General features: G+C 36.6%; 11 protein-coding genes, 5 long non-coding RNA genes and 1 pseudogene across 42 annotated transcripts; 11 read left to right on the top strand and 6 right to left on the bottom strand.

Moving 5' to 3' along the window:
- Nucleotides 1-26,975: 26,975 nt before the first annotated feature.
- Nucleotides 26,976-33,991, top strand: LOC126923088 (uncharacterized). Of its 4 annotated transcripts, none has more exons than XR_007713051.1 (7): nucleotides 26,976-27,280; nucleotides 27,360-28,962; nucleotides 29,078-29,145; nucleotides 29,233-29,336; nucleotides 29,478-29,581; nucleotides 30,625-30,673; nucleotides 32,930-33,991. It is a non-coding gene; the product is annotated as an uncharacterized LOC126923088 (long non-coding RNA). The 4 variants fall into 4 exon arrangements; XR_007713052.1 differs by having other exon boundaries at nucleotides 30,625-30,990; nucleotides 31,806-33,991; XR_007713053.1 differs by lacking the exon at nucleotides 30,625-30,673.
- Nucleotides 33,992-79,973: 45,982 nt separating this feature from the next.
- Nucleotides 79,974-112,003, top strand: LOC126923069 (trehalase-like). The gene is made up of 10 exons (XM_050736094.1): nucleotides 79,974-80,533; nucleotides 96,385-96,501; nucleotides 98,304-98,605; nucleotides 99,186-99,364; nucleotides 101,845-102,026; nucleotides 103,103-103,349; nucleotides 105,288-105,528; nucleotides 107,199-107,398; nucleotides 111,144-111,314; nucleotides 111,657-112,003. The coding sequence occupies exons 1-9, from the start codon at nucleotides 80,427-80,429 to the stop codon at nucleotides 111,309-111,311; spliced, it is 1,743 nt and encodes a 580-aa protein (XP_050592051.1). The 5' UTR covers nucleotides 79,974-80,426; the 3' UTR covers nucleotides 111,312-111,314; nucleotides 111,657-112,003.
- Nucleotides 112,004-116,593: 4,590 nt separating this feature from the next.
- On the bottom strand, nucleotides 116,594-119,818 carry LOC126923081 (B9 domain-containing protein 1-like). The gene is made up of 5 exons (XM_050736119.1): nucleotides 119,693-119,818; nucleotides 119,462-119,573; nucleotides 119,032-119,140; nucleotides 118,144-118,262; nucleotides 116,594-117,130 (listed from the first exon to the last, which is right to left on the bottom strand). The coding sequence occupies exons 1-5, from the start codon at nucleotides 119,816-119,818 to the stop codon at nucleotides 117,027-117,029; spliced, it is 570 nt and encodes a 189-aa protein (XP_050592076.1). The 3' UTR covers nucleotides 116,594-117,026.
- On the top strand, nucleotides 118,262-120,210 carry LOC126923089 (uncharacterized). The gene is made up of 5 exons (XR_007713054.1): nucleotides 118,262-118,516; nucleotides 119,058-119,162; nucleotides 119,406-119,674; nucleotides 119,739-119,946; nucleotides 120,096-120,210. It is a non-coding gene; the product is annotated as an uncharacterized LOC126923089 (long non-coding RNA).
- Nucleotides 120,211-121,469: 1,259 nt separating this feature from the next.
- Nucleotides 121,470-168,036, top strand: LOC126923058 (mucin-19-like). 11 transcript variants are annotated; one of them, XM_050736062.1, is made up of 17 exons: nucleotides 121,470-121,629; nucleotides 135,545-136,636; nucleotides 149,476-149,849; nucleotides 152,653-152,796; nucleotides 157,261-157,406; nucleotides 157,487-157,659; nucleotides 159,171-159,441; nucleotides 159,554-159,676; nucleotides 159,766-159,936; nucleotides 160,272-160,432; nucleotides 160,520-160,773; nucleotides 160,846-162,531; nucleotides 162,649-162,867; nucleotides 162,985-163,254; nucleotides 163,338-165,094; nucleotides 165,180-165,290; nucleotides 165,369-168,036. In XM_050736062.1, exons 3-17 carry the CDS (start codon nucleotides 149,789-149,791, stop codon nucleotides 166,641-166,643), a joined length of 6,822 nt encoding a protein of 2,273 aa, XP_050592019.1. In that variant the 5' UTR covers nucleotides 121,470-121,629; nucleotides 135,545-136,636; nucleotides 149,476-149,788; the 3' UTR covers nucleotides 166,644-168,036. The 11 variants fall into 11 exon arrangements, with proteins under 11 accessions (XP_050592019.1, XP_050592023.1, XP_050592026.1 ...); XM_050736066.1 differs by lacking the exons at nucleotides 121,470-121,629; nucleotides 135,545-136,636 and adding exons at nucleotides 146,899-147,030; nucleotides 162,532-162,633 and having other exon boundaries at nucleotides 160,846-162,414; nucleotides 162,751-162,867; XM_050736069.1 differs by lacking the exons at nucleotides 121,470-121,629; nucleotides 135,545-136,636 and adding an exon at nucleotides 146,899-147,030 and having other exon boundaries at nucleotides 160,846-162,414; nucleotides 162,766-162,867.
- On the bottom strand, nucleotides 122,347-130,221 carry LOC126923065 (aconitate hydratase, mitochondrial-like). Of its 2 annotated transcripts, none has more exons than XM_050736085.1 (9): nucleotides 129,962-130,221; nucleotides 128,429-128,583; nucleotides 128,186-128,352; nucleotides 126,769-127,524; nucleotides 126,105-126,307; nucleotides 125,118-125,406; nucleotides 124,217-124,490; nucleotides 123,779-124,127; nucleotides 122,347-123,304 (listed from the first exon to the last, which is right to left on the bottom strand). In XM_050736085.1, the coding sequence occupies exons 1-9, from the start codon at nucleotides 129,992-129,994 to the stop codon at nucleotides 123,164-123,166; spliced, it is 2,367 nt and encodes a 788-aa protein (XP_050592042.1). In that variant the 5' UTR covers nucleotides 129,995-130,221; the 3' UTR covers nucleotides 122,347-123,163. The 2 variants fall into 2 exon arrangements, with proteins under 2 accessions (XP_050592042.1, XP_050592043.1); XM_050736086.1 differs by lacking the exon at nucleotides 129,962-130,221 and adding an exon at nucleotides 129,319-129,354.
- Nucleotides 163,141-172,217, bottom strand: LOC126923087 (uncharacterized). Of its 2 annotated transcripts, none has more exons than XR_007713048.1 (6): nucleotides 172,020-172,217; nucleotides 170,660-171,557; nucleotides 166,165-166,759; nucleotides 165,197-165,898; nucleotides 163,375-165,102; nucleotides 163,141-163,265 (listed from the first exon to the last, which is right to left on the bottom strand). It is a non-coding gene; the product is annotated as an uncharacterized LOC126923087 (long non-coding RNA). The 2 variants fall into 2 exon arrangements; XR_007713049.1 differs by having other exon boundaries at nucleotides 172,025-172,217.
- LOC126923084 (uncharacterized) lies at nucleotides 171,221-179,569 on the top strand. 2 transcript variants are annotated; one of them, XM_050736122.1, is made up of 3 exons: nucleotides 171,221-171,370; nucleotides 175,231-175,393; nucleotides 175,752-179,569. In XM_050736122.1, coding segments are annotated over exons 1-3 (486 nt in total). In that variant the 5' UTR covers nucleotides 171,221-171,368; the 3' UTR covers nucleotides 176,073-179,569. The 2 variants fall into 2 exon arrangements, with proteins under 2 accessions (XP_050592079.1, XP_050592080.1); XM_050736123.1 differs by lacking the exon at nucleotides 171,221-171,370 and adding an exon at nucleotides 174,978-175,070.
- LOC126923071 (adenylosuccinate lyase) lies at nucleotides 179,376-203,675 on the bottom strand. Of its 2 annotated transcripts, XM_050736096.1 has the most exons (7): nucleotides 203,366-203,515; nucleotides 181,833-181,932; nucleotides 181,182-181,385; nucleotides 180,815-181,097; nucleotides 180,564-180,715; nucleotides 180,000-180,398; nucleotides 179,376-179,828 (listed from the first exon to the last, which is right to left on the bottom strand). In XM_050736096.1, exons 3-7 carry the CDS (start codon nucleotides 181,344-181,346, stop codon nucleotides 179,565-179,567), a joined length of 1,263 nt encoding a protein of 420 aa, XP_050592053.1. In that variant the 5' UTR covers nucleotides 181,347-181,385; nucleotides 181,833-181,932; nucleotides 203,366-203,515; the 3' UTR covers nucleotides 179,376-179,564. The 2 variants fall into 2 exon arrangements, with proteins under 2 accessions (XP_050592053.1, XP_050592052.1); XM_050736095.1 differs by lacking the exon at nucleotides 181,833-181,932 and having other exon boundaries at nucleotides 203,366-203,675.
- Nucleotides 181,885-183,757, top strand: LOC126923083 (protein snakeskin). Its single transcript, XM_050736121.1, has 4 exons — nucleotides 181,885-182,022; nucleotides 182,963-183,169; nucleotides 183,336-183,455; nucleotides 183,630-183,757. The coding sequence occupies exons 1-4, from the start codon at nucleotides 181,972-181,974 to the stop codon at nucleotides 183,738-183,740; spliced, it is 489 nt and encodes a 162-aa protein (XP_050592078.1). The 5' UTR covers nucleotides 181,885-181,971; the 3' UTR covers nucleotides 183,741-183,757.
- On the top strand, nucleotides 190,276-193,969 carry LOC126923082 (uncharacterized). The gene is made up of 4 exons (XM_050736120.1): nucleotides 190,276-190,604; nucleotides 191,171-191,365; nucleotides 191,551-191,736; nucleotides 193,379-193,969. Exons 2-4 carry the CDS (start codon nucleotides 191,273-191,275, stop codon nucleotides 193,604-193,606), a joined length of 507 nt encoding a protein of 168 aa, XP_050592077.1. The 5' UTR covers nucleotides 190,276-190,604; nucleotides 191,171-191,272; the 3' UTR covers nucleotides 193,607-193,969.
- Nucleotides 194,998-200,119, top strand: LOC126923067 (uncharacterized). Of its 5 annotated transcripts, none has more exons than XM_050736088.1 (11): nucleotides 194,998-196,120; nucleotides 196,376-196,604; nucleotides 196,781-196,959; nucleotides 197,106-197,260; nucleotides 197,621-197,750; nucleotides 197,873-198,523; nucleotides 199,132-199,221; nucleotides 199,328-199,400; nucleotides 199,514-199,588; nucleotides 199,672-199,770; nucleotides 199,862-200,119. In XM_050736088.1, the coding sequence occupies exons 2-11, from the start codon at nucleotides 196,413-196,415 to the stop codon at nucleotides 200,117-200,119; spliced, it is 1,902 nt and encodes a 633-aa protein (XP_050592045.1). In that variant the 5' UTR covers nucleotides 194,998-196,120; nucleotides 196,376-196,412. The 5 variants fall into 5 exon arrangements, with proteins under 5 accessions (XP_050592045.1, XP_050592048.1, XP_050592047.1 ...); XM_050736091.1 differs by having other exon boundaries at nucleotides 194,998-196,604; nucleotides 199,862-199,936; nucleotides 200,005-200,104; XM_050736090.1 differs by lacking the exon at nucleotides 199,132-199,221 and having other exon boundaries at nucleotides 194,998-196,604.
- On the bottom strand, nucleotides 200,341-206,219 carry LOC126923066 (uncharacterized; annotated as a pseudogene).
- A 1,407-nt stretch (nucleotides 206,220-207,626) lies between these two features.
- Nucleotides 207,627-212,913, top strand: LOC126923636 (uncharacterized). 2 transcript variants are annotated; one of them, XM_050737309.1, is made up of 7 exons: nucleotides 207,627-207,758; nucleotides 207,959-208,199; nucleotides 208,520-208,646; nucleotides 209,050-209,147; nucleotides 210,726-210,945; nucleotides 211,147-211,714; nucleotides 211,923-212,913. In XM_050737309.1, exons 2-7 carry the CDS (start codon nucleotides 208,161-208,163, stop codon nucleotides 212,251-212,253), a joined length of 1,383 nt encoding a protein of 460 aa, XP_050593266.1. In that variant the 5' UTR covers nucleotides 207,627-207,758; nucleotides 207,959-208,160; the 3' UTR covers nucleotides 212,254-212,913. The 2 variants fall into 2 exon arrangements, with proteins under 2 accessions (XP_050593266.1, XP_050593267.1); XM_050737310.1 differs by having other exon boundaries at nucleotides 207,687-208,199.
- Nucleotides 212,663-275,622, bottom strand: LOC126923632 (unconventional myosin-XV). Of its 5 annotated transcripts, none has more exons than XM_050737302.1 (34): nucleotides 275,128-275,622; nucleotides 267,600-267,706; nucleotides 260,265-260,375; nucleotides 256,315-256,403; nucleotides 256,164-256,227; nucleotides 255,976-256,085; nucleotides 255,486-255,770; nucleotides 255,048-255,225; nucleotides 254,683-254,961; nucleotides 254,265-254,594; nucleotides 253,790-254,077; nucleotides 253,550-253,707; nucleotides 252,881-253,258; nucleotides 252,220-252,563; nucleotides 251,340-252,011; nucleotides 250,855-251,126; nucleotides 250,602-250,778; nucleotides 249,720-250,173; nucleotides 248,570-249,369; nucleotides 247,761-247,865; nucleotides 246,058-246,530; nucleotides 245,674-245,958; nucleotides 245,382-245,593; nucleotides 245,109-245,304; nucleotides 243,866-244,862; nucleotides 243,238-243,480; nucleotides 219,349-219,725; nucleotides 217,641-217,944; nucleotides 216,576-216,971; nucleotides 215,056-215,240; nucleotides 214,814-214,946; nucleotides 214,519-214,723; nucleotides 214,316-214,452; nucleotides 212,663-214,235 (listed from the first exon to the last, which is right to left on the bottom strand). In XM_050737302.1, exons 2-34 carry the CDS (start codon nucleotides 267,618-267,620, stop codon nucleotides 214,005-214,007), a joined length of 9,489 nt encoding a protein of 3,162 aa, XP_050593259.1. In that variant the 5' UTR covers nucleotides 267,621-267,706; nucleotides 275,128-275,622; the 3' UTR covers nucleotides 212,663-214,004. The 5 variants fall into 5 exon arrangements, with proteins under 5 accessions (XP_050593259.1, XP_050593260.1, XP_050593261.1 ...); XM_050737303.1 differs by lacking the exon at nucleotides 275,128-275,622 and adding an exon at nucleotides 268,449-268,828; XM_050737304.1 differs by lacking the exon at nucleotides 247,761-247,865.
- On the top strand, nucleotides 215,331-217,169 carry LOC126923637 (uncharacterized). The gene is made up of 2 exons (XR_007713251.1): nucleotides 215,331-215,681; nucleotides 216,791-217,169. It is a non-coding gene; the product is annotated as an uncharacterized LOC126923637 (long non-coding RNA).
- Nucleotides 217,927-219,605, top strand: LOC126923638 (uncharacterized). The gene is made up of 2 exons (XR_007713252.1): nucleotides 217,927-218,070; nucleotides 218,146-219,605. It is a non-coding gene; the product is annotated as an uncharacterized LOC126923638 (long non-coding RNA).
- Nucleotides 275,623-288,358: the final 12,736 nt, after the last annotated feature.

The raw sequence follows: 288,358 nt of genomic DNA, 5'->3' as shown, positions 1-288,358 counted from the left end.
GGGATATCTCTCTAGTGTAAGCCTTTGCGTCCAGCTTATGTGTGAGAACCGTGGAGTGAATGTATTGGTGCGCTTGTTTTGCCATTTTTAAAATTTTATATATAGGTTTCCGGGTAAGATAGGTAGCATACTTTCTGGTATGAGTGTTAACTATAAGTAGGTAGTCCAACGTGTCCAACTTGTTTCAGGATATTTAATTTGAAAAATTGATGGTGAAGCAGGCATCACAAATGGAGCATACCATTTGTGTTGAGCTTTGTCTATCGGTTTTTTGAATATCGCGGTCGTGGTCGCGAGTACGGAGTGGGTTCTGAAACGAACGTTTATTGCTTCAGCACGCACATGCGAACGGACAGCGGTCACTATGATCGTTGGTCGTCCATGTGCACTGGGAATAGCATCCGCGATTTATACTTTTATTTTACCTTTATAAGTTATTTTTTGGTTTACGATTAGAAAGTCTCGAGCCTAGATTTAAGTTTCAGCGGGCATCGCGCCCGAAGAAAGAAGAGGCTATGAGCCGAAGAGGTCCGGCAAACTGTCATTCAAGAGGGCAACTACTAATGGTTCTCCATCCTCTGGATCATCCAGAGCATGGAATGTCATTCTTGTTACTACTTTGTCACTATGCTCGCTTTAGAGTTTATAGTTTCTTTTTCAGCCGACGCATATTGCTTCATCATAATACGGGGCAAATCGCGGTTTTTTATTAGTGTCGCGAATAATTAATTACGCTTGGAATTAGAGTTGCGAGTTCAAATTTCGCGTTTTGAATTAGAGTTGCCAGTTACAAGTCGTCTCGCGTATTGCATTGAAATTGAATTACATTTACTTTAGTATTACGAACTCCCAGATAGAAAATTAGTTTTTATACTTCAATTAACCATCTAGTTTTGCGAACTAGCGTGTCGTTATTTTCCCATCGCGATTGTTCTTATTACTTTGATAGCGTTGCGTTAATTGATGATCACTAAAGTTGTGGAAGTGTGTTTTTGCACCTGGATCATAGATGTGATCATTCATCACCAACCATCAATAGGTTTGCACTGGATCTCTTTGACATTAGTGTTGAGTATATTTAAACACGACAGAATACATTAATATTTATTAGTGTTGCGTAAATAATTCTAATTTATTAAACTATCATACTATTGTACTTGCTTCGGCAGCATCGACTACCTCGGAAACTATCCGAGAGCACGTACGCGCAAGGCCCCTCTATGTTGAAGGTCACCGAACGGGCCCCCGCGTCCGGTGAGGAGAATATTACTAGTAAATAGCAGAATATGGAGGAAGGAATGGAACCGGCATCAAAGATAACAGGAAATCCATGAGGATCGCAAATAGGATGGATAAACCAGAGGGTTCGGGCATGGATCTGGTCATGACTCCAAGCGCCGAATCAGATGTAAAAAATACTACAGCAGAAAACTCGCAGGGAAGTGCGAGTTCGGGCGTCGAAGAGTTGATGGCCTATGGGGCCCCATCCTCATCAGAGACGTCCAGGGGAAGAAAAAGGAAGCTGACACCTACAACTCCAGATACACCTATGGAACTGACGTTGGAGATGAGAACATCCTCCACAGCGGGCATAGAAGCCGAACTAATTCGGCGAATAGAGGAGATAATGAAGGTGGGGACAACATCATCGAACTTAAAAAACACCTATATTAAGACCTTAGAGGAGGCAGCAAGCATCATTGCCGCGGGCACGCTGGAGTTGACAAGAAAGACGGGGCCCGCCTACAGCACTGGAGCAGCCAGGATAGGGGAGATGCGGGTGGAGGTACTAGAGAAGGAGATCGAGGGGCTCCAGAAAGAGCAATCAGGAAAGGCCGGGTGTGTCCGTTAGGAGAAGGCACGGTGTCACGCCTCCACTTTAGAGCTGGGGCACCCTAAGGAAGATGACGAAGTGGGAGGGGAGAAGGAACGTCTATTTGCCCTCGAAAAGAAATTCGAAGAGCTCAGGCCTTCATTAATGAGGGCCCTGGAAGAACGCCTAGAGGACTGGCGTTATAGTCCGGAAATAAGGTAGAGAAAGGCAACCACGGATGAGAGTAATGCCACCCAAATATCATCGCCCTCAACAGAGCAAGAGAATGGTGAATGGAAGGTGGTCGAGCATAAGAAAAAGAAGAAGGATGCAAAGAGACCAGGTGCTGTCAAGGCGTCTAGGACCACCCTAACGCTGAGCGAGGGGACGAAAACATCATATGCCGAAGTGCTGGCGACGACTAGATAGAAAGTCCTGCTAGCCGAATTCGGTATTGAACGAGTCAAAATCAAGAAGGCGATGAGTGGGAGCCTCATTTTAGAAGTTCCCGGGGACAAAGAGAGGGAGAAGGCATCCGCGCTTGCAGCATGGTTGAAACAAGCCCTGGTTCCGATCACGGTGAAAGTTGCGGCCCCAACAAGAATGGCGGAGCTGAGGGTAACTAGAATCGGCATCTCGGTTGGCAAGGAGGAGCTTCGGGACACCCTGGCGAGGGCCAGAAGATGCAAGGCAATGGAAGTTCAAGTAAAAGACAGGACCTCCAGAGGTGGACTTGGGTCAGTCTGGAAAAGGTGTCCGACAGCAACAGCGCGGAAACTAAGTCATACGGGAAGAATTCTTGTGGTGTGGTCAATGGCGAGGGTCGAAACCATCCCGAAGAGGCCCTTAAGATGTTATAGACACTTAGAGCTGGGACACGTGAGAGTGACCTGCGAATCTACGGTAAACCGGGGGCAGCTATACTACAGGTGCGGAGATGTCGGTCATCAGGTTAAGATCTGCCCTGCCTCCGTGTTCAGGTGCCGGCTTTGTGAGTCGCTTGGTGCGCTTGCCACTCGCAGAATGGGAGGGGCGGCATGCGTTCCGCCGAAAACTAAAGAAATGAGCCGGATTCGGGGCCTGCTCTAGACCAACTTGGGGCGATCGAAACGGGCACAAAACCTGCTCTTCCAGACGATAAGGGAGAGCACGGTAGCCCTGGCAGTGGTAGCCGAGCTCTATCGTATACTAGACACCCCTAACTAGGTCGGAGACCTGGACGGCTTAGTCGCTATGACGTGGACGTCAGAGCACTGGGAACACCGGCCGCGGGGATTCTGCTCGAGCGGGCCCCGAATACTGGTCGCGTTAAAGGAGTTCCTGGACGGAGTTGGCCATTGCGTGAGACGATACCTTCCACGTCACGATTTTAATGCTCACTCCTCACAATGGGGAAACACAAGGACAAATGCTCGTCGCCAGGTGCTGTCAGACTCGGCTGCGGGTCTCGGGCTCTTTTTATTTAATGCGTGGCGTGGAGAGGGTGCTTCGTCGTCGATATTACATGAGGTAGTCCCAATGCCTTCCAACGGGTCTCAGGCTGGGAAGTAGCTGAAGGGGTTGAGACTCTCTCAGATCACCTGTATATATTTATGGAAATCGGACTGGAGACAATGCTCGCGAGAAAGATCCGCGGCATTAGGGGAATGGAACGCTCCCGCCCGCCACCAAGATGGCGCCTTAAGGATAGAGACAGCGGGATGCTCCAGGCAATAGCCATTGTCGCGGCCTGGAACTGGGACACCCGTACAGAGGAGAAAAACATGGACGAGGAGGCGGAGAACCTTCGACGAGACATGAAAGCGGCATGTGATGCGTCAATGCCGCGTTCCGTGCCTGGAACTAGACAGAACGGGAATGTGTATTGGTGGACCCCGGAGATCGCAGAGCTACGGGCGAGGTGCATTCGGGCCCGCAGGCGTTCCAGAGAGCCCGCCATCGTCGACGGCTTCATCACGAGGAAGAGATATCCCTCTGCTACGAGACATATAGGGAGACCCGATGCATCTTACAGCGGAGGATCAAGAGCTGAAATCTGATCCTGGATGGACCTCGTCCAGTCAGTCGAATCCGACCCGTGGGGGTGGCCGTACAGGATGGTGATGAAGAAACTGCGTCCAAGGGCCCCACTACTGACGGCAGATATGGATCCGGCATTACTGGAGGAGGTCATTCGCACACTGTTCCCGCCACAGGAGGACAGCCCGGGGCAGCCGCGCACTATCTCGACTTGGAATGATGGGAGGAACCAGGGTTTACGGAAGAGGAGATGCTGGATGCGGCGAAGAAGATGGCCCCCCGCAACGTGGCGTCGGGACCGGGACGGAAATGGGCGGAGACCATGGTACCCAGACTACGTCACCTATTTACAAGGTGTCTGAGGGAGGGACTCTACCCTCGGATATGAAGCATGGCGAGGAGCCTCCTTCAAGCTGGTCCTGCTTCGGAAGGAGGAACGACCGACAGACTCGCCGTCCGCATATCGTCCGGTGTGCCTACTGGATGAAGTGGGCAAGCTCTTCGAAAGAGTCATTGCCGCCCGTTTGGAGACCCACATATCAAGGCGAGTGCCAGGTTGGCACAAAAGCCAGGGGGGTTGCTCGACGATGGATGCGGTGAACCGAATACGGGAAATTTCACGGGCCATAGTTTCCCAGGGTGGGGTAGCACTGGTAGTCTCTTTAGACATAGACAATGCATTCAATACCATACTCTGGAACGGGATATTGGAGGCTCTTGAATTTTTCGAGATGCCTCCCTACATCATTCGTGTCATACGGGCCTACCTGAGCGACAGATGGGTCAGCTACACCGACAAGGATGGAGAAGGGCGGTGGCCCGTTAAGCGCGTGGTTCCTCAGGGTTCGGTTTTGGATCCGATTCTATGGATCATCGGATACGACGCAGTGCTTCGTTGTTCCGTGCCTCCAGACTCAGGCATGGTGTGTTATGCGGACAACACGTTGGTCTTAGCCAGAGGACGCTGGTAGCACGAGACGCTGCGCCATCGGAGAGCCTGCCGCCGCTTGCTTGATACGGGCTATATGCAGGCTGGGCCTAAGGGTGTCCCCAGCCAAGTCGGAGGCCATATGGTTTTAATATGACTATCGACGTAGGGAGACTCCTCCGCCCCGCCTGTGTTTGGACATAAGCGGAGAGGATGTTGAGGTAGGACCTCAGATGAAATACTTGGGCCTCACTATCGATAGTCATTGGATGTTCGGGCCGCACTTCAAGCTTCTGGTTTTCAAAGCCTTCTGGTTTCTGATGACAGCCAACGCTCTATGTGGACTGCTGCCGAATATCGGTTGGGCAGAAGTCGGAGTGCGCCAACTGTATGAGGGAGTCATCCATTCTCGGGTCCTGTACGGGGCTCCTGTGTGGGCAGAGGATCTGATGAAAAGTCTACGCAGTCTACTCTTGCTGAGGAGGCTTCATAGGACGACCGCCATCAGGATCGTAAAGGGATACCGGACGTTATCATATGCGTCGGCAACTGTCCTGGCGGCGTCTCCTTCGTTAGAGCTCCAGGCCTTGGTGCTTCTACGAGTGTACGAAGACCGGAGGAGCCGAAGCTCAAGCGGGGACTCCCACCCCCCCCCCCCCGGGTTAGATAGCAAGCGGCCCGTGACGTTTGGAGGAAAGTTAGATGAGAGGTATGGTGGCGCTCCCACCTTGTGAGGCAGATAAAATAATAAATCTTCAAATTAGTATCCAGATAGTATTTTATAAATAAACATTTAGGTGTCTAATGCTCAGAGTTTACAAACAAGTTGTTCAAGTTGGTTGTAGATAAAAGTCTATAAAAAGAAATCTTTACTTCTAATAGGTAGAATTTCTACAGAAATCGTGTAATTTTTATATAAGTAGAGACGACAAAAAATCTAAGGTTTTGATAAAACTAATTTCAATTTAAGTTTATTTCACAAACCTCTACAAGACCAATGGAAAGAAGATATTCTCTTATAGTATTAGGTCAACCCATAAGTTCGTGCCGTTTTTCGGGCGTTTATATATGTTAAGATTGTTTACATACCTTTCAGTTTCATGAAAAAATGTAATCCCCCTCTCGTTGTACAATTTCTTCCCATTTTTCTGGTAGGGCCATTATTCCGTCTCGATAAAAGTTCTCTCGTTTTTCTTTAAAATAAGTTTCTAAGCTATTTTTGAGAATGTCAATATTTTCAAATTTGTTACCTACTAAAAAGTGTTGCAATGCTCTGAACAGGTGGTAATCATATGGGGCAATGTCTGGGAAATATGGGGAATGTGGTAAAATTTCCCAATTAAATTCAGACAATTTTTTTGTAACGCTTTTCGCGACATGCGGTCTAGCGTTGTCGTGATGAAAGATAACGCAGTTCCTATTCACTAAACCTGGTCGTTTTTCAGCTAGTGCTTCCCTTAATTTTTCTGAGTGTAATATTTGTATGAATTAATGGTATCACAACTAGATAAAAGTTCAAAATAGAGTATTCCTTTATAATCCCACCATACACACAAAAGAACTTTACGTGGATGTAACCCTGATTTTGTACAGCGTTGAGGTGGCTGATTTCGTTGGGACCAGCTACGTTTCCGTTCAGGGTTTTCGTAAAGTATCCACTTTTCATCACCAGTTACCAGGCGTTTAAGGAATGGCTCATATTTATTACGCGCAAGTAATGTCATGCACGCTGTCGTTCGTTCAAGACGGTTGTATTCCGTAAGTTCATGGAGCACCCAAACGTTCAAATTTGACACCATCCCCATTTTTTTAAACACCTATGAATCGTTGTCTTAGGTATTTTCAGAACATTTGACATCTCTTGAACTGTCAAACTTCGTGATTTTTCAACAAGATCCCGAATTTTATCTTCGTCTGTCTGAGGAGGACGCCCGGAGCTTTCCTCGTCTTCTAAACAGAAATTCCCAGCTCTAAAATGTTGGAACTACTTCCTACAGGTGCGAGATGAAAGCACATTTTCTCAAAATTAGGTAGATACTTAGTAGAAAACCTAATAATGTTAGGAAGCACTATGTCCCTGTATGTGTGTAATAGATAAGTCGTCTTGAAATTAAAAATGGTAATAGAAATGTAAAATTACCGATGAAAATAGGAAAAAGAGTCACATACAATTATACGATTAGTTTATGATTTAATGTAATTTTTATTTTCATGATTATCTTAAGATCTAATTCAATTTTTAGTTTTAGGTGGGTCTCCAGACGCAGCAACCTCCACGCGGTGAGATCCGGATAATCATATTAATATTTAATATACAATTTCTAATTGCATCAATACATAATTAGTAGCCATGATACAATTATGAATTGTGTAGTAAATGATAATATGAGCTGATTGGCTGCGATCGCGACTAGTTTTACATAATTATGTATTCAAAATTTAGATATTATTACCTTGTAGAGGATAGTTAGTAATTGCCACAATTTACATTTCAAATTCGTTCGTAATTTAATTAACTTTCACTCTGCCCACTGTTCTCAATTACCACGCGTCTAACCGAATTCGTCTTACGAGCGCAGCGTTCAATCCATGGCTCTTTGTAAATTAAGCGAAAATATGACAAATCTAACGAGGCCTTTTAGCTAAGTTAACATTAATTTGATCGACCGAACCGATAGAATTTCAGAAAGAGATTAGGGTGATATAATAGGTCATTGAGGTGATTATAGGAGATGTGTGACGAGCTCTTAAATAATTCTGCAAATTGACGATATCCGGATAATACAATTCTTCAAATTCATAATTCTGAAAATATAGTATATAAGTCATGGAATGCTTACAATAAGGATGAGAATATACCTATTATCATTTTCACGTATTTGGATATTCGATATTGATCAATATTCTAGTTTCGGGGAAATTTAGGTATAAATTCTTCCTGATACTATTTATTATTTATTTACAATAAATTAACTAAACAGATATTAATTAGACAGAAAACGATGGTTGTTTAACTTGAACTAAACGCAACAATCTTATTTTACTTCAACCACTCTCGCAACTCGACAATGCTAACAACTCAATCTCTCAACAACGCTAGCAACTCACGCAACTTGACAACACTAACAACTCAATCTCTCAACAACACTAACAACTCTACTCTTCCACTTCTCGATTAACTCTGACTTCTCGACTCACTCTCACTTCTCGATTCACACACTCTGACCTCTCTCGCTCGACCTCGGTCAACGCTCTTTGAATCCAAATCGTCCCCCTCCTTTAGAGTTCTTTTTTCCTCTCTTTAATCTCACCATGCCAACGCTCCACAAGAACTAGGTGACCTTAGTCACTTAGGCTTTTTTCCTATGTAAAACTGAACTGAACTCCTATGTAAAACAACTGAAGGACAGACGACACTGTTTTGATCGATCTCTAATCAGGCTTTTTTCACGATACTACAGTATATTAAAAAATGCCCAAAATATTCAAAGTGAAAGATTCGTTGAAAAATTGAGAGGGCGAAACAAATCTTTATTTAAATATTATTTCTTTAATTATATTCGTAAAAATCTTCAACCTATCGATCGAAATTTCTAATTACTATCAATTTTCCTAACTTTTATTCGGTTTGTTAACAGAAAGCTAAAAATTCGCGAGATGTCAGATAGAATCATCAGTGTACCGATTACATAGACATTTATAGAAATTCATTTGCGTTGCCATTAGTTACAAATAGAACTACAGTATTTGTGGATAATTGGCTTTTGGTATCGAAGTAAATGCGTGGAGTGCTTGTTAAATAACTTTTCACTGATGACAGCATTGCTGACCTATCGAAGCCCGAAATTCATAAATTATCCAGGTCTCCAAGGTTCTATATTGAATCTTGATAGCTTATTGAACCATATTCGAAGTGACTTGAATTTCTAAAGTATCATTGATCTCTCAATTGTTTCAAAATTATCATTCAGACGTTCATTACTATCTATGATTCCATCGTAATCGCGTTTCGATTTCTATTCGGCAAGTAGTACTCAGATAGCGTCAAAATTACAACATTGGCTATTTTTACGCTCGCTTGAGCTTTACGATCTCCTGACGTCCTTGCATTCTCAATTATACTCGACGCTAATCCTCCCACTTGTTTGACGGACCGATGTTGTCGAATTAGAAAGTTCATTATCTAGCTGTGACTTCTTAACTTTTGTCTTCCTTCCTTCAGTTATGCGGAAAAATGATGAGGCGATGGAAGACGCGCATATAGGACGTGAAATTCAAACTACTGACGAGAGAAAAGTTGCGTTTGTTTATGCAGATATTAATGCACATGCGATTTAAGATTTACTGAGAGTATTCGCGACGCAGTGGTTCATTGATTGGGGTCAAATCTTGCTTTATTGAGTAGTAAAATTATGGCTCATAAATTTTGCAATTTGTTCGAAATAATAAAAATGAAATAGCTCTAATGAATTATGTATTGTTGGAAATTTATCATTGAACATTTTCAATTATTAACATGTACATGTTCTTACTAACACGTTGCTAATCTTGATTTATATCTTAATGTGTACTTTTAGTTGGGTGATAATCCACGTCTCCACAGTGTACAGAATAAGACAAACATTTGGACTACGAATTAAGGAATTATTTAGTAAATCAATTAACGAATCATAGATTTTCTTCCCGACAACATGCTTTAACAATGAAGGTAATTCAATAAATACATCCCCTGCATCATTATGAACCTCTTCTTAGTCACCGCAAGTGTGAATACGTGACTACGCTACGAATTTGATGGCTAAAATGCGGATGTTTATGGCAAATATGGTCACAAATGCAGGTAAACAAAGAATATTAAAAGTAAATTATGTAACGTAAATACTAAACTATAGAAATAAATAGTTAAATAAATAATAAAAGTTACAAAATTTAGAAGATACCACATATCCTGATTCAAGCTTTGCTTCCACGTTATTCATCGTTAAGGCGCTTATCAAAGATCTCACTTCATTTAGTCCAGTGTGATAAAATACTGACACCAAAATGCAATTTAGAAAGTGAACGTGAAACATCTGTATATATGTACCTATCACAATTGTCAGAACCTTCGTCGTCCGAGGATTAATCCTTTCACTGTGGATTAAGATGACTATGCACTGTAATAACTGTGTTGTAGAACTTAAGGAAAATTATTTTATATGGATTTGATATATATTCATTTGGCTATTGGTTAGAACAGAAAATACATAATCGCCCATGTGTTGCAACAATTCTAAGCCTTGACAGTTTTTATCGTTGTTAAAAAATTTTGAAAACAGTTTAAACATCACAACATAACGTATATGTAGAACGATAATTCGAACAAAACCATCGTTCACGATAAAAGCGCCCCGTCGATAAGGCGTTAATCGACTCTTGTAGATCTCCCTCGGGGCTCATTTTCTCCGCTATCGTCGTTCAATTTGGCGGCCCGTAAGCGTGACCGACGTCTCTTCCGCAAGGTGCAAAGAAAGAAGCAAATGGAAAGAGGAGAGAAAAAAAGCAACGTGCGAAAGAGAAAGATGCGAAGGAAGGAAGTAATTTCTCCAGTGGGATCTCGGAGACGGAATTCGAGAATCGGTCGGTAAGCGAGTCAACCGACATCGACACGAATATCTCGGCGGAGACGAGTCAGACACCTGGGAGGAGAAGAAGACTTAGCTCATGAATGTAGGTCCCCCGGATCGCCACCTATAATACGAACCTCCCACCTCGAGGGAGTCGTGCCACTATCTTACAGCTTCCTTCAAGAACCGTGCCCGTTTCACTGTCGAGTTCATTCAGTTCAGCCCGGTCAACAGGTGGACCTTATCGGGAGACTCGAAGCAAGGTTGACTTTAACAGGAACGTTCCAAGAGATAAAATCTTGGACGCGTACAGGATGTTTCTAAAATCGCGTCGAGCAATTCGTAGGAAACGAGATATTTCTCTGCTTCGTGGGCGGCAAGGTCGTAGGAAGTAGGATACATCGAAACTTAGGTTTTTTTTTATTGATTTCGATGTTTTTATTCGGATTTTTATTACCACTTCGTTGGTTCAAAAGGAAACTGAGGTTCTTAATCAGTCGTATATTGGGATTCTGGTGATTCAGAAGGATATTTTGATATTTAAGAAGCGTAGAAGGTAAATTGAGTGATTCTGTTGATGTGAAAAAGATGTTTCGATTTTCGGAAATCTAAACGTTTTAAATGATTCACTTTTGAATCAGTATCAGTAAATAGTTTTTGTAAATACAAATTTCTTTTTTAAATGACACGACGTATTAGGAGATAGAAGATCTTTAAATAAAGAAATTGTTGTATTCAAGAGATTCGAACGATGAATTAAATGGGATTCCTCGGTAAATATAAGCTTATAATCTGGCTTTTATTGTGGTTTATTGGTATTATCGAAGAATCTTTAGAAAATGGAGTAACTATTAATCAATTAATATGTCGGAGATGTAGGGACATCGGGCCTTTCTTTTGGAAGATTCCCCATACTTGGGCTCGAGGTGACATAACTGGTCGCCGAACGTAGCAACGGTCACGGGATGAACGAAATGTCTTACAGAGGAGGTACCGATGTTGAGGGATACGCTGTATAAACAATCGAGTCTTGATCAGGAGCAATGCTGGTTTACGCGGAACTGCCTAGTTACGGCGCTTGGGAATTTGTTGATATTGCCGATCGATATGTATTTGACACATGTAACTGTATCTGTCTTTTATTTTACAATCTCCTTGGAGAGTTTACTGTCATCGTCTTGGAGTCAGTCTAAGAGAAACCCTGTGTCTGAGTAAACGTGTCAGTGTGCTATCAAATATATTAAAACGTACAAAGAGTTACCCGTTGACCGTGGATTCGTTACAGAACCCAAGAATATTGTCAAAAGCAATCGTTATACTTATTGTTTGTTATACTAGTTAACTGTTAAACTAATTATTTACCAAACTTTGTAAAGAAATATTAATTTATGTAAATACAACCTTTATTGAACATCACGATGGCAAATTCTAACGAAGAACCATCGCGCGCTTGAAATCCTAACGATAACTCGACAAATCATCTACTTTAATTTCTAAGCCAATAGCATTCCTTTTGTAATAAATAGCGTTCCTATGGTGACAAAAATGTTGCTATAATATATTAAATATCTTTTCCATTTCTTCGACGAAATATCACATATGCTTTCTTTGCTATCATTTCTTACTTCAATTTCAAATTCGCTTTTTCGATGAATGTTTATTCACTCGAACAGTTTATAGTGAAATCTTCGACCGAAGACTTTACATGAAACTTCGAAAGGAATACCTCATAGGAAGGTCTTCGTTTCGGCATATATTACTTTTCTCTTTTAGAAAAAGTAAATCTAAGTATAGCTGTCTAAATAGTAAAGTATGTTAAGGGCCATCATATTCTTTTATCTCTATGTTGTAAAGAAATATTCATTTATCAAACACTCGTATTTTATAATTACCAGACTTACGAGTATATATACATTTTAAAATTAAACAATCAATAAGTTAAATATTGTATAAATCAAATAGATAAAATACTCAAACACAATCAACACATAGTTCAATCTTCAAATTGGATCTCTGAGAGTACTATTGTCGAAGGAATCAAAACAACTACCATTCATGCTCGTCGCCTATCATCTTCTCAACAATTCAGCAGCAGTCAATGGCGAGCTTTTGATTTATCGTCATGGAAAATGATCAGGAATCGGTCTTTCAAATAGCAAAGCAGAGATTTGACAAGCAAATTAAAGCGAATGTAACAGCTGTGCTGACGTATTAAGTCACACTACTTCACCGGCTTGAATTACCACATAACGGGTGGTCCTGTAATACAGCTCAAAAGTGGTGAACTGGATAACGGAACGACTGACTGGAACAACGGGCGAGTCGCGAAAGAGACGAAAAAGAACGAATCTCGCTGCACGAATTAATCGAGCAACTTTCTTCCGGAATATTTTCTATATCATAGTACTTAGCTGCATGATGTTTAGTCTTTAATCGTACACAGATCTTTTCTGGAATCCTTTTTAATTCTGGTCTTTCGTTAAGAAACTTGTACAAAATTTTGTACGAGATATCTCTGATTTCTGTGTACTTAAAATTATTCACTTTTCAACATTATATCATTTCCACATTTTTATAGTTTCCAATCCCACGGCTATTAAGTTTCGATTCCAATATTTCTATATCCTTTTAATTACGCTATCTCTGTGTTTCTCAGTTCCCAATTTTTTCATTGCTCTTGTTCTTGTTATTATTTCTTCAATCCATGAAGGTATTAAGTTGTAATATGAATTTGTCTCGCCTTCTTCGTTTATGTGGTAAATACACTACCATTTACACATTTTTCAACATTTCAATTTGTATACCAAATGCACGTTTCTTTAATTATATATCTTCAATCCCACTATACCCATTTTCGTCGCTCAATAATTACACACCCACATAATACAAATCCTCTCGATTTTCCCTCAAATTCCCATCCCCTCCGCCCTTTCTCCATCCCCAAATTCCTACCTACTTCTACACTCATCCTTCCAAGGCTAGGGTACTTCAAAGAGATAGTGTGCAAGACCGCGTAGTCCGCTGTAAGTAGACGCAAATATATATGCTCACGCGCAATTACAATGACATTAACAATGTAGCAAAGAGGAAAGGATAATGCGACAAACGATTTTTCTCGCCACGAAGAAGATGACGATAATGAGAATAAGAGAACCTGATCCACGACACATCCGAGAGAATTTTATTCTAAATAAAAGTAGCTAGGAAGTATTTTCGAAAAATAATTTATTGGTTTGATTGACGACGCCTCCAAATCGTATGGCTAAATCGTGGATCGACAAATTTCATTCCTCTAAACTCAATCCGAAGAAAAGCTAAATTACGCGCCAAGGGTAATATTATCCAAATAATCATTTTCTAAATATTTTATCCAAATGATCCTTATAAAATTCCTACGATCTTATTAGTGGCAGAAAGAAACACACATAATCATGTGTATAATCTACCATTCTTTCATAAAGCTCCTATAGCGACAAATTTTATTCATTCTTATTCAATTCACTCAGAAGTCGAATTACTCAACAAAAGTTAATAACTTACTAATAACTTACTAATATAACGTAATATAATATAACGAAGCATAATATAATGTTATACTATATAACGTTATACTATATAACGAAATATATAATAACGTAATATATTATAACGTAACACTATATAACGTAATGCATTAAATGTAATACATTATAACGTAATATAATTCCACGTAATATAATATATCGTGTTATCATATAATATTTACGTAATACATTATTACGTAATAGAATATAACGTGGTATAATACAACATGATGATCATATAACCAGATATCATATAGCCTAATATAATACCATTACAGAATATAACGGAGTATAATATAACGTAATATAACATAACGTGATATTATATATTGTAGTATAGTATGACGCAATATATTATATAGCGTTATATATTATTATGTAATATAATATATCGTGATATGATATTACGAAATACAATATAACATCATGTTCAAAAGAAATTGATGTATTCCACAACCTCATGTTCGAATAAAGGACATGGCCTCATATCGTTTACAAGGCTGTCATCGAGAGAATTTTGAAGTATTGCTGTAAACCGTATGAGTCGTCTTCAATCGTAGGATCAGCGATGTACTGTTGACAGAATACTAATGGAGATTCTTATATCCCTCAGCACCATCGATAAATAATGACCCCTTCCCCAGGATATGTCTTGTTTCTGTGAAAAATCGCAATCTGAAATCAATCTTTCAACGCACGACATCGAACAATGGGATTTCTATTTTATTCATCGTCTGCCTAAAACATATTAAAGGTTGTATCTGCGATCGTCAGATTTCTTTGTCGTGCGAAGAAGACGAATATAGCAGAATATTTTCCTCCCTTGCATAATATTTAAATATCTCAGCGTTCCTACCGTTATAGTTAAATATTTGCTCTTGCGATGTTGTTATCTTTTCTTTTTGTTAAACGTCTCATTACGCATCGCATATCATAGGATTTGCGTGACAATAAAACAAATCCAATCCCTTTGTACTTTGCTACGTGTGATAGAAATTTCTCGCAGAACGTATCCGATTATCGATGTGAATGTTAACGATAGCAAACATGAGCTCTGATTGATCCAAATGATATGCTGCTGTGTGATCGAGAAAGATTATTCGTTGCCACTGGTGAATCGAACGTAGATTACGTTAAGAGGATCAATAACGTTTCGTAGTTGAAAAAGTTACGAATTTATATTCTGAATGGTAATAAAGTAATTAATCCGCCATTTATAATTTATAGTATTCTATAATAATTTGATTCGCAGTAAATTTCGTTGATAACATCGTTTTCGAACAATGTTTCGTAAGTGAAACTTGAGTATAATAGATCCCCGAGAAACCATATGCATTAACAGTTGAAGCATCTACTACACTTCTCGTAGGAATAGAGATATTCCAAAGTGGGTAGTGAAACTATCAAGTAGTTAATGCCAGTCGACACTTTTTGAACGAAAAGCCAGAGGGACACTCGGTTCGATCGATCTCACATTGCCTGAACTACGATTGATTCACCAAAAGTAATTCCTTTATCCGCGTTTTACGCTAAACCCGTTTGAATGGAAGCAAGTGGTATACAGGGATCTAGATGCTGTTAGGTTAGTATCAATACGACAATGACTTTGTGCATGCTAAAGTGGAGTTACAAACCGAAAACGCGATCGCAATTATTAAATCTTCGAACCTGGCTTAACGATGATCTGTCTGGCCAACTGCTTTTTTATTTAACAATCGATCGATCTAAAAGATTTATCCTATCCATTAGCACTGGCCTCTATCTTCTTTTCATTAGAAAGTCACCGAAATCTAAAGAGAAAATTTGCAAACATGGAAAAGATAAATATTACTTATTTCCATAAGATTATTTACCTTTGGAACGTGACATATATAATAATAAATCAAAAACGAAATAGTGTTTATAATATTGTCATTTTTTACTCTTCGTTTTACAGAATTGATCGATTTCTGAACGGTTCATATAATAGCCTATTATAATAATGAAACATCTGGTTCTCGATAAAGCATCTTTAAGCTTTAAAGAAAGTCTAAGATATTTGATATATTTTGCATATCGACACCGTCTAATGTACCGTATCTCAACGATTGTATCGTAATGGCTACACCGTAAAAACACTATCGGATATTAAATCTTAATGACACGCTATCCCATAAACCGGCAGCAGATGACGCAACACACGCGGACCGTCTCCGTAACAGCGGCATTATGTCGACGATGGATATCTCCATCCAGTTTTTCGATCTATCGGAACCTATTGGAACTCATTCCGGTGGGAATAATCAACGAATGAAACGAGATGGAAAAAGGAGGTTGCAAGGGGACAATAATAATGCGTGTTTCAGAAGAAGCATAAAAAAGAGGCGGTGCTGGTAAAAAGGACTGAAATACCCGGAAGCGTTTTTCCTGTAGAAGAAAAGAATGCCGCCCGTCGTGGTAGGACTTCTCTGCTTGGTTGAAAGATCGATGAACTTTGTTCTTACAGCGGTAACAAAGGGAGAAATGGAAAAGGAGAGCGTTGGCGTTTCGGGGGTGGAAAGCAACAAGCGAGAACTCGGAACCGGAAAAGAAACACAACGAAACTGGCCCATTGAAAGCAATTACTCCTGTGTATCGCGTTCGTATAAGAACCTGTAATTTATTCGCACACTCACGCGTATACGTTAACGTAAAAAATGCGTAAATATTCGAATATAATCGAGCAATAAAGTAACCTAACTGCATGAAATTTTTTAATGTCTTCCCTACATGAGATATTACGAGAAATAATAAGACAAAGTAACTTGATGGCATCGTTTGAATCTTTTCTGTCCAAGTAAATGAAGAAGAGTTGATCTAATTTTGTAACATTTGCTGCAAATTGTTTGCGTAAAACAAGTCAAGAATATATCACGAAAATGAAAGATATTTGGTCTGGATACTCTGCAGTGTTAGAGATATAGAAGAGAACTACTTGGATTATGACTGAGATCATTTTTGCTAACGGAAAGTTCATATTCATCTTTAGAAGTAACAACGTCATACAGATGCCAATGTACTTAGTTGAACATTAGCGGTTGGAAAAATGCATGAGCGAGATAGTTGAGAGTCGTAGCGCAGAATATACAATTAAAAATAAAAAGCTTTGAACGAGGATATGAAAATTTAATTTTTGTGCTGAATTTGAGTCTTTTCCAACGACGAAATAAATTGATGTATTTTTTTAAGGAATGAAGAATACGAAGAGTAGACAGCAGAACGAAGGGAATAACAATGAAAACATGTATAAAATGTCGAGGCAAAAAATTGGAATGTTTCGTGTGCAATAATCGTGAAAGGAAAACGCTTATGATTAAACGCGACAGTTTCCACAAGGTGGCGCGTATACGAGAAAAATGCAAGAGTAGTATTTGCGAATGATTCTCGTCATTTCGTACGCAACGGTAATTGCAAGCTGTAAAGGGAACGGCTGTGAAACCTTATGGATCAAAGGCGCAGTTTAATATTGGTCACAACCGTACGGGGATTTTCAGTAAAAGAAGGGTAACGTATAATAATAATATTTTATTTATGCATACGTTTATTAAAATCCATCGAACGATTAAAATAGCTCTTGTTTTTACGTCGTTCATTAACAAATACGATATTCTTTTCACGTTTTAAAATTACATATGTAAACTCCATGTTATTCATAGAGAAACTTAATGTTTCAAAATCCACGAGTAAATGTCACGTCACGAGAAATATTACAAGATCGCGATACTTAGAATCTCAGAATCGTTTCCCTTAAATTCTCTCGTATTACCGCTATTATTTAGAAGTACATTTCTAGGTTCATGCGCGGTAATCCCGACGACAATTTTCCTAATTTCCCACTTAAGTAGTGGTAGGCCGGATATGAAACTGGATTTAAGCGCACGCCAATTGAGGCGGCGAGAATGAGGTATCCTCGGCCAACGTAATAAACCTCAAAATCTTACTAATGGAATTTTTAATCGCAATCGGTTGATCGCAACTTTACTCAGATGTGTCTCCTATTATAGCGTCTAATTACAAGGTGCAGTATCACGGTTTTTGTCGAACATTATCTTTGTGTCGATTATTCGTTTCTTATTGGCATCGACGTTTCGCTCTGCAGTGATACCGTTGAGCTGTATCGCTTGCGAATTATAGATTTATCTCAACGGATTATCGAGTATTTTCGCAAATATCCATTGTTTATGAGAATATACCGTAGAGGTAAAATGTATCGTGAATATTTTAAAAAATCGGGAAACGTTTCAGAGTGATGAAATATGAAATATATGTTTCAGACAAATATACAAGATACAAAATTCAACAACCATTTTTTCTTGGATGATTTTCTGTTTTCACTCGCGACGGTAAAAAACAGATGCTTTAGTTTTGAATCTCTAATTAACAGCTCTTTGTTTCGATACGCTTTTCCCCTTTATTTTCGTGTTCATGAGACAAGCTTTTATAGCAGAGACAATGTAAAATCAGAGGAACGTTTTCAGAGAAAAATTGTTTTAACGCGCGGAGAAAGTATCTATTAACTGTAACGTTGCGAAGAAACAGTTTCTGTTGTTTCTAACAACAAAATATTTTTTCGAAAGCAATTCACTTGCAATTACAGGACAATCGATCGCAATTATCCGTATTTAAGAATAAAGTTATGACGAACACTTTTATAATTGAAATTTCCTGAAATTCCTGTTACATTGATTACAAAACATGTCCGGCAATAAATTGCCCTCTTCCCCTTACTGCTTTAGATATTGCTATTGGCTCGCGCTTCAGTCCTTCAACTCAATCATAAACCGTTAGCGATATTTTCTCCTTTCGATCAATGAAATTCATTCACTTAAGATTCTTATAGTTCTGCCGCTTTTATCAGATAGTAAAAAATGTGAAAGTTTATTCGCCGCGTGATTCACTAAGGACGTCTTATAGGCGTGAAATTTAGATGAAAATCCATCGTACTGAATTCACGTTTCTCGCGAGAGCCAACTTCATCATCCATTATTCTTCGATAGGTACAAGAATTTCTTAGCGGTGTCACTTTACTGACATTTCGTTCATAGTGAAAAGAACCAAGGACAATTTCACGCTGAAGTTGTGCCATTCGACGAAAGAAGGGAAGAAGGCAAACGGAGCAGCATGTGATTCAGGACGAATTGCCTGTCGGACGATAAATCGTGGATTTCGAGGTTTCATGGGTGAACTAAATCGAAGGAGCGTACGTAAATTTTGACATGAAGCATTTTGTTGATGTACGATTCGACATGCGCGTCGACTGACCCGGTATATGAGCTCCATATTTGCCAGAGATGAAGAAACGCGGATTGTAAAAAAAGAGAGTAAAACGCTTAAGAGCCAAGCGATGCAGTGAAAGGTTATGGTCGCCCGACTGGTATAATACCGCTTTTACCACGACCTGGTATCATTCGACGAAACGAGACCCACCTGCTTCATATCTGGCATTTCTCGCGAGAGAAGCACGTCCCTAACGTTCCGCAGATTCAGCAAGATTTTCGTTCTAGTCAGAGAACTTTCCGTGGTTTCATTATGGTTACGTGGATTATCTTTGGAATCGTGTGTCGGACTCTCTGTACACACGAAATTGTTCCTCTCATGACGATAAGTGTCGGAACATTTTCCATTTCCCTATTAATCTTTGTCAGCTCCTTCCACTCGAAGAATTATTTAATACGATCGGTCAATAACTTTAACATTTACTTGTAACGAAATTTTTGAAAATTAGTGGGATATCGTCGCTTCAGTTCTTAACCATTCTATCACCGCTAGATTGCAAACTCTCTAAGTAAAATTTTCGTTATATTATCACTGATTTCTATGCCTTATACCAATGTGACGTACGTGGCTTGGTTAATTACATTTTTTTGGTAAACGCAGTTAAAACAGTAAAAGATTGGCACGAAGATATGGAATATAAAAGTTTATAGGATCGACAGGGTAAATGAGAGATTCGGAAGGAATAAAATTTTAATGAATATTAATCATTCGCACTAAGCCACTACTTCGTACCCTCTTTCATCTCCAAGTTCCTATCCAGTCAGATTACCTTCCATGAATTTAGTTCACCTTAAATTGAGTACCTTGTAATTATGAAGTTTACATACTTCTCACGAAAGTTTGTAAAAAGTTCGAATTAATGAAGGATTAAAGGAACGAAGATTAAAGAAAATGTGTAATAAATGTCACACATGAAAACGCTTTTTGCTAAAAGTTCAGCAGATCATTAACGAGAATTCCGTTGGTCAATAACTATCTTGATAATCCTGACTTTTAAACGAACCCAAGCCAACCTTAATTCGTTTTAAACGTAATGCACCCTGATCCGACGTTCAAGTACAGGTCCAAGAAGGCATAATTTACGTCACGGCATGCGCAAAGTATTCGATGGGACCCTCAATGTGCGACGAGTCATGCGACTGAAGAAACTCGAACGGCCTTGAAATTTGCGATGCAAATGGGACGTTAGTGGGAAGAAATTACGCGAAAGAAAAGTAAATCGTGTAACGATAAAACGACCGTAAAATAATCAATCGTCTAAGGATCGTTACACATGAAATGCATTGTGATAGTCGCGCCAGTCTATTTGTTTTTCTGATTCTATTCGATTACTGATTGACGCCTCAAAAGGTCTCGCAATGACGTGGTGTTCCTCGTTTCATCTACCTCGTCTGCATATTGATTTCAAAGCAAAGAAATAATTATGCATCAGATGCTTGAGAAATTACGTGACGAACGTTTTATGAGTTATTATATATAGCTACAGTATGTTTCTATATTATACAGGAATTCTCACTAGGTTCATATTGCTATTAAAAGTAAACAAAAGATGATGAAAATACCTCCGAAAAGTAGTTACATTATTATTATTATATAATAAATGTGATAATAAATTATTACATATAAATTTCATAAAATTATTATATAATAGAGATTATTTTCTTACCTATAATAACGATAGAAATAATTTGTATGTTCAGTTTAAGAGGGTAATTTAAGAAAAGCGCCAATAATTATCTCTATTACATAATGATTTCCAGTTCAGTGACGGCCTCGCTTTACATGACGACGTGAAGCTGCATAAGCGGAACTATGATTTAGCGTCATATGATTGCACACTTGCGAATGATATATGTATCTGTCCGTATTAGTTGACTATGAAACGTATTTCATTCGTGAAATCAGAAAGTTGATATGTACGTAGATACGGAGTAACGTGCAAAAACATAAAAAGTGAGACAATCAACTCGATTACGTTCGATATCATCAGTCAGTTTATTAATTACATTATTTAATATAGGTACCGATTTGTATGCAAAAACGTAAGTGAAAATTAACTGAGTAGAGTATACATTACCAGGAAATTAATCCAATCATAAATAATTAAATACTTGCTTTTAATTACCTAATAAGATTGCAATGTTCAAATTGAAATAATGTTTGTGTCACTTTAATTAGAATAATTACGTATATTAATTGAAAAATGGAGAATTTGTTTAAATTTGTTATTTCAATTATCACATCAAAAGCATCTTAACACTAGATGTCCAGCGTACTATTTTTTTACGTAATAATAAACTTCACAAATTTTACATGTCAAAACAAGGTAAGTAAAAGCTGTGTCCCCTTGTATTTTCGCAATTATTCGAACGAATTTCAGGGTCCGTGCAAACATGAACAGCTAGGTTCAGTGTTAACAAAGACAGGAAATGAAAGAGAACGATAAAGAGTAAAATCAACGGTGATGAGAATGTTTATAGAACAGAATAGATATAGTCATGATGGAACGCTCTTACAAGACGTAGTTCTTTTGCTAGATAAATTCGCACGCGTGGGGTTCTTCATTAGGCTTCGCCGCCAAATTAAATCAATGAAAATATTCCGTTATGTCCCAAGCAGATGACAAGCAAACACATTGCCGGTCCTACTAATCCATACGATACCGATCTAAAGATATTAAAAGATAATATTTATCTCATGTACAGTCGTTAACGGAAATTTATTGCCATCGTAAAATATCGTAACTACGTGACGAAAGATTGCAGTCCTTTCTTCGATTCTTTACGAATCCGTGATTTGCACAAATTAATTGATTGCCTGTCCACTTTACAGCCATGTTCGCAAAATCACATTTATGCAATTATTTATTCGCGAAACAGGAGAATAAACCATACGCTCGCCATGGATTAATGTTATTTTGATGAAAATTTATTTGTCCCGTGGCACAATAATTACGATGGGCCAAATATTATCCATTAATGGCTGGCTTCGTTAAAAGCAAATAGCGCGCGAAGGCATCAATCGCTATCAATCGACGTGCTGGCAGTAGCATAGAAAATTTGTGTCACCATAAAATTACGGAGTTATTAATAACCGACTATATTGTTCGTTATGGTACCAATAATATTGTATAGTTTACATTCGATGTAATCAGTTTACTTCATCGACAAGATTTAAAACGTATGTCACCCGCAGAATCCAATTCAAAGCCTTAATGTTAACTATTGGCTTTTCTTAACCATCGATATGAAAGTGAGTTAACATTTTCAATCAGCCCCTGTATACTTAACAAATATTGTATTCAAACTTGCGAATAACGAACGATTGTTTATCGATCATAAATTTTGACCACATCCATTAAGTTGTGGTATCGTTTCGTTAAATTTATGGTGGATAGAGAGGTCGCAAATATTTCATGCTAAAGTGCCCGTCGCATAGTGACGTACTATTAATGTGTAATATTAAGGTATAACCGCCTCGCGCATAATGTAATTCCTGATGTTGACTAGTTGATAGCATTGTTAGGTGCCATATTTTGTAGCAAGACGATTATTTAAATCGAAGGAAATATATACGATACAATGGTGTTGTCCTCGGCACTTTCATTATGTTTTTGAGAAACAGAGTTCAAATCTGACGTACAATACTAACGTTACAAATACGTGAAATGGAAAACGAATCGCCTTTAGGCGATCCTTATCGTTATTTTCACCGCCAGTCAATCTTTTACAATTACTAAGGGAATATCAATTTTACAAAAACATTGTTCTCGACGAATACTCTTTAAATTACTTAATTGTCAACAAATTTGAGAGTGGTTCAAAATCATTTCTCATATTTGAAGATTTTCGTTTTTATCGATTCACAAAAGGAATCGTGACCTGAAAGGTCATGAAGCGTAGAACGCGTTAATTAGTTTCACACAAAATACATTGTTCGGATAGACAATACGTAACAGATACCCGCTTGAAAAGGGAATTGTTCGTTTTGAACCACACGATAGTGAGACGTGACAAAACCGAATATTATTGGGTAGTTAATTTCTATCTTTTTTTTCTTTTAAGTGAACTGTGAGTGAAACAACTGAAAGCGATTTCTCGAGATTTACTTGGAATAAAATATTTTATAAAAAGATTAAAAGATCAATTAGTAAAAATTTTGCGCAGAGATTGCGATTTGTTCATAGAAAAATACATAAAAGAATAAGGTTATTTCAAAGAGATTCAATTTACTTTCAGATAATATCTATTGTAATTTTATATTTTTTACTACTTCTAACACAAACATACAGGCGGTACAAGTTTTAGTTCTTTAGTAATCAAACGATAATTCTTCACTCTCATTCCACTATATCCTGTTCGCAGAAATGCATTTCTTCGTTCCTTTAAATCCAGTTATATTAAAATCCATTTACTTGTAATGTAACCGAAAACGTACCGAACGTAACTGAAAATTAACTTTTCCACTTTCAGCGTTTAAAATATTCTTACGTTACTCTCGAAGTAACTTTTCTTGTTGGTTACGCGCTCATTTTCAACGAAAACAATGTAAATCTTATCACATAGCGTCGAGCGATAATCTTTGAATAAAGGACCCCATCATGTTCATGAAGGCACCGAGGAAAAGTTAGGCTTAAATCCTTGGAAAAATTGAGGGAAATTTGTCTAATCCGCTGCTGCTCCATGAAACGCTTCCTCAAGCTCAGTCGGAACAAAAATTCGATGAATCCAGTTTTCTAGATATTTTGTAATCAGAATATAAGCGTAGAAACATTGTTACTCATCTCGAAATAAAATATCAGAATGTGCAATACGAAATTTGGACAAAATAGGTAAAAGGAAGGTATTTTGCTGAAATGCAAAAATGATTGAATGAATGAATCGACTGGATATGAACATGAAATGAGTAAATTAATATTTTCATCGCGAGGGAGATAGCTCGTGGCGATTGTCCTGTGGAAAGCGACGAAAATCCTGCAATTCTCGGTTTACAAAACGTCACGTAGTAAGAATAATTTTCAAGCTTTGAATAACCCGGATAAATTATAACCTGAATTAAACAGCGAAATTCGTTGTTCCGTTGCGAAACGTGTGAATTCGCAGCGCTGAAGCAGTTGCTGATTGTCGTTCGTTATGATCCTGATCGTGTTGTTGTACGAAGGATGGAATTGAATTACTTATTCGGCTAGTGGAAGTGACATATATTCTTGATCGTGTAATCATTAGTGGGATGATTGAATGACTTCTACCCGATTGAGCTTCGACATCGCCCGGTTGCTGTTTCAAGATCACGGAAGGTATGGTTTGGAATCGAAATAGAACGATGAAAAATGACAGGGTTGCATAAGCGTTTCGTAGTGACGTATTTAGAATGTTCCGTAACCGGCGGAGCGTGCTTCATTTTTTATCGTAAATTGATCTTTCCGATTTTTTATCGTGAAATTTTTTAATAATGTTGGAGAATCTATTTCACTTACACAGAGGTATCAATTTGTTAGTTTACACATGAATAACTTTCCTGCTCCTTGTCATTCTATATGAAAAAGTAAACAGAAAACACAGAATAGATATTTCTCACGCGAGGGCTATTTTCTAGAAAATTGATCTAAATATTTATATTTATATTTGTACAGACTAGGTTGGTACTTATGAAGTTCTATGGTGGTAGTAAATAATAATGATTAACAATAGATTGCGTGGTGCAGTATTAAATAATAAATAATTATAATTACTATGTTGCGTGCGAGATAAAATTATGTAGAATTGAAACAATGTAGCTATCGTATAACGCCAAATACTGAACTATGGAAAACTAAAGTATTAAAAATAGAAATGATTCTTGTTGAACGCGTTTCTTGTTGAACACGCTTAAGGAAGACAAATTATAAATGTGTTTAGATTGTTATTTTTCTGAAAAATGTAAGTACTACATAACCGTAAGATCATGCACTGTAAAGTTTCTCGTTATCAAAAGAGGCATATTACTGTTCTGCTGGGAGAAGTGCAATAAGAGGCACACGAATAACTATGCTTTCTTGTTTAATAAGCAATTATCATTTCAAGTTTCTTTCAACTTTGACATTTACGTATGTGGGAGTTCCTTCTTGTTAATGAAACTTGTACGATATATGACATTCAGTTTCGAGGAAGTTTGAAGTAATAACAAACCCTTCTCTAATCTTCTGTGCTACTATACATTCTCTCCTCTTGCACTGTATTTATAGTTTAATTTATTCTGGGAGATTAATTCACAAAAAAGATGTACCTATCAACTTTTTAATTTGTTACAAACCATACTCTTTATCCATGATTTTACCAAAAAATAATTGGAAATCAATGACAGTTTATGCAAAAACATTTCAATGAATTAGTCCAGGATTTCTTTGTGATAATCTTACGCTATGTCGAAAGTATAAAACTCACTTATGGAAATGTACAAGAAATTTTTAGAAATCAATTTACTATCTTTCACAATACACAGTTTTATATCAGATTATGGCGTTTCCTGCATCAATTAAAATACGTGCTAATTCGCAATATCACTGAAGTTCTATGGTGTTCATAATAAGTAGCCACTAAACTAACCATCGAAAACCTGCAGGATTTCATGTAACGACGTAGCATTACTGTACGTACAGCTTATGAACGCAGATTACAACATGAATGAAAATTGCGGAGAAACGTTCTTAAGCGTAATATTTTTCGATATCTGGCAATTTACCTGTATTTCCTGCAAATATCTACTGGGTTTTTATATAACTGTTACTCGCAATATTTTTGAGCGTTTAAAATAGAATTTTTCTTGCAAAATATCAATTCTTTTTATCGAATTATTAAAACGTTGTAATTATCATTTCATTGAATTTATATGACTGGTGTGTAGTAATTCGGATTACAATACAATTGCAATACAATTAAAATGCGGTATCGTTGAAAACTCTTTGACTTATTGTATAAAGATAACAGGTACAGCAGCACATTCACGATACTGTCCTGGCATCTGAATATTTCGATGAAAATCAGAATCTTGCAATAGGAACTTAATACAACAGCGGAAGTATCGTACATTGGAGGAATAGAATACTATATGTATATAGAAGGAGAGCCATGCCACCAGTTTTCGTTATACAATTCTGTTACATGTGCTTTCTTAGTAATAAAAGTAGAGAATAACAACGAAGATTGACGAACTGTTTAAGAAAAGGACAATAGAATAATAGAAATATGATTTACTAACTATGATTACGATCTTCTAATACGTTTCTCCCATGTTAATATAAATATGGTACAGTAATGCAGACATTAAGCAAAGAAAGTAAGCGTTCGTATGAGACAAAGTTATAGAATATTAGTTTCAATTATGTGCCGTTAGTAATTATGCTTTAAAGTTATTGAGATCATAGAATGACAGTAGATATCTTTGTAGAGGAAGAAGGATAATAATTTGAAAAGGATGATCGTACTTTCCCATTTTAAAACGCTCGTTTTCTAAGGAAAGCTTAATGAATTATTAATTAATTTTATAATACACATATTATTAACAATGGATTATTTATTATATATTATGTATGTAAATAGAATAATTCAATTTCTTTCTAAACCTGTTATCCATTTACTTTGTATCTTTATTATTTTTAAATCATAATGAGTTAATTAGATAAGATTTCTAAGGTGTTAGAATTTCAATTTGGCGCGCGGCGTTGTGTAGAACGCACACTGATCTCTCCACCAATTAGAAATTCGCAAGGTGACGCTTCGGTGGAGGGCTACTATTCCGTTGTTAACCGTCGTCGCGATTAGACGTATTTCTTCGAGTCAGATCTGTAGCGTAACCTAACCTTTTGATGGCGTCAGTTTTTCATTACTATTGTATTACTGTTTATACGTTGTGATTAATATTGTTTAATTAATGCACGTTTACGTTATCCTTTACTGAACATTTTGGTAGTAAAATCAGGTAATCACGAGACTTATTTTGTTCTTTTTTCTTTGATCGTTTATTCGATTGTCAGACTTGCCGGTAGGTTCCCGTATCTTCTTGCAAGATAGTATTCTAGGTCGGTTATCGTTTCATTTTACTATAATTGTTATTAATATCATTTGTTTGGTTAATTTCTTGGTTTTTTAAATATACAGATTGTTGGTTGATTGCTGTTAACTACAGAGATGTCATGAAAGAAAATGAAGCATAAAGAATAAGCATCAATGTCTTTTTCATGCAGATTTGGTAATGCTAAATTTATTAATTAAATAGCAGTTACAGACGTATGTATACTTTTTCATTAGATTATTGATAATATTATGTATGTTTATTTCTTGATGTGTTTGTCATGTAATTTACAATATGCATATAATCGCCTTATAACATAATTGAATCATAAATAATCACGTAGTTTATTGAGAATATCACGATAAAGTTAAAAAAGATTGAAGACGTCACTCTATATCGATTTAAGTGTCAATATTATTGTAATTACGTTTAATTATTATCAATTTCTTTCTTTTTATTAAATAACTTAAACGTGATATTTCATTGTTTCAATTCATATCACAAAATAGAGTTAGAAAAGATGAAATAATTTATTTTTACATTTTTCTGCGTTTCGAAACCGACGCTCTGCGGTAGTATGGATTGTAAATATCTAACATTTTTTTTGCCGGAAAAGTACGAGGTAACTGATATGTTCAAACGTGTTTCAACCAGTGCAAGATCACACGCGGATTTTGCGTAGTGTTATTATGCCTTGAGGCATGTTTTATTTTGGAACTTTGATTTCTTGCAAACGTTCTTGAATATTGTTAACACGCGGCATAGTTTATTGTTACGAATCATGCTCTACATTTCGGTAACAAACGTTCAAACTTTATAATTCCTGCAATTCAATCGTATTACATTTGCAATATTTCTGAATATTTGCAATAGTAGAAAATACTTTTTAGTTCATAAATAATGTTTTACATATATATATATATATAATATATAATAATAATTACTTCATAAATATATATATTTTTTTTTATTCATACGTATATTTATGATATATATATGAGTATACGCACACACACATATTCTATTTTTTAACAATATTTATAATACTATTAATATTTATAATTCTATTAATGGAATATGAAAAATAATCACATATTTTTAAAAAGAGGATAGTATTTCCCTAACAAACGCTCAAATACAAATAAAAAGGAAGATATGAAAATATTTCTTTACTTCTTTTTCTATTATACTAATTTACACTAATTTAGTTTTATGTCCAGAGGATTTTTATGATCGCGAGCAATACAATCGGTAGAATTACTTATTGCTCCGTAATAGATCTTCAAATATTTTTCAGAGCACACTAGCTCTAATTGATTATCGATTGTCACGCGCGAAACTAGTTTTCAAATTTTATGAAGTAAATAATTTGTATGGTAAATTAGTCATTTGTTCGCAGGTTATAATCTAAATGCGCGTATTAAAATCCTTTATTTTTTCTTTTTTTAATACATATTTTTTTTTATAAAAATTCCTTTTTGAAATTAGAATCAGTGCTTCGTGCAAGAGGATTCAGTCTCTCCAATATTAAAGAATATAAGTATCTTGAATACCGTGCTGATTATTAACATTACTTTTTCTAAAAACAAGTTAAGAAGAAATAATTTATGTTTTGTTATAGATTTATTATCTGAATATCTAGTTCTTATTATTTGAAGGGGACCTAGCAGTGCTTCAAAATTTAAAAGCGTAAATATCTTTATACATTGTATTTCAATTAATTTTATTTTTTTTATAATCAAAATTTTCTAATAGTTAATACTGCCTTTAGAAGTGATTTATAATATTTCATATTTTGTTAAAGATGGTTGACATACTCCCCTTCTTCCTATCTTCTGGTAGGAATCTAGCTATGCTCCAGCAGCCAAAAGTGTAAATATCTTTGTATATCATATTTCAATTAATACTATTTCCCATTTTATCATTAAACTTTTCCAATAATTAACACTATATCTTTAGGGATAAATTGTAATATTCTACATCTTGTTAAAGATGTTTCACACCCTTCTCTGCTTTTTCCTATCCTCTGGGGAGGATCTAATGGTGCTTCAGAAGCCAAAATTGTAAGTATCTTTGCATACTATATTATATCTCAATCAATCTAGCCGAATTTTTTCTATTGATGTCGAACTCTCTGAAATAATTGACATTGTACATTTAAGAATAACTGTAACGTTCCACATTTTTTTCGAAATTTTTCACAGTCGTCGTCCTCGTCGAATTTGATAGTCCATGCTTGATAACGACCATCGTGATGATTTCTTCTGGGCTACTGCAATATTGATGGTAATATCCTCGGTGTTCAATGGTGAGTCGCATACATTTTTATTCTTCCAGTCATTCAATCATGTCGTAAGATGAAAGATACGAGTCGACACGTGTGATTGGCTATATTTTTCGTCGAATTTTTTTTACGAGCATACTGACCGCTGGTATTTATTATACCCATAAATAGTAACACATATTTTTGTGATTTATTTATTAGTTCAGAATAGGTTTTGTTGCACATCGCGGTTTTTGATAGTTAATTCAAACGCGCGTATTTGAGAATTTATAAAATTAAAACGTGTTCAATATGAATATTTATAAAAACTAAATATTCATGCAAATATACATCTATATAAATATAAATAGTAAAGTAAGCTATGAATAGCGAAATATCAAATATTGATGTAACTTTATTTGAGTATTTCGTAGCAGGGAAATCAGATACTTTCCGACTTCATTACTATCAAAGCTGCAAATATTACACGATAGTAATAACAATAGACACTATCGTTATTATTAGATGTAATAAGTAATTTTCAATTTCATGTTTCTGCTTTATGATACTATTGATTTATTTAATTATTTGACTTCTACATTATAAGCTTCAATACAATTGAATACATAAAGATATTAAAGTTCAATTTCCGCCACACGAATGTATGATATTTTAAGTACAAGAAGGAATTTCGCGACAGAGTTGATTTTTAAATCAAAGCAATAAGTTTGAAAAATTCTTTTGTATCTTCGAAAATGTACTTTACTGAGAAAATTGCCTGAGATTATTTTTATCAATATTAAATTTAGTATCAATTATCCCACTGATATTTGTCTTTCTTCTAATAAGTATATTTCTCACTTGTTGCTAATTTTTTTCAATTAAGTGTTAAAATTTCAATAATATAATAAAGTAGATCCAATTAAGTAAAATTAATAAGTTAGAATTATTACAATGTAAAATAAAGTAATAAAATACAAATTTAAAGAATATTAGTCTGCCAATTACAAAGTATAATATAACAGACAAGCCAATCAGCTTTTTAATTCAGGATTTTTATATTTAACCGCTTCCGTATCCACTGTTAGGATCTCACTCACGTGTCCAGATGCTATTTCAGTAGGACAAAGACCATAAGTACGATGATCATATATCGAATAATTTGCTAGGCCGATAATGTGTTAGTGTATCGTGCATGACATATTTTCCACATGTGTGTCTGTGGTTAGATTATGGAATTGTGTCATTCTGACTTTTAATTCATATACTATAATTTCAAGCATCAAAACAGATTCATACAAATAGTAACCTAATTGCAATGTGCAATAACAGTATCAGATCCAATATTAAATAACCAGATTATAGATAGCGATATTATTAATCGTATTATTATATCTTATATCATTTGTGTCAATAATATAATTTTCTTAAGAATATGTATGAATACTTATGAGGTGGTATGTGTTGCCCGTGATAGTTGTTGTTGCTGGCTGTAGATGTCGCTGCTGATTTTCCTCCTAATTTAGTTGTGTAGAAGAAAAATCGGATTCCGATCGCCGGGATTCAAACCCGGGTTCCGAACGTTCGTAACCTAAGGCGCTAACCACTTCTTTTTTTTTTATTTATTTGTTTATTATTACCAGATTTTGTGTATTACATATTTGTATTTTCCATAATAAACGATGAATTCTGGTTGTGGGGTGTTTCAGGCAAAAGTACCGATACGCGACGGCACGACATAGCCATGCAATATTACATTTTAAGGCGCTAACCATTGCGCTGCCGTCGTCCGACACTAGTTAGTGTCGAGTGGTGGTATTTGGCTTGTCGAGTGCCGCCACAGTACCCCCTTACCAATGATAACGATATAATCTTAATGTGGTAAAGCGTCAGCCGATTGTTGTCCAATTTGTGCAGATATTGCGCGAAGTCTTGGATGTGGCCATATATACCTCTCTGTACGGTTCGGGGCGTTCCGCGTACGGTCGTAGGCCTCTGTTGCTGTTTTTGGTATGACATGCTGGTAGTGATGCCCATGAACTTTACAATGACTACATCGCTCCTGGCTTGGTTGGTCATCGTCTTGTATCCTGTCACCTGCATTGCGCGTCGATCGGAGGTGAGGTGTCGAGGTTTGTTGAAGATGGAAGGGCTGTTCTGTGTTCGTAGTAGCGACACAGTCTTAGATTCACGATGATGGAAGTCTCGGTAGCGCTATCACGGTCACACTTCTTTTCGCTGTCGATCACGTCGGGGTCATCAATTTGAGGTGGTATGTGTTGTCCGTGATAGTTGTTGTTGCTGGCTGTAGATGTCGCTGCTGGGGTACTGCTGATTTTCCTCCTAATTTAGTTGCGTAGAAGAAAAATCGGACTCCGGTCGCCGGGATTCGAACCCGGGTTCCGAACGTTCGTAACCTAAGGTGCTAACCACTGCTTTTTTTATAGTGTTTATTGACCAGTATTTGTGTATTACATATGTGTATTTTCCATTATAAACGATGAATTCGGTTGTGAGGTGGTTCAGGCAAAAGTACCGTACGTGACAGTACGACATAGTCATGCAATATTACATTTTTTTTAGGTTTACACTTGTAACTTAAATTTAAGTCGCTGTAGAGCGGTGCTTATGTACAATATTGTCTTTTTTCTTTCCATCTCTGTCCTGAAAACCTGGTCGTAAAAACAGGACAGTTCGTTAGTCTATTTGGTTTCGTCGCTAACCACTGCGCTGCTGTCGTCCGACACTAGTTAGTGTCGAGTGGTGGTATTTGGCTTGTCGAGTGCCGCCACACTTATAACTAAAGTAAAGGTTTACACGGATCTTATCATATTCCTTGCAATGTTCACTAGCCTTCATCAGTCGATTACAGAAAATAGTACGTGTATTAGAGTGTGCAAATTGTTTGTTAAACTCGACGACTGTCGGAGGCATCTTGGAACGTCTCTTTAATGAAAATCCTTATGCCCGGGCTATGTATGACAACCATGGAGCGAGTGTGTTACTGTGTCTGTCTCTTGCCATTTTGTTATAAATAGGACTGAATGGAATACATAGCATACTTTCTAGTATGAGTGTTAAATCATAATTAGGTAGGGCAGCCGTAGTCTTTGCTCTAGGCATGCTTTCGCGTGTTCAACCAGTCCCAGGAAATTTGAAGGTGAAGCTAGAATGAATGGTGCATGTCACTCGTCTCCGGTTTTACCCTCGATTCTTCAACTTACGCGACTATGGTCGTGAGTAGGATTCTAAACTAATGTTTATTTATTGCGCGAGCGTGCATGTGTGAACATACAGCGATCATTATGATCGTTGGTCAATCATGTGTCTTTGAATCAACTTTCACGATTTATATTTTTATTCCGCCTTTATAAATTATTTTTTGTTTTGCAGTCAGAAAGCTTCGAGCTAGATTTAAGTTTCAGCAGGCATTGCACCCGAAGAAAAAAGAGGCTACAACCCAAACAGACCCGAAAAATTTTCCATAGAAGAGGGTTCTGGATCATGCAAAACATGGAAAGCCATTCTCATTACTATTTTGTCACTATGCTCGTTTTTAATATCTGCAGTTGTAGTATTTTTCTTCTTTTTTGAAGGAGGGGGAGCAATGTATATATCTCTTTGTTTTTATATTTCTATTTTTTTTTTTGTTAGTGTTGTGAAAGATTAATCACAGTTTGAATTAGAGTTGCGGATAAAGTGTGGATAAAGACACATACACATGTGTGTCCCATGCTATATCCATTTACCTTATTGTATTTAGATTCTTAGATAGATAAAAACCTTGAACAAATCATTACATTTTTATAAAGATAAGGTGTATAACACTTTCAGATCTGCGATAGTACCTATACAATATTTTAGGTTGACAAAGATCCATGGTATTTCAGGATATGCAGAAAAGTAATCAAGCTTTTAAAAGGTATATTCATCCCACACGACACCCCTTTCCTTTTCCTTGTTATAATTAGATACTTTATATATATAAGACAATTCGGATTTATTGTAAAATAAGGATAAATTTATGATTAGGAAGGATGTTTCTGAGTTGGAAGGCTAGTTATTTTATTATTAGATGGGAATAAATTTAAAATTAAAAATTAAGATAGGTATTTTTTTGTTATAGAGTTGCTTAATAGTTACTTTTTAGTGGAAATCTTATATGATATGTATATTGTTAGGGAGGGATAAATTTACAGTTAGAAAATCTGTTTTTGAGTTAAGCAGTTAATGAATAATTATTTTTTAGTGGAGATTTTATACGATATGTGACACGATAACTACTATTACTATCTATTAAATACAATAATTAATTGTGTATATATTTATGACGTATTAATGGCTAAGTGCATGTGTAATTACTGATGGTTGGCATATGTAGTTAGTAACTAAGTAATAGAGTAATGTAATAATGTAATAAAGTAGTTAATAAATATATTAATCTTTTATAAAACATTTAATTCTGTTTTCCTCATCTTACACTCGTTAACTGTCAGTTACTCTATAATTTTCTGCACCGTGTATGAAACAGTATCTTATATAGAATTACATAATTAGTTTAAAATTTAATTTTTAGATTAGCTTTCCGTGTCAGTTTTCCTTGAATCTTCTATTATTGCGTATTTTGCATAACAATTAAAAGAATGAACGTTTTGCAAACGCACGCTCTGAGGAGAATTTTTTTACATACTAATGTTCCAAATTTAGTTTTGATGTTTGCTCGTAAAAGAAAGGTGGGTGGGCCAGTATGTCGTTATCCCAGTAAGCCCTTCGAGGGTCTCAAATCGCAGTATCTTCACTTGGTGAGACTTGGGCAATCGTATTATTTGATATACAATTATTAATTGTGTCATTATGTACAATCGTTTCCTCCAAGTTTGTTACTTGGATAATAATTTTATGAAATAATAGTATTATTTTTCATTTTGTCAATTTCGTATCATCGCATTTGATGGGAAACTTTTTGTTAGAGATTATAATTAATAGCCATGATACAATTATGCTATAAAGGTAAATAATATGAACTGATTGACTACTATTGCAATTATATTTTTATATAATTAGAATTCAGAATTATTTAAATATGTATTAAAAACCGTGAAGATTATATGAGTTGTTAATTAATTTAATTTCTGCAACTTTCGTCCCACTTTCATTCCAATATACTTGCTATCTAATAAAATGGAAGTCACAGCAGAGATGTAAAATGCGAAAACAACGGTAAATAGGATAGCATTGCTTCCTAGATAATTTACGAAGCTGCTCGTGCAAATTATTATCTCGATTCAAAGGACTAATGAACAAGCTTCGTCAAATTAGTTCCTCCCCATTGTATCCGGATAAACAGAGAAGATATAATTAGTTGGGCTGGAATAACACAGCCTTCGGGCGTGTAAACTTCTATTAGTCTTGCTGTTTTATGTTAATTAGCATTCTGTGGATTTCTACTGTGTGACGTATTCGAAATTATAAAATTTTTCATTAAATAACTACCGATGTAATCGCTGGAAAATTCTTTACCTTTTCTACGACGTTTCCACGACGAAAGTCTTAGTTCCCTAATTTTCAAAATTTCATTTCGTTCATTTATCACGATCCGTTGAATATCTTTTGAATATCTTTTCTTGTATTAGTTAATTAATATCCTCTTTTGGTGTACACGATAATTACATAAGATGTAGAAGCATAATAGGCGGGAATGTTAGAATGTTAGAAGTATCATGGAAACGATACTTCTATTAGACACAGAGAAATGGAAGGTAATATCAGTGTATAAAAGTGGTGCAGCAACAAAATTATCGGAAATATTAAAAGAAGTAGGGTAGCAAAAAGATACCGAAGAAAATTTGTTATTCAGAGGCGACTTTAACGCTAAAATGAGAGCCCAATGGGAAGTGCCATGGAACGATGAGAAGGAGGATAGACCAAGGAACTCCAAAGATAAACACGTGAACAGCTAAGGAGAACAGCTCATAAGATTAATAGAGAAGATGGGTTAGAGTATCCTCGGCGGTAATATAGAGGGTAATATTGACCGAGATCACACCTCTGCCGTAATAATGGATACCTCTATGGCAATAGATTATGGAATACCGAATGAGGCAACGTGGGAAAAGATAACGTGCAGACGAGTAGTGTGCAGAATAGAATCGTTTTCATTTAGAAATAATCACGAAGACGTTCATAGAGAAGAGAAGGGTGGAAGAACCTTTGTCGGTAAACAGAATCAAGAAATGCAAGGAAAGATCAGAAATATTAAGATTCGAGGAAAGTGAGTTTTACATGATGAAATAGCCGAACAAAGGGCATATCGATATTTAAATATCGTTGAACAAACAGCGTATAAAATAGTTATAGGTTAATTTCGAATACCTATAAAACTCAATATATCTCCTCTATAGAAAATTGTCTTTCCAACAACTTTTTAAAATATTATAAAGCGATAAAGCTCGTTAAATTACGCTGACCAAGAATCAAATCCATCATACGAATTTCATGTAAAGAGGAATGAGCAGATAGCATAGAGTGTGCAAGAAACAAATTGCATTTTCAGATTTATTCTCAACGAAAGAAGAAGTGCTGCAAACAAATGCGCATCACGAGATATGATATTTTTGCGGATTAACATCCGTTCCCACTCTTCAAAACAATCTCATTTCCATTGGAAGAAAAAACAATGAGATAGAGAAAGCTTAATCTTACACATAAAACTCGACCGCTTACTCATATATGTACATATATAGAAGGAAGAATTCTCTCACCTCTGTGAGCAGCGGAAAGAAAGCTGCTTTGCATCGAGTAGAAATCCAATTTCGAAGCGGAAAAAGCGCTCGGAATCCGATTCTGCGAATAACAGATCGATAACGCGACGCCGGAACAAGTTGCATCTCTCTTTCACTATTACGTATCCCACTGATGGAGGATGAAAGAACCAGTTTTAATCTGGAAGGGACGGATCAAGTGTGATCGACAAATATCCGATGGTGAAAACGTTCACACCAGGTTGGATTAGCGAGATTAGTTAAATTCTGGGTAACATGTGTTCCTCCTATCGAGTCCCTGATCACGGATGGTACATGTGGAAATCCAAGTTTGAAAGCATATGAAACAAGAGTAAAAGTCAAGCAACCAGAACAACCATACATAAAAAATTTGGATATAGTGTGTAGTAAAGGATTGATTTTTTTCATTCAGTGGACAAATTACGCGTATTTGGGAAACTTTGAGTTATCGTTTTCGTAATTTAATAAAACAGGTCGAATATAGTTAAGGGTTAAGATTCTTTTTATTAAATAAATAAATTGGAATTAAGAGTACTGGAAAACCTTTTAGTAATAGTTTTTGTAATTTAATAAAAAGAGTCGGATGTAATTAAAGGTTAAGATCTTTTTTATTAAATAAATAAATTGGAATGAGGAGTATTGGAAAAACTTTTAGCAATCGTTTTTGTAATTTTATAAACAAATGTTCGTATGTAATTAAAGGTTAAGATCTTTTTTATTAAATAAACAAATTGGAATGAAGAGTATTGAAAAGCTTTTAGTAACCGTCTTTGTAATTTAATAGAAAAGGTCCGGCGTAATTAAAGATTGAGATCTTTTTTATTAAATAAAAAAATTAGAATTACGAATTTGAGGAAACTTCGAAGACTTCGTCGAAAATTCAAGATTCGTCGAAACTTTCAAACGTCATTTCGAAACGTATCAAATTTTTCGCCACATGTGTTCGCATTCGAAACGTTTTAGAGCGATACGTATGTGCATACTGTTATTTCCGATATCGTGTAAATCGGAAATAATGAATGTAGATATGGAAGTTTGGAGAGATACATGTCAGGGGTGAAAACCGTGAAAACGAGGTTGCAACTGATCCAGATTGCGCCTAGGGACGACATCGGAGCTTGGGTATTTGGATTGAACGCGAATCACGTGTCACCAGTCAATGGCAGAATTCATGAAGTGTATCTGTAAAAAGTGGGCGAGGGACTGAGGAGAGCTACCAGGAAGACGGAGAAAGGTGACAAAGGAATTGTAAGATCGGACGAAATAGTAAGGTAGGAAAAAGGAGAGGAGGGAGGCAAAAGAAAATTCGGAGCGATAAGTTTGCGTAGGCAGCTGCTGGAAAAACACGCTCGAATAGCGGAGTCAGGAAGTTCGGAAATTCCAACAGGGTTTAAGTTGCCCGAGATTTGGCCAAGCTTGACGGGAATTTTGATTTCGGCGAGTAAAGGAGGTAGGTTCCTTTTGACTCGACGAAAGCTGCTGGACAGAAGTTTCTCCTGTGCCAAGGGTGAAGGATGGGATAGAGGTGGATAAGGAAGGATATCTAGTTAATCACTAGGATTTTAAGTTCGGGTGGTTGCATGGAAAGATAGGGATTTTGAAAGCTTCTAAAACAGCGATTGTGTATTCTAGATTCGACATAGAATTTGATAGCGTTTTATTGTTTAATTGCCGTTTCACGTAATGCCACTATTTTTCTTTAGAACTTACAAGTCTCTCAAGATGTAATATTTCATTCAATTAATGAAAAATATATCGAACCAGAAAAGAATTTTGTGAAAACTTAAACTCAGGAAAAAATGAAATCATATGTCAGGGACATAATTATAGTACGAAGTGCTAATTGTGAATTTATTGATTGTCATTTTGCAATATTATAACATACAGTTTCACCTAATAATTCGGTCTAGTGTGACCGAATAATTGCGGGTTGAAATTACAACTGAAATGTCGGTAATTAATTAATTTAAATGAGGTAACAAACGGAATAATTCATGTTAAATTGAAATTCATTAACGAAATATCCTTCTTGCCGCAGAAATGGTTAATTTACAAATGTGGATTCGTCTCAAAATTCTCAAAGGTGTAGATCCGAATTTGCCTTAAGCCACGAGACAAAAATCATATGATAATGTGAGGTCCCCGCGGCTTTCTTTGTCGATTAATTCATCGAACTTCTTGAATGCGCTTTAAACTTTCGGAATTTGTCGATATCGGTGATTTCTCCTCAATCCTCGTTACACAGCTTTCAACGCCAGAATCGCATCTTAGAAATTCTTGAATAATTGCCAGCTGCTTCAATTCTGTATAAGAAATTAGAATTTAAAGGAAGGTGCCGAGAGCCGCGAGTGTCGTAAGTATGTAAACTTTTAACGAAGATCTAGCAATAGCAGGAAATGCTGTATGCGTGTGTATATGCTCTGCCTCGAAACTTTAAGGAGCAAAAATAGAAGTATGAAGAATCGGATAATGAATCGGACTACAATGCCGAAATTACGATTCTTGTAAAAAAAAAAAAAAAAAAAAAAAAAAAAAAAAAATGCTAAAACGCACGCGTTTTATTACATGAGTTAACTGAGAAGAAAGGAATTAAACAAAATAATAAATATTTCTTCGTAGTGTGCTAATTTTAAAGTTTTATGATGGAATATAGTCATAGAAATTCCAGGGGAACGGTGATCGCTTAGATGAAAATACAAAAGAAATATTTGATTGACAGAAGCTGCTCGTAAAACACGGAATCGAGTTAAAGACCTAAGCTTAGGCTCAAGGCAAGCGAGCCAAGTTAGTTTTACGTTTCTTCCGGAGGTAGTAAAGTGTAGAGAGATACGAAGGTTGTTGTTTGACAAGTTTGATTTTATTGCTATGATTAACATATCATATGAAACAGAGAAAGTGACTCAGAATAAAAAAAGTTCCTTACATTTAATTTTGAAATTTCATATATATAGATAATTTTTCCAATGAAACTTTCTGCACTTTTAAAAAGTGAATCTACAGTAAAGTTTTTTAAACTTCATTCTTTCAATTTTAATTAAACGCTTTAAAAGATCGTATCCTTTTTACATCGAAACTCTTCCACCGAAGTTTTTTTCATCTTTCTTTCATTTGACTTTATCGAAATATTCTATGAAATTAAAAATCAATCAATCGTACAACCATAGGCTTCGTTAAAGAATTTATCGTCAAGAGAACATTCGTTGATGCAGAATCCCAAAACACCAAATGCCAACGCTCAGCTCGATCGTTCTATTTTTCTATCAGGTTTTAATTGTACTTCCCATAGAGAGAATTCATTGGGAATTTATGAATACGATTCCTTGGAGGCAATAAAATTCCTAGAGATTCTGTTACGACGCGTAAAACATAATACATTTGATGAAATACTAAAGAAAATATCAATAACTTCTTCAATTTTCTCTTATAACACAAAACTTTTTCAAAAGTGTAGAACGTTGTCAAATTTGACTAAAGCGTGTGCGATATTTTTCAAACTTCTCCCAATAAAATGTTTCTAATCATATAACTAGTATGAGTAGAAAACTTTTAATCTTTGAAGATATATTAACAAGATATATTTGAACTTTTGTTCGTATAAGTTGATATTATGAAAGGGCGTTGGAAATATCAAGTAAAATGAATTTTTATTCAAATATTTCACTTCTGAAAAATATGTATAGTATAATTTATTGAAGGATTAAATTGAATTTCAGAAATTTATATCTCCGAAATAGCCTAAATTTTAGTTTTTCTATAGTTTTAGCTTTCATATCGCATGTTTGTTAGAAAATATAAAAATTTTTTTATATTGCTTCCTATAAAGTTCCACTCGTATTGTTATAACAGCATATTTCCATTGTTCCGCTTCCTCGGGAAATTCCATTTCTTTTTAAAATATTGTATCAATCCCGCTTGTGTTTCAGAAATGGGATTGTAAAATATGGTAATAATAAAATACTTTTACAGAATATTATACTAACGCAGAATAGACGATTTGGTGAGTATCAGCAATTTTTTTAAAACTGTAATATATCGAAAAGCACTATTTAAAAAGTTATTTAAAAAATATCATTAAAAGGCGTCCTAAATAATTCTAACGACGTGCGTTCAATTTTACTTTAAAACTAAAGCTGAATCTAACTTAAAACTAACTATATAAACGCAAACTAAGAAAGTAAACAGAGATCTATTAAGAAAGAAGTTCAATTTAATATTTCCTAATAAATCAAAATCCAAAAACCAAAAATAACGAATAAAGAATGAATTAAAAAAGAATTTAGTAATCAACCGGATCGTTACACGTATCTAACTCATGGTTTGTGCTCGGTAGTTTTTTTAATTTCTTTATCATAATTGCGAATTTCACTTATGGTTTAAAATATATTATGGATTCTTTTTTGTGGCGTGCTTCCTAGATTGAGATTAGGTTTAGGCTCAGTTCCAAAATAAAATTGGAAGTTGTTATAGTCGTTTGCGGCACGTTTTTTGTACTTATTTAAATAATCCCTTTTTACATATTGAAGTTTAAAAAATATCGAAAATACTAATTGTATACTATTACTAATATTACAATGGATGTTAGGCCTGTCTTGGGTTGCCTTTTCGAACGCTTCCTGCTTGCAAATCACGGATCTTCCGTTTAGATTTATGAATGCTTTAATAATCCCAAATAATTAAAGAGGAAAGAAAACCGCGTAAATGGAAAGTTATTGCTCGTGGAATGCGAAAATTATTACAATCTTTCGCTTTTAAAATACCTACACGCGGCACAGTTCAGGGATTTCTTGACTTGTGGATATGCCGCCACTTGTTTATTCTACTCGGCCCAATTCGTTCATCGAAACTAATTGCTGTTTACCTATTACAAAGGATATGTACGCAAAATCGCGATTAACATTGAACCGTAAATGTCATTAAAAAGAGTCTAAATTTTTGCTTCAATGCCATAATCTAATACAGTATCCAGAAATATTTCAATACATACAAAGAAAGAAATATTCAAAGTAAATTACCTATTACGGTGTAACGATATTTATAATATGATAACCTATATACAGTATTGTAGTAATATAGTATTATAAAATTCACACAGTGGAAGAAATAAAATTTGAATGAAAGCTTGCGCTTTAAAGTTTGTGAAATTGTATATCGTGAAATGTGGTCGAGCTTCTGCTCTGGAAAAAAAAGGACGTTTAAGCGAGGCCTATCATTATCCTTTCTCGCCGAAACACGACATCCCAAAGCGGTTTAAATGCAAATGTGTTATAAAGCCGACACGGTTCCGACTGCCCCGTTATTTGCACGTGAACATTGTTCCAATTTTAGTTTCAATCGCGACACGTTGTTTCTATATGTTTTTTAGAGTTACGATGAAAACGTTGAACGTTTACGAACAATGAAATTTTTCACTCTTCTCCTTAATTAATAACGAATATCGAAGAGAAAGGTACGACGGCACGCAGAAATTCACTTGTGTTTCAAAGTGCCATATTTATTTTTTGAGATTTTTAAAAGTGTTATTAAAGAGGTTTCACGATTGTGTTTCTGTGGTTGGAAACTCGGCGATTAAAATTTATACCGTTATTTTAACTTCATTTCCCTATACGAGTTTGTGATTAGTTTATAATTAATTCTTTGAGCTCTTAGTTTATAGGAACTAGTTGAAAAGCGTCAGAGCGTTTAGCAGACACATCGTACTGTTAGCCTGAGGTGCTTGAAATAAATAATTTACTTTACCAAATTAATTTTATTCAAACGAGGTATATCAGAATGATGTAGAGATATGTACATAAGAAAACAAAATTACAAAAGGAACATGATATTAGTGGCTCATCTGGAATCGGACGATTGTTGAATTTGCAACTGCCAACTATAATATTGGTTCACCCAGAGGCACGTTTCAAACGCCAAACGAATATCCAGCTAATATCCCGAAAGTAATCTAGCGACAATCCCAAAAACGAGAGATTCCTCCCCTGATTAAGCGACGAAACAATCCCTTTAACGCTTTTAATCTTGTGGCTCACACCTCCTCGGATCAGTCCCCTGACATCTGACCATTCCATCTCTCATCGGCTGTTTATATTCGAAGATTAAACGCATTTCTTCTGTGCCAGAGGGTTTCGAGAGAAGGTAGTTTCGATGTCTCAAAGGAAATCTCATTAAACCCGTAATTACAATTTCGCTACCTTTGCTGTTGTAATAATAAAGTACTTGGTTACCGCATAGCGAAACGCGACTTGGAAATCCGCCTCCGCTTCTCTATTTCTTCGTTCGTCGTTTTCTCCGGTTTCGTATCGCCACGCTCCGTCTCTTTTCCTTTCTTCTCCTTTCCTTTCTCTAATCCAGCGTTGTTTTCTTCTTCATCTCCATAGAATACTTTTTCTCAAGCTCATTTCAACTGGCGACACTGAGACTCGCTTTTGTTACACAAAATGACTCGTACTTCACCGATATTTCAAACTAATGTAAACGACCGTATTTGCCATTGGATAAATAAATTGCAATCTGTATGAATACTAATGCCGCGGCCGCGTGGATCGTAGGAATAAAGAAGCATATTAATACGCAATCAGGCAAACGCCGGATATCTCTAACGCGGTCTGAATAACATTAATTTTGTACGGCGAAAAGTATCTCGGCAATTTTGTGATTTTTATATGCGAAAAATAGTAGCATTTTATAGGAAAGTTAGGAATTGGTGGAATTTCGTTATGCTGCGGAATTTTGGAAAATGTTAGAAGTTCAATTAGATTTCATTTTTGCAAAGTTATTGAAATTGAAAAAGCTGTAGAATGGTAGCAATTTTATGACGCTGATGCATGTTCAAAATCGATAAAATTCTGTCGAACTAAAATTTACTAGAATTTCTGGAATTATTTCTAAACTAATCTAATAAATCGTTGTTAGATTTCAATTATCAGAAGTTTCATTTTGTATCGCGTTATAGGATTAAAGAAATCGTTGGGTTATTAAATCGTTGCACGTAAGCTGTAGTGACATTTTCGGTTATTCTGCGTTTCTTGGTACAGGTGGACGATAATAGAATCTAATAATACTGGAATGCGTTGGAAAATGCTTGAATCTTATAGATGAGGATTTCATAATGCGAGAATTTCGAGTGAAAAAATGAATGTTATCCTGTTTCTGGAGAGGAAATATGACTCGATGCTGTGACGTTGAATTCACATGATTTGCTATTTAATTAACAGAATATGTGAAACTCTAATCTACATCATCCTCCTCCGCTCGGACGATTTTAATCGTCGTTTCAATTACTACGTAGTATCAGACGATGTCGAAGCTTATCCATTACCTGAACATTAAATGCGCTTGATCAGAGCAGGACGCTTTCTGCCAACAGACATACAAAAAAGAAAACGAAAGAAATAATTTTTCTTTCGATCGAAGATTAATTTCCACTCTTGATTGCTCATAAGCTTCTATTTTGTCCTCGTCCTGACGCTTCTACTCTTGTCCTTGTTCTGACGATTCTACTTTTGTTCTCGTTCTGACGTTTTTACCTTTACTTTTGCCAGACTTTTTTTTATCACTTGTGTAAACGCGTGCCATTGCATTGCAATTATTACTGTAATTACTATGCCGATACCAAGAATAATGATTCTTGGAACTGTTTTTCAAGTCAACAGAAAGATAAGGATAGAAAGAAAAAACGTAATTTATATACATACATAGGATGGGACGACAATCGTAGTACTATCGGCCAGCGAGCAATTCTATATGAAAAGATAACTCGAAAATATATAGATAAAATATTTTCCTACGACGCTCTGTTTCGGAGAAAATCGAGTTTGAAAATTTGTAAAGTATACTTTAACATGGCTAAATACCAACTAGGTTGAATAAACAATTCACAAGAGATTATTATACATGTGAAAATAAGTAAAACATGTAAAATAAAATTTTTCTGTTTAAAGAGTTATTAAGAAAATAAATTTTAAACGTGTTTAATTACGAACTGGTCTGGTACACGTACATGATACATTTTCAAATTTATTTTTCTTAAGAATAAAGCATCTTGCGAAAAATGTTATGCTACATTTGTTACTTATTTTCTAAGTTAATTTGAATTCTTCTCGACTATTTATTCTTGTTCAATTCTGATTTAGTCATATTTTGTAAAGTTGATTTTCTCGAAAACGAAGCATCGAATGAACATATGTTGTAGCTAATTTACTTTTTATTTTTCACGTAGAATCATCACATGCTCGGTTGTACTACGATTGCCGCCCCACCCTGTATTTTGCTGAGATCACAATAAAGTTTAACATTTATTAATAGTAATATTAATAATATTCATTTATTATTTATTCATATTGATTGATGTTTAATAATAAAATTTACATTAAAAATAAATGGACGCATTCGCCAATGAATTCCTTTTGAACTTTCTAAATTTTCTGGCTCTGATCCTCTGTCAATATTCTTTTCCTACCTATTATTAGATTTGAAACAATCGAATGAACCCGAATTTACCAACGTATTTCAAGAGACTCTCGATATTTTCACGTCCTACACGAAGTATTTTTTGATTCTGCTTTTCGCAGAAATGTTTGAAAAGCCGAGCTTTCTTTCCACTGTTGATTCAATCTACAAATCGATCTTCGATAATTACTTTCTATCGTATCTGAAGTACGTTTTACGCGTGAGGCGTAATTATTCAAAATTTCTGTACGAACAACTGTTTTACAACTTTCTAAAACCATTTGCAATTGGTTTGTAACTGGGAATATTTGGCTTTCATAGAAGCGTTCACCGAGAGAGGCGGGATAAATGGCACGATCTCTTTGGGTAATTTCCAATTAAAGTCGATCTTTCCCCTTTAGTGGCGGTTTTTGCGATGATAAATTTAGTTGGCAAGCGGCAGCCACTGGAATGCGAGCTATGTAGATCGTAAAATTGCAGTGGCTTGGCGAAAGCTACGAAAGGGAAAGGAGAGAGCGATTGTAGGGGTACAAGTGAGCTTTCAGCGATAACATCTGGTCGCGGTATTTAGTCTTTTCGGGAACGCTCCATTTATGAAAGTGAAAATATTTCATCGCGGTTTCTACCATTCACATTTAAGAATAAATAAATCTAGTGGAAGCGCATCCTTTTCGTCTTAATTCCAACTTCTTTGACTTGATATTAAATTATGGTAATTTTTTCTTTCTAATGTCGATTTAGGAAATTCATCCTTTTCAGAATAATGTATTGGAATTTAATCTAGTTTCGCAATTAATCGTAAGAAAGAACTCGATAGTTGTAAGAAAATAGGAAATGTGTATTTCCCCATGAAAGTAGTAGAGATATGACCCAATACTGACTAAATTTGAGCGAAAGGATGATTAAGATCAAATCGAGCAGAGGGATTGTTCTGTTAAGAGACGATTATTCATTTAGTTTATCCCGCTTCCACTACCTATAGAATATTTTCTTGTAAAAGACCACCGGTTGAAGGATATTGATTGGCCTGTTTTATAAACTACCAATTACCTCGATAACTTGCACGTGGCCTAACTTTTCACTGGAATTTCGAGAACCAAATGCAAATGCATTGCAATCCAAATGCGATTGCATCTGACTATAGCTTTAGGAAATCAAAGAGCAGCTTTTGCTGAACTTTTATATAAACATCGTCTGCTCCTATTCTGCACCTCATCGAGATTATAGTTAATTTATGAGAATTTTAAAGTAGGTGGAATATAGGCAAATGAAATATGTTAACACAATTGTTATTTTCATCTCTGATATTTTCTCACTACTACTCTTATAAAAATGGCTAAGAAACAGAAATAACGCAGCAATCTTTCGAACATTTTAATATTTTCGTGAATGTACGGCCTTTCTCGACGTCAGGTACGTAAGTAGCAGCGATCCTGGAATATAATGCGTGCTACTATATTCCACCCCTACAATATCCAAGGACTATTCTAGGGAGAATTGCTGGAATTTAATTAATAATTCGAGCATACGGGAGGAGGAGGGATTATCCGCAGCGGCATATTCGCGTAAAGATGTGAGAAAGTAAGGGGAACAGCAAATCCGCAGGGGAGAGGGAGATGTCTTGTTGACGACCAAACGCGAAAGGAGTACCCTAAGCTTATCAAATTTCCATCAAGCAAACGAAGTTTTCTCTGATCCTTATTTTCCTTCGTTCTTGAAATTCCTTTGCCCATCTGAAGTTTATTGAATTGTCCTAAAAACACAACCTACAATCGTTTCTAGAGATTCTCTTTAAAGATTTTGAAGTTTTGATGAGAATATATCCTTCGCACATTCTTTCACACAAGTTTTGTATGTCGTTTACACCCTTGTATCGAAATTCCTTTTCCATAAATAGGGAGAAGAAATGGCAACTGACGAAGATATGTAATGCTCGTTTTTTTTCTTTTTTTAAAAATGAGATATTAAGAGGTTTGAGGGACCCGAATGGCTTTCGTTCAATTTAATAAAAATTCTTGTGAAATGTGGTGTCTTTAAAAGACTCGAGCCCTTAGTTCTTTGGCTACCTTTTTACAGAAGAAAAGTGTTTTCTTTTTAAGTAAGACACATTTAAAATTCGAAATGTGTGTCTAATTGTAAGTTGCTTCATAGAATGTAAATATACGATATAGTTAAAGTTATGTAATACAGTCGCTTGCCACGATATGACAGAGAATGAAAAATCAAATTTACAATTTCATACGTAAACATTATACGTAATACGGTAAAAATTAACAATGATTCCCAACTGTCAGCAACCCATAATTCAAAAATAATACTAAATATTTCAAAAATATTTAACGTGGAAAAAATTGCTGTTTATTGGGTGTGGTTGCAGATGAAATGTTCGGTCCGCCACGTGTTAAGCGCTTTATCCTCAATGGTAGCTCGAATGCTTCTGAATGCGTGCGTCTCCGTACACGTACACAATACTAAATTCCGAATTACGGTGACCACAATCTCCTGCAGCGAAGGGACACGAAATGGAGCAGGACAAAAATCGGCCGTTGTCGGCAGAAAAGAGGCAAGATAAGTGAATACCAAGGAAGTAAGAGATCGTGAGAACGCAAAGGGATGAACGGATCGATCCCCTGAAAGCCAAAGAAGGAAAAGGGCGGAAAGTCTAATTTTCACAAACACTAGGTCAAAAAGGCTCGACTTGTGCGTTTATCACGATCAATAGAACTAGGAGCACAGGAGATAGATAAGATCGAGAGTAAAAAGAAAAGGAGAGCAGCAACGCACAATTAAGCAGACACAGTTGCAAACCTCGTTTAAATTTCTAGAATTCAAATTGCTTTAAATCATTTCACTTCGGCTGGATAGCTAATGAAAAATTGACAATTGATTTGGTTTTAAGAAAGCAATATCAACAAGCGTGCATCTAAAAGACGTTACATTTACTAAGCAACATTACAATCTCGAAGCCAAGGAATAGTTGAAAGGATCTCAGTTTTACTTGAAACTTGAGGAGCACGAGGCGGGTAGGGTTCTCAGGACGTAGGACCACGCCCTGGGAAACCCCAACGAATCTATATTCTCCTATAGCCGGGTGGTGGCTGGTCGGGGCCTTTGGCACTCGCCAATTGCCGATCCGGTGCGGAGAACTTCGGAGAAGTTGGTGGGCCCATATCTGCCAAGACCACTCCTCACCTTCTTGTGGGACTCCGCGTAACCCTGCACCAACCTTGACCAGGGTAAGGTGCGAAAGAGTGAGTGGCACCACGATAGAAACCCTTGGTGACGACCTCGGCGATATTCTTTTGAAATTATGGACAGTAAAACGAATCAAAAAATCGTTTACGGTGCAGGAGAGGAATACCGGCATGCAAAACGCCGGCCCGTAAGAAGAGGGCCGCACAGGAGGCAAGGGCCGTTCCAAGGACAGCGGGGACGCGGCGATGAGGAAGAAAACGACGCCGCCGTTAACTGGCCCCACGAAGGCCAGAACAGAGGACGGAGAAGTCGGACGCACCGACAGCGAGGGGAACGGCCCGGAGGAGGCTCCGTTTCCATACGGAGCCTTCCTCGACGTGAGCGGAAGAAGAGGAGGAGGACAACTGCTCCTGCAGTGCAATCTTAACCGCGCCCGCCGGGCTCAGGACTTAATGTTCTAGAGCCTGATGGAGCGGCGTATTGGTCTGGCAGCGGTGGTCGAGCCATACAGCATTCTCGACACGTCACGGGACGCTGGGGACCTAATCGGCTCGGTCGCCATATTCTGGAACGGGAGCGCGGGAAGCCCCTCTTGCTCGGTGATCGAGCTGGGATGGGGCCTCGTGGCCGCGAAATGGGGTGACCTAGACGTGGTGACCGTATACGTGTCGCCTAACATTAGCCGGACGGAGTACGCCTCCTTCCTGGACGGACTCGCGGTTTGCGTGAGACGTTTGGGCGCCTGTCCGTCACTGGTCCTCGGGGACTTCAACGCTCACTCAATGGCGTGGGGCTCCCGTAGGACCAACGGAAGGGGGCGCGACATGCAGGACTGGGCGGCCTCGCTCGATCTCCGGCTTATGAACCGGGGGTCGTCCAGCACGTGAGTGGCGTGACGGGGCGAGTCCATAGTGGACTTCACGTGGGTAAACCCTGCCGCATCCCGCCGTGTTTCTGGTTGGGGCGTGTCCCCGGAGGAGGCCCTCTCGGACCACCTCTACATCTTGATGGAGGTGGCGCGATGGGCGACCGTTTATTCGGTGCGCGCGGGCCCATCGGTCCACCGGGAAGGAGAAGATTCCTGCGGTGAGCGGCAACCCACCGCGACGAGGACTTCATGGCGGCCGCCGCTATAGCCGTCGCCTGGTCGGAAGAATCTCCGACTGACGGAGGAAGAGCCACGTGACATCGCGGGAAGTTGGAGCCCGGAATCGAGGGTCACCGAGGAAGAATTGGCCGAGGCTATCGGGAGAATCGAAGCGCGGAAAGCTCCAGGTCCCGACGGAGTCCCAGCCTGCCTGTGGAAGGTCGTCGTCGGGGTCTTGGCCCCGAGACTATTGCGCCTGTTCGACAGATGCCTATCTCGGGGCGATTTCCCCGTTTTGTGGAAGGAGAGACGGGTGGTTCTGCTGCAGAAGCCGGGACGCTCTCCGGACTCGCCTTCCACCTTTCAGCCGGTGTGTCTTTTGGAGAGAGTGGTGGCTGTCCGCCTCGAGTCGCATTTGTCCCGGAGTGTTCCCGGACTGCACGACAGCCAGTTCGGTATCCGGAGGGGGCGGTCTACGGCCAACGTTGTCGCCCGTGTCCGCTCCCTGGTCTTGGGGGCCGAGCGGCGTGGTTACTTGGCGTTGGCCGTGTCGCTAGACGTGGTCAACGCCTTCAACAGCATCCCCTGGGACAGGATATGCTGGGCCCTCGAGTTTGATCGGGTAACTGCGGGGTGTGGTGCGGGCGTTCCTCCGGGATCGGAGTATCGTCTACACAGGATTCTGTGTTGGATCCGTTGCTGTAGAGCATCGCGTACGACACTGTACTCTAGGCGCCGATGACTCCGGACTCGGCACTGGCGTGCTACGCCGACGACACGTTGATGCTGGTCTGGGGCACGGCGTGGGGCAGAACCGCCCGTCTGGCAGAACTGACGGTGGCCTGCGTGGTCGCCGCGATCAAGGGATTGGGGCTGAGAATGTCCCCTGAAAAATCCGAGGCAATGTGGTTTTGCTGCAGGGCCGATCATGGGACGCCTCCAGCGGGCTATCACCTGAGGTTGGAAGGGACTGAAATCGGGGTCGGAACCAGCATGAAGTATCTGGGCCTGATCCTCGACAGCCACTGGAGCTTCGGCGCTCACTTCGAGTGCCTGGCATCGTTTGTCGAGACGAGGGCGAACGCATTAGGATGTTTGCTGCCTCGGCTAGGCGGGCCCGACGTCGGAGTGCGCCGGCTGTACGCCGGCGTGGTGCGATTGAGACTCCTCTACGGAGCCCCGATCTGGGCGTTAATAAAAAAAAAAAAAAGGTTTTACTTGAAACTTGACAAGTAAAAGTCACAAGTTCACGTTAATTAAATGATTTTAAAATTGTCAACTATAAACGACTTGAAGTCAGGAGACTCGAATAATGTAAATTAGATTTAACAAATTAGAAAAGAATATGGCAAAGCTGAGGAGCCAAATATTCCGTAGCAGTGACGAAGCAAAGATTTATATTTGGGAGAGAACATTTGGCGTTTGCATGGAAGTCGCACGAACGAGGCTTCATTAGAAGATAATTGAGTTTCGTAATCGAGCTGAAATGACGAAATTTAATTAGCTGTGAACGAGATTGTATTTCGTACTCAATGATTCGGAATCGACCGGGATTTCATACATTTCCACATGACGTACCCTGATGAGGAGCTTTTTGTGATTATGGTAATTTGATTCGGAATAAAAGAATAGTTTTCTCCGTATCTTTTTCTTTTTTCTTTTATCGAACCACTCAATATCCTGTCGCGTCGTTTCATCTGATATCGATCATCCCAGCTAATTAGCTGAGGAAATGTTGCATCGCTTTAATTTTTAGTAATTGGAACTTGTCCGAAATTCCTAATCTTTGTTATAAAGACAATGTCAATCGAAAAATGTTTTCTTTTCTCGCGACACAATTTTATAAATTTTGTACGGTCCCAACCTTGCAGAGACGTTACTTGATCTGTTTTTATCAAGTATATTTATAAATATAATACAATTTATAAATATTTATAAATTTCTTTTCGTTTGCTTTATAGACGCACTACTACTAAATGATTTAAACTAAGAAGAAGCATTCGCAAATTATTAAAATCAACAAAATTTCCTCGACGGACGTATTAATGGTTTTTGTATACTTTCTAAGCTTCTCTCTTATTACTCTATCCCTAACTTTGGCGGAAATGTACGAGACTTGTTAATTTTGTAACATTATTAACGGTCCTCCTGGAGACCTCTTGCCATGTTTGCCAGTTCGTAAAAACTCTAGGGAGCACTAAAAGCTTGTGGTAGTATGTTTGTGGAGTCGTATAATAATTCTCCATACGCAATAAAGGGATCGACCATATACATTACCGTAGAAGAAATATTTTCCCCTGCGAATTAAATATGTCAAATAATGTAAAACTTGTGGAAACAACGTGAATGACAAAAGGATATCCTTCTTCATTTTTATCTGTGCATCGTGTTTTCTCGACAATCACGGACAAATAGGAAATCTCAATCCTTCCCGCCGATTGTACCATCAGTCAATGTCTATAGAAGAGAATACGACAAAATTGGGAACGTTTTAATCCGTGGATAGATTGAATTCGATTGCCCTCACAAGAAAATAAATTGGCGTCGCGAGAAGAATGGCTTAGAAGGAGTACCGCGATTTATACAGATGTGACAAATGAACTGCTGCAAATATATGCGACGAAACAATTTTCTGCGTTCTAATAACCAGGAAAATTATTCAAAATCAAACGATCAAGAGTATTTTCTATGCAGAAAACGAATGTTCGTAGGCCGAGATAGATTTTTCTGCCTATCAAAATCGTGAGTTGAATGACGCATTTCAGATTCATATCGGCACAATTTTAAAGAATTTGCACCCCTGTTTATTCCCGATAGAGGAAGCTTTACTTTACACAAAAAAAAGGATCATTCTCAATTAGTTTTTGTGTTTCCTGTTCGATGATAGATCACGCCAACAGGCATATGTCCAGCTTTTTTCGCTTTCAAGCGATTCGAGAAATAGATATTTATCACGTAACGTACGATTTCTTTGATCTCACCTCTTCTTACCGTGCGTCACTTTGAACATGCAATGCCATTGCTATCAGTTTGTATGCTGCTTCTAAAAGCGTGTTGACGTTTCGACTGTGGCTTGTTCCAAGCATTCAGATACCAGTGAAAAGACATAGGGTCCATTTGGTACAAAGCTACGTCGTCAACAGATGTCTCAAGACAAAAATTTCTTAGTGGAAAGTAATATTAACATCGGACGAAGGTACTTGGATTACCCTCGCAACGTTTCTAATTAAAATAAGACTTCGAACTTCATAATATTTGTATAATGGACTAAGAAGTTCGTAGTGAATTAGTTACTTGAATTTTATTTACTAAATAATCGGGTTTACCAATTTTGGAAGAGTGAACACAAAATGTAAATGCATTGGCTGCTGCTTTTTATCAAAAAAACGTTAGCAGTGGATAAGCCTCGACATAATGGAGAGTGGTGGTGACATGAATCAAGAGGCTTTAGCTAATACGCTGGATATTAATCACAATAGAACCTTACTGTTCCTATGAGTAGAAGAATGGAACAGGGTTTGTAATCTCGGATGCTGAGCTGGTGTGACGGTATTTCGGATGTAATTGTTCCTCCTAAGGAAGATTAACTCGAGCTCGTTGGATTTTATCGTGTGACCATGAATTCAGCTACTTATCAGTAGTTTAATATATCCGCTTACACACTTCGGCAAGATGTCTTGCGACTGCTTTCCGTTTGACTAATATTGTATAATTACAATTTTCTCATTTATTAATCTATCAAGAACATTATACCTTCAATTCAATTTTATATTGCAATATATTTAATAATATAATCGACAAAACCACAATATAGCCAATTCAAGTTTAAATAATGAAAAATATGTTACAAAGGATGTTATATATGTATAATAAATGATCCTGTAACGAATTAAGAAACTGGATCAACGAATAATATAATTGGAAACATATCGGAACACGTGGATGTATAATTTTGATGCGAATATAAGTACGTCATTTAATTATTAAAATAGCTATCAAGCATTTAATCTGCTTACATGGGAAATTTGTTCCATATTACATAAACTGTTTATCTGTGCCAACTAAGCATGGAACTTAAGCATACTTTGAATAATTATTTGACTCTTTCTTCATTTTCTAATCAAACGAATACTGTTTCCAATACTGTGTTTGACAATACTATCGTAATTGATCAATATAAAATCTATTGAATTACACAGGTTATGATCATAATATGATAACATAGTAAGAAGACAAGTTTTCCTGATAGCGAAATATGTAGGATTTTCGAGTTTGAGGTTTTGAGACTGTTATAGATTGCCTTCCTTCCCGGAGAATAGGGAACTCAGTAATTCCTTGTTTCGGCACGATCAAAGGCTTAGGCTAACAATTGCTTTACAGCAAGACAGTTCCTGGACTTTGATGACGCTCATATCGAAGGGATGTAGGGGATGTTTGTATTATCAAACCTCTATACGTCAGTATCCCTGTATATTGCGCGAATTAATCATTGATTTCATTACCAACGCTGACCAGCTTCGACGAAATCTGCATAAATTTATTAATGTTGCTTGTGTGTGACATCTTTATTCAGTGGCTCGCTTTCAGATTCCTGCTTGCTTCAGTTATTAAAATCGAATAAAATGTAATTAAAACCTTATAAAATTACGTGAAATTTATTTCTGGTTAGTGGAACATAGATTTTTAAATATTCAAGAAATGAGAATGCGAAATGAAAATTTTTAATATCCATTACATGCAATGAAATCAAATTTTAATATAAATCACGTGAAAATCTAATATAATAGATTTCAATAAAAATAAAGCTTAAATATCAATTTAATAATATTTAAAAAGAGTTTTATACACGTTCGCTACAATAAAACTCTTCATATCTTTTCAGTGACCATTCACTATTTTCATGATAATTATCGAGTAAGTTAATTGAAAATGTCAACAACTGTGAATTTAAAGTGCAACGAAAAGTTTTTATTGGTTGCGCAATAACACTGAATTTTGACATCAATATTTTTATAATTATATTTTATATTTTTGATGACCCCTAGATATCGTTAAACTGCTTGAAACCATTCACGCGAAATATATAGAGTTTTCCAAAATAATCGTAATATAGATTTTATCAAATTTCTATTTAGATACAGTTCCATTACAAAGTTTCGATTAACTAGAAATTGTTTAGAAACGTAACCAGTAATAGTACCTGTTAGTATGTCTTTTACTACAACTATTTCATGGATGTAGAATAACTATCTACAAAATTTATTAGTTCATACAAGATATGTGTAACGAAAATTAATATTCTGCATTTCCTTCATTTATACCGAGAAGAGTTGCTTTCGAACAACGCATACTCGCATTTCATATTTTTTTATTTCGCATTTCCGCTTTGTAATTATTATACTAACAAACACAAGCGGATTTAATCAACTTGGAATTCCTGTATTTTGTTTTCCATCTCGCATTTATTAAATCCTTTGGTATTTCCTGCCATTTGTGTCATCTAGTGTTTGTTAATCATAACTCTGACTTCGCAAATTTATCGTGCTTACACACGTAATATGCGCAACGATTTCCGAACAGTGATTTACATCAATTTAACGAGGCAAATCTCATCTGTTTGGTACATAAGCGACAAGATGAAGAAGTATCTCAATGGCAAATAACACAGATTCAGTAGAACTCATTTGCCAGGATATGATCTGTTTGAATCTGATGATTGGATCTCGTATGATGCTGTTTATAGTTCGTATTGGATAGAATATGAGTGGACTTCCCTGGTCTATTTACCATGATCAGTGTAGTGGACGAATTTTGTATTTCTCGGAAAATGAGACATACTATCGATTAAACTTGAACAGAGGTAAGGATTCACGATAGCGAGTAATAGACTATAAAGCGATAGTTGATAAATTTATGAAATATGCTATTATGAAGGAGGATCAAGAACATTATAGGCGATTTGTAGTCGATGCAATTTTTAAGTTGTCCGATCAGTTCGAACTCAAAACTTTTTATCGTTGGTCGATAAATCAGTTAAATATTTTCTGTTGTAAATCTTTTCGTGTATCTTTCATTTCGAGTTCTTTGGTTTCAGTTTTACCAATTTTTATACGTTTTAAATCGTTAGATCTCGCGTTGAAGCACTTATAACTATGAATCACTGTTTTTATATCGGACAACGAGAGAGCACGACAAGAGGAGGCTCACGAATTTTATTCCATAAGCTCTGATGATGATCAGTATACATAAATTTGCAACTCTGCTCTGTACGTTAGATTCTCGTAATCCCTGGTAGTAACCTGCGCAACGACCGAATCGCGAACTCTATAATACAAGCTTAAACTCTCATCTCCAGGAACTTTTGAGGTTCGGAGTCAACAGAAGTTTATCCCTTTGGGTGGACCTTCGTTCACCATTATGAACATACCTTTATGATTGCACTTGGACATAGTATATCTATCCAAACCAGATAGACACAGAAAACATTTGCTTAACACATTTAGAGTTACTTGAGTTGGAATTCCAACAAATGTTCTTGAAATCTTCATCGGATTTCTATGAATATTTTAGTGAATTCGAAATTTTCTTTATAAATTTGTCAAAAGGCTTATGAGTTAGAAGTTAAAATTCTTTTAGATATCGCCTTTCCAATATGACGTTAAAAATTTATTGTGATCAGAAACTCATGCACGCCGCTGTACATACATTTTCTATGCATTCATTTGCAAAAGAACTAGTGACGTCAACGTCATTCAGCTTTTGTTTGAAGAATTTTTACGTGAAAGAAGTAATTTTCGTATAATTTCCTGTCATTCGCATAGTTATTACCTGCATTTCACGTGCCAAGAAATAATTTCCTGATGCATCGTCAAAAGTAAAATGCTACCTTTCTGTTAGAGGCTAAGAGACAAAAAATACTGTAAATAAAGTTTAAAGGCTAAGAGACATCATTCAATTTTTCAAAAGAACGAAGAATAATATTGGACACGGGGGATGAGTGTGCGATTATATTCCCAATAATCTGCTTCCACTGCTCACGAGCCCCTGCTTCTTTGCATGAAATGCATTAAGAATTGTACGATTATATTCCCAATAATCGATTATTGGATTAAAGCATTTCATGAAAAGAAGCTGGAGCTCGGGATCATGGTTTTGAAGAAAATCGATGCAGCAGAAGCTTACTCTTTCAGAATGCAAACAACGAACGAGTGCCGTCGAGTTTCAATCTTGGCAGCGGTTTACGAAAACAGATCAGATGTCGAACTTTATCAAGTTCTCCAACAATGAATGGCTCTCCGCGGGTCCAACGACTGATCAATAAATTCTGAAGATGGCGTAAAAACATTCAGTGCCAAGTTTACCAGCGGAGAAAGTTTTAAGCACGTGTAAACGTTGGCCAAATTGCAAATTCTGAATAGTAGTCGAGTGGAACTTTGTCGAAGAATAAAGCATTTCAGCCACACGAGATACGGGATTAGTGTTAAAATTGGAAATTAGGATACGTTTCATGAAACTTTAAGAATTTATGTCGTTGTTATTTTAAAAAGACGATTGCTTCCAAAATATCGAAGTAAATATATGTAAATTTCTGAACTTATCTCTTCAAAAGTAGCAAAACTTTACTTTACCAAGAAGGAGATTTATATCACAGTCGGCAAAAAAATGCGCCGTTTGGTTTTTACTTTGATCTACAATTTTCACTTTAATCCGGTAAGAACGTCGAACAGCGTAGATTTAACTGGCATTGGTTCTTCCTTAAAGGGGATAGAACTTTTCACTGTTAACGAAAGTTCCGTTGTATTCCACTCTGTCAGTACTATAAAACACAGATTGTACGCTTTCACGCAAAAATGTCGACAGTTTAAAACATGTGTTACAAGGTAACAATGCCATTTCGTAACGTTCTACGACATGGTGCACAATAAATTCTCTTGTCACAGATATCAAAACCTTCGCAGTATGAAATAATTAAAATACTTTTTAGTACCATGTAAATGATGAATATTAATTTTTCTCCTTCTCTCTCTCGTAGTATTCATTCCTTTCAGTATATTTCACTGTTGACATTTTATCATAAGTTATAACCGAAATTTTAATAAAGTGTTTTATATAGGATGGTGTATGCCATGACTGTGACCGTATTTATTTCGAACATTTTTGACGACAAAAATATGTTCCCAACAAAAGTTAATCATTTTTCAGTCACCTACAAATTGCAATATAAGAAATTTCCAAAAAAATGTTGCGATAAAAAGTCAACATTACATTGGTTTTTTTTTATGACACTGTGTATTTTTGGCTTCACGATGTTAACTTTTGCTTGACATTTTTTTATCAAATTAAAATCAGAAATTATTCGATACACAATTTTCTTTGTTAGTAATTATTCGAAAATTATTGTTTGAACCGTTCATTTATTCTACTTTTTATTCATTATCGTTCAATTTCACCGTTATTGCCCTGACACTACATTTTTCTCGCGACGTAAGCTAGGAAAACGACGTTAAAAGCGGAAACTCTTTCGTTGCGAGAATTTCTTTTTTTCTTTTTTTCAAGTTTACACACACGTTTGCAGACAATACGAAAGTGCTCAAAACCCAAATCTTTCTCCTGAAAGCTGAAACGCATCTCTCGTTAATGGTACCGTTCAATTTCGTGCGTCTTGATTCTTTGCTGCTTGCTCAGCTGTAAATTTCTCGTTGCTACTCGGCAGCTGTTGCCAGTTGTTCTTTTTCTCGGGGAACCAATCTTCCTGGCTTGTTTTGACTGTCTACTAGCGAAGAGGTCGAATAAAAGGGGGAAGAGAATTTTTGGAGGATTTCCTTGGTAGACTGATCTTGGAAAAAATCTGAAAAACGATATGCTATGATCATTTACACTCAAAGGATCGTTTCGTTTTTCATTGATTTGTGGAAAGCGAGATAAACTCAGGCAGCTTCCGACCTTATTTTTTCATTGGGTTTAACTCGGCAAGAATAGTCGTTTTACGAAAAGAGAAGTTTTGTGGAGAATTGCGCAAGCTTCTCTTCTTGGAGGCCAGTTTGCTTGATCTTCTTGGAAAAATCCATAAACTATGATACTGTTTATCACCCTACGAACCAGTTACAAACTGTTTGCTACGGTTGCGCGTATTTCGCTATTATCTTTCTCTTACGTAGAATGGATAAATACATTGTCATTAATTTCTATGTAGAACTTTGTGGAACTTTCCGAATCAGATGTGCTTTGTGCAGTGGACGGTGCAGTCTTTAGCTGTTGGTCGGATTGCTTTACTTTTACACTCGTGTTAACGATAATGGCGAAAATGGACGTATTTTACTGAGAAAAGGTAGCTAAACGAAAGTTAATTTCATGCAAATCTGACGATTTCATGGAACGGAACTGGCTTTAAAACATAAGATTTCGAGGTAACGTTATGTAAAAGCGGGTGTTAGGAGATGGAAATATAGATTGAGGTGGTACGGCTATAGCTGTAAATCACTGTTCACGGCAAATAGGGGGCGAATTTATAGCGTTCGATTACGTTTACCCTTGGATAGGAGGGTGTAGCCTTTCCAGGAAAACCGAAATTCGTTTGTAAGGAATGTTCTCCTTTATTCACGTGTTAATAATACACGCCAAATTGAATCTATCAGTGTCCCCTACGATTAACCTAGTGCCCTAATTAAGAAGGTAAGCAATAGAACTGGGTTGTTCATGAACGAATTTCGTTCATAAGATTAATAGCTATTTAATCTGTTATGAAAATTTTCTAGTGGATTGTGTCCTTGTTACGTCCAAAAAATCAATCTAAATGAAGATGAAAAATAGAGTAAAAGATGGAGTAGATGAATGTGTGAATAGATTTTATTCAAGGAGAGAAACGTAACAAGTATGAAAGTGAAGCGTTAAGAGCTCGAACTCGTTCGAAATGTTACAGGTATAAAGTTTTTTCGTGAATAAAACTTCGAGAAAGTAATTTTGTACTCTTTGAATAAGAATTCGATTCATGAGAAATTTATGCTTTTCTTATAAAAAGAAAATGTCTAGATCTGGTTTTTGTTAATCAATAAATACCACCAGTTCTAAATTTACGAAAAAGTATTTATTTTTATGTTATGATGAAAATGTTTAAAAAATTTCACAAAATCATCATTTCGTTTAATACTTAACGATATCAAACCTCATTTTAAAGTGAAGATTAAAAGCGTAAATAAATTTCAGTTCAAAGTGTTTGTAATTCTAATATTAATCAAATTATTAATTCAATTATTATTATTAATTATTAATTCAATGTAACGAATATAGATTAAGCAAGCAGGGCATACGTTAAATGCTGTACAAGTTAACATTGAAGGAAATGTTTTTATTCATTGAATGCATAAAACGATGTTCCAAGGAGAAATATTGTAAATTTGAAGTTTAAAACAATTAATGCTAAGAAAAGCGTTCGTGTACATATATATAGTTGTCATCATTCTCAGTCTTAAGACGTGAAACAAGTTTTCAGGATTACAGAGATCGGTAAGAAGGTGTCGTTATACTCTTAAATCCTTTTCAATGTGCTCTCAGCTTTCCATAAGTTCCTCCGCTCTTTTAAAGAGACACAAAATCCCCAAACATTTTCTTAATTTCGACTATCACGATACATTTTATTAGTACACACCATTGTACTAGCACAAAATAATTTACTTGTTCTCATTAGGCTGTTGACATTTATGCAAACTCGTATTTTTATGAATCGAAGAAATAAATATTTTTTCTATACACATTTCCATGCTTAAGGTTCCTATATTGTAGAATTTATTGTAATGGACTATATCTTTTTTCCTAAACTTCAGTTACAGCTAGTTAAATTTAGAAAAGCCAAAATTCTATGAAATGAAGAAGTATTGCGGTGCTTAATTAAAAGCCTTACATTTGGCAAAAAGAAAGGGGAGAAAATGAGAAGGTTCGTTGTTATTTCTATGAGGATTATGAGATATAAACCAGGATCAGAAGAAAAGTACCGTTTTAATTAAACAAATTGTTTTCCCTTTGTACATGTTATACGGATTTAAATTACAGCGGAATTTCCTGTAGCTTTTCAATGAAACGAAATCATCCTGAGAGTTAACGAAATTAACTGTGCGCTTTTATTCAGCTGCATGGGTTTAATCGAACATCGAGCAACGAGGCAGACCGTTTTGATTGCACCTCCATCTGGTCGTATATCCTTTCAAACATCTGCTAGAATTAACTCGGCCGTACGTTCGTCTATTTGATTACTCCAAAAAATTGCGTTACTAATGAGTATAACAGAGGAATTTGAATTTTTTCCAATTTCTCTTCAGTTTTCATTTTGAATCAGAAAAAAATATACTTATCGGTGAAATTTAATTTACGGCACGATCTACAGTTCATTATTCGTTGAATATACAGAGATCCTGTCTTTCTCATGTTTAAAAACATAAGGATTCCTTCTATTACGTACTACGTGGTTTCTTCCATGGAATGCCGTGGAAAAATTGAGATCAAATAGCGATGAGTAAGGAACGTAAGCCGTTCTTTCTTCTGTCATCCTATTTATTCGTCTAACGCCGAACGAAACGTCACTCAGAAGTTATAAGATCATAATGAAAATTCCGTACCACCTCTCGACGATCATCGAATGCTTCTTCTTTACAGTTTTGGATCTTCGCTTCTAAATCAATGAAATTCTGAGAGACACTCTTTCCATTTTTCGTTTCTTATTTCTTCGTGGAATCCGATGTGGATAGAATGCAATCAAGCATATTTCGTTCAAGATGCGATGTGTTTATGTAAAGAATCGATAAGATAGAATGTTCTTCGGGTTCTTCAAATTTTTTGTCGTCTCGTTGAATTCGATCTGAATAAAAACTTTATAAGTGTCTTTTATAAAGTCGTATGACATATTCTTGTCTTTAATATTTTGGTAATCAATTATCGGTAAATTAGAGAAATTATTTAAATTGTGAATAAAAAAATGTTTCATTTCAAAGTTTCGTCCATCTCCAAAGTAATTTCAGACTGTTTGTTTAACTCTTAAACTCTTTGCTGAGAATGGATATTTACATCGTCCTGCATCCATGATAAATGATGGTATCCTTTTGTGCTCAATGGATAGAGGTTTCCTCCTTCAAGAGAATTTATTACCCGTTTTGGCCCGTATAATGTTGAACGCGTGCGGTTCTTAACCACATCGAATAACTGAATTTCGTGAAATTCTAGGGAAATAACAGTTGAAATATGAAATAATAATACATCATGTTCGAGAACATGGAACGACACAATTTAGCGACATTAGGACTTGTAATTTGTTTTTCGCCTGTTGTAACTTGTTGAATTAGTTGCAAATATTCTTTGTAGAGTTCACAATAATGTAACGATTCACTATATAATTTATTCTTGACTTCTCGGCGAGACTGCAAATTTTAATTAAGACGAAGAACCCCATTGTAACAGAGAATGTTAAGCGCAAGTGAGGACAATGTTGCTTGCGTCATTATGCGCCCTGTAACTGTCACATCATTCCATTGCACCGGACTTTATATAACTTGCGTTTAATAATTTCCATGATAGAATATTATAATTTAAAAAACGAATATTACAACAGTGATCGATGTTATTTATGTTATTTTAAAAGGATGTATTAACACAATGGTTGATAAGATATGAACTGATTTTCTATAGAATTGTTCATAAAGTACAGGTAAAATTATTAGACGTAGAATTATTAACAACATAAGTAGAATTCTAATATACGATGTCCTTAATGAGCGCTGTGCAAAGCATTCGCAACTATTCATGCACCGTTTTTCCTAACTTTTTGACCACGTCCAACGTGAAAAGTAAGCAAATATTTTTAACTACATTAAATAGTTTAAGTACGTTGCAATCCTCGGTATGTACGATCGAGTGATACTCGAGAAGCAGACGAGAAACTTTCTTTATTGTATGATACGGATGGACGTATCAACGCCAACGCGCCATAACATAGGGATTCTCGGAAATTTATCTCCACGAAGAAAAACGCAAGGAAAGAGATGTACACATTAACCCGGATTTTCGTTCTTTGCAGATGCAGGAAAAAGGTGTTCTAATTTTCCATGGTTTGTGGCATGTAAGATCTTGTCACAAGTTTGTTACTCTTCTTTTTGGTATCATAACGCTGCATAATGCTGCATAATGCAATAACGTAGTTTATTATACGAAGCAATACACATAGTCTCGGGACAATATCATTCTTTTTCCAGAGATATGAAAGGCACGTGAAGCACAGCGACGTTGTGTCTTCGTGGTTTTACGGCTGGCGATAAAAATTTGTAACGCGTGCGACAATGTTGCGAACTCTCAAAAATAAACTAGCCAAACACCTGCAGGCTTCGTAAAAGATCGCGGGGAAATTTCTACGATCGAGGTAAAAAGTTGTCAGAAATTTATCAAAAATGATAAAAATTTCTTTTTATTGTTAGTAAATTCAACGATCATTGGGTATTTATTAAAAGGAACTATTTCGAAGCTCACGGATTTAACTAGAAAATGTAAATAGGTCTTAATTTGATGGAATGACACTTATTAGGGAATAATATTTCATTAATATGCGTTAGCGATAAAAATATTTATTAATTAAAGGAACGATAAGCGCGATTCGTTAACACTTTGCAATTATTGAGCAACGATACTGAGCGAATTCATAAATCGAACGTACATTCATCACGCGTGTATTTTGTCACGATGTAACGCAGTGGCAAACAACATACCGATGCAATTTAATTCGTATAAGAGCATCTGTGTGATATACATGTATCATTGTGATATACACATATCCGCATCGTATATCGATTCCACGAGCAGAACGATGTGGTCATGCTTGAACTGAATATTTTCTCAGAGCTTTAGTCGTGCACGCCACAAAGTTGCATAAAAATTGTCGATCCGTGCAAAGCTTTTAGCACAAACTATGGCCGACGCGACGGGACATTCTTATCCTCAAATGAAAAGAGAAAAGTGAGAGAGATATCGAAGCGAAAAAGGGATCCTCTTGTATTATAAGGGGTTTAATCCATTGTTTTTTTTCAATTCTTCAACAGCATTAAACGAGGGACCGCAGAATGGGCAGGGAGTTTTTCAGCCTTAATACTTTCTAACCAGCAAATAGCTTCCACGAAGAACAAGACAGTTTAATTAACTCAAAGCAACTCCATCGTTCGTACGCGTACACTTTGAAATTTATAAATTCTGAATGTAGAGAGAAACAAAGCGTCTAGAAAAGTATTTGACTACTTTACAAGAAATAAATAGGTAATTTGTTAGATTTTATTTCTGGAATTCAACGGTGGTTGTTGATAATCGAAGAGAGAAGATAAAAAATGTTTTTAATTTTCATTTCGTGTTTCACCATTTCTCCAATTTCCAAGATATATTTAAATACAAAACTTCAACAATTCAACGAATATAAACATTTCGATCTTTACGACTTGCAGCAAAATGTTGGTAAAATCTGTCAGCCATTTCCATCAGATTATGGAGCTTGTCGTTTCCAATATTTATCCAAAAAATTTCAGTTGACAACAGTGTAACAAGTCTCACCAATGCGATCTTGTGTGATTTAAAGAATTAAACGACTCGACAATGAACAAAGCTCGTGATGCAGGAGGAAGGAGAAGCGATGAATGAAAATACAAAAACGTTGTGATATTCGCGTTCAGATTCGGTAAAAAAGGAATAAGAATTTCTGAGGCGAGAGCGAAAATTGCTAGAGAAAAAGTATGGCCACACCGTCGGCTGTCGAACAATAGCTCGTCGCAATTTGACGTCAAAATGGCATCGCTACTGAAATTGGCAAACCGCCTGGTTCTAATGTATCGCCTTGGCCTATTCTTTCCAGTTCATTACAAATAAACAAAAGTATAGACGCAGACGAATAGAAAATTATACGAGTTGTTGAATGCAAAAAGCTAAATAATGAATATAAGTTATATATGATAGCTAAAATACGATATTTAAACTTGCCACGTGTTATACAGTAATTACTCGTTCGAAGATAAGGACAATGTTTGTAAGTCTTTTAATCTAGATTAGTTTTCTGATAAATGTTGCGTTTTGCATAAATAAAGTGGAAGAATGGAGAGGTCTTGAAGTAAAATTGCTTTTAATTGCAAAACTAATCTCTTTAGAAGCCCGTGGAAGACTAGCAATTTTACAGAATTTAAAATATTACTCTTTTCGAAAAATTGTTTTTCTGACTTTTACAATTTTCAAAATTGTAAGAAATTATAGATCGTTTTCGTTCAAGGATATCGTGGAATCTATTCGTTCCTTTTTCTTGTTGCTCGATTTTCTTTTACCTCTTTCGTACACATGATATTTCGTCTCATTGTTCCTGCACTATTATTCAACTGGAATTTTCTTCTACTTTCCTCTCTAGCGTATTTTTCTTTTTAATCTTGTACTGTATTTATGCTGCTGCCTTTGTTCGTTGAATTTTTTGTAATGTTCGTACATTTTTCTTTTTTGTTACTAAAATATCTTTTTCTTAACACCCCACATCGTGCTATTCTCCCGGTATTTTTAAACAGCTTCGTGTAATTTTCGGATAATCCCCTTATCTGGTACCTTGCATCTTGTTCTTAAGATTACTACATTTTTCTTACTTGGGAATCTGATCTCCGTTTTCCTTCCCTCTTTCCCTCCCTAGATTCTTCGTACCTAGTGAGATTGCTTCCTCGACTATGGAAAATTTTTCGAGATCCGAATTTCATCATGATAGAGAGAGGGCAGTAAACCCATGGTCAAAGGGAGGAAAATGTTCGAGAAGTGATAGATTATTTCCCTCCACTGATCCATGTGATGGTCGCTCTTCATGGAACTACTTGGAACCGAAAGTTTCTGTTACTCGTGTCAGGGATGATTTTGGAGAGAGTTGGTCGTAGAGGTAATAGCGGCTGACCATTGACCGAAGGGTGAAGGCATCGTCAACGATCAATAGCTGGATCAAGGGGTAGTTGATTAGTATAGAAGGATAGTATAGCTATGGCTTTGAGCACTTGCAGAAATCGAAAACACGGTAATTGGATTGGAACCTTATCCGTGAAAAATGTGTGCACCTATCGTTCCGTGAATCTCGACGAACGGCGCTTATCTTGTAATAATACGTGACTGGCGACACGTACTTCGACAGTCGAGCCGATTTGCCTTTAACAAAGTGTAAATAGTAGTAGCAGTAACATCTTAATTGATTTCGTAACTCTGCTTACATGCGTAGTATCTGTCGGTTACTACAGATCGCTGTATTAGCCAATCGCTTTGACATTGTGGAAATAATTAATAAATCGATAAATGAAGTACACGGAATGAACAGGATATGAGCGATAGAGATACTCGAGACTCTACGGTCTTCACAGAGAAGTCATAGGATAATGTAGTTATGTTTCAATCTCTACTAAAAAGATGACTGTTAATAATAATACTAATATTGGAATAATAGAGTATAAAAATAGTAAAATTATATTATATTGTTAATATAGTAGATATATCTCGTATTACATGCTTCTTAAAAACGGGAGGAACGTTAAAATAATCCAACTACTGGAAGCGATAAAAGTTTCTTACTTAAAAGTCTCCTTAAGCACAACATCGCGATCCTTGCTTTGTTGAATTCCATGGAGACACGAGGTAAATGACTTCCTTCCCCTTTAAACCTCTCGTCTGCTTTCTTTTTCTCACGATGCAACTTAGCACGAATGCAAAGCTCATATATACTATTTAAAAGACCTTACAGCTTTACGGAACCTGTAAACAGTTGGAAGAGATTGTCTCGATAGAATAAATTACGACGAACTTCTCACGCGAGGGTTAAGTCACGTCGATATACTTGCTTGCATCGTTCGAGTCACGAATAGAATTCTTATTTTTGTTAGACTGCATTCGCTACGTTGATCGAATCAAAATATTCAACTACTGCAGAAAAATATTCTTAATGGTGAGATTTATGAGATTTATGAATCGAACTAAATTATTTAAAAAGAGGGACGTTGTAGAAGGTGAAATAAAGAGTTTGCCTTAAGGGCCATCAAGGTCGAGCAAGATTTTAAGGTCGAGGCATTACGGATAGAACCTGCCTTAAAATCGCGCTCAAAGCGTTCTTCAGAAGTGGTCTACAGCTGAAGGAGCACTTTAGTTATAATGTACTTAGATTCAGATGATTTAGTTGTCAGAGACAGACTTGCAGTTTAAATTCTTTAGCTTCTCAATAAAGCTCATGCCTTGAGAATGGAACCTGCGTTACATCGAATGTTGAAATACGTGCAATCGATATTCTACCGAAATCGGTTCACATTGGTAATTTCCGAGAATGGATGATGGCACAAATCGTCGCGATCATGTCATAATAGAGGTGAGTCGAGGAATTTATCGTGTCATCGAAGCAACGTCAATTTAGCGAGAACCGTGTGTCGCCTAAAAACTTTTTCCGGCGCGGCGCGCCCGTAAGAGGGACTGATATTTCATCGATAACGATCTCCAGTGTACACAGCTCTAAAACGGATCCGCCTGTTTTATATTTTTATAAAGTCAACGCGTCGTTGTTGCTACGATTTTTGAAAATTTTGTAATATTCGATACGTTAAAGTTGATCATTAGCGAAATTACAAGTTTTAAACGTCATCAAGCAAAATGTAAGCGATTGCAGGCGAATAAGAATATTCATTGAGCATTGATCGGAGATTTTGAAATTTCCCTTACTACTTTTAAGTATTCGACTTTTAACGAAATTCAAACTTTCTGCGACGTTTTTCTTTTAAGATAGAACATCTTTGGAAAATATGATTGTAAGCGTATCGCAAACATATTCAAATATTCATTCAACTATGAAACCCTGCGACGATTTCTATGGAGAATTTTCTCTAATAAGAATACTTGCAGAAGCTATGAATGCTCTTATTAAACCGGGAAAAACTTTTCTTCATCACAACAACCTCAAGATTTCTTGAATTACCTACAAAAACTTAAATGCCGTTCAATTGTAGTAACTGTCAGTTCACATGTTATTGGAGCTAAAGCAAAAGTAAAAATCGTAAACTGACGTATCGTTGGTTGGCTGATACAGTCACTTGCATCTGCAGGGTAGTTTCATAATATCCATAAAGAAATCTTAATTTCCATTTGAAAACGCCTGAAAGCGTCCTGTCGCAAACAGACGCTTCGGTCGCATTGTTTCCGCCGTAACGTTGCCTGATTGGTTTCTGTGCCGTCGGAAAAGCCTGATGTGAAGAGTTTCGGTAAAAAGTTTCATTAAAAGCCATTATTTTACCGATTATATATCTTTAATAACTTCGTCCTTTGACAACTATTCATAGACGGAATGCATTGAACAATTTTTATATTTTCGTGATCATTTGTATTTAATTCGACTTTTTTCAAAATTTTTCACGTTCCTGGTTTTTTCCGTTACTTTTACTTCTCAATTTGTTAAAAACATATGGATCTCCTCATATACGAATTTCTTCGTATTCTTGGTCGAGACACATACATAGGTACACGACACAAAATATTGGAATTATGGTAATAGTCCCTGAGAAACTGAAAGGTAGAAATGAAACGAGGAGAATAAGTAAAGCAGTTGGGAACTTCGAGATAGATCCCGCACTCATCTTATTTACGCTGTTATTGAACGAGTTCTTACACTGCATTTGGAAAATCATTATACCTACAACGCGAAATTTCGTGTAAAGCATTTTCAAACATCTTGCGATAAGTGTCGAGTTCATTGGTTGAAAGTAATTCGTACTTTCAGAGCGTAAGGCAATGTCTTTCCAAGCGATGCGAAGCGATAACTCTACCTCGAGTTGAAGGATGACGTAAAGATCTTACAGGACTATTAAATTTAACTCGGTCGTGTTACGTCATGTTGTTGTGCAATCAACACAGTACCTTGTGAAATACAAAAGAATAGAAGATCATAAATACGTCCCCTAATCGTTCTATATTATTCGAAAAATTAATTAACGGTTTATGAAGCCGTACAAAAAGTCAGAATTAAAATGAATCCTTAAGCCGAATGTTCTCTATATTATTTGCAAAACTAATTCAGGCTCCGTGAAATCAATAACTCGGTTCAATTTAAAGTCGAACATTAAAACATATCGAACATCGGACATACGATCTCAATTTTAATGTCAAAGTTAGAACAGCACGAATTGTTCGAAAAATGCCACGTACTGTGATCGTACTACTCACAAAATTGCAACTGTACCTCTTTTAGTCTCGTTTGCTCAACTCTTGATTTCAGCAGAACGATATATTAAAACAGAAGGCAAGAATATCCGTGATGACATAGAAATTTTACAGGGGCGTCTTCGATTTCGTCGCAAACGTAACTCGACTTCGTTTCACTTTATGATGAAACAAAGTTACTAAAACCTCCGATGCTATGCTTAATGATCAGAACGGCTTCCACTTTCTACTAATTGCAAAAGTTTCATATGTCTGTGCGCAGATTGAACGACCTGCATGGTGGAAAGTCATATGTTTGTTTTCGTAAAAAAACGTAGAGTGCCACTTCGTAAATTGTTGCATTCGCAAAAATAATTGCAATACATTTAACAGGAGCAAGGCGATGACACGTTCCGATTTCAATAACGAAATTAACGATAATACCGGTAATAATAATAAAACTGCCCAGTCGCTGATAATGGCTACAATATATGATTATGTACCTTGTCTAATTTACATTATTCGCAAACAAAACACGCTCTGGTGAAGATTAAATGTACTACCTGACCCAAATCACATGGTATCGTCTGAATATACTAGCACTGATGATACTTATATTAAAATAGCGTTCTACGGATCTTCGTACGTGAGCCTGGCATCCTAATAATCTTTTGTTTCGCACGATGCAAATGTCGAGTAAAATATATAAGAAGGGAAAAAGAGAAGGGGCAAATTGATTGCCTCGATAGGTAGAATTTTACTCGAAGAAACTATCAATTACGCGGAAACTGGATTGAATTCTAGTTGTGACATTGTACTATAATTTTAAATTTACTAAAAACGAACAGTATTTGCAGGGAAGTTCAGTTTATATTCTAATTTCAATTTCAGTTCTTCGGAATGAGGATTACTTAATAAAAGTTGTTTATAATATTCCAATATCTTGCATCTGACGTGATGTTAAAGCAGTTAATAGGTTTTTAAACTATTGAAAAAGTTCATACACTATAAATAATGCTATAAAGTAAAAGTACATAAATACGATGAAAATGTTTCGATAATTTGTTTTTTTGATAGATTAATTTAGAAATATAATTGAATTTCTCTTCAATCATCTGCTCAATTAAAAAGATTTAAATGGGAAAGACGGATGCGATTGAAGTTAAAATTAGCGTAGGAAAGAATGAATTAATATTTAATAAATGAAATGAAGTTTATTTAAATATCTAATGAATCAATAAATTGTTTCTGTATAGGAGAGCTTCTAGTTATAAAAGAAAACAAAATTGACATTTTATTGAACTTTATTTTTTATTTAATAAAGAGATAGAAGAAATTAACATCGATGCCTGTAGCACTAATTCCGAATTAGTATCAAAACTCGCAAAAGATTCATATCTATAACTAGGGAAACGATGCCAAATTCAGAACTTCATTAACCGAAACTCTGCGAGGGTTAGATAATTCACCTGCTTAGGAGTTCTAGCTTAAGTTTCCCGCTATCTATGATTTCTCGTTGGAATACGTCGAATTTTGGATTCAACGTGCATCATTTCGGTTAATCGGTCATTAACTAAAATTTCGTTCGAAATAATTGAACACCTACTGTTCTTAATCGATTGTACATAAAAATTAACACATTTATACTATGTTTGTCATCTGTCGCACTTTAGTAAAATTCCAATAATTTTCATACTTTTTATGCGACCGACGTGACATGTATGTTAATACGAAGAAAAAAAGAATTTGTTTCAAAACGCACGAAGGGACAAAAAATGGGAGTAACATTTCTAGCTATTCATAGAATGCATAGGTATGATAATTCTCCCAATACTCGTCAGCAATTCACCGGTTCAGTACTTAAGTGGTGAAGAGTTGGTTGAGAGAATGCCGCGCCGTAGAACAAGAGAAAATTGTCAGCAACTAATGACAACTATTCAGAACATAATACTTGGCTCAGTTTCCGTTTACGAAACCGGGTTCCCTTACCGAACACGAAATTTTAACCGCGGAAACCATATCAGTCAGATCTAGCATACGGATTTATCTGTGTTTGATAATGGCTATGTCACACACGCGTCCATACCACAATTTGTAGAATACCACTGGTACTTGCAATCGAGACGCTTGTTAATTACTATGGCTTGTCGTATCCGCCTCCGATGTCGGTTTCCGTTTGAGAGACATTCACCTTGATTGACGAGAGATCTCATTTCCATTCGAGCCACTTCGAGTCGTTTCTGAACCGCCCTACCGGAAAAGCGAAAAGAGTACCACCTACGCGGTGTATCCCGGCTTCTAAGAAAATCGCTTCCGTTTCCAACAGCGCACCATCGATTTGCATTACCTTCGTTCACCGTTCTCATCTGCATGAACGTAAATTCGCCGTAAAAAGTAACGAAAGTCACCGAACAACTGGGGAATCGAGACACAGGAAACAGCAATTTTATCGATATTGGAAATTTTTCATGAACATTTTGTTCGAACGTTTAATCTTCAAAGGGATGTTTTATTCAAAATGAGTTGATATTTTGAAAATTAAAGATTTGCATTTAGAAATACCTACCGGATTTTCATTCTTTCCAAACGTGAAAAGAATTTAGATGAAGCCGGCGAAGGTTATTGTCTGTTGATAGCTTCGCACAATCAAAATTTACATGCACGTGTTTCCGGAGGATTTTCATCAAACTCAATCTTCTTGAGAGCAAAGTCTTACGTGAAACAATTCCAGTCCAAATTTCCGATTCATCTTTGCACGTGAAGCGAGTTTAATTTTGATCCTACCACTTCTTGTAGAACATATATCATGGGTGATCGTACATCATGTAACAAGAAGGAAAAAAGTATAAAGTACCAGATATAGAATAATTTATGTAAAAGCGAAAGTCAGAAAAAATCGTAGAAATCCACTGAAGTAAATGAGAGTAAAATATCAATGGCTTTTATTAATTTTATCGCGATATCTGTGTTGTAGTAAAAATGTAAAATATTAAATACAAGATAAGAGATAGTCAGCGAAAGTCAGGAAGAAATCACAAAAATTCACTGAAGTAAATGAAAGTAACATTTCAAGGGCTGTTATTAATTTTATCGCGACATTTGTGTTGCAGTAAAAATGTAAAATATCGAATATAGAACAATAGATACAAAAACAAAAGTCAGAGAAAATCACAAAAATCCATTGAAGTAAACAAAAGTAATATCCTGAGGACTCTTGTTAATTTTATCGCGACATAGGAATGTAAGATATCAGGTACATAATAAAAGATGTAAGAATGGAAATGTAAAATATCGAATATAGAACAATAGATACAAAAACAAAAGTCCGAGAAAATCATAAAAATCCATTGAAGTAAACAAAAGTAATATCTTGAGGACTCTTGTTAATTTTATCGCGACATTTCTATCGTCGTAGGAATGTAAGATATCAGATATGTAATAAAAGATACAAGAACGGAAGTCAGAAAAATCATAAAAATCCACTGAAGCGCACAAAAGTAATATCTCGAGGATCTTCGTTATTTTTATCGCGACATTTGTATTGTAGTAAGAATATAAAATATCTGATATAAGGAAAAAGATATAAAAACGAAAGAAAAGACCGTAAAAATTTGCTGCGGTAAACAAAAGTGATATCTCAAGGATTTCTTTTAATTTGAATTTTTCTTAATTTCGCGACATATGTATTACAATAAAAAGGTCGAGAAAAACAACATTTTTCTTCGTTCTCCAATTTCTGGAAAGGTTTTTTTATCCCATTTCATTATATATTAGAATATTTATTTCATTAGTTGTCACCGACACGTTACTTGGCTTATAATCCACAAAGTGTGTTTAAATATTGAACAGCTTGTGTAATTTGCTCGTTGAACAGCCGCGTCACACGGGCTTATACTATACAATGGCATTATCGTGCATCTTGTCCATAGCAATAAATCCTCCCCGTCTACCGTGTCATTAAAATAATTTTAGAAATTGCCGATGATAAGAGTATAATTATTTCGTGGTATTCTTGCACACAATCAACAACCTGTGACTAAATACTAACACACGTATGAAATATAAATATATAAAACATTTAATACTCGTAAATGAATCCAGTTTTAAGTCATACAAATTTATCTCGCATGGAATATTTATAAGGTAGCGGTACACTTGGAAAAATGTTTAGTGATTTTTTATCGATATAAATCATCGTGTTAATTTCTCCAACAACATATTTCTAGTAAACACAACAATAAAAGATTAACAGCAACTCCAATTTCTACGTACTCGTTTAAAAACAAAAATACTGTACTTGACAAGTGTGAGTCATAATTACCTCGTACGTAAGACACAGGCCAAGTACGAGTAAAATATTCAGACCTTCCGTTCAGCTAGAGGTGCTCTGAATGTCGATTTTTGAGGAAGGCGTCACTTCCAGGAAGGTACTCGAAGGCTATTTACCGTAACATTCGGAACAGGAAGCTGAAAGTCCTTGCCGGATATGTCACGTCTTCGCGTCTTTTCGGCGAACGTCTTCCATTTCACGAAAGAAGAAAGGAGCCACGATTACGATCCTGAGTTTTCGATTGAAGTATTTCCTGCTGATGCTAGCTGCGGAATAATACATAGTGTTGATAGCCCCGATAATCGTTATTCATCGAACATCAGATTGCATCATTGTAGGGATACATCAAGTAAAATGTATAAGATGTATGGATTGAAACGAGGATAACGACGAGAGAATGATTAGTAGACATCCAGAGAACGTATTTGTGATGCCATTAATCGATATAATTTCACGTTGTATGTTTTGCTTTTGATTCATATTCCAATAGCGTTGCCTTTCAATTAGTACAGATATTCAGAATGGCTGACAATAAGGTTTGAAATAGCAATGTCACAAAAAAAAAAAAAAAAAAAAAGAAATAGAAAAAATATTCGATTTAAATGAAACGTGTTCTATAGCCTGCATTTACATTTCGTTATAACTTCGACGTTCGCATGGTCGTGGAGAATAGTTTGATCTCTGGAACGACAGTTTCACAGGGAAATATAAATTCCTCTGTTTTGAATCGAAAACGGAAGTTAACACGACAGACTCGCGTGAAACTGTCACGTTGAAGTATAACGTCGTGTCGTTGGTCATAACGATTCGTCCATTTTATAACGAAAATCGTATTCCACTTTGCCAAGCTCGGATTCTCGCCTCTCGCTTTATGACAAATGTACCGCCTTAGGAAGAATCAAAGCTAGGTTTACGCGGTGAATACGAGACGTGTGTTTTTATCGTACCGAAAGGAGCGCGAAAGCTTTCCCTCGATATTCCATAAAAATCACTCGCGTCTCGCTTCTCGATGCGATTGAATTTTAACTCAGCTGTTCCTTCGACTCGATTCAACAAGCTGCGTACGTGGCCCTTAACAGGCGAAATCGGCTCAACTGTAAAGAAATACGAAGTAGCTGACTCGAATGTGCAAATTCCAATCTTTCGAGAGCAATAACAAATGTGCAAGCGTACGAAACTAGAGGAACCAGTATTACAAATTAAATAAAAGAAAATATGTAGAGAATATTTACTATAACTACGAAATTTATAAATATAAAAATTCTCATTGCTGGTGAAATAAAACGAGGAGTATTTTATGGTAAAATAATTCGTAATAGGAAAGTACTTTCCAGTTTAAATTAATAATATTAATAATTAATATATAAATATATATGTATAATGATAATAAATAAATAATAAACAGGTATATATATAATAATAATTAATATTAAAATAATTACATGCGTTTACTTTGCAACGTATGTAATAAAACGCCGTAAAAGTGAATTATCTAGCCACTTGATACAGAACTTTTCGTGTACAACGAAATCTTGGTAAACAATCGACATTATAAGGGGGAAAACTACCTTAAAGTTTCCAGGAAGGTTAACCACTTTCTACCCCTCTGTTAATATCTTGAACGTTCGTAAATTACATTACTAGTATCGACGGCTGAGGTTGAACGAGAGGGCACCTCTCAAACACATCGTAGATTTCGACCCTATACCAATCTTATCAGATTTCGTGCTGCCGGTATACGATAGGTTGAATATATAGGTTGAGCGTGAACATTAGAAGTTGAGAACTTTTTAACAGTGATTTGCCGCGAATATTTCACTAGCGCTGTAGCTACGAATACCCGAACACCATAGTTTATCGCGAAAGCGTTTTAACGTACAACAAACTCTCGACAACGACCAACTCTCGATCTGAACATCGAAAAATATAAGAGGAAAGCTTCCAATTTTTCCCGAATTTATATTGGAAAATTTTGTATTTTTTATCTTGACTTTTTGGTGTACGTGCACATTGAAATGTGACGACTCTAGAATTGCTCGCTATTCTTTTTTTTTTTTTTTTCTTTAACCTGCTTCTAATCTTTCAAAATTACAATGAAATCACAATTAAATTATAAAGAAGAAAAAATAACGTAGAAACGTTGTAACTCTTCTCTCGATAAAAAATAAAAACCTGGTCATATTATTACGATACGAGAAGATTTCGAAATTTGGTTAGCTCAAATAAAATTTTTTTATATTCCACCCTAGTAGTTCAGCATTCAATGTAAACATAAATGACAAGAGAGAACAGAATTTGAAAGGCATCGACTACATGGCAAAGTTGGACAATATTAAAATAAAAATCTGGAATTATAATCTATAGTATTGTCACGAAACGAGAGGAGTTATAAATTTGATTAGTTCAAATTAAAGGTTTTTATTTGTCAGATTGACGGTTCGTTAAATATAAACGTAAAATAACAAGGAAAATAGAATTTGAAAGCCACCGACTATATGGACAAGTCGGAAAATATCAAACACCGTGTGCCTTATATCACGATTGAACATGCACGATTGCAAAAATGATCCGATGTCCTTATGTAAGATTTGAACAGCTATCATGTTATTAAGAGTAATGCATCTTACATAAGATTGGAATTTTAAGTGGCAATGCATCAATTTGTACTCGAAACCGCGTTTATAAATTTCAACATCGCCACAATTTATCTACGGCATCGATTAAAAATTAATTACAATCCTCTCGCGAATCAGTGGCATAATTGAACGAAGATAAAACCGATGAAATATTGCAACCAATTACGAGTGTCAAACATTAATTTCAACGGCGATTCAAATTCTTCTCGTCACACATTTCACGTTGCATTTTTATTGTTTTTCAAACAAAGCGCACTATTTCACAAGGATGAAGCACAAATTATTCAGCCAGAGTTGAAATATGTTTGCAACACATTGGTGTAATATTTTTACGTAACTCTGTTACATTATGGTATAACCAAATAATAAATGTAGGACTACAATTCTTAGGAAGTGTTACTCCAATTGTTGTTCATACTGTGCATAATTTCTCAGACACTGCATTTCTTCGGCAGCTTTATTCCAAACGTTGTTAATACCATGCATAATTTCACGTAAGCTGTGATGGATCATATTTTGTTTAAGGACGCTTTAGTGTCGCTGTTTATTTTCAGCCATGATCTCCTTCCGCCAACGGAACTTGGATTAAGTGTGCATTAGAAAAAGCTCGTCTTGAGGGATAATAAATAATAAATATCTTCCTACAATAACATCAAATGAGCTAAAAACTACTTAGATCTGTGTGTTTTACTGTAAGAATTCCAAGGTTGCTTCGTCACTTTTTCCTAGGAACTTATACAATATTTGTAGTCAAAAATTCCCACCATATATTTGTCCATGTTATCATAACATCCACCTATTTTTCTAAAAGAAAATAATCAAAACTGACGGTACTGCAATTCCTTGAATGCGACCACTTAAAAAATGTCATCCTCTGTATTCCCTGAAATAAACTTTTTCTCATGAATAAAGAAAAGTCCGGTTGCAGAAAGTTGACTTGGACAACTTCGTTCATTTTGATCTCGTGGTTCGTGCCGAGAACGTATTATTCATTGAGTGGCGTTTAGCAACTTAAAACAGATAGCTACAGCCGTCAGCTATATATTAGCTGTGATAAATAGCGTTTCCTATAATAAATTATTCGCAATTTTTTACGTAACAAAGAACACTAATTGACAGTTCAATTATTCTACAAGCATTCTTCGTAAATAAAACAAGATTTATCCGAAGAATCCCGATGATTATCGCAAATTTGCTTATTAATGTCTAAACCGTTACTGTTTTCGTGTGATTTACATAAACGTTGGCTAATTAACAGTGATTCTCCTAAACATAGTGTCAGATGTATTAGGCAAATATCAAATAACGATTTTTTTTATAAAAGAAATTATGAATCGTCATCGGATAATTGCTTGAACAGGTAATTTTCTAAATAAATTAAACATTCGATTTGGGATATTGATTGATAATTGCGTTGTATTCTATTATAACAGCGTATAAGATATTATCTGCCTCCCTAAAGGAATAAATCATTTTTTCTTCCTAATCTGAAATTCGTGAGCGATATTTAAATGATTTACTATTGTAGTAATAATGATTTACTGTAATATTTTACACTCTGACATAACAACAGTGTAAAACGCGGCCACAAATAAACATTCTGAATAGCGTTTGTAATTAATGTAATCTAAGGAGGAAATGCTTGAGCTATCTGGAATACGTGAGCTGCTTTACGGTGCGAGGCACATGATAAAAACTAGTAAATGTTCTCAATAACGATGTTGTAACGAAAAAGATCGAACAGAATTTTGAAAAAAATTTGTCGAAACGAAAGCGCCTTTGGTCTGGGAATGCGATTGTAAAACGTGGAATTAACGCAGTTATGAAGTGTATGAGCGAGATATCAACTGCAATACATTTCATTTTACTGTATATTTTCTGGCAAAAAGCAGATGACGGAATAAAATTATTATCTATAGAATTATTTATCTTTCTTTAACGAATTCTAAAGAAAAATAAAAAGTTCCTTATTCCATAAAAGTATTATGCACTTTTATTTTCCAATCTTTAGTAAAAGTGAGTACTAGAGTAAAAACGAGAGATGATTTAGGTATTTCAGTGCCTTAAGTTGCATCATCTATTCGAATCACGTATGGGGGTTTGTATTAAATCGACCGAAATTCGCGGTGCCAAAAGGGAGATGTCGAATAATAAACAATTATTTACGTAATGCGCACATATTCTCGTTAAGTACTGTTTAGTTTCAATTATGTATATTTCACGGACAAAATTAGAGGAAGACAATATCCGCGACCGTGTATGTAATAATAACAGGAATTAATCATAAAATTTGCCATCCACGAGTATGCGGAACATAAATAACGGATGTTTATGCATTAATTGGAAAAATCGAAGATACCCAAATGGCTAGAACGTACGCGATACTCTAAAATAATTAAAATATTAAAAATATAGTACTTGTAATATTTTGCGAATGAAAAAAATTTCTGTTTAAGTTCTACTACTTTAATTCTACCTATGAAACTATAAATTTGCATAAATACCAACAAACTGTTTCTTCACTTCCAGCTAAGTGTAATTTGCGATACATAATTACAGGTCAACTAAAATATTAGGTTATTCATTTATTCGAAATAGGAAATTTATTCAAAGGGGAATTTTAAAAAAAAGGCGCTTATCAATGGTAATTGCGCACAGAGGACATGTAAAAACCACTATCGCAGATAAGGCATAGAATATTTAGACAAGTATATAAATTTTTGACTATTTAAAATACTTTGTATATTTCGCAACACGTCACAACAAATTTGTTTATCTTCTACGTACATCGAAGGAAAATAACTTCTGATTTTGTATTCGTTTCTACTTCCAAATTTGATGAATCCTACTTAGAAAATTATCGAAGAATATTAATTTTGAAGTAAATTTACTGTCAAATCTTTTCCTTTAAAATCAGCAGTGAAATTTTCGTGATTATTAAAGTTCTTGCGGCGTGAGAGCATACTAAAAAAAACTCTAAATCTGTTCGTAATGAATGGATACAACTAGCACAATTTTCCCATCGTTCCCGTTGCAATTGTCCAGTATCTTCTCTTTGACACGCTCTGTGGTTACTTGAATTATTCATGGGATGAAAAAGATATTTCCATGAGATGAATGTAAGTTTTCGTGGAACGATCGCTTTTAAAAAACAATTTGTTTAAACAGAGTAAATTACGGCACAATATAACAAATACTCTTCACAAATTACAAAATACAACAAATACAACAAACGGTAACAAATTTTATACCGTGGGAGATGCGTTCGTTCAAAACTTCGTTTTTATGGCAACTGAAAAAAAATCTAATTACGTCTAATGAAAAGCTAAATCGTCTGGAATGTCTTCTGTGAGTCTTGTTAGAAGAAATACTATACACAATACTATACATAATACTAAACAGTTATACGGCAAGTTACGCGTTATAATCGCTGCAGTCATAAAAAGATAGAAGAAAGAAGAAAATTATTCATCGTTCGAGAATATTTTTAATAGAAAAGTCGCCTCGTTAATTTCTGTTCCCGTAGCACAACTTTCCTTGAAGCGGCGTTTCTAACTCGTCTGCAACGAAGCGTTAACCAGATGATATGATAATAATTGCAGTTCATCAGCATATAAGAAAACGAAATGATATAGGAGCAGTAATATTACGAGAGAGATCACGGAAAAATTTAATTTCCTTCCGTTCCTTAATAAACGTCCTGTAGCGTTTGAAAAAATTTCTTTTCACAAGAGTTGTTAGTCTTCTACGTTTCATACTTTTCCGCTTTGTACCCCGTTTTTCATGTGTTGGTGAGGAGAATCAGAAAAATGTTAAGATGAACGCGCACGTGACTCTTACGAATCGAATTTAGGTTTCGATAAATGACGAATTTGTTACGACACATTTCTGAAAAACGATGTCTGATGTAGGTAATTCTAAAATCATTATCGGATCTAAAGAATTCTTAAAGAATATTGGGTCGAGTCCAATCAATAACAGTTACCCATATCTTATCGAATCAAACCAAACAAACTTTCGAGTTTTCAGTTAATATCAATGAACCAATTATTATAATCATCCAACTTTTACCCCGAAAGACAGTAAACATCATAGTATTTTCGGGATATGCAATAATCACACTACACTTACCTATAGCAAAATCACTCAGGTCATCTAAATTTGATACTAGAATCCCGGAATTTCATTTTACCTAAAACCTAGAGAGTGATAATTTTGTGCATCATTTGTCAAAGGCTGAAGTAATTGACATGTTTTAGACAAAATTCCACACATAGTGAACTGTTACGAATAATTACAAAACATGATTAATGATTTTAAATGATGACATAAAAGATAGAAACCATTCATAAAAATCGAAAAAATTTCAACGTTCGCACTAAAGGGCAACAGGAAAAGCGACAACGGTAAAAATGACCGTGTCCAAGATCCAAATATTATTAAGCACAGTAATCATTCCTTGTCTCATCAGGGCCTGATCAAAATTCCCCGAAGGAACATTAAGACAAATTCGGATGAAAGAATCACGGGCGATCCTTGCGCGAAATCCTTGCACGATCGATCACAAATCCTTGTCACGTGCTGGCTAGGAAGAACAGGCAAAAAACTCTGCGTGAAGCCTTTCGCCTTGGTTGCTTAGGAAGATAAACGGTTAGTCGTCGCGGTCGCAAAGTTAATCGACAGCCAATCAGGCTGGGGGAGTATTCCGGTGTCAGACCAATGAACAAGCGACTCATTATCAACCGACCAGACTCATATAACCGATCGCGAGTTCCGTCAGTGTGCACAAAGGGTTCGGAAACTGAGGCTCCGTCGCGGGCTTCTTTCTCAGCGTTATTGACCATCGTCTATTCTTGAACGATAAGAAGTGTAAAGTCGCGTGTCTCCGTTTATACGTTGGTTGGTCGCTTTCGACATCAACAGTGTCCGAGCGAGCAACCGTTTGCACCACAGTGTGTCTCGCGTGCTGCAACCGCAAGTAGCGAACTGTCAGCGGAAGGCCAAGCGCGATCGCCAGGAGCCGTGTTTGTAAGTGGCGCGCCACGCGTATCAGTCGGTCGGCTGATCGTCGAACGATTCGGCTGCGTACTGTTGCTACTGGGTGAAAGAGTCTTGGGCTTGCTGGAAATCACAAGCGTCAGAGTTGAACCAAGGGTCGAAGAGGTTCGTCGACTTTTAACCTGAGCTCACCAGCTACGTGTGACTCCTCCCAGGAAGCACTATGTCAAGTGGACTTTTGATTGCTGTCGGCGTCATCGGTCTGATCGCTGCCTTGACCGATGCCGCCTCGATCGGACATGCCAGCGTCAAGGCCACGGACTGCTATAGGTGAGTGAAAGGGAAACAGCAAGCGTGTGCAAGGTGCCACTCGAACCGCCTTCTTCCTGCCTGAAAAGCCTGCTTCCCCCATCGCGTAAAAGTACCAGCGCATGGTCCATACGCTCTTGGCCCATATACGCTTTCTTTCTTCCTACTTTCCCCCGATGAAGACTCGGTTTCTTTGTTCTTCCCTTTTCGTTCCTTTCCTTTTCTTTCTTCAATCTTTTGTCCAGTATCTTTGTTCCACTACGTTTTCTATTCTTTGCCAGTCAGGAATAAGGATTTGGAGAGGGGAACGTGGATTAGGCTCGGAAAGTCGCGTTTACTTCTCGATAGATCAGGTAGAAGAAAAATTTGGGGTGGTTGATCATTCGAGCGAGTATTTTTAGATGGAGTAGGCGATTGTCTTGGTAATGACTCGTGGGTTTTTCATCGGTTGTAGAATTTAGTTAAGGTGTTTCGTTCGGATTTACAAGGCTTCCGAGCTCAAGCGATTTGCTGTCACTTTAACAGCGTTTAAGCTGTTATTTACTTGGATAGAAACACGCTTGTAAGACTTTATCCTTATCCTTATTAATTAGTTAAATTAAGAATAATTATGCGTAGAAATTCATGCATGCTAATAACGATTACGAATTCATAAAAATTGGAGTCGGATTTACGCATAATTCTCATGCAAAATGTCGAACGTTCGATTAATTTTCATCAGTAACGTTCGTGTTTGTCAATAATGTAAATGAGTTGACTGGAGCGAAAATGCTACTTGTTCATTTGCATCAACGCAATCAATTATCGATACGAAACGTAAAGTCCCGTTCCTCTTTTATTAAAAAAAAAATATATATATATTCCATTTTAATTTCACTTGAATCGTATCAATACTGGGTTTAAGTAAAGAGAAACGAACAAAGTCAACGTCCCGTAAATACAACGATAATACTTGAAAGCGTATTTAACACTATAATATGTTCACATCAGTTTGTAATACCGACTGTTTCTATATGTACAAGTGGTACTTTCCTTTCACCTTACTTGGCAAAAATATTTCGGCTGTCTATCGATGAATTTTTCTTACTCGCGAATGGAAATCCTTTAACATCTACAATAGTATACGATACAAAAGTATAGACAGGAGCAGTCATTGAATTGCAATAAATTGTCAATAAATCATCTACCCCATAAATGCACTAGTTCATATCGCAGTGCATAAAATACAATGCTATTAAATCGTTTCTTAGAAAAATTTTGTCAAACGTAGAATTTGAAGTAAAATAAACACAAATATAGTTTTGCTAGATACGGTTAGTATATATTGCATGCTTATACATGCTGGTTTAATTACTTTTAGAACGAACAAATTTCCAACGCGTAGTACCGTTGAAAATTCATATCTAAACAACTTCACTTTGCATTAGTACGAATTATCGCTATCTTATTCGTGGACACAACAGGGAAAGCATTGAAACCTCAGATAAACTTTATTAATCTACTTTTACGTACGTGCACGAGCCTGATTGGCGATAAAAACAGAAATTCTGATATCATCGAGATACTATGTTTTATAATGATGTGGGAAGTAATAGAATATAGTCAGCACTCAAGTCGATTGCTATGAACACACACCATGTATTCTTGCATTCATATATTTTCGTATTCTTTTTTTTTTTCTTTTTATTGAGATAAACGTAGCGATTACGAATTTGTTACTAGTAAATGCACACGTGTTTATATTCCGGAAATATTCTGAAAATTAAACGAATTTATTTGTTTCAAAAATTTTTTTGAGTTGTTGGAACTTACAAAAATTCCAAACATGACGGTTCTGGAATCTAGCACAGATTTCTAAATTAAAAAGAATTTTCTTTCAAACGTACATTTCTCTGTCAAATCAATTGTAAGGTGAAAATAAATATCGACTTGATAAAATCAATTTCTCGTAATCTATTCTTACGATCCTAGTTCAACAAAAATAGAACTCTGTTTCAAGATAAGTTTCCTCTTTCGGAAATTTGATGAATGAATTTAATAGATTCCAGTTTTCTTTAGAACGAGTTAATTTACGATTTATTTATTGCATGCTATGTCGATGCAAGGTTGGCATCCATTCCAATCCCGTAAATGCACGTTCGTTAGGAGCAGCATACTTGGTTATCTTTTTTACGCAATCGTTTCACGCATCCACGAGTATCATTATGTTCGGCTTTTTGCTGACATTAAACCGTATGGGAAAACAAGAAAAAATGACGAGATAAGCGGGAACAGTATGAGTAGGCTAGTGCTAATGAGATCGATAAGATTACAATAATTTATCGCGAAAATACTCTTTGTACGCACTGCTCGTGGTTTTGAAAAGCCACGATGATCGTTGTTGGACACCTGTATTTGTACTGTATGATGATGCAAAACAGATACACGATTTCGTTTATGCTCGTTATGAACACGAAAAGTAAATACTGAAAAATTTGTTGTGCGATTTGTAGCTATAAAAGGAAAAATTAATATTATGATATATTTGAAAAATTTGTATTCAAGTTCTCGTTATTTTATGTATCGCAAATCTGTTCTTAGAAAAAGTATTTTGTTGTGAAACACTGTACATTTCTTGATAATACCGTTATCGGAAAATATACTATAATTGATACAAATATCGACCTTATTTGTTTAATTCACGAGCGATAAATTATGCATTGATGAATTTTTGTAGAGTCATAGACCATTGGTATCTCCGTAGATAAAATGTTAGTAATGACTGCACAAAAGTGACAGGAATAAAAATTATCATTAATATTTATTTTCCGGTATTATACCGGCAAGATAATATTTTCAACAATAATTTATTCAGTTCTAACTGAACAATACCGTTATAGTTATAAGGAAACAATAATATTTCTTCAAATGTCGTTCCTGATAGCAACATATTTTCATATGTTCAGCATATTTAATATGTTCAGCAACATATTATCAGTCTCTTTTAAAACTTTCGAAAACACGTGTCTTTAAAGAACTCCGAATGATAATTTTTCTTTTATACTGCCGGCGGTTACTATATTGTTAAACTGTTAAATTGCGGCGTTAAATTGTGTTGTTTAAAACTAGAATAGTCAATTACTCCAGAATAGATAAGCATACCATCTTCATCAATCAAATATCCCATCAGATCAATCGGTATGAACAGCTCATTTTAATGTAATACATTTCGAGCACGTGTATAGTATTTGACCATTCATGCTTGCATGCGACTCGTTGATCAAGGGCATGATATAAGCGTTATCAATTTCCAACGCAAATTATCATTAATCGTACGCCTCTGCTTATCTGTATTATCGCTTTAATGAACACATCGATGTTGCAAACAAAGGAATATTTTTTAATTCGTCTCCTTTTGGATAATCTCCGCAACATTATTACAGTGCGAGAGATTTAAAGTAGTATATCACTTTCTTCCTTCTAATTGAATCTACTTTTATTCCTCGCTAATCCCATTCTTAATAAGAGCTCTGCGACAATATATTTGCCAAAAGAATTAGGTTACCCTTATCTTCGCAAATAAATCGATAATTATCAGCCATCGATGTTAATATGTCGTTTCGTCATTTTTATTTTTAACGATGATACTTCTTAGGCGTACATTCGTTTCGAGAAAAATTATTTCTTCAGTCGAACGATTGCTCCAATTCGATTCAGAATCTGATTTCTCCGATCAATGATCGAGCGAAAGAAACGCGAACGAGAAACGGCATGCGCGAAAGAACCGTAGTAGACTCGTTCACCAATGCAACCTAAAACAAACGAGAGGCACTGGTACAGCACTTTCGACGCTATTAGATATAATTGAACCGACCTCATTATCGCACTGTGAATTCAGTTCAATGGCTTACCTTCGAGTTTAAGATTAATTCATAATTCGTTACCGATCTGATGCACGGTTTCCATCTTTTTTTTTTCACCCGTTTTACAACTTCCTAGTCGATATAGATTCTACAATCAGCATTTTTGGGCTAAGATATGACATTGCACTTATTTTTAACATTGACTTAGACCACCCCTATTTCACGTTAAAGCAAATTTACATTCCTCCCTAAATCAATTTACCTTCGAATAAAAGTTTCTCCCAGCAAACATAAGTCGTACGGAAACATAAGTCCCAAAAGTCAAGTGTATTCTCCTTAACATTGATGGTACGTCAGCTCGTTGTATTCTCCTGGAACCAATTTCTATTCCCCTCTGATTATCGATTCGCTCTCGAACAAATTCGTCCTTGCTCCTCGCCAACGAACACAATACGGAGACATATCTGCTTCCCGTAAATTTAAAAGCAAGTATTGTTCTTAAAATATTGATTAAGATCACCCATTGAGTATTCACGAGAATTTTGATTCCCCTCTGGACATTCGATTCGCCTGAGAATTCGCTGAGCCATTCAACCGGACCGCGATGATGGTAGAAAGTTGGAATCTCGGATTTCCAGAGATTTCAGAGCGGGAGAATGGCGTAACTTCTCCAAGTCATCGCAGAAGAAAGAAGAGGTAACTTGTTCAAAAAAAATTTCGCGTCGTTTCAACGGTTGAATTGGCGGCAGGATTTGAAAGCATCCCGGTTTCTCCTTTCATTTTGGTAGCACGAGACGTCATTTCCAATGGAAGTACAACCATTTCGGTCTGGTATAATGTCGCCATAAAGGGTCAGGTTTACGATCCCGATGAAAGCCGGCTCGTCGATATCCCATAAATTCACGACACAGGTTGTTGCCAAGGCAAAGTGTCCAATGATAACGGCACCGTTCGTCTCGTTACAAGTCGGATTATAATCTAAGAACCTATAGAATTCGTGTTTAATTCCGTCAAATGGATCGTAACACGCAGATAGAACAATAAATTCGGATGATTCAACGCATGAAAAGAATCGTAACGAATAATAGTTATTAAAGATGATAAAATTGAAAGGATTGATTACGATATTATTGATATTGGTACATGGTGATAGATATTGATTCCTTGGAGATGTACGACCCCTTTCGCGAGGATTGGAGTACTGCCATGAATTATTACGTCGTTTGAAATGAAATATTCATTATTTTATGACACTTCGTGTTCATTATCTTTCAACAGAGGGAATTAATTGAGTAGTTAATATTCTCAAGTATTAGTTATAGTTGCGATATTACGTGCGATATATATGTATATATGTATATATGCTAGCTAAGAAGTATGTAATACTTCGCGTGCAAAGCATTCGAATAATATGGTTATCATCGGTATAGAGAAGGTGTGTGCATTTATATAACCAAGAATAATATTCCTTCTTGAGAAAAATTTGCCTCTATTATCGCTTAGATGCCGCGTAAATCATGCACTCTCTAAACGAACATATACCTACTTCATAACAGGATTTACTGTATATAACGCAGCTTCTCAAAACTCGATATAAGGGGTATTATTAAAATTCGAGGAACGACGTTCGCGAAGCATTCTTTTCCAGGAATACATACTTTAGCAAGGGAAGAATACGTATCAGCTGTATAAACTCTTTACAGAAATTTTTGTGCAAACTCGAAATATTTTACATTTATTCGAGAATCTTAGACATTCTTAGATGAAGAAATACCTTGGAAAAATTGAATATTCTTCTTCTTAAGTGCTATAATTCCCAGAATGATTGGAATAATTGCATTTGTCAAAAAATACAATTTGTACATTCGTGAATCAGTCTGACAAAATAACCTTTCCTGAATGCTTAGGCAGATATTTCCTTGTGACTTGATATACGCTCGCTACGTACTAACATAGAACAGCAATCATACGTCAAACTTTCCTCCATAAATTCACCAATTTGCTAACATTCAAAGAGATACAGGAAGAAATGTATTCATGTCGTCATGTATTATGGAAGAAAGCGATGAAGAACGGATTGAAGATTGTTTCAAGAGGTGCACACGAACTGCGGTATTTTCCTCGTAGGATCAAAGATGCGCCAATAAAAAGGACCAAGCACGAGTACATTGAAATTCTTATTACGTGACGAGCTCTTATACGCGAGTATCTGTTCCTTTGTAGGGCGTTAGACTGTTAGAAATATATCGCGCGTTGGAAGAAGAAACGGAATGGACCGATGAAACGTGGGAAATAGAACGAACAAATTTTATTGCTTCGGCATGCTGAAGATATCGGTGAAAATTATTTCGCAGCTGTTCGAGCTCATAAAAACTTGCAGATCTATATGTCTTGAGCAATAAGCCGGTACTAGCAGTAAAATATGGTCCCAGCTGCATAAAGTGTCAAATTTAAATGAGTGCACAGGGAAATAAATATTATCGAGAATTTTCTCTTCAAGTTTCAAAGTTTCACTATTTCGTCTATCTTCGAAGTCTTCCTGCTCTCCAAGATCTTGGTTGTGTAAAACTGTTTATAATTATGACAGTGGATCGATCAGACATCTAAAGAAGCGAAACTCCAGGCATGTCCTTGTCATGAATTCGTTACGAAACGTTGCTTGTCCTACTCAACATAGGTAAGCAGTCGATAATGGCTTTTTATACTAGATTGTCACTTAGAACCAGTTCATTGCGAAATATGACGGCGTTACCGTTGATATACTTACACAAAGCTTTGCATTGCTTTAATTATCCAGGAAATAATCAGAATCTCTCTACGCTAGAGAATTTTTTCTTGTTTTACTTAATTATTCAGGAATTGCTTGAATCTTAAAACATTCGTGCGATTCGTGGAAGCTGCCAATATCGGAATTCAGAAATTAATTTAGAAGAATAGCAGTATTTATATGTACTCACTTTAAGTCGATAATATCAGGATACCAAAATCCTGCACAATTTGCGAGGAATGTAACTAGGTTCGTCAAACGAATCAGTAGATCAGATTTTCTAATAAGAACCTAGCCACGTATTAACACGCTCGAGCGAGATCCATGACAATTCCTGAAAATAGCGTTGCTCCAAAACGAGGAACATTTAAAAAAAAACGTGATAAGAGTGCACCTAATGCCGGAAAATTGCCAGGACAAAATACAGGCTGCGAAAATAGAACGAAGATAAAAGCGGACGGTTAAAAAAAGCAAAAAGAAAGAAGTAACATAAACCGTTGATTCTAAACCAGCAAGGACAGTTACTAATTTCTTGTTGTCTCTGTCGGTACATAAGGAGACATAATCGTGCAAATTTTTGCTCGGTTACGAAAAGTATCGAGCTTGAAAAATTTTAGGAAGCTTGATTGACGCTTGGAAATTTCCCTCGACGCTTCATTTCTATCCGGCTGCTCCTCGTAACTGAGCTATCTGCTTTTTGATATACTCTTCGCCTTTTTGTTCCGCTGATAAGAAGTTTCGAATATTTACACCGCTCATCTGTCCTTTAATCGAAATATCTTTCATTCAAAAGTCGGTGATCATTTAGATTTATCCGTATCGAATGTTGATTAATTCCGGTAGTCAGATGGAAACCAATTTTCTTTTTAATGTTTTTAGCGTGATTTATTTAGATTTATACATTTCATCATTTGCCATTCCTGCTTTCAATTATAATCTTTATGCACTGCATACCATTTTTGAAATTCATTTCGTGCTCCGATAAATACGAACGCATGCAATATTAACGGTAAAGAAGAGCAACGAAAAAGAGATACGTGGATGAGGAAAGACTCCGTTTGTGGAAGAAATTTTCCATCCCGTGTAGCGGTGAAGATCTTGCTGGATCAATCTGTTGAGACTTTCGTCTAACGGTGGTTGATGAAGACAGAATAAATCGAAGGAAAATCGTCACAAGAAGGAAAACTGAAGGAGAAATAGACAAGCGCGATCGACTCTTCAATTGACCCGTGAAACCCCGGAATAGTCCAATCTCGTATCGAGAAGGTGATAAGGCAGGGTGAAAAGGTCAAATTACTTCGATCAAGAAATCAATTCGATTTGCTTCTTGCCCGAGTCGATTCATAAAAAGGAAGTTAGTCTCCGGAGAATCTCGCTGACGTTCGATCGACGTTCGATTCAAAATTTGAAAAAAGCATGCGAGAACTCTTTAACGAAATGTCATCAACCAAAATATGAAGGACCAAGTTAGAAAGGACTTTTAGAAAAATGATCGCTTGTTTATTGCAGGAATATTGGGTTATGCGTATCTGTCTCATAAATAATAACGCGATAACAATTTAATTACACACAATGATTCTTACCCTGCACGATAATACTCTACCAACGACAGTAATTCAATAATTTTTATTTTCTCTCTAAAAGTTCTGCTACTCACTTTAAGCTCTAACTCGACTGTAGAGAATTTCTCTTTTTGTAAAAAATCGAAAAGGAAGAGCAAAAAATGATAAAGAGTACTTATATTATGCGGTTTTTTACAGTTGTCGCGAATTTTACGGTATATTAATCGGTAAAATATCATTGGCAGCGAACGTATCGAATTCTATTATCGACTTAAATTTCTCAGCATTTTACCTGTTGCTCCTATGGATCCAGGTTTTCCTGTACGACATAAAGCACACACACGTTACACACGGTGCATCTTTGAAACGAGTCTAGCGACACTCGAGCTCTTAAAGCTAAATACACAACTTTGTCGCGTTTTACTTGTTTTTCTTTTTTTTTTTCAGGCACCCGATTCCTCAAAAACATCGTATCCGGGAAATTAACATGCAAACAAAATTACAGAATTTTACCGAACAAATTTACAACCACCCAATCGGGTCAGGTGCTGAATACCCTACCGATTATAAACGATAAATTTTTCGCGTGTCGCAAAATTATCCGACAAATGTAATTTCCACATTATCGATATTATATCTTGTGTCTCTTTTTATTGACGTCAAATTACAAATCTTGCAAACAAAATTGCTCGAAAATTGCTTCTACGTACGTACATAATAGCGAATGAAATCGCTGCGATATAAAGCTTTTGCGAAGAATATTTGTTAAAATATGATTCGAAAATGCTTTTCCGAATTATGTTCCGTATCGCTGAGAAAATTAACGCATAATCAAATATAAATGAAAATTTCAACGTGTTTCGTGTAATGTTATTTCAACGACGTATAAATTGTGTAGCAATTCTCAAAGAGAAACAGCGAGCTGTACGTTTAAAAGGATTTCCGTTACGTGAATGGATAGCTAGCGTTCCTAGGACACCGTTTTGAGGATTGTTCTATCAACGCTTTTATTCTCTGATTGAAGTTAGGAAAAAATTCCCGATCTTGACTGTGTTCGGTAAAATCATCAAACGATACACCGAATAAATTCTGCGAATGAACGTAATGTATAAAAGCACGCTTACTATAGAACCTTCATTACGGAAATTGAAAAGGGTGGCAAAGCTGTTGAAATTAAGTACCATACGACTAAGCTGCGCTAAATAAAAGCATAATTGAATGATTAATATCACGGGCTGGTATTGTGGTGTAGGTATCTCACAACGGTTTAAGCCGAGTTACTCAATTTTTGTGTAATTTATGTTCTATTTGACCTGGTTACCATTTTTCCACTTGTTGCGTGAAAAATATGCAATCCATGTAAACATCTTGACGTTTGGAAATATATAGAGATTGTTTACAAGTAGAATAATACTTTATCTGCAATTCTGTGATTAATATGTACTACTTCATAATTCTAACTATGTAACCATACGACAATCGTGGAAATTGCCATTACTACAAGTGTACGTTCGATGATATATATACTTGTGTTTTAAGATTTTTTACAATTGTAACTATTCAAACGCTGATATCTTTCATTGCTATCTCCGTTCAACGTGAGATTAATTGAAACGAATATGAAACATATTACAACAGAATTCCCGAAAGTGGAATATAACAATATAAAACAATACACCGGTGTTATTTCCCAACGCTTTTTTCCTTATCAATCTGCTGCCACCCTCGAATCACCTTGCTTCTCTGAAATATAGTTAGCCTTCTAGTTAGCAGGTAAGCCAAAAAACCATTGTTCTTCGTGCAATTTACTTGAGTTACCAGCCAATTGGTCGCTTTAGAGACTTCCAATTACGTGAACAGTCGCTGTTAACCATCTGACTCGATCCAGTTCAGTTCATAGTTTTAATCCTCGCCGATGCTGGATATATTGATCTGTGTACCACCCCAGGATACTCTTAACAATAATCCAGAAATCGATAATGGTTCCTTAGGCAAAGACCTTAAGCGTGTACGCATTATCCATAGATACGTATTATCCGTTAAATAAAAATAAATCTCGCTGTTGGTTTCATTGGTTCATTTTATCATTACAACGATGACGATTTACGAAACGGTCCACGAATTCGATATTCGAATGATATTCTGTAATTAATGGTACAATTAATAGCTTGAAGTTATAGAATACAATTATTTTATAGGAGGTTTTGTTTTCAAGTAAATTCACTTAATGCTTGTCTATGCGCTTCATTATGCCCTGATTTCGAAGTTCTCGTTATTAAATACTATCTCCATATACTTCTGCTTGTTTTTATCACTTTAGATAATGTAAAACAACGCACGATGAATTTTATTAGCTTTAGATTATTTAAACTGTTTCTGTTCTATCGAATACGCGATACTTACTAGTGCGCCCCTTATTTTATCTCGATGCTTGTACTTTCTTCAAATTATACAACCGATTTTATATCAAGTCTAGTGATAGCCACGATCGTCCAAATTGTCAAAAATGTTATATTAGGCCTATATCAACGAAGTAAAGTGAATTTTAAGGTTCATTTAAAGAATATTGTATACCCAAAACAATTACAACTTTTGGGATCATGGAGGGAGAAAGTTTGATCCGTTTTAAGACGTGGATCTTGGTAACTTGAAACGTCTATAGACGTTTCTGCAAGCAGAAAATTACGTCGTTTCGTGGATCGTGGATCATTTTACGAGGGAACACGAGATTACCGGAATTCCGGTTTGATCGGAGTTTCTTAACGGTCCTGGATCGAGCTTCGCACTTAATTGACCGGTCGTCTTGTTGCTAATTTACGAGATACTTTGCAGAATTTGATGGTCGAATAAGTATGGTTTACACGAGTTGTCTGTGATTCGCGTTTTCATGGCGATTCGCCAAGAGCTTTTGCGTAATTTATGTCCGTGAAATTTACGATATCAGCCAGATTTGGTTTCAAGTTTAATCATTTTGAGCAAACGATTACGATTGATTCACCGTTTGATACTCTGATTTCGATCAGGCCATCGCTTTCTTTCAGTGGTTTCATGGTTTTCCAGATTGGTAGATAATTATCGTGGTAACAAGACTGTCTCTTAGCTTTCTATCGTGCGGACTTTTCGTGAGAAATCGACGTCCCAAATTCAACAATTTTTTTGAGGATTCTGTAACTAATCTAAATAATATCTAATATTATAGATATTAAAATAATAATATTAATATATTAAATATCTAATATTATAGATATTAAATATTATATATTGTTCTGGTATTTATTATTAAATTCTAAATAAAATTATTTATTTAAATAAGATTTTATCGTGCTCCCAAAGATAATTTTTAGCTTTGGAATCGATGTAGATCAGAAGGATATTTTTATAAAATGCTTTTCCATTTCTAAGATTTAACATAATTTCCCGTCTTTCTCCCAGCTTGTTGTATAATAGCGTCGTGGGAAAATCCACCTTATAATCCCATAATCGTAACCACGGTCATTACAAGAATATATGAGAACGTGCGAGGTGTTTAATAAACGGACATAATAGCGTTATCGACCGTTTAAACACGGAAACAACCATAATTCAACCCCTTTGACACTTCTGTTTTATCGCAGCTAGAATTTCAAACGTCTCATAGATTCATCTCCGGTGTTATATTACTTCGTTTGCATGTTATTTACAAAATCACCTATCATCAAATGTGCGTGTTATGCTACTCTTGCTCGAACTTTCCTATCGTCTACTTCCAAGGGATGTAAAAATATACAAAAGTCGTGATACTCGGCAAAGTTACTTGGAGAACTTTGAATATTATTTACGACACTGTATGCATAATATCTTGACAGAGTTAGCTGCATAATTCTTTAAACAGGAATATTTATCCCTTCTTGCTGGAAATAAGGTCATCTCTTACTGACGTATGCGCGTAAAATTTATTTTAGTGAGAAAATTTTTCTTTGACTCTTCTTAACTATTAATCTTGTTTTCAACTTTTTAAACGCAGATTTAACCATTTTCAGTCGCAATAAGAATACATGGCTCGACATTTATCTTTTTCAGAATTAATCTTATCAATTCGATGCCAGTGTATCTTTTAATGTTCATTTGCTTTTTCAACAGTCAATAATATAATTCAACGATCAGCAATATAAGAATCTCATATGGAATACAAACATAGTACGTATAAATACATATAAAAGTACCGCGGTATCGCCGCAGAACAGTTTTAACCTTAGTCTTTACTACTTTTAGGTCAAGTTTTCATCGTCGCTATCCATCATACATGAAATATTACTTGGCGACGCGTCTAATAAACATATAACCGAGTTCCTCCCGATCAAGGTAACTGACATAATTTCCTTGGAGGAAGTTAGCTACTCATATTTCAAAGTTTGAATGTAGTTCGTTGTTGAAAAGTACATACCTGCCTGACCTTAAGCGGCGTTTCTCTGACAGAGAGCATCATCCGAAATTCCTCAGAGGCGAAGAGTTAGCCGCAGCGTGGAAATGTTGCGAGGGCGTGTATCTCAAATTACAAGGGAAAGCAGATTTAGTTCAGCGAGCAACCGTGAATCCTCATTCGCTGAAGGTGTAACGAAATTTGTCAGACACGCGAAACTTTCCGAGATATTCGATTCAAATCTACAGATCTGTATCTCGAAATTTGCCTTTAGTTGTTATTTAATAATTGCCTTCCCTCTTTCATATTAATTTTCTTTATTTGCTCTGACCGACGAGTATCACGAAACTTTATCCATGCATCGTTGATGATAGATTTGTAGAGGCAAAAAGAAAACGATCGAAAGAAAGAACAAGTCAAATACCCCAGCGCGAGTAATTTGTCTCCCCAGTTGAAAACCATAATAAAATGGACTGATAAAATATATTATACACCGTAACAAGCCAATTTTCTTGATAATTGTCATATGATATATGTATAATGGTAATAGTATATCACGAATTCTATGTAATTCCAATTTTGATTACTTTATTTTATACATCTTGTACGATTTAAGTGGTTGAATATTATAAACATACTTCATTTCGAACCTCGCAAGGGACTCGAATTTAAGAGGCAATTTATTCTGGATTATATCCCACGGATCTAGATAAAATGTGTGTGTGTGCGTGCGCGCGTGCGTGTGCATGTGTGTGCCTGCGTGTGTATGTGTGTGCCTGCGTGCGTATGTGTCAGAGAGAGAGAGAAAGAGAGAGAGAGAGAGAGAGAGAGAGAGAGGAGTGTTGAATATGTCGATTGAAGGAACCCCCGAGGAACCTTTTCTAAAGCGGAATTCACCATCTTTTCTCTGCTTGAAACTCGGCTGATGTCGATTTCATGAAATAACCTTAATTAATTAAGGAGAACTCTCGAAACATTATCAGCCGGGCAAACAGACAAAAAAGAGACAAAGGGCCTCGGAGGACAGGCATAATCGGGGCAGGACTTCGTAATGATGATTCGTCGTATGTTTTTTATTTAAGAATATCGGTTATCGGTATTGAAGGGCGATGGTTTTACACGAAACCATGCAAAACCCTTAAGAGCTCTCAGAAAATTGAGACAAAACCTGAAGGGAACTTGCTAATCGAACATATCGCGTTTCCTAAAGTTACTTTATAAATTTTCATTATATGTAAAATATATACGCAGCTTGAGGGTTCATGAAACATGTATAGGAATTTTTATGACGGGATTGCGAAGAAATTTCGATCCCAGACGGGTGCGTAATTCTCTATCGGACACACACGTACAAGTTTGACGAAGGTACATCCGGCTAAACGATAAAACGATAACAGAGGAAGCAGGTAGCCTCTAAAGAAATTCATGGCTCGGGTGAAACGGCTTGCCTTATCCGAAATATTCTCGAAACGATTGAAGAAGTGGTTCCTCCATAGAAAGGCGACCACTCCAAAATGGAATGTTCGTGATTTGTTTCATCGTCCAGCTTCTCGTAGTATTCTCTATATTTTTATCTTTCTTTCTATAATTTTACATGTTCTACACCGTATAATATTTTCTTACATTTCCCGAAGACTGTCAACTGTTAATAACGAATTTTAACGCTTTGCTATTTTCAATCAAGAAAAATATAATACCACGACGATAAGAACAAAAGATACAGGAAATCTAGTATTACATACATTTACTTTTAGGATTAGTACATCCCATGGGAGAAAAACGCTTGGATACACGTATACTGCACGCTATCTGCCGAATTGTGAAAAAAGAAAAGTGTGTCATCCATTAGGAGTTTTGAAAGCTCGAGCAACAAGATTCCATCAATCAAAAGTAGACTTCGGATAGCTTTCTCTGAACACGCCAAAGATAAAACGCTCGTATACATCCGGTAGAAAGGGAAACCGTAACAGAATGATGAAGGTCGACAACCTCGACAGCTCCGTAATATTTTTTTTTCTTCCTCCCTTTTCCTTTTTTCTTCTTTTGTGGCTCGCGGTGGTTAATATGAAATCTAGGGTGCGACAACCAGCGGTAGTTGCGTTATCATCGTTGCCCTCTTTTCCTCTTTCGAAGGGAAGAGAGAAAAAATGCAATGCAAGATCAAAGAGGATAAAAGGAATTCGAAAGCTGAAAGGGGTGGAGGACACTCAGTTTTTTATTTCTTCTTTCTTTTTTTCTTTTTTTTTTTCAAGCGAAAACGATAACGTCAAGGGAAATCAGGCGATTTTTCTAAATCTCAGCACAGGATTCTTTTATTTTCTTCTCCTTCAAGGAAATATTAAATTAAACAAGAAATATGTCAATTGTACAATGACAATGAAACGTTCATTGACATGGACCAGACTTCTCTACGAACAGAATTTTATAATCTCGAAATTTACCGTGACTTGTAGAAACAAACCTTTTTATTCTAGTGCGCGTGCATGCGCCGTGAAATTCAACGAATCTCCGGTTGGATGGTCTCGTGTGAATCGATGGAAGCAGATAAAAGTTGTTTCTAACGGCGATGTATTCCATAAACACGATTCTCGAGGTTTCGCTCTTTAAACGTCGTGTGATAAAGCTGAGATAAGACCGCAGATCGATAGATAAAACAAGCATATTAGTTGGAAGTAGAAACAATAGTTTTCTGCTGAGATTGAATTGATCGCGTCGTAACACGAAAACGTACGTCGTAACACGAAATACTTACATTTTGTGTTTATAGCGCAATTATTTCTCATAGGGCGTCAATTATATGCCATTAAAATGTTAAATTATTGCCTTTTAACTATCAAATAACGTCAGAATCAGAGTCACGATACACAAATTGATTTATGTTTTATATATGCGTATGTGTTTCGCTAGCCTTTACGCGTATATACTTGCAAGTGTTCATCGGTAACAGCTATATAAATGTCATCGGTTTAATGTACCGTGTATACGGTTTTAATAAAATGGAATTTGATTAGGATTTTCTAATAGACTTTGTGTTTATCCCTTGCCGTATGATCTTTCAATACGATTAAAATCGGATCGCGAGTTAATCGGTTTAGCCAACAGTTGAACAACATAATCAGATTATCGATTCATACTATTGTCTACGGCTACGGCGATAACTCATTATAATTACGTTTATAATTCTGATATTACGTTTGATAACATTGCTATCTAAGAAATCATATAAAAATAGTACACAAGACAAATACATTACGGTGATTCCAGATCGATAGATTTGTCATTTATTTATTTTTATTTTCCAGCGAGATCTATTGTACCGGAGAACTACTGAAAACTGTGCAGCTATCCAATATCTACAGCGACAGCAAGACGTTCGTCGATCTTCAACAGATAAATGACCCTGAAATAACTCTCGCCAAGTAAGTTCAACCAGCGATTTTTTTAACGCAATTAAAACTTGTTGCTATCGAGCAGAATTTCATTCAATATCGTAAACGTTTCATCGAGTGTGTCGTACAATTATTATTAACTTAGCATAAATGAGTAATAATATTTCATTTTTCTGAATAAAAGAATACACACAAACGAGATAATTGCTTGATATTTTGTGATCTTAAATAGTAGAGTGAGCTTCATTTCATTTAAGGTAAAATTCCAATGTTCCTTCTTTCCTTCCGCGTAACATGAATAAGCGGCATAAAACCGTCTGCAATTTACGATCGCTCCGAAAACGAAATCACGGTGACCAGACGCGTTTTTAAATTGTTCCTACGTTAAATCACTCCGTTTACTGGGACTTTTATAGTATCCAGTTTACGATACTCGGCTACGTTCGCTTTCGTCCACTTCCATCGTGAACTTATCCTATCGTCGAATGCAGCCCAATTCGATCTTGCGATAATCATATCTATTAAATAACCGCTACTGCAAGCAAATAAAAGTTTTACCCGATAAAATAACAAGTACTTGGGGAAACCACAAATTCCTGCAATTATGAGATAGCTGAATGTGAAATTTTTAAGTTTGTTAAAATTAATTGTCTCGATGAATCCATCAGCAGTCCCCAGTTTTCTAAATATTGTCCTCTTTAACAATTTTCCCTTTCTTAACTCTGCTGCGATTCTGAAATCTTTGATATTTCAATATCTCTGTTTTAATTCGAACCAAGGAAAGCATTTTTAACATTTTAAGAAAATTATTCACATACGATGGAAACAAGTAATCACACGTATCAATGATTCTTTCAAATCTTTCTCAAGTTGAAAGATTTCTCAACAATGGAAGAATACAATTCGGTTGAAAACGACACAAAGGTTGCTGCGGCAATGAATGCACGATCAATCAATCTTTCTTCTCCATTCAACGATGAAACGTTCTCACGGCATTGCGTTGCCACGAGAAAAAATGTTGGAAATGCGTAAAATTCTTACAATTCGCTACTTGTAGAATGTGGAAGAACGTATCGAGAACTATAGAACGTTTGCACCTTTTCTCAATTTTCTCGGTGATCAATTCGTTTTCCGTGATCAACCCACCGGCATAAAGCGAACATCGTTTTGGGCGAATGTCTCGTTCGAGAGATACGGCTGGCAATTTTCGCTGGCTCGAACGGAACGCGAAATTCTCTCTCGTTTTATGAGCATTGTAAAGCGAATTCGGGAAGAACGTAAAGCTTATCTTAAGGTTAGTGTTAACGATCAATGGAACTGATCATTTCTGTACCAGGGGCAAGGCTAAATTATGAATATAGTAGATGTAGATAAAAGTTTTATTTTATGTCTTATGCGTTTCTGCGAACAGAAATATGTAAAATGGAAATTTATAACACCAGCATGGCACTTCAATTACAATCTCATTCATTGCAGGTCAGTAATTATTAGACTACGGATTTTTATGCGAATTCATGCTTTTGAGAAACTCAGTTAAAAGATAGAACTTTGATAGAAAACTGGTTTACCTACTAAATATTATGGAAACCACTATACTTTGAATGTTTTTTATATTTTTCCATACTATGTGTATTCTGTGTAATTTTCCACGTCGTGTTGGCGACTAATAATTCTGGAGTTAAGAAATGCTATTTTCTCTTGAAGCGATCTTCTAATAAAAAAGAATATTTGTCATCAGCATTATACTAGTGGATCTTTCTGATAGATTTTCTTTACATGTCATTATTATGATTGCCTAACTAGACGATCGTGTTTCTTTTCACTCCCTACAGCTTCTACGAGTTGATGAAAGAAACGAACAACAAACCGACTAAAAGCCAGCTGATTCAGTATGTTAATGAAAATTTCATCTCGTCGAGCGAGCTAGTAAACTGGACACTGTCAGACTGGACGAATAATCCATCGATCTTGCAACGCATCCAAGAACCCAAGTACTACGAGTGGGCGAAAGATCTGAACGAAATTTGGAAGAAATTGGCGAGGAAGGTGAATCCTGAAGTTGCCAGGCAGCCGGATAGACATAGTCTGATTTATGTGCCCAATGGTTTAATAATTCCTGGTGGTCGTTTCAAAGGTAAAATAAATTTTCCTATTTCCAATACATCATACAGATTCCAGTAACTTTTACCGCTAAAGACCTGTTAAACATTAAATTATTTATTTGTCAAAAAGTTACTTCGTTTAGTAATTAACCGATCATCTCTTTTTATTTGCTTGTAAAATATTACATTTGCAACAAATGTTTGAATTTTAGTTTTTAACTATGCCTATTTTGTAATTGTAATGAAGATAGAACTTGTCGTCCATTGTACTTTGTGCAACTCGATACCATAGTTTCAGTTATATGTTCCACTCTATTGTATTTCATGTTTAACATATAATCCGATTGACTGATCATATAATCCGAACGATCAGCTGATATACAACCGCTAGCGAATATATTAATAATAAACCACGAACGGTATGCAAATTAAGTAGCGGTACAAAATATGGTATTCCGAAGTGGTCAGTTTTGAAACAAATTACCAAAAATTTTCCCCGATGCAAAAATATACTTGATGTAACCCCTATAAATCGTAAGATTTTAAACGCGAATCTGTAAAAATGCCAGAAATACTAAAATATACTTTGACAATGTTCTTTTATCCCGACAGAGTTTTACTATTGGGACAGTTACTGGGTGATTGAAGGGCTACTGTTATCCGACATGTATCAAACTGCCAGGGGAATGATAGACAATTTCTTATACATGGTGCAGAAATATGGGTTCATACCCAACGGTGGTAGAATTTATTACCTCATGAGGAGCCAACCACCCCTAATACATCTCATGGTACGTCATACCTTCTCATATTGACTTTAAACTCGTTTTCCTCTCTCAACCGTGTACATATGTACATAACGTCCCAAATATGTAGGATCTACCAAACCGCAAACAGATTCGTTCTTTTCTTTCCTTTTTTTTTTTTTTTTGTTTTGGTCCGTTAGCCATCGTTTTAACAATAACGAATATTTCCCATAATAATTTAAGAGAAAAAATCGTGCAAAATGAGATGTACGAATAAACGAACAATGCAATACACGTAGTTCGCTTAATTTTTATGATTAATTGTAGCAATTTGTGCTTTTTGTATTTCGGAACTTCTGTAAAATTACGCAATAGGTAGCAGTCCCCTCGTTCTTCTCGAAGATTTGTTTTCCTCTCGAAAATTCGCTACAACTACGAATCGACGAAAGGAATTATTTTTTTCACGAAAAATAAATCTGCTCGACCGCCAGATCAAGTGGACGCCACTAAACGATAACGTTGTTTGGAATGTCAATTAGCGTCGGTTCTTTATCTCATCGAGACATATTCCATCGAATTTGAAGGTCATTTGACCGCGGCAGATAATAGCTTGTCCTTTGAAATTTCTACGAGAGACGCGAATGATACAGCACCCGAGGATTGTAGTCGTCGAATCCTGCACTCGGTTTGTCGCAGAGACTTCGCGGGAACAAGAATTTTAAAGTTGCCTGAAACTCGACTTCCTCGAGGCAACATCGACTAAAAGTTTTCGTATTTCCTTTCCTGTGGTGTGGCGAGACTAACACTGGAAGATTTCCACACAATTGAGTTGGGGAAACTCAATAGTCGGAAAATGTCTGTAATTTAAGACCGAGATCGATATAATCGTAGTGGTCCTTTCATAGTGAAATTGTTGAATTTTCCTGTTTCTTTCTCTCCTTGGTGCAATGGAGTACCGTGAAAAAGATATTAATATCTCGCGGTTGACGAATGTCGGCTCGCTGCTATTATTATCGGTTTTGTTGTAGGTATAACGTTGCAAGGATTGAAATGAAAGAGAAATTAAGTTTGTCAGACTTCTGTTATAGGGGATTCAATAAGCGAACTTGGAGTCGAGTAATCTTAGTCGAACAAAGGATTTTTTAATTTGAAATTCAATTTAATTATATAAAAATGGTGAAACATATTTTTTACCGCTTACCCTGACAAATAAATTTGATATTACCAAAAACAGAGAAGTAGAAGTTGTTTGCGCAGAAGCACGTGAACCGAATAACTTGAACAGATCTTTGCATTTCTAGGAAATAAACGCGGCCTTTTATAAAAATGAGAAAAAGAGGAAAAGAAATATGGTTCGTGGCGAAGAGTCTAACTCGTGAAATTTAGAGTCACTCTCGGTGCACTCGTTTGAATAAATCCAGAAAACCCACGAGAACCGCGAAAATCATGCTTGTGCAAACTCTTTTAGTTCACGCGGAGAAAATTATTTTCCTCAGCGTATGAAGATTTCAGAATCTGGTAAAAAGATTTCTAGAATGTATACGGTTCTTCCAACTAACTCTTTGACAAGACGAAGGGCGTTCCTCTTGGAATTGTACTTCGGTTATTTCATTTTTTCTTTCTTTTCTTTATTTTCTGAATCTTTTAAACTCGATCGAGATAAAGAGGTTGGTCTGAAATTTCGTAACGCGATTCGTATCTCTGTTGAATGTTTCAATTAAAAATAACAAGTCGTTTTACCAGAAATCGCTAATCAAGTGAGATAAATTTGATAAATTTTAATTTTTATAATTTTAAATGTTAATGATTCTTTGTAAAATTCGAAAACGGAAAATCCAAAGATAAGATAGTTGACGAGTTAATATATCAAATTAATAAAGTTCAGGTAACAATGCTATTATGGCGGGAAGAAATGTTTAGTGAAATAAATCCGCTAACCAAGACTATTGTACTCTATGACGCGCGTTTTGAAACTTTGTTTCGTAACTCGAAAAGTTCGATACGGCAGAATTTCTACTTCCGAATGCCTGCCCCTCCAATGTGTTTTCGGTAAGAATAGTCTGATTGCAGCTACGCCTGTTTATTGCGAAGATATCGAAGTTCTGAACAACGATCGGAAATATCGCGGAAGTTTGTTGGACATGGACATATACCAACGTTTATAAATTACGATTTTGCTCGATTTGTACTGGAGGCGCCCAAGTAGCGCATTACTATAGTAACCAGTTCGAATACTTTGATCATTCGTAATTCGAAGTCAAAAAATTGTAAATAACTCTAAAATATATATTAATTTATTACATATTTAGTTACATATATATATATATGTATATATATATGTATATATATATGTATATATATATATTTAAAAAACTTTCGAAATAATTGAATAACCTTATAAAGATTGACATCTGCAAGTGCCAATTTTGTTATTGCATAGTAGGTTCTACAAATGAATTCTACACTACAATTGCGTTCTGTAAAAAAAAATTGTACATATAATAATGTTTGATTTTGACTGATAGGTATCAAAATACTTGGACTTTACTGGGGACTACGATTATCTGCGCAAAGTTATACCGACTTTAGAAAGTGAGTTTGCCTTCTGGCAACAGAAAAGGATGATCGACGTAAAAAAAAATGGGAGAACGTACAAAATGGGACACTATGCCGTCAACAGCACGAGACCTCGACCGGAAAGTTACAGGTTAATTTTTAATTTCGTTTGAGATCTTTTGGATATTTACATTTCGTATATAAGCATGCATAATTCCTAATCTTAGATAACGAAAACCATGACGTTGCCGTAGATAAAAATACAGTTTATCTTCCATAAGATCTCGAATGTAAACCTTTCCATTAACGAAGTATTTAATTCGATAAACCGACGTGTTTTTTTAAAATGTATGTCATCTTAAGTGCGATCTACTTTCTTCCAAAGATAACGACATGACTTAGAATGGAGTGATCAATATGGAATAACATCCTACACGTCAATTTTATTGTTTCGATGTCAATGTATAGAAATGAATTAACTTTCGAAATGGATTTGCATAGTGATAAACAAAATTACATTCAAAGCACGTACACCGGTATATAAGCTTCGAATTTGTTACGACAAATGCACACCCTGAAACTACAATGGAAATTATTCAAATGTTTCAGCTCCTTAGAACTGTTAATATGATGCGGCATAATCAAATGCAAATAACGGATTCACGAGTTATGGCCATATTCATGCTGCTCATAAATGCATTTCGAATCCAGTTGCGTTCAAAGTTTGCCAAATTTGTGTTTGTATTTTGCTCACGTAGAAACGGCGATCTTATACAACTTAGCATTAGAGAGAGAATACTTTGAAACTACTATACCTTTAGCCTGATTAACATTGATGTTTGGTTTATGTTGTCACGATATATCACGAATGATTATGATACGCGACGCGTAGCTGTGTTTACAGTGAAAAAATGTTTGATGGAAATCGAGGACTAGCATCTCAAATTTTGATCGATCGCTCAAAAGATGGTTTTGTTTTCTCAGTAAAGAATTATTAGCGATTATTTATCAGTTCAAGGAAATTCGTGAATCCGCTAATCCTCCCATCTCGGTATCTCTCGATTCTTCGTGTTGTCGGCATTGGAAGTTTTTGATTTTTCGATCTGTCCATCTGGGAATCCTTTGATTCCTCGTTCTTTAACCTCTTGATCCTTCGAGCCTTCGATTCTTCTATTTGTCTATTTTTACTTATACATGCGTGTACTTGTCTTCTTTTTTTGATATCAGGGAAGACTATGAGCAAGCGCAACTACTGCCCGAAAAGTCTCGGGATTTCTTCTACAACAATATAAAAGCAGGCGCCGAAAGTGGCTGGGACTTCTCCAACAGGTGGTGTATAGCGGACAACAATAACAGAACGCTCAGTTTACTGAATATCTCTACTCAGCACATTATACCTGTCGACCTTAATGCGATTCTGCAACAAAACGCTCGGCTCCTCGGCGAATTTCACAGTCTGCTTGGAAACAATGCGGTAAGCCGTGGAGCATTCATTGGGAAACCGAGCTTTGTTCAAATTCTCTCCATAAACTCGCCTGCACGATGTAGTTCTAATATATTGGTAGAGTTCGAAGGGCTCCAGAGAAGCCTAATCCAGAGAAACTTACTTGACAAGTGGATAAGCCACCTGTCATAATCTGATTATTTAGAAATTTTATCCCAATGTAAAGAATCTAGAAAAATTACCATCGTTAGAGATGTGATAATCTAAAGACAAATCTAAAAATACATTTAAAGAACCTAAAGAAGTTGAAATACCTACAAAAATTAGCTCTAGAAATGTTCTACTTGCTGGAGTGAAATTATCATAATTATCCAATAAAATAGGATTATATACAATACACATACATGGAGGAGATTTCGTTACAAACTAACGTAGTTTATTCTTGAAATATGTAATTAAAAATTCTAACGCCAGCATGTCTAGTATATCACACCTCGATAAACCCGTGAGTAAAATGAAGAATGAAATTGGTATGCTAATTAAGAATAATATGTGAAAGGAACGTGGACAAAAATGTTAATGGAAAACGTTAGATAAGGCTGATTTCTATGCAAGCTTATGTAATATTAAATTTCTCGTGGTTGAGATTGGTCGATATAATTAACATAATATTATAAAATCATTATCTGAAACTAATTGAAGGGGAATGTGTTCGCACTCGGTTAAGTAAATTTAATCTTCTTTTGCTTCGTACTCTTTTTCTGATTGCAACCAATCTTTCTTGTACAAACTGTATCCAATTTCTCGAAATAATTGGATTTATGGGAACTGACCGAAATAAGAAAAAATAAGCTTTCTAAAGGTTTCAGTCATCGTAGGTCTTGTTCAACACACAATTGTACATACATTTTTTTATTTTTATTTATTTTTTATTTTTTCTAGTCCGTGCCTTTCGGTTTTGGACGAACTTCCAGCTTTACATCCTAATTCTAGCTTACATATTTCTATATTACATATTTCTTAAAACTACCACTAGAAACTGCCACTTCACTACTGGTGGCTAAAGCTCTTGCAACTTTGTTCTTTGGTCTCCTTGCTGTATGTCCGTCTTGTCTCTTGCCTTCCTCTTCTCCATTACCACTTTTAGTTCTGCCAGCCCTTCTCCCGTTTCACTTAACACTATGCCTAAACTCTTTGGTCCCCCCGTTATCTCGCACTCTTCTAATACGTGCTTCAGGTCTTCCTCATTCCTTTTGCATAGTCTGCATCTTTTTTCTCCCTCTTCCCTCCAGTATTCCCTTGCTTTGGTCTCGTTTCCACATCTGAATCTTGCCAATATTCTCCTGTCTTTCCACTTCATCCTCCCTTCTAGGTACCTAGGAAGTTTTTCTTCTGCTATCTTTCCGTAGTGTTTGTTCTAATTGGACTCTCTTATCCTTTTCCTCCTCTCTTCTGCTTCCCTCTTTCTTCTTTCCTCTATGATCTGGTCTGTTGTCATCCTTCCTTCTCTTGTTGTCTGCGTCCCTCTCGTTCTCACCTCTTCTAGTCCCTTCCTTCTCTTTCTTGCTCTTTTCCCTTCCTGGCCATTTCCTCTGTTTCTCTCTCTTTCCTTTATACATTCCTTTACTAATTCCTTCTTTGATTCTAGGGCTTTCTCTTTGTATCTTGCTGCTCTTTTTAGTTAATTCTTCTGTCAGAATGTAGTTTGGGGTTGTTATGTCTAAGCCTAGAATCCATTTCACATACCTTCTTTGTACATTATCCAATCTTTCCTCCATGTACATACATTTTTTTATAGATATAAAATGTGCAATGCGATGTACATGTAGTATGGTATTTTTTAAATCCGCTTCTTTTATGATACACACGATACAAAAAGACGAAAATAATATATAACGTGGAAGTCAATAAATATTTATATAAATTTTGTATTAGATTTATATTAATATATAACTTGTAATTTTCTAGAAATCCCAATATTATCATAAAGTAGCGTCGCAACTCCAAATGGCTATCGACAATGTTCTATGGAACGAAGAAGAAGGAACATGGCTGGACTACGACATGAAGAACGAGAAACCTAGGCACGCGTTTTATCCATCGAATCTTGCACCACTCTACACTCGAAGTTACAATCGCTTACAACGCGAGCGCTACGCGTTATCCATTGTGAAATATCTCAAGACACAGAATATCGACACTTTCTTGGGTAAGTTTTCGCAATTAAAAAGTCGAAGTCAGTCGCATAGGCTTTTATAAACGTTCGGTACTTCAAAGTGGAAAGAAATTTAATGAGTTTCATTCGTGTTTCAACCCTTTCGATGAATAATGGCACGCATCTTCTGGTGTCTTCCGCTTAAAAGCGGAAGTAAGGGGAAAACGGCGAAGAGAAAAATACGAAGGATGCTTTTGAAGGATTTCACGGTTAAAGGTTTAAAAGTTTAAAAGGGATGCGATGAAAAGGAAAATACAAAGGATGCTTTTCGAGGATTCCGTGGTTAAAGGTTATTTCCTATACGAATGAAATCGAATGGAATTGCGATAAGAGATAAATGTTGCATGCTTTTGCGTCTTTGGTTACACAAAAAGGAAAACGTTTATCATTCGTAGAATGCGCGAACAGTATTGTTGAACGTCAGTTTAGTCAGCCGCACACTGCATGCTATGCATCGAATATAGTTCCCTAAATTCTTTCTCTTATTTACTGTGTAAATTTAATTTCTGCGATTTCGTTCGAAACGAGAATATTTCATTTCTACCTGCTCTATTACGATCATAATGAATTATTCGCTGCACGAAATGCACGTCGCTCTAAGCTCTGCAAATTATCACAATTAACAATTCAACCCGCGATTTCTGGTTAGTTACACATCACATTCATCCCGACACACCTTCCATTATCCAGTTTAACAGCTTCGGCTTTAAGTTTGAAAGTTCCCCAGTGGACCAGTCCAATTTCCAGTGGAAACACGTACAAAAATTTTTAGCAAAAACCATTCGGCAAAATAATAAAAAGCATGCCTTTGATATTGCTTTTTGTTTCACATCGATATTTCAATACCAAGATAGATAAGTTTAAAGCGTTTGCACTTAGCCACGAGGGATGCTGAATGGATTGGATGCCTAATCATAGCCTAATTCGCAGAAGTGTAATCTACATTTTCTTGCTTGGAGCGTACGTACGTCGGTTAGCGGTGGTAGTAAAAAGATGCTTGCATGACGTCTGTCACTGACCACCCTACAGGTAACACATGTGAGGTAGGTCAGTGATGCGTGTGAAAACGAGAGATCCGTACATGGTGCGCGACAGATACAAAAAGAGAAATGCACAAAATATTTGCTCGCTTTAACGACGATATCTTGGGAACGAAGAGTCATATCGACATGAAACAGAAACGATTCTAAAGTGAAAGGTTTGCGTTTTCTTGCGAAGAAGTTTTATCAGAGTCGTGTAAGTACTTTGGAAACAGCGAGTGGTTAAAGTTCCAGTAACTTTAATAGCTTCAATATTGAAGATTCGCTGGATGTTTTCGATGTTTTGAATTCTATTTAATTTACTAGTTATCCTTTTTATTTACTAGTATAGTTATATTAGATGAAACATGTATTTCTGGTTACAGTTTTAGTTACGTGTATCGCGCTATAAAGATTTTAATATAACTTCGTTAATGGTAAAAAGGTACAAGACATTTTGTTCCTTCATATATAGATGTAGCAAATTATTTAGTGGCTGAAGGTAAACAATAGCTTCTGCGAGTTATTGTCATAGAGTTAGAGAAGCTCTATTAAATTGAAATTATTACGTTCATTTAAGTATAAAGGCAAATAAGGTTAATAAGACTGTGTTGATTAAACTTGTTTTCATTTCTTCCCCTACAGGAGGTACACCCACATCATTAAATTACACAGGAGAACAATGGGATTTTCCGAACGCGTGGCCACCGTTACAATCATTTATTGTAATGGGTCTCTACTGGACAGGGGTTGAGGAAGCGGTGAACTTCGCCCACGAATTGGCATTTAGATGGCTTGGCTCTAATTACGCTGGCTATGTAGAATATAAGGAAATGTTTGAGAAGGTAAGATAAATATACATATCGATAGACGATTTTCTTGAAAAATGACGGAAAAATATAGGAGCTCAACGTAGAAACAAGTAACTCCATAATTCCTAAACAAAACTGAATAGACAATATTTTAAGTTTCTAAACTTCAGAAGGAAATGGGTACACTTCTTGAAAAAAAGTAAAAAGTTGTTACAATATTGTCTGTTCTCTTGTATTAGCGCCACGTTCATTTATCTAGGTAAGAACTCTGTAAATTTTCGAAAGAATTGTTGTTTCCTCGGCTTCCTGTCGGAATTTTAAATCTTAATTGTTAATCCTAGTTCCAACTAAAATCAGGAGGAAAAGAAAAGTAATACACATCAAACCATGACTCAGAATATTGAAAGAGCCCTCGCTAAGAGTGATTTAATCAAAGCACTTTTTCACAATATCTGCGATAAAACACGAAAGCATAAAATAAGCCAGTCCAATCTTTTCTACTTGAGCATAAAAATGTTGTCCCGTAAAGCACATAAGGAGGATTCTCACACGTTGAATATCACCAAAGTTTTCATTACTGTCATAATGATATAGAACCTAAAATTAATTTCAATAATTCTTGGCATGAATCTGCTACAATCTCTTCGTTCGCGGTTCGCTTTAAAATAATAGATTAGAATAGAGAACATATTCAACCTTTCCAATTGAATTTTACGTCTTGTTTTGATTCTGAATTTATTTTGATTAATAATTGACGGTGAAACAGTGAATGATATTAACATGCCATATTCAAACTTCGGAGGTACAACGTTTCATTTGTCCCAACCAAATACAAATAGACACATGCTGTTCAATTTCGTTTCCATAAACGAAGCTTCACGTCGTTTTGTTGACTGACATACGTATGTCTGGCTCCAGAAAAGGGACTATCAGATCCGCAAGATAGATGCATAAATTCACGTTCAAGTATTCTCCCTCCCCTCTACCCCTCTTCTGTGAAAGAAAACACACTGGATACTCGTATACGTTCGAAAACGGAATGAATCACTGTCCATCATTTTTCACCCGTGGCTATGAATTTTCACGTAGTCAGAACCATTCAAGCCTCGTCTCTTTCTGTCCGTTTTTTCTCCCCTATACGTTTCGCTCCTTCCCTCTTTTTACCATCCATTTTTATATCACATGATCGCGAAAAAGATACTGGAACCGACCGCAGGAAACATCATAGACTAGGGAACCATGGAACGTCCCATACCTCATTTCGGCCATGATACCGTGACGCAGAGGGAAATTTATGGAGCTTGTTCGCAACGAGCAGCTTACCGATGAAAAATATCGATACGTTTTTTGCCACGCATTTCTTTTTTTCACGTCGGGCAAGACAGTGTCAAGCTTAAGCGGTTGTGTTTTAAAAGTTTTCTTTCAACGGTTAACCGGTTTATTGATTCGAACATTGTACGTTCGAAAAAATTGCGAATTGTTACTCTCGCCTAGCGAAAAAGGTAAAGTGTATTTGCAAACCGATAAAAATTTTTCATATATATTTTTCCCGAACATAAATCGCTTTTGAAAAAAATATAGGAACACTCAAACTTCGTAAAATTTTCATTTTTCTAAGCTTTAGGAAAGGGAAACGAAAAAACAAACTGGTCAAACAAAAAATTCAAACAGTCACATTTGAGAAAAAAGAATGGCTAGTCTTTTTCGGAATAATCGACTGTTTTCTTTGGAGACTGAAATGCGCGGAATTTCGCAAACTTTTCGTCTACGTCAGTTGAGATTCTTTCGGTTTATTTCGCTATTCCACAATTTCCCACTTTACGCGTAAAGTTTTCAAAGTAGAATATATTTCTCTATACATCTCCGAATCAAACTTCTCAATAGGAAATTCCGAAGTAATTAACTGACATACATTACCGCTAACTATAGGCAGTTAACACTGATAAGTAGAAACCCGAAATTGAATCGCAGTTAACGACCAAGATCGTTACTTATTATGGAGCAGAACGGAGGAACTCTTTCTATATTCAATTCTGTGAACGCATATTGATTTCTCCGTGTGAAGTAGTTCAACGACATTGTCGAACCGTGGGGACAAAAGGAAATAACGAGTGAAGGAGAAAAATTGAGATACACGTAAAAGAGTCGCATTTTCGAACGTGTCAAGGACGGAAAATCAACGATAATTTTAAACATTCGTTGGAAAGATCGAGTGCGCCTCGGGCTATTCCTTATTGTAGCTGGCAGAAAGGAATAGAAATAAAGAAGAAAGAGTCGTATGAAAGTAGAGTTATATATGCATACTGAGAGAAAGGTCTTTTTCTTATTGAAATCTAATGATTTTGAAGTCTTTAGAAAACACAATAGCTTGGAAATTTCATCCGATTGAAAATGAAAGATTTTCTAATTGCTGAGAATTATACGAACGGCATGATGATATGTAACGAGCATATAGTGTTATGAGTATCATCTTTAAATTGAAAAGCTTTCCGTTGAGTCGAAGTGACGTTCGTGTGGTCTTTGCCGAAGCTATATCGAATCGCGAAAAAAGATTTAAGAGGCCATATCATAATTGCAACGTGCCACGATCGACAATAATTCTGAATTACATTTAAGAAATATCACGAATGATCATGAACATTAATCTAATTGAACGAAATAAAACTATTAACTTTAGAGAAAATCTGTCGAGAAATAATTGGGTATTTTTACCGAAAATTACACGAGTCACTATCTAAGATCGATTTTCTTCGACAGAAGCTTATATTTTTCCGATAATCAGTAAAATATGAAAATCGAAATTAAAATCAGTTAATTTATGCTACTTGCTAAGGATGTTTAATATGCGTTTGAAGTTTTATCTAGAAGACGAAAAAGAAGAAGAAGAAGTATGTAATTAACACGGTCTTAGAATATTCATCTTCCCTTTCTCGTAAAACTTCCAGTACATTCTTAAGAATTAGATTTGCATCTTAATCCGACTCTGCCTTTTCTAGAACAGCTCTTTCGTGAATTAAACGCATTTATTTACTTTTAAGCTATAACAACTTGGCGCGAAGAAATGCAAATGACATCCGAAGGACTAAAACATTCGCACGTTTTGTAATACTTCGCAGTGTCGCAAAAATTTAAATATTTATATTCGTTTAAATACCTTATTCTAATATTAACCGCTGCTAATTTATTTAATTTGTATCATTCTTTAATTCATTCAATATTCGCCTAGTTTGTGGTAATTCCCAATCTATCTGTTCATTAGAAACTCGAAAGAATTCTTTTAAAATTCTCTTTCCTCCTCGCATTTAAATTTGAAACGTGACTCATCCCACGCTCAAATGATTAATATCAATTTAATCCCGATCTCTGGTTTCAAATTTATCAAACAGTTACTCAGCAACCAGTATAAATACCATCCACAAATCGAAGGGTAGTTTCTGTCTCCTCTAATTATCTAGAATTTCATTAAAGGCGAAGATCGAGTCTGCCGAACTGTGAAGTTTGTTAACTTTGCTTAGCTGTTATTCGTGATCCTCTCCACGAAACATTGATTAATATCGTCGACGATTAGAATGCTGTGATAAACTCGTGGTAAGGCATGTTCGAAACTCGACGTTCCTGTAAAATTGACTAAGAGTCTAAGACAGCAAGTAGGTCCGGCGCAAGTTAACAAGGAAGATCTCTGTCGATCAATCGGTGACTTAATTACCCGACCGAGGGCTGGTCGCTTTGAGAAACGAGAACGTGTGATTACTAGGTGTAATTAGCGTCTTAATTGCAGTACGACTCGCTCACGCCGGGGAAAAGTGGCGGCGGAGGGGAGTACGATGTGCAGTCTGGCTTTGGATGGACTAACGGCGTGGTCTTGGAATTCCTTAATACCTTCCCGAACATCAAGGTGAAGGAGATTAGCTACATCAACGACATAAACACAGAGATCAGACAATAGCAGGTGAGTACGACAAGCTGGTAAATTTATTGTCAGAAGTAAATATTAATATTATAATAAATATCAGTTATATAAGTAACATTATTTGCAATTAGTATGTGGATGTTTATGCAAATTCATTCTTTTACGAATAACGTGCCACTTATTAATATCAATATTCATACGATTGAAGACGCAGAACTTAAGCGGAATTTGTTTTCTCCGTTAAATATTGTGTAATAACGAGTACCGTAGTTTTGACATTTTATATTTCTAAGGAGATACCTTTTAAATATAAAATTCTGTGCATTTTTGCACCTTTCAATATCCCGTAAGAACATAGAGCGTTGTTAAATTTTGTTCCAGGTTTCATTGGTGATGGTGCAACGCGTATTTTCCAACGAATCTAGTCTACACGGAAAAACAGGGCAGCGCGTTTTATAAAAACCCACCGTTTGTTCCATGTGAATCAACGTGTATATTTTTTTAAGAAAATTTATCTTCGCCGTTCACGGATCGTTTCTTTTTCAACTATCATTTTCGTTAATGTTAACGATAGTTGCAATAACGACAGTTTTACCTTAGACCAAACCCACAGAAGAGGATTTTACATGAAACGTTTGTACAATACTAGCTGAGATATAATATTATTATACGTGTAACGAAAGAAAACTTAACCGACACTAGTTAAATATTATATTTATTGTTTAATATCTTTAATCGTTGAAATTTCGTCCATCCAGAGTGTGTTATAGAGTTTAAATAATTGTTAATGATCGAATAGAATAATTTAAAAATGTTGTTCATAAGGAATATTAGAGTTTACTAAATTTATATCAACCAAATATTCACATAAAATTTGCGAAAATTATTTTTCGGCATAATCTAAGGATATCATGTATCAAGGTAATAAGAATTATCTCGATGTCAACGACATCGAATGTCAATTATATTTTTAATGAACCTTGATAAATCGTGTACATCGTGTATGCGAAATGTGGGCACAGAAGGTATAGCAATTACGTATAAAACTTGTCAGTATTCTAATTTAGCCCTAGCTTTAACGATAGATTAGTGTGTATTAGAGAACTATAATTGCATGCATCTTTCTTTCTTTTTGGTCGTTTCTCGTGAAGGATGACACTGGCGACAGAACTCCGATACCTTAAGTTTTTCGTATATGTATTCATACAAAATGTATCGTTTTGTAGACAATCGTGTATAAGCTATTGACCTAATTCAGGATTGATAATTGACCAAAAAATCAGGGAAGATTGTTTGAGAGAAAATAATATGTATATATGTATATATATATATACATATATATTTAATACAACATCGATAAGAAGCTGTTTCCAGTGGAACAGAAACAATAAGGAAATTGCATGTGCATAAAGATGTAAAAAAAGAAAGAAAAAGAAAGAGAAAGAAGATTTATTTATTTTTATCTTATCCTTCCTAGAGATCCAAATTAAATCGCATAAAATTGTAACTGAAGGTATTCCTATCCCTTAAATAATTAGAAGAAGTTCATAAATAGAATTAGGGAGAAGGAAAAAAATAATTTTTCAAGATAAACCTCAGGCGTCATATTTTTCAAATGGTAAATTATACACGCACGAAGCTATCTGTCCTTTGTTTTAAATTACTCGTTACGTATTAAATTCGAATTTAATTATTTGATATTATATATACGTGCTAGAATTATTTGACATTAAATATGGTTAGTAGTCATACATTGTTTTTATTCGTATCGAGTTACTTCGGATAAAATCCGATAGTGGAGCGTGATATTCATTAAAATTTTCTCTTAAAATGTAGCCGTATCTCATTGTTATTCTCTTCATACGGTGTAACAATAATTCTTTAATGCAACGACTGAATATATATAATTGTACATGTATAGTATCTTCCGCTTGGGAATCATTTATCGAATGTCATTCTATGTTACATACGTAACAATTAAGATCTACGTCCTTGTTTACAACGGAGAGAAGAGCCATATTTCTATGCTCTCCATTTATCTTTAACTCCGTTCGAATGTTTCGACCATTCATTTGCAATATTTCGAGTGCATCAGCGCGCCAGTAGCAGAAAATATCCGTCTTTTTGAGACATTTTCCTCTTGTACCAAATTCCTCTTGTTGTGTTTACGAAGAAAAATCGGGCGATCGTAATTTTCCATTTATACTCATCTACGTCGGACATGCTATTCCAAGGACAACTTTACCCCCTATGCTGATGTTTCCGTCATAGTTGATATTTCATTTTTGTATGGATTCATAACCGTTGTTAATACATATCTCTTTGGACAAATCAAATAACATAATTTTTTGGAACAATTGACATCATAATTTTCATTCTATTATCGAAGTTTAACAAGTACACGTATAACAAGGTTCTCTACCTTTTTAAAATAATCTAACATTCATTTTGTTCGATGTATTTTAATAATCTTGGCAACTTACAGAAATTTGTTCTGAAATTTTAATTCGGTTTTATGAGAATAACCAGCGCCGTATCAAAATAGTAGAACAATGTATCTTCTCGTTCATTATAATCTTCCGCGAATTCCTAATTAGTATGCAAGAAACATTATCGCATCCTGTCTCTTGGAATTCCTCTTTCCAAATGATGCGTATTTTATAGTTTCATTTTACTTAGAACTTTACAACAATGTCTGCAACGACTTTCACGCGCGCGCGATTGAATTTATGATACATTAAGTATACCGTTGCGCATGGAGTTTTCCAGGAACATCGTTTTATAATCGTAAATTTTGCGTGCCGGTAATTCAGCGCAGTCTCCTGCGATGGGACAAAGTTGAGAGAACGCGAGATATACATGTTGTTACACAAAAAAAAAAGAATCTTGTTATTGAATAACCTTCCACCAATGTAGATCCTAAACTCAATTTTTTCCATTAAAAATACCCCGAAGCTTATTTTCACATTCCGATGTAGGGTTAACATTCCCGGATTATGAATCCTTTTCGCGTCCTATGTTTCTACGTTCACGTTCAAGTAAGTAAAAGAAATAATCGCCCAATAAATATAAATGTTATTCAACAAATAAATCTCAAGTTCAAAATAAAACAATTACATTAAACTCCTTTTCTGTAGTATACGTTGTATCCTCTGTATATATTACCTTATTTGATTTGAAATTATAATGAATAATTCAACACACACATATACATATATATATATATCGAAACACAAATAGGATTTCAAGATTTTCATCGAATCCACCGTGACAAGCAAATCTTCGCATCCCCTATGAATTGGCGAGGGTGACAAATGCAACTGGATGAAAAAAGTCTCTCGGGGAATTCCATTGAAAAATGACCATCGGGAATACCTTGGATCGAACGACGTTAAATTACTACAACTTTAGCTATTTAGGGGATTTCGTGTTGCACGTTAACTCCGTGCTTGTCAGCTTTTCGATCGGCATTCCGTAGCACGTGGCGTTCGATGGATTTTCACAGCGAAACGGATAAAACGAAATTGCAAAATGCGTCATTCTTTTCATTTCACTTGCCACGCCTGTATATGATGTCCTGCTTGCGAGTGAAGCTCGCATTTACGCTTGGCCAGTCTTGTGGACATTTGCCCACTCTTCCAGAAAGCAATAAATGAGAGGGAAGAGCAACGCGTGCATTACCAATGCACCTTCGGATCGTATGATTAATTCGTTCATGTTGATTCTCGATCCATCATTCGATCAGCCGATTATAGGGAAATTTACGTAGTTATCCGTTAGGTGAAGCGTTTTATTAAATAGTTATCTCTGGTGCAAATTACGTACTCTGATTAATGCACGATGGAAAAATATTAGAAAGTAGAGAAATCTGGAGACGGAAAGCTATCCAGTAGGAAACGGGAAGATTCCCAAAGGAAATGAAAGTAGCTACGTTTAATGTATAATACAATGGCTCGTAAAAGTATTCGTACGCTTAGCGTAAAAAACATTTACGTGTGTATTGTACACGTTATGTGGAGCATTTTGAAATTTTGTTAGCACTATAATGAGACGCGACTGCCATATATATATTGGCAATATTTGAGCTCAATATAAAGGTATATACAGATGTTGTAAGATATTTGTTTACTGAAAACTTATAATGAATAAAATATTAATATATGTGTGAATAGTTTTCTTAGAAATGTATAGTGAGCATTAAAGATGATTACACTGAATATTGTGGATGATTGCTTACTAAAATACTTTTATGATATAAATAATTATGTTAGTTAGGTATCATTACAGTACCAATGAAATTTGAAAATGTTTCATATAATCAAATACATAATATGTTTATAAAACTAGTTGACAAGTGTACGTGTAATTTCGCCAGCCAATATGCATAGAAATCTTCTGAATTTCTTGATAAAATCTATACCATTACTCATCCAAAATCTAAACCACATCGTACCAATTTTTGTTTCGCAAAAACTTAATGAGTCAAGCTGCAGTTATTAGAATCACATAATCTTATCTGACATTATGCGCCTGTTGCTAAAAAATATATAAATCACCCGTGGGGTTTGCCATAATTGCGACAGCCGTGTAAAGAATTGAGTATTAGTCAGGAGTAGTTGATACGGACGTCCTCGTAAAATCCACAAGACGTTAATACGATATTGGCGGAGGTGATACCTACCTGTTCAATGTTACACATTTAAATTATTCCCACTTGGGATTATACTTCGTGTTGTTTATTTTTCTTACGATAATTGCGCGGTTTAATCTAAAAGCGTCAGATCTTCAGCTCCTTAATTTACATTTTACTCGTCACAATTTCCTACGGTGTGTACCCGCAGTTTCATTAAAATTATCGCGCTCGTTTTAGCGTGAATAAATTAACAAAATACAAGTCGAAGCGTCGTCGCGCGAAATGATTTCTTTTCGTTGCCTGGAAATCTCGTTGTCTCTAAAATCACTGAAAAACTGCATGAAAAATGTCATCGACAATTCTATATTGCTGTTTCTGTCTAGTTTATCTTTTATTTTAGGCAGAAAACAAAAACACAAAGTGATTTGCTGAAGTGATTCACACACTCTGGCAATGGGAGCATAATGATATCAACAAAGGGTCAAAGAAAAATTGGTAAAGCGACTTAGTTCCCTTCTCTTTGTACAATTACGGAAAACGTTGTAAAAAACAAAAAGGTAAAACAAAAATAATATAAGAAGAATTACTTGTTCGATTGATGATGACATTCATATATATTTATTTGATAGTGTAAATATATAGCTTTTTTCAAAGAGAGCGAAATAGGTGAGAAAAATCCCCAACATATGGAAAAAATACCAAATATATTCCAATATTATTTACAAGTTACAATTTAAGTTATAACACGTTAACATTCTTTCAACCACATTTGGTGTTAGAGATCGATGAAAAGGATAATTCATCGGTCGGTATATACGACACTTTTATGTTACTCGAAGACTCGCTCCTTGACAAAATATTACTCACACTTGCAAGTACATGTTCGATTTCTAATTTCAATTAAACATTGCCTTTTCATTTTTCACAAATCTAGTCGTTCGCTTTCAGGTCTGGTAAATAAGATACATCCACGAATATTCACTTGTAAATACGCATCACCGTCAATGAAATATAATGCGAAGAAAGATGACACGAGATACGGAGCCGCCGACGCGGGAAGCAAAAAGGAAATATTAATGTCGTAATCGAGGACGTTTTATGTCGGCCAACAAATCTCATTACTTGTTACGTTGCTCGCCATTGTTGTAGCCCAACTTGAAGAAATCTTTCAGCACCACGTTGAATGTTACGGTAACAATACCCTCCACTTTCATGCGCGTGACTGCAATTATAAAGAAAGTTATTACTCGAGGTCGCCCATGATGCGTCGGCTTGCGAAACATCAGGTGCACGTAGCTTTCCAGCACAGTTTATGGCGTCTCAGAGTCGCTGGATTCTCGTGGCGACTGTTTAATTTGAACCACTTTATTCCAGGTCATTCTTAAGAGACGCGAAAATCATAAAATGTCTCTGCAACTGGAAATCGTACGCGATCGTGCCTGCACCCATGAGCGCGTGTCTCGATGCAGTTAGAAGGTAGATCCATATTTCTATCGGAGATATTTTTTTAAAAAAAAGAAGGAAAAGAAAACTGTAAATCTCTAATCGTGAAAATGGCACGTTTCCAGTTACTATGAATGCGTCATGCGATTGACGTAACGAGTGATATAATTCTCAGAGTTGAACGTCGAGTTCTCGAAAGTGAAATAAAGCATAGAAAAAGTTTAGGAATAGAAAGCAAGGTATAATTAAAGATAATTGGCTAACACGGTAACGAAACTTTTACCAAGATACACGTACGTATCTCGAACGAGAGATCGTGGAAAGGTAATATTCTTAAATTCGCCGAAAATGAAATATACAACTTGAAATATATAAATAATTCCGAATATTTCCAAAATTCCTGCGATCATCGATAAAAGTTTCGTACCGCAAACTTGCCTCTACCGTCGACATATTTAAAAGCACAGGAAGCAACAAGCATTTTCATCGATGGAAAGCTGAAAAAAGTAGCTATCGTCAGCAGTTTGCGAGAGTAACCGGAAAAAAATAAGAGGTCAGCTACGTCGCGATAGCAAACTGAAATCAGTAAAATTAGACGTATCGATTAATTCGCATCGGAGGATTCGTGAGATTCTTAATTCCTTTCTATCGACCGATACGAGAATGACGTAAGTTGACACTATCGACGCAACGGCTATCCTTAATACGCGAAGTCTCGGCTGAGCTCGACTAATTTAACGTCAGGAAGAATCGTCATCAAGCGACGTGATATGCTTCAAAATATTGCCTTACGTTCCCTTCCGTCACCAGAAGCCAATATCGCCGGATCAATTAGTTCTGGCCTTCTTCCGGTTAACCAGGCCGCAAATCGTTGCAACGCCGAGGAGGACTCAGGCACATACACGGATATTCTGCATAATTTCACAGAGGTTACAACAAACGTCGTTAACAAACGATTGCGTGTGACTAATTAAATCACGTTTGATGTTGAGCAAATTGCTCGTAATCGCTACTACGTTACGGGCTAATGAATTCTCGGAGTAATTATTCACAGCGTGGCAAATAATTCGGGGAATTTGAGGGATTCGGTCAGGCAAGAAATTAGACTATGTATCACTGTGATGTTTCTTTCTAGGATGTGGAGAAAGGGAGGTTGGATTTTAAGGTACGAAATGTTTCGTTTGTTATGCGTAAACTGCTATGAGAAATTGACTTTTGTGTTTTTTTGGGAGTGTAATTCTGTACTGTGATTATATAATGTAACAAAATAACTTACAATCGTGCTGTAAACTTTACATTTTTAAAATCGTACGAAAATAAGTACGTCCCACATCTGGAGTTGTTGAAGAGCGTTAAAAAGTAATTTAAATGCAGCACAATCGCAATAACTTAGATTAATCTAACACGGGGCATTATATTTACATAATCCAACAACACTTAAGTAAATCTGAAAAATATGCACTAAAGTTCCAAAAATATTGATCGTCGTATTAGTTGATTTTGTCGTATTAGTCATTTATCTATGTAGGCTTTTCCCCTTACGATCTTCATTTACCTTTTGATTCGAGATATCCTAATTTGGTGTATTGTAGTATGGTGATAGACAAGATCGCAATTACACGACGTTACATTGTATTGTGAAATATTAAAGAATTTTTTGGTCATAATCTAATATAATACCTTTTCTCGTGTTGACCTGTTTTCAGCGGTAAATGACACACTCCATATCCTCTGATGACGTCGTGGCCGAAGATATCCAAGCCATAAACAGACATTATTAACTGAGGCCCTAAGACACCATTTTACAAAGGGTTGGTTATATTTCACGTGTTTAATAATATTTTCTAGTTATTTTAGGAATTTTCAATATTATGAAATCCTTTGATCCTACTATTCGCTATATTTTCTATTCATTATATATTATAAGGGGACAATATATAATACTTATATAATTTTTTCACTTTTTAAAAAAGAAGAATTCAGCAACAATCAACATATCGACCAGAAATTAGAAAATAAAATTAAAAAAGTAAAATTTATTGGTTCAATCGTAGCTTCGGGGCTTCGATTTCCTCAAGTACGTAAATCGAGTATCATTGAATCCACTCACATCCATGCGGGTTGGTACTCTTGAACGTGACTTCTAACGGAAAATTCCAGACTGCCAGATTTCGTGGATCGCTGCTGCATTTGCATATCTGCGTCAAACCTTCCTCGATACCCTAAACGGGGTTGCACAAGTCACTAAACGATCGACGATAAAATTCCGCCTTTGAAATCGATAGAACACTGCGTCTAGTCGACGCAACAGCGTGTCAGATAGGTAAGCAGAATAACTCACGGCAACTACGCTCCATTCGGGACCAAAGTGAAATCCGTATTTGCAGTAGGCGTTGTCAACATCGTAAAACTCCGCGTGTTCGATGGATCCTGTGATCGAGAGGAAGAATTCACCTTCGACTGACATGACCAACTTACGTAGGAATCTAATCGAATTAAATTCACAAACTCACAGAAAGGAAATCTAACAGGTCCACGATATTTGTTTATTCCTAGTATCGTTAAAATACATCGACGTAGTACAATCATTAAAAGGTACTCGAACACTTATCAGAGAAAATGTTTATTTCGAACTCTTGATCAATATAACTTCATTAGGATGCTGATGAAATTTCCAAATCTTTTGTACGAAGCACGTAATATTCACAGAAATACTTTTTATAATCAGAGTTCAATTATTTCAGCGAGGAAGGTTCTATGAACGAAAAGTGACTAATGGTAGGCTTATTTGTGCTGATCGGAGCTTTGTGTACGATTAAGCGAATTGGTTGTCGTGGTAACGAAGCATGCGCCTCCATTTTCCATAGCATGTGGTTCATTTCAACGGTCAAAAGACGCGGTTACTAAATATAGATGGGATCTTCCCCTTTAGTATTCAGAAGGCGTCGGCTATGTTATCTAATATCTACAACAGCTTGCATTATTCTGGTAAACGTAGCCTTGACATGGTATGAAATATTAGGAGAAATTATAAGGTACTTTAATTCACGGAGAGACGAAGATGCGAATTAATTTGTTGCTGTGTGAGCCTATTCAATTAGAGGAATCAAATTTAATGTCGCCAGGATGCAAGGAGGGTTGATGGGAAATCTGAGAAGACAAATAAGATAAGTCTGATCAGAAATTTGTAATTAAAGTTGAACATTTGAAATTGAATTGGAACGGAAATCCTGAAATTAATAGAATGTCAAAGAAAAATGTGTTTTCCTTCGAAAATATTATCCAACTAAATGCTAATCTTCTGTAAAAGAAATTGTATAAATTTAATTAGTAAACCAATTGAATATTTTAATGATATCAGGCAATCATACGTGAGAATCCAATAATTCTTTTATTTTTGACATTTACATATTATACTATAATATAATATTGTAAAATAATGCTCATTGTATATATATTTTTAAAATATAGAATTGATAAAAACAGAGGAAATGAGTGCTCACGCCCTTAGTTCTAGTTGTTTCATAGTACAGGTGCTGCACCATGCGGCCAAGTGTCAAAGAGCATGAACGTTAGCATGTACAAGAACCTATGTATTTAAGCTTAATGTTCGGGATCTGCGCTGTTTGGCTGTACATTAGAATAGACAAAAACCTTTTGAGTTGTACAAAAGTTGTTACAAGAACCTATTTAACCGCATGGTCCTACGAAAAAGTTCATAGCTTCTTTCCCATTCAAGATGGACAAGTACGAGAATGACAAAATCGCACAGTAATGAAACTAATTGTAGATTGTCTAAGAAAGAGAAATTAATTGTTTGCTATATTTCTTTTAGAAAAGAAAAGAAAGTATTCGCTCTCAAACGATAATGGACCAGTGAAATGATGTAATAATTATATTTTTTCACACACGATTTAACATTAATTCTTAGTACTTGATATGTCAATTATAGCAACATTAAAATTTTTGTTCTCAGCCACATATTCTTTTTTCTCAGCACGTACGATGGTGTTCGTTGAAACGAATTCAACGATCTTTCATATTTGATAAAAATAAGAATTATGCTGGTATCCGAATATTTGTATAATTGTGAATATAATTATAGGCTGAGAATTTGTTATTATCACGGCGCATGCTTGAACGTCTGACGATCATCGATCGATCATTAACGAGAAAATCAGTGATGTAATATATCATTCATTTCTGTTGACTAATTTCCCTCCCTTATTAGGCCATTGAGATCTATCTCCAGCCTACCTTCATCCTTTTTGTAATAGGGTAAGTGACTTTATGAATATTTAATATTTTAATTCATATTGGAGATGGAAAGAATGTTGATTTGTGTTAGTTTCGAGGTTAGATGGATTTATTAAATAAGTACACTGAGTCGTGAAAATGTTATACATTGTTTAATACTTACCTTCTAGAGTACTATTTAAAATGTTATTCGATATTTTAGAATATAAATTGCTAGAATCATTTAATACCGGATAAATTGTTATTATCTTAATGTTTAAATGTGTTTATTTCGTCTGCTGTTGTCTTCTTTCGGCAAATTAAAAAATTAAGTAGGCAATTATTCTGGAATGTTTTTAATGAATTAAAATAGTTTTATCTTCAAATCTTATTGGTTCATCATTAATTATAACGACGATTCTATAAATCTTCCGAAAGAGATCTATCTATATGTAGTTTTCGTCTTTAACAGCAGATGATATTAACACGAATAATCGATTATGGTCTTCATAAACAGTACTAAATGTTTATGTATTTTAAATGTCTGGAACATTAAATGTAGCTCATGAGACCAAACACAAGTTGTCAAAAGTTTCAAAGCTACAAATATCAATCTTTCTTGCTATTAAAAATTGAAAGGTAAATATTTCTAATCATTAATTTTTCATTCCAAAACAAACATTAAATGGGAATTATATAAAACATTATTCAACAAATTAAACACGAATACATGCGACATGAAATAAAGAACCCACAACGTTCGCTGTTCAGTACAATTTTTTATTCCTCGAGTAACAACAGCGAATCTTACATTTGATCGAATCAATCGTAAATACCTAGAAAACAGTATAACCACGATATGTCCTACATTGCGAACAATATATAGTATGTACAGAAGATTCCACCGAGGTAGAATAAATTTCTCGTCCGATAGAAGCATGCAATCTTGACGTGCCATCGTCGGCTGTACACGATTTAAAAATGAACACGTTGGCACGCGTGAGTTGCACCGCCGCCTTATCGGCTCATGGAAATTTCCTCTTGCACTTTGTACGAAACTCGAGGAATCTCTCGACGCGTGATTCGCATTGCGATACATGTAATGAACAATGGACGATTCGAATAATGTTTAACGAACGATTCGATCCGATTCGCTTCTTCTATGATTTAACTGATGCGTGCTAAAAATTTGTCTAAAATTATTCTTCGTCTTTCGACTTTCACCCGATCATAGTTCATTACCATTGCTTTCTTCCGTTCTTTTCTTCGCTACAAATAATACAACGGTATTGTCACGAAAAAAAGGGTGCTGTTCTTTTTTCCACTTCTTTTATGTACTTTTTTTTCTCTAAATAACCCTCTCTTTAGTTTCGAAACGTCACGTTGCGCAAAGCAACGACGACAAATCTCGCCATCACGATTTTGTTACGCAAATCTACCTGGAAGATTAGTGTGTTATATCGTAACAGTCTCTGTTCGTGTCTTACTAACGATATACACACAACGAACTACGAGATCGTGGCACGTCTCCTCAAAAAACGATGACGGTTTCGCGATTTTGATAGACGAACGTGTTTTACTTTCCACTAGCGAGCTCCTTCATGCGATTCAGAGCCGACCCTGCTTTGAACCAGGATATTTGTTGCTCGTTCATGGTGTGGTTCAGGGTTATAGCGTCTACTTTGCCATCCTTGTGCTTGATTTCTGCCTTTACTGGCTGCAAATTAAAAGGGAAAATTAATCTTCTTTCATTGATTGTATAAGAAACTTTTTCCTTTGGTTGCTAGCCAAATGTTTACCATCTAGAAAAGGTGTAGTTGAAATTAAACATTGTTATTCAGAAATCAAGGATTACGTGCTCGAATACTTCAATGTAATGCATCAGCAATGATTATAATAGTATACTCGATATGTTGCACTATCGCAAGTGCTATCTTAGTGCTACCTTTGATCGTCTATATTTAGGTGACTTTCAGATTAAAGTAATTATATTATATGTCATAGTGATCTAATAATAGTTAATTAATTCTCAAAATACACTCAACATAATAGAATATAGTGCTCGATTAATATTCCATAAAAAAGTTCTACCATTCAGAGATAGCAACCAAAAAATCAATCTAAAAATTTAGATTTCCATACAAAATGTCTTATCTGACAAAAGAAATAATTAATGTCTTCAAAAGTGTACCTTGCCAGGCGCCAGATCGTTCAATCCCAGAAGACTGATTTTATCGGTAGGCTGGATCTTATCGTAATCACTAGGATTGGCGAAAGTCAGAGGCAACAGTCCTTGTTTCTTTAAGTTGGTCTCGTGGATACGGGCAAAACTCTTGACGATAATGGCACGACCACCGAGATGTCTTGGTTCGAGAGCTGCGTGTTCTCGAGACGAACCTTCTCCGTAGTTTTCGTCACCAACGGCTACCCATTTGACGTTATTTTTCTTGTAATGTCTGGCAACATCCGGAACTTTCCCCCATTCACCATTTAGCTGATTCTTTACCTTGTTCATCTCGCTATTTTCGGCATTTACAGCTCTAAAAAATGTATGATAATTTTTTAGGCAAAATTTAGAAAATTGTGAATGCTATAACTTTTATGATATTCCAGATTATGAAAAATTTACCCAATGAACATGTTGTTGGAGATATTGTCCAAGTGGCCACGATACTTCAACCATGGACCAGCAGCCGAGATGTGATCAGTGGTACATTTTCCTTTGACTTTGATTAAGATAGTCATGTCAGTGAGATCTTTGCCGTCCCATTTGTCGAATGGTTCTAATAACTGTAATCGTTCGCTCGTCGGGCTTACGTCGACCTTGACGCTGCTACCGTCAACTGGAGGAGCATCGTACGTCTCCATGCCAGGGTCGAAACCGCGGCTTGGAAGTTCATCACCTAGATAAAATTTTATATTTATTTCAAAACATCAATTAGGCAAGTAATGTACTTTTGTGAAATATAAAACGTCCAAAGTTTGTTACCAGTGTTTGAGAAACACGTGAAATGTTTCATAAATTCACTATATTCGAGTTCTGCTCGTAAACAGACTTTATCATTGAAGATTGTCGCATTAGACAGAGATACGGAAGAACTTTGTTCTTTTCATAAAAGACAAAAACATACGGACAGGCGACAGATTCACGAACACTTTATCACTATCTGTGCACGAAGCAGTCTCGCATAGTTAAGTAATAAACCACTCTTAACCTCAATAATCAATTTCAAAGGCGAAAGTCTACGTCCAATATTTCACAATCGAATATCCAATTGGATCTTCGATTTAATCTCTGCATATTATTCTTAACCTTGTAATTATCCAGTACTGGACACGATAAATTATTCGCAGACATCTCTATGAAACAATCTCGTTATGAAACGGATATATACCATATGCTGTGATTCATGTTTAATCGCCTGCAAATTAACTACGATCTTGGTTATCTTTTTTTATGGTTTCATACATAATGGCAGAATATTTGCATTAATGAGATACTTTGATAATCATAACAAAATCATATTTACCAAACGGATCTTTGAGAAGGAATTCCTTTCCATCCTTGCCCTTGAGTTTATCGGTAACAGGGTTAAAGTCTAATCGGCCGGCAATCGAAAGGGCAGTGACGAGTTCAGGGCTAGTGACAAAAGCATGAGTTGCGGGATTGGCATCGTTTCTTCCCGTGAAATTTCGATTGTACGAAGTGACGATCGTGTTCTTATCTCCCTTCTTGATGTCTTGACGATCCCATTGACCGATGCAAGGTCCGCAAGCGTTAGCCAATACAGTGCCGCCGAAGTTTCGAAGGATCTCCGCCTAAATCAAGAGGATTTTAATTTTGTTTAATATCTCAGTTACTTACGTGATATATCCACGGGAATACTAGTGAAATTTAGAACTTAAATATTCTTAGGGACTTAAAAATTTTGCTATATCTTCGTAATATATCTGGGATTTTTTAATTTTTAGATATATTTAATAGCTTGGAAGTTCGAAATATCTGTATCTAATATTTTTGGCATTTCGAGTGTTTACGAAATTTGTAGTATTTTTAACACAAAAGTCTACAATATCTCTGATATTCTTTTTATTTTGAATAATTTTGCGACATTTTTCAAACAATTGCAATATCTCGCTTACTTTTTGATACTTTGAACATTTGCAATATCTGTGGTATCAATTTAAAAGGCGAGAATATTCTTCAGTCTCCTTGTTACATTCTACAATGTTCTAACAATCTTCATCCCTACCTCTAGCGATGTATTGTTCTAGATTGTATTCTAAATCGATTTCATTGTCATCTAATGATCCCGTCATGTAAATCGACAATTTCTATTTTTTCACTGACACTGTCAAAATATCGAAGCCAAATTAAGAATTGGCGTAGGTCGCGTTGCTTGTTGCTAAGTAACATGTACCAATGTTTGGCACGATTCCAAAGAAACTATGCAACTTTGACTTTGGTACAGGCTTTTAATTCTAATCAGAAACTATTATTCTAGAAATTAACTTACAATTCCATCGCGTTCGATGGTAGCACGGATCTGTTCAGATCCTGGTGTAACGTTGAACGCGGATTTTGCTTTCAAACCGTGATCGAGAGCTTGTTTGGCGATGTTCGCACATCGGCCCATGTCTTCGTAAGAACTGTTTGTGCAGGAACCGATCAGGCCAACCTTGATCTCGTTCGGCCAGCCGTTCTTCTTGGCAGCATCACCTAGTCGGGGTATAAGTAATGAATGTCTCTCGTTCAATTTCTTTGATGAATCTAACACTGAAGTTTTTCTAAACTTTGTACTTTCTTAAAATATGAGATCAGATACAAAGTTAATAGGATATTTTTGAGTCTATAAATTTCATGTTCTCAGGAGCTATGTATTGTCTGAATAGATACATATTTTCTAAACGTTACAGTTTTTTAAAGTACAAAGCAGGAAGTTGATATTATATTTACTATATTTTTCCAATCGAGTAGAAAAATATTTACGTAAAATATTTGAAAATTATTTGCACATTCTGCAAAAGAATATTCACAGTCAAATGCCATCGAATTTTAACAAAAACCATATTTACTTTATCTTCTTTTAAAGCTTTTCAGAATTAAAAAAAAATTAGTATTGTAAAATCTACTCAGGCACGCGTAATACCTTAACTACCTCGATCATTCACTCCACTTACCCAATTTTGAAATGGGATGAGCGAGATCAGGCGTAAACGGTCCATTGACATGTGGTTCCAAAGTAGACAAATCCAATTCGATCAGTTGATCGTATTTAGCATTAGGATCGGCAGTTAAGAGGCTTTTTTTATGCATATCCGCGGCAGCAGCGATATCAGCTCGTCCAGTGGCCTTCAGATAGTCTTGCATACGATAATTGTACGGGAAGATTGAGGTAGTAGCACCAATTTCTGCACCCATGTTGCAAATAGTCGCCATTCCGGTACAGCTAATATTGTCGACACCAGGTCCAAAGTATTCTACGATCGCTCCAGTTCCTCCTTTGACCGTCAAGATACCAGCTACCTTCAAAATTATGTCCTTGGGGCTGGTCCATCCTTTCAGGGTTCCGGTCAGTTTCACTCCGATGACTTTGGGGCATTTTAATTCCCATGGTATGTTAGCCATTACGTCGACGGCATCGGCACCACCCACACCGATGCAAAGACAACCCAAACCACCGCCATTAGGTGTGTGAGAGTCGGTACCGATCATCAATAGACCTGGGAAAGCGTAGTTTTCAAGAATGATTTGATGGATGATACCGGAGCCTGGGTTCCAGAAACCAACGCCATACTTGGCACCAGCTGTCTTCAAGAAATTGTACACTTCCTTGTTGATGTCTTTGGCACGTTTCAAGTCTTTCTCGCCACCCATTTGGGCTTCGATCAAGTGGTCGCAGTGAATAGTGGAAGGTACGGCGACTTTTGGTAGTCCTGCAGAAAATTAACAACTTTGAGTAAAGGATTAAAAAGTACCATAGATGTGTCTTTAACTTTGTTAAAGTCAACTGGAGATTCTTTTTAACTTTAATCGTTTCCAAACTGAATTGTTTCTCGTAAGTGAAAAAGATATTTTCTTGTTTGGATATGAAATCCTATAGTTGGGGAGGATTAATGCTAAGTAATTTAATCTTTTCATCTCAAATGACAACTTCATGGTGACATCACATACTATATCATATTTCTTGAATTAATTCCTGCATACTAAAATAGAAAGATATAATGAGCATTTTATGATTATCATATAGGATCATTTTACAATTAATAGTATTTTGTAAATGCGTTTTGTTTTGTGTACATTTATATGATTAATATAAAAATTGTTTCCTGTCGTATCATGTGACTGATTTTTGCCAGACAAGCTTGTAACAAGCGTTAATACGCTTTGTATAAGACAATATGAAAAATTTTCATATCATCATTAATAACGCATTATTGGTTTAGAATGGCCCAATTGGAGAAATTGCACAATTTATAATAAAATTACTACATGAATCCTTATTTTTTATTCAAACGACAGAATATAAAAGAATATCTTCCTAAAAAGAAAAATAGGAGTCCTTTTTAATTAAATTACAAATGCTTTAAACCATACCAGAGCTAATAAATTGCAACATGGCCATCTGGGCAGTGGCATCTTGCATAGCCACACGATCAGGTCGCAACCTGAGGTAGCTAGTACCACGGATGATTTCCTGTTTGTCGGGTTCATCGAGATGAGAATACAAAACTTTTTCGGACAGTGTCAGCGGTCGGGTCAACCTACAAGTATTTTATCATATGCTCGATTAGGAAATCAAAGATATTGTGCTTGATTATGCAGACATCTCATACTAGCCTTTTCTTCACCACTTTAAGTTTTTCCTCTAACTTGTCGTACGGAAGGTAGGTGTCCTTATCGAATTTGGACATTGCCACCTTGTTGGCGGCAAAATTCAACGCGCTCACGCTGAAGCATCTTTGCTGGATGTCTGTCGCAAAGATAGCGAGTTTCTACAAATGAAATTCACTAATTAATCATCGTATCAATCTTTGAATATCAAACGAGTAAGAAATTGAATTTAAAAGATATGGAAGTCATGTTTCAAAAAAAGTAAAAAATGAGAAAGTTATATCTGCATATCTTAGAGTAAGTCAACTCAGGTATGAATTTCAGAAATAATTTATGATAGCATCTAATTTGTGAATAGTATACACAGTTACGCGCTATACTTGAGCCTGATGTATACTAGCGTAATTAATGTTTATTGACGATAACAATGTTTCGCTTGCAGATAATGCGAGCTTAACATCTTCGTAGATATGTTTAAAAATAATTTTATTGTTAACGGTTCAGTAATATTTCTCGAGTATGTGTGGAAAACTTACGCCTATACGACAAAAATACGATAGTTGAGAAAAAGATTAATGATAATGAAATAGTTTAGCTATATCTCTACTTTACTGTGTCCTTAACTTGTTATGTATAAGTATGTACATGTAACGAAATAGTATGAATAGATTCATCTACATACAACAGTTACGTAATTCTTTTATTCACGAAGACGAAAAATTTGCTCAACTTCTCGCGAGATATTTTGGAAAAAACCATATTCCAGAAAGTATATAAAGCATCCAGTGTAATTATTCTTGATTCAACAACACGCGCTCGTTATTAGTTAGTATATATATTCTTATCATATAAAAATTTATCCGACATCTCGAAGAAAAACCAACGGATCAAATTACCGATTGATGAATATTTTCCATTCATCTCTGTCTGTCACGCAGCCCTGGCGCAATGGTCGCAAACCTAACCTCGAAATCCCCTAAAAATGTACTCATTATATGCAATAATTTCGAAAGATATTATGTAACGTGTCTGTATCGTCCTATTCGGTCCATTTCTCTAATCACTCGTACATTGTTATTATCGCGATATATCTTTCTCTACTGCACTGTCTTAAGTGCTCCAAATGCGCTTTGCTCCAAAATACCGATCAAACGATTTCGCCCAATGATCGTCACAAAACCTGGCGATCAAATTATAGAGTATCCTCGAATGTCACAATGAAAACGTAACACGATCATTTTCAGTTAAGATAATCAAATGGGGAACAAAGTACGGCGAATACCCATCACTTGAAAGATCATTGATCTCACAGACCATAGTTAGTTGATTCAAAAAGAAAAAAAAAAAAAATGGATTTTTGTCAACATTCGAATCAATGATTGAAAGTTTGTCACTTCAACATGACACGATCGACCTTGATAATGGGGTCGAGCGGTCAAACTCGAGGCACAGACTAATTTCATATCACTGATTCAATTTGATATTCTGCGACGATGAAATTCTTTTGGTATGTAAAATGTTGAAAAAAATTAAGCATACCTGATCCCGAAGAATTCGGGTGCAATACGACATTCTCGTGATAGGAAACCTCCTGGTGACGTCGCGACTCGTGAAGTGGATTCGTAGGCAAAGAAAAAGCGCAGGCGCGAGACGAGGAACACCAACAAACCGCGTCTTCTCTTGTGGCAGCCCTTCTCAAACCGGCCACTAGAGAACTGAGTGAAATTCAGCTTAGCTTCCTCGTGTCAATGCAGAGGAGTCACGCATGCGCCCCCTTTCTTCGACCTATTTAGATACGAATTTCGTGAGAATGAAAGACAGGCGCCCTCACTGTTTCGACAACTTTCCGAGCAGCCGTTGATACCATTGACGAGCCAATAAGAGTTTTGACGGAGGAAATTTTAACAGCTGTTCATTCAACCTCTTGTGGCGTAGTTATCGCTACCGCTGTACAGTTTGATTAATCAGTTCTGGTAATTGCGCGGTAGAAAATTGATGAGAGTGGAAAGAAGTCAAAGTTTAACAAACATCATTTGGAGTAACAACACGTGATACTAGATATTAAAGTATAGAGAGTAAAGTATTTTAAGAATAAAGTATCATTTAATGCTGCTAACCTAAGGAATAACGAATAGAAAAATAATAAATACAGTTTCAGAGTTTATTCGTGAATAACAAATATTGGCACTGTTTAAAGAATTTGTCGTTAGGCGCGAATAAATCTGTAATGTTATTCGTGAGAATATTGTTTGAAGGGATTGTGTGAGAAATACATATCGCAAATAAGTAGCATCGTTTGATTGGTATCTATGGAATAAAGAAAAATCTTCCTCGGATAGTATACATTCATATATGTATAGAATGTTTGAATTTACGACGCAGCTAACTAGCAAACTTATTGATTAAACTGTACTGAAACGTAGTACGAGCAGTTCCAGAGAAGCAGCGCGGCTAGCGTTGTTGAATGGAACTGTGAGAACCGGCATGTCATTGATAATTCAGGGAATATCCTGAAGGGGGCCTCAAGTTTGTTATCGATCGATGTTTACCGGCATAGAGTAGAGCAGACGTGGGAACTTTGAATATTGGACTGATTTTATTTTCGGACTGTAATATATTTATAATGGTACTTTTATAAATAGATTTCCTCATTTTACGTCTATCTTGTTTGAGCAACAAATTGAATAACGCAGAATAGAGGTAGGGTGATTTCACATAAATATCTTTTATATCCACTAAAAATATTATCTCCAATATTCATAGTCATGCCAAGAAGAATGAATTGTAAATTAATGATGAATAACGATAATGAATATCTAAAAAAATACTTGAAGAAACTTGATTGGATTCTCAGGAAATATCAGTACCTAATTCTTTCTTAAGTCAATTAAGTTATCTTTATAAATGATGTCGTAATATCAGTTTATCAGTTACTCCGACATAAGCATTATTTGCAACATATCTATCAGAGAAATGTACTTATAATAAAGCATCATACATTAGTATGGAAATATCTTGAGAGTGATTTCGTTGTTGGATTAAATTCTTAATTTAATTTATCAATAAAATTAACATAAATTGTTATTACGCATTGGGTGTCAGCCCAAAGCATCGCAATCAATTTTATCATCGTTACATACGTTTCACGCGTTTGAGAAGTACGTGAAGATAGTACGTAATTCACGCTCCAGATTATTTTTATCTATCGATTAATTCCATCGTTGTACGAATTCTAGCTAAACTTTCGTGATAGTAATGCGAAGAAAATTTTTAATATCTTTGAACAGATGGAACTTATCAGAAATTACGAACAAAGTAACGCAACTCTGTGAAATGAGAAAAAAAGGAATTTTTTTCTTTTCTATCTATAATTTGATCATCAATTCTTTTACGAAATTAATAGTTACTAATGGCCAATTTTTTTCTGTAAAATTCTATTTTGTATATAATTTCTTCAATTCTATATATTCAATTAACTATAACGTATATTTACTAACAAAGTAATTCATTGTACGTGATGCTCTTTCTGATCCATAAAACGCAATCGCACGGTATCAAACACGCCTCGTCTAATCTAATTAGTCACAATGACAGCAAGTTCGAAAAAATCAGGGCACTTTTGCCTTCACGATTTGCTTATGTCACGAAACGAGTATGGTCATGTTTATTCGACTTGCAACCGAATGTTGATAATAAAGGAATAAAAAACGAGAGTGGAGTGGCGTGGTTGGAGCATCGGCGATGATCTTACGTTCGAAGAATAGGCTTTGCAAGTCGTCACTGTGGAATTTGCAGATGTCGATCGAAATTGATAACTCTTCGATTGCGAATTTAAAACCGTAGTGATCTTATCTGAGCGGCGATAATGCGATTATATGGAGTCTATGGAGACTTTATTTGCTTACGTAACCGATTGAAAAATCTGGTGAGTCTAAGCCAGAAACTTCGACTGAAATTGCTCGAAAGTACCGATTGTTTCAATGTAGAAGCAAATTGCTCTAAGTACGATCGATCTTGAAAGAAAACGCAGCATTTATATAACGGAAAAGGGAGCAAACACGCGGATAAGCTTTGTTAGATACAGTAATTAAACCAGCAATTAAACTAAAATGATTAGGCTGCTGATTACTTCAACAGGACTGGATTGCTCGTTCCTCTTCCGAGACATCGCGAATGATTCATCAAAGCTCTCTGGGAAAGATCAATGAGGAATTTAATTGGTGCTCAAAACCAGGAGAATCGATCATAGCAAAGATTGAAGATCGAAACACTATCGTAGATACATTACAATATTGCAAAGTTCGGTCATCGATTATTTCCAAGCCGTTTTATTACGACGTCATAAAATCAGATGACATTTCACTGTTACCATTGTTCAACAAGCCTGGATCAGAGGGTGATCTAAATATCCATCCTAGGAACAGTACGATTGTCTTGTATCAAAGAAGAGGCCGTAATACTTTTTTCTGGGAATGCGTAGGAACAATAAAAAATCAATTTCTAAGTAGTATGAAATCAGTAATCTGGAACACGAGAATTACTTCATGCATGAAGTAAAAATACAACTATATTAGTTACGAAAGTATAGAATAAGAGTGAAATGAATATTTTTCAGACTCGAAATTCTTCCGAAAGATAATACGATTTAATATTATAATATCCAGTTTTCATGTAAAGTTTATCATTTATGTCTGTGTACTTTTATTTTGTCCGAAAAAAATAATAATCGCGGTTTAGAAAATGCTAAAATTTAATCTCTGGGACCTTGATGTGTCGTAACGCAATTGTCAACGTTGGCACGCGTCCGAATTCCTTTAAACTCATTATCATTAAACGGATAATCGAGAGCCGAATAAAATTGATTCACTGGCGCCCGCGCGTAGGGTTAAGAGGGTATTATAACAAGATTATACGAAGCGGAGAGAATGCTGAATGGGTCCTTGACATGATTAACTCTTGTTGTAGGTGGACCATGTTTCGACACGCTCACGTTGATCCTGCTCGTTGTTCCACAGACGGATCCTTTCGTTTTCATTTTGTGGCAAACAAATTAGCCAGTTTACGGTGTAAGACACTTTCGATGTTGATTCTGTTCCTTACACGATACTTGAACACGCATGCTTAATGTTCAAACTCCTTTTAAGATTAAAAGGTTCTTGAAATAACACAATTTTGAAGTGAATATGATTTTTTCCATTTCTTTCTCTGAATTTTATATTATCTATCTTATTATTATTTTATCTGTCTATGGTGCGTATGAAATTTTTCAAAGATATTTGCGTCCATTGTGAAGCACAGTTATATAAAGATATAAATAGAAAAAGGAATGAAACCTGTTGTAATAGGTTTGTGTATAGATGCATCGGTAATATTGATTTTTACAGTTGTACAATCCGCGAAATGACACCTTTGTCATATAACAGATAGGAAGAATTCTTAACAAGCGAAGGACTTTCGCGTGATGGCCAGTTACTCGCGATAGAAAATTACGAAACACTTTGTTTCAAGGGTGGGAATAAACTTCATTTGTTCTATAGAAGGCACTCGATATGTCTAATGTCGAAACAGAAGTGACACACATACTTCCTGAACATATGCTCCATTCTCACTACGCAAAGCATATGTAACTACTGTAATTTTGATATCACTCGCAATTATTATTCTTCTAATTATCTTGGCAATTTCTTAGAAATTGTACCTCTAATAGAAGAATTATTATTCAGCTATATTTCAACCTTATCTGTTATTCATCTTCCTATCTTACACGTACTAATTTAATAATAAATTTATAGCATTAATATGTAAGTACATTGTTTCTCTTCTTTTGTACGTCTACCTCACTAACCTATCTTGTAAATTGTATGATTCTTTAGTTTTTAAGTTTCTTCGTTCCTTCCCAATACCTTAATCTTAAATTTATTACATTCTTCAATGTCTTCTCTTCCCTCTACAATTATGAATTATTTTCTTTTTGTTTTTAAATAATAGAAATTTTCGGTACCACAACGTAGGAATGTATAAATTACCCTATTAACGTTCTTCGTTTATCAAATCTTTTTACATAATTTTACATCCTTAACAGGTTTAAAATCAAATTGTAATCTAAAATTGTAATCTAAAATCCCTCGCCTTCAGAACTCGATTTAAAAAATGCAGAATTTCGCACATATTTCTCAAGGCACACTGTAGATAAAGAATCTCTCGTAACGTGAGTCGAGCAGAGCAGTACCAAACGAGTTTCAACTTATCTCGCGAAGGTCTGGGTTAGGCGTGCGCCAACAGAGCGCGGCCTTGCCGATTTGACAATGCCGATACTATAAGTTGCCAAAAATGGGGGCATGTTTAAAAATCTGGCGCCAGGGTGAATTGCATCACCTTTTGTCAAAGTCGTTCCGGCTTTACATGTACTACCTACCTATAACGTTTCAACTGTCGAATAGTGGATCTCTCAGCTAGTCAAGGAGCAATAGGTTAATCTTCGTTTACACGCGACGTAGACGAAGGATTGCTTAATTGTGCCGCGTGAATTATTCAACCAACAATCGAAAGCCTTATATGCGTCGATCTTAAGCCCAGGTCCAATGAAGCAATTCAGAAGGCACTAAACCTCGCGAACAATGCCGTTTCTCGAATCACTTAACGAGAAATCGTAATTTCCGCTGATGAGATTTAACATTATATAGTTTGAAAATACCGTGACCATTTTGAACCATTAAATTAGTAGTAAAAATGGTGAAAGTTAAAATACTTGGCTCTAGCCTTTATATCGTACGGGGTGTCCATGAAAAAGATCCTTCAGAATGGTGATAGAGGGGATGAAATGACAACATGTCCTACTAATATCGTGCCAAATATATGAATATATTGGTTAAGAAGCTGTCAAATCAATTAACGTCATCTAGAGTGCTATGAAGTAATTAATTTATACAAACAAGGCTAAGAATCAGGAGAAGTTGTATAATTCTGCACTATGTACATTGCAAAAAATGATCGATAGATCTAGAGAAAAACGGCAGAGTTATCTAACGAAAATTTTTTAGGAGTTAAAAGATTAGTATTTAAAATTTCGTAATAATTTTGTTAACAAAATGATGATTCATAAACCTGAATATCTTGACGCAGAGGTGGAATGGCATTTTCCATGCCCTGGGACGGAATGCTTTCCTTGGAATTGTTGGAGAAAGGAGGAATGCTCTTAGCTACTATTCAACCTGGCTGACTAATCGAACGATTGAATGTTGAAGAAATTTAGAATCGAGTCCATCTCACGGATCAGTAATACAATACGATGTCAATTCCACTTGCTGAGTAAGTATCTTGCGAAGTTGCTTGCATTCGAACTAGGGCCTACGTAATGTCATGGAGAATGTGTCATAGTTCTAAAAACAAATGAACGTTTGCACGATACTCAGAATTCTATTATATTCTAATCTTCGATCGAATATTTGATGACAAAATTGTCGTAAATAATTTTTTTCTCATTTTTGTTATTTTATATCTATGACAATTATCGATGACGATTCATACTCCATGATAAAACACACATAAGAAACAATTCTCAAACGAAGTCGTCCAATCACCCGCCTTCTCCTTTCAAACGTCAATTCCCTCGGTCAAACTTTTTTTGCCAACTATCGAGACCATTCCCTAAGGCCATCCTATTACAGACATAGCCCGCAGCGTCATCGAACGGCAGCAATTAAGAATTAAAAAAATAAAGATCAACCAGACCAATCTACATACATCAGAGTCTCTGCTGATTTCACCTGTGTAATTTAAATAATCGCCATCCACGCTCCTGTTTTTTTTATCATATATCTAGAAAGTCGTTCTAAACGCTTCGTTATTGAACTGTTTGCACCCACATGCGAGCGAAGGGATGTGCTCATTCTAGTCGTAATAAAATACAAATTAATTGTCAGTAAACGCATAGCATACAAGCATATAAGATTAACTTATTGAATTAACGGCAGATTTGTTATGATCGTTAGATTATTGGACACAATAATATGAGGATAAACCAGGTAATTGGCAATTTAATGACTGAGTAATTTTGTTGATCGTTGAAGTTATGTACGGTTGTAGATCAAGGTGGCTTATTGACAGTGGTGTTCTGTGAAGCATACCGATTGACCGTGGCGGTAGTTCGACCATGACGAACCATTCTACAGGAGTATCAGAAAACTGCGAATGTGTAACGCGATCGTAAATTAGGTAAGTTGTATCATGGAAGGTAAAAATTTTATGGAATATCTGAATGTAGAATAGAAAGTAAACTTGTACGTATGATATGGCATTGGATTAAAATGCGAATTCGGTGTAAAATAACGGTTAAAAATAACGTAGTACTTTTTAAGAAAAGCTGTGAACTCTTTACAAACTCTCTTGATGCTCAATGGATTGATTAATCCGCGAAATGGTATTATTGAATGGTATTACAAACGATTGCATGCCATAGCATATTTTATCGCGATGACGAGGGTAGGGTCATCATGTACATACCATCTTAAAATTCGAAAAAGAGCCGGCGGATTAATGAAAATTGGATGAAACTCGCGTTACCGCCCTGAATAAAATTCCAAGTTTTTATCTCCTCATATTTCTGTCAATGATCCGGTCTCAATCTCCGAAACATGTTTGCTTTAACACCCGATTGAATTTACGAGCTCTCTGTATCGTTTACACTCGGTATACAAGCTGGTTACTTGCAACGTGCAATGTAGTTGAATAACACGAAGAATTGCGAGTTTTAATTTTAGTACACATACTGGTTCTCCATGAACGAAATAAAGGACATCGTATGGCATGTAATTTGACAGTGAATGCAACTTTGGGTAAGGAATCTAACGAAAAAATAAATTGCAACTTTTCAACAAAGACAAAGTTGATAAAGTTCATTTTATGTATAACAATTATATACAATACTTATATATAATTTCCTACGTTCGAAAAAATTGTGCTTCAAGCTTTAAGAGAATCTCTCCTCTGTGAAGAGCATAAATTATTAATTAAAAAATCGTTATTCGTACGATTCGACGTTCGCAGATGTGAGAATGAAAAGAACGCAAAATATTCTTTGTTGCAAATGGACACAAGTGTCCACACATTTTGTCAACCTGAACTTTCGCCATTCATCTGCAGCTATTGTTCCTTAATGGTGCCTACTCCCTTACCAAAACGGTGGATCGATGCTTCACAGTATCGTAACTTCATGAATTATGCAAATGTGCACATCGTACCGCATAACGTTTCGACTAAACGATTTGATTAATGATCCTCCGTCCTATAAAATGTTCGATCAAATTAATTTTGAACCGTATCGCGAATGATCAATCTCAGTTTTCTGGAAAACTGGCCCATTCCATTAAATTCACATCCTAAATTGCTGAAAGATCTAAGTTACTAAGAAGCACTTAATTTACTTGTTAACAGTAGACAACGCCGATTGCACTACATTTTGGACGAGTTTACGGATAAGGCCAGCGAATTCTCAGTTGACGCATCGATTTGTAGTTAGTACACGTCTCTATTTAAGTGGCAGTTCTGTCGCAACTGTTTCCAGGAAGAGTTCTATAACATTTAGCTTTTAATAGAGATAAGATAATAGTTTCTAAAATTTTCGTTTATTCTCCGATTAATTACTGAATTATAGCATAGCGATTGCTGACTTTAAAGAGGTTCGAAAATATCACCTTTGACATCGCAAAATGAAATTTTTCGTTCGAACAATTCCACTTAATATGATTTATTACTTTGTTCACTACTTCTTTTACATTCTTATATGGATAGACCGTTCGTCAAACTGTTACACTTTTACTTCCGTGATCTATAGAAAGTCACGGAGAAGATCGGCATCGTTTTTCGATATCTCGATCGAACGTGGTCTTGACGTCACCGTGACTGCTAGCTACAAGTTCGCTCTCGTTCCAGACTCCTTTGTGATTTCTAAGCGAACTAAAGACGCAATGTGTGTGTTTCGAGACAACTTTCTTTCCTGTCTACGATGCTTATTGAAAACTGGATTCTTCCCGCGTGGTTTTATTTTCTTTTCTTTTTAGCGTGGGCCGTTAACGCGGGCTGACGCCCATTAAATTCGGGAACGCCGCATTTCCCGCTTGAATCTGTTCCGCGTAACCTTTCTGACTAATCAATATTAAAGAAACAAAATGAAATTGGCCCAAGAAAAGAAAGAATCGTACAGTCTTGTATAGTGAAATAACTATGCAGGCTGTTTTTGAGGCTTCAGAGTACAAACTTAGAGAAATAATGAAGCCAAAATCAATTTGTTTGGAATGAAATAACATTTTATAATTGCAAGCAACTTATCTCGTGATGATGTAAATTATGAAACGATTTCTTGATATAAAGAATTTTGGCAATATTATTCAGATCGCTTAGGTAATTCAAGTGTGTCTTTCATCGATAAAACATTATCAGCCAAATGTCATATCGTTTATGAGATCATATCCGACAAAATTTATGACACACAAAGATTTAAAAAGATTGCGTGTTCGCGAGTTACGAATACCCAATGACAGTGAAATTGTTCTTTCTCCTTTCTCATTCGTCCGATGATCTGAACAAAACGATCACTAGATCACGAACGTAATTTCACGCGAACGATTCAAGGCCCGGTATCCCTTCCTAGCGAATAATTCTACAATAGTTCAAATTGCGTGTGACGTAAGACGGGCGCGCGATTACTTTTAAATGACTCTGCGAAAACGAAGCTTTTGTGGCGGTGTGGGTTAGAATAACACGGATTAACACCGATAGCACGATGTAGGATGAATAGAACGTGTTGATTAATGGTCAAGTAACAATGATAGAAAGAGAAACTACAATATAATTTCGTAAAGAAGACCGCGGTGCTCTGTTAAAAATAACGAGCAAGAAAGATCCCTCGTCACACCGAATAAAATTGTAAGATACTTCAAATAAGTAACGATTACATCGCACGTGTTCTTCTCGAAATATTTTGACATGTGAAATTTAATGCGATTAATTCTTCGCGAAATGACCTTTCCCGAAAAATGCTATAAATAAAATTCGCTCGCGTGGAATATGGCGCCTAAGTTACGCTTTTATTGAAGATTTTATGGAAGAATCAAAGCAATAAAAATAAGGGAACGATATTCCGTGTTCTAAGTGTCAGTAAAATCAAAGTAAATTTGACATTACTACCTTTTAACCTCGCGCATGCAAACATTTCCATAGGATACCTATTACAAAAAATCTTACACTTCCATATTCATTTATATTTCCATATTTCCTTCGTCTTCGAAAAAGCACGCGATGTTTCACAGCTTTGGATGTTTAACGACTTCACTATTGTCGCTAATATTCAACGGATTCGGCTGACGAAAATATTTACTCGATATTTATGCACGTGCCAGTGGCAGCGCCGAAAGCAACCCGCAGCTGTAGGAATGGGGTGCCATGGGCCAGCAGCGTATGATGTAATTCTGGAGAAAGTGGAGGCAGAGAACATGGGTCTTACGAGCGGACATCTCGGGTGCTACCAACGCTGGAATGCGAAAAAGCGAAATGCGTTCAGAGGTGGATCACGGATCGATTACGTAAACCGATTTCGGCCGTGTGTATAGCAGGCGACGATTTAATAAGGTGAAGTTACGCGAGGACGAGAATGGATCTGTCCCCTTGTAATTGAAGAACCGTGTAAAGGAAACGAAATATCCGGTGAAATTAGTTTGCTGCCTTTGTTACTCGTTTTTTACTTTTTTCTTTCCGGATTAAGTATCGTTAATGAGTAGGCTGCTGGTGTTTATGTAAATTCATATTTTTATGAACAAGAATTTTTTCACTCGTTAAATGATATAACGAGTAATTTACTTTGAATGTTTTGTATATTTTTGTTTATTATTGGTACTCTGTGCATCTTGTGCATTTATGCAAATTTTAATTATCCAAAAGTCTATCAACACTCATGGTCTACTAATCAGATTGTAACGAATAGAAAAGATAGAAGGAGTGACAAACTTACCAATTCGAAAAGCTTGTGAAAAGTCTGGCGCGATAAATATTTGTTTACTGTAATTATTACTTCCTCGAATATTTAAATTTAATGTTCTACATTGTAAACTATCTAAAGTTTATAAGAAAATTGCATATTGCAAACATTTCTAATTTATGGAAAGTAGAAACAGTCAGATTGAATTCTAATGCTTTCCTTGACTCGCGTTTCACACGGAAATAACGGAAAAAGAAATTCTTGACGTTGAAAGAAGGTACATTCTGCGACGATGAGACCTAATAATTTCGCAACTCGCGTCCTTCGAGTGCGTAGCACCGTTATGAAAAAAAAAAATGACTTATTAAAAAACCTTCGTCCTTCCTCTTCAAATCTAATTGCTTCCTTTAAAGCTACGTCCTTGCACACATAAAATTGCAGCCACCTACGACTCAAATTGCGAAATACGAAAATTGCTTTTAATTGTCCGCTTGTCTGTAAAATTTATCATAACTTATTTGTACGAAATTCTTTCTATTTATTCTTTCATCTTCGTATTTATGGCAAGAAATTCGAGGAATTTATAATTGATTTTAATTAAGATACATTCGGTTTAGTAATAATTCCTTGATGAACGATAAGCGAAAATTATGCCATACGTCACAGCCATTGTAATGAATTTACGTTCAAACGATTCCTCTTTACCTTTCTCTAGCAAACGCAATTAAGGTCTATACACGTTCCTTAATGTGGTACGTAATACGTGACATTTCAGAAAATGCAGAATTTTCCATAATATTCATATATTCGGAGATCGTGTAAATATAAATCAATCGGTAACCAGTTTGCGTTCATTTTCGATTACCTAATATACCTTAAAGGGTAATCGTAATTTAGTTCCTTTCGAGTCATTTAGAATTGCATTTAATTAAGAATATGATTTTTAAGCTTCTTTTTCAAATCTAAATGTATCGTGCTCGACTTATCTATTATAATTATTTAGTTTATCGTTGATCCGCATTTATAAAATAATTCATTCTTATGTGGAAAATGAAAATTCTCCATTATGATATTGAACATAAGTGGGATCGAATATGGATAATAATCGTCATGCATTACAAGGCAAGTATACTTATACACTGTAAATTATTGTGTGAAATTCTTGTTTGATTGCGTCATCAAAGGAGTTGTCAGGACCTTGACAATGCAGAATCGTCCACAGTGTTACTAGTTTACTATACTTCATTATTATTATTTCCATTATCAAATAATGGAACTACTTTACTAATTAAATTTTCATCGCTTTTAATTAGAATTATAAAGCCTAATTATTCCTCAATTACAAGTGTCAATTATCAAAATAATATGGCGAAGCTGAAGTTAAAACTTTTACTTGATCATCGTAAAGTTTTGCATGCATGAAACCGATAGAAATTGATCTTCACAGTCGAATAGTCACAGGAGAGTTGCTACACATTTGGTCGAAGGTGCGATCCTCTTTTAACCGTTCGCTTCGGTTGTTATCGAATGCAAATAAGCTCTCTCCTGTTGAGTATACTTTCGTATCACAAAGGAATCGGCTCGTCAAGAATCCACTTACCTGAAACAAGTGGTTCAAAAGCCTGGGGCTTATCTCTGACGTACTTTTGTCGACATCTTAGAATTCACGATGCATCCTTTTCCTGTCAAGATGTAGAAATTGAATTTCATAGCGAACACGCTTGTTATGGTCTCCGACGTTTCGGAAATTTTTTCATTTTCGAATTGTTAATTCCATTATTCCAACTCCATAGCGCGTTTTTTCACAAACAGGTATTAAGACAATTTTAATTAAATTTCATAAATATTTGTCAAACGACAAGGTCAAAGGAACTGCGCAAAGATTTAAGAATGGTCGCATCTGTTTCAAAAACAATGGAAATACGTACACGACTTATCTTTATATGTTTATTGTAAAGCCTAAAAGTAGCAACAAGCCCGTTCTCATGATATGTTACTCGCAAATTTGCATACGCTTCTTCTATATCGAATAAATTAATCGTAAATTTGTTGCACAGCGTAATTTGTCGGCAGAGTGTCGTTTTAACAGATGCAAAGATTTCATTATGTGGTCATAAATTCTTTTTACATTGAGCTCTCTATAATCTTACGTAATACTTAATTCCATGCTTATTGGACAACCGTTTTTATTATTAATGAGTACTCTTGGATTTAAAAAAAGGAAGGAATCTTACTTATATCAACTGCGTCAATGGTATTGTATTATTTATCATCCTCGTAAAATTTTTACTTTTTTTCCTTTGTTAATGCGAAATATTAAACATTGGCAAAAAAGAAAGGTTTATAGCTGGGATTCGTAAAATTGAACTTGTAAAAGAATGCAAAAGGAGAAAAGCAATAACCTTTTATATTATACATGAGTAGGAGTGTGGTTGAAAATATGGTTTATGGTGCCACCGTGGCTTTGTCACCCCTTACGTAACCGCAGGAACTTTATACCCACCTCGTGAGGCCCTCAGGTACTTGGGTGTGGTCCCTTTTTCCACATAAGCCCCATTTATCGAATGATCGCCACAGATCGATCAATCCGCACGCTTTGAGAGATATAGACATATTTCTTCCGTGAAACGGAACAGGAACACTTGCCCGTTTCCTTTCGACATTTTAATCTATCGACAACGCGGTGCTACTGAATATTTATGCTATCCCTGATATTTATGCTGCACGTTTAAAATAGATAGCCCGTTTATGTCGCTACGTAACATTTCCTCAGGATTACTCTTACGCTAGCTGCAACTGCGAGGAAAAATTATTACTCAATTATAAATTCTGTAACGTGGAATAAAGAGGTGACCGTTATTTTCACCCTTAATATAAAATTATCTGACGTAACTTCAAACGTTTGTAGTGGATACATTAAAGTGGAAGAATAGATACGAAAACTACGATCAACGTGTGACATGGAAAATGAAATCGATCTTTTCTATCGAAAGTGGCATATTTATTTGAAACATTTAGATACACCCATGCATGTTTCGAAGCAACAACAATTCTTCTATCTAACATTTTTAATTCTGCATAATTGATAAAACCTTTTAATCAAAACATAGACATATTAAGATTAAGAAGAAGTAAGAATGTCTAATCTACCAAGAAAGGTAAGACAACAGAAAGAAAAGAAGGAGACGCCGGTGCGGTATTCAACGTGCATATTCATGTAATTCAGCTAGTCTTACGTCCGCTTTCCTGACCTTGCATGTCTCCGAAGTCCTTTTATTGTCCGGCTTGTACGATATTTTGGCAAGCGGTGTGCACGAAGGCCGATTCGCGTGTAAATTATGAAGGAGTGAAAAGAAGTGGTTATCCAGTATGACACGAGCATCCTCGGGCTTTGTGTTTTGACTGATCATTGGTATGATAAGACGAAGGCATTCCCTTTATTTTCAAGTACAAGCTTTTACGTCGTCGCGTCGAATAAATTTGTAAGCGCCTCCTAGAAGTTTTCCCGCAACGTGTTGTGCATATCTGTTTCTATTTCACTTCAAAATAAAGGTTCAGGGATTTTCGGACGTTTTATTACACAATAAATGTCGACTGTTTGTTACGTAATAAGATTAATACAATCGTGGGTTTTTCTTGTTTTTATTTAGCTGATAATAAAAGTAGCAAATATATTATAAATTATACTAATCAAAAGTCAAGTGATGGTAAATTAAAATAGAATAATGATAATGTTCTTGTGAGTTTGTTATCGTTATAAAGACCAATTTTATTTATAAATCATTCATACGCCATATACTATGGTATACATATTTCCAGGAAAATTGTTTTCTTCGAGATAACGATACATATTTCGATTGATTTACAACATATCATCCATTCCTTTATAGAACCATCGGCTATTTAATACTATTCTGTCATCTAATACGTTAATACTATGCAATAATAGCTATAATATTACATATCTGTTTAACGCATATTTCTCAAGCAATCGACAAATGAGCAATGATATTCCGCAGCCTATTAAACTCTAATTTCATCTAGCTTCATCTTCGCAAAAAGACACACATTCATCGTCCATAGATAATCAAAAATTACTACAATTATCAGAAGTACTAAGAATAACTCCTACTTATAAAATCAGTATGCGATTTCCGTGAAATTGATTATTGAGCTTGTGCCAAGACAGATCGAAATCGACGGTCCATCACGTGGAAAAAAAATATTTTCCCTATCACGTAATGCTACATTTTGAGTCGCGGAACGTGCTACCAGTGCGTCACGAAGAAACCCGCAGCACAAGCAGAGTTTGTAAAAGGCGGCACGGCCACCTAGACGCCCACTAGGAGGTAGGTGTCTCCTTTTCAAGTTGATCGCGGCCTTTTTACGGTCTCGATAATTTTCTAAAAGGTTCCTTTCCCTGCGTGGTGCACGTCCCAGTGCGTGCATTGTTGCTTGGTTGCACCAGATCGCCCGAAGCATGTCAGTGATGGACGCGTGCCGCTTTTCTTTCGTCGCCACCGCGGATATACAGCACTGTATAAAAGTCTAAGACCATTTTGTATTATCGGTCTCTTAATGACTAGTCAAATATACTTGTACGAAGTATCCTTACGTGTTTTTTTCTTTTTTTTTTTTAAGAAAATGCGTTGTATGGAAATGAATCTTTAAAATATTCTATTTGTCACGTTGATATTTACGATGTTCCCTGGTTTATACATTTTGAAAAAACGCTGCGATAAATACAATCTTCGTCATCGTAGGTAACATGAGAAACGGAAAGACATTACAAATGAATTAAAATTTCGTGTAGTTAATGATTTGTGATCTTTGCACAGCGCTGTAGAAGCAGTATAAATTCTCGCACAACGATTGATATCTGTCGGACACTGAGATTTTATTGCCGGAGGCATATATGCAGGATGGTTTTTATTCTAATCTGTTTAGTCAGGACTACTATACACCACTTGTTTTCCTTTTTTTACTATTTAAAAGAAATCTAAATTATTCAGTTCATTCAGAAAGAGATTCTACTTTTCTTCCTTTTATATAAATGATGGAAAAAATCTTTTATCCATGTAAAATTAAAGGAATTGTAAATGTTTGTTTCTCGTTGAAAGATCGATGAGTTTGAGCGACGTGTTCCTACGGATCGAAGAAGTGAAGGCTCGTAAATAAAGGTAATCACAGGAAACGGATTCTCGTTAAAAATCCAGCGTCGACGAAAATGGCCAAGAGCGCCGAAAGACCATTCTTTCTTTCGACACGACGCAATATTTCATTGAAAATTTATCGTACGCGCAGAGATGTCGATACTATGTGGCAATCATAAAGTCCGGCACGGAAATCGCGACAGTGGGACCGTTCTTCGTCGCTCTTCTGGTAAGTGACGTAATTCGTAGGAAGAAACTGCAATAACGCGATACACGTATGCAGACCTGGATATTCGCGAGACGACCTTATCGGCGATGATTCACTTGATCATCCATCTTGTTTTCAGTGTGGATACGCGATATTTTTTATTGGGAGGAAATCGGTCCTGCTGAAATAACGGCACAGGGAAAAATGAAAAAGTTCCCCCTCGATTATAAATATCCCCGACTCCTGCATTAGGAATCGGCGTTCGCCTCTTTACGATATTAAAAAATTGAAAAAAATTTGGAAGTTTGAAATTTCAGATTTGAAAATGAACAAATTTTAGTTTCAGATGAATGGTCTCGCGATCAGAATCTTCAGAGTTTCTAACATCTACAAAACATTGAAACGTTGATTTTAAGTCTTCGAAAAATTCTTTATTTCTCTAAGTGGATAATAAAATTCGCGTTTCAAGGAATTCATTGCTATCCGAAGAATTAGGAAGCAACTTCGATTGTATTAACTTTTCATTGGTCAACGCAAATGTCGGTCTTATCACGAAACCAAGCTATCCGCATCGAGTCGCCAATGATTGTGTACACCCTTTCTCGGAACGTAGTTTTCTCACGACTCAATCACTATGTCGATGACGATCTCCTTTCAACGCTCGACCTACAGTCAGATATCGACCCTTTTTTGGTTATCACCTCGATCGATCATGGTTTAGAAAATTTCTGGAACATTACCTTCATAGATATCCGATCTCTGCGCAAACGTATCATTGTTCCCATATAACAATGACCATTTATATTTTCTAACAAATTATAAAAAAACCCGCTCAAGCCATGAGAACATATAAAAAACTCTAAGCTTTACGAGCAAAGAAGTAGTAGAAATGAGGTATACATAATATAACATACGCAAATGTATCTATTTTGGAATCAATCATCCAATGTAAAAACCAGCGATTTGTTATTAACAACGGACAATCATGAGCTGGAGAAGGCGCGATGTATGTGACGCGCGTTAATTCGTAATACCTTTCAACGCGAAGTAATACGCGAAACTTTCGATGACGTAACATAGGTACGTGCAACGGTGATCATTGTCGATTAGCATATGTCGCTGATTAATCCACCGGGCAACTGAGTTTGTCGTGGATGCTGGATACCGGATAGACCGGTTAACACGTGCAGCATTATGAGAAGGATGATTCGAAATGCTCCAAGTACAGTTGGAGCGAAACTGTCGTGAAGCGTGCTTCTGGTCAGCTGTGAATCAGGTACAAAGGACATGTTTTTTCCTCTTAAAATAATCCAGATCGCGAAGCGTGAAATAAAACTTTGCAGGCGGTGCGTTGACTCACCGTCACAAGAACGCGTTTCCTCGTCCCTTTCTCGTCATCTCGCGAAAGAAATACGATGTTTCATCGTACGGCAGCATCGTACTCGTTGCAACTATCTTTCGAAAGGTCAAAAAAGATTCTGTAAGGATGCTCAGGCTGTCCCAGATTACAGCAGGAGGATCATCCCTGAGATGACAGCCTAACGAATGACAGTGTAAACAGCGTGTCGACGAAAGTGTTAAAAGCGCTTGGCAGTTCGATTGCAGAAGCGGAATTCTGCTTATCCTAAGTCGGTCGTTTAATAAGATACTAATCTTACGCAGCATGGTGTAAATCGTTAACAATAGTAAAATTATTACTAGAGAAAAATTGATTCGATCTGTAGTCACCGTGAAAAGTGATGCAATTTCTTATCTTTGAAAGGCACTAACACATATATGTAATTTTTCTATTAAGTTTAACAAGTTTTTCAGACAAAGCAATTTTGTTTGGGCGCAAAGGCAAGATCGAATCGTGTGTGCTTGATATAAAATGGTATTTTTGGGACAAAAAAGTTGCCTTGGAAAGGGCTAGTCGAAATCTGATACGTTTATACATTCAGGTTTCACATGGCGGTAGCCCATTGTAATATTCAACCAAGGCCAACGCAGTAACGTCAAAATTTGCATAAAAATCGTTGAATCTTTCCTTTGTTATTTAAAACTCGTCGAAGTCCCGAAATTTAGTCACCCACCGGTTTGTTAGATCAAAGAACAGGTCCCATCTTCATATATTCAACGAGATTTCCTATCATATACATTTATGGACGCTTATAGTGCATCTTTTCGTGTATATCTTACGCAATCACGTTGCTTTGATTCGCCCACGCAAGCAAGAAGCATTGCTAAAAATAACACCTTACGAAGTAATCGAAAAACCCATCGTATCCTCTCTAAGTGCTCCAATCACTATTGTCAACAAACTCAGTGTATCCGCGAAAAATTCTCCAGACGAAGTCTTGAAGTTCGTCTATCGAAAATCATTCGAAGCTCGCTATGCATTCACCTTGATCCGCTGACACGGAATAGGTTGTATGTGTGTCGATTTACGATCAAATAGAGAGAAGGATCGATCGAAAGATCAGAAGTCGTTCATCTTTGACAATGATTCGTCATTACGATGCTCAGCGTACCTATTTTTACGCTTGAAATTAAAATCTGATTTTCTCTCTTACGAAATAATACATTTTTCATGAGAGAAATACGTGACCTAGCTTTGCTATCAGCTATTATTTAGAGTAACTAAATACCATAAACGAAGAAGTAATAACATCCAGTAGCTATCATCATAGTATAATATTCTCCTTTTAAGCGTGAAGGCATGAAAGCATTAGTTATTTACTGGATTGCATCAAGACAATTGACACTGAGCGACGTATATGTCAGTAATAACGAAAGAGCTAAGTTAACTTTTTTCTTGAACCCTCTGTGGTGCCATTTGAAAACTTGCAAATTACATATGCATATATCCATGCTCTTTAGGCCTTACATTATTAACAATTATTAACTCCTAGTCTTTAGATTCAAATAAGATGATTAAGCAATCCCAAATCTTTTTCTCATAATTGTACAACATTCTATTTAACTAATTTAACGATCAGTTTGTGACACGTCGACATAAACTTTCGTATCCTATTACACTTACCATATCATGCCTAAAGGCAGTAAATTATTATTGCCAGAGTATTGTATTCTACTGACTTTTGCCATTAAATCTCCACAACTTCTGCGGTTTTTACAATACGCACATGTATTTCAAAAATGTCGGAATTCGATTATTTCGAATTATACATTAGAAGGATAAAACCGTCAAAGGGAGATTTCAGGATTTGAGAAAGGAAAATAAGAAAAATAATTGTTCCCTACTGTCTATTCGTTTTACCAGCGTTATGCGTTTAGTAAATAATTTTCGTAAATTTCCAAATAGTTTCTTATTTTTTCCTGACAAATTTGTGACTCGTATTAGCTCTTTAAATACACACAAATTACTATCTCTTTTTCATAATTTGGCACTGTAGAGAAATTAAGAAGCGAACAAAACCTAAAGTTGATCAGTTTGACTTGCAAGTTCCTCATTTTTGACATGTATATATAGGACACGAAAAGGTAGTGAAATTCAAACCGTTGGGCAGTAGTGTACGTGTAACACGGAAAGTGTTCCGATCTGGGCCAGTCCGCGTCACCCCACCCGGCATCCGGTAATCCGGCGGTTCGGTGTTAACCGATCTCTCGTCTCCCCCTCGATCACTATATCCCTGCGGCTCCATCTCCCTCGGTATTTGTTCCTCGGCCGCGCTTCTATCCGATCGGTAGGGTTTACTAAGAGAGCACGAATCCTCCGAAGGTTCAGTGCGAAACGCGCTCTCGAACTCGAAGGATCCTTCGAGCTTCCTTTGATCCCCCACCTCGGACGTCAACCAGACGAAAGACGGAAAGAGAGAGGCTTTCCTTGGCTACGAACAACGCAACACCTCGTAGACGCTGTTTTGTCGTCGCTGCTGCTGACTCTAACGCGGGAAACATCTTCATCGGCTCCTTCCCCTCGATGAGCGACGATCTTGGGGCTCGAGCGTCGATCGTTTGGATTACAGTCGCGGACCGGATCTAACTGATCTCGGACGACACTGAACGCAACAGAGGACTGGAAAGTCAACAGGATGATCAACAGGACGTGCTTAGCAGTCCTCATTGGGCTGCTGGGTCTTGCTTGTGGCTTGCGTAAGTTCGATTTCATGTTATGTTTTTTGGGGAATTCACAGGGGTTGCTGGATATACGCGAGGCACTTAGAAATCAAACCGATCTTACTTTTTCTAAGTTTCTTAGTTTTAGTAGCAGGATATGTAATTCGTGTTTAGTTCTTTAGCAATAAAGAGCTTAATATCCATGTAGTTGATTACTTTGATTTTTCTGTGGCTCATACATGTAAATTCGAAGGGTGTTTTTAGAAATTTGTAGAGCAGACACTGGTTGGCTTATTGATTCAAAAATTTGCAATTTCTTTGTAGCATGTTATTTCTTTCGTACAAAAATGTTCGATGATTGTGGAAACATAAGTAAAAAAGCATTCTTCTATTTGATTAGTGGGCCAAGTAAAGGAATCGTTATTTTCAGCAGTCCTATATTAATTTATTACTAATGTATGGATCGTAACTTGTTTAAATGCTACAAGAACAGATAATACTGAAAAATCTACGAGCAATTATACTTTAATGAGTATAGCTGTACTTCAACTTAAAATTAATGAATGAAATATATCACAACATAGATTAATCTTTCACTCATTTCTTACTAAATTCATCGTTCATCTTATACTAGTTAATTCAGTCTAAAGAAAGAAGTATGTGTCTGATGTGCTTCTTTCAAGACGCAGTTACCGTTGTCCGTGATTATGAATGAGAGCGATGAGTGGAGAGCACATAATGAAGTGTAACTGAAGTGTACTCTGCTCTACGTAGATAACACATATTTCGTGTTATTCACGCTATTCATTAAAATTTGCAGCGATTACTTAGAAATTGTCTGCTCACAAAATTAATTGCTCTGCACATTACAAATGCATTTCCGTAGTCCCGATATTCCACGACAAGATTCGTTTCCCGTGTCTTTACATTTCAACCTATTCTCATCTAATTCTCATTCCTATTCTTTCTTTTTTCTTTTTTTGTTTTCCAATAAATTCATAAATTCCAAGTACACATTACCAAAACACCAACAGCATCACTTAATTACGAATATTTAAAGTAATTAAAAGAATCGTATTAAGACACCAAGGTTATATCGAACGATTATGTTCAGGGCATTTCTTCGTCCCTAACACCTGCAGAACGGCGAGTTACCATTAATTCTCTCGTTAATTAAACCGAGCGCCATGTAAGTACCTACAATGATTGTGCGACGTCTATCGTCGCTCCCTGATCTTCTTCTCATTTCACGCGATTTCGCGATCGTTTGATATATCGGGAACGCGTTGTCCTCTAAGGTTAGATTGCGCCATTCACAACTGGAGCAACGATCCGTACAAGGACGGTACACCATTTACGCTGTTAAATCCGGTCGATCTTCACTCGTAGCACGTGCAAGAAACTCCGAGGAGCAGATTCCTCTGATGGGCGGTGCATACGTTACCCTATCTTTCAGACAATCGGTAAACATACTTTCGTTTTCGAACGTAGTCGACGATCACGCGATTTGAGAAAATAAAAACGATCCACCGTCCGATCCACCGTACTTTCTCCGTCCGATCACTATCCTATTGAATTGGCGAATTTTGTTAGGCAGTCTAATATAATCTCTGACCTTTCACTGTCATTGATCGGTTAGATCTTTGTTTCGTGTGATAATATAATAGATTAGAAATAGTTATATTATGGATATTATAGATATCATATATATATTTTGTTTGATAAAAAATTTTTGTCTCACGATTCCAAGAATTGCAAACTTTTATTTTGTTTCTATATATATATATCGTGAAACAAAAATTTTTTGCAGCATTCCTAAAGCTTCGTATGAAATAAAAATTTGCAACGCTTAATACCGCAAAATAAAGATTTCCAATTCGTGGAATCACGCAATAAAAATTTATAACATTTCGTATCGTGAAATAATCCGTAAAATAAATATTTGCCACCGTTTGTATTCTCCATTTATAAAACCTAAAGAGATTTAAGAAGTGTGTACCAAGTTTAGGTGATCGACACTTTTCTATCCTTCTTCATCGTGCGAATGCTTTCCTCGTAGTCGCTATAACAAACCCGACATTAACTGCAAAATTTATTAATAGTAAATGTCGCTAGCTAATCCGCAAGTTGTTTTCTCGTGCGGAGCATCCTTTGCATGATTCTTCTTTTTCTCGTCGACGAGTTGCAAGGCTGCGTGGCTATGTAAACGACTATTATAGCAATGGTTGCATAGTGTACGCGAAGGATGATGTCAACGGTAACGTTCAATCAATGTACATAACAAAGGCATCTCTCGAAGCTACTAATTTTTGGCTTGTTTATATTTCTCTATGCAGGGTCACGGAAAATTACGGCTCGATCCCGTTAATTCTAGTTCGTCTTCTTTACAATGTAAGTCACCTCGAGCACGTTCGTTAATGGAATTGCAAACATGATATTAACAGTTAAGCTCGTTGGTACTTCATTAGTATAATTTTATGGTTTATCTCATAATGATCCAACACGTATAATTTATACCATTAATGATATAGGTTTATTATATATTAGCATTATTATAATAATATAAATGATCAAACTATTATATTTCTGACACTGGATTTATTAACTAAATTTAGTAGCAATATCGAGGTTCACAAAAATTATATTGCTTCAAAATAATTTACATAAATTAAAAAAGAACATAGTCTCTTCACTTATTTTTCTTATTGCAATATTTATTTCTTATGTAAAACAGAGCTATATTAATTTTTTATTTAAATATCATTGCGCATGAATAATCTTTTGTGTGATTGAATAATTGTTAGAATAGATGCTTAATCAATTTTTTAATCAATTTCAGAATGCCCGAAACAAAAGCTATCACCAGGCAGAGAAGTAGTATGCTACACTTTCGTTTCCGACGTCGATCAGCTAACAGAGGCTGTGTGCAAATGCACCTCTTTGGTACAACAAGGCTACGACGTGCGAAATCTCTCGGTTTCCGGTAAGTCCCAGACATATTTCATTAGCGATATGATCGTCGATAATCGTATGCAATTTCAAACTAATGCGTTAATTTTAACGTAAAATCACGGCCGTTTGAAAAACATGTCCCTTGATTCGCGATAATCGCGACGATCGAAGCTAGACGATTATGTCAGACGATTCCTTTGTCGATATGAACAAAACAAAACGTGCAGAAGTTATCGTAGTAACGTACTATATCCGGAAAGGAACATTCTTGGAAATGGATGTTTTAAAAATTTCAAACGATTAAGATTTTTCAAATTGATTAGTTTTAATCGTAAATCAATAACGCAAATCAATAAATGTAACGATAGAATGTGCATATGATGAATTAGAAATTTACTAATTAAAGAATACGTGTTATTTTAAACATTTATTCCGATCATATGGAAAGACCGCAATGTCGAAGGCGATTACAATCGTTAATTACAATCGATATAACTTGGAAGATTCTGTCGAAAGTAGGAAAAACTTTCTAGAAAGGAAAACGAGGTAGTCTTAATAAAAGTGACGTGAATGGAAATAAGATTCCCCTTAATGTCATGTCGAAACAGTGAGTAATAATTTTTTAACGTATTTTTCAGATTAAATATTTATCGATAAATACGCGTACCAAGCGTTTAACGGTGCATAATTCAAATGATTATACGTTCTGCAATTGCGTAAATGCATACCATCCATATAAATATATCTTTGCACTTGCAACAGGATATCGAAATCCAACCACAAGGGGAGGTATATTTTTACGTCTAGTGATATCGTCAGCGTTAAGAAATCAACTCTCGGCTTCCGTCATCAAAACTTGTGTAGATGCGTAATTTATAATAATGATCCTTCTATGAATCTTACTCGTTTCAATATGAAATTTCTCATTTTTCAATCAGGATGACCAATTAACGTATATTAGCTTGATTATTCGACGATAAGCAATAAGAATGATTTACATTGTTGTATAATTGACGGTCATCACATCGTTTTCTGTTATTTGAGACGCTAAAAGAGAATAGTTGCATGATTACACATGCTCGCGTCGGTTATTTTTGGTGGATCTTGCCATCTTTATTATCACGATTAACGATCGCTTGTCATCGTTTTAATAAATGATTTAATACGAGTTCGTTGGCTCTTCGCAGTCGGCTACCACAAATTTCATCAATAGCTATAGGGATCGCTGAATATTTAGAAACAATGTTCGTGATATTTATGATATCGAATATGAATTATGAAAATGAACGTATTTTAATTAAGACTTGTCACAGTTAAAAAAAAATCAGGAATTGATATGCTAAATTTATGTACTCAAGATTTAATAAATTAATGTCAAAGATAGACGCGTTAAAATCGAAAGGAAATTCTAATCGCAAAGGAAACAAAGTCAAAGACTTCCCTTGAACCGCATGGACAAAAGAATCTAGAAGGGAAAATCTGCATTGTGTCGAAAGTGCGTCCAGAATGTATAAAATCGAAACAGAAACGTGTTTGACACGGGACATCGCATCGCTAAAATATTCATACGAGACAATGCTCGATGAATATTCAAGCGTGAATAAACGATGTTAATCCTCGACGAGTACCACACATTTTACACCCTTTTATTCGTGTCAAAAGTTAAGTCTCGAAGGTTCTAATATGCCAATTAATTCGCATCTTTGGATCAACAGAATCGTAACCGAACCATTACATTACATAATCTCAACAAGCTTGTCACTTCGATCTTCTACTGTTTTCCAGGGACATTTACTTACTTAACAAAGGTGTCGAAATAGTTGCAACGTTTAATCGATTGCTTATCAATCATATAATTAACGACGCTCGAGGCTTTCAATTAAATCTCTCGAGTTCTTGTAAAAGTATTTTCACTTTTACGTACACCTGCGTTCAAAAGCATGAGGATACTTAAAATGTTCAGTGCAATTATCCAGTATAATTTTTATTTCATATGGAAGGTAAAATATTTATTAGATTATTTATCACATATTTCCTCTGAAGTAATACGAATGAAATATGTAAAATTAGTAATATTTATTACAGTTCAGCAATTACACCGTAATACTTTTTAATATATATCTTGATATATCTTGTATTTTCATACCCCTCGATCATCGTCGAATAATTTATATTTTTTCCCAATTAATTTCCCTATTAACTCTGGAATTTTATCAGCAAACATGTCACGTGGCTATATTTAACATTTCATTTAACTACATAGTATGTTATACCAAGAAGAAATACATCGGCATGAATTTTCTTTTTTCTTTCGGATATTTATCCATATTCAGTTCGACTTTTCGACTGGCACGCGTAATGAAGTCAATGCCATTGTTATTAAGTGATTGCAACAGCGTTGTTTGTCCCCATAAATCTCGCCAACTTTTTGCAACCGTTAAACCCGCAAAAATCGGACGGCGTGCGAAGCACCGTTAAAGCACCATCTGTTACGCAACACGAAAAACGCCCCGGTGAAAGAAGATGAAGAAGAAAAAAGGAAAGAGGCTGGTTTCGAAATTTCACCAAAATCAATTTGTTATGCATAACAGAGCGGTGGTCGGCTGACGACGGTATGTCACGCGTGAAATTCGATATTCGTCGTGCAGACCGCGGATCACGATATCGAGAACGAGATGTGTAAAAGGAGAAAAAAAGAAAAATAAAACGAAAAAAGGGGAGAAAAGAGGGGGAAAACTGAAAGAAACGCAAAAAGGAACGAAAAGTTCGAGACGTGAGAAAGAGAGACGAGGACAGAAGTGTCTACACGAATCTCACGTTTGTGACATAATCACGCGAAAACGAGCTGCGTGCTGATCCTCCTTTTTCTCTGGTTGGTGTACCCTTGCCATGAATGGTTGCGGCCGACCCGCCTCGTTTCGTGGAAAAAAATATCTTTTTGATAACGACGAAGCCAGTTTCAATTAAACTCGAATGGTAGCAACGAATTGGAACGGGTTCGATGCGAAACTTCGTTTCTTCGTTTTGTCTTCGGCCAGTGTGCTAATTGGTACGATTGCGTGTTTCGTGACAATATTTTTAGACACCGAAGGATTGACTTTTTGTCGATACAGGGTGTTCAAAAATAAGGATCAAGAATTTCAAGGGTACAACGAGAGGAGCAAAAGTGCTTAATTTACAAGAATTAACAGATTTTAGAACGTAAGGTTAATGTTTAAAGACTGTTTTGTTTTTTTCTTAACATTGTACGTTCGTAGAAAGATTGAATTGCTTTCACTGACTATGAATATAGATTCGTGTCGCCATGCAAGAAAGAAAAGACTGTTCCTGCTATATGTGTTTGGATAAGTTTCGAAAAACGTCGCATGTCCATACCAAATTCGTGCATGGGTGTGGCTAATGAAACGCGAGGACAGTGGCGTTGAAAGTGGTTCTTATAGATGATCCAGATGTAACAAATATCACTTTCCCTCGCGCGCTGCTGAATCTTATTTTCTGTGTCAGCGTCCATTCTTGTTTCTTTAACATCTAGTCTCTTTCTTGTCTGATAACTATTCCAAAGAATAATAGGATATTTGTGAATCTTTTTTTAATTCAACGCTTTCACTCGTTTGTAAGAATGAATAACATAATTATGATACAATGCACGTGTATCGATACAATTATCGTGTCTCATACGACGTAACCTGTTATGCGAATATAATTACATGTTGTAAAAATTGCTAAAAAGAATCCATCATCGAACTTGTAATTGATCTGCTTACGTATTACCAAATTTCGATTAAACCAGTTTCCATGTCCTCCTTTTTATACGTAATTTAAAAAAAAAAAAGTTAATTGAAATTCTATGTCGCCAAACTCTTACGCGACGTACTTTGGTCATTTTATTAACATCATTCCTGAATGTAATTCGTTTTTTAAATATTTACTGTACGTAATGTTTGAAGATATATATACGAAGTATTGATAAACGAGACATATCGAAGAATGATAGAAAATTTTAACTATAAGGATGCTATATTTTTACAAGGGAACTGGTAATAGGAAGTAATTTTTACTGTCATGGCCAATTACAAAAATACGTGAAAGTTCGTGATTAACTATATTATGGAGACAGAGATTTCGTTTCACCTAACAGCATCGTGTCGTGCAGATTGTGCGACGAAATCGACAATCACGTGGAAAGGAAGGCGGAACTTCTTGCGGACAGTTCTTTTTATTTGTAAGCGTTACTATCGCAAAATCTGCCTCACAACCAAGCCAGTTTTGTGAGAGTATACCTTAGGAAATGTGAACTGTGAAATTCAAGGAACATAAGAAGACGACATGGTAGTGGAATTGTAAAGAAACAAAAATCGATAGAAATGTAAAGAAAAGTTGCGAAAATAATTTGTTATTTGTTAACTTGTTACGTTAAAAATTGGTCGTCATACCTTTTATTCTTTTCTCTCTTTTTCTTCTTTGCAACCATCTATACATTTTACGTATTTTTCAGGATTCGAAGACTTTCAGAAGTCATTGAAGAAGATTATTCCAACACTTCAGTTCGTGGTTTCCGTGGACGACCCTGGAAAAACACTAAGCACTTCCGGTACAGTTCGTCAAGAGATCACCGCTCGTTTGATCGGAGTTTTGAAAGAGGCAATTATTTATTCATACTATCCGTCAATTTAACGATATTCTGCAGTTCCTCTCTAAAGAATTTTGATCGATTTCCACAGGTTGATGGAGTCGAGTTAAATATGACTGCAGGATCAAAGGAACGTTTGGTTCACTTTGTAAAGGGTTTGAAAGACGAATTGGTGAGGAAATCATACGATAAGAGAATATTCCTGGTTCTACCCACAAAATCAGAGGAACTGGCTAAACAATTCGATCTGAAAGAACTGACCAAGTGAGAACTTTTCTATTTCGTTTAATCAATTTATCTAACATTAACAAATATTTCTAAGAGTAGCAGGTACTTAATATTTTGCATTAAATTGTGGTTTGCTAGAACCAAACAAGAATCGATCTTTTTCAAGTTTCTCTTTCACGAATTTTAATAATTTCGATACTCTTTCTTTTACACAAGTAAATTCATATATAAATAATCAACATATTACCTGTGTGCATAAAATGTTTCATAAAACGTTATAGCGATCATCCATCAGAAAAAAATTTCATTACGGCAATAAATATACTTAAAGATGTAATCGCTATTTGCTACTTTTCTATAATTAAATACTACGACACTCTTCGACTTTCCATACCTTCTGATCTTTTGTCACAATCATTACCTTTTGTGCGTCAAAACGCGTTACAAAATCTTTGTACACGTCTAGGCCAGACCTGAGCTAGACACATTCTACGAATAATGTACCGGGTACATTTAAGTTCATGAATTATTGACCGACAAGTTAAGTGAAAACGGATTTAGTAAAAACTACTCATCCATGTTCGGTGTATCTACCTAACCTTGTGCTAGTTGCCGGCTGGATAGGTTGTTAGGAATGCAGCGACGAGTCGATGCACCACTTGATCGTACGATTGTCCGCGGATTTTCACGCGCCTTGCAATTAACGGAATGGCCGTCAGACAGTCGTCGTACTGTTCGGTATTTTTTCATTGAATATGGATAAGGGATCAGGTGCAAGGAAAGAGACGACCGTGAATGCGAATGAGATCGAAACGACGACGAAAGTCATCCGCGTTGAAAAGATCGTGACACAGTGGGAACGTCAATGCGCGAAATGATCTGCTCTTTTGTACGCGTTTTATTGCTAACTAGATTCTGAGACGAAAAGTCTTTTCTGTTTCGAAAAGTATCAAGCAAATGCCTTCTCTGATTTTTTATAGACTCTATGGTAATCATTTCTTTATAATCTTTAACTCGTATAATTTCTTCTCGTATCCCTCGCGAAGTAATAATGGAACTTTGAGAGTTTAAAGGTAGAGCTTCGCACACGTATCTGTATTTGAAACAATATTCCTTAGAAAAGTGCAAAAAGAAAAAGAACCGACCGATTTGTTCATAGACCTATGACAAAATATTCAAATTACAAACCTAAATAAGTAAGCGAGTACATAAATGCTAGATAAACCATGCCCATAGTTCGCATATAATACACAGGATGTTTCATTGAATATGGATGACTTGAGAGTATTCGAAGCGGTTTTTGAAATATAAATGAGATCGCTCTCAATGTGTTCTCTAGCCGACACTTTGGGGTAATTGTAATCAGCTTGAGACAAACAGCACGTTCTATGGGATAATTACGTTGTTTCGAAACACGAATATGATTCATAGAATTTAATAAATCGAGTGGCGATTATTTATCTAATTTTTCCTTCTTACTTTTTTTTTTACATCCGTAAACATATTGATGCAAATGACGATGAGAGTTCCGTGTTTTTCGTTGACAGGTACGTGGATCTGTTTACGGTCCCGACGCACTACTTGGTCGAAGATGACGAGGCCAATCACACTTTTCATCCGTCAAGATTGATGGGTCTCTTCGACATGTTTAACGCCGACAGTTTGATCGACTTAATCAGCGGTTTGGGCGCGCCTAAGAGAAAAATTCTGGTATCGGTACCAGCCACTGCGTACAAATTTATGCTAAAGGATCAGGACGATAATGCCCCAAGGGCGCCAACCGAGGAGATGCAACCGGTTACCATTGATCAGAAACAGGTATGACATCAATGATTGTTGCGAACGAATTTTACTAACACTCGACTGATAAATAGAACGTATGGAGATTATAATCATTGCGTACGATTAAACTTATCGGCTATTTTTTCAGTTATGCGATTTGATGAACAACGGTGAATGGACGGTGGAAAGGGACGAAGATCTTACTGCTCCTTATGCTTTCAAAGATAAAATGTGGATTGCTTTCGAAGATAGAATATCTCTATCTATAAAAGTAGGGGCTTTTCACTTTTATTATTGAGTTTTGGTTTTGAGCATTTTGATAGATAGTTTTGTGACGAACTGTTCTTTTTCTTTTTTAAGGGAAAGTATGCACTGCTTCGAGATCTTCCTGGATTGGCTGTGCATGACGTAGAGAATGACTTTAAAACTAATTGCGGGATGCCTCTTACACACGAGGTTCATCGATCGTTCTCGAATTTCAAGAGGAAGTCGAGAGCCGCTGTTTTGAACGCTTTGGAAGATGACCTACACGTAAATAAATATATTTATAATAATTATACTATATATTATATTATATTTTATGATGTTAGTTAATGCTTATCGGTTGAAGAATCAGAATGTTCATCAGTACGCCATCTTTTGGTGAAAGCTCAGATCACAGACTGATCTGTACTGATATGTACCATTAGATGGCAACGTTGTTTAAATTAATTTCAGTTTAGATCAAGTTTAAAAATTAATAGAAGTAAATTGTTATTTCTGCATGCTTTATTAATAGTACACAATTAAGTATCAGTACTTCGTTTCTTTATTAGTACAAATGTTATAAAGTGTTCGATTAATTGTTCAATGATTTTTAATTTCAGCAAAAAGAGCTCGAGTACTCGACTAAAGTCAAGTCATCCGATTTTCGAGTTGTTCGCGTAGTAGATACTGAAGGGCACATCAGAGTTGTTCGAGAAAACACGCAAACCGAATTTACTTGTTCTAGACAAGGATACTTTGTCCATCCTAAAAGTTGTAACAGGTACATCACTCTCCGCAGCGAATTAATCATTGCTCGAATATTGTTTCGCCTCTTGTTATAATGGAAATGTCTTACTTGCTCCTATAGATTCTATCGATGTGTTAAATTCAACCAGGAAGTGGAAGATTACTCCGTATTCGAGTTCGACTGTCCAGCAGGTTTATCATTCGACGAGCGTACAGAAGTTTGTGTTTGGCCAGGCTCCATGCCTGAGGGATCGCCATGTCCTGGAAGTAGCGAAATTGCACCAGTAACTCGAATAAGGTTCGAGTGTCCTTCCAAATCTGGCTACTATGCGGATCCCCAAAATCCCCGTTGGTTCTTCGCCTGCATCGACCTAGGTTTATATCTTGCGTTGAATAATTTTTCAATTCTGCTCGAAACATTTCATTAATTAAAAATTCTGATGACAGGAGGCCCTGAAATAATGGCTTACGAATTTCGTTGTCCGTTCGGTCTGATCTTCGACGAGCAAAAATTAATTTGCGAGTGGCCTTGGTTGGTAGCAGGCTACTCTGGTACTGGTTATACAAGATCAGAATATGACGGAGGGTATTATGGCACTGGAACTACTGCAGGTACTGGTGGATACTATACAGGAGCATTACCTCATGGTTACACGGGAACATCAGGAGGAGGAGGGTATACTGTTCCTACTGGATCAGGATTTTCTGGAGCAGCTGGAATTGGTCATGGATCGTCCTTTGGACAAGGAACAGAACATACTGGAAGTGGGAAAGGAAAAGGATACAGTGGAAGTGGACAAGGAGCAGGGTACACTGGATCAGGTATAGCTGGTCATGGAACTTCACATGATGGTCAAGGAGCTGGTGGTTACTCTGGAACCACTGGAAGTGGATATTCCGGAGCAGCAGGAGCTGGTCATGGAACCACATATATTGGTCAGGGTTCTGGTGGTTACTCTGGAACAACTGGAAGTGGATATTCCGGAGCAGCAGGAGCTGGTCATGGAACCACATATATTGGTCAGGGTTCTGGTGGTTACTCTGGAACCACTGGAAGTGGATATTCCGGAGCAGCAGGAGCTGGTCATGGAACCACATATATTGGTCAGGGTTCTGGTGGTTACTCTGGAACCACTGGAAGTGGATATTCCGGAGCAGCAGGAGCTGGTCATGGAACCACATATATTGGTCAGGGTTCTGGTGGTTACTCTGGAACAACTGGAAGTGGATATTCCGGAGCAGCAGGAGCTGGTCATGGAACCACAAATATTGGTCAGGGTTCTGGTGGTTACTCTGGAACAACTGGAAGTGGATATTCTGGAGCAGCAGGAGCTGGTCATGGAACCACATATATTGGTCAGGGTTCTGGTGGTTACTCTGGAACCACTGGAAGTGGATACTCTAAAACAGGAGGTGCTGATTATGGCACTAAATATACTGGCCAAGGATTTGGTGGACATTCTGGAACAACTGTAAGCGGATATTCTGGAACTGCAGGAGTTGGTCATGGGTCTACATATAGCGGTCAAGGGTCTGGTAGACATTCTGGAACAACTGGACGTGAGTACGCTGGAGCAACAGGAGCTGACCATGGAACTTCATATACTGGACAAGGATTTACGGGGACAACTGGAAGTGGGTACTCCGGCGCAGGAGCAACTATAACATCTGGTCATGGATATTCAGGAACTGGCACGAGCTATACTGCATCGACTGGTAAAGCAGGTTATGGAGGATCATCTGGCACAAGATATTCAGGAGGAACTGGTACGGGTCAAGTATCTACTGGCACTGGATTTACTGGTTCAGGAATCATTGAACAAGCGGAGAAAAGTGCAACGACTGGTACCGGCTATACTGGATCCACGTATTCTGCTGCTGAATCTGCTGATGGAGGATATTCAGGAACAAAGGGAGGATCTATTAGTGGAGGGCATCCAGGAACAAAGAGTGGGTCTAGTGGTGGGGGATATTCAGGCGCAACTGGGGGAACTGTTGGAGGTTATGCAGGACCAGGTGGTATTCATGGTGGATCTAGTAGCGGAGGATTCACGGGATCTACTGCTGGCGGATATACAGGAGCAGGAACAACTGGTGCTCACGCGGGATCTACTGGAGGTTATGCAGGGCCAGGTGGTATTCATGGTGGATCTAGTAGCGGAGCATTCGCGGGATCTACTGCTGGCGGATATACAGGAGCAGGAACAACTGGTGCTCATGCGGGATCTACTGGAGGTTACGCAGGTCCAGGTGGTATTCATGGCGGATCTACTGGCGGAGGATTCGCGGGATCTACTGCTGGTGGATATACAGGAGCAGGAACAACTGGTGCTCACGCGGGATCTACTGGAGGTTATGCAGGGCCAGGTGGTATTCATGGCGGATCTACTGGCGGAGGATTCGCGGGATCTACTGCTGGCGGATATACAGGAGCAGGAATAACTGGTGCTCACGCGGGAGCTACTGGAGGTTATGCAGGGCCAGATGGTATTCATGGCGGATCTACTGGCGGAGGATTCGCGGGATCTACTGCTGGCGGATATATAAGAGCAGGAACAACTGGTGCTCACGCGGGATCTACTGGAGGTTATGCAGGTCCAGGTGGTATTCATGGCGGATCTACTGGCGGAGGATTCGCGGGATCTACTGCTGGCGGATATACAGGAGCAGGAACTGGTGCTCATCCGGGATCTACTGGGGAATATACAGGAACCTCAGGAGGTTTTAGTGGAACTTCAATACCTGGTCAAACCATTACATTTGGTACTGGACAGTCACAAACACCAATTTATGTTTCTTCTGGCACAACTGGAGCTGGATTAGACCATGGTGTAACCAGTATATATTCACAGACTCGTAAGTTTATTCTACAAAACCATTTTATCTTTACTCTGACGAAATTAAAATATGTATATAATTTATTTTCATTTAACTTATAGCTGGGCCTATTATCGTGGAGAAACCTGAGAAACCGACCTGTCTCACGAACCTGTGTTATGGGTCTTCTCAACCATCAGGTGGTCAGACCCTCGCAACAGACGACTATGTTTCAAGCCACGGAGATATTTCTGGAAAAAATGTTTACCAAGGTACGACTGGATTCCCTGGAAGCTTGAATATTACTTTTGGAAGCCACGTACCTTCCATTGGAGGCGTTTCGTATCATGGAGGCGTCACACCCGCTGGTGGCTATACAGTGACAACAGGTGCAGGTGCTATCGTGACAGGACACGGTATTCAAGGATCGATCATCACTGGAGATTCCACTCCAGGGACGGTCATTACCCATGGAGCCACCCCTGGCGCAATCTTCACAGGTTCTTCTGACCAAGGCACCATAATAAGTGGAGGGAGCCATCCAGGATATACAAAGACTGGTCTAAGTTCACCTGGCTATGTAATTAGTGGCGGAGTCAAGACCGTATTCCCTGGTTCAGTCAGTTCTGGAACGACAGTTTTCGGAACACCTTCACCTGGTGTCATAGTAACTGGAACACCTTCACCTGGCGTCGTAGTAACTGGAGCACCTTCACCTGGAACTATTATAAAAGGTCAATCGAGTCCTGGAATAATTCTTACAGGACAAAAAGCTCCTGGAGTGTCTATTGGGGGATCTATTGTGCCAGGAACAGTCATTGGTTCAGGTTTTCCAACGCACCCAGGGACTGTTACTCCAGGATCTCCATTTGGAACTAAGATTGGCACCACACCATCGACTTATGTCACCGGCTATAAAACTAACGAATACCATGACAACGGAGGACGTGGCACCATTAGATTTAACAATGGTGATGTGACCACCAAATACACAGAAAATGATATTCCAGATTATAGACCAACTGGCGGCAATATTTTGCCAGATACTCTCATTCCAGGAAGCAAAGGTATTCCTGGTGTATCGATAACTAGTGGCTTCACTAAAACTGGACCTACCAAGACAGGCTTTACCACCGCTACTTTAGGTGCTGGTGGTAGTTACGTAATTAGCACTGGAAAAACTAGCCCTCCACCCAATCCTGATCATATTGGCGCCAAAGCTTTCGAAGGCAACGTGGCAGGATACCCGAAATCATCTACCGAGAGCAGTGCCAAGACTTATTCAGGAACATTCTCAACTTATGGTCCAGGCTTCAGTCAGGGACCTTCGAAGGGCACTGGATATTCCTATCCCACGCCTAGCATTCCATTTGATACAGGAGTGACGAAGAATTTGCCTATTTCTTCGACAGAGAGTGGCATCTTTAGTGGAACTACTCCAACGCCGTTTTTGAAGGTTGAAATGTATAATACACCAAAATTCGGTGAGGCCGGATTCACCAGTTCACCTACAGTTGTGAATACGTATCAGAAACCAAGTGGCTTTACACGTGCACCATCTCCAACTGGAACACCTGTGCTTTATACCACTGGTCCATTGGAAAATTACAAAACGACTGTCTTTGAAGCGGCTAAAGTCCCAGTTACCATCTCTACTATTCACCCAGTAATCGATACTGGATACCAGACAGTTATATCGTCGACGCCATTGCCTGTAACTATAAGTCAAGATAAATTTAGCATTCAGACAAAACCTCAGTTTGGTTTTGGAACAAAGACTTCTCAACCTGGTATATTCGGAGATCGAGGTTACGTTTCTAGCACGACACCAACGACTGTATTTAAAATATCATCGAAGTATCCTTCTGGAGAACCACAGGTATGATTCTTTACAATTATCGTACATAAAAATGTAATTCTCTTGTTATATGATTTATTGTAATTTTACGGATGGAATTTTTTAGTATGATTATGGACCTACCACTCCATCATCTGGTTCTGGATACTTCACAACTTCGAAGAGCGTATTTGAACATGTGACACCGTCTGGAATCTCAGAGTCAGCTAAACCACAGGTGAGATTTTAAGAATAATTATACTAAATCACTTATTATTAATTATCAATATTTACTAAAAACATATTTCCATTTCAGACTCAGTATATACCTGGCGACTCTATTTCGCCAGCTATTGGAGTAACTTACAGAAAACCATTCCCATTACCTGGCGTCACCTATCAACAAGAATTCACACCAGCGTCTATGAAATCGTACACCACTGCTCCATCGGGCATAGGATCAGGTCCCGGCTACAAAGGATCGCCTACGAACATAGCAATTCCCAGAGATGAAGTCGGAAAGCTCGTTACCAATTACAACAGAGGCACCACGAAATATGTTCCAAACCAATACGACGTTTACACAACAGGATCCGCAGCAGGAGTCGATTACTACCAGTCCCAGTCAAAATTCAAACAGGGTTACGATTCATCGACACCATCCTCGGTTCCTAGAACACAGTCTCCTCTCACAGTGACGACTTACTCCGGAGGATACTCGAAACCATCTTCAGGTATCACGTATCAGACCACTGCCAAGTCTACAGCCGTAGGTAAACCCAAAGTGATTGTGAAGTGGAGCGATCTGCACCCCCTTCTCCTTGGAAAATTAGGAGCAGAGTGTACCTGCAGAGGAGATCCTTTCGCTAATCTCAGGGGCCCTGGCTCCAAGTTGATCAACTCGTCAAAGGGCAAAGTGGACTTGTCTAATTATGACGAGTCGGAGATTTATGTAGATCTTGAGAAGGAAGGATCCTACGAAGATCAAGATTACCAAGTAACTAACTACGAATTGTCTTCGAAACAACCAGTTAAGATCTATAATGAACTTTCGAAAGCTCTAGGAGCTACGAGCATTCAAGTTCAAGAAAAACCATCATCCACGTACTTACCAAGCGTTACTCCTTCCGTGGGAGCAGGAAGTCGCACTTCGGGCCTTTCAGGTCATGGATTAACTGCCAATTTCAGATCTGGAAAGAGTCTGAGCAACGCTGGATCTCCTATCAACTCTATTGGAGGTGGTAAAGGTTTAGCTTCCACTGTGGATCATTCTGTCATTGGTCCTATCGATGGTTCTATCAATAGTCCTACTGACGATTCTGTCGATAGTCCAATCGATCGTTCTGGAGAGTATGAGGATAGTGTATCGGAAGAGATCATCGATGGAGCTACCAATTGCGCCAGACCAGGTCTGTTTAGGCACCCTAACTTCTGCAACAAGTTCTATGCCTGCCATTGGGACGAGTGGAAGAAGAAGTTCACGCTTCACACGTTCAATTGCCCCGTGCATTTAACCTTTGACAATGGCGCGGGTGCTTGCAACTGGCCTAGCATGGGCCCCGCTTGTCAAGACAATAACTTGTTAGTTTAGATGGTTCACTGTTGATGGAGAGGTCTTATGGATCTCGCATACCGCGGTCTTCTCGTGACACCTTCATTTTTGAAAAACTGGAGATGAAAATTTGAACGCAGAGAGTTCTTAAGTTTCTGAAAGAAGATAATTCCATGAATTTTGTAAAATTTTTTATATAATCTTAAATTAATTTGCTATGTTTGAATTTTATACAATCTTTATATATTTATTAGTCTTCTGATGTAATTCTAGATTTCTATTACGTTTTATACAGCAACAATTATTTTATAGAGCAACGTAGATTGCAATTATCAGTGTACACACTTTCAGCGTTATTTGTAGAATATTAATCACACTAAAGTAATAACATGAAGTTTAAAAATATTTTGTTAATGGTTGAACGTTCAAGTTATGTGGCAAAGCATACAGAGCATGTGAGGTAACATTTAATTATAACGTAGTAACGGTATACGCTTAGTTTCTTTTTAAACTGAAAGACATGAAACGAGTATAAGAGAATGCTTTTTCCGAGGTAACGAGAATGGAGACAAGGAGGAAGAAAGATCCAAGGCGATCGAGGTACCGCGATGCGAAAGCACACTGTCCAGAGTGAAAGTCAAGCTGCACTCGCCGATTCGAATCGCCCGAAAGAAGTCGATAGTGTGTGCGATTCCGAGACGAATTATTGTATATAACGTGCCTTACTCTTCCAAATTTGTAAATAACGACGAATTACCTTTAAAAAGAAGAAGATATGGAAAAAGTTTAAAAAGTTACAGAAAAGAAATTTTGTTTAAATAAGACGAAAGAAAAATGTGAAAATCAAACTAACGAAGCAAGAAATTGGTTCCAAAAAAATGATGAAGAGATATTTGCAATCAATTGATATTATCGTTTCTGTTGATCGTCGTTGATCTGTTGCTTTGATCGAATTTTTTTTCTTTTTTTATAATTGTGTCATTGACGATTTATATTTGTATATATATATATTTTTGATATCAATAACGCGATTTGCATAATTGACGTATCCCTTGAATTCGTTCACTTTCTTTTCTGGATTTTTCGTGCTTCCTGTTTAATACAGGGAAGTTAATTTTGAATATTCTTTGCGCACTGCTTAAGCTTCCCTTGATTCTGTGTTCATCTCGTTCCTATCTCTATTTACTATTTTTCCGCTTCTTCCCGATGCAATTATTATTTATTTGCCGCTTGTTACTATTGTACTAGAAGATAAGGGTATATTACGACAAAAATCCTTGAGGGATCAACGATCGTTTCTCTGCGTCGATAGGAATTTCTTTTTATTATCTGTCTTGCACACTTAGATCGGAGCTTCGATAATCGTGCCATTTTATCGTGGTTGTCTAATGTAATATTACGAACTTAGAATAAATATGATAATTGTACAAAATATGATAAGAAATAATTTCAAACTAAATTTTTCCTGGATCCAACCATTTTCCGGATCTACTTTCATCTTTTAACTATCGTTGCACCTATATTCTAATTCATTACATTATTAAATAAGAAAAAGAACGCGTTTATCATTTGTTGATACGGCCTGAGGCTAAACTTTCGTTTGTTCTATATACGAGAGGTGTGGTCACCTTCCACTTAAAAATGAAGACGTTCATAGTGACCTTTCGAATGAAATTTTCCATAAAAATTAGTTATATGACAACTTTTAAATGAATTGAATTATCATATTATTTACATTCTTCGTGGCTAATTACTTTTGCAATTGACAGTCTCGCCATGATCTTATTACACACGTGTAAAAAATTAAACGTGATAATCCTTGATGATGAAACATTTGCAATAATTAAGCGCAGCAACGCTGTATCCTATAACCTAGGTAGATGGAAAATTGTGTCAACCAGACAGCCATAATTCATACTCGACGAAGGGCATTGAGTAGATAGATAATAATGAATTCTATGCCGGATTATCCTTTCTCTTTCTCTTTGATTAAATTAAGAAAGTCTTTTAAGGAACGTGGGAGGGCAGTAGTCATGGCAGAAGTGGCTTAATTCGTTCACAAAGTTCAACATGTGACTCTAATTGATAGTTTCAATAGATGACTCGTTAGCATAGAAAGCAGTTTGCTAAATGAAAAAAGAATGTGGCTATAAAATCCAGTTTCTCTGCGTTAACCGCAATTGACGCGATGATGAACTACGATCACACCTGGTTGCATGATTTTCACTACTTATACCGATTCGCTTTTTCAGTGTTTAATGGCCAGATCAACATCAAATTTCCAGTTTATGAGAGAAATCAACCACGATGGAAATATCTTGTGATATACACGAACGATATCTATTTTTCTCCACAATTAATCAGAGAGAATAGCGTGAATTGTGCGATGATTCTGATGTATAAAGTTCTACCATTTATTGTGCGGTTGAGAAATTGAAAGTATAAAATAAATGAATTATAATTTTAAGGCAATTATACATATTTGTAAGTAGTTAAATAGTTATCGTGTCAATTCTTCGGAATTATACGAATGTAATATTGTTCTCTTCAGAGATTGATATTCGAGTCGATCTTTGTAGCTTTAAAGATGTCCCATTTCCCATAAAAAGAAATGGAGAGTTCGTGGAGGAGGAGGAATGAAAATGGAGGTCAGTGGAAGTAAACTCTGTCTCCAGTGACCCACTGATACATTTCCATCGGCTTCATAAGTGGGTAACGCGGCATACAAACACATTAATTTCATTTTATTCCTTCTTTGTGATACAATTGTTTAAGAAATGCAAAAAAATATTCGCCTTTCTCCACAGAGAATTTTTTCGTTTATTAATTTCTTCTGTTTCGTCGAATTCAGATTCTTAGTAAATTACATTTACGTAATAATAGTAATTAGTAGGTGTCAGATAGCGTGTTTGTTATATAACAAAAGTGTCGTTATGGAGAACAAAAGAAAGAAAGTTTTTGGAAAGGAAGAAGGAGAGCACGAAATGCTTGTAATTTGTAGAATTTCCTTTAACAACGATCTACCATATGAGCTACTAGCTACGTGATCACCATAATCATAACTTCATGCTTTCGGGTCCTTTCTATGTAATTCATGGATTGCGCAAAACTTACACATTCTCTCAGAGAAAGAGCAGTTGTTTGACGAGATATGGCGAAGTATAATATTCTTTCGACATATTTGTCAACCACGTAATACTAATGAATTAGCATGACCAATGCTTGATTACTTCACGATGTCGAGAATTTATAATTTTATTCTTATTTCTGTAAAACTTTAACAATATAACTGCAGTTCTTTGGTAATATTTGTTAAAATTAAAACAATTTATTAAAAAAAAAAAAAAAGGGACGTTATGTGGTTATAAGTAACGTGGTTATAAATTCCTGTATTTCTATATTCCACGTTATATTCTACATGTGTTAAGACTTCGAGAATTGAGGAATTTATTAATTTCTGTCATAGAATGTAGTAAGATTATACGTATGTTTGAAAGCGTTAATGATCGCGACCAGGTTGTTTTTAAGAATCGGGAGTACTTTCAGAAACATGTAGAACCAGTGTACGCAACGTGGAACCGAGGAATACATAGTTTGAAAGGAATACATAACTAATAAATCAAATAACGCGAACCGAAAGCTAAAGTGAAAGTTATTTTTAATGACACATAGAAATCGATATATCGTAGGCGCTGGAATTTTATTCTGATGGAAGACTAGCCACGCCAATTTTTGCATAAATTTCCATACAATTTTAAATAGGAAAATGTTTCAAGACTGGTTGCCCAGTGGCATGGAATAAATTATTCGCTAATTGTATAGGCGTATATACAAAAATGGGATTGAATAACCGATGTTCGCGGAATTGAAGCACCGATTTACAGTGGCGTCGAGGAAGTGACCGAATTGCTAGAATTCAAACGACGTTACTGTATGTCAGAAGAGAAAATTCATTTCTATTCGCGTTCAGTTTGCCTATAGAATTTTCTAAGCAATTAAGAATGAGCAACGAATCTTGTGCATAATTGAGATAATGCATACTAAACAAACGTTACCTCTAAATTGAAATGTCGCTTGCAAGCCCAGGAACATGGTCAACCGAAGAAGAAATTTACTTATTGATTATGTACACCAGTTTGAAACCAGGACTAGTCGAATAACTATGCACTTTTTTTGTATCAAATGTCATCCATTGTATATTGCAGTCCAATAATTTTTATAATAATATAATTACTGTGATAACAGGCGTATGTAAATATTAAAAAATATTGACATTACACTTGATTTAAAAAAAAAAGCTTGGAAATTCAAACGAACTAAAAATCTTAGCATTTCTAATTTTCTAATATTTCTCTCTTTGTATTATTTAATATTTTTTTTAAATTAAGGCTAACACCATAGTAATAAACGCCAGATTTCCATCTCCAGGTCTATTTAACTTCGTATCGGAAAGCTTGCCAAACCGGCCTTCCAGTAATCCGATTGTCACTATCTACGCTCGGTTGTCCCTAACTGAAGTTAGCAGAGAGTGAGAAAGAGAGAGGTGGGGACTTAAGATCGAAGCACTTGACACGAGGAAAAGAAAGGAACGAGACGAGAGAGCACAGATATTGGAGGTGGCGTCAAGACCAAACTGTCCGGGCTCCAAGGTAATATAAAGACGTACGTCGACTTCACCTGGTTCAACTTACCTGGAACATCGAACAGCTGCGTTGCCCAGCACGATTGAGAACGTTCGCCACTGCCACACCACTTTCTACCATCATGTAAGTCCCTTTAAGTACATGCTTTTTAAACCGCTTCTATTTCCTCAATATTGTACATTTATTAAATTAGAATTCTGTTAATATTTCTGATTGATTAGCAACGTGGATGTTTTCTGAATAATTTATATTCAGTTATTTATACAATTCTATTTCTAATTGATAGAATAACTGGATAGTAAATTTGTAACTGTAAAATTTGAATATGTTGATTAATACACTCTTTTTTTTCTTTTTTTTTTTTATATTATACTAGTATACCGATGACGAAGGATTTATTAAGAAAACCTAAAAGGGACTTTGAAGAAGCTAATTTTTCGATGCGATAAAATTCCTGTAATTTTTAGTTTGATATTCCTTTAACTGTTCTATAATAAATCTGTTGTTTCAAATGATAAATCTTAGTATTTAATGCTGTTACTTAAATTTGAAATATTTCAAAATTTAAGCCAAGAATCATTCTTTTGAATTGCTTGAATATTTAATTTAAGAGCAATCACAAGATTAAAAAAGTATTTCAATATTTAAGTACTTATTCATATATAATATCCATTTATAATCCATATATAGCATTTTTAATTTAATATAAAGATTCGAATAGTCTCGACTGTCTTTAAAAAAATAGTTTTAACAATAATGACGATGAATATACCTTACTCTAGGAATAAGAATAATTTACATGTCGTTAACGTATTTGATTTCATGCGTCGAAGTCGTATTTCAACCTTTCAACTAATGAGATGATTGTGAATATTTTTCGTTTTCGTTTATTGGAATGAACACTGACACAAGATGAGTGAAGTACGTCAAGAAGATCGTTCCGCATTCAGCCGTACATACATTATCTCATTAATTTATACTCCGTTATAAATGGATCACGTTGCATATTATATTATGATGTATGCAAGTCCGTTACATAAGATGAGCAACATTACGTCCTAACATGATTTCAAGATTTACATAAATCATAGGTCTTCGTATTGCATTGCATTGCATTGCAATTACAAATACATTTAAACATTCTATAGAGAACTTGAGAGAAAAAAGAAATAATAGTAAGAAATAATAAAGTAGTTCACCTATAAAATTATGTAAAATATTAGCGACCTAGAACAAGAGTATAAAATAGTATCTAAAAAAAATTCTTTTGTAGCAAAATTTAAATACCCAAGTAATTATCTCCTCAATTATTCACACAAGTTTACAGCTGTAGCTATTGTTCAATCATCGTGTTCCCAAACACGTAAAAACCTAAATGGTTTCTACGTAAAGAATTGATCGAAATCGTTTCTGTGAACTACAATAAAATTCTGTAACGTAATATCGATGATCACGTAACAATAGTCTGGTATAGTATATTTTCATAAAATGGGCAAAATTGAGTCAGAGAATTCAATATGCACAAGCAAATTGTCTTTTCATATAAACTTAGTATGGAATATATTATTAAATTATTTACAAATATAGATTGTTAGTAAACAGATCATTAATTAAATCTTTTATAAAAGTTGAGTTGTGTGAATTGATTTCTCTGGTTTCATACGATTCTTATAGATGCAATGTATTAGCGTAATTGTTAAAATATATCATGAAGTCACGAATTGTCCCGTTTATTGTTATCCCGGTTAACGTGGGCGACAGAAACGTGTCGCACGTGAGATCCTCGCCTTGAAGCCCGTGAAAGTGAAAGGATTTCTGATTTTATCTTGCACAAGTAAATGCGATTCAGGGGTTAAAAGTGCATTGCGATCGTTGTGTACGCTCTAAACCATGCTGTTTATTTTTATGCTTTATCTAGACTTATTATTAACGTGTTCGAGCTAATTGAGAAATACTCCAGGATTACTTTCCAATTATGATAACTTAGATAACGAATTGTTTTTCTTTGCATACTAATTAATACGAAACATTATTCTTAAAGAATCGTTTTTTTGGTACAATTTTCATGTTTGTTAGGCTTGTGATCTCGGTAACTTAACGAAGTTAAAATGTTGCTAATTAAACCTCAGCTATAGACATTTTGTATCCGAGGGAAGACCGAATTTATATTTTAGGAATTTTGAAAAAAGGAACCTTAATAATAAATATTTAATATTGAATTCACTTCTATAATACAGTGATTTAATAATCTAATGAAAGGAATTACCAAATAGTCTGAAACATTATACGTTTATAGTAAAATTACTATAAATTACTAAAATTACTACATTATACGTTTATGACAAAATTACATGTGTCTTTAGTTGGACGAAAGATTAAACGAGGATAATAACGTTGGTTTAATTTTGTGCTTAAATGTAGGATAATGAATATTTAAATGATGAATATTTGGAGCAGTCCAGACTATTGAAAATCAAACAAGAAACGGTAGAATAAAAGAAAATTAAAGATAGTGTTGATGTAAGGAAGCTGCAAAACGCGACTTTCTCTCGATACAAAGTAGAAAGTTCAATGCGATTGGCGTGGTAGATTGCGCTTGACAAAATGAATGCTTCTTTTTGCTTTCGTCGCACGAGTTATGCGATTAATAGAGCGAGACCAGAAGCTGTGGCAAATTTTCCGCTCGATTTAATAAGTCACAACCATACAAAATTACTATACGCTAACATCGCAATATTCTATTTTTCACTCTCCATTATAATTCTAATAGAAACTACCTAAATAAATTATGCGCTTAAAGAATTCTGACCTGATTAACATTCTACGGACGTTGCTTTTGTCTCTGATATTATTCAATATCAAGAGTCCAATAAATCCCATTCAACTTTGTTTGCTCCAAATGTGAGTTCTCAGAATTTCGCTGAGAATAATATCTGGTGCAAGGCAGAAAGTAACGATTTCACTAAAGAGATAACCGAACCGGTACGCCCGAAAACGAAAGCAGTCGGAGATAGGGAATGATCAAGTGAAATAAGAATAAAAAAAGAAAAATGAAGAAGGTGAAAAAGGTGAAGCGAGCGGAGAAGTAGCCGTGAGCAGTGAAAGTCACAAATCGGGTTGAACTTTGCCGAGAATGGTCAGGTTGGTTATTTAATACGAGCCAAACGAAACAAAAAAAAAAAAGAAAATAAACGAGACGAAATTATAAAAATCCTCGAACGCCCACTTGAACTCTTACGCAAGAACGAACCGTTGGTTTATTTTTCAACTGTAACGATACTAGCGCGCGACTTCCATAATTACTTTTCAGCTTCCCTTTCTTTTCAACTTGAAAGTTTTCATGAAATATTCCGAATAATTTGACGAGATTCGAAGATGTCAATGTTCAAAGATACTAATTTTTTCAATTTTATTTAATCTCTTCTTTAATGCCTCTATGTCTAATCTAGTTTATGTAACTGGATAATCAATGGAAAATTTTAATAGTCTACATCAGTATACATAGCAATTAGCTGTAATGAGTCACTAAGATACGTTTTATCAATTAAATAGATCCTTCCACTGCATTGAAATAATTAATTCGTATTTTTTTTTAACATACAATGATTTCTTAGTCTACTTATTCTCTTTTACCTTCGAGTTTTTATTATTATCAACGTTACGCGGTATTGCATTTGTTATAACAAGTGAGTCATAAATAGATAACATTTTTACTGAATTCGTTACGAAAGTTTCCATTTCTTTGGTTTGTCTTGGTCGCAATTCCTATCTCATACTTATTGTTAGCCATTACTATATTACATATCATATATCCTCTTCCTTGGTGAGTCATAAATAATTATTTATAATTGCATTGAATGCATTGAAACACGGTGAAGAATTGTCATTAGTCTACAAGCTGTTCATGGATATGGAAAATAAAATGTAATTGGGTCGCGACATTAATGTGAACACTTATAATTTTATAAAAAATTCTGTTGTAGGGTGGTGTGGTTGGTGATGTTCCTAGCAGTATCCATCCTGACGGAAGCAGCCATACCGGATCCACCAACTTCCGGTATCACGACCGTCGGCTCGTTAAAAATAGGAACAGCTGCTGATTGTGCTGGTGTTGTCGCTTTCTCGGCTACCCAGGCTTCTGTCGATGTGAGTCTAATTTTTAAACGAGTTTCAAATAAAAATACGGTCCGGATATTTCAACGCAATAAATATAGAAGCATTCGTAGAATTTTAAATGACAGCTGAATTAACTGAACTATTTGGAAAACTTCAATGGAATGTTGAAACAACATTCATCTAAATTAAAATGAAATTTCGCAGTTTCTAATTTACGTAATAATTTGTGCCAATATACACTTGTCAACTTATAACTGTGTCAACATTTATACTTGAGTTATAGCAATTTAAACGAAAAATTAAAAGCTGTCGCGAATTATTCACAATGTTTATAAAATGTAATAACGTTTAAAGACAGTAATTCTTGAAATATTATCTCATCCATTAGCATGCCAAAGTCGTATTCGCTGAGACATTGGTCGACAAAGGCGTGGGTTATGTCGCCCAAACAGGAGTTTTCATCACCCATTGCCCGGGCTTGTATCAATTCAGCTTCGCCGGATATGGTAGCACCGACCTTCGGCTCACTCTGAAAAAGAAACTGAATAATTCCGATAGCTGGAGACCCGTGGTCAGCACTGGTGCAGGAGGTGGTGCTAATTTGGTCTTATTGGACGTCGAAGCTGGAGATCATCTCGCTGTTTTCGTCGATGCAGGAAAGATATTGGATGGCGTCACGTTCTCCGGATACCGAATAGCCAAAAAATAATCGACCAGAATTCAGATAATTCAACCACGAAACGACAATCGTTTCCTTAAATAGACAATTTGAAAAGTTCGGAATTATCGATATGAATCCAGTCAAGACGAAACTGGACCAAATTTCTGGCAAATCAGTGGCAGATTACGACGACGTGGAACTGTTCATCCAAAAGACGCTACTTCAACAATCAGCAGATAAATTGAAATACTCCGAAGTTAATTATTAATATCTTTGGAAGAATTTGAAATTGATCTGATACTAAAAAGTATAAAATCGAGACTCGTAGATGAATTGGAACTAAAAGTTTGAATTCGTTACCCTGAATGAGTTTTTCCAAATGATGAAATTTTGGATTTGATGGCGTTCCTAATTGGGAAACGTTCGATCAGAGCGGTTTTAATCTTCTCCACTTAACGCCTTGTGATAGCTTTTTCTCTACGTCTCTACTTTTCGAGGTCTCGCAATTTTACTGATCTCCTACTTTAAACATTTAAGATCGCATTGGCACGGATCATTAAAATTGCGAGGCTGACAAACTCAATTGGTACACTATCTTCGACATTCGTTTCTTCTGTATCTTTTTCTTCTATTTCTTATCTTCGCCTTTTCTTGAACTTCTCTTCGCTTTGTCTATTATCTCTATCCTATCCTTTGATACGAATTTCTTTTCGAATTGCACACTCTGTTTCTCACTTTAATTAACATTCTTCTCTTCTCTTCTGTAGAAACGATCTTTCTATTCTAACGCTACGATCTGATACTCTATTACTTCCGTTTCATTTTCTTCGTGATTCTGTTTTTGTCTCTTTTCTCTAGCCTGCTACTACTCTAAATTTGTAATTTCTTTCTTTCTTTCTTTCTTTACCAGACTATTCTATCTTTATTTTCACACTTTTCTCAAGTACCTGTCAGTATTACAATGTAAGAATTTGTTGATCTTGCCATAAATTGCTTTCCATTTATTTCTTACGATATAGATAAAACTACTTTTTCTTGTTTTCTGTCTCAAATCTATCTTGCCTCGCATATCTCTTCTCGTATATATTTTACTTTCTCTTACAATGCTGCAATTATAAATAGTAGGTTATTATAACTAGTCCCTGCTCTCTTTGAAATTTTTCTCTTTTAACGACGGTCTTTCTCTTTAATTTTCATATCTCTTTTCTGTTTCCCTGCTGTACTATCCCCACTGTATTTCAGTTAGTAATTTTATCCCTTTTTACGTGAACTCGAGAATACTGAAGTACCTGAAATTTAATACATTATAGCACTTTACCAAGTTTCCTGGGTGCTACTTTATTTTTCTCCAATTTCTCTGATGATTTATTTTTGTAAAATATATCTATTTTCGTACTATCGCTATTTTTATCTATTTTATCTCCTTCTGTAATTGTATTGTCTTAACGTTATTTCTATTCTATCCTTGTATCCTCATTCTGCTCTGTTCTTTCTGTATACCTTTACTTTTTTCCGTGTATCTTATTTCGTTGTACTCTAATATAAAAATTGTTTTCCTAATTATGTTCTTCTTTTTGTTTTCTACTCTGATCTATTAAGTTTGTGACATATTCTATTTTTATTACATGTTATTTAATTTCTTTTACAATTCCATTTCTTTCTCAGTTTTATCAGCTTCCAGCATTGTCTTCTCAGTTTCTTCTGTCTTTTCGCCTCTTTCTGAAATTATTTTCTTATATTGAACACTATTATACTTTACCATATTTCCTTTTTTCTAATTAAAAGTTTAACTACTTTCTCTTCTTGTCACTCTTTGGTAATATTAGTTTTATCCTTTCTCTTCTTCTATGTCACTATTTTTTCAGTATCAGCTTGAACTTTTCACAAAATCGTATTTTGTATTTTCTCTGTTTATTGTATATTCGATACTTTTCTTTTCTGAATTCTGTTTTCTTCTCTACTTTTTTTTTCAATTTTGTAAATATCTCTTGAAACTTTCGGTCTGCCTATTTTTCGTCTATTTATCTGTTTACTATACTTATACAACTTCTTTTGGTTTCTTCTGTTTGCTTCTCTTCAAACTTTTCTTTATCCCAAACTATAAATTTTCTTACAAATTTAACAATCCTACTGTTTATACGAAAAATCGAATAAAATTCTCTTGTCTTTTTCCTTTTCTTAAAAAAGAACTCTTCTTTTATCTCAGCTTTTCTTTTCTATAACTTTCCAATTCTTTCTTCTGCTTTCTTCTATTCTTAAATTTCATCTTTTCAATTTCTACCCTCTACTTTTCTATATTTAAACCTTTCTCTATCAAATTTTCACTTTTTCAAGCTTTCCCTTTCTTCCACTTCTCTCTTCTTTTATTTACTTTTATCTACATTCCTCTCTATTCTATCTGTCTGAGAAACTACAGTGAACTTCGCGCTTAAGCTTACACATAGCTGAATTTCACAAGTTGGAAGAATAATCTAAGTATCCTACAAAAGCATGACAAAAGAAAAATGAACGCGTAAAAGCGAAAGTGCACAGGACGTGTCACTTTCGACCAGGAAACCACGTTTTCTCTTGTCTTCTCTCACTTCTAGTCTAGTCTTCCCACCTATCGTTGCCTGGATTTATCGTAAAGTAAAAAAAAACTATATACGAGAGAACAGTGCGTAATTCTCCTAATGCTGTGATTCTCAAGTGCTATAGTCGTTTATGCGAAATCCCAGCTATGTAATATACACGTTACCAATGTTGTACTTTCCACTCTGCTACATCTTTTCGCTCCATATTTTGCGATTAAAACAGCCAATTATGTCCCATTTCAGGGCAAAGCTACTTTTAGCCTCTCTTGTAATGTATAACAGTTGCTTAATCGACTTTAATCACCTGCATCTAGTATCCTTTCAATATATGTTATCTGAAGAGAAAGAAATATACATTTTATTAAGATTCTTAAATGTAGATTGGAAAAGTGAATCGGTGTTTAAGCAACTGTTATTCACTATGTTTCAACTATCTGTTTACAATAAACGATCGGTCTCTATATTTCTGCCTTTCTTTTTATACTCTACTGTACCTATTCTCTTTACCTGTCTTCGCAACTGTGTCTTTCTATCTTTTATTCTGTCCTATTTCTTCCATCTAAATGTAAATATGAAAATTAGTATTTCTTTTAAAAAGTCTGTATTTTCTCGTATTTCTTTGATTTGCTTACTCCATCCTCACTTGCTATCACAGCAGTTACGTTAGCGAGAAGTTTCTAATTTTTCATTCGAGTCTCAGAAGCAAAATCGGGTTTTCTTAACGAGAGAAAAACGTTGAACGTGGAAAAAGCGCGCGCGTAGCTGCGAAACAGTGCACTTTACGTTTCTTCTATTTTATTCAGTTCTAATCTCTGTAAAGTTTACAATACTAACACACGTAAAAATGACAAACGTAAAAATAACAGACAACATTTGACGAAACTCTTTATAAAACATTTATAAAACATCATGAACTTCTTTAGAAACCTTCCTTCCTTAGAGAATAAAAAATCCTATTTTTGTTGGATCAAATGTTGAGTTCCACCTTTCCGCCTAAAATCCCTTTATAATTCTGGAGCACAGGATGGACTTCTTCTTCTAAAAATTCGATAACCTGTTGAGGTGCTCTACCAACGAACGTACGCGGATCCAAAAGATTATCCAATTGATTAAGGATCGGGGCAAAATATGGATCTTTCTTGATCCTGTCCACTAGATCGTTGTTTTTGCCGTGTTGCTTCACTTGTGCACCAGCTTCTTGAGACAGCACTCTTATTTTCTCGTGGCAAACCTGTGACGAAAAAGCAATATTAATTTATTAGATTAAAGAAAATGTTTTTGCTTGTTGTTTCTTGTTTTAGAACTCCACTAAAGTCAGATTTTCCAAGCGTAGAAAGGTAAATGTTTCCATATAAAATACAATTTTGTTTCTGTTATGAGCGTACAATAACATAAATCTTACTTGTCTATCGCCTCCTGCTTTTACCATAGCCATTATTATATTTTCCGCAGTCATGAAAGGCAATTCTTGTGCGATATGGCTGGCGATAACTTTGGGGTAAACGATCATGCCTTCCGTAATATTTTGAAGAGTCATTACGATCACATCCGCTGACAAGAACGCCTCGGACAAAGTAATTCTTCGATTAGCAGAATCATCGAGTGTTCTTTCCATCCATTGACTAGCTGCTGTTTGTAGAGCGTTATTGGCCAAAGTCATCAAGTGTCTTGCTATACTACAACACCTCTCTGAACGCATTGGGTTCCTTTTGTATGGCATTGCACTTGATCCAATTTGAGTGCTCTCGAACGGTTCCTCGACTTCTTTCATGCTCGCCAGTAATCGAATATCACTACAGATCTGTGGAACAGAAATTAATAAATCAAATCTTCAAAGGAAGTCTTGCATTATGTTTTTATTTTATTATTATTTTCCTATTTGCTTCGTTAAATAATTTCATTTGGATTTTTACCAAATAAATAACGGACAGCTTATTTCTTTTTTTAGAGAAGGTAGTTTATTGACCTTGTGGACAGTAGAACCTAAAGAACTTAGAGCATTTAAGCATTCTACGTCGACTTTTCTGCTGTATGTTTGTCCTGTTACAAGATAGTGTTTATCGAATCCAGCCATTTTAGTTACCAGTTGATCTAACTGCTTAACTTTCTTATCATCACCTGTTGAAACGAACCAAAGGCGAAAGTAGAATATTTTTTTATATATATTATATTATATAATAATTATATTTTTTGAAATTATTTAAGATACACATTCACCATTAAATAATTGAAGGAACGAAGCTTGAGTGCCAGTTGTGCCTTTCACTCCGCGAAACTTCAAATCGTCTCTAGCTCGACGAAGAGCTCTCTCATCCATCAGAAGATCATGAAGCCACAGGGTAGCTCGTTTACCAACGGTCGTAAGTTGTGCTGGTTGAAGATGAGTGAATCCCAAAGTCGGTAAATCCCGATGTTCCATGGCGAACTTCGCGAGACGGGACAAAACGTTCGCCAATTTCGGCAGAAGAATGTCGAAACCTTGACGAATAATTATTAAATCCTTCGAAAATCAATACAACTACCATGAATAGGGTATTTCACATGAATGATGTGTATTCATTACAGGAAATGATATTAATATTACCGTGTTGTCACCGACGTAGCAACTAGTTGCACCTAAATGGATTATTGGAGCAGCTTTTGGACATTGGTTTCCAAAAATGTGAACGTGAGCCATTACATCGTGTCTGGTAGCTTTCTCTTCCTCTGCAGCAGCTTTAAAGTCTATATCGTTCACGTGAGCCTCCATTTCCGCGATTTGCTCCGGGGTGATAGCTAGGCCCAGCTCCTAAAATAAATATTGGACATTAGAAATATTTAATAATATTATTCGTAAAAGACTCAACGAAAGACTATATAAATCAGAACTGAAAATTTGTAAATTTGAAGCTTGATACGATGGCGAATGTTAATTAACGTCTAGTCACTAATTTCTTTTTAGAAAGTACATTCGCATAATGATCTACATATTTTACGATATATCTTCACACTTTTTCTTCAGATAAAATTGAATTTTTAAAACTAAGTTCTATTCAAGTCAATTCTGTAATTATGTGCAGTGGAGGACTTTTAAGATAGTTAGGTCAATGGCATTTAAAAAAATGGTCAGAGATAAGAATATAATAACGTTTCATGATAACTTTTTTGAATTAATCGTATGAAAGCAAGCATTAGGAAAATAAAATAACAATGAACGTTATATTTCGAGGGATATTATCGTTCGTTTTCTACTGGCCTTATCCCTCTGTCGACGTACGCTGTATCATCTGATTAGATAAAGAAGGCTTGGTCCCGCGTCGAAAACAACCAGCACGCTTTTATTTCAACTAGTTCACCTGTCCCAAGCGTGAAGAGTTCATATAGAAAAAGTAATCATGGTGTCTTTAGAAACTATTGCGGGTATAGCGATAAAAGTGCTTAAACTGGTGAGGAGAACTTTTCTATTGTTCTCTTTATTATCTAATTATATTTTATTATATGTATATTTATATCAAGATGAAGCGTGCCGAGTCAATAATTCGGGAACATAAAACGGGTAGTGAAATTGTGATTCTAAAAATGAAGTTGTGTGACGAATAATTAAGATGATATACCAATCAGAATTTTGTGATTTTTTGTTGATTCTTTCGTGCGTGAACAAAATTAAAATTCTCCATTTGGTTTGCAATTCATTAAAGTTACGACAAAATATGAACAGTATAATACACTTTTGATATACTTTTTAGAACAGAATTACGTCAATTGGATGAAACGTTCTCGTTTCGAGCAGTAATAGAAATATTTTTCACCTTAAGGTGCCTTGCAACAATAGTACGCGCACTTACTATTACGAAATCACGATTAATGGATGTCACATTGTCATTGTAAAGTTGGTTCTTATTTATGAAAAAATTGCGGCAATTTCACAAACGTTTAAGTCATATCAATTGCGTGTCGAATCTGATTAATAATGCCTGATCCATCAATTAATGTTAGGTTCCTACGTTGATAAATCATTATAACTAGACTCATTCAAGAAACATTTGTACATAATTGTATGATTCATTTCAGTTATCGATGTACGATAAGGATATTTGTAAAGCGATATCATATTACGGTATCGTGGTAGTATCAGAGTACTATTCTTTTACTAGAGTTAATTCCTCATGAGCAGCTAATAAAAAAAGACTAAAATATCGAAGAATTAAGAAATTCCGTTATTTTTATACACGTGGACATTACAATTTTCATATATGTATCACGTTGTATAAAACAGATCTTCACGAATTGTAATTTGTTGTTGCAAGTCAAATCGATCTTAGATATAAAACTATTTTATTTGTTAAAGTATATATGTCTTGTTTAGGCTGTTGATTGTCCTTCCAGGTTATTAATCTCATAATCCTGATCCTGTATCGAACAGGATACCAAGGGGAATTCCTGGGTGTTGGAGGAACATGGAACTTGAACGAAGACAAAAATCCGGACGCAGAAATCGTTGCGTCTGGAGTTTTAGTGGGATTTTTCATATACACCAGCGTTGTTCTAATTACTTATTGCTTTGGCAACTCATCGCACAAAAAGACACTTGTTGTAAGATCATTTTCGCTCCGATTATAACTTTGTACTTAGGTTATTTATTTTAAAACAAAAATCTATTACACGCGGGATCTATAAATAATTCAGATTAAGATCTATAAATAATAATTATCAGAAGATGTGAAATTGTTTGACATTAATGGAAAATATTGACTTTTAGGAAATTATAATGAACTTCGTTGGAACCTTCATGTTCATTGCTGTAGGTGGCACAGCACTCCATTATTGGCACGGATATCAATCAGAAAATAAATTCGATACGATTGTCCAGGAACGACAGGTAACCTTTAATGATTTAATTACTAACTATTAATTAAACAACGATGAACTTTATAAAACATCTCTGTCTTCATCGATTCTTTATTGTAATTTTACACAATAGATATTATTTATTTGATCTAAGTGTTTCAATGTACCTTGCCATTGTATTGACACAGAATAAAATTTTTTTTAGGTCGGCCTAGCTGTTGGATCGTTGTGCGTTATCGAGGGTGCAGCGTATCTCGTCGATCTAATATTAAGCGTTCTACATTTTGCGAAAAGCCACGATGAATATTTAGAATAAAGTCACGTTTCACGTAACATATAGAATAGTAATCTCGCCACATTTTTTTCCAAACGATATCATAACAGAAAGATAATCAAATCCTCCGACGTTTGAAATAAAAGTTCAAAATGTGTCTGTCATCTGCACAATGTCAAAATAATTTATCTAAGAAAGGAAGAGGATTAAAGTTAAAGTAAATCGTTGTTAAATTAAAAATTAGATTACATTTTTTATAATTACAATTTTGTATTTGAATTATCGATAAGATGTACTACTACATATACAATCTATATTATATCTGCTATATTATAGATAGTAAAATGTAGAAAACAGTCTTTAATTTTTATATAATGTTGCTACAATCTTGTCAGTAATTTCGTTTCGTCATTTATACGACAATTTAATATACCTATTTTAACGAATTTTCCAAATCGGTTGTTTCAAATCTTTTCTCGTAAATATACGTATATTCCTTACAAATTTAAGGAAAGAATTCTATTCAACGAAAGAGAAAAGAACAACTTTGAAAGTTCCACAATATACGTCCACAGTTTGATAATATGAATAAGGTAACTTATCCGGAGAAAAATTATTCGCAGACAATTCAGTACGTATCTCGATATTAAGATCGATTACTTTCGTCGAATTTTAAAGCGTCCAATGATTAGTTTATTCTATGCTTTAATAAACATGCCTCTTACTCAAGTACGTAGACTTTTCAAAGACTTCAGTTTTCTTTTGAAAGTACACGAAATGGTAATATTACTTTTCAACGAAGAAATTGCGAATACAAATCGAAATCGAAACAACATTTTCTTGGCCGTTTAGATCATAGCTGGTGTTTGCATCCACGAACTGTTAAAGCGCAAGGAATTCACGACACCAAGATGGTTATGGGTCATTTATTGCATCGACGCGTCCACGTACTTTATCATCTATTTTTCCATCGCGATGACTCACGTTTTTGAAAAACCTCGCAGATTGCCAGTTAGTTGCACATGACCTTTCTTAACAATGTAAACTTTCTTAATAACGTAATTGAATTACGGAAATTTGAGGAAGTAAAATATTTAAAATTCTACGTAATAAGCTCGAGATGTAATTAGACACAGAATCCGATATTACACGTGTATTTATTTCTCAACGAATTCTCGTTTATCTTTTCCTATATTTATTTATAGGAATTCACCCTTTTTTCGCTCGGAGTGATATTCCATTTCATAGGTGGCACAGCAGCTCTGGTGAGGTCAAACCACGAAAATTACACGAGGACCGACATTCCACAAAACGAATTAAAAATTGGCTTGCTGTTAATGGGTGTATATTCTTTTCGAAATTTTTCTTACCACTATCGCTAAGAAAATCTGTAGAATTTCGTACTTTTCAGGTAATTTCGTCATATTATTTTGCGAAGCCGCTTATATAGGCTACACAGAATATACAAAAATGAAACAATCTCCTGGAAATGGTTTTTCTAGGAATGTTGAAACGTAGAACGACAGTTAACGAATAAATATTTTCTATCAACACATAAATTCTGTTTCATTCAAAATGAATAAATTTAAACTTAAAATATGTTCGTCAGTCACATGCTTCGATTTGCATCGCGCGATTCGGTCGAAAAAGAAAGGTCGATTGTTCGAGCGCTGAAACTTCCGGCACGTTCGATGAGAACATATTTTGAAACAAAATATCGTCGTAAATTTATTATCGATCAGAAGGTTCTGTAAATATCGTGATTTCGATAGAAGAATAATTCTCGAGAAAAATGGGCAACGTACCGATGCATATTAACAACTTCACAATAAACGCATGGGTTCTCGAAAAGAAGTTGCTGATTTGGAGAACATTGGCCATGGTACGATTTTACAAATACAAATTTTACAATGTTTGGTTAAAATGAAAATACAATGGAAATTCGAAGGCTCGTTTCTATCAGTAAAATCCTTCTACTTTTATAGTCTGCTTGCATAATAGGCACCGTAGTGTACTTACGACCATTGGAGCCATATCTCGAGGTTCCAATTTTCGGAATTTTAGTACCTACCTTTATAACAGGTTACATGCTTGTGCATTCGTCAGATATCGTACTCCTGGTGATGGACAAAGACTATATATATCTCGTGAGTAAGTGAAAGGCGAAGTATAATCCATTAACTGATCGAAGACGAGAGTAAAAATTTGTATAAAAATGTACAACTGTTTAGGAAACGTGTCTCACTGTAATTGGCGCAGTCGGAAGTCTAATTTGTGGCATTTATCAGTTTTACAAGTGGGTCGAGTGGATGATCAATCCTTCCCCGAATCCTGACGGAGACTACGAGTACGTTTGAGTTCACTTTCTATGGAAATTCCTAAGATTAAAAGCATGAACCCACTTGATTCGAATGAGAGATGTTTGAATTTCTCTCTAAGTTTCGAAACTGAAGGGTTTGGGACTGTCAAATAAAATTCGAATTATTTCAGTATCCCCGAATTAGCGCTGGCTTTAGCTCTCATTTTCCATTTTATCTGTTTATGTGCCGTGATCGTTCACCGTGTTCTTGAAATATATCCAATTCGTGTGAATCGCAGAGAGCCATAACGTCTTAAAAGAACCCAAATTACAAGTAATATAAAATTTGTCTCCGCGTTGCATGCAAATAACATATAAGATAGTAAAATAGTCTTTCAAGAAACAATGAAGAACTTCTCCTACAGCGAATATCAAGAATATTTAAAAACAATGAATGGGAGGCGAGAATAATGAGTCACAAACGAAGACATCGCTGACTTTTGTATAATGTCACGAATATGTAGCATACCGAGTGAAGTCAAAGAAGGGTTGCAACAGCGAACATGATATGTATCAATTAGTCTACTTGACCCGGTAATCATCGTGAATGACCGGTACAATCGTACACCCACGGTCCGGATACATAATCGCGTTAATTAGCAATGCTTCTGGTAATTTAACTTCTCAAAGCGAAACCCGAGTGATGTTAGAAAATGCGAAACTAAATTAAAATTAAAAGGAAGAAAGAAATTGGAGAAAACCATAACGAAGGATTAAAATAAAATATAGAAAGAATAAACAAAAGCATGAAAAAATCAATGTAACAAATTTTTCCTCAATAAAATTAATATCTAAAAATTCTTCCGTCAAATTCTTCAGGAACAAAGGCAGTGAAGCGTAAAATTTTAAATTCTAATCGTCTAACATATAGACAGGATAAAATAGTATTAACGTTTCGGTAATGTGATTTGCCAAAGCGAAAATCGTAGCGCATAGTTGAAGATCGATAGGAAAATCGTATAATGATTGATGAAGACCAGGCCGCACCTACTGACCTAGTGAACACGTGATCTTCTATCGAGCACGTTTGTGAATGCACACCCTGATATATAATGATAATCACACCTGCATGAATGATTGTATTTAGATACGTTACGTACATGCGCGTAGTATAGTTTTTCTGTAATAGGAGTAACTACGCATTAAGACTATTACGCAATTAGAAAATAATCTGCCGTTGGTATACACGTCGTTGGATCGTACACGATGCTTTAATACTCTTTTTTCTTCGTTATTACATTACGGTCAATTAAAATCGAATTTTCTATGCTTTCTCTGCTTAACATCGTTCATTGCGAAAGTTAGTTTCCTTCGTTTCTTAAATTAATGCGAGATTTAATCGATATTAATTATACGGGCTTGAGCTTAGTATGTTTATTTGACTGGAACTTATTTCAAATAGTTTTCTTCTTGTTTAAATATATTGCTACCACTGGGCTGAAAATTATAGGTCGATATCGGATATAAGAAGACAGTTGACGATAACGTTCCATATTTAGTGTACACATAGATTTAGCGATTCCTTTCTGTTTGTTTTAATATTCATATTGCACATTTATTGTGTCATGGTCGAAAGTTATAACTTTCCATAAGTACGTAGTGCTTTTTATCGGTCATCGTGTTACGCAGAAAAATCTTAATTCTCTGTGAAACTTCGTGTACTTTGAATTATTACAACCTAGTTTACTTTGTTTGTTAAGAATATATTACTGCATGGACGCAGGAAGTAATATGATATTCTGTCTTTTTACTTCGTCTCTCTCAACATGAATCTACTTTTCTCAGTTTTATTTCTATAGATATTAAATATTCAATAACAATTTATAATTATACTTAGATATAGTCTTAAAAATTTATTGCAAAAAGACTGCCGGAGAGAAAAAGCAATTCAAATAAACAAGAAATACAGTATTACATCGCCTTAACAAGAGCACAGATGTTCGTTAAATATATTTAAGAAAATGTATTGCGCAGGAAATGCGATACACTGCATGAAATCAAGGAAAAAGGAGCAGTATAGAAATTATTTCATAACATTACTCAAGAGTAATACGATTCAAGAGGCCGGTGTACGAACCGATTTCAGATCGGTTCAGGAAGGAAATATTCGCCGTGGCCCTTTTATTCTGGCGCTCTCGACCCAATCCTGCTTTCGTTTATGCGTGTTTAAACGTGACGTGGAATTGGCCAAAGCTCGATGGTTTTTGTGCACGTGTACACATCCGCAATACGTTCACGCAAATTATACACCGTGAGTCACGTGAAGTTCAGCATGTACCGATGCATACCTTTCGATGTATCAACAACACGTGTTCGTGAATTAAATGCCGCAGTTACTTCGTCCTTCGTCACAGGCTCCGATTACCGGAGTCTTTTTCCAAATCATAACTTGGGCGTCTAGCAGTCGAGGCATTATTTAACTACGTGGCAACATGATCGACAAGAGAAATTTACAAATACAGTGGAACCTTGATTATCCTCGAATAATATCCTCGAAAGGTCTATTAGCATTCATAAAGCATATAATAAAATCATAGGAAACATTTTGATAATGTTATGCTACGTGTATTTAGGTTTATTTCATTGCTTCCAAGAAGGTTCGTAGAAAACACTGTAAATGTCAGAAAACCAATTTTTCAGGAGGAAGAGAAAGATTATTACGTTGTAATATAGTTCAGATTCATGAAAAAAGAAAAGTGTATCTGTAGAGAGCCATGTATGTGGCAACTTTTATTTGTAAACAAAAGCCGAGAAACAATTAGCTGACGTTTATTGCTATATTTTATCTTGCTGTTCTTCTCTAGAGACGACGTTAGAAGTAACAGTGATATTCTAGCGTTACTAATAATTATTTAGAATAGGAAATTGCACTTAAATTCTATACTGCAGTATTCTGATTAGTATAAAATATTTTCCAATGAAACAACAACGTTTCTCAATGTGGACACTTGCAGTATTTTCTACAACCATTCTTCGTTTATTTAATCGGTTGAGTGTTTGATTAACTGTTTGATTAACTATTCGCACGTTCATACTCTTTCTGTTAAAATTTTGAAAAAATGAAGTTATGGCAAAGATCAAACTACTTTGGATAATACAGGACTTCGGTTAAGCGGGACTCGGATAAGCGAGACTCCACTATACGTACAATCACGGAGAAAGAAGGAGTTGTTGGTTTTTGTTCGGAAATAATTTTATTCCGACTTTGTAAAAGTTTAAATTGATTTTTCGCGATTTGTGAATCTTCAAACATAATAATTAGTAATGAGGTTCGATTACTAAATTTCACTATGCAAGCACGAAATGCAAGGAAGTCCTAATATCTGATCTACTGTACACTGTAATTTTATGGGACATTTGGAATTCAATAAAATAATTTAAGTTTGCAATTGCAAGGATCTGAAATTCTATTTCTAAAGAAATAAAGAAGAAGAAAAGTTCTAAGTTTCTATCGATGTTTTTAAATTCGTATCTTACTATAATACTGATATTTACAACGATGACAATACGCCGACACAACGCCTGTTTTCCCAGTATCGACCACATAATGACACTGACTGCGACGATCATTCGAGGAACGCATCTAATTGTTAGCAGCCCGTATGTCGCAGACATTCTCTAATTTCTCAAACATACCGTGAAATAAGATAAATATATCAACTAAATCATCACCATAAGACGAATTTCGTCCAAATCGTTCTTCGCCTCGAGCAATTTAACCGAGAAGAAGCCTCGCCCACAAACCCAATTATTCTGCCCTCTACGATAAAATATCCCACCCAAAGCTACTTACAAAAGCAATGACTAACAACTGCACAGCATTGAAAGTAACGGTATCATTCTTTCTATAAAGAATTTCCACGGCCAAGAAATAGTAGAACAAACAAGAAATCCACGGTAATTATTACGTAATTCTAGTTTCTTCGCGGTACTTTCCTCGCCGGAAGTAGAAGTAATAAAAGGAGAGGAAGAAAGAAGTTCTTCGTGACGATCAATTCGATGCATCCATTCTGGCGGAAATGCGTCAATTAAACGAATTAGAAAGTACACGAGGATCGTTTTCGTGAAATTACGCGGCAATGGCACGTACAGGAGCAAACGTATGCGACACGGTCATACGGTGAACCTGGTTAACAGAGTCGGCAGACCGCCTGCGCAACTTGCACGTACGACGCGTAGCCTCGCAGTGTGTCACGCTTGACGTTCCAGTTTAAGTTTGTCCGCCACACAGCGTGCAACTGTATGTTTCTCCGACAATATCACGCTGTATCGCACGATTAGCGTGGCTGGACTTCTAACAACACGCGTCCACTGCATCGATCGTAACCAATCTCCAGGATCTTCCCGGTTGGGTTAGCCTTGGAATTGTGATTCACTCGAGCGATTTGAATTTGAAGGATTTTGTGATTAAAATTACGAAATAGTTGCATAGAAAAGAAAGTGCGACTGAAGATAGTGCGCGGTGCGGTGGATTCTTCGACTGGAAGGAATTTTAAGGATATTAGTTCACGTGGGTGGAAGTGTCCACGAGGAACACGTTGAAAAAGGTATGTATCTATTGTTTGGATATTTATATGGTGCTTTTCAGGAATTTTTAAAACTTGCTTTTCCATTAAACTCTTCGGTTAATTTTCTCAACGATACTTTACAAGTAAGTCGTAGTGAAATAAACATATTTCTGTAGATCGGTGTAGAGTACTCTATTATTGAATTATGTGTCTGTCTATGGTTGTGTAATACGTATGAGTCAAGAATGTTAAGAACGCTAATTCTGTGTAAGGATATCAATTCAGGTATAATGGGAGAGATAAACTATTTGCGCCGTACCGCGCGATTTCAAGATGCAATAATATAGTAAACGATTTAAGCTGAAATATCCAACGTCGTCAAGTATCTTGGAAAATCTTTCAGATATTTTCGAAGTGGAGTAATAATGGAGAATAAACAGAGTATGAATCGAAGTGTACGTGAAAGCAGAAATCATGAAATCTTTATTCAACATGCAAGCTACCTCACGTGTCTGAAACCGCTTTTCGCGTCCATTGGTCTCTAATTCATGTACACGTTCTCCTCAGTAATTCAGATGCTTATCGTGCTATTTGCTATTGCTAAGGTTTGATGTGCTTGAGGGGTGGAAAGAATTGATCGTGAACAAAGGATAAACCCAAAATCTTCCAAACTGGGTGACGGCAGAGGAAAACCCCGTAGAGTCAGAATGGCAGATGATAATCAGCAGGAGAGCCAGCATGTTCATAAGGAAATGAAAGTGGCGAAGCTTATGCCTCTTGCGATGAAGCTCTTGGAAATTGTAAGTACTCATTTAATCATGACAAAATGACGAATAATTCAGTGAACAAATTTTCGTAAATAATTCGTGCTCTTCAAAAATATTGAAAATGCTTCGAATGAACGAATATTTGTACTTTACGGTTAATAACAATCCAGTTACAAATATTTCTCGATGTGTTGGCATTTGAAATTTGCATTTGACAGGTTTTAGCTGTGTTCGCTATCGGATTAGTCGTCGATCCGTTAAATTCGTTCCAGAAGATCATGATTAGAATGCATTTCAAGCTTGACGATGCCGCGATAATTTACATCACTATCGCTGGCTACCTGATAATCAACACGCTTTTTATCATTTGTCAACTGTTGGGAGATCGAATACCGAAAAGAACCGTAAGTTCTATTAAAATCGTTAGTATAGTTTAGAAAACGTAACAATAAGCGTGCGTTTCAAAGGTAGAAATTCATAAAATATTTCGTACGATAGAATAATCTTTGACTTATTGTAAAGAATGAAATATGTAGACATTCCTGTCGTAAATTATTTAAAAACCGATCGCTTCAATTAATTTAACGCGAGATTCTGCGAACCAGAAAACAGATTACGTGACAGGTCTAGCGATAATAAATGGACGAAGCGTCGCAATCAAGGGATCGCGTGACGATCATCAAAGGACGAATAGTATCACGTTAGTTTCATTTTCCATGTTTAGTATTTTCGACATAAATCTATCAACAAGGTCGGAGTTTCCGTCGTTTTATTGGTCTCCAGTTAGAACCCTACCCATTTGCTAAATCATCATGCAGAAACTGCATATTTAATAATTAACAAACGTCCTTCGTGTCTCCAGAATACTTTTCGTCCTCGCGTGTAAAATTATTCGCACGTTTTAGTGTAAATCGATAGTCATAATCACGATTGTAATAGTAATTTATGAATGAGAAATCTATTTTAACAAGTTGTATGTTGAGACAATTTTTTAAACAGTACAATAGCTTATTTTTAAAAGTATCGCGTCCATGATTATTATTTGTGAATATATTAAAAACTTTCTCCCATCATAAAGGACAAAATATTTGTACTATTTTCAGAACCAGATCGTTAAGTATTCAATGCAAGGTAACCAAGATTCGCTTATTTTTCATAGCTCATAAATGACAATGAGACAGCAAGCGGCCTCTAATATCTGTATCGATCTACCTTCGATACTATCTATAAATTGTAATTTTCTGGGGCACTGGAAATCCATCCAAGAGACACAAGGCTAATTTAATTTTAATACTTAGGTTATTACAATCTACGACTGTTTCTTTCGTACTAGTCTGTCAAGTATTAAAAATATATCACGATACCGAGCTTCGACTATTTTCGAGCTAACTAAACTGTTCGAAACCATGCACGTGTTCCGTTCTAGTTTGATTAAAATTCATAACTTATCAACGTCCAAGTCCCCGTACTGTTTATCGACCACCTACTTTACAACGTCTATGTTCACGAAACGATCGGAACTTATAGTATCTAGGACTGGTCGCTTCGAGAAATACGATAATTAGAGTCGTTCATGTCTCACAACTGTGATAACACGTAGAATAATTGTGAGGTTCGGTGCAAAAGTGAACGACTGCGTGACCTCCTTTGAACGATACAAGGAATTTTAGAAATAGGATAATTCGTTTCAAGTTTCGAACGTGTGCTCGGCGTAATCCGCAGAAAATTCTATTTCTAGGCAATTTATTCGTAAACTGAAAATTTTTCTCCAAATATCGTATTACATGACAGGACGCGTTTCTTACATGACAAGACTAATGAAACATTTAAGAAATAACTGAAATTAATGTCTTCGAAATCTACGAGTTTGTCATGCTAACTTTTTTCTTCAAATTACTCTTTGAATATTTAAAAAGGCACTATGTTTGAAGTTACGAACTGCGCACGTTCTCTATGTTTATGATTATTATCCTTGAAAAATGGAAGTAAAAGTAGATCGTCGATCTCGATACATTTTTGAGTAACATCGATCTGCTCTGATTGCAGTTGATATTGTTCTCCTCAGTCGGTGGGCTCCTGCACATCGTCGCTGGAAGCATAATTGTCTATAATTGGAGAAAGATTCTCGGCCCTTACTACAGCAACAATGAATTCTATCCCAGCAAACAGTACATGGATATGTTCATATCAGGCGCAGTGTTCACATTTGTCAATGCTGCGGTTTTCTTCTTGGAAATATTTTTCATCATTTACTCGTCAAAAAGCATCGAGTGAAAAGGAAAGATACGGCGTAGAGGTCTTTAGATTAAGAGAACAAGTATGAAACATTCGTCAGAATTATACTTACAAATGCCTGCTTGATGTAACTAGGAGGATAAGTTGTCAATAAGTTAGGAAAAATATGAATATTTAATGTTATGTAAATTTTGAAAAAAATGTCGTTTCTATGGAGAAAAAAGAGATTGCTGATGTTAAATATGTCACGTATTTTACAAAATGGCTTATCACAAGAGGTGATGAAAGAAAGGAAACAGGAGAATCGAAAAGAGATGGTTTCCCACCGAATGTGTTCTACATCATATACCGAAAAATGAAAAATGTAAAAATAATGTACATTGATATAACGCCCAAAAATAATTCACGAGCCAAATATTCACAGATTAGTTGTAAGTTCTGATTCCGTCCAATCGTCTTAACGACGATCTAGTTAGATGTTACTTGATTATACGCGTAGGTTAGAACAGTAGACATTTATAGGAAATGTACAAATCAAATAATGCAGTGAATTGTATACTGTAGAAGATAGTTTTAACTGATAAATCAGAATAATATTTTGGATTAATAGTTTCATAAAGTTCTTAGCTTTAGTCCTTCCTTTTAGCAACGTAGCGAATTTAGCAATTAACAAAGATTAATCTCCAAAGATTTTCTACATATATGGTATATTTTATGATATATACGGTATATTTTTCATGTTTTTAAAAAATCATAAAGATCCATTAAACAATATATATATATTGAATATTATTTATAATCGAAAGTTTGGATAACTAGAGTAGTGTTCTTATACGTATGTATAGTATAATATATGTATAATAATATAATCTGTAACCTCTATTTCTTACTTGTTGATATCATACATTTTATATATATTACAAATCTCAGAATTGCCATGAATATTTTTAGATAATTAGTGACAAAAATTATACTTTTTATATTAATAATTGTAACTATGATAAGACCAAAAATTATAATTCGTCTTTATATACATTTATCAATTTATAAATCTATTATATAGATTTGACAAAAATTGACGTGTCTTTATCAAAATACATTCCGTCCAATTTTAATACTAATCGACACCTTGTAATACAAGATGTTCGCGAATTAATATTTTATATCGATAATCCTTTGTAATATAATTTTATAAGCCAAATGTAAAACTTATTATAAAAGAGAACGAAAGTATATAAAAAGATGTATTATAATGTACGCCATATAATACATGTACAAAATAAGCGTTGGAAGAATAACGTGTTTTATTCTTCAATTTTCAATTCCAAATCCCATACCCATTGCTTCAATAATAGCGGATTCATTACACGACACGTTTTAATCAACAATACGAACAACAATCTCTCTGTTGCCTAATTGACACGATGAGATCACCACACTCTCCTGAATATCGTTGTAGAAGAAAATTTGCAAATCTATCGATACGCGACATTTCGATATAACAACATATATCATAACAATAAACAAAATGTAAAAAGCGATGATAGAGGTTCGCCCGATGACAGGAAGCTGATATAAAACTTCCTAAGTCAAACGATCATGGAGCATGAAGGTTTAAATTATCTTCCAACCATCCTCCTTCTACGTGTTTTATTTCTCCTTGCAACACGAAATCTTTTTTCCAGACTCGAATAATTTGTATAAAAGTGTGTGCTCCTCAGAGAGCAAGTCAAATTCTAAATTGGAAACGAAGACATTAAACAGAATCAGCGCGTGCGTTCGATTAGTAATAAGACCTCTCAGAATATTCCAATTCGTGAGTATTAATTACAAACATGATATTACGATACACTACTCTAGCTGATATTACACTCGAGGATATTCCATTGAAATTAATTGAATGAAAGTGGTAATTAAACGAGACTTTTTGATTAATTAGCTAGTGGTACTACTGATCTTTGTACTTATCATTTACACGATATCACTGGGTGATTCTACTTTACCATCTATAACGTGTATTTTACTGATCGTGCTTGCTGGAGTGTACGTTTTCGTCTTGTCGATCGATCTAATTAGTCAGTTCATCGGAGGAGAATTGAACACGACGCCGGTAATCACTTGTATGAAGAAAGTTTCTACGAAAAATTAACATTAATTTTTACATCGTATCTATCGCGATAAAGATATAAATGAACTTCGAAGGGAAGCATAAAACATTTTTATTGCAGATGTTTCTTTTTTCCTTATTGGGCACGATATTCTTCGCAATCGCTGGAATCCTTCTATTATTAAGTTACTCTTCACCGTGGTACATAATAACAATGGCGTGTCTTTCTCTTTTCGCGTTCATCCTCTTCATAATCGAAGTCTCACTGGTACTCGCGTAAGTCCCGAGTTGAATAAAATTTTCCAATTCCGATTTTCCTATCAGTGAACTATGTGTTCCGTGTCAGATTTTGGAAACGTACCTGCAATCTCTGTCGGCAGTGCTGTTACGCGAAGCCGACTGAAGTATTGTTTCAGAAGGAAACCTGCGGCCCCTTGTCCGCCGAAGTGAGTTAAGACATAAACATAAGACTTTATAGAAGGATAAAAAAATAGAAAGATAGAAACTTTGCTTCTGCTGATTTCAGAGTTCAAGCAAGAACGATGCATTCCTAGATAAAATTTATTTAAATAAAATCTAATAAATAGTCTTCTAACACGAATTTTAGAAATTATCTACCGGTTGATAGGTCAATTTCATAATAGTATTATAATATTAATAGTAAGTAATCTATGTTCCTGGAGTGTAACGTTTCTTTTAAGGTATCTCTCTACAATCTAGACGGTCAAACATGACCTAATGACCAGCGTCAGCAGCATCAAAGTACCTTTCGGAGAGGAAGACGCAGTCGCTGATCACAGTCACAGAAAGGTTTCATTTGGACGTCGACGACAATACGTCGATTGTCCAACAAGTGCACGGAGCTTGTGCTACGTGGAAGTTGCTGATGTTCAAACGGATCATCAGCAAACATTGAGCAGACATTGCCAAGTAATGATACAAATACGCGCTATAAAGCGCAGTAATTAAACTATAAAGATATTTTCTCGATGTAAATTTAGATACAAAAACATTTTCTTTAAACATATTTATCCCTTAATCTTGTTCGCAAATAGTTATCGTTGCGTCAAACTCAATTACTTTGCTAATTACGAAGATTTAATCAGACTCAGCGAGAAGTAAAAGAGATGCCTGTGCAAACTGTGAGCAGATGCGAGCTATGCAATCGCGCTATACAATTTTTCGCAAGTTCTTCAGCTGTGATGCAGCCTACCATTCAACAAGCACCTTGCACACCTTGTCCTGCATTTCTACAGCTTCTTAGAGGATCAGCGTGTTGTACAGGGTTGGTATCATGCTGCATTCATAAATGATCAGCACAATTGACGTTACCAAAGGAACTCCCACGAAATTTCATATTACGTATATGTAAAAATATTATTTCTTCGATGAACGAATGAAATATATTTTAATAATTTTTGTCGTGATTAGTTGTAGGTGTGTCACAGGTATAATTCAAGTATCGCAGCAAAGCCAACAGCAGCAAACGCAGCGAGTAGAGCAATCGAAGCAAGATAAGGAAACGGTAAAGGAACAAACGGACAGGGTGCAATCGGTGGAGAAGAAATCCTACGATATGTTGACGAGTGAGAAAGCTCGCCTAAATCAGATTGCGAGTACAGGAGTTAATTTGACAGCAAACGCGTGATTTTTCTTAGTTCTAACAGTATAATCATCTTCCAATATTATAAAACATTTTAAATTATGGTAAATATACGGATAAAACGTAGAAAAGTGATTATTTCTTCGGTAAACAAGAACAAACGAGAAAAACGCAACGTTCTATTGTGCCACAGAAAATGCTTCGGCTATATATTGGATATAGAAAAAATTCCACGTATTTCCTTTTAGTTTTATACTCCTCTCTCATCTTTCTTATATCGGCGTATCTATAGTGCTGCTATTTAATCTCTTAAATTAATCACTAGACGTTCCCTTTTTCGAAGGCACACAACACGAAGCGCAAGATCCGAATTTAAGAGAAGTCTCGGAAACGAAAATCACGAAATTCACTCTCGGTTCTTACTGCGTGACGCCGAAAACTCACATATCGTGCCAAACTGTCTCGAAAGCGACGTAAGCATATTTTATTATCAGCATTTTATTATCAAAGCAAATAGCTTTGCCATGAGAGAAACACAAACTTCTTTTATCTTGAATTATTATTTCATCAACTTAGTATATGTATGTGTTAACAGGAAGAAAGGTGAATTAGAAGAAGTGAAGAAGGTAAAGGTAAATGCAGTGAGAAAGGAGAAGGAGGCGAAGAACAAGAAAAATGAGAAAGATGAGAAGAAAGAGAAACCAACGAGTAGGACGAACAAGTCGAAATCTCCACAGAAGACAAAGTTAAATAAAGATGTGGAACCTTCTACGGACAAACCAGAGAAATCTTTCAAGGAAACAGATTTCATATCTAAAAACCCAACGGTATCCCCCACGTTAGAAACATTAGATTCTGTTTTGGAAGCTACAGACAGCCAATTGGAAAATATCCATAAGTTGAGTCCTGTAGCATCGAAGGTGTTAATTCCCCCACCACGCCAGGTAGCAGAAATAATAAATCGTTTGCAAGAAATCGAGAATCAACCAAGAACGAAACCAGAGAATCCATCGATATTTGAAGATAATGAAAAAAACGAAAAACAAACGGAAAACAACAGAAAGAGTACTCTTACTGAAGATTCGATCAGCATGGACGAAGTGTTAAACCATACAGTATATCTGAATTCGAAAGAAAATGTAAAAAAGACTAAAGTTTCTGATGATCGATTGAAGAACGATAAATCAACTGTAGAACAGGCATTGGAAACTGATTCAGAATCTCAATCTCAAGCGGAAACACAAACGTAAGAAATACTTCCATTTGGATTAAATAGTAATATTGTTAGGGACTTTGTTTCCTTTTTTTCGTTTTTAAGTAACGATTAGATAATAGGTTTCTACTTGGAAAGAATGTGATAAGGAATGAAATTCTCTGAAATGCGAATAACAAGTAGAAGAGAAAAGGATGGTTTTGAATTTTATTCTGCATTTTAGATACGAATAAGTTATTTTTATTTTTTATCTTTGCATTAAGGAATTATTCTATCGTAGACCTTTCAAAAAATCAATTTCATCTTATGTTTCAAACATCAATAAATATGCAAGTCTGTTCTCGCAGATTCTGTTTAACAAAAATACCAAAAAGACGCATCTTACAATAGCATATAATAAGCTTTAACATCTTTACAAAATACTACCTTAACCTCAATTTTATCGGCACAGGAAAATGCTATCAATCTGACTTTAAAGTGAAACGCGTTGCAAAATGCAACTGTGACCTGCATATTTCCTATCTTGTTTGACCGTAATACACAGCTGATAATACACCGGAAATTGTTTCCATTTATTGCTTTAAACCTACTTCTCCCGCATAGCTCCATAAATAATCTTTCTTCATACCTTTATTCCCTAGAACTCATACAGAAATGACCAATTCAGCTACCAGAATGAAAAGAATGTATGGGTTCCGAAAAAACAACAAAGTTGAACCTACTAAACTGTCGTAAGAAAATAACATATCATTTTAAATTCGCTTCTAAAGTAGATACATGATTGTTCTAGAAAAATCATGAATATATTTTTATTCGCATTTCAAACAATATTTTCAGATACACTGAGGTCGATATCCAAACTCCTGATTATAGTGGGAATTCTAACCCCAGGAAGATAGAGACAGCAGAGGTAATCGTACGACAAATGAATTAAGAAAAATTCTAGAATAATTTTATTTACTAAAAATACAAATCATATGTTAGTCTTTAATAGATAACGCAGCTTTATAAAATATTTCGTAGGAACTTGTCGAAGAGAAACAGATCAATCCTGAACGAAAAGTTATAAATATTTGTCCAGTTTGCAACAGGACACAGGTTAATTCCTGAGACTTTAACGTTAAATATATGTGTATTTAATGACATGTTTTATTTTATTATTTAAGTTAACATTTTCGCAGGTACCTGTATCGCCTAGTTCCTTACAGTATTATACTGCTCATAGAGACAAACAAGGACGATTCTACTGTGAATATTGCGCGACTCCAAATACGATAAAGGTAAAAATCAGAGGAATATTTTGCGTATTATGCATAGATAGTATAATATAAAAATACAATATATATGAAAATATTGTTTTCAATGTCCTAGGGATTATGTAAAGGTGAGCAAAAACGTTTAAAATGCGCTGGATGTGGCGAGTATCTACGTACTAAGAGCAGTCAGGTAAGAAGTTCAGTTTTGTTGCATAGAACTTATTTAGTAATTTACGTTACGCTTATTTTCATTTTCAGAGCACTCGAAATAAATCTGACAATTGTCCACGATGTGCTTCAATACCAAGACCTGCACAATCAAGTGTGCCAGCATAATTTTCTCAAAAAAAAGAAAAGAGAGAAAAACAGATAAAATGTGTTCTTAGATGATTAAGGAAAAATATTCATGTACATAAATGAAGATTTTATGTCGAACGAATGAGTAGGAAGCAGCAAACAACATAGACATAAATAAGTTCACTCATTGAAATTTGTCTATATATTGTAGATAATCATTTTATTATTCCTAGACTAGCAAGGCGTAAACATTCTTAAACTTGTCAACAACTGAAAAGTTATTAGCCATGTAAAATATTTGAAATATTCCAAAACATTATTTATTTCATTAAAAAAGTGTGAGATCGTTGATTACAAGAAAAAAGGTTTTTTAACAATGTTACACGGTCAGCGACGATTGTAAAATATTATAATGTATCATAAAACAGCATCGTATCTATCTTAACATCATTTCTAGTGTTTAGAATAAATTGTAATTTTCGCTTGGAAATTATGCTTTACTTTGAACATTCATTGTACAATTGCATCGCAGCGATATAAATCACTTAATTATATAAACGGGATACAATAAGCAATTATACAGAGATCGTTTAATCTCACATGAAGATGAAGATACAAAGAAGCGAAGGTAGAAAGAGTTTAACAATTTGTTCAGCTTCGAAAAAAAGAGCATCACTACAAGTACGATTAGAAAATAAAATTATATAAAGGTTGATTTAGATTCTTAGAATTACAATAATAAGAAATAACGATTGCCATTAGTATAGATTATTCTTTGGTATAAAACGCGTTTTACTTCACATTATTAGTATAATAGTAAATCTTGAAGCGATAATTAATCATTAGGAATTTCGGCTCATATAAAATACGAAATTTTCCATACTCCATGTTCTATATTTAAGATATAAGTTTAAAAATGAATAAGTATATATACTTAACAAACAAAACTGTGTCACACGATTCAGGACATAGATTATAAAAAAAGGCGAATCACCAAACTTTCTTTCAAATACTGATTAGCAAAACCTTTCAAATCGGCCATAACACACGCATCATAATGTCATATAACAATCTCGAATGTTAAAAATTGTTAATTAATTTTGATCACAAATTTTTCCTCTTGCAAATCTCTATTTACGAAGATTAGACGATTCTGTTTACGAAGACACAAATGGATCTGTGAAACTCAAGATACTTTTATGAAATATTAGCATGAATTCAACTTATCTGTGTTTTCTTAACTTTATGTTACATCATAACGGCACCCAACGAAGCAAAGACTACAAAATAATATTTCACAGTCATATAACCTCCTGATATGATACTCGATGATCTTTATAGTTAATTTCTTGGCAAGATAAATCCTCAAAGTCTTCGAAAATGCTCTACAAACTGTGGTTTATCTTCTGCAAACATCGTACCTTTTGGATATATGGCAGGATTCACAGCGTTTATTGGATTTTCATATACGAATATCCTATCAAACTTCGATATAGGATTTAAAAAAGATTCGTAATTATACTGCTGCAAATTGTTGATCATCTAATGATTGTTCAAATACTTGCAATCGTTTACAATTTTGTTAGATACCCCTGAAATGTTTACAGATTCACGATGGTACACTTCCATAGGCAGAAGTTCGGGAGAGAACCAACTAAAATTCTGATTGATCATCATAGGTTTCACATCACTCAATGGAAATTGTTGTGAAAAATGTTCACGATTTGGTTCCTGACGAAATGCAGTTAACTCTTGGACATTTTGTAAATCGGATAACAAATTTTGACTTCGAAATTGGTCGTAGGTTGTTCCATTAATTTGTTCTGCGGTATTAATCGCAAAATTTTGATAGCAATTACTGTACTGGTGACCATTTGCAAGTTGACGATTAGATTCGTTCAAAGGGCGAGAATGTAAAAAATTATTCGATACGTGGCGAACATTAGTTTCTACAGGAATGTGTTTGCTTTTATAAATACTTCTATGCTCTTGTCTGACACAGTTTTTACTATCACTTTCGTTTGAAATGTTTAAGGTTTTAGAGAAATCTTTCACGAAACTGTCCGTCGAATTCCAATCATTAACAGACTGGAAATCGTTCGAAGATGGTGTTGGTGAATTAAAACTACCGTTACCGTGAAACTGACAATGACAAGAACATTCTAATCTATAATTGTTAATTAAATCAGAAGGAATATTCTTTAGATTTTTGGAAAAATCTTGAATACTACCTAAAGCATCGTTCGAACATCTTTGCAACTCGTTCCATTTAAGATTCTTCAAGCGTTTCCCTTTGTTTAAATACGTTAAATATGTACTAATCGCAGGAAGAACTGCTTTCGAGTGATCCGGTTGAGCGCAATTCTGCTTGGAATGTTCGTGCGGTAAAGAATGATCTAAACTGTTTCTCAGATTTCCATTGATGTCACACGCTCCATTTGATTTGTACTTTTTCCTTGCAAGTTCCACCAACGAACAACAATTGTAACAAACCAAACTTTTTGATCGACATTTTTCAAATTTGCATTGACTTGTTGGATTATCAAGACTTTTCAACGAATTGGACGACGCAGCTTTTATGGGTCTGCCTTTGTGAACCGACGTATCGATTGATTTTTGCATTCGTTGATTGTTTATTGTGTTAGATGTCCTGTGTTTGATGGCCTTCTGTTTCGCACGAACCGCGACCTTTTTAGTTTTAACTGGCTCGATAAACGTTTCTGTTATTACTATATTGCCTTCTTCGTCACATGTTCCACTTTCTTCATACTATAGTTTGTTAATAATTTAAAGACTTATTTTAAACGAGAAATCTAGAATTTCCGATAATTGAAATTTAACGAAGAGACATCCTGTGTTTGCAAAATCACAATTTGATCAAGTTAGCATATTTGTGAAACGCACGATGAACTATCGATAACCTTTGAAAAGATATATTTTCGAAACTGCTCCAATTGTAAACATGGTGTTGCAATAGGATGCAAGAACATAGTAGAGAATAGAAAAATAATGAGTTATTTAAATTGCTAGCAGAAAATAGTTAAATAATACTGTGATATAAATATTATTATAAATAATATTTCTGGTTATACGAAAACCATTTACGAATAGTTAACTCTAATGCCTAATGGCTACATGCTCGTATATTATTTTCTCAGGAGAATATAAATTCGTTATCTTGTTTTTGTCTTAACAAGCAAAGCAAATAAGGTACCTATACACGCAGCTGCCGGTAAAAACGGAAAAAAAATGATTATTTTCATATGAGACTACGATACACAGAATAAACTGGTTATGATAATTTTGTTCGACAATTACAAACCATCTCTGCCTTGGCCAAGTAAATCCATAGTTTCCGCCACGTGCTGAACTTATATTGATCACTGAAGTTATAGCGCATTTCCTTCGAGGCGTATCTTATTGCCAAGGGACTGCGATAGTCACAATATTCACTATTTTCGATCTTTGACGCACTCATTTTCACCGCCTTTTTTATTCGTTCAGTTAGTAATGCGAGTCTCAGAAAATACTTGGTATAACACGAGAACGAGGAAGCACGCGATCAGCTGATTTACTGAGCACGTTTATCGTTGTGCGCTGTGCATTTTCTTTACTGAACGTCAACGCTCACAGTGCCTCTTGTGGAGAAAATATGAACTACTTGATTTAAACGACCTTACTATAATTTGAAGTAATGTTTATTCATTTTGAATGTACTTTTAGTTTGAAAAAAGGAGTTGTTCAAGATTTTTTGTACGGAAGAAGAATTTGTGTATACCGAAGTCTATAATTTGCATGAGAGTGTATAAAAATAATCGAATCTTGAGTAAACGTTTGATAAATCATTAACAGTACAATTAAATTAAATTCTTCTTTCTTGAATAAATGTAAATAAAATTGAAAAATCTATAGCTAACTATAAAAGAATTTATAAAAGATTGAATCACGCTTGGTTACCATGGTTGTTATCCAATAAGCAGGGAATGATTGTCATTTTTTTCTTAAAAGCGGAAACTGAATTACAACACGATATAAATTGCAAGAAAAGCTCGAATATTGCAAGGTTTTTTATTCTAGTAAATCGCAGTGCCATTTGCAGAGACAACTTAACAAGGGAAAGTACCCACGTTCCATTTTCTCATGGGACCATAATTGACCGATGTCATTGTTCTTCTTGCGCGAAAGGAAAATCGTATTGTTACTGATGACGATTTGCAAACACTGATCTCTCTTTGCCAAATTCTTATTGTTCTTTTAATTGTCTTATGTCAATAATCATTACTTAAACGTGATGATAGCTTTCAAAATTAATTAATACCTACATAGCTTTTTTAGCTTAATTACGGAAAGCTCATAAATTTAATAATTGTTATACGTACTACGTTAAAAGGTGCCATGTTTGCATTAGCCCATTCTATGTTGACCTCGCAATTTTTAAAAAGCATGGCTGATTCAGGCACCAATCTTCTTCTCGCCATAGCGGCACCTCGATGGGTTTTATACGAAACGAGAACATAGCAAACGAAGCCGTTGAAATTTCTATAAACGGCCACTTTATCGATTTCATCAGTCATCTCGTAAATTTTCTAAAAAAAAAAAAAAAAAAAAAAAAAACAAAAACAGAAATAGCAAGATAAAAGGATCCAGCTCCGATAGAATAAAAAATCCAATAGAAAGGAAAACATAATAAACCAGAAGACATTAATAACGAACCTTGATAATTGTTTTAGAATCGAGATTTCGAGGCAGCTGATTAATATAAAGCCGACAATTATTTGTGCTTGCAACAACACCGATTCTTTTCCCAGGATAAATTTCATGCTGATCTAATTCTTTAACAGCACGAGCTGCCTCTTCTTCGGTGGTGTACATAATAAAACAGTAACCCCTATTTATGCCAGAAAATTCCATCATCAAGCGTAACTCATAAATCGTTCCTACAGTACTAAATATAGGAACAATTTCCGGTTCGTAATAATCACGGGGAATACTGCCAACAAAAATCTCGCATTTCGGACCAGGAGGAGGTCCTGTCCAGCCAGGAGGTGGACCGAGCTTCCTCTGACCATTAACTTGAGTTAATGTCAACTGGGAATCGGCTACGAATTTTAATAATTTTAAATTGCTTTCCATTTGTTCCTCCCTCAAGTCCTGTACTTTGCTGTCCGTTCGTGACTGTATGGCCGGCCGTCGATTGTGTAAATATGCTGGATTTGATTAAAAACGATTATTATAATACTTTTTTAACAATGAGAATATTCTGATATGAAATACGTGTGAGTTTGGTATGAAGAAAACATACTTACGTAACATTGAAAAACGTATTTTTTCAAAAAAGGTATTAATGGAAAAAAAAGTAATTATAAAATTGATTTGATATTTCTGGCCTCAGACATTATATTTCCAGAACAAATGACAATTGCCAAGAGATGATAGGACTTCCAACGATAATTTTATTTTTACAATAAATAGAAGAATAAAATAAAACACGACCATAATAAAATAGAATTCATCGCACTGGTTAATCTTTGGATACAAACGACTGAATTAAAATGAAATTATCAGACAACCACAGCTGGTTATGTCATTACGGCGAACCAAAATATTAGAAAATCCTGTCGTTTTCTATAAATATCCTTCAATATCACTTACCCAACTGTTGTTTTATACCGTCTTCTATGTTGATTTTATTGAAGGACTCATTTGATTGTTGAATCGTTGACACAGACACCATTGTTCCCTCTTTATTGATTTGAACGTCGTCGTTTCTATTATTAATTGACATTTGTTTTCCTTTGTTATTATTACCACTAATCCGTCATATTGTAGTTAAACCGTTATTTTGGCAAAAATTAATCCTATCTTTAATCATGACAAACACGAAGGAACAAAATTCAATCTGTGGGATATCGCTCTGGAACAGAAAATAGATACCGGCCAAAGTCGAGGGATCGATGATCAATAAACATACCACCACGGTTTAAAGAAGACTGATGCACGAGCACGCGATGCACTAAACCACGGCTGTGCTATGGGCTATGGGTTAAGTGTATGAGATCAGATGGCGCTTATTTCGGACTGGTTGCCCCCCCATTGGGTAAATTTATTTTTTATTTAATTTTTGGAGGGGAGATGATGTTCGTTTCTCCCTTCATTCTGCAAATCCTTTTTCCTCTTGTCACGCGTCAACGCTTTCGTATGTTTTTCCTTTCACGACTTCTTCGATTGCATTCTAGAACATGTAGATATTTGGAGATGAATATCAGTCTACATATGTACATACATATATATAAACTTTTCAAATATTCTTCTCAATGCTTCTATTTAATTGTTTTCTTTATTAACAATTATTTGAAGTGAAAATCCTTCTTTTTAATGGATATTTTACTATTAAATCTACTACTTACTATCTACTACTTAAATCTATTACTTAAAAATTTAATTACTAAAATCTCTAGAAAATAGTATTTCTCTTAATTTTCGTTTCACAAATTTAATGTTTCTTTTTTATTGTTGTCTATGTGTATATCTTTTTGTATAAATTTTAGTTCAAATTTAACTAAAAGCAAATGTAATTAATTAAAATATTAAATGATCTGATTAGACTATGTTATATGAATCCCTACTCTTTAAAATATTATTTATCTGCTTATATTTATCTCTCCTTAGGCGGATATGAATTCATAGGAATTTTCCATACGCAGCCCCGATTACTCAAAGTATTTTAGCTTCGTCGATGTTACATTGTCTTCTCGGCAACTTGTTGCCCGCTCGAGGATCGAAATCAATGAACGTCAACAACTGGCCGTTCGGATAGAATTTCCAATACAATGTATGTGAGTCGGGATTGGGAAGAAAGAGAATGTGATTCGATTAAAACGTTTTAAAAACTTCTAGAACTTTTTATTCCATACAAGTTCCAGAAAAATTTTACTCTTCAAGATTGACTATTTCTGGTGAAATAAATCATAGTTTTACAGGTGATTCATAATCATTACATGTGACTCAAGAAGAAAATTATGTTACACAAGATTACAAATGAGTAATTTGTCGTTGCAATTTGTTTACGGTATCCTAAGCTTCATCAACGTCACTGTCACGTTACATTAAATGAATCATTTCGCGTTTTTCATGCATAATTATTTAGTAATTATATTAATACGTAAAGACCAAATTCAAACCGCCTCGATAACAAATTTTATCCTCTGTAGTGAGCTACTTCTTTGCAAACACTGTCCGTTTTATCCATCTCAAACTTTTTAACGTTGGGGGCTTTCAAAATCTCTGAACAAAATTCGCGGTTACTTATCAATATCTTTGCTTCGCTACTCATTATAATATTCGTATATTGAAACGAGAATGTTTTATTAATTTTATCAATTATAGTAGACAGCAAATAAATAAGGACTGCATTCAAAGAAACGAACGTTCTCTGAAATTTCGCCTATCTTCGCCGTTCGTTGTAACCTTATCGAACCGGTTCAAGGTATTAGCGGTTCGTTAACCATTTCCATGGTATTTATTGCGAAAATTCACACCGTACTGCGCCAATGCACTGTACGATAATAGCATTGTTACCTGCAGTACGCAGACCTTATTACGTGACACTACGTAGCCCGTGCAACTTGAACCACGATTCTCTCTATCTCTTCAGTTGTCGTTCGACGCGCGCCGCGGTTCGTCTTGTAATCCCATCGCTCGAATTTCACTAATGAGTAAGATAACGCGACCCCCCACATGCCCGTTTTAACAATTATTATATTAATACAGTTGATCACGAACTAACTGCTGGGATAGATTTAATCGTTCGCTTTTTTTAAGATCCGATTCGTACTTTTTTTTTAAATTTTACAGATGCAGATAAATTTTATATTTAATAATTTTTAATTTATGATTGTATTCCTTTTCTTGATAGTATATCATTTGTGCAATTCTTCTGAGTCTACTGAATGTGAAATGAACTATTTTTATGCGGGTTGTGATAAGTGAAATTATATGATGAAGCTTTCTACTCGACGTTGTCCCAAATTCTTCATGACAGTTTGAAAATTTAAATACGTTAACAATGGTTGAATGAACATTGTAAAATTGGGAATTGTTGATAAACAAAGTTAAATATGTGGAATCGCAAGGTATTCATCAGGATTATCGAAGTGGTGCGTAACAATGGAAAAATTGTATATTTATTTTTGTACATATATTTGTTTTGATATTGCAAGCTACTTCAGTTACATATTCATACATGATAATTAACGTTAATGTTTAAACAAAAATTCTAGCACAATTTGCATTTCAATTATATATTACTAATTGCTCTTATATCAGTGTTCTCACAATACGAGATAAGGATTCCTTTAAATACTCCCACAATCAATTATCTGTAATTGTTCCTGCGAACGGAACTGAACGCTAGATAATTGAATTTTAATTCATTCATTCTTATTAAATTTTGCAACAATGAATATTCGTGTTGCAGATGCTTTGCCTTGCCTGCGTGGTGGCACTCAGGGTAACTGATGACGAAAGCCGAAGAGTGTTTCATTATTTGAGAAGTCGTAGCAGAGAATGGTCCCTTTTGAATAACGTCACATGGGGCGCCATAGGTTCAAAAATTAATATCTATTACTTTATACTTTTCCTTTTACAAAAGCAAAATTGATCCAAAAGACCTACTAATTTTTATTACTTTCTTGAAACGTTTATCTCTATAGTTTGCATTACGCCATAAATTAGGAGAAAAATATTTTTGTATTGCTGTCAGTTAGTTTTTCTATCTTTCAGAGTTACAATAAAAATTCTGCAAACTGTCTAACAAACATTTATCAAAAATATTTCATTACATAAATACTTTTAAGATTATGGTCGGATAGTGCATTATTCTATGTAGATTAATTTGAATGGAAATTTATTTTATGCTTTATAGTAATTAATGTATAAGTACTATAGTATATGTTGGAAAAAGGAATGTAAAACACGCAACAACACACTTTTCTTTTGTTAATCTAGGCGCCGCTCTTGCAACCGCGACTTGTGGTGGTTACATAATAATCACGACGGGTCTTCTTATTGCTGCTGCAACAGGAGAGCTAGATGGTCGAAAGACGGTAATTCTTTCCGTTTTTTTTGTAACTTCTTTTCTTTAAACAGTATATGTATATGACACGACGAAAAATTCGATGTATATTTCCCGAACTTTTAATTCACTTCTTCCTTGATAATTATACAAGTCGACATATTTCCATAATAGTCGTATTGTTTGGACTTTTCAAGGTATTCTTTCTCTTTTACGGAACACTGTCCTTCAACGAGGCTGATTTTATCGTACATTGATGTATCTTTCTTCTTAATCAACACCCTGAATGCAGAATTTTAAATGTTTCTTAAAAGAAACAATAATTATAATTGAATTAACTACTGAAAAAAATGCGGGATCTTAAATTGCTATCGGATATAGTTAATGATTAGAATCGATGGAAAATCATAGAAATTTTCTTACACTAAGTGTGTAAAAGAATATTTGTTAAAATTTATTTGTAAGGTCAGGAATACTAGGAATTAATTCCGACAAGTTTCACCAGTAAAAGTGAGATGAAACAGATAAAAATTGAAATTACTAGACTCCATGACTGATCCATTATCGAATAATATTAGTAACTGATTGTGGTTTTACTTTTTACTTATCCTCGAATTACGAAAGTTACAAGATTATCAGTACCTCAATGAGTTTTTACAAAAATATAAAACATTTCCTACGTGATTTTCGATTGCAGTTTTAAATGCACCAAGATAAATACACGAAATACTTTCGCAATTAATACCAACGATAGAGACTATAATAAATTTTCAAAGCAACATATTCAAGACTCCCACGATATTAATCTTCAGCATGAACGCATTTTCAATATCTTTCCTGGTTGCAAATATTTTCCGGCGAACACACCTCTTTCATTAGTCAATCATCATTGCATTCGAAGTTACGATGTACCGATCTGTGTTAGCAGAGCTCTTTTTACAAGGTTACTTTTTTTCATGCTTCTTTCAAGTTATGCAGATGGACTCTTGAAACAAGAAATCAGTTAAATATAGAGCACGTGTTTTAACGATAGCGTGAGAACTGTCGTGTCCAGTTAGCACTGTCATTGAGGGGCAAGGTTAAAAGTATCCTTCGTAGGAGCAAGCTACAAGCAGGAGCACGTAACAACATCCTTGCCTTGGTGTATGGCAATTGAGCACGTAATACGTACGCTACTGTAACTTAGTTCTTAGTTAATGACTCATAACTGAGGCTAGGCAGATCACAATGATTTCCACATGCGGATCTACGCGTTCATTAAGACAGAAATTTTCATTTAAAGTAAATTGTTGATATTCTTAATTCTGTGCTGAAATTCTTAGCTGTTTGCTCGTAGATGACATAAACGACGATTTTTGTAGAAATGTTTCATTAAAAGGCGCTACAATCGCTATTGTAAAGAAATCTTGAAAAGAAATACGAATTATCGAATTGTTAATGGTCGTAAACGTGTGAAGGTTGTTTCGCATTCATACTTGAATTTTATGAGACGATAGGGGATATGAAAGGTTCCGAGGATTTTAATGAGGAATATGTTAAACAGAGGAAGTCATTAACATTTCATTGTTCTGCTTGATGAGTGTACGAAGATCTTTCTTTTCTATTTAAGGAAATATTCTTCCTTGGACTTGGAGTGATTCTTTTCGGTATCGTCGGCGCTTTATCGTTGGCGTCTATTGAAAACGTCCCTGAGGATTTGATAGACAACGCCGCGGTTTTTGGGGCACTGTGCCTGCTAACAGCGTTAGTTTTCATCGCTGACTTGTTAATGAGCACGCCAAAGAAAAAGGACAAGCATGGCATGACAGAACTTCTGACTGATAAAAGAGGTATCATACATTTTTGCTAAGATATAAAAGGAAGTGTTAAATATGAATTAAGGAGACAATATATAAATTAACAACATGTATAATAATAGATAAATATAAATTATGGAGATAATACTTCTTAAAAAATTAAGTTTCCAGAAATTTTATCTTTATTTTTATTCACAATTAAGTTGACTTCCTTTTTTGATTGATATATAACAGCTAAACGACAAATAACGACGACTCTGGCCAGCGAAAAAGAAACAAAATCCCTCAAAATAAGCAGTCCTCAGGTTTCCAAAAACGACGACAGTGGCACTATAAATGATGGTTTCGAGAAAGTAGATGAAAGACATCAAAAGAGTTCAGGGCAAGAACAGTCTGAAGATCCGCGAAAATGGGAACAAAATCGTTCCTCTAAGCAGCGTTCAAAAGATTCGTATGAAGATGAAGGAACTGGCAATTTCAGTCGAGAATACGGAGAACCAAAAGAATATACGCAGAATTTTGAAAATGGGAGAGCTCTCCGGGACTCGAAAATGTATCGAGATTCTGAGATGCAAAAAGCTATGAGCAGGGACTCTTATAGAACGGATCATGGAATGGAAGCGCCTACTGTGGTTTATAAGGTTCATGATATTTATCAACGTCCAGTGGATGAAATTGACACGCCTCGTTTTCCAACCGAAACGAATCATAAAAGTGAACCTATATTCGCGAAGATCGTGAATCCTAGTGTGAAGATTATGAAGGTTGAGCGCGATGTGGACGAAGCTATCGAAGGTTACAGGTAGTTGCAAAATGAGCAGTTTATTACTATAATATTAGCTTCGGTAATATCGACGAAGTCATTCTTTCGCCTTTGCATCAATTCTCATTGACGCATTAATTCCCTATTATATTATAATTATTAGTTTCATAATCTCCTATTACCTGTTATCATTTTATTATTTTCTTAAATTTTTTTATCTTATTTCTTGGTCTTCTAACATTAATAGATATTCTAACACTAGTCAGTACGACAATGTGCCAGTTCGAATGAAAGGAATGTCGCCGAAAAGTCAGAAAAAAAATCGTGATGTTTCTTTTAATATTCCGCCGCCGCCAAAGGGTTATGGAAAAGAATTTGACCAGAGAAAAGACGAAATCGAAATACTGGAAGAATGCTTTACTTCGCTCCGAACAGCGAGCACGGGGACACAGACACTCAACATTCGAACACCTTCGTCACCCACTGATCCTGGATATGTTAAACATACCGCCAGTAATTGGCCTCATGAAACGAAAATGAAAACACCTGGTTCGAGTCCAAGTCGCTCGAAGAATTGACATATAATGCACAAGAAGTTATTAACTTGTTGCTTTATGATTTCTTATTGACTTCGTGTGACTGAATGATTGCTTGAAATTTAAAAAGCTTTCTCGTAAGGTAACAGGTTATATGATTATAAGTAGATTAGAAAGGCTCTGAGATAGAATAATTTAGAATGATATGCATACCAAAACACAGAGTGTAAAATCAATTTCTCTTTACTTCTATCTGAGTATTTCTCTGTGTAATTTCCTCATATTTAATAAAGTAATACTAATTTCTTCAATTTCTCTAATTTCAAAAATATGATTTATTAATTTGATCTATTAATACGTTATCATTATTATTTACTGCCTTTTTATATGTTTTTATATATACATTTTTGAAATGGAAAGGAGAAAAGGTAACTTGAGAGGCATACAACTATTTTCGTATAAGTAGAAATTTTTAATATAAAGTTTTAACATCTCCGTTCACATCGTTACGCATACGTACAATTATTAATAATAATGTGTCCTTGTGATAAACATGTAACCGCAGTTTGTTAGTCTCCATCAGAACGTACTCGTTAAAGATATTAGCATTTAATTGGATTTACATTAACTTTTACGTGTACCGTATCGTTTCTTTTTCTTACGCTTTTTATATAAATAAATCGATCCTATTCAACGTCGAAACATGTAATTTATTTTCCTTATTATTCAAGGCGATCGGCAATTTCTTCGATTATTAAAAAATGAGAAGAAAATTGCCCTCATTGAAACTGAAAGAAAAAGAAATCAACCGGAAGACGCAGCCATCGAGAGTATCGACGTGTCCTGCCATCGAACCCTATTAAAAAAGCTACTAGTGAGCCATGTATCGACATATTTCATTTTACAGAACCGTCGTCCTCTCGTTGTAGTTCTCTCTTTCTCTAGACGTTTCTAAACGCGTATTTACAGAGTTGAGAATAATTGCTTAGACACTTGAGCATTCGTTCCTCTTCTTCTTTTTCCCCTTTTCAACGGTATGTATAAAATTAATTCTCCTTAACGAAGAAGTTTATCAGACATTCTCGTTCTTAAGACTGTTGTGTAACTAAATAGTCTTATTATTTTATGAAACGATAGTTTGAACATTGCAATATTGTTGAGTTAGTATCTTTATAGTGCGTTTGATCTAACGCGATATTCTTGATCATTTACTTTCCCTTTGCATCGAGGTATGTACTTGACTTATTTTTTAAGTTTGTTACATTTCGGTGTACTCGTCGAAGTTTATAAAAAGGTATTTCTTAAAACGAGGAAGAAACATGAGAAATACCTTGTCACGATTTGAGAGATAGTTACGGTAATTTTATCTGTAATAGTGTTACCAGATGAGCTGTGTTTCAATTCTGTTCGTTTCTTGCTCCTAACTAAACATATTTACAAGTCAAAAGATTCTCAAACTATATTCTTCACTTAATTTGTGTATTATAAAATCTCTTACAAAATCTTAACCAAATCTTCTGCTCTTTGAATAAATAAATAATGAAAGAATAAACGTAATTTTACTGACAATTCTTTGAAACTTTCGAACTTTATGAGCACTTTACGATATATTGAACTTCTTTTTCTTTGATCAAATTTTCTTCGAAGATGTCTTCCTTTATCATGACGGAATCGTTTCTCTTAAATATGTATTTACAGCGTTTCTTATCCGATTAAACAATACAAAAAGATTGTACGTCTCTAAAATGTTGATCTATATGATTACTATAAATTCAAAGTGCAGATGGAGAATTTTATCTCATGCCAAACCCAATGCTAGCACCTTGAGCATTGGTGGCTCGTTGTTCCATGGTGATGTATTGTCTAATTAGTCGTGAAATTTCATGGGCTTGTTCAGTCTGAAGTCGTGTGATGCGTTGTTGCATTAAATTACCGCATTTCATGTCAAGGTACAGAGTTCCTTCTTCGGATTTTACTTTCCTCGTGGATATTACCTCGGAATAAGGGTAGTGGTACAGGGTCTCCTAAAAATTTGGCGTCGGTTTCATTGAATTATCTATTGCTTTTTTACATAGAGGCAGAAAACGGGGATTGAATTACTTACATGTGTGATTAAATCAATAAAATGCACTCCATGCCTGTTGAGCGCCAAAATATGATCACCACCCTTCTCTTTTCCTTCAGGCACCCTCTTCACAGCGAAGAAACTAGACCCGAATAATGGCCACTTCCATAAAATTTCTAAAAATAAAGTTAAACATTATTTTTATGATATAAATACTCCCTAATAAGAACTGAAACACGTACCAAGCACCTGTGCTTTACAAGCAGCAACTGTATTGTGTTGGACATTGTTCCATGCTTGTTGGACCATATTTGACCACTGTTGTGGCCGTGGTTCTCTCAAACTGAGCACTGGTTTTGGTAATAAATATTTAATTTCTTTCGTTGTTGGTTCGTGAGTCATATCTGCTGCTCTATGTAAAAGAGCAGCTATTTGAGCCATATCGAACTAGAAAGAAAAGAGAAAATATATTAATTGAAAACTCCAAACAATGTCAATATATTATTTATATAAAATACCAAAGATAGAAAGACTTACTATGACTTCTTGAGGTAAATGTTCACCAGGTAAAACTAGTAGAAGACCTTCCAAGTAATCTGGAGCAATCTGATTGAACACGACTTCTATATACAATGGAGCATCCAGTCTGAGAGGATAATACCATACAGATCTAAATTGAAAAAGATTGTATTATTTTTGTTCTCTTATTTGCATTGCTTTCATGAGAATCGATAGATTTCTTTTTAGATAAATCCTTTTATCAATGGAAAGACATATACCTGCAGAATATTAAGTAGAAGACTTGATGATTTTTATGTAATTCCGTAGTTACGTCTAGTACGTATTCATCCCTGGCTAAAGGCATCGTAAACGCATCACCATCAACAATGCAATATAACGAGAATTCGTCCATTTCATGAGGGTTTCTTACAGATATTATATTGCACATCTCCTCGATAACATCCTGCAAAAAAGATAAGTTATTAACAAATTATTAAGAATTAGTCATTACACCTATATTATCATATATTTAACAATATATTGCAATTTGACATGTCTTGACTAGAATTTATTAAAATATAACAGTCCTAAACTCAAAGTGCTATTAAATAAATCAATAACAATTTGTCTTTTGCAATTTATTATTATATATGTTATTATATTATATAGGAGATATTTTCATTGATTTTGTTTTCTTTTCAATGTTATACCATTAATTTTATGATTCTTATACTAAACAATTTAATTTATATTCAATAAATTTTAGGAATATGTATTATAGAATGGTTTACTGAGATTTTAATTTGAATCTTGGCGCGCATTAGTCGGCATTCCGAGCGTATTGGCGTCGATGAATTGGGGGTGTTACGAAAAGTGAAAAATTGATAAGAATGTTAGAAATTCAGTAAGCTTTTTCATTTAATTTATGTTAACTAACTAATTGTGGTTATTGTTATTTGTAAGTAAAGTTGTAAAGTATGTTGCATAATTGGAGAAATTTTTATGATTCTGTAATGAGTATGTCAATTTGTGAGGTTACGTGCTGCTAAATTTGGTTGCTTGGAGCTTGAAATTAATTGTAGTATTATTCTACGCATTAATAATTAATTATTTACGAGTATGTGTACATAATCTTGTACTATAACATTAATATGAAGGTTTTAACCTATATCATATATATCATACTATGTATAATCTTATTCACTCTGATGACTACATATCGGCACAAATACATTTTTTTTTTAAATTTTGTACATACTATTGTTTGATTATTAGTAATATTTTTAATAGAACCTATGTCACAACTTAATTTTATAATTTTTAATATTTTTTGTATATTTAGTATATGATATTTACTTATATTTATGCATTGTAGCATACTTCTTATATAATTATTAATTAATTTTATGCATTTAAATCTGAACACCACAATTTCTATTTTGATTAGAATATCAATTAATAACGTTTTGTTATTTTATTTATATTCCTAAGACAGCCTTCCAAAATCAAGTTTATTGGTATGTAGGTCGTTGTTTGAAATATTGTTATTAGAGTTCTGTTTTATTTAATTGACATGCATTTGTGTTATAAATTGTTGTTTCTTTGTTATTTTTAAATGTAAATGTTTAAAGAATCTTCTGTAAATTATATTGCAATTATTTTGTTTGTCAGCGCTTAGCTACTAACAGCCTTATAATACAATAGATAATCCAATAGATTTTCTAATTTGTTTTGTATATTACTTGCATCTATCCTGATCCTTTGTCTAATTAGATAATTTAGAAAAAACTAAACTTACCTGTACAACAGTTGTACATTTGGTGTTAATAACTCTTTCTGTTCCACCTGGTAGTCTGTAAATCTGTCTCTTCGCATTTCTACCTGCACTAATTGCCATAATTTCATCCACGCTTGGTACGTTTTTCCTTCCTCCATATTTAACTGTCTTCCTGAGATTTTGTAAACACACTGTGGCTGTACCATGGTAAGCTCTCCTCTTATCATAAGCTGCAGTTTCCAGATATTTGGTTAAATAAGGCCTCAGACCATCACTGCAAGTGAAGTAAGCAGCAACAATGCTAAAGATCCTCCAACCGCGTTGACAACTATCTGGATTTGGGCTCTTATTGTTTGTAGTCTGTTTCATCAATTGACAATAAACTTCATCACGAAGTAATTCATACTTATGACAATGCTGTAATTAGATTGAAAGTGGTGAGAATAATGTCCTTAGATGTTAAACAAAGATTTTTCTCAGAAGTTTATGGAGAAAGAAAGTGATGATTTCACTCTTTGCAATTATTTTAGAATATTAAGGCATATTATAAGTATCATTTTTTAAATGTAAGACTTTTTTAAAATATATGAAAATAAACTAGCGATATAAAATTTATTTTCCTGCTCTTAATGAATTTATTACTTTAGTGATGAAGGATTGTTAGACATTCTTACAAGGCAATACAATATTTTTAATAATAATAAATCTGAAAAAATGAAATGAAGTTTGCATGCATCATTTGATGAAAGTATTTCAAACGTTCTCCTTGGAGAATGTATTATGAAGATATATTCATCTAGGAGAAATCTTTAATGAAAAGAAGTAGCAAGTAAAAGGAAATTCAAATCCTTCAGCACTAAAAGTAGGTTGTCAAATTATTATCCTTCATCATTAAATCCTTGACCCCAATACAAATTATCTCAGCAAATTTCACTATATTTGTCATACAATTGTATATAACAACGTCATTGTACAGAATATTTAAAATTTTTATCATTTCAGCTTATTTTATACAAACTAGGAATATAAAAGACAGGATTGTTTTCTGAGAGATTGTTAGTTCAGAAAAGAAACATCGTCACTTACCATCAGAATGGTGTAAACACATTTTACTTCACTAGTATCTGGAGGCAAAGGTTGATCACCCATGTACCTCATCAGACACAAAAAGCATTCCACTGCCAAGGCACTTAAATCTGCATCAAGTCTCAAAAGACTCTGTTCTATTGGCACAGGAGAGTATTTTACAAGATCCACTTGTTCCTTCCAAGTCCATTCCGCACCATCCTGTTGGCCTTTATTCTTTTTATTCTTCTTTTTACTCTTCAAAGATTCGATCACTTTAAGAGATCCACTTATAGATCCATCTGCTGTCTTCAACATCTCAAACCTATAAAATTAAATATTTTGTTAAAACTTTTGTTTATTAAAACTCTGTTTGTTATTGTAGGAAATTGTAACCGCGGGAAGCGACTGTTAGAATTAATTTATCGAAGGAACGGGACTCGGGGGTGACGTAAGTAATAGCCTTCCAAAACGGAAGACATCTCGTTGGAGGAGTACGTGGCCGTAAAGGAGATTTCCATTGCAGGATGTTGCTACAGAGACAGAGGAAAAAGTCCCGTTCAGAGTACTGGCCGGGTGGCCGTCACTTGTCAAAGTCATGTTTAGGAAGTCTACACTCTAGTTAGGCGTTTTAATGTTTCCCCTTCGACTTGGTTGAAGGTTGACCCCTCTGTTGGTTATTGTTTTTTCGCTGATTCTTTTCTCGTTTTACTTTGATACCTCGTTACAAATGTGTTTCCTGTGTAAAACCATGGTTGAATATTTCTTTCTAAATCTCTATGAATAATGAATACCGCACAATGAATAGTGAAAACTCCTAATTAATTTTAATTACTTGTACACGTTGGTACAGTTAGTCGGTCACTGAATAACAAAGACAATTAAGATACATTTGCAATGTCAATTCTCACTTCATCTAGAATTTTATACATTCAATTAGAATTTAATATTGTAACCTTACGTACATAGTTTTTAGAAATCTATTCATTAGCGATTCTATTAAATTCCATCTAGATTTTTCTTCTTCGACATAAGTTTCTTCAGTCAGAACGAATTGGTAGTAATTAGAAAATTTGATAGAAAATTCTATGTGAAACGAATATATCGAAGTTTTCTCGTCAAGTTAGGAAGCACTTTAAAACGGTAACTCGCGAATCACGGAATAATGCCAAAAGAAGACGAGCTGTACTCGTTAGCCGCGCGTTCACCAAGATGGTCGATGTTACTCTGAGAACTGCAGTGCGTTATGCTTTCTCAACACGGCTAGCTCTTGTTTCTTGCGTAAGAGCGACCAATTAGTCCTTAACATTAATTTCTCCTTTATTGCGTTGCCTCGTTTTGGTAAAAGTGTTTTTTTTCAGAGCAAGGATTTGTTTCTTATTGGGAGATATATTTTTTGGTACTTACTGATCCAAGTCTAGAGCGTACAGCGTGCAACATGTTGCGAAAGAAAATACATTACAATCTTCATTTTTAGCATTACTAGTGAAATAGGTTTATCAAAATTTTATTCTGCAAAAATAGAAGCTTTAATGTATTTTCTAAATTCGATTAAAAGTGAGATATTAGAAAAATGAAGTATAATGACGAAAAGGTTTATACTTATATCAATGCAAGAGTTTTCGAATTTTATATTTGCCATCTATTTGAGAAAAATATATTATCGCATAAAACGAATCGTAATAAAAATAAATTGTATAACATGAATTGGAATAAGTAGAATACTAACTTCTCTGTACTTTGTCTAAAGTTGAGCATGGCGTACTGCAACAGAGAGTGTTTTCCGTCGTTGACGACCGGCCCGCTCTCATAGATGCCATCTTCTTGCAATCTGCCGTTGTCTTCCGGTTGACGCCATTCCTGATTCGGGCTAAGCCGCTGGTTCTGCTGGTTTTTCTGGTGATTCGTCTGGTTTGTCGCCGACACGTGGTTCGGCACACGACCGGCAGACACGTGGTTCTCGTGATTCGAGATAACATGATTAGGCTGACCATGGGATTGAACGTGATTCGACGCACTGTGATTCGCCTGTGACTGGATCGATTTCGTGATTTGAGACACGTGATTCTCATGATGGTTCGACTTATGCAGCGGCTTCTGATCCACCTGTAATCGTAACGTACCATTTTATTTAATTATTATTACCATTCAGTTTTCAATTTACTTGATTTTGGGAGCTTGAGGTTTCCATTATTAGGATATTCTGAATTGAAATTTTGAATCTGGAGTCCTCAAGTAATTTAGTAACGTAAAATTTTATTATATTAATTAATTTATTTTTGTTTAATTTAATATTCAATACTGAGAGATAATTGTATTATTTATCGATCATAATTCTTTTTGGGATCAGTTATAACATCCAGGAACTGTAGAATTTTTGTTTAGAGATTTTAAATCAGAGCGCAACCTAGATCGTGAAAGTCACGAATACCTACTTTGATTATTATTATTCTTAATTATATATTTAATCTACTGCGAAATCTATCAAGTATTTATAGCTGGGAAAGTTGGTCTTTAAGCGAATAGTGACATCATTTATTCTAATACACCAAATTAAACTTTCACATGATTTTCAGGGGGGGGGGGGGAATTGTCGATCTAGAGCAGAGGAAATCGTTACACTTTAAATAAAAAAAGAGAAAAAAGACGATAATTACAAACTGGATAGAGTTTCATAAATCACCAATAAAAATTATACTAATATCGTCGATTAAACTACTACTTTTCACTTCCCGTATAAAGGGACTCGTTCTTTATGTGCCATATTGGTCAGAGGTCGGGATTTTGTGTTCAGTGAACGAGTGTCTTCCGTTTTTTTATCACAATCAAAAGATCAAGAAATCACGTTCGGGTGTGTAAACTTCCTGTGTAAAAACCTCGTGGGCGTCACGTCGCCCTGGTTTCGCGAGTGATTTACACGACGGTTTCTCGACCTTTTCTATTATTCATTTTCTCTTTCGGCTTGCATTTCCTGCATTTCACCGACATAGTCGCGGGTATCTCGGATCCATCGATCGATCTTGCGAACGAGAAAACGAGTTTCCTTGCACGCCAGTCAGAATCATTATAAGAATTCGAAGAATGCACTATGGTGTCTAGGAGTCTCGTAGAATATTCTTCTTTATAATATTCCGTTTTCTCTTTAAAAGAAAAGTAGTAGAACGTATACATTGGAAGTTTTTTTACTTTCGACTATGAGCAGAGTAATAATATGTATCTGTTTAATTAAATATGACTGATTATACATGACCGCTCCGAAGCTTGCGGATCGTAATGTAAGTACATTCAATAAGCTTCTCTTCTAATTTATTTCTTTTTTGTTCAATCGAATGGCTGTTAATCGAATGGATGAATGAAACATACAAATTAATAATTCGCAAACAATTTACGACCGACTTCTCCCGCGTGTTACATCCGCATAACTGGTTTCTTGGACGATGTAGAAACTAGATTCTTTATAAAGTTATTTAATTACTAAATGCTCATGAATGATAGTTTAGTTGGATTCTATAGAAGAAAATCGATACCATCCGCTGTACACGTTTTACACTTTTCCGACGCTGGTAATGTCGTGAAAGTCGAAGTGTATAGCTCCGTATGATTGCCATTATTATTTCCACAGCTGACATATATTTAGTAAATTGTGATTTCTTTCGTCTGAAACTGTAATTTTTCCACAGTGCCATTGCAGGAATGATATTGCAATAACGTAATTCTCAATTTGCCATAATTTTCAACATAATAAGTGGCTATTACCCGAAAAATAATGGAACATATAGTGCATTGTCAATTTTCATGCCTACTGTAATTCTTTCGTCTGAGTGTAAATTATTCTAGAAAAAGAGTTAATAGTAGTTCAATTTTCTATTAGACTTTTTAAAATATTAAGTTCATAAAATATTTCTCGTATCTTAATCCCAATTAATTCCGTGTCAATAATAAGATGACTCTTTTAACTATGTATTTTGTAATTTTTAGCAGCATTGATCGCATCTAATGATATTCTTTTGTTAGAGGAAGAGACTTTTCTATGTTCAATTTTCTGAACGGGTAGAAAGATATAAATTCCAAATATTTTTGGGTCCTCCTACACATTTTCCTAAGGAAGTCGTAACGTAGCACCCGATATATCGATAGCTGATACGCTGCTGGTAAAACCTGAATGTACCTGAGCGAGTGAGATAAGCAGATGTTGACCCTGACCCACATAATCGTTAATGTATCCAGGTACGACGGTAAACGTGAGCATTCATAGTTACTGTAATGGTATTAATAAGAATAACCATCCACTTGATTCTCTCCGGCCTGTTTATGAAATAAATTGCTTTACAACTCTATCAGAGATTCTCGTGTATAATTTTTCAAACGTATGTAGGTGAACGTTTCATTTTCCATGCTGAAAAATTATTCTGCATTTCCTCTCGAGATTGATATCAATTTTTCTAGCTCTTCCCGTCTATCTACTAATTCAAATAAGACATCGACCAAATATCAGGCAATGTTGAGATGTAAACTTAGAACTCCTGCCACGGAATGAGATATGCACGATGTTTTAGGCGTCATAAAGCCTTGATTCGTTGTTCGTTAACCTTAATTGCTGAACGAAGAATACCTTCTGAGGTGGCACCATTAATTCTCTTTAAACTTTTTAATGATCACGCTCGTTACACTCGATGCAGCCTTCAATTACGGTAACTTTACCACCGACAGCATTTTACTAATATCTTGGCACAGTATCGATGTAAACAGGGTCGATTATGCGAGTACGCCGCGAATGCAATCTCCTGCATTCCTTTTCGGTACTTTATATCGTCCGCCTAACGGTAAAAGCTTTTTCACCTCTGACAATTTCTCGCCTTTGGAAATTGCTTCGACATCCGAACCACTTCGCATCTCTCTGTTTCGGTGGTGAACAATTTTCATTGAAAATTGATTTTCATACATTATAGAATCATGAAACGAGCCGTTGTCATCAAGGACAACGCTGGTCCCGATTAATAGCAAAAGGAATTCATTATTGCTCGTAAAACATACAAGTTAACGATCCTGTTCCTCTCGGTGCCTTTTCTCGGCAAGCATAAATCATTTCGAAGGAAAACTGTATTTAATGACGGACGTCGATCGTTGGCGTACTAAATTACGTATTATCAAGCATCGAAGGGTGTTAGCAAAATCGTTTCTCGATCAGTCACCGAGGAAACAATAATTGAGTGCCGTAGTTAAAAGATAATATCGTTGGTTTAACGTTAGTAGTAGTTTTTCATGGATATCTGTTACCCGACTTTTTTCGCTATTTAAATTTTTTCTCTAATAATATTTTCTCTAATTAAAATATGTTACGCATACTTGGTAAAAATCATAGATCTCAGATAACGAATACTTGTGTACGCTTGGTTGATAGATATTACATAATTAAAATAGTTTTGATCTCTTCCTGTGTTATATAATTTGGTAGGAGTCGTTGTCCGGCTAATAATTGACTCGAAGTATGTTAACTAGTAACAAAAGCGCGGCGAAACGCTCACTGTACGCAACATAATAAAAGAGAGCATCATTAAACGAAATACCCAATTTGCAACTAATTAGTTGTGCAGTTCTTGCGCCGCAAAAAGTTGGTAGAATAGCAAATGCAATTTTTAAGATATTCTATATAAGGAGGAATCGATTCTATATAAATGCCGTGTTCACCTCGTTTAAACGATTCATCATTTTTATCAGCGCATTTAGTTGTATTAAAATATGCGAAAATGATGAAAGAGTAAAAAGTATACGATCGTTGAAATGTGAGTATTGAATTTTACTGGGAATCGAGTAAGATTTACGGAGTATTTATTAATCGAGGACAAGAATCTTATCGGGATCATGACCTGGTAGCTCTTGACCTTCTCGTCGAGTTTCTTCAAGGTCTCTTGTATCGTGGTGAGGGTCTTGTCGCTCGACTTCTCCTCCACTTGCGTCTCATTCTGCGTCCTCAGCTCTTCGAATCTCTTCAAGATTTCCCTGACACTCAGTTTGCTTCCATCCGCATTTTCTTCCGTGATCGTTTCCATTTTCGAAACCTTCCGTTCCCCGTTCACTCGACCGACGATCTGATCGCTGTCGTAGAAATCCTGGATCAGTTCGTTCATCTGAATATCCTCCGCGTTTTGATTCTGTCTAGCCGGAGATTGAGCTCGATATTTCGTCTCAATGTTGTCGTTACTATTTCTTAATGGACCAGACGGACTCGAGTTTCTCGAATTTCTTAACAGGCAACCCTCTTCAAGCCTCAATTGCTCGATCATCGGTTGAGGACGATCGGAATTACTCGAGTTTATCAAATTAACCGTTGCTGTTATGGGGTTTAGAAAAGGCTTCTGATCCAGCTTAGACACGTCGATCCTTGGTATATTCTCATACTCGAATTTTTGTTGATTCACTCCTTTGGAATCTTTCTTAGTCGATTCTATGATTCTCGAAATCTGCTTAACATTATTCTTGTTCACGTCCAAATGACCAGAGTCTGAAGACGTCTTCTTATCTTCCTGCTTCTTCTTTCTTTTACATTCGTCTTTCGCGAAAAATTTAATGAACCTGTTTCTCTGCTCGCCCTTTGGCCCCTTTTCACGGTTGGAAGCCTTCTCTAAAAACGCCCCGGAATCGTCCGTTTGTCCGTACTCGTCGCTGCTTAAATCCGACTCCGAGGACTTCACTAAGAGGCTGTCTGGAGAGTTGGTTTTTCGATCTTCGTCGGAGAAATTCTTGTGATCGAACTTCCCGACGAGATTGCTTATACTTTTTCTTCGAGGACCTAACTTCGAGTCGTGATCGTCGTAGTGTTTCCTATAATCTTCGTCCACGCGAGAAAACGAGTATTCTGACGATTTCTTGTCGATCTTCGCGTCTCTTCGATAATCCACATTCTTCCCATTTTCGTTCGTTTCCAGTTTACGCAGAAATTCGGATCTTCTCACGATTCTTTGAACGTTATTGAAGGGTTTAGGTTCGATTTTCTTGGTCTCGTTCTCAGAGATTTCTGAAGGATCGACGAACTGAGAGAGAATCTCTGGCCGATGTTTTGGCTTCTTCCTCAGGGTTGTTGGCAGCTCTGCCCAGTTGCTGGACAGTCTTTTAGAGAAGATCCCTTCTGTATCGGAAACCTCTCTCTCCATTTTGATCAGTTGATGATGGACTCTTTGTTCGTTGACTTGGTTGAATACATCTGAATCTGTTTAGTCGACATATGAGTTAACCATCTTCTTTTTTCTTTTCAATAATCACGAGTCTGTTCAGGAAGATGGTTCCATGAATGTTCAAGCATTAAGCTGATTATTAAATACTTGGAATTGGTTCTTGAATGTACCGTGCACTGTCTATCGTTTAAAAATTGAGTTGTTCAAAATTTATAGTAAGCCTAGAGTATGTGTTATGTAAGTTGAAGTACTTTGTAAGACGAAGCCTAAGCTTGCATTCCACCGCTGTTTAAATTAATATTCTTTTATCATAAGGAAATATACTACTTGTTGGAAATCATTTTGGCTTAAAGGATTTAGGATTCAAAGGTTGATGGATTTTCTTAAGTGACTTAATCTTTCTTTGTTCTTGATGTCACAGAAATAACTGCTGACATAAGCGTCTTTTCTCGTGTCGGTTACAGTGCAATAGAATTTCAGACGACACCGCAATTCGAAACATCGTGTTACGAGCAAAGTCAATGAAGGAATACTTTCCAGCTCGGTTTCTGCATAGTACAGGCCATCGAGCACGACGAATGCATAGAAATTACATTTCGTAGAATATAATTGACCTTGATTCCCCGAACCAAAGATCTTTTACGCATGGCGACCGTGAACTTTCTTCGGCCACCACTTGAAAGACCTCTAATACTAATTAACAAGAGAAAAGGAAACCCTGTGAAACGAATACGATATCAAAAATGGAGAAATTCGAGCATAAGATATACATTAAACATCGCTAAGCTTCGGTGATATTTTTCCTCGTGTGAAATTATTAATAACATCAAAAAAAATCACGGCGCTATAGCAATTAAATTTCGAATAGAAAGGGGGAAGAAATCACGTTCGAGAAACGTACGTAAATATCCATAAGACAGAATCGAATAAATTATCACGCGGGATACCTAAAATAATTAACTAGACGATAATAAAAAGACGATAATAAAAATTTTACCACGATTTCGTCGGTGTTTGGTGTTCTTTATGCGTGTTTTTCCTTCGATAACGAAGCCGAATTTGCTTGAAAAAACCGCAGAATTGCCCTCGTTACGGCACGCAATGCCGAATGTGGATCACGGAAGAAGGACCTTCTTCAGGGCCTCGTGAGAAGATCGGCGAAGAAGCTTGTCGTGAGACCAAAGAACAATGTGCACTTTTCATTGTAATTATTTCGCGCTAACAAACTCTCCTTCGCTCCAACAACGAATGAGAAAGGCTTCTGCTTTCTTGGATACCTAACTTCTCCTACCTATTAAAAAGGGTTGTCTTCGCTTTTCATGAAAACTCGCTTTCCCCATTAGCGGTGGATAAAGTAAATAGAAATTTAGTAAATAATTCGTAAACATATTCATCTTCTGAAACATTGCATCTCTTTAAGTAGATATTACAAGAAGTTTCTTAATTTTCTGTTAACTTAAATAATGTACATTGGAAGCACAATTGACTACATAAAAATTCAATTTCTATGCTACACGCTACTATGGCTTTGAAATCAGTCGGGATATTTTACAGAATGTCCACCTGTCCTCTTTATCACCTAAGAATCTCTGTAATGTCGAACCGAGAAGGGGAGAGGATGCAGAGATTTAGAACCCAGATTCAAGTAGAAGGCTAGTCGGAACTCGATGGTCAAGGAAAAAGTAGGAAACGAAATCCAGTCATTCTTAGTCAGTATGTCACTATACTAATGGAATGAGCATCTTCTGACCTACAAAACGTCTATCGTTTTACTTTAATCCAATCGTGAACGTGCAGATGAAAGAGCATAAATGACGCGATCAAAGTTAATTCATCATTGCGCTGTAATTTCGTCCTATATATCTCTAGAGGATTATTTAAAATTATAATTTTAGCCTTGAGTGGTACTTGTCATGTACCTTTATCCGTTTTATCGTTCGTGTTTCAACGTTTCGCGATGGTTTTCGAATCATACATCGAAGACAAGGATATTTGTCTCCTGGAATAATTTATTTGCGTTTTATGGAACCTGTTTTCAAAGGAGTAATAACTTTTTAGAATTAAATTCGAGTATCTCTCGCGTAGTAACTATTTTCGTAGATGATCATCGATGAAAAATGTGCTTTCAAGGATATTGAATTAATGAAGTTTTTTTTTCCTTCGACAACAGAAGAGAATATTTCTGGATAGTCGTTCCGCAAAAGGATACAGAACAATCGGCGAAGAAACAGCTAATTAGCATTGTGTTGTTCTGCTCTGTTGCATGGCTCTAATTAAATGACAAGCACTATGTTTTTACACAGACCATGTTTTTTGCTAACAGGTGTTTGTACAAAAATTATGCTCTCGAAAAGTACTGTCTGATTAAGATATATGATTACTTCGATTAATCGAATATTAATAACAATGATATGATACTATAATACTAATAATACTGATATAATATTTCTTAGATTCTCAAAGATTTAGATCAAATTAATAATATCGTAAGTAAAATTAGTAAAAAATCTAGATTTTATAATAAATATTTTATTAGAGTTGTTGTGTAGTATAATTTTTTCGCAACAGAAATAATTTAATAATGTCCATTAATTTATATTATTTTTCGGGACGATGCGGTGTTGAAACAAGTTTATGGTTAATCAATGACTATTATTCCCAGCTCGATTAAAGATCGATATCTCGGATGGAGGCTGGTTTGGTATGCCGGTAGCGACTACGCAACTATCTATGGAACGCGTAAACTTGCGTATAGGAGGATCGTTAACGATCTCGTATGAGGTTGCTAGGCTTGCGTAAGGAAGATCACGATCACATGCCTATTTTTCTTTTCCCGTGGTCGCTTCTTCATCGAGAAACACCGATAGAAAATAGACAATACAGGCAGTCCTTTGTAATCTCGCATATAGACATCGTCTATACTTGGAGGCTAATTCTAGATGATTTTCAAAATGTCTGCTTGTAACAGAGTTGTTATTAATTCACAAAAATTGAACAGACTGGTTTCATGGTTAAAAAATTTAATTGTAATATGAATGAATTTCATTATCAATTTACGAGAACTGAAAAGATGGGTTTCTTTTTTTTAAAACTTCGTTACAAGGTAAGTAGATATTCATCTTCAGAATTATAAAAAATAATTGCGTATATCTTTCGATAAATTTCCTCGATTTCTTCGTCGAACTGGATTCACTTTCGCCGCTTAGCGGTGCAAAATAGAGGATCCCTGTGGAGCGATTAAAGCGAACTTTCGATTCCTTGACGAGTCAAGTATGACAGATCGCGAGCAACTTCAACGAAATATCTTCACTTTTTCATCTGTACATATGATCCTACAACTGTTCCCTTAATTTCCTCTTTTTTGCAGTCATTTCAGCAAAACAGTTTCTCGCAGCGAAATCTCAGTCCAATAAAAACAAGCCTACTTATTAATCTCAGATGAAAATTACACGCTACGAAAATACCAAATGATCGCCCGCAAAAACGGTTCCATTAACAGTGCCGCAAAAACTACATGTATTATGATGACCTACTTTGAAACATTTCGAATCATCGATCCGATGGATTTTCGAATCAATTTCGAATCAATCTCGACCTCGCCCAGTTGCGACTATCGCAACTATCGCGTCATCTCTTGTTTTGCCATCGTGAGATCTAGTCAGGTGAACGCGTGGAATGTTTGCGCGAGGTCGTAACAAATATTTTAAGAAAACACAGGGCCCGTCTCATCCCGTGAGCAAATAATTATCGAAGGTGTGCGATGTATTCTTGGGAATACAGGGAGCGGGGAATAATTTCTTAATGGGTAGGAAAGGTATGTTGCGAGTGCGAGTCGAGGTAAACAACGATTGCCAGTCGTAATTGAGCCTTGGCGACACGAATACCGAGATTTCGCCATGACACTGGGGCAAGCGAAACCGATTTATTGCGACACGATGGCGATCGAGATCGAGACCGTTATCTTCGCTGTGCTTGCGAGGCCGAAGCTTCGTCTGACGCGTGACATTGCTCGGAAACAGGGTATAGCCTTCCTTACCCGCATCGCCATCGATAGTCGTTCGTATCGAATGTTGCAGAATTTCCTTATATTTTATTCTTTCTCTGTGTTTTCGTTTATTTTATTTATGATCAAGGAAGATTCGTCGACTATTTTCGTATTTGCTTATTTAATTGTACATATTTGCAAGAATATTCTGTGTCGGTTTCATCAGAGAATTCTGAAAATTGAAGGAGTTATTAATGTCATTAATTCCAGCAAACATTTATACGTTTCAATATTTTCTAAGCTATGTTTATACGGTGATAATTTATATTCATTTGATGGAAATTTTTATTCCCGATGGAAGATGTCACCTTCTTACAAATTAAAGGACAGATGTTCTATACGGTGTTTTGGAGCGTATTTTTTTTATTCGAGTCATGCACTATTAATTATAAGACCACCTGCTGATTTCACGCTACCGTACAGTTATACTATTATACAACCGTGTATATGGAGCCTGATTTTGAGGATGATACACAGTATCGTGATAATTCTCTATAATCGAATGATTACAGCAAAGAGCTGCATTAAACGTGGCTATCTTTAATGAGTTTCTCGATTTACGAGCGGAGTGCGACTGTATATAACGAACAATGTACCTGTCATTTGCTAAGCAGCGTGAAAATGGGACGAATTTAATATTTTGTGGTAAAATAATAACGAGTTCCCCGAAACTGATTAACTTTACAAAAGCAGATAAAAAATATTTAAAAGATTCTCATTTCTACAAAAGCATAACTCTAATCGCTCGAAGAAGGCAAGATACTATTTTTCAGTGAAGACTGACGTAAAAGAGAGTAATTTTTTACAATTATGAAAGGAGGTAGAGATAATTTGAATATTCAGGAAGCGTCGATATTAATGTACTTTTTCTCTGAAATTTGAAAATCGTTGCAACGATTTTAACACATGCAAGAAAACAAACGGAGGAAGAAACGCGTGTTACGTAAAGTACCAGAAGTTGGAATGATTAATGCAAACAAAACTACGCAAATGGAGAAAAAAGTCGCGATGTGCGTTTAAACGGACGTCGTCGAGACAAGAAATGGACTGTGTTGATTTGACAGACTCGATTGGCAAGCGTTTCCTTCTTTCTTTTACCGTCACACTTAACGCGGCACATTCGTAGAATTCTCCTGTTAGTTACGCAACACGTTTCTTCGATACTTTTTCTACTCGGTGTTTTATCGAACGAGTGGAATCAGAAATCCAATAACAGGCGAATCAGCTACAGAACAGACAAATTTCTCCAAAGTTTAATACTCGTTGGTTCCTCATATAATTAGTGTGGCAGCAATTACTTTGAAATCGTAAATGTCGGTATTACAGATGCTTCCAACAAATGACAGAGGACAACTGTAAATATCCTCATTATGCCTCAAAGAAACGACGGCAGTTGGTCTATGAAGACGAGCAAGCGCATCGTCTCAAGTTTGCACAGTAAACTAACCACAAAATATCACCCAATTACTTTCATTATCCTCGTTATCCATTAAGCGAGTAAACACCCACAGTGATTTTTCCATCTTCGTACTCCCGTATTAATATTTTTTAATTATTCCACGAAGTTTGTTAAACTCAGTAGATTAGTGAAATATGTGCAAAATTTGTAGTTCGATATGTTCTTTAATTATTTCTCAACGTCGAGTAATTATATCGTCGATCATCGTACTCCAATATTATTATTCTCCGATGATTTCCTAAAATTCATCGAACTCTGATCTCTTCTGTAATACTCGTTATTCACCAAGTAAAAAATTATCTAAAAAAAATTCGTCGATTTTGTATTCCAACATAAACTTCATCAAGCTTCATTAATCTCATCATAACTGCCACAATTCTCATCGGCTCCTAAACAAACATGACGATCCTTGAAAAATATTGCAACTTAAAATTTGTTAAAGTGCACGGTACGTTCAAGATAATAAAATAAATCGAAAGAAACGGCGGAAGAAGGGCTCACATGTCACTTTTACCGTTGATTCTCGAAGCTATCTAGGATCGAGTCACTGACACTCACCGGTCACACGGTATCAACGCGATAAGAGTATCCGCGTGCGCGATCGCAAAGTTTCTCTCGCCTGAAGGGACGACTAGCGGAAGACGCACGTACGGCGTACACGGGAAGATCACCGTGTGCAGCGTTGCACCAGCGTGCACCGCGCGACGACAGTCGATGAACTGAAGAGCTGTGTGGCTTCCGATAGACAGCGCTGTTCCCTGCTGGCTGCGCTCTGACTAGCCGGCACGTTCGAAACACCGATATCTGGGTCGAGCCTTTCCACACACGGTGTGTACTTGCGTACGTTTCGCGCAATAATGAGCATTCGATACACGGTTTCGTTTGTGTTTCCAAGTGAATCGCGTAGCGAAAAGAAGGAGGGAAGGTGGTGACTTACGCGGGTCTGCTTTTTTCGAGGTGTGAGAGATTCGCGAAAATGACTCGCGTACATGCAAAGAGTGAGATATCGAGAATGTCAATGAACGCATATGGAATTCGGATATGACCTTTGGGGAAAAATTTCAGTATATGTAGGTGCGATGGAAGAAACATAATATTGGCTCGGTCTTTATATAATAACTATCGCAACTGGATGCGGTGAATTTTGCAAAGGATCATAGCGGAGCGATGGAATGCATTTTTGACATATTTATAACACTTTCATCGGAAAGGAGAGCTGATCATTTGAATAGTATATATGAGAAATGTAAAATACGTGGTACCGTCATATCATTGTATACACATTACACGATAGGGGCGTTTGTAAATGATTTTTGTAAAGCCTTAGGACTGAGGTTAAAGATCAAGAATGTCGTAGACTTGTCGCACCCTATCGACGATGACAAAATCAAGGCGTTAATTGAAATATAGAAAATGTGTGCCCACGAGCATTTAATTTGGGTATCTAAAAGTTAGCGCAAATTTTGTATAGAACAACCCTATAGTGTTAAGGAAAGAGGACGTGTGTGAGAAAGATGGGAGAAGATAAAGAAGATTCTTCTTGGCGTATATGGAAAAAAAAAGAAAAAAGTTGTACAAAATTCGTAAAACCAAAAAATACGAATGGAAGGAAGTTTATGGTTTGCGGTTTGGTCCACTTTATGTCGAAGATTCTACATTCTTCGAGGATTCTTTGCTAGAAATCGTTCGATAAAAGATGGAACGTATTGAAATGTATTTCGATCGACTCAACGGCCGTCAAAGTATCCCATTCCCACTACTGATTCCATGCATTGAGAACATCCTATCTCTCTCTCTCTCTCTCTCTCTCTCTCTCTCTCTCTCTCTCTCTCTCTCTCTCTCTCTCTCTCTCTCTCTCCTTTCCATCTTTTCCGTTTTTATTTTTCATTACGTATCGATCAGAATGCGCATAATAAAGTAAGGAATGTAGAGTAAAAATCTTTTTCCTTAATTCTCTCGAAAGAACGAACGGATAACCAATAAGTGGTTTAATGGATAGGAAGATCGAGTTGGGTCAGATCGATTGCATTATTGCCCGTAATTTCGTAATGGAAATGTAATTGTTACCGTTAGGAACTGTTAGGAAATTCTTGGAGAGTCACGAACAAGTTAAGAGATTCCTACCGGGATACGTATGGATATTTGAAACGATGCTCAGCAACCTATTTATGCTCAAAACAGCAACGTTGTCTATATCTTTTATAACTAACTTACACACGTGCAGTTTCTGAGATTTATATGATCAGTTTCTCTTTGTTATTATATTTTCAAGATACACTGATAACTTCGAAATTTTTCATTCAGCTATGATTATCGTAAATTGTTTACTGGCCACGAGACTCGCGACGCCTTTGTATCTTCCCTGAATTTAATTCCCTAATTGGTATGACAGTATGGTGTTGGATATACAGTTTTCTTGTTACGAATGCATAGTGCGTGCACGCGAACTAGTAGAGTGTTTAGCAGTCAGTGGAAGAATGAGAAACTTAAAGACCAATTAACATAGGTCAGTGATGTTTATGACATAATAACGAGACTTTCGTTCCTTCGCGTCACAATCCCGGAAAAATTTATCTCTATCAGTTGCTTCGTATTCTGTATACTCGTTGAGCTACGATTTTAATTATTCATCGATTCATGAAGTATAGTCTCATTGACCATCAATAAAGAATATCCTATATCGATACACGTTATATTATTAAAAATGGGAATTAGAATATAAGAAGGTTCCACTTAGTTGATGCAGGAATGCCCATTTATTTCGTAACTGGCGAGTGAAATTTTCTAGTCGTCCTGTTTCATTAAACATCATCTGTTTTGCTTCGATTCGAAGCAAAGAGTTATGAAGACGTACTTTCATTAATATCCATTAAGTTTCCTTTACATTAGGATTACTAGAATCACAATTCATAAGCGTCACCAATTCCAATTCGTAAAAATTTCATAAATTTACAATGGTACTTTTTTGGAGATTTGAATAATCTTTGGTAAAAGTATCTAAAATTCATTTCATTTTTGTTTCTCTAGTACAAATTTTCTACTTTAGTCGTCGTTCGTGTTTATTAATTCGATATTTCTAATTTTTATTTGTTAAAGAAGAAACCAGCGATATCTGTTAATATTTTTGTTCCAAAATTATGAAGCGTTGAATTACAGTTTATCGGTAATTTTCGTTCCATCGAATCAAGAAGATGCTTTTAATTTCTATCTTGAAAAGTCAGTTATGCAATGTAAAATCTTCGTTTGTGTATAAGACGAAGGGTCGCCATAAGTTTTCACCGGAGACAGCCGCTTAATGACTCTTGCTGTTGGTAATAAGCGAACGTTGAGAGAAGAGGAGAAATCGCAAAGAGGAAATAGGAAGTAAATTAAATCTGGTCCGAGGAAAATTAATTGTTTCGGGGTTTCTTTTTCTACCGTATCGATAAGCGATCAAAGATTATTTGTACAATATTGTACGTAATTAATAATCGATCAAGACGTTAATTCTATTAAGTAAGATAATTCACGGTTACTTGTTTTTTCGTGCACAAAGTAAAGCAATAAACGCGACAAACAATTTCATGTAGAAACTGTGAATAAAATAGAAATCAAAGACGGAAGGGAAAAGTCGGAAGTGATAGTTGGATACCAGGAATGATTGTAATTTCTTCGGTCGATAGATATACATACTTGGCAAAAAAATTCCTGCTCGGGAAAGTAACTTGCGTATCTTTTGATATTTAAATCTACTCTATCTATTGAAATTAATTATTTTTCTATATACTCGATTACAATAACAATAAGCTCCTTCGTTTTCTTTCTTCGATGTATAAGCGAAAGAATTCTGTCCATTGTAAACAGTCTTTTGTAAGAATACAAATTCGTCGAGAGTATAAAAAGACGAAGCCCATCGCTTTAAATTTTCGATCAGAAAAGAAGCTACACAAAAGATATACGTGATTCATGCGTGTCCGTGTAGCAGCAGGCGCACCTGTCGTTAACGGAAACGACCGATTACACTTGGGACTCTGAAAGGGTCCCATAATACGTGAGCCCGGTCGAGAAACATCCTGTTCGTTAAACCGTAGCCCTATCCCCATTTCCAAAAGCCACGATATCCTCTTTTCCGTTCTCAGCATTGTGTTTTGTGAGTTTCGGGTATCTATATATCACCTAAGAAATTTTTCTAGAAATTTTAGAATATTTTAGCAAGTATCAAGTCTGATTAGGTCTCCCGAAAATGTAACTCGAAGGATCAAGGATCTTTATACGTTTCGAATCTGAAGACACGCGTTCCCACGTTTCTACGTACGCGACCTTACAACCTCCATCTTTCTCTTTTTCTATGCTATGAAATCATTGATGATTTAGCAACCACGATGAGACAGGGGATTCGTTAACCATTGTACCCTCCTCTAGGAAGGACTATATAGCAAATTAGCGATAAAATGAATTGCAATTGACGATTTACTTCATGTCTACAGGCTCTTCAAATAAGAAACGTAATTAACAGACCATAGTTACAGATCATTTAGTAAATTATATTTGTTTCATTGAAGCTATTTCGAAGAAATACCCAGAGAAATTATAGACCCTTTTATAAAAGGAGAATTATGAAATTATATACCTTAAAAGGAGTAGTTTCTCGTGGCTTCGTTCAACTTTGATGAAACAGCGATTTTAGTGGCTTCCATTTTAAGGAAACTCGATCCAATTTTCGTTCGACTCATCGTGAAACGTTCTCAACGCTTTCTCGCCTACCGTTCCCCCTGTTCACAATTTTCTAACGACTCGCATTTTTCTTGGACTTTTTTTCCCCTGGTGATCTCGCCACGAGACGTTACAATGTGGCGAAAAGTGCGTGATCGAGGCGAAATCTGTTCTCTGAACGCGATCGACCGCTGTAAAAGGTACCCGTCATGACCGGAAAGACTAGTCGACTTAGAAAACTCTCCCCTGTTTCGCGATTCGGAGACACATTTTCCATTTCTAACGTCCGATATATCGCAACTTCTGTTTCTTGAACGCTGCACGTCTACCTTTTACGAAAATGAAACGCAGCCATCGAATACTTGCGACACTTCTCTCGTCAAGCCTTAGGAAAAAGACTAACACAGAATGGTAGAAATCTAAAGAAGACAAGTGAAACTGTTCATGAAGATTCGCCTTAAAAAATACAGAGATTCTTTAGCAATGCAACCGTTACAGCTTCTTCGATCTCATACGCGTAAAACATTACATGTCATTAGCTTTCTGAGAAGAGACGTTGCGAGATGCTTAGCTAATGTCTTTTCGTACTTCCGACAAACTTTCCTTTGCTGCATATATATCCTCTAACATGGTGCCTAGGAAATGTCACCGAAATTATTTCTTGTTAATTTCTTTCTTCGTACCATTTCGTCACTTATAGCATGAATTATGGTTTCCATTCAACGAAGACATTTGCAAGAAAAGGTTAGTTTTAATTCTTCAGACTTGTCGAAGGGACAAACAGTTTATATAATTAGAATTCGTACTATTGAGAATATCTGTTGCTTTCTCTCTTCACGTAGTATATCTAACGTTCCTAATAATATTGTAAATTTCATAGTAATAAAATAATTTATATTCAAATTCTGATAAGGCAAGAGATTAAAAAGAAAATGTAATGAGCTCTCAAATTTTCTGTGTCTCAAATAGCTTGTACAAGACACGATACGTTTTACTGCCACTATTGTTGTTGTACCGTACGCTCGACCCTTTTGCACAGGGTGCAAAGATGATTCACCGATGACACGTGATGGTTCAGGACACCTTGTAGATCTGGAAGGACGCCGCGAGAGAATTTAGGCCAGACCCCGAGTGTCAGTGAGAGATAAAGATCGTTGCCAGGGTCATTAGCAATTCAAACAGTTTCCGGTCTCCAAGCTGGTATCGCGTACGCGAGAAAGAAGGTGTTGCCTCCGGTAAACACGAGTTGCTTGAACTCTGAATCGCTTGAAAGAAGCCTAAGTAGTTGCGCGCCTGAACGTTACGTGGCTTCGACTCCTTCCAGCTGGGGAATATATCCAACGTAGCTGAGCTGCCACGCATGCAACGATGTGCATCCGATCCGCAAAACTGCCTCGAATAAACGAAAAGAGGAAATTCAAGTTTTCTATGGTTCGACACGTTTCTTCGAAATTTCACGTGGCGGCTTAATTGTCGACGTGCACGTCGCGGCGATCCAACGATTCCTTCGATACGCTGCTCTGAGCATTCGCCATGATAGATAGCCTGGGATCGAAATGTTCGTTTCGACATGGTTCTAACTTGGTTTCTACCTTCGTTGTTTGCTAATCAGGAGAGATTCGTACAGAGTACCGCTCTCTGTTCTTCTCTAGTTAGCGGTGCTTACAGTTATGTTTTGGTGATTTTAGTAATTATATGCCACGTATCTTGGTGTATACGTATTTTAAAAATTTTGCTCCTTTTTAATCGTTGCCCGTAACAGCTTCCCACTTTTCGTATCAAAGGGAACAATTTATCAACGATTTTCTATTATAGTAGTCAAAAGAAGCTCGGAGCTGAACTATTTTCTAAATCAAGGATTTACTCTTTTTATTCCTTGACATCGAATAATATCTTTGATATCCTTGTGACGTAACTATGACATGGGAAATACTGGACGTGCCAGAAACGTCATGTATCGTCAACGTTTCATTTAATCGAAAAGAGAAACGGGCTTGTCATGACACGATTACTAATGCAGATAAAAGAGAGAAAGAGAGAGAAACGACTCAGTTAACAGCTAATTATTACAATTCCAGTCTATCAGATGACAACCACGCGTAAATCAGCACAAGAATGCAGTTAGATTCGTTTATTGAAAGAAATTTATTGCGATAAGAGGCGGCTTGCTCCGTTGCGGAAGGCGAATCGTTTGACTCCAACCGGTTCGATGGTACCTTTCCTCGTTGTGTAATTACACAAGCACGTCTGTACAACAGTTGATTTTTTATTGAATGGAGAAACCTATAAACGGAGAGATCGAATTTCTCGTAACGTATGCGCCGCGCACTCACTCACCAATGCACCTGTGCACAGGAATGAGGTGTTTACAATTGGTCGAGGAACTTCTTATTGCGTGATCGCGCGAATCGAGAGGAAGAGAGAAGGAACGATAGACTCCGGGGCAAGACGAATTGACATTTCCTACGCGCCGACAGGGTCTCCTTTTTTCTTTGCCCTCGCTCGTAACGTGGAATGTAAAGATGTGATTGGTATATAATGCGACTTTGAATTGCATCGTAAATCGTGCAACATGGCACAGCATTCGTAAGTGCTACTCAATTCTCGGAGACTCGCTGAATCCTCAGCTTGGAGTCTTCGAAAATACGCCACTTTGTTGCCTCAGTTACAATTCCTCGGGTTTATTTCACGGAACAGAGTTTTCAAATTGTGACACAAGTGGAACGATGGACATGGGATCGCAGTGAAAGTTTTCCAGTAAACGTAGGCTCATCGAAGACGGAAAAAACATTGGGAAGGTGCAAAACCGGTAACAAATTGTTGTTTGCCTCTTTTGTCACGAGCGAAGTGACGACATCGTGCACGAACCGCGACGTTGCGTACTTTCTTACAATGGCCTAGCTCTAGCTGGCCGGAAGAAGTCGCCGTCTTCGAAGCCTTTATACCGATGCTTTTTTAAAACACGCATGTTCCGACAATTCCTCACAATAATGGTCAATTATATTCCCATTCTCATCGCCCAACGTGTGACCAGCGAGTTTAATGAATTTAATTATGCTCGTCGATCTGTTCTCCTAGCGACAAACGTTAACGACGATTAGTGACAAATGTAGAATTGTGTCTTTCGAATTTCGCAGCCAAATTTGTACGATACCTTTACCTTTTCTTCGTGCTATCTTCTTTATGAAGAAAATACAATCAGAGTAAGTAAGAAGTATGGTCTACGCCCACTAAATGACTTCGGTATTTAGTAAATCTGATTAATGGACAAATGTAAGTTGTGATCTCGGCTCAAATTATACAGCCGTAAATCTTTTCTCTGAATTGCAAATTCTCTTTAGGAATACTTAATGTATCCTGGACCATTCATCACTGGAAGCAAGTTTTCGTTCAATTTCGTATCTGTCTTTGAATACGAATAATTCGAACGAGATGTTTTATAAACATTTTCCTGCTACACCTGTTAAACATCAAGGGCAAGTACGTAATTGATGATCGATCTATCATTCGTAATTGAGTGCGATCAATTTTCAACAGCAGTTCTAGAAATCGTGATATATCGTTAGTACTGTAATCTGTTTCTTTTGAAGCTTTCTATCGCGAATTAAATACGTTACATTCCTTAGTAATGTAATATTTCTTTTAACTCCATTATCTGCAGTAATGACTTCCCTTTCATTGTGACAGTAATTCATCGACGCCTCGATAAATCTTCGATTAATTTTCGAATTATGCGAAGAACTTATATCGCTGTTGAATTTCAACGAAACTTCCACGATTTTTCGTACCATTAAAAAAGTGGATCAAATACTGTATTCTGCTTAAAATTCATTTAATCCAAACGGCTAACACGAGCCGTGAAGCTATGTACGGCCAATAAATTCCTATCTTATTCAGGGAGACATTTATGAGGTTGAAATTTATTACAAGTGTATTCCAGATCTCGGGCACTAAAACAGTGCTAAAAAGGTAACAGCCTGTAAAATTGTGCGTCATAGAAACGCGAAATAAATAAATATTATCTGGTATCGTGTGCTTCTTGTGCAACGTTCGTCAAAGGTAAAAGAGAAACGAACAAAGAAGGTGAAGAAAATATGTCACGATGAATTCCATGTGACGTGCATAAGCTTCTTTCATGGTTGAACAGAAACGGAACTGAATCGCACCTTTTTTCTTCAAAACCCCTTTTCTTTGCTCTTGAAATGGCTACATACAAACGGTCGAACCGCAAGCGATCGCCCAAGACCAATTAACGACGATCGACTTGGAAATTCTAACGGCATGATACTATGTAATGTAACGAGGCAACCTCGGGCAACGCCTAGTGTAAATTACGTTTCCAGTGAGTGGTCATATATGCTGGCCAATGCCTCCTTATTCTTTTCTTCCTCGCCGCAGAAGAGAAGATATCGATGGTCTATCATCAGCGTAGACAGTTTTCGATCGTCCCTGATAAAGTGCCGATGGATAACGACCTCGGTTTTCTAGATATACCTCACAATCTTTGGAAAAATATAATTTCGTTAAGAATGTTTACAAAAAGGTTTGCTTTCGTTATAAAATCAATAAGATTTTTTTTTTAATTGGTATATTTTCATAAAATTTACGGCTCAAAAATTTTGTACAAAAAATAATTGCCTGGTCAGTGGTCAAAGAAGGTTTCATCTTCGTTATGGAGTCGTTGAGTCTGAGGAAACAATTTCTCTCTATGGAAATGAAGAAAAAATAAGAAAGTGATCTGCATCGAGGAAAAATGGGAAGTATAAATCGAAAATAAAGAAATTAAAACGTCCCTCGGAGGCGCTCGATGCTTCATTCTCTCTTGCTCGAGCGACAGTTGTAAGAATATCGCTGCGCCACTGATCGCAGAGGTAAAATGATAGGACTGATCGATTGAATGGACCGACGTCCGCGGTGAGCGTAATAAAATTCAATACTTGGGTACGTGGTCTGTGTCTTCCAATGGATCGTCTCTATCCGAATCGCTTTGCTACCATTCTTATGGAGTAAATTATAAATTACAAAAAGGGGGACAAATTAAACTATTAAAATATAACTACTTATAAATAAAACTATTAAAAATAAAAAATAAAACTATTTTTTTATACGATATTTTTTTATACGAAATAAAGCTAATTTTAGCCACTATGTAGAGTCATTCTTTAGCATAAGATAATATCAGTGGACGCGGAATAGATGGCGATATAAGAAGATTTTGGTATAACGGTTATACGAAGCATCAGACAACGGTTTTTAAAATATTCGACGATAGATGTATGATAATTATGATAATTAATCGAGATCCTATTCATAACAGTTGACAAGATTACAAGCTATTGTTGCACTCCGTTTCGCAACTGCTAGAGTTCTTATCGCGTTTCTTTATAACTTTGATAACCTCTATTTAGGAATACTGTTAAGTGTTTCATAACAGGAATGATTTGAATATGACGTACAAAACTTTACAATACAAATGTATACAAATGTTTTGTGTTTTAATTATGCATATTGGTAAAGAATAAGTAAGTTCGCTGACTCGGGAAATTGATTGGATTCGAGGTTTTTCGGTAGAAAGCTGCTGCTTAGAATGCCCTTGATTGATTAACAACGAAACCAGTTGAATTAATACACATTTCATGGCGAATAATGGCTATTTTTATATAAACTCTTTGATTTTATCTCATAAATCTTGTAAATGTAAGATTTATTCTTCTGTTCGAACCATTCAGGTTTACCATTAATTTACGATTTAAAATTGTATGAAACACACGCGAGTCACACGAATTTTCTATTTCCTTTTCGATCGGCGTCAGGGTTCGTCACTTACTTTCAGTATTAATATTTAAATGATCCTTAATAATGCGAATTAAAGATGCAAAATCATGATTGCGTGATCTAATTTCATGGTTCGATACGATTTAACTTTTTTGTGGTGGTAGAAAATCGTGGTTGAAACACGAATCGAGATGAAGTATTCGTTTGATGCAACGTTACCTGAACCAATTATTAATCTAATCATGCCATCGAAACATTCCTTTCTCCTCGGACCAAATATTTCAAGTAACTGTTGCTCATACATTTCTAATGAGTAATTAGAGTTATTACAAGATTGATTAACCTATTAACCCAATCTAGAAACAGTTCAATGATTATCAGAGAAGCGCAATGCTCGTTTCATCAAGGGATCGGGCGGATTCAGATGTTAGAAAAGAAGGATGCAAAGAAGAAAAAGAGGTAAAGAAAAAGAGGAAACAATTAGAGATAAATAAGACAGACTTCTAACTATCAAAAACCTTACTAAATTTTGATCAAAGTATAGAACCTTCTCTTATACCTAATGCATATGTACTTCCCAGCTCCTCGATTATTTATATACTCTTTTGATTAACAGCGTCGAGACACAAAGAAATCTAAAAGAATAAATAATATCAGGTTTTTCAAATATCTAGGTTTGCAATTCTAAGATTTCAAAACGAAATTGCATACACCTAATCGCAGCTTGATCGTCGGCAATCCAATGGGAGTAAACGATCGCAGGACCGTCGTGTAAATTATCTCACAAATGAACGTAAAACCAGTAAACGCAACAGTGGACGTAAATGACAGAACGACAAGAAAATGAGAAAATTGTAGGAACATCCAGTTCGTTCCAGGAATGATTGATCAACTCTGTACACGTCTTTGCTAGCCGGAATATTAGGCTGAAGGTTAAAACTCATCCTAACGGAGCTATCAGGTATATTATGTCAAGCTCGGGGCTATGATTCCGTTTTTCTACGCTGAAGCGACATGCGTAGACATTTCCCCCGGGACGTCGTTATCCAGGATCGTCTTTTCTCGAGGAAATCGTGGGTTTGCTTTCCGCTACCCACGCATTATCGCGGTGGAATGCGATGTCTGTCGTTGGTGTTGGACGCACGGCCCCAGGCTTGCCTTTCCTCGTCGTTATCTCTCGTGGACCGCTTATTACAGCCGCGTACCGATTTCCACACGTGCGATCGTGTTACTTCACCTAGGCAGCGTGTCTGCGATTAATTGCGCAAGTTCCGAACACAGCCGCCGACCTTCGAGGATCTCGGCAATTTCGTTCTGCTACCATGCACAGGATAACGAATGTAAAACCTCCTTCAGACCAGTCAAATTACTTCGCTTCAAATTTGTTTTCATACAAATCGAGTTACTTGGTCTGAAGAAAAGTATCACGTTGTACATTTAGCAAACATGTGTTAGATTACTCGTCGACAAGTAGCTTGATGAATGAGGATAAGCATAGAAAAATCAAAGGATTTTTGTTCAAGAATTGATAAAGTTGTCTTTATTTCGAATCGGGTAATTTGAATAATTTCAACGAGCCTTAAAGCAATTAGTTCTCCGCGATAGAGCGGTCATAGTGTTGTGAAGATCGTTAATTTATCTGTTGAATGATTGTTCTAATGAATACGATTGAATAATTAAAGCTGTACAGTGACAAGTAACGGCATGGAAGTGTTTTATGTTTGAACCAAAGGTAAAACGAGAAGATTGGAAGACAGACTTGAATTAGGTTCATTAGATGGATGAAGACGACTTAATGGAGATTTTTAAATATTCCTAAATCTTGTAGTAGTTGAGTTGGGGAACGAATTAGAAGTTTAAAATATATTTGCCATTAATTACGAGATTCGTATACTGTGGAATTAATCGTTACTTGATCTAATCAAATAAAATTAACCTACATCCATAGAATTCCATGCAATATTGCTGGAACATATATCTATATGTGTTTGAGCATTTATTATAACATATTGAACTCAATGCTTTTGTAGAGTAAAGTAAAAGAACTGAACGAATGGTAATTAGTTCTGTACGAGTTGCTCTTTACAATCTGCTTCTACTAAATTACGATCATGGTGCAAAATTACTCGTAAATATGTACAGATCTACACTGTATGAGTATTTTAAAACGCAGATTGATGCAAGTAACGGTTACAAAACATACTTTCTGTCTGTATACTTTCTGAAAGAAAGATGTAATTAAATGATAAAATGGAAGTCGATCAACCGTGATTTACCACACAAATTTTTAATTCTCTCTTATCTTTTTTTTTATATACAGAATATGCTGCTTTATAGAAAGATCGATTCTAGTAAAAACAACGATTACATTGTTAATCTCGTTACGTTATATGAATTTAATTATATATAAATAATTAGTTATATAATAAACGAAGTAGAAAGATAGAAATGTTAGATTAGAAAGATTTTACTCACCATTCTGATGTATGTGCTAATCATCTCCGTCAGCTGTGGTGCTCGATTTGTGTGTAAGGGTAGCCTGACTCCAGATGCAATTTGCATTATACATACTCCAACCCTGGGAGAACTCACTGACACAATATCCTCCAGAGGTAATGTCTCCAAAATGATCAAATCACCATTCGGGGTACGTTTTATGAGTCGAAGACCATGATGGGACACTGCCACGTGTTGGGTCTCCGGATGTTGAGGGCCAATCTGCATAGAATATCATTAAACTAAATTACTAGCTAATTAAACGGACTAAAATGAATTTCAGTTAAAGACAAAAATGATACAAATGACAAGAAAACATTCTAATATCTTTCAACGATAATACTATTTCACTCTACAGCACCTCAGACTTGAGCAAACAACGAAACCTTTGTGCTCCAACAATCGGCCGAACGATTCTAATTCAACCGATACATTTTCTTCTCGTGACTTTCCATTCGGGAATGCCACGTGTGATTAGCCATGTATAAACATCATGCACGGTAATTATTATGTGCAACTAGCCGCAGCTAAAAAGTGCGAAGCGAATGCACTAGACTTTCTGTTCATTCCGGTTCGTAGTAAATTGTGAGAGAAATAGTTTACTCACCGATACTGGGAATATCCTGGCAAAATACAGTGGCCATTGTTTGGCCATATCAACGACGTTCTTCTTTATGGTAATCTTGTGCTGAGTGCTCTGCAGATTGTCCAAGGTGATACCATAATTATCCAACATCTTGAGCATATTCTGTCTATCCTCCTTTGTAATTCGAATACTGGATGTAGCAAGAACATCGTAAGCTACTTGACAAAATACTAGATGAAGTGCCAGGGGGCTGTTCAAGGTTTCGTTAGGGGCGAACACTTCTTTCTTCACCCTCAACGTCCATGTGACTCTGTTGTACGTGAAATGAGCCGTGGACGTTTGAGGATAGAGCTTCGTGTTGACGACTTCTTGAACCTTTTCTATCTCTGGCTTCTCTGCCGGTGGCATTACTGGTCTGAGGAATTCGGGCCATTCCTCGATTTCGATCCTTTCCATTTTATCAGTACGATGAGTCGAGGCGACGCTGGATCTTCTGTCCACGTCACGATCCAATTTTTTGAAACTTTGTCGAACAGCAGTGAAAGATTCCCGCGTATTTGGCATCAGGCCAAAGTCTCGCGACGATGGCATGCCAAAGCTATCTCTCGACTTTGGAGAGACGTCTCTGGTCATTCCAAAGGGGTCTCTCTTAGAACTCGTGTTTTCGAATATGTCTCTGGCGTATTTGGGATCGAAGATGTCGGAATTCAAGTCGCGACGAGAGTCGAAGTCGGAACTTCTGTCTCTGGCAGAACTGGCTAGATCAGTGCTATCCTTTCCATAAAAGTCTTTGGACTTCTGATCTTGCGACCTGGTCTTGTCAAAGTCGTTTCTGTATTCGTGAGTCTCTCTCAGATGCTGTTGGGATGCGAATATGTCTCTGCTTTGGCTGAACATGTCGCGTTGAGTCTTGGAAAAATGTTCGAAAGCCTCCGAGTCGGGGGATGTTCTGAAGGAATCGCGAGCTTTAGGTTCCACTGGCGCTGGAGGCGATCTGGGCTGTGGTACTCCGGATTGACTGATTGAGGAGAATATTTGAATAAAATTAGTTCTGTATATTTTAAAAATTATAAATACTTGAAATTGGATTTAAGAAAATCGTGAAATCTTAACTAGGTGCTGCGAAGGATATTAAATTTTTGTATACTGAAAAGACCAGTCGATAAAGGCAGAAATGTTGAGTTTCAAGTGTAAGGAAATATGTTAATAAATACCGCATAGTAAAAAAAAAAAAAAAAAAAAAAAAAAGAAAAGAAAAGAATACCTATTGCTATACATGCTTCCACCTCGGGGACTAGGGGGTTGCGGAGGTGTCACCGGAAGCGGAGGTGGCACAGGTCTCTCCATTCTTTCTATTTGCGTCCTGACAACTTGCGCTTGAGTCATCATGTCGGTCGTACCTTTCGAAGTGACGCTTTGCGTGTCATCAGCTGTCGATGCATAATCGTCCCAACGTCCTCCTTTAGCATGTCAAAGAATATTACCAAATCTTGCTTATTCAATTTCCAATCATTAGAAGAATTTTTCAAAAAAATACCTAATTGTTGTTCAAGCAGGAGCTTTCTATTGTCCTCCAAGCGTTTCACTTTACCATCTTCGCGTGGAAGAGCTGGTTTCTCGGTGGTTTTCGTAGATCTCACGCTATGATTAGCTGTCACCTTTTCCAATCTTTGTCTCATCTCCGAACTGAGCTTCAATTTTCCTATACTTCCTGGCGATGGCCTTTGTGCACCTACTTCTAACGCGGATCTGAAGAAATATCGATTGAACGTCAAGGCTGATTATTAAGTATAATAGAAAATTATATAATCAGGAAAAAGCCATCGTACTTTGACTTTTTCTTTTTCTTTTCCCCTTCCTCTTTGTATCCATTCTCGTGTTTCGTGACTGGAGGTGGTGCGTGATTCATCACAGTCTTCTCATTGTTCTCGACGATATTTTCAATTTCAAATTCTTCCCATTCTACGCCACCCTCTGTGCTTGGCTCACCGTCACCTTGATTGTATTCTTGATACTGTGGTGTAATTTTGCGTTGCTGTTGCTGTTGGCGCATTTTGAACTCTATGAAACTGTCTTGACTTTGATTCTCGTTCGAGTCACTCGGTGGAGGCCATCTAAGATGAACATATAAACGAGTAATCAGCAAAACGAACGAGAAGAAAACAAAAATCGAATATTATCATCGATTATGTAAAATTATTTAAATTATTCACCTCCATTTGCCAATTCGAACTGTCTTAGCTCTTCCATAAGGATCGAGAAAAGGCCTCGATTCGGAAGGATCATGGGACTCCAAAGGTGGTGGCATAGGTGGCGGGGGTGGCACACCTTTGTTATTACTTGAGCTCGACAAATTACTGTCGACGCTGCTCTTACGATTCTTTAATTCACTTAACACGTTCGTGAAATTACTTTGTACATTGTTCTTGTTGGAATTAGGTCTCTTAGGATCCGTGACACCGGGTGACTTTTTATCACCAATTTTTCTGTCGACGCTAACTTTTCTCACCGCGTATTCCACGCTGGTCTTCCTGACGATTTCCGAATTCTTTCGTGGTGGACTTTGAGATCGATGAATTTGAGCTTTCACCGTCATCTCTTGTCGCTGATTGTTCGCCGACGATTGTGGCGTCCCTTGCTTCTCTGTCGACCAAAGTTCGCCATCTTCTGGTTCTCTAAACGATACCTAGCAATTTCAAATTTCATTCTGTAATTCTTCTTTCTTCCATTACTCGAATAGATCTATCTTACAATCTTTTGTAGATAGTTCCCAATTAAATTCACGATCATTTATAAAGTATTATACAACGTAATTGTAAACATGCTCGAAATGATCTTATTTGTGCTGCTTATGTACAGTGCTGTGAAAAACTGTAGACTCGTACGAATCTCGTGCATTTCCAGTCCAATATTTCTTTGCTGATAATATCTTTCACGTAAGAGAAAGGTGAATGCAACTCGAGAATTGCAAAGGAAAGTGACTCATCATCGGATGGATTTTATCTCCTTTTTAGACCAACGTAATACGACCTTCTAATATGAGTAGCAAGTAATTATAGACTAGTTGCTTCTATTAAACTACGTTGGTCATTAACCACTTGAAGAATAATCAAATATAATAACTATCCTTCGTAATGCGTTATTATTGTACTCGAGCAACGAGAGTTTCTTGAACCCACGTCCTCTCACACCACTGTACCACTCGACTTAATCGAATTTTTCCCATAACCAATTAATTTCTTTTAACATATGTTACAACATTTAAAGATACATTGATCTATCAACAAATCGTTCAACACTATGACGACCGGCTAGTTTCGAGCGTAACTTTCACCAGTGACGGGCTATTTCCACCAAGAATGAACGAAATATGATTTTTTTTATTACCTCGAATATATTGAGAATAGGAAGCTGAAAGTAACAAATAAATAAATAAATCTGTTAGCGTCGATTACTTAACTAAAAATGAACGTTTCACGCGTAAAAATATCGATTTAGTCTAACGAGCGGTATAATTCTGAGAAATTGAAATAGTAAACAATGAAAGCGAGAAAAAAGATAAAAAATTATTTTTTTTAGTTAGAAACAATTTTGATATTGGAATGACGCAAATATGACGCACGAATTAGGTATTGATAACTGAGATTCTCAGAAAGCAAAATAATCATGTTAAATTTCTCAATATATAAGTGACATATTTCCACAAGATCCATAAATTCGAAGGCAAATTTTAGGAAATTTACATTCATAATATCATTCATTTCTGTTAAATTTTTTAATTTATAGGGTTGATTAGAGCTATCAATCACGACGCAATTGTTGCGTTACCGGTGGTCATAGTGTTTAAGTATCGTCAAAGTTATCACTGGCGTGAATCGATCGACTATTTTATTCGTTAGATGAAATCAGTAGGTACCTTGGAGTAGCGTCCAATAGAATCATTAGGCCCCATTTGGGCACCGTTTTGAGGGGCTGGGGGGACAAGATTCATACTGGAGGGGCCTGCGGACAACGCCGTGCCCTGGAAACACACACCCATGCCGCGATGCGGCTCAAAAGCCCACAGGATCGTCCCAGAGGGACATGATTGTCTATTGGTGAGTGATCGCAAACACTGAAGCTGTTTGTGCAGTGTTGCGCAACACCGGTCGTGTTAGTACTTAGTTATGTGATCGTGAAAGTGACGCACGAAAATGACGGCTATCCATTCGCTGTGATGACATTTAACATGCAATTCTCAGCTTATATAGATGTTACGACATCCGTCAGAAATATTGTGCGATAAGGTAACGCTGTGTTGGGCCAAGATTTAAGTAAGTATCAAAGTTTGTCTATACAGAGAGTGTGTAATCTTGTGATCGAGATATATTTCATTTCTGTTTACACGATTATTTTCTGGGACAAGTCTACTTGTGGTACCTGAGTATTATACTTAGAGATACACTTATACATGCAGTAAGCATTACAAAAATTAATTTTCACGAGGGAATCGTCATTTTTACTACCAAATTAAACCAATAACACTGATTGAATTTCGATACTATTTTCAACGGAAATCAAGTTTATATAAAATTAACAGTCCCACAGAGATAAGATGTCTATTTACACGCGTAAGAAGTACCTTAGAAAATATCCATTCATTGCCCCAGAAAATAATCGAAAAGATTTTTCGTGTCCCAACATGTGTCATTATTAGACAACAGTATTTATCAGACAATTTCTCACCGGTTGTTGCGACGAGTTCTGAGGGCTCTGTACAAGCAGCTGTTGAAGGGCTTGATTTTGCGCTAGCAATTGCTGCTGAATCTGCATATTCTGCGCCATGGCACTCTGCAGGAACGCTCGTTGCAGATTCTGCTGATAAGCCATCATGTCGTTGCTCTGATTAGGCGGTGAATTTGGATACTGAGGAAGACTCAGTCCTTGCATACTGTAAATCGGTATTGGCATGAATCCAGGACCCATGTTCATGTTGGTACTCTGCGCTGGTGGCACTTGTTGAGGTGTACTGAACATTGGCATCATCATAGGCGGCGACATCATTCCTGGTGTAATGGCACCAAAGTTAAAATTCGTGTTCTGATTCGGTATATCCATGTTACCCCCGCCTTTGATCTTCCCAGACAATTCTTTTGCTGTGATGACTTCATTTTCATTCCTCTTTATGATCGATTCGATGAAATCTTCCACAGTTTTGATTTCTTTTACTTGGCTGTCGAGCTTCTTCTCTAAATTCTCAAGGATTATGGCGTCACTCTGGGGCCTGTCACCCTTTGTGCCTTTAATACTAGCCGCCAAGCTTCTGGCGTCAGACAACTCGTCCAAGTTTCCATCCAGAACTGGCATAAACAGCTCGTCTAAGAACTGATCCACGTCCGACGCTTGACTAGGTACCCTAACTCGTCTCACGTGCGATGCCAGGGAAGGAGCTTCGCTTGTGTCAGACATGGCCGAGGATTTTACGCCGTATTCACTCTTCTCGATGTATGCACGACTCGACTGACTGCCGGGCAGCGCTCGTTTACCTTTAAGATAGAGGGAAACTTTCCTTTACTTGTTCTAAGCAGAAGATATTCTGCTGTTAGGTAAGTATAAAGAAATGTAAATTTTGGGCAAGTTTAAAACTAGAATTACTAGAAAATTCAAAATAACCAGTTCGTAATTTTGCATATAATTACAACTAAGTATAAATTTGCAACGGTGTATTTTGAAATTATTGAATTATTTTTGTTAAAGTATATGGATGAAGGCTTGTATCTTCGCTTTGCTTCATATGGTTTTTCTTATATCTTCCACTCTGATTTCTTTGATACAAGTACCATATTTTAATTGTCGATAGCTGTAAATGCAAATATTTTTTATTGCCTGCACTTACCAGGATATTGAGATTTGATGAACCTAGTTTGCGATCTAATGTAACTGCTTTTATCGTCTTCAGATCTGCCGGTCTGACTAACAGATTGAATATCGGGATACTCGAAGTCGATCGTTAAGTCTTCTTCTTCGATGTTTGGTTCCGTTGTCCTAGTTATTCTACTGTATTTCCTCTCTTGGGTGATTTCACTCCTTGACATATACTCCGCGTTACTGACAGCAGACGTTTCACCAATCCTTTCAAGACTGTGATAGCGTTCGTTCAATTTCGACGAGGATAAACCAAGATTTGCTAGCTTCACTGGAGGAGATACCACTTCAGGTTGGAGTAGATTGTCCAAACTACGGCTACGTTGCTTCTCTTTTTCGAAGTATCTGTCGTTCAAAGCGGACTTTCGCGATAGACCAGTCTCCGTTGTGCTTTCCAACATAGCTTCGTGAGACTGTTTCCTCGCCTAAGCAATAAACGTTAAAAGTTCAATAACAGAGCTGTAATAGATCGCAGTAATTTCTTCAATTAGAAATTTGAGAGCTATCAATTAATATAAAACGATCGTTTAGTTCTAGTTTAATAGGAGATCATAAAATACTATACTAAGTAAAGTATTACAATAAGTACAGCCATAAACAACTAAACTAAAATCTCATACAACATAAACGCGTAACTGACTTCATGTTAACTAACATGACTTCGAGTCACGAGCCAATATAGAAGGTTAATAAATATAGTGATTTTTGGTATCTCTTCGAGATTCACATTACTGGTTTTCCATAAATTTCCAATCTATAAAAGATCAGTATCAGATCAGTAAAAAGAATTTCCTTGGCTCGAAGCGATATCGTTCAATAATTTAGAGTAAATCAGAAACGAAATAAAATTTACCGATGGCTTCGTGACAGGAGGCTGTGGCGGAGGAACGGCCGGTCTTCTAGGCGATTGAATTTCTGGTTCGACAGGTTTATCCATAACCTTCGATACTGGTTTCCGCTCAAGGGGCTGGAAGGTTTTTAGAACCGGTGGTTCTATTTCCTGCTCCAGCTCGCGAATTATGTGCGCGTGCTAAATAAACCAGCGAGAATTTTATTATACCACCGAGCATCAGGAAACTGATTACTAAAAGCATTCGGTCACTCACTTCGCGTTTCTTGATGGGAGGAAAGCTGTTCTTTCGCTGTTCTAGGAACATGTGTTTAGCAGCAGGGAACGCTGGTGCTAGTTCCATTTCCGAAATTAAGTCCAGAACGTAGTCGAAACCGTTGGTTTCAGTTACAATGGCATCGGGACCATCCAATTGGTTCCACAGAGTGATAGTCCATCCTGAATTATCGACGCCATGATTGTGAACAGCGAGATTGGCTAATTCTTCACAGGTTGTCCAGGAGTCCACTGCACAGGTCACTGTTTCGCCTGGAAATAATTATTAATCGTTAATTCTAACAGTCTTAAAATATCTTATAATTTAGTAAATTTCAAGTTTAACTTTACAAATCGAAAACCTTCTTTTGTCTTCCATGGTAGAACCGTGATAGTGAAACTTTATTTTCGATTTTCAAGAGTTGAGATTATAAATAAATTCAGAAACTTGTTCCTTTCAATTTCTTTCATTCAGGGTCAACTTACCATCATAAAATCCTACGCTCAGTGCCATGTTCACGCGATTTCTGTTCGCTCTCCATTCCAACACGCATGGAGGATAATTTCTCGGTACATGTTGAACGATTTGTTGATTGCTACTCATTATTCTGAATATCGTTCTCTCTCCTTGCAAAAGTTTCCGTTGACAATAAGCTTTGTAGCCGTCATACGCATGGTCAGATACATATTTTAGAAAATATTTGAATAGAGTGGGACTGGGTTGAAAGGCTGACAAGCAATTCGATAACAACAACCAGCCTCTCTCCTTATTAGCATCATTTTCATTTTTCCACGTCTGATTGGCCAGTTGACATAGGATCTCGTCTCTCAGTTTCTCATTGACGATTCCTTTATTCACGATATAATCACCCAATGCCTGTTCTCTCTTGCCACTCAAGTTATTTTCATTCATGAAACGAAGAATCATTTTGAAGATCATCAATGAATCTGTATAATCTTGGTCTCGAGCTTTCGCCAGGAACGGTGTCTTTATTGGTTCTCGTTTCATACCGAAAATATGACTCTTGAAATAGATGTTGGTAAATTTGGAAAACTGATGTTGATCGATATCGTTTGGCAGACTATAATTGTGGTGCATGGGTATTACTTGACCGACAACTTTTAAAAGATTCCTTTCTGTATGCGTGGGTTGCCAATCTGTAATAATAGATATTGAAGTTTAATCATTAAAGTAAAATTAAATAAATTTAAATTCCATCAGCTCTTTTTTTATTAACTATATTCATGGGATTGAATTTAAAGCTATAACAGCAAATATAAAAAGAACGAGTTGTCATACAATTATTTTAACTTCCATGTTTAGTCTTTATGTTTAATAAAATTAAGTGAATATTTTGATAAATACCGTCGAGTTTGCTATAGATGAAGGCTAGTTCAGCCGGGATTTCTAAATGATTAACACCAGCCACAGCTCTGGAAGTCCTTTCTTGTTCTTCTCTTTGTTGTTTCGCTTTAGCTCGTTCCTTACTGGCACGTTCGATCTCCGCTCTCTTCGCCATTTCCTCTTTCAGCACTCGGAATTTCTCACGCTGTTTCTTCCCCCTGTATATCTTCTGCGCCATAAGTACACCTTTCTTTAACGCCTTGAACTTCTTCCTCTCGTGATAGCCACGATAAACAGCTTGGATCAACACCGTGCTTCGTGAGATGTTGAGGAATCTTCTTCTCGCGAGGAATCCTCTCGTGTACCTGCACTCATTATCAGACAATTCATAATTAAACATAATTATACAATATTATATCATCCTGCAACGGCTCACTAATTTTTATGTTCCAATTTCACTCTCGTTCCAGCGAACAAAAAGTCTTTCAATGTTTCATCAACTCGAGCATAAAATTAGCAATGATTCTCTTATATTTTTTCTGAAACTTAAGAAACCGTTTTTTAAAAGAGAAAAAAGGAGCATAACGCAGTTAATTAAATTATATTATAAATTTTGAAATATTCAGAAATTAACTATCAATATTTGTCTTTCGTAAAAATTAAATTTTACTGAATACATTACCTTTGAACGGTTATGGCAGCTCTTTCCAAGATCAGTGCTCTGTTGTATTCCAAAGTTCTTTCCAAGGACTCCCTCAAGAATACTCTGGTGAGTCCAAGTTGATATTGGGATTGTGCATCTTTTGGTGCAGCTTTGTCCAAAATGATGCGACAAAGTTCCTTATTTGGTGCACCTCTAGGCAGGTGCGTGGAAACGAGGTATCTGTATCGGTCCACGAAGTGTCCAAAAAGAAGTCGAACGGGGTAACCAGTTTTCCGAATACGAATCGTCTCGAGCATTCCAGTGTAACGCAATTGTTCGAGCACGCAGGGCATGTCGAACTTCATTGGTGCCTTCTCCGTGTTAGGCTTGATGCATCTAACGAACCATGGATTACACCTGAAACAAACGATCAAACAATTACAAGAACAACAAAGAGAAAAGTTCAACTCCACCCGGACGTAATTTCCATAATCATACATTTATCTAGAAATTCGAGGAAGTGAAATCTCGTTAAGTTTAATATCTGCTTAATGCCACGAGATTAACTATGGAAATTTTTTCGTGAAAGTCTTGACAATGTAAATCACTTGCATGTTATTTCTAATGCTTCATTGCTTATCCAAGAAGTAGAGCATTGAGCAGAGTCGTAACTTCGTTGATGTACAGTGAAATTTTATATATTCTTACTGAGACATGGAATCCAAAAGTTGCTGTAGACTATCGTGAAACCGAGCGGATACGGTTGGTGTCCTTGGTTTCATGGTGACAAATCTACCATTTGGTTTATTCATGGTTTTATTGGCTTCGTGAGCTGTCCTTACATGTTGGAACATCTTGCTAACCATCTGAAAAGGAATCAGTCGTTGATTAAAACTTTAACGAGTTTCATAACGAACAGTCGTTTCCCTGGAATGGAGAAAAACTTACGGATATTTTGCTGCTTATTAGTAATTCTACAACGTCCGGTCTCAGCGTGTCCCTATTTTTATCCAAGAAACCTTCGACGTTGTACCAAACTTGGCCAGCGTAGTGTTTAATTGCGAACTCTGCGGAACTCATTCTTGGTCTTGAGTACAGTTCGCTCAAAGCATGATTGTAATGGCATTTTTCTAGGAACGAATGATCAGTCGCTTTAGGAAAATTGCTCTCGTCATCCAGGAGATGAAGAATCCCGACTGGTTTCTTCGCTATAAGATGTATGACCGGTAGATTGTCCTGTATAGGTATACAACAAAAGATTCCTTGGTTATGAAAAACAATAAAAAGTTGAGTGATTAATCACTGCCTCGTATCGATTTCAAACGATCCAAGAGTCGTATTTTTCCCGATAGAAATCCATCAGCTTATTTGTCTAAAGATAATCGAACCAATTAATCGACACGTCGAGGCAACTTTCACTCACAGTATAATTAATCGTCGTCCAATCGATTTTTTCCTTGGCGTATTCTTGCTGCTCCAACTTGAATATATGCTTGTTAAAATAGAACTGAAGATTCTCGTTGGCGTAATTGATGCACAGTTGCTCGAGGCTGTTCTCTGTGAAATTCTCGAACCCGAATATATCGAGTATCGAGATCGCGGCGGTCTGTTTCGTTCCTTTGTAGACGATGTGATTAACACGAGCGACCAACCAGGAAAACAGCGAATTGTACAAAGCCTTAGCGAAGGCATCTCTGGCGTCTAGAGCCTGGTCGATATTCAGCGCCGTGAAAACTCTCTCGTTTCTCGCTTCCTACAAAGGAACTCGATTATTTTGGAGATAACAGAAATTCAGAGCAACTATTTTCTTTTTTCTTATTTTATTTTATTTTCTTACTTACCGTCGTTTTGGTCGTGAGTGCTCTGATGATCCCATCGGAATTGACTTGAAGAAGATGAGCAGCCCAACGAATTTCGGCGTCAGAGCCAACTTCCACGCCTTCTTGACCGTGTCTCATCTGCTTTCGGTGAAAGTACACGTTTCCAAGGTGTAATACGCTGGCGAGGATTTTGAAAATTGTGTCTTGTTCTTCGGACGTGAATCCCAAAACTTGCATGGCGGATAAAAGGGCTTTGAAGTCTTGAGTGTCGCTCTTCCCATCGATCTCGCAATTTCCGCCCTGGTAAATCGACGTTGTCGTTAGATTTATGTGTTTAAAAAAACTGTTAGTTTCGTTTAAATTGTAATTTTCGATGTTTTAATCACCTGGTTTAAATAGAAGTATTTATCAGGTGTCAGCAATCCGTATTTATCCCTGAGCTGTTGATCGAGACCAGCTAGGAGCTCGTAGAATACGTGGTAGTTCCTTTCTTCTGGCGCTTGCGTGACTATTCTACTTTTTTCTAGGAGATACTGAGTTATTCTTCCCCCTACTATCACTCCGCTGAAAATAATTGGTGAATTAATTGAATTAAATCTTCAGCGGATAATTTCTCTTTATACGTACGATTGTGCGATAAATATCTCTCATTTTCTAACACAGCCGCTTGGATTTTGTTAATATCTTAATTAGGTTGATATTTATGAACTTTTAAATATACGGGGTGTTCGAAAATTATTTATTGCCAATATTTTGCTTTTTTATTTCATTTAAATTATACGCCTTTGAAGTTTGATTCGTATATTGAATTTACAACTACTTACTCTCTAAAATAAACTTCTAAATATTTTCCAAATCTGCTGCTGTTATCGTTCCTGGGAGTTTTTGCATTTCCGAAGCTCTCCAACAGGGGCGTCGCCTCGAGAATTTGCTCGGTAACGAGATTGTTTGGCGCGCGATTAACAGCGGCTAGATATTGCATTACGAGTTTCGTGGATTCCGTTTTTCCTGAACCGGATTCGCCGGAAATAACGACCACTTGATTCGCGCTAGCATTATTTGCAGCAGTTACTTGACTGTACGCCGACGAACCCACGGCAAACAGATGACTGCAATTACATCGATGTGAAATTTCTTCTATTATTACAGAATATCGTACAGTAGGAGAAAAATAAGAAAAAAAGATATCGTATAAATAAGACAAGAAAAATTATTCCGTAAAATTGAAATTCTGTTGGAGATTGAATTCATTAGAGTGTGAAAAGCCATTACTTTCTTATTACTCGACTTATAAGTGGAACGTTTGTAACTCACGGGGGCAATGTGCCAAGTATTCGTCCTTCGTAGAGTTTTACTTGGTCCAGGCCATAAATGTCGAACATTTTATAAGGATTCACCGCCACTAAGATGCTCCCCGTGTATGTCTGTCGTTGAGGAAAAATATTCATTGAATTATAATAACGTTTGGTGTTAATGAGAGGTAGGAATGAAAAGAAACATACGTATATTAATTCCTTGTCGTAACGAATCTTGAGATTCCATAATAGAGAAGCTTCGTTTAAGTCGCTGTAATTACAATGGTGCTTCAGAGTAACGCAATTAATTTCACCCGACACAGAGAATTCATATAACAGTGAATGTAATAAAACTCACGTTAATTGAATCATGTCTTCGATTCCATTCTGTCCAAGATCCTGCCTTGGTTTTACTCCACTTAAATTAGTGAGGGTGAAGATTTGAGGCTGAAACATAACAAGACCAATTAACGAATTATTATTCGCATATTCATAAACGTTCAGTTTTCTTAAATAAAACAGTATACAGCTTATAACGACTTCAACCTCGATCACCAGCAATTTCTAATTTTTTGGCTCTACTTAATCTTTTCGATGTTAAAGAACTTTGATACGAGAAGAATTTTCTCCTTCGTGTTGTTTCAAACGATCTCAAATATTTTCTCGCACCGCATTACATTTTCGTCGATCACACGGAGGCAGAGATACGTCAAGGTTCCCGGTGTCTTCTTTGTCTTCGGCCTCAAGATTGCTTCGTTCACCCTCGTTCTTCTCCCCGTGCCTTGTCTTCTCGAAAACCTGCTACTGTCATTGCTTTCGCCATCCCTCGGATAGAACCGTAAAAACTCGCAAGAAAACATGGACGAGACCGTGAAGAAGTTACTCGAACCATCGTGAGATTCTTCGAGAAAATCTTCTCTCAGATTCTGACCATCCACGACTGACTTTAAGTTCTTCAACAAAGACTTCGTCATTTTATAATGTCCCTCAACGAAGCCTTGTCGCGGAGTGCACATGCACACATCGTCGTCCTTACGGCTGGAAACACTTTCCTTCGAGCGTAACCTTGACTTTTGAACAGGAACATCATAGCTCGGCGACTCCGTAGCAAATTTCTGACACTGGCATGTAGAATGTTTGACCAATTCCCCTCTTGAATCGGGACAGAGCTTGTCTGTGCAGTTGCTGTCTGGATTCACTGTGTCTGTATCTCCTGTGTCTGAAGCAGCAGCCACGTACGAAGACGATGATTCCGATTCTTCGTAAATTATAGAAACATTAGGATTGTAATCTGCTACTTCGGCCATTAGTAAATTGACGAGAAAACTAGTGGTGAAATAATTCGCAGAAAAACGTTTGTTGACGTATGTTACTTGACGATTGTTTTTCACCATTCGTAGACGTTCGAAAGAGAAGTTCTCCAAAGTTGGTTATTTTGATCCATCGGTGCTAGAAGTTTCTCGGCAGTGTGTTTCTTCGAGCGACTTTTTGCCTGATTTTCTCGACGGTTGCGACCCGATCTCCGGAGAGAATGCACGATAAAAAAGGAAGATTCGCGCGTATTCACATAAGACGCGAAAGCCACTCACATGAGACTTAACCGGATACCGGGTTGCCTGAGTTTGCAGTTGCAATTCCATTGGCGTCGCCGCGTTACGATTACGGGGGAACGCGATTCAGCGGAGGGATACGAAACGTTCTGCTGGCTTGATACGTCGTAGTAAACAGAAACTAATTCCGTTACCAGGTTTTAATGAACTCTCGAATTCTTCATGGTGCTATGAAGATGAATTGAAAGCGTCCTTTCGCATGCTAGTTTAAAAGCACTTCGCTGCAGCAATAGGAAAGATATCAAAATATTTCGTCATTCATTCCAAGATCGACTTTAACCACCGAGATCGTGTTTTTCCTTTGGACATTTTGTGATCTTAATTACAGATGTACGCTAGAATTAATTTTCAAATGGGTGTCGAGTACTAAAATTTCATACTAATTGTTTCTTTACGAAAAGATAGTAAATCGAGTCAAGTAATTAACAGAAGAAGGAAGTGTATCACATTTTACAGCTTATTTTTACTAACGTATTTTTTATTAGCATATCACAGCATTGTGCAATGAATCACTGTTATTACCAGACGCGAACTGGTAATATTTGCGCAATTAACGGAACACAAATGTGACACTATTACGTAATGTCTTTGTAATACAATTATAAATGTCTCATTTCCACGCCTCTGTGCGTCGTTATCTATAATGGGACACCGTTGAACTGGACTCCGCTACCGATGCACGACAATGCATCGAGAAATTGAATACAAGGCACGCGAGTGCATAGAAAAATAATCGATACTAAATTCAGCTGCTCGTCTACGATCTACGTTTGCCGTTTGGTGTGAATAAAATTGCGGAAGATCCTGATTGTCCTATCCTTTTTTTTTACAGTCAATAAGTTCGGTACGTTGTGACTTGACGTATCAATTTATCGAAACTAGTAACGTCGAAGTGAAATAATATCTAAGGAGAACAATGGATGAGATTTTTGCTGAAGAAGAAACTTGGCAATTTCTTTGCCGGTAGCAGACAGGGTGTGCAATTAACTCTGTGCGTTGAATACGTCAGACTTAAACGCTTCCCAGAGACGATGCACGATTTACGATTGTTATCACTGACAGCGCACTGTGTAGTTCTATTTTACATTTCAAGGAAAAACACGTTAACGACGAACAAACTTTTCATATGTCAAGCACGATCATAAGCGAATAGTGGACTAAAGTGAAACTGATTATTATTGACACAAAGAAATTAGCGAATCTAACGTTCACAGTATGTGCAAGAGACTACTACCATCGAGTTACCTCATCGAAACTATCAAATCATTCTTTTAACGATGCTAGTGAAAGAAGAAACGCGAATTCACGAAAGTGAAAGACTGAGACGCGAAAAACTCGGGGACAAGATTGTTGGCAATACGGTGTCCTTGGAGCTTGAAAGTGCAAGAAGGTGTTGCAAGCAGCCGGCATGCTGCCCCTTTTCGTATGCACTTTCACGCGGTGATCGATACATCGTTCCGTCAGCCGGCAGACTTAATTTTCCGAGATACTGTAGGCCACTTTCGCGGAAGTATTTCGCGGTATTTCACCAAGTATGCACGGCATTCGACGCTTGATTCGACTTTCTAGCCGAGATCCGACGTATTTAACTACTGCATCGGGTGTCCACCATGGAAACTCTCGTTTCTCTTCGAACGCGTTTCATTTCTCTTCCTGCGACACGTTTACGAATGTGGTACAACGCTGTCTGCAGCTGTGTCTATTGTTTGTAACATTCTTGAGAGTTGTTGATCAACTTAATTGGAATTTATGAATGAGTTTGTAGAATATATTCTTCTATAACTAAGCGATGAAATATTGTACCTGTTACGTTTCATTATTTAACAACGTCGTTCACATTTTCGTTAGTTATATTAATCATGATAAACTTATTTACTCTTCATCGAGCACTATATTTTCTTTGTTTGTCATAGAGGTAGATCCAATATTCAAATTGTGCTTATTAGAAAAGAAAAAGGGTTATAGCTTTGTGGTATCCAATGAAAAAGTTCGTCCTTTATCTGAAATTGATCAACTATGAATTTATCTAAGCACGTTAAATAATATTCTTTGACTCATTTACATCGTCTGAAAGTCGTGCCAGCTTATAACCGCAATCCATTCGATTCCATAAATTCAACTATTTTCAACCACCCACGCTGGAACCCGGGTCAGCGCAGTTCGCAGTCACCGTTTGCCATTGTTACTGCGCCAAATTACACTAGCAAAAAGTCAATGGAACATAGTAAGAATGTCGACCGACCGCCCGAAGCAAGGCTCGCTTTAAGGAAATGCAGAATAACCGGTTGTTCCTTGGCCTCGAAGTGGCCACTAGTATTGTTGACTAGCGTATACTCTCTAACACACGTCTATGGGGTTCCTCTGGCCCTTGGTGATAATAACGTGGAGCGTGGTTTCATTGTTAACCCGTCTACGGGACAAACGGTAAATATCTGATATTTCTATTCAGTCATGAAAGAAAGGAGCGAAGTCAATCACCGAAGTCGAACGTCGATGCAAGGAACGCGTCTCTGCTTCATGCATCATAATCGAGGTTGTGTCACAGATCTTGCATAACTTATCCGGTCGATCGTTTGAATCGCGGATAATTTACGCTTCGAGCTTGTCCTGTTTCCAGTCGTCATCGCGCTCGAAGAACGGCTCATTCAGGTAGTAACGTACTTTTTGCAAGAGTAAATTGAGTAAATTGATTTCGTACCTTGCCGGCGATTACTGCCTGCACGGAGAGGACGTTAGCAGCCCTGTGGTATTCTAAAACCTCTCCTGGCAACACGTGGCCGACACCCGGGTCGAACCACACCAACTCACCCTGAAAAAAAGATAATTTTGTATGAGACAAGTTGTGATAGAAAATGTATGATCTCGAAACACAGTTTGTTAATAAAAGTCGCGTGAAAAGACGTAGGAAAAGCTAAACGTTAGAAAATGTATTCCAAGAACAACGTTGTAATTTTGTAATTCACTTCTTTGTTATGACTGCGTTTCATAATATTTCTCAGTAAAATTTTAGCCATCCAGGTATAAATAGGAACCAAATAATCCCGAATATTTAAAGAATTTCTTCGAGGAAGGAAATAGAAACATTAACAATTTCTTCACAAATACCACGAAGAAATTCCATCGATACAATCACGTAGATATTATTCAGTGTAATAAAATGCCAAGAATCGTGCTTAGAATCTCAGGAATTCTCGGTACCGCAATCTCGGAGGAGGAATCAAAAGAAACACGTAGTTATTGTCACAGATATTTTTGTCAAAACATTTCTAAGCGATGCTAACCGTTCCCACGTTCCACGTTGGACACGTCGAAACACTTTCAACCTTCGTTGAGTTCGACGAAGATTGAACTTTTCTTTTGCCGGTGCAAAATCCAAAAATCGAGGATGTAGTGACCGGTGAGTTGGATCGACCGCTGTTTGCGTCGCTGTAAGTCCTAACATGACTGCTCGCAGACTTTTTCACGTAGTTTGATCTCTCTTTGCTCTGTTTCGACGAGATACTCGTTTCCTTGGGCAATTTTCTGTGACAGTCGATCCCTGGCGGGCTTTCAGTCGAACACTTTCTCGAACTTTTCACATAACTTGGAAGAGTAGTCGCCAACCTGGTCGCTGCACCGATTTCTCGTTGCGTTGAGCGAAAGTTTTCGGTTGGTCTGCTTTGAGATTTGGATCTGTTCTTGGTCGCGTCCTTAGACTTCATTCCATTGCCCTCTGCTCGAGAATCGCGTCTATCGACACCACTTTCTCCACTTACACCCGCGTTTGTTTCTTTCGATCGATCAACATGGATCTCATCCGATTCTTTCTTTCCACGCACGTCGAAGTTCTTGGTCTGATATGACTGACTTTCTGACTGAAATTCTGCTTGAATTTCGACAGAGTCTTCGGTCTTCGGGCTGCTACGCTCTCCGTAGGTGTCCTTCGTATTCTCGATGATCCTCTTGCGCGACATGGTCCTATGACCGATGTCTACTTCACCCTCGATCCTACCATCAACACCATCTTTCGAATCAGTCTTGTTATCGTTATTCTGAAGGCTCTTCGACGTTTTTCGAGACACTTTGGCATAAATCGCATTTCGCTGGGAATTCGTTTTCATGTCAACGAGAGGCAGCGTCGCTGAATAATATGGCGTGTCAGGAACTGGATCGCGAAGATGTCTCGTAGTCGTTCGAAACTCCACGTCCACGGCTCTTTCTCTCACGTGTATGCTGCCAGGTTTGGGATACCTGGACAGGGTGCTCAAAGACGCGATTGAACCCCTTAGAGTGCCAGTGTTCGATGGCAAAGAGGTTTTTCTTCTTCGTATTCTCCCGTAGACTGGCGGCTCTTTTCTCACCGCATCCTTGGCCAGCCTAGGGCTGGCCCAATCTTCTCCGATTCTAACAGATCTCGACGTGTGAATTATCTTGGGCAAGGTCGATGGTCTCGGCACAAGGCCGCGGGTAATGTCCTGCAGCTTGCTAGTGACTGCCAGGAAATCACAGACTGACCTGGACTCTCTCTCGTCCTCTTTGCCCCACCCAGGGTTTCTCGGCCTCGGGACATTCTTCAGGAAACTGGAGGAGGATTTCGCTGTGGCACCTTTCACCTCTGAACTTTCTACCTTCTCCTCACCGTGGCTTCTTCCTCGAGAAATGCCTACTGGTACATCCACGCTCGCTCTTCTACGTAATATATCCTGTCTGGAGATCTTTTTGAATCCTTGCGTCACTTGAGCCGTCTTAGTTGCGTCCTTGTGGGATTTTTTAGCGATCGAAGGTAGCGTTCTTGGTCTCTCTTCTTGATCCTTATCGAGATCCACGGTACGTTTCCAACGATGACGCAAGGCTTCGGAAATTTTTGAAGGATTTTCGTGTTCCTTGCTGTACCTTCGCAAAATCTCTTTTCGAGACACTGCAACGTCTCGTGGAATGGTGTGACACGCCTCTTGTCCGGACGATTTGCCAAGTTTGAGGGCGGATTCCGGCGTTGTACTTAGGTCCAGATTCTTTGGACGACCGGAAGTCGGATGCCTCTTAACGCGTTCCGTCGATCCGCTGGAATTTAGAACGGAATTTGTATCTGGGTCTGGGCCGGTGGAATTATGCAATGCGCGTCGAACGGATAACGGTTCCACGTCGGCGTAGAAAGCTTCCGAGCGCGTGTTTCGTGACGAAAACCGATTCTTCGAGGTCGACGATCGCGTAGACCTGCGCTCGGCTTTCTTGCTGCACGCTATCGCGGGCTCCATGTTGCGCGTATACCGGTCAGCGTTCGATTTTAATCAACATTATCGACTTTCTTCGATGCTGACCGCGCAAAATCCCAATGAAGGCGAATCGGAAGTGAGACCAATCGTTCAGGGATCGTTCAACCGGCAATCTTCGTCGACATCTTCGAATTTTCTTCGCTCCAACGATCCGCGCGATGAACTCCAAGTACTAACGAGTTACGCGGAGGCTTGTTAGAAGTCATTTGATAGCATGGAAAGCTCTCGTGAGTCATCCAGTTTGCCACTTTCTATCCCGAGGAGTGGTAACTGCTCGTAAAACACTGGAAATGGACGATCGTCCCGTTTCGACTCGCGGTTAGAAATATTCCAGAGACGACGGTATGCTCTGTTGAAGACATTTTTAAGGACTACGCTAATGGGAAAACCAATTAAATCACAAACAGGCCACGAAGCACGTAATTCAGCAACAGGGGTTTCAACGCGTGCTAGTTTCATTTAATGCCGATTAACAGCCGGCTACTGGGAATTCGCCTGAATAAACCTGACCTTCTTATCAGCTTCGATCGTACGAGTTTTGTTAACAGTTTCTCGTCTGACCGGAAACTAAGCACCAGCTCCTAATATCGTATAGTATGTATGTAGTTGTAAATCGTCCATATTTCTATCGTGTGAATATTTTTCTATTGTAAATCAAATAGCAAGTTAGTTGCTTGAGTTAAAGATTAATATAAAAAGTTCGGTTCGCTTCGTTCATTTTATTTGAGGTTATATTATATATATTTTCTTCGCGTCCTGTCTCTCTTTACCGCAAGTAAATGCAAACTGCTACAGGGTTCAAGGTTGACAAACAGTTAAGATCCCTGTAAAGTATTCTTTCTATTTGCAGAAAGCTTGTGCAAGCATGACCTGGCTCGTAAAGTCGTCCCTGTAGAATACCTTCTAGTCGAAAGCAGACGTCAGTGACCTCGCTTCCATTCTGTGTCAGTATCATCACGATGATTCGAGTATCTTCTTGAGACAGACTTCCTTAGGAATTACCATAAATCCTTGTTATTTATTTTTGTTGTCAGAAATCATATGCTATTTTTCCAATAGACGAGACGAGTTATCCGTAAATGATACTTGAGGCAAGCATTGTAAGAGACTATCTATCATTGAATGCACCGTTTGAGCGACAAAGTGATTATTGAAAGACACGAGTAGTCTGAAGTTGGAGTCGTTGGAGAATCTACACACGTACAGTCAAGATTTGAGACAATCACCGGGCACAATACCGTCACGCATTTTCAATTCAGTGTAAAGAAGTCAGCAGGCCACTGAGACGATTACTATTGGGCACATTGGGTCATCAGTCTCGAAAAATCTGTGCTGTTGCTTACATAGAATGCGTTAACGGTCTTCCAATGGGACGTTTTGGGAATACGTGCACGTAGCTGTTGTCAGCCTCAGAAATCTTTTATACACTTGTCACTCGAGATTTAAATAGCTATAAATCTATTCAGTTCCTCGATCGTTCTTCTTAGATCGTTTTTCTTTGTCCTTTTTATTACATACGACATCGTAATTAAATGCTTTCCAACACGTGTCTTTCAAATCACGTTTTAAACACGTCTGACATAGATACTTCAATTCTACACCCTCTATCGGAAACAAAAGAACAAAAGAACGGAGCTATGCACTCTGCTATTGACAGTTCGTGGAATTTTCTATTTGCAAGCGCAACTCCTCCGCGACAGTCGTCTCCACGCGTCCCTCCTCTTCTCGATCCCACCGTCCTTCGACTCGTTTCACAAGCTAGTTTCACGTACAAACACGTTCCACCATATTCGTCGATAAACATCGCAAACTATACCCTTCTCGCTGTCACACATCCACCGTGAACGGAACCCGAAAGCCTTTTGAAAAACTTTTACTCTAAGTCGGGGATTTCCTCGATATAACTACTACTATTTCTCGATGAAAAACCTATCATCGAAACGGGGCCAAACGGAAACTTACAAAACCACTGCCTTGAAACACAAATTACATGTTGACGAACGATAAAATAAAGTGGTAGCAACGGCCTAAATTTTATTCACCCTTTGGTACGCCAGAGGGAGATAAGGGAAAACTTGTTGGTTTAAACGAAAAGGTATCGAGTTCCGCGATCCGGACGCGAGGATGTTCGATGCAACACTGGAAGTTATACGCCTCTTCTCCGCAACAATTGCTGTGTATGCACAGTGGCGTATACTTGTTTTTAATTAAGCCACCGGATAATTGGCCAATCGTAGCTACGTGTCTCCGCGAAACCGTTCCTCCGGTTTCCCTTTCAACGAACGGTCTAAGACGATCTAACAGGCAGCTACGCGGATAAGCTGAAGTATTGAGAAACCATGACGGTTCGAGCGAACATTTTTCGTCCACTTTCCATGGAAACAGAAGCGAAAGAAGAGGTGCTGGCGCCAGTGGATCGAAGTGCTTTGGGGTGGAACCAAGCGTGCCTCTCTTCTTATATAAATTACGCGCTAAATACGCCTACGCCTACGTGGAGCTAAGCTACTTGGATATAGGCTTCGCCCGCCGCGAACGGGAAGCGATTCTCTAACTAGCCACCGTGGCGAGTTGCAGAAGCGGCTTCGCCTGTCGATGGTAAAACACGATTGTGTTCGCAGAACCGTTCAAACCGCGTTCATACGAGTTTATCGTAGAGAAAACCGATCGAGATCGCTCTGAAGTTGTTTCATCGTGATTCTTTTCTTTCTTTTTTTTCTTTTTTTCTTTTTTTTTTTAAATATTCGTCTAGTAAAGTGTCTACTCGAAAGATTTTTGTGGTTGTTTGTTTCTTGTATTTGATGTGTTGGCTCCGTTGCTGACTTGTTGTTCCGTTAGTCACTTGTGCCTCATTCAGTTAGAATATTTCGGTGTTGGAAGAAACAGTGTTAGTAATTACGATGAGTAAGTGAAACTACGTATGTGAAGGTATTTTTATTGTATAATTTAGATTTTAAAAGGTTTCGAGTTGAATATGTGATGCGAGTCATGAATAATTTGCAATGGAAAAGAATTTTTTAAAATTGTTCTCCTCTTCCTTGATAGGAAAAGTGAGGTAAAGTTAGGTAAGCTGTCGGAGAGACGAAGCTTGTTGGAAAGTTTCACCGATCGCGATGGATGAAGTTAATGGAGAAGCGAGGCTGTTGCAAATATTTGAAATAATTTTCTCCGGGCAGATTCACCCGCGTTCTCACTTTTATTCGAGTCAGTATTACACGGGTCCAATCATGAGTAATGAGCCCGAGAATAATTGAGGAAGGCATCGTCGTCGACTAGCGTAACCAATATCATAGGAAATTGAAGTAACGTAACAGAGAGGAGAGACTCATCGGTTCAGCCTCGATAATTAATACGCCACATTTCCTTTTCTGATTATCGAATATTATACTGTGGACTTGGTTTTATCTTTTCTCTTCTCTAGATGATACATCGATCAGAAAATTCCTAGTCTCTAATGATCGATATATTCTGTCGTATATTTCGTGGGATTTGAATATGAATATTTACCACGAACTTTCTTAAAATAATGGAAGCAATTGTATTTGATGCAAAGTCGATAAAAGATATTCGTCCTTAGTTTGAAAGTTCGGTCTTATTCAGCTTAGTAACCTAATTCCAATTACTTAATTCTAGTCTTTACACGATGTTTTTAATAGTTTAATATAACATATAATAATATTTTATTATAATAATATATAAATATTACGAAGGAATTCATTGGTGACAAAATTTTAGACAGTTTTCGAAGAGAGACTTGTCATATTTTTGGTAAATGAAGAAAGTCATTGAAAGCACTGATATGTAGATCATTTCATAAAATGTTCATTCCATTGACATACACTACCTTCACGTTTTTCTTATATTTGGTTACAAACTTTACGATTAATTCAATACTTTCTAATAAATTCCTTCTTTCGAAACGAACGCTTGTGTTACTCTTCAACAATCAATTCAAAGAATAAGAACGAAAACTGCTTTTATCGTGTTACAGCGGAGCATTGTGCTCGATTATATCTCTCACGAGCGATTGGAGCATACAGAATTCTTCATTAAACAATCGAGCTCCATTTGTTCTCCGGCTGAAAGATATAAGTTACACAAGCTGTATAGTTTCACGTGAGAACCATTTCTCCACTATGCGATCCACGAAATGTTGCATGTTGGTAATTTCGTGGAACGTTTCGTTTTTCATATTTTCGTATTGTCCGTAGAGCAGCGAAGCGAGAAGCAAATTATATCGTAGTAAAACGTATCCGAATAGAAGCTGCGAATAGAGCGCGACTAGGTCGCCGGACGAGGCAACGCGAAGCGCAAAGGCATTCGAAAGTGGCTGGCTTGCACGGCGACGCAATTGCGTGTGCACAGATCATTGACTCCAACCACGCAACAATCCTCGCTATGATCCTGACCACGTAAACATTGTGCAACCACGCAACAAACAGAATACACCGCTTCTTTCTAATGAAAAAATCTTCGTGCATTTTTTAATCGCGTTTTATTCGGTAATTGTATTTTAAATAGGTTTGGCCACACAGATTAGCGGTTCTAAGCACGCAAAGATGATTATGTAAATATCTTGAACATAAAAACGGAACACGAGAAGGTGGTTTAAAAGAAAAGTACTTCGTTTTTTTTTTTGTGACTCAGGAAATGTGTTTTAAGACTATCGGATTAAAAGATGATTCTGTAATGGTTTTGCATTGAGTTTGTGATTCAAAGAACTATAGAAAAAAGGGTGTGCTGAAATTAGACAGGCAAGGCGTAGTATATAAAATGTGACTCACCTTTTGCCACTCGGCGTACATCTTGAGATAATGTTAAAGAACTGTCCAAAAAGAATAAGCTACCCTCATTTTGCAACGTTGCACGTGAGGTTGTTGGTCTCTGCCTGCTGTAAACAAAAAAAAATGAGTTCTGATATTATTGTACTTCGATCAAGAAGATAAGAATTATAAAGAAACTGAAGAAGATACATAATTAATGTTTGCAGCTGATTGAACGAAACCGATATAATCGTTGTTTCATAGAAGGTAATTGCAGTATTTCATTTTAAATTATACTTAACCAAATAGATAAAATGTAATCAACTGTAAAATGTTTGTAACAAAACGATCTCTTGCAACTTCTACAAAAGAACTAAAGACTTTACTGTTTTAATTGCGAAAATAGGACCAACTAAAGCGTAATTGCTCGTGGTACATCATTCTTCGCTCGAGTCCTTTTAAAACTACAATCACCCGGTGTCTTGTAATATATATTCCATTTTTGTACAAATTCTATTTACCCTCTGTTCACTCAACTGTATAAATTGCTAAAGTTCTAAAAGTCGTCCAAGTCGAATAGACATGAATACAAATGGACGAATACTATTAACACTAATTTTATGTGCCTGAATGGTTGGAAATCTAAATTTACGGAGCAAAGGAAGCTAGACAAAGCTTCGAAAACTTAGATTATCTAAATTTTATTGGAAAGAAGAACGCGTTTTTCGTGCAACGATATTTTTCTGCTGATCAGTTATATCAGAATACGAGAATCACAGAATTGACGCACCATACGAATCGTAAACGAGCCGATCGACGTCATAAGCTCTGCAAACGCGTGATCGGAAAGAGTAATACGTTTTTACGAACCGGAAGCACCTTGCAGCGGTTGATTATTATTCAAGTTCCGGTGTCAATGACAGTCAACGCTCGAAGCAGCGGTTTAAGAAGAAAAATTCGATCGAAATTCGAACTCTTCCATCTTCCGCTTCAACATATCGAAGAGCGATTAGGTACACGGCTCGTGTCTTTAGATTTTAGGACGTGGAAGGAATATAAAATGATCGCACGTTTCACATCGTATTTACTACGGAGAAGAATCGACGAATTCTACCATGGTCGCTGGTCAGCTCACGTCGACCTTGAATTATGTTCAACCAATTGGAATGCGGATTTTTTGAGTCTGTGAAATCTGTTGGCACACTGAAAAAAGCGGTTGGTAGATTCATCGCGCGTTTATTACTTTGGAAGCAGCGTTGAACAATATATAACTTTCAATTACTACGATAAAATAGAAAGAAATCTAGTTTTTAATCATATATTATGTATTCGTTTTAATATATTACATATTCATATACATAAAATAACACATTAATTGCATTTGAATCAAAAATTAATAATTGGTGACGATCGGTATTTTCAATTAGCGGATGATTGATGGCCAGCTACAATTTCTAACCACCGGTTGATGACTAACGTCATCGATCGATTAAATGAATCGAGATGCTTTACAATTAATTTCTTTCACATCGTGGTCCATTAATCAACCGACCAATCGATCAAATTAAAAGTTTGATCACGCTGCTGAAGAATTTGACATTTTGAAATTTTTCTAAATTTTGCGACATTGATGCAGCTCTTCAGAAAATATCGTTCGCGTGGTAAGTCATTGATATCCATCGCGTAGCGTTTCAGAAACACCGGAAATGTCGCAAAGTGTTTTACATTTGCGTGAAGAAACGGTAGCTCGATTCAGAAAATTGAGATATCACGTTACGTTTGTATGAATCATAATTTCTGCTGGAAGAAGGAAAAAGTTTCCCGTTTTCCCCTATGCATTTGGAAAGCGATCACGGCTGAAATCGATTGGGTCGCGTTCCTGGAATACCGGAACTGTCGCAAGAAAATGATCTCCACCGCGAATGACGAAGAAACGACAATCGGTTCTGCCTTTTTTCCTCTTAGTCTGTCGATCATAAACGAGAACGATAGCGGCTGAAATACTCTATGCTGTTTATTGTTAAGGAGAAAGTGGAAGAAAAGTTTAATCCACGATGCGTAAAATTTCCGTACGCTGATAGAATATTTCAGCATCGCAAATTGAAACGTCCGAGTTGCCTCACAGATCTAGTACATCCGTGAATGGAATGAATGAATTTTGGAAACGTTACGAATTGGTAAACTACCGAAATCTCTTTTCGCATCAATACAAGAATACAAAAAGTTGTTGAATATTTTAGAAAACCAGATATCAAATTTTAAATTACCAAGTGACAAGTCTGAACGCGGGAAATTCAATGTTTCACGAGTACAAATTCTGTTTTCAATGTTGTATTTAATACGAAGTACAGTAGTACTTCAAACCGAGATATTTCACCGCCTCGTACCATTGACATTTTATTCTCGAAGGATCGTGTCTACCATTCGTTTATCATTTAGTTTGCTATATAACTCAGAAAACGATTGTGAATACAATGGCAGCCGATAAAGTCTTCGCGGTGTATTTTAATACCAACGATATACTGAAGTTGCTGTCCTTCTTATCGATACCGTAGCATGACGAAGATAACACGAAAATTATTGCAGAAAAGATTTCAGAAACCACAGCCACATACCAGTGTTTCGAAAAATACATCCAAATTACAAACAGCTTTTGGAAGTAATTTATATATTATAAAATGCACTGTCTACAAAAATACAGGATTCTGCTTGTCGCCCGATAGAAATCTGTTTTGCCAACTACTATTCATCTAGAATCTTCCCACGATCGCACTAAAATGTCTTTCGTTGCAGCACTGATTATGTTCATCAATAACTAACTCTTTATTGCGACACAGACTGGCAGCTGGTTTACGTTACCGATAAAACGGATTGTTACCACCTACTACTTCTCGTCGTTCATCCAACGATCGGTCATAAACATTTCAATGTCAGTGTAAAAAGATATTTGCACGTAACGATCTTCGCCATTTTCTTCGTCCCAGTCAATGGGACGCGTTTAAGGATAGAAGAAAGGACAATGGACAATCGATGGTGTCGAAAGGCCAAATTGCCGCCGCTATTGTTCCATCGTTTCGTCTCGGCTACGCCTCCTTCTATTCCATTCTCGGTTGTATACAATACGCGACGAATCTTGGTAGACACGAATCTCGAAGAGAACCGAGTGACCGCCAGGCTGACTAACGAAATTAGCATAAGATTGCAAAATACATTCCAGCCTGAGTACCGCAGAAGGACGCCAGGAGGTAGTACTTTTACTCGACGATTTGTTCGCATGATCGATGCTCGCGACCGTGTGCACACGCATCTGCAGTATCTGCACCTCTGGCTAGCTGCTAGAGTTAACGACACGTTATGAATCACCCGTATCAGAGTCGTCGATTCGACTGTTTTCTATGTTTACGGAGCGAATATACGAGCCTCTCTGAATTATTAATGAGGCGAGTCGTGTAAAGAGATTGTTTGGACAGGTGCGAAGAGGAGAAAAAGTGTTGTTGCTTTCTTTTCGTAAAAATTGTCCAAGGTTTAAGCAGGAAGTGAGACGTGCGATATTTGTCAAAGTTGTTACCGATCGTCGAACTCTAACAGGATCGAAATGTGCATTTTGTTGACAGGGGAGAAAATTTTAAGATATAGTTTTGGTTAGACTGAGGAAAATTTGGTTTACAAATATCCGTAATATAGTGCAAACACATTTCAGCTAATTTAAATATTTTACAGGTATTTGAGAAATTATGATTGTATAAAACAATGTGACATATGTTGATATGAAGTATTATCTCTGATAAAACTGATGGAGTTGGGAATTTCTAAAAGTGAATCGTGTGCCTCATATTGTCAGGTACATCGCGGTGAAATGAGTTTCTAAATTTAATACTAGCAGTTTAGTAGGTGTATGTAGTTCCTGTATACTCGGTAGTAACCGTTATGTGCGGTAGATAGCAGTGACGATATTGCAAATGTAACAGGTATTATATCAAATTTAAATTTTATGATCCAGCTTAATATTTTCTATAACATCGAATCGATACAATCGACATTTTTAGGAAGATTACAGCTATACCTTTTTCTAACCTAGTGACTTTTCAATCTGCAACTTGCAAAGTCTTTATCGACTAATATTAGATACTAAATTTATCATTTCACTGTTTACAGTAGACATCCCATTAGAAATCATTATGAGTTATGGAAAATTCTTTTTTGAGAATGATGACCACGCGATGTTAGAATCAGAAGGTCTTTACGTACAACGGTAGACCCGTCCCAGAAAATGATACGGAATTACAGCGACAAATCGTCATTGCAGCTACGATACGGTGAAATAAGTTTTCAGGGCACCGAATAAATTGCCTTCCATTTCGTTGAAATGGATAATTTGCTCCTGTCAAATCGTTCAGCAAGACAAATTGTGCGTCACAAAACGCGAACGTTGCGGAACAAAAGCAAAAAAAAAAAAAAATGTTTTGTCGTTCGTTACAATATTGTTCCATGGTAGCGTCTCGTTATTCATTGTTTCGTGCGCTGTACTTTTTTTCTCCTCAGTTGAAAAATTTATACGATTCTGAGAAAACATAAACAAGTAGGATAGGTATCTTTCTTCCGAAACAATGAATCGATCTTTAGAAAATCGTCGTGGAAAAATATAAAATCCTTTATCATTTTCCTTTCGCCGATTTCTTGTGCAGTGCTAACGACGTTCCTACGCAACTCTCGTGTTTCGTAGCTCATAGCATTATTCTTGATACAGTTATCAACGACCAATTACATACAGCCTGATCGTGATGAAGGTAGATCGGCGGTGTATTGTCTTTTGTTTGCTTTTGACGTACGCTTCGATAGCTTGAGAAATATTCGAACCTTAAATTACTCATTGATTTCTTCACCGATAGAACGTCTCGCGTTGTGCGGGAATTGTTGAAAATTTCACATGGTAATCCCGGTTCATGTGTCAAACGTATTTAATCGCGTCTGGTTGCGTACTGTGTATTCAAATTTCATACTGATGAATATTCATTGTCGAAACTAGCGTCCTGACATTATCGTGTTTAAACGAAAAATAAAAAATTGGAACACACCTTTGATTCCAGCTTTGGCAATAAAGGTGAGACCGATCTTATTTATCTTGTCAAGCCGTGAAAGATTTCTTGCAAAGGTGGAGGTTGAGGCACGTTGTTGAATCAAGCATTCAAGAGTATCGAACGGCAGATTTTTTTCTGAGGTGGAGGCACGAAGCCGAATCTAACATCGAAAAGAATCGAGGTCAGACAGAGAAAGCAGCAGCTCGACTACGGTGATACAAGGATCTTATGTAATTCATAATCGCGCCTCTCCTTTATCGAAATAAAAGACACGCAAGAGATTACTTATCTCCGTCGGTATCGTTGTAAATTACAAGTAGAATTTGAAGCAATTTTGTTGGAACAGAAAAAGAGGAATATTTAAGCATTCCTTGCATGAAATAAAACGTGACATTTGCATTCAGAAGTTCGAAGGATTTAGCTATCAGAATGTTAAATGTATCATGAATATCGTCAATTCGTGTTAATTGATGAAATTCGTTAACGAAAGAACGTCTGTCACATTCTACGGAAAAATTGTTTTCGAATTTTTATTTTTATTTTTATCAGATTACATCTTCGATTAGATCAATGTTCCATTGAATAAATCAAAATACCGTTGAATTGGATTCCTAGGAAATTAAGTCAAAGGCTAAATTAGTTGAATAGTAGTTTAATATTGGCTGAAATGTTCGAACGGTTTAGTTAGGTACTCGGTATTACTTCCAATTAATTCGTGCAAGATTTTCCAATGCCGCGGGATTATTTCGCAAATATCGTCGATGGTTGTGCAAATATTTGCAGTTATTCGTAATTGGGAGAAGTTGGTATGCCCGTTCGTTGAAAGTTCGATTGCGAGTGATATGAAACGAGTTAAAATTCACGGTGAAAGTACTTCCTAAAGTCTTACTTTCTTATCGATGCACTGATTGGAAGTTTTAAGAGCGACAAGCGTAACAAGCGTAATTAACATCCACTCGAAATTTCCTAATCCACTGAATATCGCTATTGGATTGAAACAATATGTTCTACGAATAACAATTCTTCGAACATTTGATTTATTTACAATTATCTGTTATCTATGCGTCTGTTATCGCTGCTGCGTTGATTTCTTCATTTATGTAAACAGCGTGATCATATTCCTGAGCGCTGGGAATAAATAAAATTCGTCAGAGACAGGCAAGTACAGTGTTTAGTTATACTGGATCGATCGAATAACAGCAAGTTCAGAAGAAAAGATCGTAAAAGCAAACTGTGTATATTTTATCGGATTCTCTTAACATTCTGAATAAATAGGAAGGGAGAACTTTTCGCTGCATCAAATAGCAGTTCATTAATTAACTACTACTCCGTTTGCTAACATCTTTCCAACGCGTTCGAACTTCTGCGTGACATGAATGAATGTTAATAACGGGACACTATCTTTCTCCAGCAACAGCGGGAGGTCACACGATTCACTGTCCTTGAATACTTTCGCCTAATCTGGCATCTACCTAAACTGTATCTTGATCATGTTACAAAAAAATTAATCGAAAATATACCAAATCCGATTGATTGATTTACGAGATAGAACTTGAATATTCCTGCTCGACTGTGTTGAGGTTTTCGGAAAATAAAATGATGTTTCCAGCAGAAATATTCAATTTAATTCAATGGGAAGTCTAAACTATATTCGGAAACATTGAAATATTTAAATCCTGCAACTGAAAAAATTTCTCGCCCCCAAAAAACATTAGAATTCATTATCCAGCTTCAATTCCATTATCCAGCTAGCATCATTATAAATAACTGTGATCACAGCGTAAGCATTAGCTATGACTCAGAAGACAGTCGGATAAACAATATAATATATAGGATAGCTCCTTCGATAATCACCAGCTATCGCCATGGTAATTTACTTGTACGCTTCGTATACCTGAATTCCATAAAATCTACGTATTCTGTCTACTATCGGGCATCTTTATTCATCGACGCCCGATTCCAACGAACCGTTCGTTCCCTTTCCCCCAGCAACCATTTTACAACAACCTCCACTCGTAAAACGAATAATCTATCGCAGCATGGTGTGCGTGGTGTATGCGAGATCGTGAGAATTCCGTTGTCTCCGGACGAGGAACTGGTCTGCCTCGATCGGCAACGTGACATAGGGAGCGTGCTCGAAACTCCATGTTTATGGCAGCGAAAGGATACGGGCCTGGAAGGCACGTCCAATGGCATTCGGACTGGCTTACAGCATCCGGACGACCGAGGAATACTTGGCGTAGCTCGAGTGTCACGGGTGCACCGCGCCATTTTAAAATCGATCAGCCAGTACACTGGTCTCCATACGAATATACATCCGCAAATATAGAAATGGGAAAGACGTAAATGAGAGAAAGAACGCGTAGAAAAGTCCCACGCGGTAAAGAACGCGTTGCGGACAAGGGCGCATGACTCAACCGCGCATCGATGTCTCCAAGCGGCATACCCGTGTAAACGATGTTTCTACTCACTCTGCTAGCTTCCTCGGTGGTCCAGGTCTCCCTGATCCGACTTATCGACGCAATCCCTTCGATACAGAACGATGTCACAAGAATCGTTTAAAGCACAGGGAGACAGAGTAGTTGGTTCACCGATGATGACGTGCATGCGATCACGAAGCACAGCCACGAGGATCCCTCGGAGGATGGTACGGGAGCGGTGAACAAAGGAGAGGAAGGTGGAAAGGAGAAGTGATACAGAGAGGAAAACGAAGGCGCGACCGGTGCGAGTACCGAGGAAGATCGATGGAATCCTCGGATCAATCAAGATCACACGCGTATTTTCACGAGTATGTCACTTGAACTTGCCGCTGAAAGCGGTGGACGTAGTCCTTCCAGGACACCTCGAACGTCTCGTTTCTCTTAGCAATTCGAGCGTTCCCGGACGACCGGACACCGACTGCGTTCTCAACGCGATTCCGGATCGTGGTATGCGGTCGCTCGACCTCGCCTAAGAAGACTTTTAGTTCGCGTCGCCAACGATCGGCGCCACCGTACACTCCTCTTGTACCGTTACACACATTACAGGTGGCTCGTGGCACTGTCGACGCGTGGATTCGTCGGTCCCCTCTCGTTCTCCATAGGTGGCTATGTTTTACCTGTTCCTCGGGTGTCGTTGGGTTCACCGACGAGACGATCGTTACAGGTGTGTGCAGGTGCATACTTGGGACTACCTGCGTCTCCCAAATGTATACGCCAGTTCTTTCGCAAAAGGAACACCCCAAAGAGGTCATCTAATCGGCGGCCATTGTCCCTGTATGGGACTCCTGAGGCCGTGCTCGGTTTCCAGGCTGCTTTTCACTTTTGCTCGAACCGGGTCTCTCAAGAGCACGTGTTAACGAAACGGTGTGGGGTCGAGCTCGAGAATCGGGGTAATGGGTAATGCTAATACGACGCATCGATGAAATCTTCTGTACCCCCTTTTTTCCTTTTTTGATCTTTGGAGAAAAGTAGCTGCAGGATTGTTTGTATAGGATAATAACGAAATAACTATATTTGTTTGCGCAAAACTTGGCAATTTATCAATTTCACTGTTGACGTTAGAACTTGAAATTTGACGAATGGTTCGTACATTTGATCCGTGTAAATATAGATAAGCAAATTGATAGTTAACGGACAATGGAATTTCATAATTGATTCCACGGATTCCTGTGTTTTTAGTAGATGTATAACCTACATACTTTGTTTTCTAAAGAGGTCAATAATGTACGTTATTATTAGGTTATACTATGTTAATAAGGGTATACCCCTTGTGCGTCTATTTGTAGCTCAGAAATGCGAACACCTGCAACACCTTAGCGTTGATATGTGACTAATGTACCTTGGACTTCCACTCACGTCCTTCCAGTTCCATCCGTATGATTTCTTGAACGAAACATTTTATATGCTCGTAGATTTATTTTCCATTAATAAAAAAATCTGATACAAATTCTGTAATACAATATTTCTTCATTAGAAATTATATCCTAGTTTATCGTTGGAAATCGAACTATTTCATACACAGTTAGCTGATAAGTTTGTTTTGGAATTTTCCTTGAATCCGTTGTTGATATTGGAAAATTATTTTGGACTGTTTTGTTCACGATTAAGTATACAGTAACCTGTAAAAAGTTACTATAACTACAGAGGATATAAGTTAGCCGTATTGGTTGCTAACAAAGATGGACGTTTGGTTGTTTAGTTCTCATAACGTTTGTTGGTAAGGTAGAAATCTAAAATCCCATACTATTGGAAAACTGTTGAATTCTTCATAGGAATTATTGAATATAAAAATTATTGCACAGTATTAAATATTTAAGCCTGAAGTATTTGCTTTAATAGTAGTTTAAGCAAAGGAAGATAAACTATAAACTACAATAATGAAATAGTTGAATTTCAATAAAGGAACAACAGTGTATGAATCAAGTAAATGTAGATGACGCCCGTATGAACTATCTAAAATTCCTATCATACATCATTCGAATGTATTTACATATATAAGACATTAAATTTTCTCCACTGTATAAACAAATTAAAGATACCAAGACACATCGCGATTCATTGCAGTTTGACAAAAACAAATCTTTTCAAATACCATTCAGTTTCCTTTTTCTGATAAGATTATCAAGCCGTTTATCAGGGACTTTTCAAATATTGAGCGATTCTTCAGTGAAAATCCATGCACGTGGGTGAGTAAGATAAAATTAACATCGAATTACACTAACGCGTCAAGTGACCTCGTCTATTTTAATACCCTCGAGGATAATACGTATTAGTCACTTTTTCATTTATCTACCCATTCTGCAATAATTTCTTCATTTAAAACTATCTTGGGTCACTACTCTCAAATGTTTATATTTATATTTCTTCGATGATGTCTTCGGTCGGTAAATCGGCTGTACCGTACTTCTGTCAGAAATGGATTTGCTTATGGAAATAAGTCGAAGGGAAAGCTACAGAGTTGCCAGAGTGCGTGTGTATTTCATGTAGCCTGACAATTTTTCTATAGATTCAAAGAATTATTGTAATTCAGCTACACGAAGCGCGATACCCTTCTTCGATTGATATGGATGAGACGGCCCGACTTTTGATATACGCTCGATTTGAAATGGAAAATCATGCCTGGATTGGATTCGCACGTGAGCTGAAATAAAGTTACATCGGCAGGTTTAAGCCCCACTATATTTGCCTGTCCTGCGTATCGATACTAGTTCGGCATAATACGTGTGCTAGAATTTATATGGTGCTTGTTACAGGAAGCCCGGTATTCGACATGCATAAAATTAATAATCGTCCGATGAACCGGGTTACGATTTTTATTCAGTTCAACGTTCTTTCTAAAAATGGGAAAAGAAACTAGAACGTCTGGTCGAAGAAATGTTTAAAGAAACTTGCATATTATTAACCAACTAAATAAACAGCTTCGATATCAATTTTTCGTAACGAAACTTCTAAAATCACAAAATCTCCACGACAAATTGTTAAAAAAGAAAGAAACAGAAGAAGAAAGGAAGATCGAGGTAAAGAGAAGAGAAAGCGTGGTCGCGAAAAGCGCAGCACGCGACAAGCTTTATTCCCCCCAGAAACTCCACTTCTCGCCTCGGTTGTTTCACCGACATTGCGTCGAACTAATTTCAAAGTTGCCCGTCGTTGGCCGGCATAAAATTAAGAAAATCTATCCGCGAGGCCGGAAGTTCTCATCGAAAAGAAGCCACGGCACCACAATGAATATGAATACCAAGTTTTAGAAGAAAACCGTAGGTATAGCCCACTGATGGTGAAACTCAAGGGGAGCAAAAAGGGGGAGGTGGTAACAGAAAGAGAAAAGAAAGGCGAGCGGACGCGAGCCAGTCCCTGGCAGCAACTTAAATTGACTCGATAAAAGTTCGCGGAATAAAGCGGCGCTGGGCTTCGCCACTATATCAGAAACATCTGCCAAACGTTATTACAACTTTGAATAAAGAACGGCGCCGGACGGGGGCGCGGAGGGGGTGCTAACCGTTCGGAGAAAGAGAGGAAACTTCCTTTTCTCGTGGCAACGACGACGACCGCGACCAGCCAGAATCTCGCCCTCATCCCCTGCCGTGGCGAAAACTTTTTCGCTCCTCGACCGTGAGAACTTCCACGATAAATCAAGCCGTTATTTTAATTTTTCCAGAGGAGGGCTGCGTATATTAGCCACGGCACGCCATCCGTTGCTTGATGTCGCCATTCCTTTTAATTTCCACGATACGGCCTACCATTCCTTCGTCGTTTTTGTATCGCTTCTACGAAGACGAGCACAGAGGGTATCTATCGTTCATTGGTCGAACGATATGTAGATCTGTATAATATACTAGAAGGAGATGCTTTGCTTTTGTAACTTACGGTGTTTGATAGGTGAGATTGGGAAGATTCGAAGGCGAAGAGACGGTGAGCAAAGATATTTATGTAGTCATCGTCGTCGGGTATAATACCTTGGCAGCTCCGATTCATAGGGGGTTCTCTATTGAAAGAGGAATTTTTTCCACAGAGGAGATAGCACGACTAACGGTATGAAAGATTGAATAGCCTGTTCTGATTAAACCTCGAACGATCGTTGGAATTGCAAGAAAACGATTCGTGAAGCGAATCAATTAAAACCTCGGGCAACTGGGTGTCGATGGATGGTACGATCGGCCGAGGTAGAAACAAACAGACGAGCGAGCACCGATACCTTGTATCTCAATTTATAATACAATCGCTTCTTCCTTGGAGCTTTTCAATGGACCCGTCGATCTCCTTGGAGCGACCATTTACGACGTGAAATCGTGGAGCCCGACGATTTCACCAGAGAAGAAGCGAACGAGAGGGAGAAAGAAGGAGAGAAGGGAAGAAGGAAAAAAGGAGAAAGCAAAGGGATCGTAAAGAGAAGAGAAAAAAAAAGAAGTACGCCACGTTCGTATCTGTGCTGGGATCTTTTGTGGTAGCTTCTGGTCTTGGAAGCATCGACGAAACTCCTCGACGTTCAAAGCTGATATCTTTTGATCGGCTACCTTCCTTTCAGCAAGATATAGACTTCTCTCTTGACTCGTCCTCCTTCGATCCTCCCGTTCCTCGTTTCTTCGCTCTCTTTAACGTTCCTCGGTCACGTCCTCGCGGTTTTGTTCGACAAACAAGCCGATGATTGTTGCGGTCGGGCCTGCGCTCCTCCTGGTGGCACGCCATTTCGCGGTTACTGTGAAAAATCCATTATCGCCGCGTCTCGACCGAGAAACGCTCCGCTCTGCTCGCGAGATCATTATGCCCTCACATTACCTCGATGAAAATTGAACCGCTTTCGGGCTACTGTAAACGAGGAGATTACGGAAGGAGATCGAGCCTGCAAAATACCGGAGGAATTTTAACGAAATATGGAATCGATACACGTCCTGATAATTGTAATGTAAATTATTTTTCCAAAGATACAATATCTATACGGCATCTATAAGAAGACGAAAGAATAGTTTACACTAACCGTACTATCGGTCTAATCAAAATGGACATTTTCCGAATTAGTCTTCTAAGTTATACCGTTGCGTTAATTTATAAAAATTACGAGTGTCTTCTCGAAGTAGAAAAATAAATGTCAACATAAATTACGAAATTTTATACTTAATAACATTTTTTCATCTTGTAATTATGATTAGAAATCTGCATCGTTAATCAGCGATAATATCAGTACAGACCTCATGTTGCATTTCGTATTTCAATTAAAATAATTCAGAAAATCTCGGACGCCTTTGAAATACCTTGAACAAACATCACAGTCGAATTGATATTACCGAACGAAGTTCGAAGAAAGGCGAGATTGAGAGGAAAGTAGCGGAGCTTGAACAGTAAACCGGTGGAAGCTGCGCGCCGAGACCGAATCGGTCGGAATTAATCGAATCGACGGGGAAGAGCGGCAGGTTAGCCAAGATTTCTGACGATTTAATTCCGTGTGCCCGAGTTTCCATCGTCGCCTGGCAGCCGGTGGAATTCTGCGTTCCCATTCCCTAGCTCCGATCCGGTTCAATTGCATTGGACGCGAATGGCGTTGCGGGCACGTTCGATCCTCGGAAGTCGAGGATTCCGCGGCGGCCATTAGTAACCGAATTAATTAGGCAAATCGGTAGCCACGATGCAGTTACAATTAATCTGCAGCGCGATTCCGCGTGCAGCTATTCCGAACGGTGTACATTCTGCGGCGGGTAATTGTGCGGTTCCAGCATCGACCGTTCCTGTAGCTCGATAACAAAATAGCCGAACTTCCGGCCACCGCCAGCCGCTGGTCCGTTGTTTTTGTTAATTATAGTCGCCGAGGTAATTGAGATACGTTTCGAAAATCCGTACCGTGTATCTCACGGAGCTACCGCCCGCCGCCACTACTTTATCGAGCTTCTCTTTTTCTGCTCGTTCCTCGCCGCCTGATTGAGGCGAGTCTCTTGCGCAGTTTGTTCGGGAGCTTGTTTGTCTCGTTACTGGCTGGATAGGGGAAAAATGCCTCGTTCTATTTTTTTACGCGATTTATCGTCGTAGTATATTACCTCTCATAAGATATTCTGAACGATTTTTTGGTGATAGTAGCTGAATTTTATCGGAGTAGAAATTAATGGTAAATTAATGTAGGCTGGGTCTGTGTGGAGAAATATTTCTTACGCTGAAAATTATGGAATAATAGGCAGACGTATCGATCATAATTTGTGTCACATTTTCTTTGTCTCTCTCACATATCCACGCACACTATTTGCATTGCAAATCAAACATTCGGATTCACATGCGTTATTACAGCGTGATTTCCTTATTAACGACTAGAAGAAGCATTTACTATTTGCTTATGTAGTCAGCTGGCGCTATAAATTAAAATTATCTATTAAAGAACCTACCAATAGTAGTATCTATATTGTAATAAAATATACCATTTGTCCATGTGATTAATGGTTTTAAATATGAGTGTCTCTTGTTTGAATCGATGTCAGTTGTCTATGAGTTTAGAAAAGCCTTGTACATTTATAAGGATAAAGAGCTTCACGAGCGATAAAACAGGTTCCACAAGAGTTGACCAATTACGAACCTCAATTTTATTATTATACAGCCAGCGTTTAAAAATCAATTTTATCATTTCATAATATTCTAATATATCATAAAGAATGAATTCATAGAAGATACTTTCATAATTAATTTTGCAATTAAGTAACATCCTATCAAAAAGAAAAGAAAAAGGTATGATTACTTTTAAAAGTAGGTAACACATTAAGGTTAATAATATAAATTATGTAAATTGAAAACGCTAGCGCATTAAATTGTATGAGAGCGATATTACTGTTAAATAGAAATCGATGTTAATTCATCTCGCTCCTCGACACGGTGCAAGAGAATTCGCAACGATTACGATCATCATTACGAAACAATGAACAATTCTTTGCGGTGTGTCCATTAGAAGGCAGATTAAAACAGCGACGTAAGAAGCGTAAGAAAATTACCTTTTCCCCAAACAAATAGAAAGAACCGTTAGCAGTTATAAACGGAACGCTGATCACATTAAGCGAATATTTATCTCGTGTTGCCATGGACGACGTTTCCGTCGTTATTTCATCGTTATTTCCCTGTTATATCCGGCACATGGTTAAGCGAGAATTATTACGAGCGTTCCTGGTATCGGCCAGACACGATCCACAGTCGCGACGTCGTCTTTCTTTTTTTTTTTTTTTTTCTTCGATATAAACAACCAAAAATTAAGTTACTAACAGGGATTATAAGCACTTCTCGGGTAATCTATGTTCGAGTCGGAGAAGAGAGAACGCGCGGGGAATGAATGGTACGATAAGAGTTTCACGGCTAGTTGATTTTCGTGCGTGTGTTAAAACATCGGAAGATGAATTGGAAAATTACTCCGCTTTGGGAAACGTAGCGTGCGCGTTTCAGAATTTAATTTAACCCTTAACGCTCGACAATTTTTCTTCATTTAGGTTGCGCTATTAGTACTCTTACAGTTGCGAGAGTTGTATTTAGAAGCCCAGATCAGTGTTATATAAATTAAACATCCGCTGGTCTTGGATGTTAATATCATTATTATCATTATTTGAAGAAATCGGAACAGAAGAAATACATTTACTTCGTAGAGGCTGCACCGCGAACGAATATCGATTAGATCATATAAAATCTATGTAAATTTGAAACGTACAATCATAGCACCTGTCTAATATGCCCATTATTTTTAAAAGTGAAATTTTATTTCTTGCGAGTAAAATGATTTTAGTTTGACGCGAAACTTGCACGATCTGTCAGTTGGTGAAAAAAAGATATTAGCTCTGGCCCGAAAATGTACTTGGAATTCTTTTAAACACTTTAGAACGGCGTGATCAGAGACGATCGTAAAACAGATCGAAACGATTAATTATCGGCCGCGCAAGAGGCTCTCGACCATAATCCGGCCGAGTTTAAATGTCGAACGGGGGTTCCCAAATCGCGTCGGGGTGTGATTTGTGGCGAACGCTTAGAGGACGAAATTGCACCGCAGGACCAAGCAGGATCGGTTCTACGTCAGGGTGATTAGACGTTATTGATGCCCAAACGGCATTGCAGCTTCGTGGCAATGAGCATCTGAATCATTCTGCGCAACCGTACTGCTTGGAATTACCGTTAAATCCATATTCTTTCCGTTAACATAACTGTTAACCATGTCGTAATTGACTGTAAAATTCTCTACCACCTCGTAATTGAACGGCTAAAATCCTGATAGACAGTTTCACGTATTTTCTGTAAACGTTTTACCACTAATTAGGGTAAAATGTAAATTGCATGCAAAATAGAAATTTTACAAAGACCTCTGCTTTCCATTAAGGTTGGAAATACTTGTCTATTTTTCTGAAAGAAACGATATGTGGAAATTGAGTATTACGGTTAATTGTTCGTGCAAGGAAATCTCATACAGCACATTTTATTCGCAATGATGACTTCTTATACAACCGTACACTATATTACATAATAAAATTACCATTGATATTACACAATCGTTAATAACAATTAAAATTAGTCATACTATATTAATATTACCTAATATCGCATCGTAGGAAATTAAATTAAAAAAAGATAATCACCTAGCTATTCGTATAATATTATTCAAATATGTCTAGTAAACGCTACAAGACACTATTCGTACGTTGTAATCTGTCATTTCGAAGATATTTGTATTAAAATATGTAGGTATCTATTTACGTATCAGCAGTGAAATAGTAATCGCAGTTAAATATTTTCCACGATCACCAGATGCAACATAAATATCCGCAAGACATCTACGACACTCGTTAACCAGGTAGGTGTAGCAAACAAGATTGGTTAGCGACTATATAGGGGGAACAATTAATTAAGATAAACGAGAGAAAAGTCGAACGAAAAGTAACATATAATTAATAACGACGTTAATCTGCCGCTGTAATCTTGCGGCGAGATCGATCCTCGATCTTTAATCTCTTTCCCCGAATTGTTAATTGGCGCCGATGGAGAATAAAAAATAAAGATGTAGATAAGAAGCGACGGAGAGATGGTTCGGCTGTCTTAATTACCGTCTCTTTCGCGTCTGATTCGTTTCAGATAACTATAATTATGAGTTGCCTCGTGAAAAAGCGTGCCACTACGAATTGGCGTCAAACTTTTCGTTTTTCCCGCGGACGAACGATCCAGGTGCGGAATTCACGCTTGCAACGGCGGTGTTTACATGGTGTTACACCTTGTACTAGGGATTTTCTGATGCTTTATGCTTCTTCTAGCCCTTTGGAACAGCAGAAATCGTTGTTCCCTGATCGGCCAGCCGGGAACGATAAGGGAAACATATTTATTTCCAGGTGAACCGAGGCGAATAGCGGAGACGTGATGCGGAAACGATATCTGGATGTTCGCGGAAATAACACAGGCTTCGTATACAGTCCTCCTAGAAAGTTTATAGCCTGTCGCGATCCTACCTACCTTGCTGTATCAACCATCGTAACTTAGTTCTTCATTTATTTATGTACACAGTGTATGAAAAATTGAACATAATATACTCAACGTCTTAATTCCACATCGTATATTTTTTAACGAAATTTACACGAGTTAAAAAGAAAAGAAGCGAGATATTGCACGTAATACTAAACAAAGCAGAGTCACTGTCGCAACGTATCGAAGTACGATCTTAATTCAATTAACGTCATTAAAAGTCGTTTAACGCGTAAGATACCGCACGAATTGTTGGCGAGGTTACCGTAATTTTTCTATAGAGTGTACGGAATTTTTCATTTCGCTTGTACGTAAAGTTTTATATTCGAAGGAGGCAGTCGCGATGCCGTACATCTTTCTGATCTCCAATCGAGCCGTCGCTTAGCGGAGCGTGAAACACATTTGCTCGAATCGCGGTACCCTTAACCACGCAAGCTCTTACACACACCACCTCCTTAGGTGTGCTAAAGTAAAACTCGAGTGGAATACGTAGCCACTATTCAACCATATTCCGGGAAACATTTGCGGAATACTTTTTCCCCTATTCCCCGCGCGGATCGTCTAAAGTATTTAGGGGATCGGTGTCCCAGTCTGGTGTGTTTATGCGTGTTTATTTCACAGTCATACTTTTCCACTCCATTTGTGCGATTCAAGAAAAGTAGCGCGACAGTACCGGCGATCCAGTGGAAGTTGGTTTAACTAATTCCTTCTTTCTGAAATTTCATCTTGCCTGTATTACTTGTCTCGCTTCGAGGGAATTCTGTTTAATTTAGTTCGGAAGAAGAATTTATCGACGGGATCGGAAAACAAAGTTACATCTTCAAGTTTTCTCTTCTCATACAGAAACTCCACAGCATCTTCTTTCCCATAAAAAGTTTAGATTTATTAATAGTTACCAAATCGGACACTAATTGGACGAGAAAGCGTAGCTGCTGATAAAAGGATCGTAACATTCTATCTAACAGATCGCCTCGTCCCTAACTTCTTTAAGCTTCAGACGTGACGTTCGTTCAGCTCTCCATAGAACAATTAGTCAAATTAAGCCGATCTATAAATAAAATGGTTCAAGTGCCAATTATAATTCGCATCCAGTTATATCGCGCAACAAATCTACACACAATAGGTACGCGCTATCTATTTGACGCAACGATATAGCAATCATCGGTTGGAATGGTGTTCGAATTGAAGCCTATTGACCGAATCCAATCGTGTAATCCCAACATCAGCGCAGCCATTCGAGCTTTCCAAATATGACTCAGCACCGGAGCTAGCCAAAATTACACACTGAGCACCAATAACCATCGATAGAACACCTCGGCTCCAGCTAACTTAGGAGATACCAATTGAAACCTGCTTGTAACGGCCGATCTACCAATTTCCCTTATCCTCGATCCAATCTATGAACTCTTGGAACACGTCCGAGACATCGCCAAACAGTCAGCCCTTGCTCTTCGTGGCGGCTAAGGGTGAAAAACGAATTGAAGGCGGAGAAACGTGGGAGGATCGAGGATCTTCTCGCGACTCGGGACATTTTTATTCAGCAGAAAAGATTGCAGCGCATCCGGCGGAGGCACCGCGGACAAAGAGATACATAGAACTAGCACGAGTGGAATTGAGCGGCGGATAATTGTTTCGAACAATCCCGGGCGACGCTTTTCGTCGGTTTCCATGGCGACTTGCGCCAGGCGAACGTTCGCTACGTCGGTTGGCAATCGAAGCACACCAACAGTGGGGAGTTTACCCCTCTCTCTAGGGGAATTCTGGTGGGGGCAGAGAACGACGGAGGCGTAGGCGGGGCAAAAGTTGGACGAAGAAGTCGCGTTCGCTGGAAACGCCTCTTCCGCCCGCGACCGTTGGTTTCCCCTCGCTGCGTCCTCCACGCTGTGGGGGCCCGAAGCCTCCGCGAAATCGTTTCGTTTTTATTATCGCTCTTAAAACAGTCGAGCCACGACGTCGGCAGGGCACATCGATCCACATTAGCTCCTAATTTCACGTTATTACCCCCACCAGAGGCGAAGCGGAGCGCGCGACCCGCGCCGAGCCTGGGACCCTTGATTTTTCAGTTTTACCACCTTCCGCTTTAGATCCACTCGAGTCTACCAAATTAACCGGCTGCCCCGTTCCTGCGCGCGCGATCTCTCTCTATCTCTCTCTTTTTCTCTTTTGCTTTTTCAATCGCTTCGCTCGGCGGCATGACGATTAGCAACTGCGAAAAGGAACATTCGATATTCTCGTAGGATGGTTTGATGGATCTTTTTCGATGGAAGCTGTGGGGTTGGTGTTGTTCTATGTCAAGTATATTCAGAGTGGATAATAGACGATATATGATACAAAATGTAGGAAATTATCTTGACTCTGATGTTTAGTGTGATACAAGTAAATCCAGTGTATAGTTTGTCAGAATTAATTTCGACTGAACTTACCATAAGTTGAGGTTGCACAGTACGCGTGTATAATGAGAAAAAGGAGAAAGAAATGCCAGTGGAAATTATTTTAAACGAAAAGTTTGGAATAGTAAAAGTATAGTAAAAAATTCTTGGAATTAATTTGAATCGTTTGATGTCGAGCGAAGTCAACTTCCCAAGCGAAGGGGATTGAAGCCGTACTGGTTAGACAATCGATTTATAGAGTTTTTGGTATTTGTACGCGGTGACAGGCGTTTGAGAGATTTTTTCGAAGTCTTATATCGATTAATACCGAACATTTTCTTTTACTAGAAATTTAAAAAACACTCATTTATATAAAACAGTATATTATGACTCGCATATTCCAGCATTAAACGCCTAGTACAAAGTGGCATAGACAAAACATCCGCAATCAGTTCTACTCGCAGATTTCTCTGTTACAGTTATCGGTACTGTTCATCTCGATTAATCAGAACCTGAATAGCCTTCGTAATATTTTCGATGCGGTGCAACGTTGAATATTCGAAACTGAAGGCTGGATAATCGAGTGATGAGGTGTTATCAGCCGGTAGCTCGATCTATCTTTTATCCTCGTTCGTTTCACAGTGTTGTTTTATCTGTCGTTTCATTCTACAGCTTCTCTATCATACTCGACTTGTCCTACCCCTAAACTAAATACTGGTTTCCATCGGACTAGCGTCTACGCTCGAACGTAACGCGTAAAAGAGAAAGAGAAACGTGCAACGACGATTTATCACGTCAGCCTATTTTACTCATACAGTTGGAAGAAACTTTGCTCGATCCATCGGACAAAAGTCTTACGACCCCTTCTCCGTTTTAGCGCTCGCTTCTAGCCTGATGGTTTCCTCGATACACTGTGTTACATTTACGATGACTCCACATGTATTTCTGTCCAGTTGTACACGGTTCTGTCGGCTCGTTCAATCTACGATTCCATTTCCGCCTCTTTCATCGACTTCGATCGTTCCGATCAAAACGAGCTGCACGATTAGATTAACGCTCATAGTATGGAGCGGCGACGAAAAATGCAACCAGGGAGCAATCGTTGGATGGATGAATAATCAAGGTGCAATCGGATTTCTCGTGGTTGCGATCAAAATAGAAGGCACGTCCTGCGCGAATCTATCGTGCGATGTCTTCGCGCTATCAATGATGCCATCGTCTATGGGAGCTCTGATAGGATGAAACATACGGGGACTCGATTACACGCGCATGTGCCAGTAGGCATATATCGACATTTATTGCCTAGCACGGTGGTCGATAATAGGACACGTGATGCTTGGTTATCAGTTTACCTCGAAAACTGGTAAATTCGCCTCTTGTAATCGGCTCGATTAACGCGACAG

Source organism: Bombus affinis, chromosome 13 (genome assembly GCF_024516045.1).
Source record: "Bombus affinis isolate iyBomAffi1 chromosome 13, iyBomAffi1.2, whole genome shotgun sequence".
Classification (NCBI taxonomy): domain Eukaryota; kingdom Metazoa; phylum Arthropoda; class Insecta; order Hymenoptera; family Apidae; genus Bombus; species Bombus affinis.
This window is presented reverse-complemented; position numbering and strand designations above follow the sequence as displayed.

Excerpts from the sequence above, each read along its gene's own strand:
- LOC126923069 (XM_050736094.1), top strand. The coding sequence starts at position 80,427 with ATGTCAAGTGGACTTTTGATTGCTGTCGGCGTCATCGGTCTGATCGCT. Across the intron at positions 102,027-103,102 it reads CCTCGACCGGAAAGTTACAG|GGAAGACTATGAGCAAGCGC; the intron begins GTTAATTTTTAA and ends TTTTGATATCAG. Across the intron at positions 107,399-111,143 it reads ATAAGGAAATGTTTGAGAAG|TACGACTCGCTCACGCCGGG; the intron begins GTAAGATAAATA and ends TCTTAATTGCAG.
- LOC126923081 (XM_050736119.1), bottom strand. The coding sequence starts at position 119,818 with ATGTCAGTCGAAGGTGAATTCTTCCTCTCGATCACAGGATCCATCGAA. Across the intron at positions 119,141-119,461 it reads GAGTACCAACCCGCATGGAT|GGCCTCAGTTAATAATGTCT; the intron begins GTGAGTGGATTC and ends ATGGTGTCTTAG. Across the intron at positions 117,131-118,143 it reads TTCTGGTGACGGAAGGGAAC|TCACGCGCATGAAAGTGGAG; the intron begins GTAAGGCAATAT and ends TTATAATTGCAG.
- LOC126923065 (XM_050736085.1), bottom strand. The coding sequence starts at position 129,994 with ATGTCGTATTGCACCCGAATTCTTCGGGATCAG. Across the intron at positions 128,584-129,961 it reads CCCGAATTCTTCGGGATCAG|AAACTCGCTATCTTTGCGAC; the intron begins GTATGCTTAATT and ends TTTCATTTGTAG. Across the intron at positions 124,128-124,216 it reads TCCAACAACATGTTCATTGG|AGCTGTAAATGCCGAAAATA; the intron begins GTAAATTTTTCA and ends TACATTTTTTAG.
- LOC126923058 (XM_050736062.1), top strand. The coding sequence starts at position 149,789 with ATGATCAACAGGACGTGCTTAGCAGTCCTCATTGGGCTGCTGGGTCTT. Across the intron at positions 160,774-160,845 it reads CTTCGCCTGCATCGACCTAG|GAGGCCCTGAAATAATGGCT; the intron begins GTTTATATCTTG and ends TTCTGATGACAG. Across the intron at positions 165,095-165,179 it reads ATCCTTCTGGAGAACCACAG|TATGATTATGGACCTACCAC; the intron begins GTATGATTCTTT and ends GGAATTTTTTAG.
- LOC126923084 (XM_050736122.1), top strand. Across the intron at positions 175,394-175,751 it reads CTACCCAGGCTTCTGTCGAT|CATGCCAAAGTCGTATTCGC; the intron begins GTGAGTCTAATT and ends CTCATCCATTAG.
- LOC126923083 (XM_050736121.1), top strand. The coding sequence starts at position 181,972 with ATGGTGTCTTTAGAAACTATTGCGGGTATAGCGATAAAAGTGCTTAAA. Across the intron at positions 182,023-182,962 it reads CGATAAAAGTGCTTAAACTG|GTTATTAATCTCATAATCCT; the intron begins GTGAGGAGAACT and ends TTGTCCTTCCAG. Across the intron at positions 183,170-183,335 it reads CGCACAAAAAGACACTTGTT|GAAATTATAATGAACTTCGT; the intron begins GTAAGATCATTT and ends ATTGACTTTTAG.
- LOC126923082 (XM_050736120.1), top strand. The coding sequence starts at position 191,273 with ATGGCAGATGATAATCAGCAGGAGAGCCAGCATGTTCATAAGGAAATG. Across the intron at positions 191,366-191,550 it reads CGATGAAGCTCTTGGAAATT|GTTTTAGCTGTGTTCGCTAT; the intron begins GTAAGTACTCAT and ends TGCATTTGACAG. Across the intron at positions 191,737-193,378 it reads ATCGAATACCGAAAAGAACC|TTGATATTGTTCTCCTCAGT; the intron begins GTAAGTTCTATT and ends CTCTGATTGCAG.
- LOC126923067 (XM_050736088.1), top strand. The coding sequence starts at position 196,413 with ATGACCAGCGTCAGCAGCATCAAAGTACCTTTCGGAGAGGAAGACGCA. Across the intron at positions 198,524-199,131 it reads TCTCAAGCGGAAACACAAAC|AACTCATACAGAAATGACCA; the intron begins GTAAGAAATACT and ends TTTATTCCCTAG. Across the intron at positions 199,771-199,861 it reads CGACTCCAAATACGATAAAG|GGATTATGTAAAGGTGAGCA; the intron begins GTAAAAATCAGA and ends TCAATGTCCTAG.
- LOC126923071 (XM_050736095.1), bottom strand. The coding sequence starts at position 203,521 with ATGAGTGCGTCAAAGATCGAAAATAGTGAATATTGTGACTATCGCAGT. Across the intron at positions 181,098-181,181 it reads GCTACGTCGGTGACAACACG|GATTTAATAATTATTCGTCA; the intron begins GTAATATTAATA and ends TGATTTTCGAAG. Across the intron at positions 180,399-180,563 it reads TAGGTTCTACTGTCCACAAG|ATCTGTAGTGATATTCGATT; the intron begins GTCAATAAACTA and ends TCTGTTCCACAG.
- LOC126923636 (XM_050737309.1), top strand. The coding sequence starts at position 208,161 with ATGTGGAATCGCAAGGTATTCATCAGGATTATCGAAGTG. Across the intron at positions 208,200-208,519 it reads TCATCAGGATTATCGAAGTG|ATGCTTTGCCTTGCCTGCGT; the intron begins GTGCGTAACAAT and ends TTCGTGTTGCAG. Across the intron at positions 211,715-211,922 it reads GAAGCTATCGAAGGTTACAG|ATATTCTAACACTAGTCAGT; the intron begins GTAGTTGCAAAA and ends TAACATTAATAG.
- LOC126923632 (XM_050737300.1), bottom strand. The coding sequence starts at position 262,800 with ATGGAGCCCGCGATAGCGTGCAGCAAGAAAGCCGAGCGCAGGTCTACG. Across the intron at positions 217,945-219,348 it reads TTTAGACAAAGTACAGAGAA|GTTTGAGATGTTGAAGACAG; the intron begins GTTAGTATTCTA and ends TTAATTTTATAG. Across the intron at positions 214,724-214,813 it reads ATTTACCTCAAGAAGTCATA|TTCGATATGGCTCAAATAGC; the intron begins GTAAGTCTTTCT and ends TTTTCTTTCTAG.